Raw genomic sequence first — 288,358 nt, 5'->3', positions numbered from 1 at the left:
GTACAGCATGGTGACTATGGTTAATAATAATGTACTGTGTACTTGAAATCTGCTAAGAATAGATCTTAAGTGTCCTCACCATAAAAAATGTATAAAGGTAACTATGTTAAGTGTTGGATGTATTAACTCACTTGATTGTGGTAATCATTACACAAAATATATTAAATCATCATGTTATACGCCTTAAAAATCATGTTGTATGAACTTAGCATATATATAATTTTTATTTGTCAATCATACCTCAATAAAGGTGGGGATGGGGGAGAAGTGTGTTGTTTAATCTTCAAGCATTTTGAGATTTTCCAGTTATTTTTCTGTTATTGATTTCTAGTAATTCCACTGTGGTGTGAGAGCATATTTTATATGATTTCTTTTTTTTTTTTTTTTCCCGTCACGCTTCGCGTCTTGCAGGATCTTAGTTCCCTGACCAGGGATGGAAACCGGACCCCCAGCAGTGGTGTCTGACATTACGTTGGAGAAATTCTAGGTCATTATTGTTTCACTTTTTTAAAAATTTCTTTCTCTCTCCTTTCCTTCTAGTATTCCCCCTGTGTGTATGTGACACCTTTTGTAGTTGTCCCACAGTCCTTGGAGATTCTGTTCCAGTTTTTTTTCCCTAGTCTTTGTTCTCTTTGCTTTTTATTTTTATTTATTTATTTATTAATAGATTTATTTATTTTTATTTACTTATCTTTGGCTGCGTTGGGTCTTTGTTGCTGCTTGCGGGCTTTCTCTAGTTGTGGTGAGCGGGGGCTACTCTTCGTCGTGGTGTGCGGGCTTCTCATTGCGCTGGCATCTCTTGTTGTGGAGCGTGTGCTCTAGGCACGAGGGCTCCAGTAGTTGTGGAATGCAGGCTCAGTAGTTGTGGCTTGAGGGCTCTAGAGCACAGGCTCAGTAGTTGTAGCACACGGGCTTAGTTGCTCCACGGCACGTGGGATCTTCGCAGACCAAGGATCGAACCCCTGTCCCCTGCATTGGCAGGCGGATTCTTAACCACTGCACCACCAGGGAAGTCCCTCTTTGCTTTTTAGTTTTTGGTTTTGCTTGATATATCTTCAAGCTCAGTGATTCTTTCCTCAGCTGTGTCCAGTCTACTAACAAGCCCATAAAGGCCTTCTGCATTTCTCTTATGGCGTTTTTGACCTCTATCATTTCTTAACTTTTCTATGCTTCATTAAGGTTTTTTTCTTGAGGTTTTATCTTGTTCTTTTGTTTGGAACACATTCCTCTGTTTCTTCATTTTGCTTGACGCTCTGTGTTGGTTTCTACGCACTGGATGAAACAGTTACCCCTCCCAGTCTTGCAGCGTTGGCCTTGTGTAGGAGATGAGCTTTATTTTTCTAGCTGTCCTAGCTCTTCATTGTCTCAAACCTTTGTGAGCCAAGCAGTTTATTTTACCTTTAACAGCTCCCCGTCACTGAGGCTGTACCAAGACCAGTCAGTGCCAAAGGAGAGGAGTCAGGCTGATTAGAAGCCAGACCCTCAGGCAACAGCTCTTACAGAATGCAAACATACACAGTCCCTTGTCGGCAAGCATAAGCCCCACTGGCTACCAGAGCCAGGGAACTTGGAGGCGTCCTCGGGGTAGCAGTCACAAAAATCAGGGCTCCAGACAGTGCATTAGTTCCTTTCTAGGAGATACCCGTGAGCTGTGGCGAGGCAGAGGGACAGTATAAGATGGCGTCCCCTGGCCTTCATTCCTTGAGCCCCTCCGTAGCCTCTAGATGCATGCCAGTTGTAAAGCCTGCTCCTAGGCCAAAGCTCCAGGACAAACGTAGGCCTCTTTCACAGAAGGCCCGGGGGTGTGTTTCAGTCAGCTGTTTGGGCAGTGCCCTGGCGTGGTAGCCTGCCAAGAACTGTCTATGGGATTGTTACAGTCCTGCACACATGCAGGAGTGCAAGCCGCCCGGCCACCAGAGCCAAGGAATCAAGCTGCCAAAACCAGGGCACCAGATGTAAACACGGGCACCAGATACGTAGAAGAGCTCCTCTCCGAGAGATGCTGGCACACTGGAGCAGGGCAGAGGTAAAGCATGAAGATAGCATGTCCTCGAGGTCTCAGGAAAGGTCTAAGGTCAGCCTTAGATGTGTCATTAATCAGAAGCCTGCCCCTCAGGCTGTGGCTATAATGATAAGGCGATAGGCTTCTCCGACTTGCTGTGGGAAAGACAGACCTCCTGGGTCTGTTGCCTCCTGCCGTGCCCCAGGGGTGGTAGGAGTTTATAAACTCTTTCTCCTTGGTTCCAGTTGTAGGACTCCTGGAGCATAAACCCCACTGGCCAGCAGAACCGGGTGATATAGAGGTGTCTCCTGGCAGCAGCCACAAAAGTCAGGGCACCTGACAAGGGTATAAGCTCTTTATGGGAAGATACCAGTGAGCTGGAGCAAGACAGAGGGAGAAAGCAAAGATTGCATCCATGGGTCTCCATTCCCTGAGAGCACCTCCATAGGCCCACATAAGTGAGCCAAAGCAGAAGCCTGTCCCTTAGGGCAAAGATCCTGATGAAGGAAACAGGGGGACTTCCCTGCTGGAGCAGTAGTTAAGAATCTGCCTGCCAAGGCAGGGCACACAGGTTTGATCCCTGATCCGGGAAGATCTCACATGCCGCAGAGCAACTAAGCCTGTGTGCCACAACTGCTGAGCCTGCGCTCTAGAGGCCGCGAACCACAACTACTGAGCCCGCGTGCCACGACTACGGAAGCCCACGCGCCTAGAGCCCATGCTCCGCGACAAGAGAAGCCACCGCAGTGAGAAACCCGTGCACCGCAACAAAGAGTAGACCCCGTTTGCCGCAAGTGGAGAAAGCCCGCATGCAGCAATGAAGACCCAACGCAGCCAAAAATAAATAAATAAATAAATAAATAAATACAAGTAAGGAAACAGGCCTCTTTCTCAGAAAACCTGGGGAAGCGTTTCAGCCTGCTATCTGTGCAGCGCCCTGGGGTGATACCCTACCAAAAACTGTCTCTCTGTGGGACCCAGGAGCGCAAGCCCCTCTGGCTTCCAGAGCCAGGTTATCAAGGGGCATCCCTTGGGTGGCAGCTGCAGAAACCAGGTCACCAGACATACAAACTGGGGCACTGGACATGTATAGAAGTTCTTCCCCTTTGGGAGATACTGGTGCTCTGGAGAGCAGCAGAGAGGGTGGTGATGCACCCACTGGCTGGAGCAAGGTGGGGCGGGGGGGGGGGGTAGTGCAAAGATGGTACCCACCAAAAAGAGAAAAAAGGGGGAAAAAAGCAAAAAAAGAAAGGAAGGAAAGAAGGAAGGAGGGGAGAAAGAGAAAGAAAGAAAAGAAAGAAAAAAAGTTAAAAAAAAGAGGGAGAGCCAGAATATTTCACCCGCCAGCCTCCATCCCCAGGGAGTTTCCCAGCAGGCCTCTACCCCTCAGACCAACACTGTCAAAAGTAGCAAGTGAGTCCTTTTTCACAGAAAGCCTGGGCACTTTTCAAAGGGCTGCTTCTTTGCTGGGCCCTGGTACCCATGGGTCTGCGCACCAGCCCTCAGTTTGCTACAGCCCATGAGTCTCCCGTGTGCAGGCTCTGCTGGTCTTCTAAGCCAGATATTTGGGGGCTTGTCTCTTGGGTGCAGGTCTTAAAGGTTGGGGTGCCCAATATGGGGTACAGACCCTTCACTCCTCAGTGAGACGATTCGGGTTTTGAGTTCCCTTCTGTTGCAGATCCCTGCACTGGGGGTGGGAGATTTATGGTGAGATTCTGCCTCAGCCTTTCCCACCTGCTTCCATGTGGCTTTACCAGGTGTGAAGGGCTGCCCTCGTTTACCAGGTGTGAAGGGCTGCTCTGCCAGTTTTTAGCTTTCTTTCAGAGGAAACTGTTCCACATAAATTCGGTGTGTCCATGGGAGGAGGTGAGTTCAGGATTTTCCTATGTCACCATCTTGAACCGGAACCTCTATCATTTCTTTTTGGTTTTTTTCTTAGGATTTCCATCTCTCTGCTTACATTGCCCATCAGTTCCTGCATCCTGTCTATTTCATCCCTAGAACCCTTAGCATATTATTTATAGTTATTTTCAATTCCTGGTCTGATAATTCCAACATTCCTGCCATGTCTGGTTCTGATGCTTGCTCTGTCTCTTCAAATTGTGGTTTTGTGGGCAGTGGAGCTGAGGTCAGCATCAAATTTGAAATATTTAAAGTGGATACAGAACCGTTTCAGCAACGCAGACAATTAAGTGTGTTGTCGGCGATGGTGCTGTTGGTAAAACATGTCTCCTGATATCCTACACAACAAACAAATTTCCATCTAAGTATGTACCAACTGTTTTTTTTTTTTTAATTTTTTTTGCCACACCACACATAGTATGCAGGGATCTTAGTTCCCCAGCCAGGGATAGAACCCGTGGCCCCTGCGGTGGAAGCATGGAGTCTTAACTACTGGACCACCAGGGAAGTCCCTGTATGGACTGTTTTTGACAACTGTGCAGTCACAGTTATGATTGGTGGAGAGCCATATACTCTTGGACTTTTTTTTTTTTTTTTTTTTGTGGTACGCGGGCCCCTCACCGCCGTGGCCGCTCCCGTTGCGGAGCGCAGGCTCAGCGGCCATGGCTCACGGGCCCAGACGCTCCGTGGCATGTGGGATCCTCCCGGACCAGGGCACAAACCCGTGTCCCCTGCATCGGCAGGCAGACTCCCAACCACTGCCCCACCAGGGAAGCCCTACTCTTGGACTTTTTGATACTGCAGGGCAAGAGGATTATGACAGATAACCTCTGAGTTATCCACAAACAGATGTATTTCTAGTCTGTTTTTCAGTGGTCTCTCCATCCTCATTCAAAATGTGAAAGAAAAGGGGGTGCCTGAGATAACTTACCACTATCCAAAGACTCCTTTCATGCTTATTGGGACCCAAATTGATCTCAGAGATGACCACTCCACTATTGAGAAACTTGCCAAGAATAAACGGAATCCTGTCACTCCAGAGGCTGCTGAAAAACTGGCCAGTGACCTGAAGGCTGTCATATATGTGGAGTGTTCTGCACTCATACAGGAAGGCCTAAAGAGTGTATTTAACAAAGCAATATGGGCTGCCCTGGAGCCTCCAGAACTGAGGAGCTGCAGGTGTGTGCTGCTATGACCGTCTCTCCAGAGGCCTTTCTGCACAGCTGGTGTCGGCATCATACTAAAAGCAATGTTTAAATCAAACAATCTTAAAAATTAAGATTCGTTTTTGCAATAATGACAAATGCCCTGCACCTACCCACATTCACTCCCGTGAGACAAGGCCCATAGGTATGGCCCCCTTCCCCCTCTCAATAGTTAATTTTGAGTGATTGTGCGTTGTCAGAAAAATGATCAGTACTAGTTTTTGTTTTGTCATTTCAAAAAAAATTTTTTGTTGTTGTTGTTTTTTTGTTTAAAAGCAAGGCATGCTTGTGATGACTCTGTAACAGACTAATTTGGGTTGTTGAAACAGTTCCCGGTTTCCACTCTGGAGAGCAATCTGGGATATCTAGCTTTTTAAATTTTCCTTTTTTGGGGGGTGGGGCAGGGAGGTGTGTGTGGGATTTGTTTTTATTTAGTCATGTTTTTTTAATTCATTAACCATTGGACAGCCCTTAAGGGGAGGAGGACTGATTGATTTCACATTCTACTTCCTAGATCTAGTTTAGAAAACATGTTCCCCACCTGGTGCTCTCAGGAAGGAGTACAGTAAACGCCTCATTTAACAATATACTCCTTTTTGGGAATTCCCTGGCGGCCCAGTGTTTAGGACTTGGTGCTTTCACCGCCGTAGGCCTGGGTTCGATCCCTGGTCGGTGGAACTAAGATCCCGCAAGCCACGCAGTGGGGCTAAAAAAGAAAAACTTTACATATATATATATATATATATATATATATATATATATATATATATATATACTCTTTTTGAAAGTTGCCTTTTCTCTTGACCCTTGAATAGGTCCAGTATTTGACGAAACTGATGAAAAGTGGTTGGAATCTGTCTTGCCCCTCCTCTGTTCTAGGATGCACTATATATGTGACCCTGACTCTCAAGGAAATTGGTTTGCCATTTGTCATCGATTTTTTTTAAGTTAATTTCTAACTTTTTTCACTGACAAATGAAGAAAAGTACTGCACCTTCTGAAATACACAAAATGGATTGAGTATGCAATTAAAAAACATTTTTTTCCCTATCAAAAAAAAATTGTGGTTTTGCCTTTTAAGTTTTTGTTGATATTGGGACCTGATGTGCTGGGTAGAGGGAACTGCAGCAAATAGGCCTGTAGTAATGCAGCCGTGAGGAGTGGGGAGGGGAAGCCCTATTGTTCATGATTAGGTTTCAGCCTTTTAGGGAGCCTGTGCCTCTGAACTGTGAGCTTTAAGTGTGTTTTTTACTGTTTTCCTTCCCCTTAGGTGGGATAGAGTGGGCTGGAGTTGGGTATTTTCCTTCTCCCACCTGGAAGGCTATAGTTAAGTGGAGCTGGGTATTTCCCTTAGTCGGGCTCTTATAAGACCCCAGCAGATTAGGCTCTGATTAACTAGTTTCTCCTGAGGGCAGGCCTGGTGCGAGAGTGCCCTGGGGTATTTAAAAACAGGCTCCATTTCCCCTCTCCCTTCGGAAGCACGAGGGGATTTTTCTCCCATGTTTACCGTGAAAACTCTCAAGCTCCCAGAGTCGGAGGCCCCCCTTTGAATGGGTCCTCTGGAGCTTTTAACTTCAGAGGTGTCTGCCCTGAGCCTCTAGCAATTTGTCAGTTGTGTTTGGATTCTTCCTACCTCAGCCCTGGTTCCTGCCACGGTTCCTGCCCCTGCGTCTGCCCTCCCGGTAAGCCAGTACTCCCTGTTGTTGCGTCTCCAGTCTTGGGAACAGCCGTGTACCCTGTGTCCTCCCCTCTCTTATGGATCCAAGAAGAGTTCTTGATTTTTCACTCCATTCAGCTTTTTAATTGTTGTTAGGATAGAGCGGTGACTTCCACACTCCTTACATGAGAAACTGAAATTGTTTTGCTTTTTTTTTTTTTTGCGGATGGCATCTTTTTCTTTTTTGAAGTGGTCACAAGTTCTGAGCGCTCTACCAGGGACCAGAAGGGAGGGTTTGGGGGAACATCCTTCTCTCTTTTTTTAGTTGGAGGAAGTCAGCTGCCCTCCTCCCAGCCGCGCACGCGAACGGCAGCCGGGGCCCATGCAGGAATAATGCTGCTGCCTGCTCCGGGGGTGCCTGTTTTGCATTTTTTAATCGTGACACATAAAGTACATGTTGTACCCCTTGTAGTTTTGTGGCGGTATTGGTGGTTAGGACACAGTGTAAGATCCCTTCCACTGGGATTCAAGGTTGGTCTTTTGGTGGTATCTTTTCCGGAAGAGGGAATTTCCAATTTGAAGGTCATGTAGGGTGTGTGGTGGGAAAGGAAACCTGACCTGTTGATGATAAATATGAGTGTATTTAATAAAACTTTAACAATATTTAAGGATAGATATTATTTTTAAAAAATTTTATTGGAGTATAGTTGATTTATATTGTTGTGCTAGTTTCAGGTGTATAGCAAAGTGATTCAGTTATACGTGTGCATATATTCGTTCTTTTTCAGATACTTTTCCCACATAGGTTATTACAGAATATTGAGTAGAGTTCCCTGTGCTGTACAGTAGGTCCTTGTTAGTTATCTGTTTTATATATAGTAGTGTGTATGTTAGTCCCAAGCTCCTAATTTATGCCTCCCCCCACCTTTCCCCTTTGGTAACCGTAAGTTTGTTTTTGAAATTTGTGAGTCTGTTTCTGTTTTGTAAATAAGTTCATTTATATCATTTAAAAGAACTAGAGTCCACATATGAGTGATATCATATGATATTTGTCTTTCTCTGTCTGACTTACTTCACTGAGTATGATAATCTCCAGGTCCACGCATGTTGCTGCAAATGGCATTATTTCATCTTTTTTTATGGCTAATATTCCATTGTATAGATGTACCACATCTTCTTTAACCATTCCTCTGTTGATGGACATTTAGGTTGCTTCCATGTCTTGGCTATTGAAAATAGTGCTGCAGTGAACATTGGGGTGCATGTATCTTTTCAAATTATGGTTTTCTCTGGATATTTGCCCAGGAGTGGGATTGCTGGATCATATGGTAATTCTATTTTTAGTTTTTCAAGGAACCCCCATACTGTTCTCCACAGCGGTTGTACCAATTTACATTCCCACCAGCAGTGCAAGAGGGTTCCCTTTTCTCCACACCCTTTCCAGCATTCATTGTTTGTAGACTTTTTGATGATGGCCGTTCGGACCAGTGTGAGGTGATACAAGGATAGATATTAGATCAAATTAGGGTCACGTAAGGTCCAGAAGAGGTGAGAAATCTTCATTGGCCTGCCAGTATTATTTCATAATACATAATTATGCATAAGGGAATAATCAGTGTTGACTGGAGGGGGAGGATCTGAGGATCTCCAGGACCAAGTACAAGATTTGGGGCACGTTGGATGCCTCAGAGAGTTTGGCTAGTTTGAATTTAAGAGCACTGTTGGCCTGCTTTATTTTTCCAGAGGATTGAGGGTGGCTAAGACAGTGAAATTTTTGTAGCAGTGGAAGTATTTGTTGAATATCCTCAATAACCTTACTGTTGAAGTGGGTTCCTCTGTCACTAGAGAGGAACAAAGGGACCCCCACGTAGGGAAAATTCTTTCTGGTACCAGCTTAGCTACAGTTGTGGCAGTAGCCTGTTTGCAGGAAAAAAAGCTTCTAACCATCCCGCAAACAAGGATATACATGTCCTTCTTTTTTTGTGTATAAAGAGGGAAAAGGGTAACAAGTAATTGTGGGGTCTAAAGGTGGAAGAAGAGGATAGAGTTTTTCAGGTTTTGAAACACAGACGTGGAAGGAGTCCCAGTTCGGGGGATCAGCGTTGTTTCCTTGGTCGTAGCATAGAGAGGCGAGGCGATCGTGAAAAAGCTAGGGATCCGGCTCAGCAATAGGCACCTAATCCCAGAAACCCTCAGGGTTGTCTTGGTCTCAGGGAAGGAGTCTTTTTTTTTTTTTTTAATTTTTATTGGACTATAGCTGTTTTACAATGTTGTGTTAGTTTCTGCTGTGCAGCAAAGTGAATCAATTATACGTATACATATATCCACTCTTTTTTAGAATTCCTTCCCATTAAGGTCACTACAGAGCTATTAAACAATAGCTAGCAACAAAACCAAACCAAGAGGGCTTCCCTGGTGGCGCAGTTGTTGAGAGTGCGCCTGCCGATGCAGGGGACACGGGTTCGTGCCCCGGTCCGGGAGGATCCCACATGCCGCGGAGCGGCTGGGCCCGTGAGCCATGGCGGCTGAGCTTGCGCGTCCAGAGCCTGTGCTCCGCAACAGGAGAGGCCACAACAGTGAGAGGCCCGCGTACCGCAAAAAAAAAAAAAAAAAAAAACAACCCACCAAAACCAAACCAAACTGAGAGATGGCCCCCAAAACCAAAATCAAATCCTTACCGTGCTACCACAGACAGTTTTCTGCAGCACATGGATCAGGGGCTGGACTCCAGCCTGAGATCCCTAAATCGCCCTTCAGGGAAGCGGCACAGGGGCTCAAAAAGCCTCAGGACCGGGGTGGAGAAGATGGGGGCCCAGAGGTGGGCTTCTAGTTCCATTCCAGTAATGGCACCAAACTGTCAAAGACAAAAACCAAACGAGTAAGGAGACTGAGTTTATTCAGAATATTGCCATCGTGGAGAACAGTTCAGAATCAAAGGCAGGGTGAGTTTGCCTTAGACTGTTATAGGGAGGGTTTGGACAAGTTATAGGTAGAGTAGTTTACAGTTAGAATTGCTTTTGTAACTAGGGGAAGTCTTGGTCGGCTGACTAGGAAATGTGTATTTTGGTGTCTAGCTAGTTTGGGCGCACTTCTTTTTTTTTTTTTTTTTTTTGCCTCACAGCGCATCTTGTGAGATCGTAGTTCCCCGGCCAGGGATCAAACCTGGGCCTAGCAGTGAGAGCACCGGGTCCTAACCACTGGACCGCCAGGGAATTTCCATGGGCGCACTTCTAATCTCAGTTAATCATTCATGAGACAAAGGACTTGGAGTTAGAGACCCTGTGTCTGGCCTTGTTGGCAGGTTCAGGCAAAAATGGAAACGTCTGTGTTTAACCTTCTCACAGGTAAATAAGGGGCTCCTCTGTGAGCCCTATGGTAGTCATGAGAAAGAGTAGACAATGACTCTCATCTAAGTCACGCGGGAGAAGGTGGTTTGCCGCAGTTACCTATTTCCAATCACAAAAGGATAGGATCATCTCCAGGGAGGAAAAAAAAAAAACGGTTGAAGAGATTTCTTAATCATCACTGTTTGTCCTGTGGCACAGGGATTAGGTAAAGTTCAACGCTGTCAGTTTCAAGGTTAATTTTTTTCCATTATGATCCAGTTGTTTTGGTAGATTTGTTGAAAAGATTTGTTGCTGCCAATGCTTTGTTTCTAAAATGAAAACTTCAGTCCTCAGTTGCATTAGCCACATTTCAAGTGTTTAAGAGCCACATGTGGCTAATGGCTACCATAATGGATAACCCAGACATAGAACGTTTTCGTCATCACAGAAAATGTTACTGAACAATACTGCTGTAGGCCTTACAGCACAGTGTCTAATAAATGTTTTGAATTTTGTGAAAAGCAGTCGAAAGCAAATTACACTGTTAGAGGCACATATGAAAAAGTTAAAACTCAATGACTGAGCACAATTTATTTTGAGGATTTTATAGTGAAACAATGTTGATAAATACAAATATAAAAACACTTTTGTAAAGCATACATTAGACCAGACTAATTCAAGGGATGTTTGGGTATGTATGATGCTGAACTCTTAGGATCCCACACAGTACAGGGTCTCTTTGTTAAATATTTTTATTTAAAATTCTCCTTAATAACTAGAATTCCAGAATCTTCAGTTAATTTGGGGATGGTAGTGAAAGGAGCTATACTGGATTAGAAGAGAATTAATTATTTAATTAATGAAAATACTTCAGCACTACTTCTGGAACATGAAATATAGACTTTGTGAGACCACAAATTCTTGATTTAATTAATTAATGAATGAATTAATTCATTAATTATTTAAGAATTAATTAAGAATTAATTATTTAATTAATGAAATATACTTCAGCCCTACTTCTGGAACATGAAATATAGATTTTGTGAGACCACAAATTCTTGATTTGCGTACTTGAGAAAATTCATACATACTGCTGAGACCACAGTTGAACAGCCCTGCAGATATTGCTAGATGTTTAAAATATGATCAGATCCTTCAGAATTTTCTCCCAGAGAGGCAAGTTTAAAGGCTGCACAGTGTAAAATCCAAAATACTGACAATACCAAATGCTAGGGAGGATGTGGAACAATAGGAACGCTCATTAATTGCTGGTGGGAATGCAAAACAGTACAAGCCACCACTTTGGAAAACATTTTGGCACTTCCTTACAAAGTTAAACATAGTATTACCATGTGATCCAGCAGTCACAGTCCTTGGCGTATACCAAAATGAGTTGAAAACTTATGTCCATGCAGTAACCAACACGAGTGTTTATAGCAGCTTTATTCATAATTGCAAAAATTCAAAGCTAACAAAATGTCATTTAGCAGGGAAATAGATAAGTAAACTGGTATACGTACACAATGGAATATTACTCAATGATAAAAAGAAATGACTATCAAACCGTGAAAAGACATGGGAATCTTAACTGAATATTACCAAGTGAAAGAAGATATATTCCAACTGCAAGACACTCTGGAAAAGATAAAACTAGACAATAAAAAGATCAATGTTTCCCAGGGGCTGGGGGCAAGGAAGAGGAGGCATAAGTAGATTGAACAGAGGATTTTTAGGACCGTGAAACGATTCTGTATATTACTGTAATGATGATAGGTACATGACATACATTTTTCAAAACCCATAGACCTGTACAACACAAAGAGTAAACCCTAACATTAAACTACACGCTTTAATTAATGATATATCAGTGTTAAGTTCATCACTTGTAACAACGGCACACACTAATGCAATATGTTGTAAACAGCGGAAACTGAGAAGGGGTGGAATATGTGGGAGCTTCCTGTAGCTTTCTGTTGGATTTTCCAGTAAACCTAAAACTGATCTTAAAATCTATTTATTAAAAAAACAAAACCCCCAAAACTTAAAGGTATCTCTGCAGAAACCTGCAGGGTTTTTCCCATTTTCCTACAGGCTCATGATTTCAAATGAGAGGTTGCTACATCTTTCATAAACGTTAGAAGAAAAGCTAAAACTTATTGAACCTTTATATTATGGGTACTACGTATAAGTATGTTATTCTACTAATCAACAAATATTTATTCAGAGCAAGTATATCCAGCCTACGTTTAGAGGTATATCACCTACGCAATTTAGTTCAATCGTCACACGCTATGAAATACTATTGCTATTAACGTTTTCAAAAACAAGAACTCTGAGAAGTCAAACAACTAATAAACACTAGGACGGGTATCTAAACTGAATTCCACACCCAAAGTTCGAAACCATAACACCGAATAGAAGAGAATTAGCGATTTCTAACTCCGTCATCCGAAACAATGAACAGCCGACAATCTCGCGATGTTGTTGCGGCTACTACTACTCCCAACATGCAAAGCGGCTACCGTGCCGCAGCCCGTGCCGCAGCTGGTGCCGCAGCCTATGCCGCAGAGTCCGGAGGGCCCCGTCGTGCCTCGAGGCGCGAAAGGTAACCTGGGAGCCGTAGTTCTCCTGGACGCCTACTGGTGTTGCCAGCGCGGCGGTGGCGGATCGCTCGGTTCCAGCCAGTAGGTCCTGTGAGGGCGAGCTGAGGCGGAGAAAGGGCGTGGAACTGGAAACGGGTGAGTCGGACGCGGTCTACGCGGTCGAGGGAGGCGGCACCGCGGCTTAGGGTTGACTTAAATAAATGGACCCGTGCTGCAGTCTCTCCGGAGACACCGCGGTCTTAGCGTCAGCGAGCAGAGGGTGAGGAGGCGCCAGAGCCCGGTCCTTGCACCCGTACTCGTCCTCAGCTCTCCGCCAGCATCTCCACCATGCAGTCCCGGGAAGAAGCTTCGCGCTCTCGCCGCCTTGCCAGTCCCCGCGGCGGGAAGCGGCCCAAAAGGGTTCACAAACCCACGGTTTCAGCTTTTTTTACGGGCCCGGAGGAGCTGAAGGACACGGCCCATTCCGCAGCCCTGCTGGCCCAGCTCAAGTCCTTCTACGACGCGCGGCTGCTCTGTGATGTGACCATCGAGGTGGTCACGCCTGGCAGCGGGCCTGGCACGGGCCGCCTCTTCCCCTGCAACCGTAACGTGCTGGCTGCCGCGTGTCCCTACTTCAAGAGCATGTTCACCGGCGGCATGTACGAAAGTCACCAGACGAACGTGACCATGCACGATGTGGATGCCGAGTCCTTCGAGGTGCTGGTCGATTACTGCTACACGGGTCGTGTGTCTCTGAGTGAATCCAACGTGGAGCGCCTGTACGCCGCCTCCGACATGCTGCAGCTCGAGTATGTGCGTGAAGCCTGTGCCTCCTTCCTAGCCCGCCGCCTTGACCTGGCCAACTGCACGGCCATCTTCAAGTTCGCCGACGCCTTTGGCCATCGCAAGCTGCGATCACAGGCTCAGTCGTTTATAGCCCACAACTTCAAGCAGCTCAGCCAGATGAGTTCGATTCGGGAGGAGTCTCTGGCAGATCTGACCCTGGCCCAACTTCTGACTGTCCTGCGCCTGGACAGCCTAAACATCGAGCATGAGCAGACCGTGTGCCACGTGGCGGTGCAGTGGTTGGAGGCGGCTCCCAAGGAGCGGGGTCCCAGCGCTGCAGAAGTCTTCAGGTGTGTCCGCTGGACACACTTCACCGATGAAGATCGGAATTACCTGGAGGGGCTGTTGACCAACACCATGGTGAAGAAGTACTGTCTGGACCTTGTTGAAGGGGCCCGGCAGATGCGATATGGTGACACGTTGTGCAAGTCTCTGGTGCCAAAGCCAGAGAGCAGCAGCGGTGGCAGCAGCAGCAGCGGCGGCGGCGGCGTTAGCAGTGTCGTTAGCGGCGCTGGTGGCGGCGGCGGCTGCAGCAGCAGCTCTGTTGTATCGGTGGCAGAAAATCCACCCCAGAGGCTGGGTGTGTATGCCAAGAAGATGGTGATCTTCTTTGGACATCCCAGAGATCCCTTTCTGTGCTGTGACCCATACTCGGGGGACATTTACAAAGTGCCATCACCTTTGACCTGCCTTGCTCACACTAGGACTGTGACCACCTTAGCTGTCTGTGTCTCTCCAGACCATGACATCTATCTGGCCGCCCAGCCCAGGAAAGACCTCTGGGTGTATAAACCAGCCCAGAATAGTTGGCAGCAACTTGCTGACCGCCTGCTCTGCCGTGAGGGCATGGATGTGGCATACCTCAATGGCTACATTTACATTTTGGGTGGGCGAGACCCTATTACCGGCATTAAACTGAAGGAGGTGGAGTGCTACAGTGTCCAGAGGAACCAGTGGGCACTGGTGGCTCCCCTGCCCCATTCTTTTATTTCCTTCGATCTGATGGTAATTCAGAACTATCTGTACGCTCTCAATAGTAAGCGCATGTTCTGCTTTGATCCCAGCCACAATATGTGGCTGAAGTGTGTTTCTCTGAAGCGCAATGATTTTCAGGAAGCCTGTGTCTTCAATGATGAGATCTATTGCATCTGCGACATCCCTGTCATGAAGGTCTACAATCCAGTCAGAGGAGAGTGGAGGCAGATTAATAACATTCCCTTGGTGTCAGAGACTAACAACTACCGGATTATCAATCATGGCCAAAAACTGTTGCTGATCACCTCACGCACCCCGCAGTGGAAAAAGAACCGGGTGACCGTGTATGAATATGATATTAGGGGTGACCAGTGGATTAATATAGGTACCACATTAGGCCTGTTCCAGTTTGATTCTAACTTTTTTTGCCTCTCAGCTCGCGTTTATCCTTCCTGCCTTGAACCTGGTCAGAGTTTTCTCACTGAGGAGGAAGAAGTGCCCAGTGAATCTAGCACTGAGTGGGATTTAGGTGGATTCAGTGAGCTGGACTCTGAGTCAGGAAGTTCAAGTTCTTTATCTGATGATGATTTGTGGGTTCAGGTAGCCCCTCAGTGAAATGCGCAGGGTCAGCAGAGTGTGTTATAGATAAGCTGAAACTCTAAGGTGTTTTTACTGCTTTGGAAGGTATCTTAAAGAGACCCTTTCGTTTTGCTGGAAAAAAAAAAAGAAAAAAAGTTGATTAATTTCAGGTTTGGTTTAGAAAGGGTATTGTTTGAAATACTAACGTAATTTAATGTTACAGAATTTAAACATTAAAAGAAATCAACCTATTTAATAATTTACTGTTCTAAAAGTCCAGTGTTGATTGTTTAGTATGTTTATGTTTGATGACAATATAAGTTAGTTGTAATCAATAGTCTTCTATTATTAAATCTTACATTCTGTCTTGTGCCACAAATACTTCAACTTGAATTTTAATTTCTACAATAGAAAAACTGATTGGTTAGGAATTATTAGAGAGGGTTGGAAAGCATATATTTTCCTTCAGAACAGTGTAGTAGATTTCCAAAACTTTAAACTAGTGGGTTTTTACAAAATGTGTTCTAACACATATAGTCTGCTAAGTTTTAGTTCAGTTTTCTCCTCTTTTGTGAAAAAAAAATACATATGTTTAATGTGACTGAATGGTGATTTCATTTGTGATAATATATAGAATGGTCATACGCTCACTGAAAGTAAAAACAAAAAAACAGGATTCTACTTTTTGAAAAGAAATTTCAGTTTTAAATCTGTAATATAACGTGTAATTTGCAAATAGTGACCAATTTTCCATCTAAAAAAATTCCATTCTAGTAGTGTCACCAATCATCTAAAAACCTTTTTAAAAAAAAAACAAAAACCCAGTAACTTGCTTTGTAGGTTCATATTTTAAATCTATACTTGATACATGCTTCACTGAATCAGAAGAATAATCCTTTTTTCACTGGACATGATTGTGAAAATTTTTATCCACTGTCCTAAAAAGTTTATGTGATTCTTAAAATATTTTGGCTGTACAGTTTTGGTGTTTATCTTAGAAGATTTGTCAACAAGATGTGATTATTCTTTACTGTTTTGTGAGTAATATTGGTTTTGAAAGTATGTATTAGTTAAGAACAGTATTTTATTGAAATCAGTAGCTATTGTGTCTGTCAACTATAAGATCAAGTGCCAGCAAAGAATTTTCAAACTCTAAGTTGTGTATAGAACTGTTTTGTGTAGCATTGAAAAATTCTGTCAGTTTTGTAAGTCGCTAAATGTTATTATCAGCTTAAAGGTATTTTTCTATTAAAAGTTTACAGTTCAATAACATAAGTGGATGATAGCATTTGGGGCCAGTAGTGAAAGTATATTTCGTCTAAAATATTTCTCTATGCAGTGGTGTACAAGGCTATTTTATTATGGTATTTGTATCTGTTCTGTGTTTCTCTATGAACCATGCTCCAGTCTTTGTTTCTGTCAGCATATGTAAGGGAAAGAAAGTCCAGAAATAGAGAATAAATCACACAAGACTTACATTGTTAAATACATGAAAACATAAGTGCTTACCTCTTGAGGGTTTATTAGATATAGTTGTTATTGATACATATACATGATAAGTGACCAGATGTTTATGGTGTATAACTTTTTCTACACACAATCAGAATGATCTCCCTGAATCTTCATTCAGTGACATGATAATTCCTCTTCTGTGTTTATTCTCTAGTGACAGCGTGCTAACATTTCTTACACCCGGGCAGAGTACAGAGGAATGTGCTCTTTCTGGTAGGGAACTGGATTTTTTATTGAAATACCATAGGATGAAAACAGAGAGGAAGACGTAAAAGGTTGTTTTTTTTTTTTAAAGATATTTCTTAGCCATTTTGATGGGCTGTTTGAAGATTCTACAAGACATTCCTGTTCAACATTTTTAGTGAAATAAGATGCTTGCTTATCCTACCAGTATGTGTTCCTTCAGAAGGACAGACATGCTTTTAGTTGCCTGAGGCTCAGTTTTGTTCCATTTGACATCAGGGTTGTTTTCGGCAGTGTCCTTAACACAAAGCTGTTTCTCAATAGGGTTATTTTTTTGGCCAACTTTTTCTTCACCAGGAACTTCTTGTTGATAGCTTTTTCCTTTGTCGGGTTGAAATAGAACAGTGATGATCTCAACCAGACTATCCTTCTGCAGAATTAAGGTGTGCAACTGATTGATAAAAGACAGATTCTCCAATTGTCATTTTCAACCTTTAAGTTAAAGCCTAAGCGAAATAGTAGTAATATCTTGGTTTACAAAGAGATTTTCTTGGGAAGAATTTGGTTTCGTGCTATATTTGTGAATTAGAGAATAGTTGTTAATCATTATTTTACGGATAAGTGATTTGTATGTGATTAGTTACAAATAAAACATACTAGAATCTAGACTTTCTGATTTTTTAATTCATTGTTTCTGTTAAATGTATAAAACCCTTGCTTGTACAGTGAATGACAACTAGCAGTGTTGAAATCCCTTCTTGACTGGAAAGTACCCTTGTCTCTGTTTTCCAATTAATCACATCTTTTAATAAATATGTTTGTAGGACTGCTATTTGTAAGATTTAGAATGATGTTAATTATCTTTCGTATCTGTCCCTGTAGTCTGAAAAGTTCAGAGGACCCCAATTTTAAAAAATTCTTTTAAGTTCAAACCATAAGTGGTGTTAGGATTTCCAAAAGGGTAAAGTAGAAATATTTGTACCTGATCTTGTTGAGAATCTGGGGAACACTTTTGATCTACTCCCAAGAAAAAGGCCGGTGTCATAACATCCCTGAAATTATAAAAGTATGACTACTTCTGAAGCTCATCAGACTCAAGATAAGAGCACTTGTGACAGTCTCTCCTCCCCATACCTGCGTAAAACCTTTAACCCTTTCATCATTCTAACTAACTTTAAAGGAACATTTGTTAGAGCAAATATGATAAAGCAGGGAAGTATGAGGAAGCAACCTTACTTACAGAAAATGTGACTATCAGTAGAAACCTAAAAGAATCAGTGTCATTTTTAGAACCAACTAGAGGGTTCAATGTATACAAACCAATTGTTTTTTTTAATAATAATAAAAAGCAAAAGACACTGTTCACCGAAGTTGCCAAACCTCAGAGTACCATGGAGGCATAGGTTTGTGCAGAATAGGGGGAAGGGCCCCCCTCCTTTACTCTGCGCCCTTTGTCATTCTTATCTGTTTCATCAAACTTCCATTCCTCACATCTTTAACCTTGAGGACTCAACATGGTCCAAGGCACAGGGAGAGTAGGAAACAGATACTGTTGTATAACATTCCATCCATATCTGAGACATTTTGTCCTAAAACAGCCTAGTCTGTGGGGAGTCACCTGTCTGTATTGGAGTCACCATTTTTCATTCTCACCTCTAAAGCTAAAATTGCTGCTCAGACCCACTATATCAATCAGGAATATTCTTTTGGGCAAACTATTCATTAATTGTAGGAAAACTAGTTTAAAAGGACTATGTAAATGTCAGGCAAAGTATTTCTTCCAAAACAGATATGTTTGTGCCTTGAAGAAAAAGAAGAGCCAGGACTCTCAGATAAATGAATATCACCTTAATTTAGATCATCTTAAGAAAATAGAATAGAATTTTGTTTTCGCATACTGTAACTGAAAAATTCAGCCGTGGCGCTCACTTCAGGTACAGCCTGATCCAGGGTCTCAGCGTCCTCAGGGCTTTCTTTGTACAGAGAAGATATCATGGGGCAATGGGTTCCCTCATTTTGTGCGTTGATTAGAATATAGGGGCGGTTGTATGTAATGGAGACCTGTAATTGTGTAAGTAAGTTTCTCATATGAAATTTCTCATGTCAAAGTCTAATCTGTTGTGTTATCCCTCATCTAGAAAGTTGACTGGCACCCAGGCTTTTCTGTTTTCTTGTTCTGCTACCCTTGGGGTGTTGTCCCGACCCACATGGTCCAAGCCGGTTCACCCTTGTGTCCACATTCCAGCCATTAAAAGGGGAGAAAGGGGGAGGGGAGGACACGACCCTTCCCTGTGAGGGAAGTCGTGAGCATTGCTTCAGTTGCGTGACACTGGCCACATCTTAACTACATGGACATACCTAGCAGCAAGAGTGCCTAGGAGAGGTAGTCTTTGTTCTGGGTCAACATGTATCTAGTTATTCAAGGGTTCCTTCTTACAGAATGAGGGGAAAGGCTATTAGGTTAAACAGCAGTCTCTATCACACCATCTGTCAGGCCAGGTTTTGTCACATGGCAGCCAGAGTGATAACACCATCCCAGCAGTTACTGCAGTCAAGGCAAGATGGCTAGGCCTCCGTCCTACCCCAGAAACACTCAGAGAGCTCCCTGGGCTCCCGCTGCCGCTCTGTACAGAAGAGGCAAGGGCACTTCATATTGTTTTGATTAAATAAAGCCTTCTAAGCTCAGTGTGTACTGGTACCCTACATCATGAGCCAGTCTTATATTGGCATTATATCGTAGAATGTTCCAGCTTCCTAAAAGGAAGGAAAAGAGTACTGAAAAATGACTCTGTGTAATCAATGGCAGTATTAATTATCTTAAACAGCAAACGTTGCTTCTAATTAAAATGTGAGATATCAATTATAGAGTAATGATGAAAACTGGACATTTCTTAGAGCTGTTTAGCAGCCTTGTAGCATTTTCTGTGCCTGGATCATCTTTGCAGTGCTGTGTGAATATAAGCTACTCCTCTCCCCCTCTGTTGAAGCCCAGACCAATTAACCACAATAGTCTATTCAAAACTTAGTTTCTTGCTGAATTCTTTTTTTTTTTTTGAATTCTTATACTGACTTCAGGTTAATCATAGTTCGTGCAATATACACATATAGTGTCACTTTTTGTGTTTGTGAAAACTTCAAAACAGCTGCCAGAGAACATTTTGAGTAATTGCTTCTGTCAAGTATATCACTTTTATCATCATAATTTTCATTACAGATAGCCATACTTATTTTAAAAAGACTCAAACAACCTGATTTTCACATGGAACCCTAACGTCCGCCCGCAAGTGAAGAGTAAGTAATACTTGTGTTAGTAGTTGTATTTCTATTAGTACATGAATGAAGAATATGACTCCATTCTCTGTTTCATTTCTTGTCTAAAGACAAGATTTTTGATATATGCTGTGACTGGGTTCTTCTCCATATTCTGTACTAGATACTGCTTGTTTAGTATCCCACTCCCATTACTTTCCTGTATGGCCTCCTCACATGCTGGCGTTATTCCATGTATTGATCTGTTCACTCTTTATTATATGTCTCCTGAACTAAACTGTGCACTCTTCACGGAGGAACCGCGTCTGTCTTTTCCACAGCTCCTAACATAGTGCCGGGCACATCATCCGCATTCCATAAATGTTTGTTGAACAAAGAAAGAAATGTATTTCGTGCTTGTTTGCATTTATATGAGAAACACTTGCATTCAGAGCTCTCATCTTTTTGTCAATTTTCCAGCTATGAGGGAGAGCTATTATTAAACTCTTTTGTCTGGTTGTCATAGCAACCCACTGGCCTCCAGAGCTACAGGTTATTTCTGATGGGCATATTCTCCTAGACAACCAAACACGCAGCGTTTTCAATTATGGAGTAATGATGCTATTATAAATCACATTTCTGACACTATATTTCTCTATCTTTTATAAAGATGGCAGAGAATTAGAACAGAGACGAGTCTGTTCAAATCAACAAAGGCTAGGGGAAATTAAGCAGTATGACTCACATCTCTCCTCTCAACCCTTTCATATTTCCTCCAAGTTCTCCACCTTTCCATAAGCACCTGTGAATTCACTTGGGTGTTCTGACCAAGTTATTAAGGAAGTTTTGAAAGTTAATTGCTACAAGACAAACTCTAAAAAAGCTCTGTTACAGCTTAAATAGTTTCTTTTTCTCCTCCTTGTTTCTTCCTTCCTCTGTCCCTCCCTCCCTCCCTCCCTCCCTCCCTCCGTCCCTCCGTCCCTCCGTCCCTCCCTCTGTCCCTCCTCCGTCCCTCCGTCCCTCCCTCCCTGATCTTAGTTCCCCACCAGGGATCGAACCTGTTTCCCCCTGCAGTGGAAGCACGAAGTTCTAACCACCGGACCACCAGGGAATTCCCAGTCCTTGCTTGTTTCTTAAATTTCATGTTAAGTTAGCAAATGATAATAGCCTTGCAAAAATTGAGATTTGCTCGGAAAAGTTTCAAAATGAGGTCTTTTCCAACCTCATTCTTCCTTCCATTCATATTTTAGTGGCAAGAATTGAGAAGAGTTTTATTAAACTGGGTTAGTCATCATAGAAAACTCATTATCAGTTCAATAAAACAGGGTTTTTCTGGCCCATTCAACAAGGCATGATTGTAGTTTTTAAAAGGCAGAGTCTTCCTTTTTTTTTTTTTGGCTGCGTGGCTTGTGGGATCTTAGTTCCCTGACCAGAGAAGGAACCCAGGCCCTCAGCAGTGGAGAGCGCAGAGTCCTAAACACTGGACTGCCAAGGAATTGCCAGCAGAGTCTATTTTCTAATGATGGATACCTTAATGGGATTTTACATGTATGTTATGCTGTATTTTCTTTTCTGTAGGTTTTGGTCACATGCAGTATGGAGAGTCAGTTACCACCTAGTTCCAAGTAGATCCTATGAAAAATACTTCACTACACCCTTTCTCTGTGCAGTTCTAATGCTTTTGTTATACATACAGTTGTGATACCCATCAGGAAACTGTCCCATAACTTTATTTAAAAGAAGTGATACTGCATTTAGCTTACCTACTGGGCTTTGACATTATAAAAGCAGTAACACTTTATTACATGCAACGATCTTCAACAAATAATATACAATGGGGATACTGTCAGGAAGACAAAGAGAAAGATAAGGGGGGATGGTATCGTCTGTAATGTCAAGATTGCAGATTTGGGTACCTGAACACCTGGGGTATTTTGATTAACATATATATATATATTTTAATATCTTTATTGGAGTATAATTGCTTTACAATTATGTGTTAGTTTCTGCTTTATAACAAAGTGAATCAGTCTGATTAACATATTTTTAAGAACTTCATTTTAGTCTTCTAGAAATCTCCATGCACTGTTACTCTTTTAAATAAGCTCTGAATCCTACACATTAGCTGAGATGTCAAAACTTTGAGACAGCTAAACCTAGATATCTGCCTATTGTAAAAATTGAAAATGGCCCAGTGGAAGGGAAGGATTCTCCAGGGCAGGATGGAAGGGAAGGGTTCTCCAGGGCAGGATCAGACGTCCAGCCACACAGATCTTGCAACAATTCTTGACAAAATCACCAATTCCCAAGTCTAGTTCTCTCCTGTAGAAGTTAGGGTATTCAGTAATTACTGCACCTTGATTTGGTTGGATTTGGGTACTGAGTCAGATTAACCAAACTATCAAACAAATATACAAAATCCGTAATATTGATACATTAACTTACAAAAAGAAAATAGAGCTTTTGCATTCAGGAGGGAGCCCCCAGTGCCCAATTTTTCCCTCGGGAGTGAAGAGTTTGGACCGTGTATCAAGTGCCACAAATTCGAAGGGTGCCACCCAAGGGCCTGCATCCCAAATCACGTAGCTTGGGGAGCCTTGGGGAACCAACCAGCCAGCCTTGTCATTTGCAAGTCCTCCAGGACCACATTAAAAAAAGGAGTGATGTCAAATGGGTACTCAAGTACTTCCATGGGCTCAGCACAGAGGGGACAGGCAAAAACACCCCTCCTCTAGTTTCTCCCTGAAAGGAGCTTTACTGCATACTTTCCCAGCTACTGCCTGAAGGTCCAGCTTCTAATCAGCTTGTGTATGGATGTTGACTGGGATTCTCCCAGGAGACTGAAGGAGCCCTGGGCAGTCCCCCTGCTTGCTGTCTAAAGCTCGCTCCAACAATACAAACAAGTCTCCAGCTTCTCTCTGGAAGGAGCTTGTCCACACATCCAGCACCGCAACTTACCTGGCTGCCACCTGAAGGACTGGCTGCCAAGCCACCTTGCTCTGGAAGCCAACAGGGCCCAGCTTCCACAACGACCCTGGAGCCCCATTAAACCAAGGGGCAGTTTGATACAGAAATGTCAGCAGGCTCAACACACAGGGAACAGACAAAAATGCAAGGCTCTCAGTTTCTCCCTGGAAGGTATTTGCATAATTTTCCAGCTTCTGCCCAAGGTTTGGGCTTCGAATTAGCCCATACCTGAGAGCTGACAAGGCGTATAATTAGTCATCATGTGAGGGTCTGAACGGGCATGTGCATTCTCCTTCCTGTGCCTTCTCCCCGCCTAGCTCACCCCAGCCATAAAGCCAAGTCTCCAGATACGCTGTGAAAAGAGTTTGTCAACATATCTAGCACCCCACCTTCTATGGCTACAAGCTGAGGGACTGGTCCTAAATCTCCTAGCTCTGGATGATGATGGGGCTCAGCAGTTATGAGTCCCCTGAGACCACAGAGAACAAAGAGGCATTTTTATATGGGTGCACAAGTGTTCCCAGCAGTGATTCCCTCTGGCTCAGCACAGAGTGAATAGGCTCAAATACCCAGCTCCTGGTTTCCCTTTGATAGGGGCTGGACTGTAGAGCTAACATCCTGCCTTTCCCAGTTGCTGCCTGAAGGTCAGGCTTCCAATTAGCCTGCACTGGGGACCTGAAGGGACAAGCAATTAGTAGTCGTTTGGGAGCCTGAACGTGTGCGTGGGCACTTCCCATGCCTTTGGAACAATAATGGGTCTTGGCACACCCGAATCTTCTAGAAGCCACCAAGAATAAGGACTGTGATTTGGATAAGCACAGAAGTTTGAGAAACGGGACTTCCCTGGTGGCGCAGTGGTTTAGAATCCTCCTGCCAATGCAGGGGACACAGGTTCGAGCCCTGGCCCGGGAAGATCCCACATGCCGCGGAGCAACTAAGCCCCTGCGCCTCAACTACTGAACCTGTGCGTCCTAGAGCCCGTGCTCCGCAACAAGAGAAGCCACCACAATGAGAAGCCCATGCACCACAACGAAGACCCAAAGCAGCCAAAAATAAATAAATTAAAAAAAAAAAAGTTTGAGAGGCAATCAGGAGCTCAAGCCATGCCGAATGGCAAGATTCATCTCTAACACAAGGCTACTCTTTCTAAACTGGGAGAGGGGGAATTCCCTAGCAGTCCAGTGGTTAGGACTCCGTGCTTCCACTGCTCGGGGTCCGGGTTCAATCCCTGGTCAGGGAACTAAGATCCCACAGGCTGAGCGACCAAAAAAAACCAACCAACCAAACAAACAAAAAAAACAAAACTGGGAGAGGTGGCTGTTTTATCTGATGCACAGAAACCAACACAGAGAGTCAAAGAAAATTAAGAAACAGAGGAATATTTTCCAAACAAAAGAACCAGATACAACCCCAGAAAAAAGACCTTAATGAAATGAAGATAATGACTTACCTGATAAAGTGCTCAAAGTAATGGTAATAAAAATGCTTACAAGGTCAGGAGAACAATGCATGAACAAAGTGAGAATTTCAGCAAAGAGAAAACGTAAGATACTGTCTTGTACTTAAAAATATTTTGATAACTATATTTTAAAATGATTTTGTATGTAATCCTATGTATTTTAATAGTTTTATTGAGATATAATTCACATACTGTATAATTCCCCTACTTATAATTTAATAGTTTTTGTATATTCAGAGTTGTACAACCATCATTACAATTAAAATTTTTTTCCCATCGCTTTAAAAAGAAACCCTGTATCCATTAGCAGTCGTTTCCCATTTTCCCTCAACTTCACCCCCTTCTCCAAGACCTAGGCAACCAATAATCTACCTTCTGTCTCTATGAACATTTCATACCAATGAAATCATATCATACAAAATGTGGTCTTTCGTGTCTGGCTTCTTTTACTTAGCATAGTGGTTTCAAGGTTCACCCGTGCTGTGGCGTGTGTCAGTACTTCATTCCTTTTTATGGCCTGATGATATGCCATTATATATGCCATTATTTGGACGTACCGTATTTTACTATACGCTCTCAATAGATGGACATTAGGGCTTTTTCCACTTTTGGGCTATTATGAATCATGCTGCTGTGAACATTCACCTACGAGTTTTTGTGTGGACATATACTTTCAGTTCTCTTGGGTGTATATGTTTACCTTTTTGAGGAAGCGCCAGGCTTTTCCAAAGCTGCTGCCTCCTTTTGCAATCCTTTCAGCAATGTAAGAAGGTTCCAATTTCTCCACGTTAACAATTGTTATTTTTCTGTCTTTTTTATTATAGCCATCCTAGTAGGTATGAAGTACATTCTCATTGTGGTTTTGATGTGCATTCGCCTGGTATCAAACGGCTGATGATGTTGAGCATTTTTCCATGTGCTTCTTGACCAAATGTATATCCTGTTTAGAGAAATGTCTTCTCAGACGTATTGCTCATTTCTCAATTGGGTTGTCTTCTTATTGAGTTGTAAGAGTTCTTAGTATATTATGGATACTACTGCCTTATCAGATATATGATTTGCACATATTTTATTGCATTCTATGTGTTATAGGCTGACTTCTGTTCTCCTCACAATTCATATGTTGCAGCCCTAATCCCCCAGTACCTCATTTTGTGTCTGTATTTGAGGATAGGTCCTTCATGGAGGTAATTAAGTTAAAATGAGACCCACACCCAGGATGGACCCTCATCCAATCTGACTGGTGTCCTTATAAAAAGAGTTGATTAGGACACATACAAAAACACCAGGGATACGTGTGCACAGAGGAGAGTCCATGTGAGGATACATTACAATGGTGGCCATCTGCAAGCCAAGGGGAGAGGCCTCAGAAGAAACCAAACTTGCTGGCACTTGGACCTCTAGCCTCCAGAATTGTGAGAAAATACATTTCTGTTGTCTAGGCCATCCTTGCTGTGGTATTTTGTTATGGCAGCCTTCCAAACTAATATAGATTTTGATACTGGAACTGAGGTTCTGCTGTTTTAAATGCTTAAAAATGTAGAAGTGGCTTTGGAACTGGGTAATGGGTAGAGGCTGGAAGAATTTTGAGTGCATGTTAGAAAAAGCCTAGGTTGCCTCGAGGAAACTATTGGTAGAAATATGGCTGTTAAAGTTGCTTCTGGTGAGACTAATGCTGAAAACTCAGTCTCCCTACACCAGTGCCGAATTGACTCTTGGAGACAGAGTTTTGGGTGAAGTAGAAAAGAAGAGCTTTATTGCTTTGCCAGACAAAGGAGGACACAGCAGGCTTCTGCCCTTGAAAACTGTGTGTCCCCACCCAGGAAGATTTGGTGAGGAGTTTAATTTTTTATTTTTTAATTAATTTATTTTTTATTTTTGGCTGCGTTGTGTCTTCGTTGCTGTGTGCGGGCTTTTCTCTAGTTGCAGTGAGCGGGGACTACTCTTTGTTGCGGTGCACAGGCTTCTCACTGTGGTGGCTTCTCTTTGTTGCGGAGCACGGGCTCTAGGCACGCGGGCTTTAGTAGTTGTGGCTCACAGGTTCAGTAATTGTGGCACGCGGGCTTTAGAGCGCAGGCTCAGTAGTTGTGGCGCACGGGCTTAGTCACTCCACGGCATGTGGGATTTCCCAGACCAGGGATTGAACCCACGTCCCCTGCATTGGCAGGCGGATTCTTAACCACTGCACCACCAGGGAAGTCCTGGTGAGGAGTTTTATAGCAATGATTCAAGTGTGGGGTTGATAAAACTAGGGTGTGTGCAGGGCCTGCACTCCAGTAATCTGGTCTCAGGTAATCTTTTTTTGTTCGTTTGTTTTTGCGGTATGCGGGCCTCTCACTCTTGTGGCCTCTCCCGTTGCGGAGCACAGGCTCAGGGCCAGGACGCGCAGGCTCAGCGGCCATGGCTCACGGGCCCAGCCGCTCCGCGGCATGTGGGATCCTCCCGGACCGGGGCACGAACCCGTGTCCCCTGCATTGGCAGGCGGACTCTCAACCACTGCGCCACCAGGGAAGCCCTCAGTTAATCTTTTGATGAGCTTCTCTGGTTGCTTTAATCTGGCCTCAGGTGGTCTTCTCTGGAATGAAGAATGCTGACATCTTCCATTTGTTGGGGGTTTTAGTTCTATAAAGGGCTTAAAGATATTGTTATGTGTGTCCCTTGATGTGGGAACCAGGACCCTGCCCTGAGGCTGCACTCTTGTTTCTTGACTGCTCCTCCCTTGTCTTTGCATCCCCTCCCTTCCCTGATTAGCAACTGTTTGAATCTGCCTTTTGGGACTCAGGGAAAGTCATGGAGGCTGGAGTCTGTTCCCTACAAACAAGAAACGGGGGACATGGAAAGGCTTCGCCAGTAGCCCCACAGGGTGCTGCTTGGTTTCAAGACCTCAGATGGAAATAAGGAACGTGTTATTGGGCATTGGAGGAAAGCTGATCTTTGTTATAAAGTGGCAAAGAACTTAGCTGAATCGTGTTCTAGTATTTTGTGGAAGGTAGAACTTTGAGTGATGAACTTGGATGTTCAGCTGAGGAGATTTCTAAGCAAAGGATTCAAGGTGTGACTTAGGTTTTCCTTGTTGCTTGTAGTAAAATGTGAGAGGAGAGAAACTGAAGAAGGAAATGTTAAGCAAAAAGAAACCAGAAAGTGAAGATTTGGAAAGTTCTCAGCCTATCCTTATTGCAAAAAATTGAGAAAGCATGTTCCAGAGAGAACATCAAGGGTATAGCAGAACAATCACTTGATAAAGAGATTATGGCTGTGAGTCCTGGATCTAATCAGCCATTTCAGCAGAGGCCAGGAAGGGGACAAAACGGAGGAAGGCTATTGAACTTCTGGGATTCAACAGAGGGGATGACAGAGCTGTTCTCTGTGAACATGCCTTATCTTTCAACAAAAGGGAAGAATGACCCTGAGGGTGATTCTGAGACTGGGAGGGCTGCCACTCCCACAGGGTCCCTGAGTTTCAGCAGGACAGGCTGCCCAGGGCCTCAGGGCTGGAGCTGCTCCCTGGAGCCTGGGCAGGGGGAGTTGGGGGTAGGGCCACTACTTCAGTGGGCCTAAGGTCAGAGTATCAAGCCAAAGAATATTATTCTTGAGCTTTAAAATCAGGGAATTTTTCCTGCTAAGTTTTGGGCTTGCTTGGGACCCATGACCCCTTTCTTCTTTCCAATTTCTTCCTCTTGGACTAGGAATGTCCATTGTATGCCTGTCCCACCATTGTATTTTGGAAGCAGATAATTTGCTTTTACAGGTTCACAGCTTAAGAGGGATTTTTGCCTCAGAATGAATCAAACCTCAAGTCTCTCCCACACTTGATTTATTTATTAATATTTATTTATTTATTTTTGGCTGCGTTAGGTCTTTTTTGCTGTGCGCGGGCTTTCTGTAGTTGCGGCGAGCGGGGGCTACTCTTCGTCGCGGTGTGCGGGCTTCTCATTGCGGTGGCTTCTCTTGTTGCGGAGCATGGGCTCTGGATGCGAGGGCTTCAGTAGTTGTGGTACTCAGGCTCAGTAGTTGCAGCGCACGGGCTTAGTTGCTCTGCGCCATGTGGGATCTTCCCGGAACAGGGCTCGAACCCACATCCCCTGCATTGGCAGGCAGATTCTTAACCCCTGCGCCACCAGGGAAGTCCTCCACACTTGATTTAGATTATACTTAGTTGAAACTTGGGACTTCACGCAGATGCCAGAATGGGTTAAGACTTTTGAGCTGTTGGGATGGGGATGAGTGTCTTTTGCATGTGGGACATACATGAATTTGGGGGTCCAGATGGTGAACTGTTATGGACTGAATAGTGTCCCTCTAAAATGTATATTTGAAAGCTTAATCCCCAGTACCTCAGAATGTGACTGTATTTGGAAATAGGGCCTTGAAAGAGGAAATTCAGTTAAAAAGATTGGATTAGGCCCTCCTAATCCAATCCGACTGGTGTCTTTATAATATAAGGAGATCAGGACATGCAAAGAAGCAGCAGGGATGCACATGCACAAGGAAAGACCAGGTGAGGATACAGAGAGAAGGCAGCCATCTGCAAGCCAAGGAGACAGGCCCCAGAGAAGACCAAACCTGCTGGCACCTCGATCCCAAACTGTGAGAAAGTTAATTTCTGGTTTTGAGGCCATCCTGGCTGGGGTGTTTTGTTATGGCAGCCCCAGAAAACTAGTACCTCATGGGTTATCTTTTCACTTTCTTCTTCTTCTTTTTCTTTTTTGGCCTCACAGTGTAGCATGCAGGATCCTAGTTCCCCGACCAGGGATCAAACCCACACCCTGCATTGGGAGTGCGGAGTCTTAACCACTGGACTGCCAGGGAAGTACCTTTCTTGATAGTGTCCCTTGAAGCACAAAAGGTTTTAATTTTTCTGAAGCTCAATCAATCTATTTTTTCTTTCTTGTGCTTTTGGCATTATGTCTAAGAAGGGAAAGCCCTATCCTTAGGTCATAAAGATTTATTCCTACATTTTCTTCTCCAAAAGTTTTATAGCTTTACATTTAGGTTTCTGATCCTTTTTTTTTTTGTGTGTGTGTGTGTGTGTGTGTGGTACGTGCGCCTCTCACTGTTGTGGCCTCTCCCGTTGCGGAGCCAGGCTCCGGACGCACAGGCCCAGCGGCCATGGCTCACGGGCCCAGCCGCTCCACGGCATGTGGGATCTTCCCGGACCGGGGCAGGAACCCGTGTCCCCTGCATTGGCAGGCGGACTCTCAACCACTGTGCCACCAGGGAAGCCCTCTGATCCATTTTTAAAAATTTTATTTTATTGAAGTATAGGTGATTTACAATGTTGTGTTAATTTCTGCTGTACAGCAAAGTGATTGTTATAAATATATATATACATTCTTTTTCATATTCTTTCCCATTATGGTTTATCACAGGATACTGAATATAGTTCCCTGTGCTATGTAGTAGGACTTTGTTGTTTATCCATTCTATATATAATCGTTTGCATTTGCTAATCCCCAACTCCCAAGCCCTCCCTGCCCCTTCCCCCTCCCCCTTGGCAACAAGTCTGTTCTCTATGTCTGCGAGTCTGTTTCTGTTTCATAGATAAGTTCATTTGTGTCATATTTTAGATTCCACATGTAAATAATATATGGTATTTGTCTTTCTCTTTCTGACCTACTTCACTTAGTATGATAACATCTAGGTCCATCCATGTAGCTGCAAATGGCATTATTTCATTCTTTTTTATGGCTGAGTAGTATTTCAGTGTTTGTGTGTGTGTATTCCACTGTGTGTGTATATTATATATATATATATATATATAAAATATTCCATTGTGTGTGTGTGTATATATACATACATACGTACCACATCTTCTTTATCCATTCCGCTGTTGATGGACATTTAGGTTGTTTCCCTGTCTTGGCTATTGTGAATAGTGCTGCTCTGAAGATAGGGGCGCGTGTATCTTTTTGAATTACAGTTTTGTCTCAGCATATGCCCAGGAGTGGGGTTGCTGTATATGCTCCGTTTTGAATTAATTTTTGTGTATGGTATTATGAAGGGGTCTACTTCATTCTTTTTACATGGGGAGATTGAATGATTCCAGGACCACTTGTTGAAAAGACTATTCTTTCCCCCATTGAATGGGCTTGGCACCCTTGTTAAAATTCAAATGACCATAAAAGTAAAGGTTTATTTCTGGAGTCTCAATTCTGTTTCAGTAATTTATGTGTCTCCCTTTTACCAGCACCACACTTAGTCCTGATTTCTGTAGCTTTGTGGTAAGTTTGGAAATCAGGAACTGTGAGTCCTCTAACTTTGTTCTTCTATTTCAAGTCTGTTTTGGCTATTTGTAATTCCTTGCATTTCCATATGCATTTTAGGATCAGCTAAGGATTTTGATAATGATTGTGTTGCATCTGGATCAATTTGTTGAATATTTCTATCTTAACACCATTAAGTTTTCCAATTCGTGAACATGGGCTATCCTTCACTTATTTAGATATTCTTCAGTTTCTTTCAGCAAAGATCTGTAGTTTTCAGAGTACATATTTTGCACTTATTTTCCTGAACTTATTCCTAAGTATTTTATTCTTTTTGATGTGGTTATGAATGGAATTATGTTAATTTCTTTTTTTTAGTGTAATCCTATGTATTTTATTTTTGGCATTTATTTATTTATTTATTTAGGCCATGCCACATGGCTTGCAGGGGTCTTAATTCCCCAGCGAGGGATTGAACCCGTGCGTCCTGCAGTGGAAACATGGAGTCCTAACCATTGGACCGCCAGGGAATTCCCTTTATTTCAGGCATTTAAACAGTTCTTCTGAGATGGGATCTATAGAGTTCACCAGACTATCAAATATGTTCAAAGGAAAAAAAATAAAATAAAAAGCCCTACTCTGCGTTGTAGCCAATGATCTTTATAAAACACAAATCTGACCATGTCTCTTCACTGATTAAAACTTGTAACTGACTGTCCGTGGCCTCAGACGAAAGTCCAGTTTCCTTACCATAGCTTGTAAGTTCCTGTATGCATTGTCACTGCTTGCCTGCCTTTCTGGCCTGTCTCTGTACCTCTGCCTCATCCTCATACTTTGTGCTCTGATCTTAGTAAACTACTCTTAGATCCTTGAAAACACCCTTCTTCTTCTCCCTCGCCAAGACCTTTGCATGTGCTCGCCCCTCATCCTGTAACCCTTTTTTCTGCACCTCATGGCCTCACCAGTGCCGACTCACTCTTCAGTTCTCAGGTTAGACATACTTACTCCAGGAAGCCTTCCTTGACCCTGACATCTGGGCTGGGGCTTCTCCAATGAGCTCTCCCGGTCTCTAGTGCTTCCACTGACCATCTGTGTGTGTTAGTACTTGCCTGTCTGCTTATCTGTACCCTTACTGGATTGTAATCTTAATAAGAGCAGACATTCTGTCTTTTCCCTCTGTTTTCTCCTATACTCTGCTGGCAGGAACAGAACTTGTTCTGGAAAGTCATTTCTAACTCTGATGTGTTTTATTATCCTCAAGTTTTTGTAATTTCCTCATTTCTATATATAATACCGAGGTTTCCCCACATTCCAGTCTAAAAACATTGGGACTGTCTGTGATGTTTGTCTTTATTACTAAGTTACAGTTAGTGATCAAATGAAGTTGAATTTTTGTCTGTATTTTATCTCACATTATTGTTTGGCTCTATATTTCAACACTCAAAATGATAGATTTAGAAATTACCCTAAAAATCAACCAACCAGTTTTGCTTGTTTCAGTTCCACAGCATTCCTGATAGATGATCATTCAGATTCTGCTTGAATACCACCAATGAAAGAGAGTTCATTATTTTGAAGAAGGTTCTTTTTTTTTTTTTTTTTTGGCTGCACTGCACGGCTGTGGGATCTAAGTTCCCCCGACCAGGGATTGAACCTGTGCCCCCTGCAGTGGAAGCCTGGAGTCCTAACCACTGGACCGCCAGGGAATTCCCACAGAGTTCATTATTTCACTCTTCTAAATTTGTTTCTCCTTGCTTGGATTAAGAAAAGAAAAGGGGAGAAAAACCACAAGATTTTCTGAGTTGAAGAAGAAGATGGAGTCTAGGATTTAGGATACCACTAGACATACCACCAATCCACCTACCTTTTTATTATTTGTTTTACATGAGAAATACTGTCATGTCATCTGCTAAAAATTGTGCAGATATTAGCCACACCATCTACTGGAAAAATCAGGTCAGCAGAGATTTCATGAAATGACTGCATCTGATAATGCTTTTCAATTTCAAGACCTCCTGTGTCATTATTTTAAACAACCCAGTGATTATAAGCCATAATGTAAATAAGTACATCATAATACTTGTAGGCCACACGTGATAATTCAGCATTATGGTTAAATCCCCTGTGGAGCACAAGAGCCCATAGCAAAGTAAAATATTGTACTTCACATTGAAACAAGTATTGTTGTATCAAAACAAATTAGAAAACTTGAGAGTATTGTATAATAATTTTAAATATTTTTTTTCATGCTATACTTGAGGAAAGATGGATTCAATTTCAGGAGAATGAAGAGGTCTTGTGGGGATTTTCTAGTTTTAGAAATAGACTATACATGAACTCTCTTCAGTACTCTGTAATGACCCACATGGGAATAGAATCTAAACAACAATGGATATATGTATATGTGTAACTGACTCACTTTGCTGTACAGCAGAAACTAACACAACATTGTAAATCAGCTCTACTCCAATAAAAAACATAAAAATTAAAAAAAATAAAAAATAAATAGATTATATAGATCCTTTTTGGAGTAACAAGTTATAATATAACTTATTTTGGGGGCAAAATTAGAATTCTTTTTATGTATATTAAGGAGCACTTCAAAGACAATAAAATTTAACCTCTCAAAGCAAAATGTTCATACATTTTTTAGTCTATTCTTGATTGCTCGCTTGCTCGCTGGATTTGAAGAACATTTTCCTTTTGACTCAAATGTGTTTCGATGCTTAACCAAGGTCTTTGCTTCACCCTCATCTAATAAGGGGAACACTCAAGATTTTATAGATTTAGACTGACATGTTCCTTTCATGTTCCTTTCATGTTCCAGGTTGGATTATTTTCATTTTGGTACACTTCCTTCCAGTCTTTTATTGAAAGTGTTTTCTTACATAGACTTTATATAGCATACTATAGATATGATTTTATATGATTTTGCCATACTTTCTTATTTCACAAAAAGTTCTCCCAACATAATTGTACATGTGCGCAAATTAATATGATAAAGAGGCTATATATATACAAGGATGCTTATTACCGTATTATTTATAATAGCAACATATTTAAAACGCCATTAATGTTCATCAGCAAATATTTGGATCCTAAACATATAAACAAAAATTCAGTAAACAAACATTTATACTACAGAATTATATGCAGCCATTAAAAAGAATGAGGTGGATCTGTGCGTTTTGATGTGGAAAGTTGTTGCCATTGAATTTGTTGTTATCTGGACTGTGTGACTTCTGAAACCCCTTCCTGTTTGGACAGCCTGAGACTGTTTGAAGTCTCCTAGGGACAGGGCTTTTCTACAAAAGCAAAAAAGTTTGCAGGTAGGTACTTTCCCAGACTCCTGGCAGAGAGCTTGTGGGCAAAATTTATGAGCGTGTATGTTCTTTTCTAGTACTTTGAATCTCAAGAAGTGACACAAAGAAACAGCGTATTTAGAATTCTTTCTGGTCGTGGCAGCAGTAGTGGAAAGAACATCTATGTGCTGGGGCAGGAGAGTAACAGCATATAAATAAGACCCTTTAATGTGGCTTTTTACTTTCAAAATTTGTATTACACATTTGTGACAACATGGATGGACATTGGGGGGATTATGCTAAGTGAATATGTGAGAGAGAGAAAGACAAATACTACTTATATGTGGAATCTAAAACCAAAACAAATGAACAAACCAAACCAAACTCATAAATACAGAGAACAGATGGGTGGTGACCAGAGGGGAAGGGTGTTGTGAGGAAGAGTGAAATGGGTGAAGGGGGTCACTTGTATGGTGACAGATGGTAACTAGACTTATTGTGGTGATCGTGTATACAAATGTCAAATGTGTTATGTTGTACACATGAAACCAGTATGTTATATACCAATTTTACCTCAATTTTTAAAAAAAGAAAGAAAAAATCAGTAAAAAAAAAAAAAAAAAGGTATTATATACAGTTGGTTCAGAATTCAAAGAGTACAAAGGAAAGGTCCCCCCTCTTTTCTCCCATCCTTCTTATCCCTGTCCCGTAAACACCTGGTTTTATTTTCCAGTGTTCTTAATTTTGTGTGTATATCCTTCCAGAAATATTTTATGGACATACACAACAGTATGTGAATCTTTCTCTTCCCCCAACCTTTTTTTTTTTTTTTTTTTTTTTTTTTACTAAAATGGCATCATACTATATAAGCTACTTCTGATCTTGAAGCATATTCTGTATCCTAAGTCAGGAACCTGTTCATTCTTTGTTTTATAGCTACAGAGTAGACACTACATACATACATACAAAGGTATTATAATTCAGGCAGTTTGTATTGGTGGATACTTGGGTGATGTACAATCTTTTGCTCTTACAAACAATGCTGTTGTGAATACCCTTGTACTTGTGATCTTTCATGCCTCTGCCAAAATATCTGTAGGATAAATTTCTCAAAGGATATGTACATTTGGAATTTTGATGAGGTATTACAAAATCCCCCCCCCAGAAAGTTTACACCAATTTATGCTTCCACCAGCAATGTGTAATGGTGCCGTTTCCCCGAAATATGTTATTAGACTTACTGATTTTGCTCTGACTTGATTTTGACTTTAGTTCTAGCTGCCTGAGAAATCTTGGTTTTCCTGCACATTTTCTGAGCTGGTTCTTTGCCTTTCCAACAAATTCCTTTTTCTTTCTTTCTTTCTTTTTTTTTTTTAAATTAACCAGAGGAAGTTTCTGTTGTTTGCAACCAAGAATCTAGACTGGTATGATGTCTATGATACATTGTTCAGAGCAAAATTAAGTTGAGGAATAACACGCTTACGGTGATTCCCATTTTTTTTTTTTTTTTGGCCGCTCTGACTGGCTAGCGGGATCTTAGTTCTCCGACCAGGGATGGAACCTGGGCCCACTGCAGTGGAAGTGTGGAGTCCTAACCACTGGACTGCCAGGGAATTCCCTGGTGATTCTCATTTTTTTTTTTTTCTTTTTTTGCGGTTTGCGGGCCTCTCACTGCCGTGGCCTCCCCCGTTGCGGAGCACAGGCTCCGGACGCGCAGGCTCAGCGGCCATGGCTCACGGGCCCAGCCGCTCCGCGGCATGTGGGATCTTCCCGGACCGGGGCACGAACCCGTGTCCCCTGCATCGGCAGGCGGACTCTCAACCACTGCGCCACCAGGGAAGCCCTCTCATTTTTATAAAAACAAAAATCAAAACAAAATCACATGCATGTAGGTGTCCAAAAGAAATATCTGGAAGGATACATTCTAGACAGTGGCTGGTTACCTCTGGATGCAGGAGTTGTCAGAGGTTAGGGAAACACCTTAACTTTCTCCCTCATACACTTGATTATTATTGGAATTTTTTACTATGAGCATATATTACATTTACCTAGAGCCCACACTCCTCAACAAGAGAAGCCACCGCAATGAGAAACCCGTGCACTGCAATGAAGAGCAGGCCCTGCCCGCCGCAAACAGAGCAAGCCCGCGCGCAGCAACGAAGACCCAACAGAGCCAAAACCAAACAAATTTATTTTAAAAAGACATATTTCTAAAAAAAAATATTTGTACTATTCTGTACTTGCTTTTTTCACTGCTCATTATGCTTTTGAGATATATCCATAATAGTCCATGCAACTCTGAATCATACATCCCAACTGCTACTATTTCTTTTTTTTTTTTTTTTTTTTTTTTTTGCAGTACGCGGGCCTCTCACTGTTGTGGCCTCTCCCGTTGTGGGGCACAGGCTCCGGACGCGCAGGCTCAGCGGCCACGGCTCACGGGCCCAGCCGCTCCGCGGCATGTGGGATCTTCCCGGACCGGGGCACGAACCCGTGTCCCCTGCATCGGCAGGCGGACTCTCAGCCACTGCGCCACCAGGGAAGCCCTACTATTTCTATCTTTAAAAAAGAAGAACTTTCATTGACTTTGCCAGCCACTTACTTCCCTGTTTTTTTGCTCTCTTCACCCTTTTGGCAATAAAATTACCTGAAAGTGTTGTCTACACTCGCTGACTCTAAGTTTTCTCTCAAACTTTCTAAACCCACTGCGTTCAGGCCCCCTCGATTCCACTAGCAAAAGGCCTGGGTGTGACAGCTAAAAATCCTTCCTCTCTAGAGAGGCTGTATTGCTTCATGAACGGCCAACGAGAAGCCTCACGTCTCAGCTCCTGGCAGTGGCTTCCGTGGTGGCCCCACGGCTTTAGAGAACCTTCTTCAGCTTCTCTGGATCTTTAGGCTCTGGGGCCAAGCACCCTCACAGACCGGCTCAGCTCAAGAGGTGATGGTAGTTCTGTTGCCTCTGCCGCTGTGTGATAGTCTTTGGAACACGGCACACGTGAAGATGCTGAATCTAGAAGTCCTTTCTGACAGCATGGGAAGATTGAGTAGGCAGGCTATTTCTTCCAAGCTGTTCTGGTCCTGCTAGGTCACTTGGAAGAACTTCCAGGGACACCAGATCAATGCTGTTTTTGCTTGCCACCTGTGTTTTTCATTGTCCCTGAAGCCATCAGAAGTCTCCTTCAGTCCCTCTGCTGCCACCAAACTTCACTCTGTATGACAGACTCTAGGTCCATCCACGCCTCTACAAATGACCCAGTTTTGTTCCTTTTTATGGCTGAGTAATATTCCACTGTACATATGTACCACATCTTCTTTATCCATTTGTCTGTCGATGGGCATTTATGTTGCTTCCATGACCTGGCTATTGTAAACAGTGCTGCAATGAACATTGGGGTGCATGTGTCTCTTTGAAATATGGTTTTCTCTGGGTATATGCCCAGTAGTGGGATTGCTGGGTCATATGGTAATTCTATTTTTAGTTTTTTAAGGAACCTCCGTACTGTTCTCCATAGTGGCTGTATCAGTTTACATTCCCACCAACAGTGCAAGAGGGTTCCCTTTTCTCCACACCCTCTCCAGCATTTGTTGTTTGTAGATTTTCTGATAATGCCCATTCTAACTGGTGTGAGGTGATACCTCACTGTAGTTCTGATCTACATTTCTCTAATAATTAGTGATGCTGAGCAGCTTTCATGTGCCTCTTGGCCTTCTGCATGTCCTCCCTGGAAAAATGTCTATTTAGGTCTTCTGCCCATTTTCTGATTGGGTTGTCTGTTTTATTAATATTGAGCTGCATGAGCTGTCTATATATTCTGGAGATTAATCCTTTGTCCAGTGATTCGTTTGCAAATATTTTCTCCCATTCTGAGGGTTGTCCTTTCGTCTTGTTTATAGTTTCCTTTGATGTGCAAAAGCTTCTGTTTCATTAGGTCCCATTTGTTCTTATGTCCATTACCCTAGGAGGTGGGTCAAAAAAGATCTTGGTGTGATTTATGTCGAAGAGTGTTCTTCCTATGTTTTCCTCCAAGAGTTCCATAGTGTCCGGCCTTACATTTAGGTCTCCAATCAACCCTGAGTTTATTTTTGTGTATGGTGTTAGAGAGTGTTCCAATTTCATTCTTCTACATGTAGCTGTAGAGTTTTCCCAGCACCACTCACTGAAGAGACTGTCCTTTCTCCATTGTATATCCCCACCTCCCCTGTCATAGACCAGTTGACCATAGGTGCATGGGTTTATCTCTGTGCTTTCTATCCTGTTCCATTGATCTATGTTTCTGTTTTTATGCCAGTGCCATATTGTCTTGATTACTGTAGCTTTGTAGTATAGTCTGAAGTCAGGGAGTCTCATTGCTCCAGCTCCATGTTTTTCCATCAAGACTGCTTTGGCTATTCAGGGTCTTTTGTGTCTCCATACACATTTTAAGATTTTTTGTTCTAGTTCTATAAAAAATTCCATTGGTAATTTGATAGGGATTGCATTGAATCCATAGATTGCTTTGGGTAGTATAGTCATATTCACAATATTGATTCTTCCAATCCAAGAACATGGTATCTCCATCTGTTTATGTCATCTTTGATTTCTTTCATCAGTGTCTTATAGTTTTCTGAGTACAGGTCGTTTACCTTCTTAGGTAGGTTTATTCCTAGGTATTTTATTCTTTTTGTTGCAGTGGTGAATGGGATTGTTGCCTTAATTTCTCTTTCTGATCTTTCATTGTTAGTGTACAGCAATGCAAGAGATTTCTGTGTATTAATTTTGTATCCTACAACTTAACCAAATTCATTGATTAGGTCTAGTAGTTTTCTGGTGTCATCTTTAGGATTCTCTATGTATAGTATCATGTCATCTGCAAACAGTGACAGTTTTATTTCTTCTTTTCCTATTTGTATTCCTTTTATTTCTTTTTTTTCTCTGGCTGCTGTGTTTAGAACTTCCAAAACTATGTTGAATAGTAGTGGCGAGAGTGGACATCCTTGTCTTCTTCCTGATCTTAGAGGAAATGCTTTCAGTTTTTCACCATTGAGAATGATGTTTGCTGTGTGTTTGTCATATATGGCCTTTATTATGTTGAGGTAGGTTCACTCTATGCCTACTTTCTGGAGAGTTTTTTTTAATCATAAATGGGTGTTGAATTTTGTGAAAAGCTTTTTCTGCATCAGTTGAAATGATCATATGGTTTTTATTTTTAGTTTGTTAATATGGTGTATCACATTGATTGATTTACGTATATTGAAGAATCCTTGCATCCCTGGGATGAATCTCACTTGATCATGGTGTATGATCCTTTTAATGTGTTGTTGGATTCTGTTTGCTAGTATTTTGTTGAGGATTTTTGCATCTATATTCATCAGTGATATTGGTCTGTAATTTTCTTTTTTGTAGAATCTTTGGTTTTGGTATCAGGGTGATGGTGGCCTCATAGAATGAGTTTGGGAGTGTTCTTTCCTCTGCAACTTTTTGGAAGAGTTTGAGAAGGATGGCTGTTAATTCTTCTCTAAATGTTTGATAGAATTCACCTGTGAAGCCATCTGGTCCTGGACTTTTGTTTGTTGGAAGATTTTTAAAAAAATTTTTTTAAACATCTTTATTGGAGTATAATTGCTTTACAATGGTGTGTTAGTTTCTGCTTCACAAGAAAATGAATCAGTTATATATATATACATATGTTCCCATATCTCTTCCCGCTTGCGTCTCCCTCTCTCCCACCCTCCCTATCCCACCCCTCCAGGCGGTCACAAAGCACCGAGCTGATCTCCCTGTGCTATGCGGCTGCTTCCCACTAGCTATCTGCCTTACATTTGGTAGTGTATATATGTCCATGCCTCTCTCTCGCTTTGTCACAGCTTAACATTCCCCCTCCCCGTATCCTCAAGTCCATTCTGTAGTAGGTCTGTGTTGGAAGATTTTTAATCACAGTTTCAATTTCATTACTTGTGATTGGTCTGTTTATATTTTCTGTTTCTTCCTGGTTCAGTCTTGGAAGGTTATACCTTTCTAAGAATTTGTCCATTTCTTCCAGGTTGTCCATTTTATTGGCATAGAGTTGCTTGTAGTAGTCTCTTAGGATGCTTTGTATTTCTGCGGCGTCCATTGTAACTTCTCCTTTTTCGTTTCTAATTTTATTGATTTGAGTCCTCTCCCTCTTTTTCTTGATGAGTCTGGCTAAAGGTTTCTCAATTTTATTTTTCGTCTCAAAGACCATCTTTTAGTTTTATTTATCTTTGCTATTGTTTTCTTTGTTTCTATTTCATTTATTTCTGCTCTGATTTTTATGATTTCTTTCCTTATACTAACTACGGGTTTTGTTTGTTCTTCTTTCTCTGGTTCCTTTAGGTGTAAAGTTAGATTGTTAATTTGAGATTTTTCTTGTTTCTTGAGGTAGGATAGTATTGCTATAAACTTCCCTCTTAGAACTGCTTTTGCTGCCTCCCATAGGTTTTGGTTGGTCGTGTTTTCGTTGTAATTTGTCTCTAGGTATTTTTTGATTTCCTCTTCGATTTCTTCAGTGATGTCTTGGTTAGTTAGTAACGTATTGTTTAGCCTTCATGTGTTTGTGGTTTTTACGTTTTTTTCCCTGTAATTGATTTCTAATCTCATAGTGTTGTGGTGGGAAAAGATGGTTGATATGATTTCAATTTTCTTAAATTTACCGAGGCTTGGTTTGTGACCCAGGATGTGATCTATCCTGGAGAATTTTCCATGTGCACTTGAGAAGAAAGTGTGATCTGCTGTTCTCGAATGGACTGTCCTATAAATATCAATTAAATCTATCTGGTCTATGGTGTCGTTTAAAGCTTGTGTTTCCTTATTAATTTTCTGTCTGGATGATCTGTCTAATGGTGTAAGTGAGGTGTTAAAAGTCCCCCACTATTATTGTGTTACTGTCAATTTCCTCTTTTATAGCTGTTAGCATTTGCCTTATGTATTGAACTGCTCCTATGTTGGGTGCATATATGTGCATAATTGTTACATCTTCTTCTTGGATTGATCCCTTCATCATTATATATTGCCTTTCTTAGCTCTTGTAACATTCTTTATTTTAAAGTCTATTTTATCTGAAATGAGTATTGCTACTCCAGCTTTCTTTTGATTTCCATTTGAATGGAATATCTTTTTCCATCCCCTCACTTTCAGTCTGTATGTGTCCCTAGGTCTGAAGTGGGTCTCTTGTAGACAACATATATGTGGGTCTTGTTTTTGTATCCATTCAGCACGTCTGTGTCTTTTGGCTGGAGGATTTAATCCATTTACATTTAAGGTAATATCGATATGTATGTTCCTGTTACCATTTTCTTAATTATTTTGGGTTTGTTTTTGTAGGTCCTTTTCTTCTCTTGTGTTTCCCACTTCGAGAAGTTCCTTTAGCGTCTGTTGTATAGCTGGTTTGGTGGTGCTGAATTCTGTTAGCTTTTCCTTGTCTGTAAAGCTTTTGATTTCTCTGTTGAATCTGAATGAGATCCTTGCTTGGTAGAGTAATCTTGGTTGTAGGTTTTTGCCTTTCATCACTTTAAATATATCGTGCCATTCCCTTCTGGCTTGTAGAGTTTCTGCTGAGAAATCAGCTGTTAACCTCGTGGGAGCTCCCTTGTACGTTGTCGTTTTTCCCTTGTTGCTTTTAATAATTTTTCTTTGTCTTTAATTCTTGTCAGTTTGATTCCTATGTGTCTTGGCATGTTTCTCCTTGGATTTATCCTGCCTGGGACTCTCTGTGCTTCATCGACTTGGGTGCTATTTCCTTTTCCACGTTAAGGAAGTTTTCAACTATAATGTCTTCAAATATTTTCTAGGGTCCTTTCTCTCTTCTCCTCCTTGACCCCTATAATGCGAACGTTGTTTCGTTTAATGTTGTCCCAGAGATCTCTTAGTGTGTCTTCATTTCTTTTCATTCTTTTTTCTTTATTCTGTTCCATGGCAGTGAATTCCACCATTCTGTCTTCCAGGTCACTTATCTGTTCTTCTGCCTCAGTTATTCTGCTATTGATTCCTTCTAGTGTATTTTTCATTTCAGTTATTGTATTGTTCATCTCTGTTTGTTCTTTAATTCTTCTAGGTCTGTGTTAAACATTTCTTGCATCTTCTCGATCTTTGCCACCATTCTTTTTCCGAGGTCCTGGATCATCTTCACTATCTTTATTCTGAATTCTTTTTCTGGAAGGTTTCCTATCTCCACTTCATTTAGTTGTTTTTCTGGGGTTTTATTTTGTTCCTTCATCTGGTACATAGTCCTCTGCCTTTTCATGTTGTCTATCTTTCTGTGAATGTGGTTTTCATTCCACAGGCTGCAGGATTATAGTTCTTCCTGCTTCTGCTGTCTGTCCTCTGGTGGATGAGGCTGTCTAAGAGGCTTGTGCAAGCTTCCTGATGTGAGGGACTGATGGTGGGTAGAACTGGGCATTGCTCTGGTGGGCAGAGCTCAGTAAAACTTTAAACCACTTGTGTGCTGATGGGTGGAGCTGGGTTCCCTCCCTGTTGGATGTTTGGCCTGAGGCAACCCAGCACTGGAGCCTACCGGGCTCTTTAGTGGGGCTAATGGCGGACTCTGGGAGGGCTCACACCTAGGAGTACTTCCCAGAACTTCTGCTGCCAGTGTCCTTGTCCCAACGGTGAGCCACAGCCACCCCCTGCCTCTGCCGGAGATGCTGCAGTAGTAGCAGGTAGGTCTGGTTCATTCTCCTATGGGTCACTGCTCCTTCCCCCGGGTCCTGGTGTGCACACTACTTTGTGTGTGCCCTCCAAGAGTGGAGTCTCTGTTTCCCCCAGTCCTGTTGAAGTTCTGCAATCAAATCCCAGTAGCCTTCAAAGTCTGATTCTCTGGGAATTCTTCCTCCTGTTGCCGGACCCCCAGGTTGGGAAGCCTGATGTGGGACTCAGAACCTTCACTCCAGTGGGTGGACTTCTGTGGTATAATTGTTTTCCAGTTTGTGTGTCGCCCACCTAGTGATTATGGGATTTAATTTTATTGTGATTGCACCCCTCCTACCATCTCACTGTGGCTTCTCCTTTGTCTTTGGATGTGGGATATCTTTTTTGGTGAGTTCCAGTGTCGTCCTGTTGATGATTGTTCCGTAGTTAGTTGTGATTCCGGTGCTCTCGGAAGAGGGAGTGAGTGCATGTCCTTCTACTCTGCCATCTGGAACAAATCTTGAAGTTTTAAATAAAAAAATTAGGACCTTAAAAACTCTGTCACAAATGTCTCAAATCTACAGTGTTGTATTAATTTGCTAGGGCTGCCATAACTAAATACCACACACCGAGTGGCTTTGATAGCAGGAATTTATTTCCTAACAGCTCTGGAGGCTAGAATTCTGAGATCAAGGTGCCAGCAGAGTTGGTTTCTCCTGAGGCACTTCTCAGCTTGCAGATGGCCGCCTTCTTGGTATGTCCTGGCATGGTCTTTTCTGTGTGGGTGTGCATACCTGGTGTCTCTCTCTGTATATCCTAATGTCTTCTTTTTACAAGAACAATAATCATATTGGATTATGGCCCATGCTAATTGCCTCATTTTAACTTAATTAACTTAAAGGTTCTATTTCCAAATTCAGTCATATTCTGAGGTACTGGGGAGTTAAGGCTTCAACATATTACTTTGGAAAAACACGATTCTATTCATAACAAGTGCCATTTAAAATTGGTAGAGCCATAGCTTTAACATGTAAAGAGCTTATAGTCATCACTCCAGCCCTCACAAGAAGAAATAAGTTGAACAAACTTAAAAATCAAGAACTTTTCTTAGATCAGTCAGAGGACTGAGGTCACAGGACAATCCACCATTCCCCCAAATTGGAGAGACAGATAAATACAGAGAACAAAAGTCAGCTTACCTGAAGTAGAAGCACTGGACCCAGGACTGATAGAAATATTCAAAAGGTAATTGACGAATTGCTGGAGGCTGAGTGTGGACTAGTTTAGAGTTAACTCCTGGGAGCCCAGTCTTTAATTTTACTCTCCGGGAGCATTGTCTGTTCTCCTAGTGAAGACCTGAGAAGAGTTCCCTCTTGTTTGGTCTGGGAAAATTAATCCTTTTGAAATATGCCCAGGGGAAGAAGCATTTTGAAATATCCCCAAGAGTATCATTTTTCATATTAAGGCCTGCTATCAGGGGAAACCGCTTTACCAGAGCCATAGCTAATGTGAGCAGGGAAGAAGGGAAATATTCAACTCCAGGACCCTCCAGTCTTCCTGTATCACCTACGTGGGGGAGAGGGGAAGCTGAGAAGCATTTGTGAAGGTCGCAACCCAGGGAAACAGGCTCACCAAAAGACTGAGACTTAATCATCAGATTATAGACTGCTTCCCTTGCGCTAAACTTTACCACCACATTGATACGATTCCGGTATCGTAACAAAGGATTTCAGCTGAAAGAACTGCAAAGGCTCAGATCCTATTCAAGAAGGAATTTCTAGAGGAATTATCTGAACAGGAATTTAAAATAACTATGATTGATGTGCTAATGGCTCTAATGGAGAAAGTGGGCAACATGTGGGAACAGGGAGATGGAAATTCAAAGATTCCAAAGGAAATGCTAGAAATAAAAAACACTGTAAAAATGAAGAATGCCTTTGATGAGCTCTTCAGTAGTCTGGGCATGGTCAAGTTAGCAGCCAGCTTGAAGGTATGTCCATAGAAACCTCCCAAAGTGAAATGCAAAGAAATAAAAGGAAAACAAACAAAAAACAACCACAGCCACAACACTGGAACAGAATATCTGAGAACTGTACGCACCAAGAGTAAATGCTAATGTAAGCTATGGACTTAGGGTGATTATGATGTGTCAGTATAGGTTCATCAGTTGTAAACAGTGTACCACTTGGGTGAAGGATATTGATATTGGTGGAGGCTGTGCATGTGTGCAGACAAGGGGTATATAGGAACTCTCTGTACCTTCCTTTCAATTTTGCTGTGAACTTAAAACTGTTCTAAAAATTCCCTTTTACCTAAGAAAATTGAGCCATAGAGAGATTAAATAACTTGCCTAAGTCTTAACCAAGGTCTATTAGGTACAGAATAGGAATCGGCAATGAGTCAGTCTGGCACTAGAACTTTTGTCTTCAACCAGTGCACTTTTCTTCCTTTTTTGAATCTTTCTGCTTCTTTTACCTAACAATGTATCTTGCAGATCAATCCAAAAAGCGCAGGGAGGGCCTTTGCAATTTAACCAGTTTTTTTTGTTTGTTTGTTTTTTTATTGGCTGCGCCGCGTGGCATGTGGGATCTTAGTTCCCCAACCAGGGATTGAACCTGTCCCCCCCGGCAGTGGAAGTGTGGAGTCTTAACCACTGGACCACCAGGGAAGTCCCTAACCAGTTTTATATATATATATATATATATATATATATATATATATATATATATATATATATATATATATATGTATATATGTATATATGTATATATAAAAGGTGTCATTTACATCCCTGCAGTCCTTGTGAATATTAAGTGCCTCAAAGCACTGGTTTTAAACTTGCTGTTATGGGAACGGCTATAAGGTGGCAGGATTTCTTCATACCCAACTCTAGTCACTTGGGCAACCAGAGCCTTAGAGGAAGTCGTGTTCCTGGGTTGAAATTAGAGTGGAATATGCCAGAACAAACACCCAAAACCTTGGGTCTCGTTACTACTTTTTTTTTTTAATTTAATTTTTATCAGAATAAAGTTGATTTACAATGTTGTGTTTTTTCTAGGTGTACAGCATCTTGTTCAGTTACACATATACATATATCTATTCATCTTCGGATTCTCTTCCCATATAGGTTATTAGAGAGTGTTGAGTAGAGTTCCCTGTGCTATACAGTAGGTCCTTGTTATCTATTTTATATGTATTAGAGTGTATATGTTAATCCCAACCTCCTAATTTATCCCTTCCCCCCAACTTTCCCCTTTGGTAACCATGAATTTGTTTTCTGAGTCTGTTAGTCTGTTTCTCTTTTGTAAATTAGTTCATTGATATCAATTTTCAGATTCCATCTATAAGTGATATCATATGATGTTTGTCTTTCTCTGACTTACTTCACTTAGTATGATCATCTCCAGGTCCATCCATGTACCTGCAAATGGCATTACTTCATTCTCTTTTATTGCTGAGTAATATTCCATTGTATATGTAATGTGTGTATATATATATATATATATATATACACACACACACACACACACACACACACACACATCTTCTTTATCCGTTCCTCTGTTGATGGACATTTAGGTTGTTTCCCTGTCTTGGCTATTGTGAATAGTGCTGCTATAAACATAGGGGTACATGCATCTTATTTTTTCTGGTTATATGCCCAGGAGTGGGATTGCTGGATCGTATGGAAATTCTATTTTTAGTTTTTTGAGGAACCTCCATACTGTTCTCCACAGTGGCTGCACCAATTTACATTCCTGCCAACAGTGGGTTCCCTTTTCTCCACACCCTCTTCAGCATTTGTTATTTTTAATGATGGCCATTCTGACTTGGTGTGAGGTGAGATACCTCATTGTAGTTTTGATTTGCATTACTCTAATAATAAGTGATGTTGAGCATCTTTTCATGTGTCTGTTGGCCATCTGTATGTCTTCTTTGGAGAAATGTCTATTTAGGTCTTCTGCCCATTTTTTGATTGGGATGTTTGGGTTTTTTTTGTTGTTGTTATTAAGTTGTATGAGCTGTTTGTATATTTTGGAAATTAAGCCCTGTCGGTTGCATCATTCGCAAATATTTTCTCCCAGTCCATAGGTTGCCTTTTCATCTTATTTATGGTTTCCTTTGCTGTGCAAAAGCTTATGTTTGATGAGGTCCCATTTGGGTTTTTTTTGCTTTTACTTCTCTTCCCTTGGGAGACTGACCTAAGAAAACCCTGGTACGACATATCAGAAAATGTTTTGCCTATGTTCTCTTCTAGGAGGTTTATGGTGTCATGCTTTATATTTAAGTCTTTAAGCCATTTTGAGTTTATTTTTGTGGATGGTGTGAGGGTGTGTTCTAACTTCATTGATTACATGCAGTTGTCAGGCTTTCTCAACACCAGTTGCTGAAGAGACTGTCTTTTCCCTATTGTATATTCTTGCCTCCTTTGTCAAAGATTAATTGACTGAAGGTGTGTGGGTTTATTTCTGGCCTCTGTTCTGTTCCATTGGTCCACGTCTGTTTTTGTGCCGATACTACACTGTTTTGATTACTGTAGCTTCGTAGTCATTGTACAATTACCGTGGTATTGTCTGAAGTCTGGAAGGGTTATGCCTCCTGCTTTGTTTTTTTCCCTCAGGATTGCTTTGGCAATTCTGGGTCTGTTATGGTTCCATATAAATTTTAGGATTATTTGTTCTAGTTCTGTAAAAAACGTCATGGGTAATTTGATAGGGATAACATTAAATCTGTAGATTGCTTTGGGTAGTGTGTCCATTTTAACAGTATTAATTCTTCCCATTCAAGAGCATGGGATATTTTTCCATTTCTTAAATCACCTTCAATTTCTTTTATTAATGTTTTATAGTTCTCAGCTTGTAAGTCTTTCACCTCCTTGGTCAGGTTTATTCCTAAGTATTTTCCTTTTTTTGGATGTGATTTTAAAAGGGATTTTTTTTTACTTTCCCTTTCTGAATTTCACTGTTAGTATAAAGAAATGCAACCGATTTAACAGTTTTATATTGATAGACCCTAAGGTTTTTTCAAATTGCTTATTTAGAAATAAGATTAGCCTTATGCCTGTCATTTCTAACATGTGTGAGAATACCTATAATAAATTTCTGGAAGCGGAATTACCCAGTTAATAGATACGTGCTTTTAAATTTTGGTATTTTGTTTTGTTTCGTTTGTTATTTTGCGGTACGCGGGCCTCTCACTGTTGTGGCCTCTCCCGTTGCGGAGCACAGGCTCCGGACGCGCAGGCTCATCGGCCATGGCTCACGGGCCCAGCCGCTCCGCAGCATGTCGGATCTTCCCGGACCGGGGCACGAACCCACGTCCCCTGCATCGGCAGGCGGACCCTCAACCACTGTGCCACCAGGGAAGCCCAAATTTTGGTATTTTGAAAACTTTCTCTATTAGAAGTTGTATCCATGTGTACTGTTCTACAATGTGCATGTTGGATATGGAATGGTAAAAGTAGGTGTGGCCACAAGAGACGAGAATGAGGCTTGGGAGGAGGAAGTTTATTATACTCACAGATCTCAGAGAGGAGGTGATCATGTGCCACTCAGGGCTACAGGGGAAACACCAGATTTGGCAGAAGATGGGAGCAAGGGGAAAGTCTAGGCCAATGTCTTCAACAGAGTTTGTTTGGAAGAGGCGACGTAGGGCAGAGTAAAGTTTAGGATTGGCTCGTTTGAACAATTCAAGTGGTCTCTGGGCTATAGAAGTGGCCTCTAGTTGCCTGGTATCTGGCCCTGGGATGATTTTAGAGCAGAGGGAATATTTTATTGGTGTGTGAGAATTAGATAAGGAGGTGGTTGGGGCCACAGACTTGGAATTGGCTGGTTTGTATGTGAAAGATGTGCTCCTGGTCAAGCCCTTTGTTCTAAGAAGGGCTAACCTTGGGAGAAGCAGTCTCTCAGCCTGCAAACTTTTTGAGATGTAAAGACATAATAAAATACAGAAAAATTTAAAAAATTAATGCATATATTTTAATAGTGTACAAGATCACCTATTTTCTCACAACTTCAACACTAACAAATTTATGTTTGGTAATCTGGTGAAAAATGACATCCAGTTGTAGTTTTGAGTCATCTGTATTTCTTTTTTTTGCTCTTTTTCTTCTATTTTCTCATTCATTCACTAAAAAATATTAACTGCTTACAGTATGCCATGTACTTACGATGTGGGCACCCTCAGAAAGCTTACATTTTAAGAAATGAATAGGGCCCATTAGAGAGAAAACTACACAACTTTAGAGAGACCTAAGAAAACTGACTAACTGAAAGGACAATGTTGATAGATGAGAAGAATCAATGTGAAAAACAATTATGCCAGCTATTACCAACTCAGTAGGTGTGGTATGGGATCACAGAGTTTTGGGGGGAAGGCAGAGGTGGCAACTTGAAATAATGAATAGATATGAACATTTTTAAACCGAAAGGTACTATGAGGGTATCTGCTTCACCAGATGTTAAAACATACTATGAAAACACAATAATGAAACCAGTGTGGTGCTGGTACAATAACAGACAACCAGAAACAAACTCTAGTTTATGTATGATGGGTGAGCAAGTACCATACTATTTTAATTATTACAGTTTTTCAATACTTAAAAATCTGGTTGTTTCCCCCAGTACAGTTTTCAGAAGTTATAAAAATTGCATTAAAAAACAAAAACTGCTTTTGACTGTTTGGATTATGCTTCTTTGAATACGATTTCATCCAGAAACCAGACCTCATAGATCCAGGTGTCACAAGGGTTATCCACATATACCCACAATATTAACATGCTTAGCCAAAAAAAACACAAAACAAAACAAAACAAAACAAAACAAAACCCCACAGTGGCCATGGGGGAGGGGTCAGAGATTACTGGGACTTTTTTTTAAACACTTATTTCTCTATTGTTTAGAATTTTTATATATAATAAAAATACATTGACTTTATAATCTCCTAACCATACAAAAATATAGGCAAAACAATATAATAGAAAGGTGTGATGGTAGACATGATATCAAATATTTAACTTCTGCAAAAATCCAGTAATTGAAGCTGGTATATTCTCTACTTATTCTTTCAAAGCAAATAGAAAAGTATTATTTTTCATGATTTGATTTACTAAAATTTTTGTGTTTGTCAAGTCTTTTCTGAGCAATCCTTAAAACCAGTTTCAGTTTAAGGTGAACTGCCTTTAAACTTCTGAGAATACTGTCTTGTTACAAAGGTAAAGGAGATAATTTAAAGAATGCATCAAAGAGAAACACTTCACATAATGAGGTGTGGTTTTAAAAATGTCCTCAGATTGTTTATTTTGTATGAGCTAAATATGTGGGTAAAATATAGCAGTACTCCATTTATATCTTATTATCTTTTCCAATTGAGGAGAGTCAAGCACCAAAGTGCACTGCTTATTAGCTAGATGACAAATGGGCTTGGAGAATGTAAAATACTTCTCTGTAACACTATACATTCGTGAAATAGCCAAGTAAGTATACTGAACAAATATAAAGACAAGTCTCCAAATACTATCTGTCTCACCAATGCTAAGTTGACACTTATTAGAAGAAAAAAAAGTATTAGAAGAAAAAAAAATATATTTAATTTACTCTTTCATAAAGTTTTTAATAAGCTATAATTTTCTTACATGTACACTAGTAACCTTAAAAAGACAAATACTACCAAATGTTAACTACTGTACAATTTATAAAAAATATAATTTTAAGAATTTGGAATAATAAAGGGAAGGTACCTACTTCAAATGGATTAAATAAGAAAATGCCACTTTTTAAGAAATTTCACCAGGAAATGGAAAATTTCCAATTTGTCTAAAGGAACACTAAAACCTTTTACTGAAGTCAGAGACCTTGCTATTTTTGTTCAAGACTTCATCTACACAGTTTCAAATAAACCCTAAAAAATATTATCCAGTACATATAAGGCCGCTACACAGAGTACATGACGGGAAAAAAGGACTCCGTCAGAATGAGAAGTCGTGAAGAACAGAGATATGTCTTGCTCACCTTTACATCTCCAGTTCCTAGCACAGTGCCTGGCTCAAGGCAAAAATGCTTAAGCAATGGTTGTTGCTTTGCATTGAACCAGGCAGATACACCCTTCTACCTTTGGTTCGATTTTCATTCCATATTAAGCACGACCTAAGCTTCAGTCCTGGTTCTTGGCCCTTGATGTTAAACTGAATAAAGCAAGCCAATATGCATACACTTTCTACATCAGTTCTTCTGACAGGATCCTCAGGACTGACTCATCACGGGCTGTGAATCTTCTCTTATGTGGTCTAATTCTTATTTCTTGGATAATATCTGCATGCAAAAGTAATGCATTTTCAGTGCAGTACAAGTATGTTCATATGAGTAAGAATGGAATAAAGGCCTTTCTTTTCCATGTTTTAAATAACAGATACATAGCATCTTATGACATAATTAGCAATTTTTAGACACTGAACATAATACACTGTATTACAATGCAATGTGGTAGGCTTCCATTTTAGGAACAAAAATCAATTTCACATGAAAAAAGATTTATTTTACATTTAGAATAAGTCTAAATTTTTAGCATTTAAGTACTGTAAAATAAACAGAGAGGAGCTTTTAAGATGTATTGTCTCCATTCTGTCCAAAAAGCCCGTACAAAAAGCTTTTTTTACAGTTCTTGATCATCACCTCGTTGCCTTAAATTTCTAGATTTTCCATTTTCAATTCTTCTCTTTTTGAAGACTGGGGCCACTCCATCTGCCACGACTCCAAGAGAAGTCACTGTTTTTTCTTTAAAAACCACTTTGGGTTCCCCACCAACATCAGCCTCTGAAGTTGATACATATTCATTCTCAGCGCTTGGAAGTTCCAAATCTACCTTCTCACTGGAACAGAAAGTAAAAATAGAACCATTATTTGACAGAGTAAGATAAACTTTCACCTAATGTGTGAGCCCACCAAAGCCTCAAGGTCTTCTTTCTAATGATAATAATAGAAGTTAGAAGCTGGTCGTTTGGGAGTAGGAAACTATTTTAAAACACTGATTTTATAATATTATTTAAGATACTGAGCACCTGTTTATGTGGACACATGAGGAAAAGTCCCATCTATTCTTTTGTTCCTGTTGGGTGTATCACTGATGGAAATGCTTGTACTTATGATTAGCAGTATAAGTTACACAGGTGGATAAATGAGAAGTATCTTTGGAAACGGATTTTGCTGTGGACTGACAAGGACTCTGAAGGCTTACACAGCACAAGACGAAAACCATGGAATCCCAATGTTCTGGTGTAGCGGACTCCGTGAGACTGTTTGCCTAGCATCTCTTTTCTAGGACTAGCCCTTCAACTATCCACTTGGTTAGTATGAATAATCAGACGACTAGTACAGAGCTCAGTACCTAATTAATATGAACCTATCATAGTACCCTACCGTCTACATAGTCAACTGGTTTGTGAAAGAGTAAGTAAGTCACACCATACCCATCAGTCCCGACCATGAGCTTTTTGAACATGGACCAGAAAGACCATTATGTTTAATACTCTAGTGGCTAAGAATGTAAAACCTGTTGGGAACCATATATCCTATTTAGAGAAAGGAGTTCTGCAGAGATAGAGAGTAAGGCTGGCATACAAAGAAAAGTAGGATGGGAGATGGAGAATCCTGCCAGTGTTTCAGGCCTGGTTCCAATAATTCGTGAGGCCCAATTCCTACCCCTCCTACAACTTGTAGGTAGAACCTTTCTGGGAATCTTTGAACTAATAACCTCTTTTTTCAATTTAAGGTAACTCAAGTTTCTATCACTTGAAACCAAAAGATTACCTGGTCAGCATGAAAGGAAGAGTGATGACAATAGAGAAAAGGGAATAAAAAGTAAAGGTATGATTTAAATGTTAGAAGTCCCAGATATTATATTTCCCAGTTGAGAAACCCCATCTAAGAAGAGTGAAGATTATACAGATCTACACTCCTCAATCTCAGAAGAACCCAGGTAATGTAGTCATTCATCTTGATTCTTGGAAATAAAGGGAGAAAAACCTTTCCTGGAGGCCAGGAGAAGTGTGAAAGGTTATGGTAGATCTACAGTAGTAGTTAACTCTAATAACAGCAGCTATATAGTGAATGTCTACTATAAACCAGACAATGCACTAGGCACCTGGAATAGAAATATTCTCTTTTTATTTGGAGTCTTCTAGTTAGTGTCTTTTTTTAGCACTAGAACACCTTTTAACTTTTTTTCCCTTTTGGGAACCACCTCTTCTCCCTTCTGAGTTTTGAGCTTAATTTAGTTCAGGTCCAGTCAGAATTCACAGTGGTTAGCTCAGGAATAGGAACTGGGTATGTGATGAAAGCTAACCAGGATCACTTTTGGAAGTCGCAAAGCAGCACCTCTTTTTTGCTGGGATCGCTAACTGTAAGTATGATATAAGCCTAAAGCTTTGCTATCAAGTGGGGAGAGCCTGTGAGAAAGGCAGTCAAGTCAGAGGAAAGCAGAGACAAAAGTCAGAGACATTCACAGTGATTTCTCATCAACTACGGCTCTTGACAACTGCAGTTTAGAGATAACATGATTTTTAGGTGTTTGCTTAGAATTTAATATATGCTATTCAGTTCAATTATCTTAAAAGTACATGATAACAAATTTGCTTCCCTCTCACACAGACCATGTAGAAAGGTCTGTGGTGGTAGAATTGAGAGATCTTTTTATGTTCCAACCTATATATACATGGGTTAAAAAACAGGTTTAAAAGAGGTCTCTAAGCATTGTAATAATTTTTAAAAATGTAACAATAGTTAGGAATTTGCTAGGATTGCAAAAAACAAAATAAAGAACATAAGTACAAAGGATATAAGAACAAGGAAAATTTCAAATCAATAATGGATAGTTCAAAACTAGAAAAACCAAAACCAAAAACTATTCTATATAATATAAAACTTGAGGAAGAAGCTATCTTAGTAGATCATGATGTTATATAACATTTCCTCAAAATCTGATGAGGGGATGCAAGAAATAGGAATTCTCACTGGAACAGGTCCTAAATTTGATTTGTTTTGAATAGAGACGCCTTCCAAACTTTATTGTATTAAAAATATATGTTAAATGCCATTTTTGTTTGCTTTTCCTACTTCCCTATCTTCCCTTAGATTGCCAACAATGGTGCTTTCCAAGAAGGCCAGCAGCCCCTAAAGTTGATGGGGTATTCATTCTTGGCTTTGTATTTTTATGTTTTTACAGGAGTGGAAACTGAGGCTTAGAGAGAAGTTAAATAACTTGGTCAACTAAACTGTTAAGGTAGTAATATTATTTGGATTAAAACCCAGGCCTGTGTTGATCTAAAACCTATATTCTTCCCCCTAGACCACTCTGCTTCTGGGTGAAACTAAGAAATTCCATTAGCCAAGCAGAGAAAGATTTTGAGTAATGAAGAACAGTAGGGTTTGGTCGCTGGACAAATGAATCTCTGTCCAACAAAATCTATGAGAGACTCATTTAATTTCACAATCTTGGTGTTTTGTGTTGTATTTTGATAAAGTGATCAAGTCATAGTATTACTTCTTAAGTGGGATTACGGGAGAGATAAAATAGAAAAAGAGTCCATTTTTGAAATCATGGTCCTAGGGAATTCCTAAGTGGAAGCTAACAGAAGTGGCAGTGAAGTAGGATATACACCTGTGTGACATAATCAGAGGAAAAGAAGTTTGTATTTGAAAGAAAAGAGTCTGCAAATAAAATATCTTACAGAGAATACACCTTCTTTTCAAATAACTTTAGAACAGTTACAAAAAATAATTACACAAACACTTCCTCAAAACCACGGTCATTTCCAAATTCAAAATGTAAAAATTGTAAAGGTTATAATACCTGAACACAATGTAATAAAGGTGGGAAAAAAACCCCAAAACTTCCACCTATGTAGAGATTTAAAAATAAGTCCTTTTGGAAAACCACCAAGTCAAAAAAGAGTAAGCAAAAACACAATATTAAATTGTTCCAAAAACAATGAAATCAAGGAATCATCACCCAAAGTTTATGTGATATATGGACAGAATTATATTCAGAGACAATACAGCTTTGATTATTTTCATTAAGAAATAAGAACAGACCCCTTCCTTACCTCCTGTCAATAGTCTTAAGTGTTCATCTGAAGAAAGAACAAACACAAAGAAACTTATGAAAAGTCAGGGGAAGAAAATTACAAAAGTAGAAATGAAGAAACAGAAAATCCATTAATAAATGGATATGTAATAAAATACACAGTTAAAAGTAAGAGCTGATTCATTAAGGAAAAACAAATTTAAAAAGCCTTTAGTGGAGACCCCAGTCTTCATTCCCACAAAATGATCAACAATTAGATAGCTACCCACGAAGAAAAACAGCTCTAGGAGAGCTCTGGAGTCCATTTAAGAAATTTAAGCAACACAGTGGAACAAAATACAATGAGAATAATTGCAAAAAAAGATAAGAAAGACAACTTCACTTTGCCTGCATCATCCCATCCCCCGAGCTGACACCGCTCAGAGACAAGAGGAAACCTCCCAGTTGGAAACAGTTCCCCTCAACATGAAAAGAAGAGTGGGTGGGTGACCAGCTGATGCAGCCTTTTGGGCCACTGCAGGAAGGTCCTGCTTAGGTTTCACTCCACCCACAATGGCGAAGGTGAGACCTATAGAGACTGCTAGGAACAAGGAAAAAAATCAGGGACGACCAAGAACAGCCATGCAGTGGGAGTGATTGCAGTTCACAGTGATCTGCTCTGCAGGCAAACAAAGCAGCTTTTGCCACTGAAGAAAGAACCAACAGACATCACAGCTGCTTCAGAGCCCTGCAGATTTCACCAGGTATTGTGCTGCACAGCTATTAGCTTTCACTTATGTCAGCTGCCTCAGTCCCTTTGCCCTTGCCACTGCCAGAGCCCAGGAACCACACTGCAGTCAGCTCAGGCCTCTGTGCAAGATGGCAGCCTAGACTCCCATGGCTGACCCCACTGCCATTTGCATGCTTGGGGCTAGCCCCACCAACTCTGCACTTGCATGGTGCTGCCCTGACACCCATCACCAGCCTCTACTGCAGTGCTTACCCTCAGGGGAAGATTGTGCAGCCATGGGAAAGCACCCCGACAGCCAGGGTCCCTGAAGCTGTCAGTGAACGTGTAGTTGACTCTGGCCCTTTGCTGCCTGCCTGGCCCCGACCACTACATACACAGGCATCTATAGCTGGCCCTGCAGCCGAGTGCATTTCACCACCAGAGCCGGCCACCACCACTGCCTGTCCTGGTCTCTAGCTGCTGGACCTGGAAGTGCTGCTGAGGACCCCAACAGCCCTTGCAGCCACTGTGGAACCCTTGCAGTGTTTGCCAAGAACCACACAGTTGTTGGATTCTAGTGACCTGAGCTAAAGTGATGACAACCCCCCAGCCCCACTGCTGCCACATGCCCCCTTGGTGGCCGGTACCACCAGACCTGCTCCAGTGTGCCCCACCTGCAGGTGGAAGTTTTCCCATAGTGACATTAGTCTATAAAGTCTACAAGAGGTTATTCCTTTTTCAAATGTGTAGACACCTACACGAGGCTGCTAGGTTCACCAAGAATCAGGGAAAAATGCCTCTACCAAAGGAATACAGTAAACTTCCAGTAACTAGCCCAACCATCCAACAAAGAATTCAAAAAAACTGTTCTACAGATGCACTGAGAACTATAAGAGAATACAGGCAAACAATTTAATGATATCAGGAAAACAACAGAAGAACAAAATGAGAAATTCAAGAGAGATAAAAAAACATAAAAAAGAACCAAACAAATCTTGGAGCTGAATAGTACAATGACTGAACTGTAGCATTCAATAGAGAGCTTCAACAGCAGACTCGACCAAGCAGAAGAATCAGTGAGTTTGAAGACAGATCATTTGAAATTCTGTAGTCAGAGGAGAAAAAAAAGAGTGAAAAGGATGAAGAAACCCTATGGGACTTTTGGGACACAATCAAGAGAACTAATGTATGCATCCTTGGAGTCTCAGAAGACGAAGAGATGGAAAAAGGGGCAGAAAGATTATTTAAAGAAATAATGGCTGAGGGAATTCCCTGGTGCATCAGTGGTTAGGACTCTGCTTTCACTACTGAGGGCGCAGGTTCAATACCTGATCGGGGAACTAAGATCCTGCAAGCCACATGGTGTGGCCAAAAAAGAAAAAAAAGACAATGGATGAAAACTTGAAAAATGTGGGGAGAGATTTATGGGTCCAAGTTGAAGTTAGTAGGTCACCTCAAAATTTCAATCCAAAAAGATCTTTTCCAAGACACATTTTACTAAACCTGTCTAAAATCAAAGAATTTTAAAAGCAGCAAGAAAAAAGAATTTCTCTCATACAAGGGAATTTCATAAGGCTAACAGCAGATATTTCAGTGGAGACCAGGATGATATATTCAAAGTGCTGAAAGAAAGAAAAAAAAAAAAGCTAACCAAAAATACTTTACCAAACTAAACTGTCCTTCAGAAATGAAGGTGAGATAAAGACTTTCCCCCCAAAAATAAAAAAACCCGCTGAGGGTATTCATCATCACTAAAAGTGCCTTATGAGAAATGCTGAAAGGTTGCTAATTACCAACATGAAAACACACAAAACAATGGTAAAGGTAAGCACAGAGTCAGATACAAACCAGTTTAATAATATAATATGGTGTCCTGTTAACTACTTAACTCTAGTATAAAGGTTAGAAGACAAAGGTATTAAAAATAGCTATAGCTAAAACAATTTGTTAATGTATACACAATATATAAAGATGTAAATTGTGACATCAAAATAATACTGTAAATCAACTATGCTTCAATAAAACATTAATGGGGGGCAAGTGAAAAGGTACTTTTTGTATTCAACCAAAGTTGTTATTAGCATAAAACAGACTGTCATATATATATGATCTTTCATATAAGCAGCATGGTAATTACAAAGCAAAAACCTAAAATAGACTCACAAAAGATAAAGAGAAGGAAATAAAAGCACACCACTATGGAAACTCATCAATTCAAAAAGGAGAGAGAAAAAAAGGAAAAAGGGAACTACAAAACTGCCCCAAACCAATAAGATGACATTAGTTAAGTCCTTACGTATATTAATCTAAATGTAAACAGATTTAATTCTCCAATCAAAAGGTACAGAGTGGTGGATGGATAAAAACACAAGAACCAACTATATGCTGCCTACTAGAGACTCACTTCAGATTTAAAGACACACATAAGCTCAAAGTTAAGGAATGGAAAAGGATATTCCATGCAAACAGAAACCAAAAGAGGGCAGGGGTAACTATATTTATATCAGACAAAATAAACTTTAAGCCTAAAATGGTAACAAGAGACAAAGAAAGTCATTATATAATGATAAGGGGGTCAATTCATCAAGAAGATGTAACAACCTTAAATATATATGTGCCCAACACTGGAATATATTAAGCAAAAACTAACAGGTATGAAGGGAGAAATAGACAACAACACAGTAACAGCAGAAGCCTTAAATAAACCACTTTCAACAATGGATAGATCATCCAGAGAGAAAATCAACAAGGAAACATCGGACTTGAACAATACTTTAAACCAAATGGACCTTACAGACATATAGAGAACATTCCGTCCAACAGCAGCAGAATACACATTCTTTTCAAGCACACACAGAACATTCTCCAGGTCAGATCACCTAATAGGTCACAAAATAAATCTTGGCAAATTTAAGAAGACTGAAATCATACCAGGTATTTTTTCTGACCCAAATGGTAAAAAACCAGAAATCAATAACAGGAAGAAAGATGGAAAACTCACAAATATATGGAAGTTAACACACTCCTGAACAGTTAATGGGACAAAAAAGAAATCAAAGGAACTCAAAAAATATCTTCAAACAAATGAAAATGGAAACACAATATACCAAATCCTATAGGATGCTGCAAAAGCAATTCGAAGAGGAAAGTTTATACTTGATAAATGCCTAATTAAGAAAGAGATAGATCTAAAAAAAACAACCTAACTTTACACCTCAAGGAACTAGAAAAAGAACAAACTAAGCCCAAAGTAGCAGAAGGAGGGAAATAACAAAGATCAGAGCAGAAATAAATGAAATAGAGACCAGAAGAATAGGAAAGATAAGAAACCTAAAAGCTGGTTTATTGAAAAGAAAAACAAATTTGACAAACTTTTACCTAGACTAAGAAAAAAAGAGAAGACTCAAAATCAGAAAAGAAAGAGGAGACATTAAACTGATACCACAGAAATAAAAAGGATTGAAAGAGACTACTGTGAAGAATTATACACCAACAAATTGGATAACCTAGAAGAAATGGATACATTCCTAGAAACATACAACCTACCAAATGAATTGTGATAAACAGAAAATCTGAACAGATCAGTGACAAGGAAGGATACTGAACCAATACTTAAAAACCTCCCAACACAAAAAAGGCCAGGACCAGATGGTTTCATTGGAGAATTCTATAAAACATTTAAAGAATAATTAACGTCAATCCTCCTCAAACTCTTCCAAAAAACAGAAGAGAATATTCCCAAACTCATTACAGGAGGCTGGCATTACCCTGATACCCAAGCCAGATAAGGACACTACAAGGAGAGAAAACTATAGACCAATATCCTCGATAAATATAGATGCAAAAATTCTCAACAAAATATTAGCAAACTGAATTGAACAGCACATTAAAAGGATCATACACCATGATCAAGTGAGATTTATCCCTGAGATGTAAGGACAGATGGTTCAACATTTGCAAATCAATTCATATTGATTGAAGAAAGATAAAAATCTTATGATCATCTCAACAGATGCAGAAAACACATTTGACAAAATACAACATCATTTCGTGATAAAAATACTCAACCACTTGGGAATAGAAGGAACATAACATCACAAAGACCATATATGACAAACCTACAGCCAATATCATACTCAATGGTGAAAGACTGAAAGCTTTCTCTCTGTGATCGCAAACAGGACAAGGCTGCCCATTCTTGCCACTCCTATTCAACATAGTACTAGACGTCCTAGCCAGATCAATCAGGCAAGAAAAAATAAAGGCATCCAAATTGGAAAAGAAGTAAAATTATCTCTCTTTGTAGATAAGATGATCTTATATATAGAAAACCCTAAAGACTCCCCATGCCCCCCTCCCCCTCCAGCAAACTGTTGGAACTACTCAATAAATTCAGTAAATTTGCAGGATACAAAATCAAAATACAGGAAATTCCCTGGAAGTCCAGTGGTTAAGACTCTGCGCTTCCACTGCAGGTGGCGCGGGTTCGATCCCAGATCAAGGAATTAAGATCCTGCAAGCTGCACAGAGTGGCCAAAAACAAAACCAAAATCAAAATACAGAAAGCAGTTGCACTTGCATACACTAGCAACAAAACATTTGAAAAAGAAAAAAGAAAACAATCCCATTCACAATGCATCATAAATGATAAAACACTTAGTGATAAATTTAACTGAGGTGGTGAAAGGTCTGTATACTGATAACTACAAGACACTGAAGGAAATTGAAGACACAGACAAATAAAGATATCCTGTGTTTATGGATCAGATCAATTAATATTGTTGTAATGTCCATACTACTCAAAGCCATCTGTAGATTCAATGCAATCCTGATCAAAATTCCAATGGTATTTTTCACAGAAATAGAAAAACAATCCTATAATTTTTATAGGAACCACAAAAGACCCCAAATAGTCAAAGCAATCCTGAGAAAGAAGACCAAAGCTGGAGGCATCACACTTCCTGATTTCAAACTATACTACAAATCTTTAGTAATCAAAACAGTATGATACTCTCATAAAAACAGAAACACAGACCAATGGAAAAGAATTGAGAGCCCAGAAATAAACGCTCACATGTAGGGTCAACTAACATTTGACAAAGGAGCCAAGACTATTCAATAGGGAATATATATTCTCTTCAATGACTGGTGTTGGAAAAATTGGGTAACCACATGCAGAAGAATGACATTGGACCCCTATATCACATCACTCACAGAAATTAACCCAAAGTTTATTAAACACTTAAACATAAGAAATGAAACTGTAAAACTGCCAGAAGAAAACATTTAAAAAAAGCTCTACCTGACACTCGTCTTGGCAATGATTTTTTGGATATGACACCAAAAGCATGGTCAACAAAAACAAAAATCAACAAGTGGGACTACATCAAACTAAAAGCTCTGGGCAGCAGAAGAAATAATCAACAAAATGAAAAGGAAACGTACAGAATGGAAGAAAATATTTGCAAATCATATATTTGCTAAAGGGTTAACATTCAAAATATATGAAAAACTCATAACCCAATTACAAAATAACCCCAAAGAATCCAATTAAAAAATGGGCAGAGAAAATGAATAGACATTTTCTGAAGAAGACATACAAATGGCCAAAAGGTACATGAAAAGATGCTTGACATCACTAATTGACAGAGAAATGTGAATGAAAACTGCAATATCACCTCATACCTGTTAGAATGGCTAGTATTAAAAAGACAAGAGATAACAAGTGTTGGTAAGGATGTGGAGAAAAAGAGATACCTTCAGCACTGTTGGTAGAAATGTAAATTGGTACAGACACTATGGAAAACAGTATGGAGGTTCCTGATATTAAAAACAGGACTACCATATGATCCAAGATTCCCACCTCTGCATATACATCCAAAGGATATACAAACAGGATCTTGTAGAGATACCTGCACCCCCATGTTCACTACAGCATTATTCACAGTAGCCAAGATATGGATAAAGAAGATGTGGTAGATACATACAGTGGAATATTATTTAGCTATGAGAAAGAAGGAAATCTACCATCTGTGACAACATGGAGGGACCTTGACAGCACTGTGCTAAGTGAAATAAGACAGAGAAAGACAAATACTATATGATACCATTTATATGTGAAATTGAAGAAATCCAAACTTACAGAAACAAGAGTTACAGAAGTGGTTACCAGGTCTGAAGAATGGGGGAAATGGGGAGATTGAGCAAAAGGTACAAATTTCCAGTTGTAAGACTATTTGGGGGAATCTAATTTATAGGATGGTGATTATAGTAATCATACTGTGTTACATACCTCAAAACTGCTAAGAGACTAGATCTTAAATGTCCTCACCACAAAAAAGCCAACCAACCAACCAAACAGAAACATGGTAATTAAGTGTGACATGGAGGTGTTAGCTAACACTATTGTGGTAGTCATTTTGCAACATGTCAATCAAATCAACACACTGCACACTTTACTTATTTATTTATTTTGGCTGCACCATGCGGCTTGTGGGATTTTAGTTCCCCAACCAGGGATTGAACCCAGGCCCTCGGCAATGAGGGTGTGGAGTCCTAACCACTGGACCACCAGGGAATTCCTATGCACACTTTAAACTTACACATGTTATATGTAAATCATAGTATCTTAACACAGCTGGAAAAAAATTCTTTAACAAATATCATCCCAAAAGAATAAAAAAGTTTACAATGTGAAAGGATTTAAAAATTGAAAAATTTCAACATACAGGAAGTTTAATGTATTACCATATGTTTTAAATTTTAAGCCCTTGATGAAACACAAGATTTTAGGGGAAAATATGAATTACAGAAACTGACTAGCTGAAGCTATTTCCTACCCCTGCCCCCCCTAACACCAGCTGCAGCATGTAACAGTGACTGAGTGCTTAGGTGTTCTAGGTACCAAGTATGAACACAGTGATAAATGTGTTAACTTGTTTTTTTCTAATTTATTCCTCACAATAAATTAGAAATTAGGCAGGAACTATTATTATCCCATTTTACAGATGAAGAAATTGAGGCTCATGTAGATTAGGCAACTTGCCTAATGTCACATAGATAGTATCCAAGAGACTAAAAAAGCTATCAAAACTTACCTCCCCCTAGAACTCCAGGACCAGAAGATTTTACTAGTGATTTTTTTAAAAAACTTTCTAATCCCAGGGAAACTATTAACCATTTTAGAACATTAAAGAAATGGAAAGCTACCTAATCCATTTTATTTAGCATAAGTCAGATACAAAAATCTCATAAAATTATCATACATTTAACAAACAAAAACAAAACTAAACCATAGACCACCATTTCCCAATCAGTTTTCCACATCAGCGCTATGGCTACTGAAATTCACCAAAATATATTTCTGATAATAATCCTTGAACAATCCAGAAATAAAGCACACTTCCTTAACATAATAAAGATTATCTATCTTAAGCCAATAGTCAATATAATCCTCAATATAAATTTTAGAGACATTTCTATTGATATCAGCAACAAAACAGATGTGTAGAAATGCCCACTCCCCTTATTATATAACATTGGGCTTAAAAATGTAACTAAAATAAATACGACATGAAATAAATAGGAAGTAGTATCAACAGAAAAAAATAAAAAATATTTGCAGACAAGTTTCTACATGGAAAACCCAAGACTCAAAAGAGTAAGTCTTAAAAATAATAAAATAATCAGCAACATAATTGGACACATAGGCTTTTTCACACCACAATTACTGGTTTACAAAATAATGGAAAAAATGGACTAAATCTGCAATTAAAAATAGCAAAATATATAAAAGCTTATTCAGGTACTTAATAAACATGTACTAAGCACCTATTATGTGCCAGTCACTGTTTTTAGTCCTGGGGTTACAGAAATGAATCAAGTAGACTAAGTGGCTACTTAGCTTACATTCAAGAAATGCAAGCATGAGACTTACACTACAAAATGACTTGAGTAAAAAGAGGCATGTACAACATTTTTTGATGACACTATGAAATATTGAAAACATCAATTTTTGCCAAATTCAACAAGTATAATTTATTTGTAATATTTATATAAATATTGTTGAACACTTGCAAATGATTTAATTAACATGGAAAAAATGGGAAGAGACTACTTAAGAAAATTTGGAAAAAAAAAATCCAGGGATACACCACCAGATATCAGAACATACCATATAAAAGGATATAGTTAAATCATAATAATTAAGGCTTTATGGTACTGTCACAAAGATAGATGGACCAATGGAACAGAATAGGTAGCCAGAAACAAACTGATAAATTTAAGAATTAAATGCAAGATTAAAACAAAATGCCACTTTAAAATGGGGAAGAATGGTACTGGCAAAATCGGTTTGCCAGGTAAGATAAAAAATTAATTTACAATCTCATCTTGGGACTTCCCTGGTGGTCCAGTGGTTGAGAATCCGTCTTACAATGCACGGGACACCGGTTCGACCCCTAATCAGGGAACTAAGGTCCCACATGTTGAGGTGCAACTAAGCCCACTTGCCGCAACTGCTGAGCCTGTGTGCCACGACTACTGAGCCCACGTGCCACAACTAGGGAAAAGCCCACGCACTGCAATGAAGAGCCCGCGAGCCACAACTGAGACCCGATGCAGCCAAAGAATAAATAAATATTTTTTAAAAATCTCATCTCATACAATGTATCAAAATTATTAAAGATGGATTAAATAACTACATAAAAGATGGATTAAATAATTACATAAAAATGTGGGCTTCCCTGGTGACACAGTGGTTAAGAATCCGCCTGCCAATGCAGGGGACACGGGTTCGATCCCTGATCAGGGAAGATCCCACATGCTGTGGATGGAGCAACTAAGCCTGCGCGCCACAACTACTGAGCCCGAGTGCCACAACTACTGAAGCCTGTGTGCCTAGAGCCTGTGCTCCGCAGCAAGAGAAGCCACAGCAATGAGAAGCCTGTGTGCAGCAACGAAGACCCGACACAGCCAAAAATAAATAAATTAATTAAAAAAATAATAATAATTACATAAAAAAGAAGTAAGATCACACAAACCAGGAGGAGATACAAGTATAAACTTGACTTTTGGATGAAAAAGGGTAGTATCAATAAAACAGATCACAAAGGAAAAGAAATCAGACTAAACATTAGAAAGTTCTACACATCTAAAACCATTATAAGCACAATTAAAAGTCAAACTACAAATGTGGAAAATCCACCATAACTACTACTAATAAATGGTTAGTGTCTGTACTACATAAGGATCTTATGCAAGTAAGGAAAGACTAATACTTCAATAGAAAAATATGCAAAGACTATGAACAGACAATTCACAGAAGAGTAAATACAAAACACTGATAAATACAGGTATATGAAAAAAATGTTTCAACCTCACCAGTAAATCTACTTAGGAAGTCAGACACAATCCATCACATACTAAATTGGCTGCTGTTAAGAATAATGGCTTTACAGTAAACCTATCACATGGAAAACAAAATACTCAAATTTTAAGAAATCTCAACTTTGAAGTACAGGAGATATTGGTATAGGAAGGCCATCCTCCTATTGTAAGTCACTTAGGAAATCACTTAGGGGCTGAAGTAATCAATGCAGTCTATTATTTCTGCAACTTCAACATATACAGTCAATATACTTACGGTCCCTGGCACTATGTAGCATTAAATACACATTTCCTAATATTTCATTAAGTAAAATAAGAGCTGAATATTTAATAAAAACATTTTAATAGTTCAAAGCTATATTATGGTACAATATCACTAATGAATCAATTCTTATTAGAACAGTATATAAAGCTGTCCAAAACTTGTATTACTCCGTCTTCTGAAAAAACATGACCTTTTCATTAAAGTACAGTTTTTTTGTTTGTTTTTTTTTGGCTGCCCGCACGGTACGCGGGATCTTAGTTCCTCGACCAGGGATCAAACCCAGGCCCCCAGCAGTGGAAGCAGAGTCCTAACCACTGAACCGCCAAGGAAGTCCCCTAAAGTACAGTTTTAACAATGAATAATTTCACTTTAGAAGTATGCATGGAACAGTTATATTACATTACCATTTCAAAGCATTAATGTTTGGAGAAAAACTGCTTAATTCATATAAATACTTTTTTCCCACCTGAAGATATTTTTTAAGCATTTAAGAAACACCAATGTGTGAAGGTGGGGGTGACATTTTCCTTTCATTGTGTAAATGATCCTAAGACAATAGCTGATATGAAAACATATCAGCTATTGATATGTATGTAAATGTAAACCAGGTATCATCTTTACCATGATCTTGTTTAGTTGATAAAACTGCCATTTTTTGAATAAAAACTTAAAAACTTAGCTAAGTGTCACAAGCCATTTTCAATACAGTTAACAAAACAAGAGCTTTTTTCTTGCCTTTAGATAGATCCCATGAAGCATGTACTGAATACGCAGGTATTTGTTTCTCTGATAGAATAACGATGGTTGAGCGTGAGAATGCACATGTGTGTATGGTATGTTAGTGTGGGAATGTGTGGTCAATAGAAAGGTCATGTCTTAGTAAGAATTAAAACAATCATTAGTTTACTTTAAAAAAATAAACCTTAGCTTACATTTTAAAATATTTAATTAGAAAAAACAAAACCATTCTAGAAGTAAAGGAAATGAGCTACACTTTTAATGAGCACCTTATTCCTGAAATTAGGTACTGCAATTTATGGAAGTAATGGGACGTAAAATACCTGTAATAACAGTGGCATTAAGTTTCAGGTACTTACTGGGACTCAACCTCTTGTTTAATTTCTTGCCATTCTCCATATGGGTTTGATTTTTTATGAGCTTTGGGTTTTTCTTCACTTGGACCTGATGAATTCTTCCCTTGGGTATTTTTTTCTTTCTGTGTTTCTGGTTCAGTTCCTTTATCACTATTTTTATTTTTTTCCTGAAATGTCAAAGTTAAGAAATAACAAACTTCAAGCAAAACTGCCAGGACCAAAAATTTCTTTAACGTAGTCTTGGTATTGATTTATAAATAATACATTAACTCAGCAGTTCAAATTTGCATGTAATACAACAAACGTACATAAAAGAACTCCTTTAATGCTTGATTAGGTTTTTCATTAAGTCTAAAATGCTAACACATCATGGCCAAGGCTGTTTTTTAAAATAATATAACACGATCCTATTAATGTTCTACCCCCCCTCAGAGACATACACTGGCCTTTTTATCCTCTCTTCTCCACTTTACTGCTTCTCTCCTTACTTACATGTCCAACAGTGACCTCCCTTTATACTGTGCCCCTTTTGAATTTAATGCCATGTCGCTGGACCCTTCTATACCCATTATCTATTTAAAGAACTCCCTCAACAAGTTAGTGTTAACTGAAATCCATCTTCATGTTGAGGACACTGCCAAAACCTCACTGGCCTGTACAACTGGTAATGATGTGAAATTGGAAAAAGACACACCCCTGAGGTAGAAATAGCTCCCAAGGAGCCCCTGGAGAGGGCTGGTGCTTTTATCATCTGGGATAACAAAGCCCCGTGGCCCGGTTTAGCATGTGGACCATGCATTAGATTTCAGCCTCTTCGTAAACTTGCACAACCATGGGTGGCAGTCCTGGAACACTGTTTCGTTTGCAATTCTTTGAATGGATGTTAACTCATTCCCTTATGCTGCTGATATCACAGAAGTAGGAGACAGCATCAGCTTTCTCTTAGCCAACCTGACTGCTTCCAGGCCACGACATTTTTAAAGTGAGGTCATGCAATACATGCCTCCCCCTCTGAGGCTCACACCACCTTCTATATAGTTCTCTTCCATTCTTCCTCTCATGATCTAATGACCTCTGGCCACTACTCCATATATATATTTTTTAATGTTCACACTTAATTGTATGTATGTTTTTTCCTTTATTTATTTACTTTTTGGCCATGTGGCATGTGGGATTTTAGTTCCCTAACCAGGGACTGAACCCACGCCCCTGCATTGGAAGCGCAGAGTCTTAACCACTGGACCGCCAGGGAAGTCCCCATTTCTCCATATCAAGTGATGACTCTGGCAACTCTGTATGTTCTCTCTGTTCAAATTCTTGTCCTCCACACTGTAAAGCAACTATACTCTAATAAAAACGAAACAAAACAAAAAACCAAAACTCTTGTCATCCCAGAGCTTAAAAATTCCCTACCCTCAGTTTTGTGACCCACAAAACCAATGACTTTGGCCTTCACTATATTTCAGCCGCCTAATAAGATATTCTCCTCATATGTAGTACCTGGTGCATAGGTAGTATTCAAATATTAGATCCTCACACTTATGTTCCTTTTAATTTGAATGAGGTCATCACTCAAAAATGCCCCACTTACGAAATCATAAACTCCAAAAGCCCACCCTCTGACCACAATGTTATTCTTTTGGCTTTCTGGCTCGCTTACTTCTACAATACCTCCTATCCAACATCATTACCATCTCTACTACCTTAATTTCCTGTGTTCTGAGTTTGTTAGTCTCATCTAGACTTTACATTCTTCGTTATCAGGCCCCAGCCCACAGAGAATCACGTTATAAACATTCTTTTGCTAGCACCCTTAAAATATCTTTGTCCCTATGCCTGTCTATTGCGTAGGACCTAAAAATCTCCAACACAAATCTATCCAACCATTAGTTTGTCAAGTGTTACCAAAAAAAATCACACAACCATACAAACTGATGAGATTTCAGAATTTATGACATCCAATTTCAGCAGAGACTTTAACACTGCTTAGTAATGTGTCTCCAGTTATTTCTTCTCCTGGTCCCCTTAGTGATTATTCAAAATATATATTCAGCTCCACAGGGCTGAATTAATAATTTTATATTCATATCATGGAATACTATCCATCCATTATTTTAGTACATGAAGACTTAACGATGTCTTTGGGACAGATTAAATTGGAAAGTGATAATAAAACCTTATTATAGTATGACTCCATACCTTGTTTAAAGCAATGTACAAGTCTGAATAGAAAATTATAGACCCAAAACATCAAGGTATTATACTGATTTCTCTGGGAAACGGCAGGATTATAGTTTGTCCTTTTTTGTTTATCTGTGTTTTGTAGTATTTTGTTTGCTTGAAGTTAATAATATCTGTCCCACGTTGGATGCTGGGTTACCTGAATTTCACTATAAACATTGTAAGATATCTACTACACAAGAGCTTTCCTGCTGCTCTTCTATAAACTGGATACATTCCTCACCCTAAGTTCCACCAAGATTTATGGGGTAGGTTGAGAAGTTGCAGGCAATGACAAGACCCTAGGTAAGGCTGGAAGTGCCCTCTCTCCAGCATCCTGGATATTCCTTCACCTCTCAGGCCAGTACTCAACCATGGATCAATGCTATGTATCTTGTCTGCTTTGGCACCCAGGCTCCTGAGTGTTCCTGGAAAGGTCACAAAAGCAGGAGGACTAGCTATACTAGCTATACTATACTAGCTATACTATTAACACTACTAAAATGTCTGTTCTACTTTCCCACCGTGGTTGGGTACTTAGCACCACCACCTGTCAATCCTCTTACTTACTTCATTTCTTCTCCCACCCTGGCTCAGTGATTATTTTAGTCTGTTAATGTTGTCAAGCTCCCCAAAGCTTCTCACTCTCAGCAAGCAATCTTGATTTCTTTATACATGAGTAAATTGAGGCTAAAAGGCAGGACTCTTCTTTCCTGGCAGCAAATCATCCATAGTCATACCTTACAGAAAATGAAAACCTTACCTTCTTACAGAAAATGAGTTTATTCCTTGTTCAAGACCAACCTATCCACTTACCCTTGTTGGTATTCCGTTTCTACCTCCTTTGGAGTCCCTTTTAAGGAAAACATCACCACCACAAATCTCTCACAATTAAAAGTCAGTATGTAGCCACCATCTTATCATCTAATTTCTACTTTTCATTACATATCCAAACCACATATACACTGTGAACCACTTTTCATCCTCCTGTAATCTGAGTTTTCCCACCTAAAACTCTGGTATAACTGCTAGAAGGATATCAAGGACTTCCTTACTGCAAAATTCAATGGACATTTTTCCTTTTCTAGACCTAGTTAATCCCTGATGTTCTCTACTCCTTTGGCTTCTGGGATACTGAATTCTTCTGCTTCTCAGCATACCTTCCTAATCATTCTTTCCTCATTCTGCCTTGTGGGCTCCTCTTTCTCTCCTGTACTTAAATGTTTAATATTCCCCAAGGTCATTTTCCTAGGTTACTTCACCCACTCTGAGACTTAAATTACTACCAGTATGTTGATGATACTCAAATTAACATTTCTAGCCTAGACATTCATACTTGCGTGTTCAGACAGCTCTCTGAATGTTACAGAGGCATTTCAAACTTAGGAGGTCTAAAAATGAATTTACTATATTGTTATCAAATAGATATCAATAAATGATACAACCATTTATCCGGGTGCCAAAATGCATCTCTTGGTTTTATTTCTATCTTCTACCAGAAAGCTGAAGAAAGTCTGTAGATCTTTTCATAAATTAACAAACTGTTGTAAAGAGTAAATCGAGAACTTACCTTAAACTTTATTTTTAGCTTTTGCGTTTCTGTAGAGACCTCTCCTTTTTTTCCTCCCTTTTCTGCTTCTTGTTCCCCATCAGAATCATTATGTGAATCTGATGATTTGGACTCTTCTAGGGTGCCAAGTGACTTTTCATTGACTTTACTAGAAAGCAGATCGCCAGAGTGTGGAATGAAATCATCAGGTTTTTCCCATCTGGATTCTATTCAACACATTTTAATAGTCATGTTATTTAGTTACCAATTCTATTTAGAAGAATATTCCCAATATAATGTTTCCTGTCACTTACAGTATATTAAGTGACAACACTGCATCTGTTTCACACCATCACTTGATCAAGAAGATAATAAATAAGAGATCCCAAAGGTCTTGCTATTATCTTTCAGAAATTAAATTCAAGCAATCTGGATTCACTAGATGTATAAACTACAGCCCCAGTGGAAAGAGACCTAAGAACTGGTAATACTTTGAGGACTCAAAATTTAACCAACACCAGTTTCAGAAAACATCGTAATGGGCACACATGAGATTTCCTGAAATTTATTTATCACAAAATTTCCCTGGGATCTTCATAAAGTGGAATAATATGGCGAAGATCTGAATGAATATAATTTGTCATTTTATAATAAGGGGAAAAAAAAAAACTCAGTTGAACTCTACTGCCACCCAGTGGTTTGTTGGGCTTTTAGTAAAATGATAGCAGTTCTAATTATCTGCAGTTACTCTCTATTTATAGTTTAATAAAAGGGACAGGGATTCTAAAATTTATTGTTCAACTGGGAAAGTTTTAAGAGTAAAGGGGGCTCTATTAATAATCACATTGATCCAGATATAAACTGAAATTGTTGAGGGAAAATCAGTATGTATAGTCCCTCATTAATTACAGAGTTCTTTCCAGCACTAATGAAAAAAATTACTTTTTCCTTGTCTTTATTTCACACAAGTAATAAAAGAACTTACAAGAAATAATTGGTTAAGCATCTAATATGTACCAGGCACTGTTTGGGGAACTTTAGAGACACATGACCATCATGAACTCACAGAGTACAGGATCAGCTCTACTTAAGAGCAAATATAGGCTCAGTGACTTACCCACAATCATAGAGCTGGTAAGGGAAGCTGTGCGTTGAGCTCACTCAGATCTAACTCTATAGTTATATGTTATTTTATCTTTATAAGGATTCAGTACATCAAGTTTACTGAGGTAGAAGCATTGTCATCATTGGGCAAGCTGGGTATCTACTTGGAGGTCAAAAGGGCCTTTTCCTCCTAAAAGACTTAATGCTATGTAGCAGTCTTTGGATAGCAGGAATTAAAAAACAAACAGGGCTTCCCTCGTGGCGCAGTGGTTGAGAGTCCGCCTGCCGATGTAGGGGACACGGGTTCGTGCCCTGGTCCAGGAAGATCCCACATGCCACGGAGCGGCTGGGCCCATGAGTCATGGCCGCTGAGCCTGTGCGTCCGGAGCCTGTGCTCCGCAACGGGAGAGGCCACAACAGTGAGAGGCCCCACGTACCGCAAAAAAAAAAAAAACAACGAACAAACAAAGCTCAAAGTGACACCAATACTATAGCTATTTTGGTATATTTAATTGCAGAAGAAACCAACTATAATTACTGGCAAGACTAGTTTTATGAAATTAGATAAAATCTTAATTTGAAAAACAGATAATAATTAGGTAACAATAATTCTGCATGTTTTATAAATATTTATATAACTGAAAATTATTAAATTAGTAAAAGTGAAAATTAGACAGTCTTATTAGCCACTGCTAAAATAGCTTCAGTTCTGCTTTTTAAAATAGGAGAAGGCAAGTTGAATGAGGTGATCTTCCAAGGTAATGATTATATTTCTAAAATAATCCTGATAAAAACCAATGATGGTAGAGAAAGTAAAAATGATTTTCAAAGTAAAAAAATTTGTGAATGCAGTATCACCTGAGAAGAACAACACATGGCTCAGTATATTACAGAAATCTTTTTGCTTTTCCATTGTATTAATGTTTCTAAATTATAAAAAATACATACTTGCTACAGAAATATGTTTATCACTATACTAAAATTCTCAAGTTCAGACAATTCCTCAGCAGGCTAATAAGCAGTGTGAGGTACAATTTTAGACAGCTTAAGAGATAAACAAAGGTAATACTTACCCCCTGTTTCTGTATTATAATAGTAGGTATAGCCATTTTCACTTAAACCTTCTACCCAAACGGTCTTCACTGCCGTCTAATGGGAGGAAAAAAACCAGCATAAACTGAAGATGTGGTTATATATTAGACAACTAAGGCAGACTCGGCCAGCCTTTCCTTTCCTCTTGACACCTGGCAATTAGGGGTGGTGGTACTGATCATGGCCAGGAAGCTTGATTTGTGTTAATCATGAGCCACCTTTCAGGGAGGGAGGGAATGCCTTGCCTCTGAAAGCCAGGAACAGTTCTTTGCAGACTGACAGGGACATGTAAATGGCAACTGACTGCAAACCAACTAATAATATTTGCCCTGCGTGGACTTTTAGGGTAGACATCACTTTTCCACCACCATGCACCCTTTTAACAAAAGGATTATAGAAAGAAAGAAACAAAGGGGGTTGGGGGGACAGGGAGGCTTATCTGGAAGTAAATTTGCTTAATCAACCCTACAAAAATCCCAGAAGCCAATCACTTAAAAGAATTTAAAAAAGACTATTAATGTGCTTCAGTTACCTTTTTTAAGTTTCCTTGAAATCCTTCAGGTTTCTCCCACTGAGATGCTTAAAACAAAATATACTGCATTTGTAAAATCTTCCCAAAAAAATTTAATTTGGCAAAAAATTACAAGATATTCAACATGAATGAAACACTACGTGTCTACAGTTTAAAACATAATTGAAAAATAAAAAGAAACAACATACATCCCAGTAGTACTGTGAAGAATACATGTGAATGCTATGTAACCAAGAAGGAAGGCCAGAATGAAGGATAAGAAGTTACTGGTACTTCACAAGAATTATTAGAGCTAGGTAGGGCTTCTCTTAAAGATTTCTTGGAATTCAGGCTTGATAAATTTTGACATCTTGGGGCAGGGGAGAGTGAGAGATGGAATGAATGACTCCAAAGAGGAATAAGATGAAGAATGCAGGAATTAAAAACAAATATTGCTGAGAGCAAGAGTATATAAAGTAGGATGGTGAACAAAGGCAGCAAGGAATAGGCACCAGAAGGGAGAAAAAATGTAATTAATAAATAATTTCTATGTAAATTTGAGAAAGACTTATAATCCCCAGCATACAATTATTTATGGTTCACTGCTGAACAACACGCACTTCACTTATGGCTCAGTGCAAACTCTCAGAGATTGTTACTATTTCTATGTCGTCAAAAACTGACTATGATTCTAGAGATCTTAATAATTCCCATAATACTGGTAGCCCAAGGTTTTCTTCGTGATTAACTCTCTAATCTCATTTCCTACCTTCCTGACCATTCTTACCTTTTCTTCTACCCATTCCTTTAATATATGTACCACCCACCCTTTCTACTTCTTGTTCTCTTCTTTCTCCTTGTGATCTCATACACTCCTAAAAGTTAAAATATTTACAAAGCTTTATTGAGAAAATATAAAGCTATAATTTATTTGTAAGGAACCCACTATTAAGTCTTTAATTATGACCTTGAGTCACTATGAGAAGGGTACCTTTTTAAAGGGCACATAATTTTTTTACCAGTGGCAAAAACGTAAAGTTAGTCTTTCATTGTTTAAACGTTCCAATATTAACTAAAAGTCCTAACACAAAACAAACTGTCAGTTATCATTCTCTACTATTTTTATGCCTAAATGACTTACCTCCTGTGATAAGATCATAGTAGTAATGGTAACCCTCAGAGGTTATGCCTTCTACCCATCTGCCCTTTGAAGGGTCTTTTTTCTTTTTCTTCTTTTCTTTCTGCTGATTTGATGCAGAGGTGGGTGGCATAGTGCTGGTTACTGGTGACACGCCTGGATCTGAAATTTCTGAAGAAAGATGAGAGAAGGGTGAAGTAGCTGATGTAAATTTTTTTTCCTGTTATAAAACACTAATAATTTTATTCCAATTAAAAGCCTGACAAGATTCTTTTGGGAACTTGACACGTTATTACAAAGCCTATTTAGAAAGCTAAATATGCAAGAATATAAGAATATCCTGGAGAATTGTAAAAAAGAAGTGATGAAGGGAATCTAGTCCTACTAGATATTAAAACATTCTGAAACTCTGATTAAAAAACCAATAGTATAAAACTGATCCAGGAGTAGACAAACATATGACTGAAACACAATAGTACAGAAACAGTTCCAACTGCATATTTCTAGTATTTCTTATTAGAGAAAAAAAAATAATTTAACAAACGATGTTGGACTGACTGGTTAATTATTTGGAAAAAAGTAAATTTATTGTCCACTCCCTGCTCCTCCCATGTTTTTACATCAATATAAATTTCAGATCAAAGATATTTACAAAAAAACCAAAAAGTAAAATAATGTTAAATTTGAATGCATAGAAATTCAAATATTTGGTATGGCAAAAATAAAAACAACAAGAAAAACGTAAGACAGACAAATGATAAATCTTTACAACAAATATGACAGAGGATTAATGTTCCTAACAAAGATCCTTTACAAATCTAACATTCTAACACAAAAATGGCCAAAAAGTACAAAGGTACTTTAACACTTAACTTCACTAATATCCAAAGAAATGCAAATACATACAATTTTTTTTGCATTAGATCAATAATACTGAAAAGAATGACCAATCCACAGTTAGTCAGTATGATCTATTGGATATTTACATGGGTATAAAAAATGGGTAGTTTTTATGGCTTTGCTTTTTTCCAAAGGAATAATTATTCCCAACATTAGTTAATAAAATAATTTTATTTCTAGAAAAAGTATAAATCAGCCCAACATTTGTGGAGACAGCTTGATTTCATTAGTCAATATACAAAATATATTTACACTTTAAATCTGCAATCTCACTGCTAGAAATTGAGCCTACAGAGATAAATGTGAAAACATGCCTACATAAGGGTGCTCACCGAAACATTCTTCCTAACAGTAAAAAACTCCAAGGAACCTAAATGTTAATCAGGAAGAGACTAGTTACATAAATTATGGCATTTTAATGGCATCCTATTATGGCATTTTATACCCTTTATTGAACACTTGTTACAAGTGGTCACAGTAATGAGCAATTCATACCATTATGTTACTTAATTTTAGTAAAAATTGAAAGTCGTATCACTAGCAAGAGGCTATTCTGGTTGACCCCAAAGCTTGTGTTTCTAAACACTCTGTAGCCACTAAAAATAATGTGTATCTTTAATTATTTAAAATAAAAGACGTATTTGACATATCATTTAGGGAATAAATAAAACCACCCCCAAACAGACCACAGCATAAAATGTACAGTATAACTTTATTAAAAAAATTCTAAAGATGTCTGGAGAAATCTTAAAAGCAGCTAGTTTTAAAAACTCTTTTCTTTGCCTATACTGTTTCACTTTTAAAGGAATACATATTCTATTTAGAAAACAAGGCTATTAAAAACATTTGATAGGAAAAACCCAATTAAATATAAAACACTAAGATTTATTTGCTCATAGGGCAGCATAACAGAATCTCCCGATCTACCTAATTGATGAGATGAATTTTCAACTACGTCTTTAATTCTGCAGGAATGCCTACAATCCTTTTACCCCTTAAAATGAACATAAAGCTTTAACCTTGTAGAAATACTACTACCCCCGCTTTTTAACTAATAATGTCAAGGATATTTTAAAAGTCTGGTCACGGACTTCCCCGGTGGTGCAGTGGTTAAGAATCCGCCTGCCAATGCAAGGGAGAGGGGTTTGATCCCTTGTCTGGGAAGATCCCACATGCCATGGAGCAACTAAGCCTGTGTGCCACAGCTACTGAGCCTACGCTCTCCAGCCCATGAGCCACAACTACTAAGCCCACATGCCACAACTACTGAAGCCCGTGAGCTCTAGGGCCCACGTGTCACAACTACTGAGCCTGCGTGCTGCAACTACTGAAGCCCATGCTCCGCAACAAGAGAAGCCACCACAATAAGAAGTCCTTGCATTGTAACGAAGAGTAGCCCCCACTCGCCACAACCAGAGAAAGCCTGTGTGCAGCAACGAAGACCCAACGCATCCAAAAAAAAAAAGTCTGGGCACAACTGTTCTTATGTGATGAGGGCAACGCCAATTAACTGTTACTCTGCTTAAAAAGTTAATCAAAAGCAGTTTTTGTTAGAAAGTAAAGAATACCGTTCCATGTTGACTACTGCAACCATTATGCAAGATCAACAACTGAGATCTGGTTTCAGGATGATGGATTTGTCATGGAAGAAATGCTTTATAGAAAATTACCAATTTAAAGTCTAAATTCAGTGACAAGATAGATATACTCCACTTAAATAATGCCTTTTATCTGGAAATGAGTTATCCTCACACCCTCAAATTATCTACCTTCTTGCTGGCGGGCATGTGGTAAAATGGGAGCCTTCATACACTGCTGGTGAGAATGTAAACTGGTTCAACCACAGAGGAAAACAGTATGGAGGTTCTTCAGAAAATTAAAAAATAGGTCTACTATACCATCCACTAATTCACATCTGGGTATATACCCAAAGGAAATGAGACTGGATTATGAAGAGATATATACTTATTGCAGCGTTATCACAGCTAAGTTATTCATAGCTAAGATAGGAAACGGCCTAAATGCCCATCAACAGATAAGTGGATAAAAAAAGATGTGGCGCACACACACACACACACACACACACACACACACACACACACACAATTCAGCCATGAGAAGGGAGGATACCGTGCCATTTGCGACAACATGGATGAACCCTGAGCACATTATGCTAAGTGAAATAAGCCAGATACGGAAAGACAAATACTGTATGGTATCACCTATATGTGGAATCTAAAAAAGTCAAACTTGTAAAAGACAGAGCAAAATAGGGGATGGGGGAGTGGAGGGATAAGACTGATGTTGTTTAAGGGTACAAACTTGCAATGAATAGTAAGTAAGCCAGAAGTCTAATGAACAATATAATGAACATAGACAATCATATCATACTATAATTATGTAATATGATAAATATTGCTATAATGGCAATCCCATTGCAATAAATGTATCAAAGTAACACACCATGTTACATACATATCCAATATATTCAATAAAAAAATTAAAAAGTAAAAAAAAAAACTACCTTCTAGTAGTAAAGTCACTTGATTTGTCCACACAAGGTTAATTCACTATAATTCAATTATATAAATAAACATGATTCATAGTTTTGACCATATAGATAAAGTGAACGGGGGTTATAATGCAACGCCAATTTTTTTTTTTTTTTGCGGTACGCGGGCCTCTCACTGTTGTGGCCTCTCCCGTTGCGGAGCACAGGCTCCAGACGCGCAGGCTCAGCGGCCATGGCTCACAGGCCCAGCCGCTCCACGGCATGTGGGATCCTCCCGGACCAGGGCACGAACCCGCGTCCCCTGCATCGGCAGGCGGACTCTCAACCGCTGCGCCACCAGGGAAGCGCCAACGCCAATTTTTTAAATGAATAGATCCATTTAGCCAAATAATTAGAATACATAAAAACTCAAGTGTCTCGGAAATGAACCGCTGACCTACGATAGAGCGAGGACTAGGAAACCCCAAGAGTAACACAGTTGTTGTGAATGGAGGTACTGAAAGATGAAGATTTAAAAGCAAAACAAAAGTGCACAAGCAAAAGTCCCACAGTCTCAATAGGGCTGGGATGTACAGGCAAAGCACTAAGAGTATACCGAGTGTACAACCTCTCTATGGAAACAATAAGAGCTCACTGAGCATGACCTCTGATGTTACTTTTAAAACATGCTGGCTCCTTTTTTACCTGACTCTAAGCCAAGCCTTTTCAAATCCTCTTGGTATGCTTTCAGGGCAGCTGCCTCCATTGCAGCAAACTCCTTTGATGCCTTTTCTTCTTCCTTTGCCTTATCCAGGCTTTTCTGTTTAATCTGAGCAAGACACATACAAAAGTGAAAGCTAGATAAAGGGCTGATATTTACATAGAGAAATTGGCAAAGAAACAAACAAACTAGATTACCTCACTGATCCTCCTTGCCACATTTTCCTTATGATTCTTTCCTCTTTCATGAAATTCAATGCTCTTGAAGATTAAAAAAAAAAAGAAGATACAAAGGAAAACTACACATAATGTTCACAGCAAAGTAACAGTAAATATATGGAACATAACAAAATTGAATTACAATTGGCAGAAAAGATAAAAATAATTCTAATGCAAATTGGTCCTTTTTATCAAATGATGCTAAGGAACTAAACCACATTATTTATTATTATGCCCTCTGACTACGTTTCCTTTGGTGCTTAAAATAAACTATGATGACCATATTAATAGAGAAATAGACAAGGTACCCCTGATGACTAATCTAGTGAATATGATTGTAAAGAGGACTCAAACAAGACATGAAGCCAAAGGAGGAGTGGAAAAAAAAATCTTAACTTCAAGAAACACCTCTCAACATAAAATGTCAAAACCGGCGAATCTCTAGAATTTGTACTGCTCTACTTGCCACATTAGGTAAAAGACACAGAGAATAAGCAATGATTCTTAGAACCTTATTCTTCCAAACTGCGAGAAAAGTAGATGTTAAAAAACTCCTCCTAAATTGTAAACAAATACTATTACTATGTGGTAATGGTACAAAATGTAAAACTTCTATGCAGGGCAACTTGGCACTATCTGTCAAAATTAGGCTGCTGTAACAGAGAACAAAGAAACTCCTTATATACTGATGATGAAAGAGCTCCAGCATATGGTGTCCAGTTTAAAAAAAAACAACTGTGATGCACGGCAGTGTAAACAGCATGCTACCTTCTATGCGTGCCGGAATCAGAACCTGTATCTATGCCTATAGAAACAATGGAAAATTTAAAAAGTGGTAACCTATAAGGAACGATGGTAAATGGATGGATGGGGACAGAGTTGGTGAGTGAATGCTATTACCTATTTAACAGCCAGAATGCTCCCTAAATTACAAATGTGTTGTTGTATGCAGTAAGAAATTTCTGGTAACTTTTCAAAATACGTTTTGTCAGTCAATTCTTATCTAACACATTTCCTGATTATTCTAAAGTACTGCTGTGAATTCCTCTTTAAAGTGTGACTTCATAAAGCAAATATTCATTCTCTATTTTTCATATGTTCGTTTCCTAAAGTTGGTTATATTACACAAAGAATATTTAAGGCCTGTTCAAAAACAAATTAATTTTGTTTCTAAAGGTTAAATCAATGTATATTAGCAATTCAAGAAGATGAAAAAAGACTATCCTAGAAGGAATTATTTACTCTAGATTGGTGGTCCCCAAACTTTTTGGCACCAGGGACTGTGGAAGACATTTTTTCCCTGGGGTGGGGGGTGGGGGGTGTTGGTTCAGGCAGTAATGTGAGTGATGGGGAGCGGCTGTAAATACATATGAAGCTTCACTTGCTCGCCCACCACTCACCTCCTGCTGTGCAGCCCGGTTCCTAACAGGCCGTGGACCAGTACCACTAGAGGCCTGGGGGTGGGGGACCCCTGCTCTAGATCACTCAAAAACACTGAATTGCTTGGATACTTCCAGGGAAGAGACTATCAGTGATTTGTGTAGCTTTTAAAATTTGTGGCATTTTTTTTTTTTTTAGGATGGCTAAGTCAAACAAAATAGTCAAGAACTTTAGCAACTATTCAAAAAGACAAAAAAAAAAAGCAAGACAAAACTGAACAGAAAAAATCCTTAAACTCTTTGCAGATAATAGTAATAAATGTCTATCAAAGAAACATAACACTGTTGAAGATGGGGCTACTGTTCTTCTGTGCATCCCACTCTACCAAATAATAAGGATATGAATATACATTTAAAAGATACCCTACCGTTTATGTACTATGTACATAGAGTATGACATGCATGAGATGGGGAAAAAACCAAAAATCAATGGTGCTTTTTGTTTCATGTCTTAAAAGCTGAATTTGGACCAAGACATACAGTAATAATGTGCTTAAAGGTTCCTATTTTCATATTCCATGACAAAGGTAACAATGTTCTTTCAAATTTAAGCATTTAGAGATATAAAGCTCTGCATCAAACATATTTAACTATCTCTAAAACAAAACATACAAGAAAAAGTACAATGTCGCTTCTTTCTACATATTAAGGGCTTTCTGCTTTTACTTTTCTTTGTATACGACAACATTACAAACAGCACCATCATAACGTAGGTGTTTCATAAACATTAATGCGATGACCCACGCAATGTCCAGTTCCTTAATGTGACTGAAGGGCCACAGAGAAATAATTTGGCTTAGTACATAATCAAATTTGGGCTGATGAAAAAGAAGGCGGCTCACAGCTTTCCTACAAGGAATGAAAAGACAACAAAAATTGTTCGATGTTTTGAAAAATCAAGAGCAATGTATATGAAACTGTTTTGTAAGCTCTGAGTTTAGATCAAAAAGGAACATTTCACATGAATACAATATTATGAGAATCTTTAATAGAGAAATTATCATACAGGCCTATTGTCCGCTATCCAGCACTTGCAGTAATCACAGAATTTCTTTGGTTGGGACTTCCAGTAGTCTGCCCTGGAAAAGGAAAAACAAGTTTAAGTTTATTTACAATTTAAAAAGGTAAATTTTTGCATGATTTACAACTTCTTAAAAAGGCCAAAATATAAGCCTCTGCTACTGAATCTTGACTTGTTACACACAGCACCCTGCTTTATTATTTAGCTGAATGAAATCAGTCAACTGAAATTCTGTTGCCAGTAGAGTGGAAAAAGTCTGCAACGGATTTAAAACGCCCTTAAACAAAATAGCTTTTTAAAAAATGCCTCATTTGTTACTGTCATCAATGTGAAGAAATAAGGAACATCCTGGAGAAGATTATCTATTCTTTCCATTCCTTTCTGGCATTTTTGGAGATTACTGTTAATTGAAACATGAAACTCATAAAGTTCACTTTAAATCAAGTTATTTCTACCCAAAGAACAAAACATAAGACACCTCTGGTGGGAGGCCGTGGTTCCTCTGAGACTATCAGTTAATACAGTTTGTTCTTGAGCCTCATGGCAAAAGAGAATTAGAAAAGCCAAAGGATCCCTCGGCCGGCAAGACCAAAAAATAAAAAATAAATTCATAGGCTAACCAAGGCTGGCCGCTTCTAGTAGGCGGAGGAGGCAGCGGTGGCCGCAGCCCAACCCTACAATTTCACAATACCCCACGGTTCAAGCGCTACAGAAACCAGAAGGATGCTCTCGGCCCCCAACCGTGTAGGTGGCGGGAGCGCTCCGTCGCTTTGCGGCGGCCGTCCAACCTCCAGGGGCCGCCAGCCTCCCTCCCAGAGCCCGTGCTCCAGGCCCCCAGGGCGCTCTGCGGGGTAGCATCCCCACCCCGCCCAGAAAACAGGCCCCGCCTGTCCGCTGCAGACCCCGAGCGAGTTAAAGGAGCGTCCGTCACGCCCCCCGGCCGAGGGCGGGGGGAGAGGGGTGGTGGCGGAGCTAGAGACCCGGAGGGGGAAAGGGCCGCCCGGAGAAACAAGACCTCGTTGTTTAGAGCCTGAGACCCGACTCACATGACAGGACCAGCCGCTCCGCGGGTCGCTCCGGGCCCGGCTGAGGCTCGCGTTCCCCACGCGGGACGAGTCGGAGCCCAGCTCACCGCGAGGCCCACCGCAGCCTCCGAGCCCGGACACCTCCCTTCTTCCCCCGGACCAGTGTTCCACGGTTCCCAACTACGGGTGCCCAGACGACTCAATCCGCGTTCGAAATTTCCTCTCCTTCCCCTCCCCCTCCAGGGGCGGTACTCCCGGCTCCGGAGAGGTGGGGTTGCTATAAACGGGTTGAGGTCACGGAGAAGGGGCGAAAGCGCGACGGGACCTGAGCTGAGAGACGGGAAGCTCAAGCCTCACGTCCCCGCGTCATCCCGCCTTCTCTTTTTTTCCCTGAGATCCAGAACCTCCACCCTTCTTCTAGGCTCGCTGGCTCGTGGCCGAGGAGCTCGCACGCCGCCTCCGCCCCGAACGCAAACAGCTGTTCCCAGAGACGTCGCCGCCCTCAACTTTGCCAACTAGTCCGCACGCACTTTGACCAGCAGAGCAGCCCGGACCTGTAGGCTGGGGGCCGTTGGCGGAGTTAAAAAAAAAGAGGTGAAACAGCTGGTTTCGGAGCCGAGAGTCGCTTGGCTCGGCCTTGCCTCAGAACTTTACTGAGGCGGCGGAGCGACCCAGCCCCGCCCCCCGGACGCCCGCGCACTCGGGTCGGGCGCGTTCCCTGGCTCGCGAGCGCGTGGGCAGCGGCGGTAGCGACTCGGGTGGCGCAGAGGCGGCGGCGGCTGGAGTGGCGGTGGGCGGTGGTGCTGGGGAACGGCGGCGTTTGCGCTTGTCAGGTGAGTCACCGCAGCTTTCTCAGCAGCACTTCCCATATGGTCTAGCGGTTAGGATTCCTGGTTTTCACCCAGGCGGCCCGGGTTCGACTCCCGGTATGGGAACGGTGTATCTCTTTTTAGAAGTGGACCGGGGGGACTAACTCATTTTTATTTCCAGTGGCTCTGGCTCTTTTTTCCTGCCCCCTACCCCAGGTGATTTCGTGGAAAACGCGCGTTCGAGTAGTTGTTAGTGACGCCGTGAACTGGGCTGCGGCTTTGGGAGACACGAGTGCCGCGCCGGGCGGGCTGGAGGAGCGAGTGTACTCAGGGTTCTTCTCCTCCTGCCGGAGGCTGGCGGGGCTGAGCTGCCGGGAAGGAGTTTCACTTTCCCCGGGGCCGCCCTCCCGCCCCTCCGGCCCCCGGCCGTCCCTTTCCAAGCGCTCGGGAGGTGATGATTAACTCTGGCTTCTCCTTATCTGTCCCCAGTGCCCCCCTCGGGCCCACACCCTCCTCCTCGGCCGGCCCCTTCTGACGGTCCCAAGCGAAGCGGGTCGTGTTGCCCCCTGCCCTCGGCGCCCGGGAGCCCGCGCCCGGCTTGGAGCCCCGTTGTCTCGGCCGGGTGTTGACTAGAAACACCCCCGACACAAAGCAGCCCCCTGGCGGGGGGGGGGGGCGCGGGGAGGCGCCGAGGGCTGTCCGGAGATCCTCGGTGCCCGCGGGTGCGCTCTTCTGACCGCGCAGCTGCCCGCGGCAGCCGGATTGGCCGCGTGTCCACCCCGGGCTCCCGCGGCGCCCGAGCCCCGCCCCGAGGCCGGCCTGCGAGGTCATCCCAACTTGACATCGGGGGCGCCGGCCGTAGTTCTCAGAAAGTACCCCAGACTCCGGAGCCACAGACTTGAGTGTTTCTGCTCGGGAAGGCCTCTGGGGAAGGGCGTCCGTCCCGTTCTCCGCCCACGTCCGCCCCCCCCCCCCCCCCAAAAACACACACACACGCTGTGGAGGAGAAAAATACCACTAGGATGAGATGTCTTTAAAGAAGAAATGTGACTTTCCAAAAGGGTCTAACGTTTTGAGCGCCGCGGATAGAAAATCCTGGGGTGGAGGTGGGGCTTGGAAGAGAGAAAATTGGCCGGAGACTGGGGAGGGGATGTTATAACAAAGTTTCACTGTATTTTTAAATATAGAAGCCCTGTGTTTATTACAAAGAAGGGGCAGCTGTGTCAGCAGCATGTGAGCTGTAAATGAAACAAAAGCGTTATCTTAAATGCAAGCTGAAATTAGAAAATGGGGTGAGCTCTGATGTTTAGTCTATTGGGCCTCCGGGAACAAATGAAGAAGGAAAAAGTGGCTCTTGTGGACGAGTCTCTGGTCAGTGCCATTACGCAGAGCAGAAGGATTAGTTGTTAGTATGTGCCTTCCCAAACTGTGTTTGATAGTTTTAACTGCACAGTGAATTTTGAACTAATCTGTTAATGTGGACAGTATGATTAAGGATGAATTACTTTCACATTGTAAATAAACTTCCACAACTAAAAATGTTTTAGATCATCTTCATTAGTTCAAATATTTGAACGTTTTCTCTACACCAAGCATCATCAGATAGTCTTGGAAGTTAACTGATGTTCAGGTTCTTCATGTTAGGAGGTTTTGGAGAGAATCCTGAATGGAGTCATATTTTGGCCCTTTTGATTAGCTGTATGACCTTGTGGTAGATCTTTCACCTTCTCTGTGCTCTGGGTTTAGAGCCATAAATTCTTGATGATACATACCACTCACAAACTTGAGAGTTAAAAGAATTGTTGAGCAATTCTTGTGTCGGTAATAAGAGTGGAAAAGTTTCATTTAAATAGAGGATTGTGTCATTGTTCAGAAACCATTTACTAAAGAATTAGGCCTGAGCGTGGAAGGAAGGAAAGATCCTTCTGCCTTAATTGCCTCCAGAAGAGCTTCAATCTTGACCTCATATTTTGTGACGACTTGGTATCAAATTGTGCTAAAATGGATGTGATTTTCAACTGAGCACCCGGTATAATTGCAAATAGCTTTATATATATTTGAGGGTATGCTGAGAGGAGTAGTTTGGTGACAATATATCTGTCCGAGACATAGACTTATATATTGTTGTGTACCAGGCACAGTTGGCTAGGGCAGCATCTGAGTTGCAGAATTCCTTCAAGAGCACATAGGTGAGAAGTCACTTCTACTCAGGGAAGAGGACTAGAGACCAGACAAGGAAGGGAGAGTGTTTGCCCTGGACCTTGAAGAACAGGTTGGATTTCTCCTGGTGGGGAATGTGTATCAGAAAGCGGAGGTTGGGGCAACAAGTGTGAGGCTGGCTAGTAGCCTGGCTGGGTAGGAGCACACAGTGCCTGGAGGGAGAGCCATGGGGGTCAAGTTGGGATGGTAAAAAGGGAATTTTAACTGGATAAATTTTGACTAGGTAACAAGTTGTTTTATGGCATTTATGTCACTAGACTTTTTAAAACATTTTGCGTCTCTTTGAAGAAACTAAATATAGCGTAATATGTAAAAATTTCTTTTTTTTATGAGTCAAACAATATAGAAACATGTAGAATATTTTGTGCCCATGGGTTTTATGTTTAGCAATTAGATATTAATTTTTAACCAATGGAGTGGAGAAAATTAACATTTAAAAGAATGAAATCTAGGTTTAGATTATGAGAATGATCTGCAACTATATTCTTACTGGAAATAGTCTAAGACAGAGCTGCTAGTTACTGTCGGTGAAGCATACACCTTAAATTGGTCAGGACTAGGTGATAACTTTGTAAGGATTCATTCATACGCTTGTGCCTTGCTTCCAAAACACCATTGGTAGTCATGTTTTACATGTTCTCTCTTGAGCCACAAAATAAAGTGATACTAAATGAGTGGTGTGGATTACCCAAATAGTCTCTTTACTATTTGTTACTATTAGGTGCAGCTAGAAGATGTACGACAGTTCAGTAAACGTTTGCATAGATGAACACCTGTACGTAAAGAAATGTAAGGGTTGGGAAAATGACGATGGCATTTTAAAATCCAAAGACTTTACCCTGGTCTCTGAGCCTAACATTGTCTAGCCTCTACTTGGGTCCTCAACGCCACCTCCTCCCTCCTCTCCCTTTTCATTGTACTTTAGCTGCACTGGCTTCTTGCTTTTTGTTCCTTGAATGTGCCATACTTGTTCTTTTCTCAGTCTTATGTCTTGCTGTTTCCACTGCCTGCAGTATTCCCCCTCCAGCTCTGCACATCTCACTCCTGTCAGCGTTACCTTATCAGAGAGGCCTTTCTGTTTACCCTCACTAGAGACTCCCTTTTCTGGTTACTGTCTGGTTACTTTATGCTGCTTTATTTTCTTCTTTTGCGTATCTGAAATAAACATGTTTGTTCCTGTTTATTTCTTGTCTTATTCTACTAGAATATAAGTTCCATGAGAGTAAGGATACTGTGTAGTGAGATCACTCTTGTTCTGTAAGAGTCAAACAGTAATGAAGAAGTTGGTACCGTCATAGGTTGCTGGGGGAAATGTAAAATGGTGCAGCCACTTTGGGAAACTGTTTGGCAGTTCTCTCAAAATGTTAAACATAGAGTTGCCATGTGACCCAGCAGTTCCACTCCTAGGTTTATACCCAAGACAGATTAAAACATGTCCATGCAAGAACTTGTACACAATTGTTTATAGCAGCATTCATAAGCAGAAAGTGACAGATAACCCTAATGTCTGTCAACTGAGGAATGAATGAATAGAATGCAGTGTACCCATACAATCAAATATTTTTTGGCAATAAAAAGGGATGAAGTAGTGATATATACCACAGCATGGATCAATCTCAAGAACATTATGCTAAACAAAAGAAGCCAGGTCCAAAAGACCACATTTTGTATGAGTCCATTTATATGAAATGCCCAGAATAGACAAATCTGTAGAGAAAGAGGATGGATTATGGTTGCCTAGGATTGGCCGGGGTGGGGGAGGATGACACGGGGGATGGGAAGTGATTGCTAATGTAGGTCCAAGGTTTCTTTTTAGGGTGATTACAGTGTCCTAAAATTACATTATGATGATTGTTGCACAACTCTGTAAATATACTAAAAAACATTGAGTTCTACTCTTTGTGTGGGTGAACTTCATGGTATGTAAATTATATCTCAGCAAAACTGTTAAAAAAAGATTGAGGCAATCAAAAATATAGAATATTTTGTCTACATTTTACGTTTATCATTTGGATATTAAATATTTAAAAATAATAATGGAATGATTTAACACTGCAACTCTAGCTCCTAGATAGTCCAGGAATGTAGCAAGAGCTCAGTAAATAACAGACGAAGGAGGTTGAAATATACAGATAATTACGATACAGTGCATAGTGTAATAAATGCTTAGAGGAGACTAAGCCAAGGGTTACAGGGGTTTGAAGGTCTCTAAAATGTCACATCTGGGTTTGTGTGAAGAGAATGGGGAAAGGCCTCTAGGAGGCAGCGTTTGAGATTGGCTTGGAAGGCTGCTTATGCTTTGCGGGTGGAGATGATTGAGCGGGAGACAAGGCTATAAGAAGGAAGCAGGCAGGAACAGAGGTCCCTAAACAGTTGCTAGCACATTTTGGCTGAGCTGAGAGTACAAATAGTATAGGAATGGACCAGTAGTAGTATAGTAGTATAGTGTAAGAGTGCAAGAATAGGCTACGGTCTGTAGCAGACAATGTCATTGCTGGCAGATCTCCTCTGATGTCTTTTTATCATCCCTCCCAACCCCTAGTGTGCTTCTGATGGCTCATACTTGGGAAGAGTTGTATCCCTTGCTGGCAGAGAGCTGGAAGTACCTGGGGGTTTATCCCCCTTCCCCTAATAGCTCTCAACCCGAGACTGTCCTGTCAGGAGAATATCTTCGGAGCAGGGACTTTGACTTTTCCCCCCGTTCTGTATCATCAGCACTTGGGGCAGTGCTTGGCACTTGTTGAGCATTCAGAAAATATTTGAATGAATGAATGAATGAATGAAAACCAGGAAGTTGCAAGGTATATTCAAAGTGAAGTTTATTTCCTAAATCCCCTTGACTCTTGCAGAGCACTTAGGAGATTTTGGAAGGTTGTGATTGTGAAGGTCCTTGAATTTTGGAGTAAGGAGTTTACTTAGCTAAAAGAAGGAATTTCTGGTAATATGATACGTGTTTTAATGAAATTAATTTGGCAGTAGTGTGCAGGATGAACTGGGGGATGGAAGGGTTGTGTCTGTGGTGTCCACACTGACCAAGGTTGGGGGGGTCTTCTGCAGTACAGTAATAATCTAACAACTCTCCTTGCCTCTAGTGTCTCCCTAAATAGGGTGGTGGCAAAAGAATATAAAGGATTAAATAGAAGACGTGCATTGAAGGAAAAATTTAAGATGTCAGGAGTATAAATACTCCGCAAAGAAATAGGGAAGTTAGGAAGCATAGATTTTTTTTGGAAAGGACAGACAATTTTTGCGATTGTTGGCCAGACAGTAAATTATTATTGCCCACCTGTGTGTGTGTGTGTGTGTGTGTGTGTGTGTGTCTTTTTGATCACTGAAATTGTACCTTGAATTCAGAGACAAAATTAAGACTGTGAGACTGCCACCCTGTGGACAATATAACTTAGAACTGAAATCCTCAAAAATTATAATAAAACTTGATCCACTTGAAATTAACTATTATAGAACTGATTATGGTTCTTCCATATTGGTATATGTGGTTATGCTCATTAAATAGAAAGTTGAAATTAGTTTTTTTTCTGAACTTTTTCTGGGGCTTTTAAATAAACGGAATTTAAATGAAATCAGTAGCTTTAAAATGTTGCAAAGAAATTCAGGAATGCCTTTTAGATGGCATACTTCTTTCTCTAGAAATTTCATATCAAAGAGTGTGTTTTTTAAAACATGGTGGCATGTATGCCTGTTGTAAGGTGGTGCCTTTTTCTTGTATATTTTATCCTATTTTATACATATGTCCTTGAGAGTTATATTTCTTGAAAAATATGTGAGGACTTCCCTGGTGGCACAGTGGTTAAGAATCGCCAGCCAGTGCAGGAGACATGGGTTTGATCCCTGGTCCTGGAAGATCCCACGTGCTGTGGAGCAACTAAGCCCGTGCACCACAACTACTGAGCCTGTGCTCTAGAGCCCGCGAACCACAACTGCTGAGCCCGCATGGCGCAACTACTGAAGCCCACGGCCCTAGAGCCTGCGCTCCGCAACAAGAGAAGCCACCACAATGAGAAGCCCATGCACCGCAACAAAGAGTAGCTCCCACTCACCGTAACTAGAGAAAGCCCGCGCGCAGCAACGAAGATGCAACGCAGCCAAAAAAAATAAAAAAATAATATAAACACTTGTTTTGAAGAAAATAAATATTTAAAAAAGAGAAAAATATGTGAAAGTGTACCCCATCATTTTTTTCCTCATAAGTGAAAGTGGCTTTCCCTTCCCATTTTTATAGAGTAGGATTCTATTGTTAGAAATTCACCATGCTTTGAAGAATTGCCTTCATTGTAGTTTTGTAAATAACTTGGCTTTTATTACAGGTTATTTATTTAGAAGGGCAGTCTGCTCACAAACTGGTAAACTAGCTTGAATCAAAATGAAATTGTGGGTGTGAAAAAATTGTTTGCTCTCTGCAACTCAGGAAATGGTTTTGTCTAGAACTCTGCAGAATAAAACTTTCCCAGCAGATGAGCTGCTTACAGCCTAATGTTGTAAATGGCTTACACGCTTGTTTTCCCTGAGGAGTCTGGAGGGGTGGGGTCGCCATTTAGCGCTGGAAGTTTGTGTTAGCGGTAAAGCAGAAGTGGGCTGAAGCCCCATTCTGAGATCACAGTCATGCATCCTTTCTGAATGTGATATCCAGGATGAGGAAGAGAACGAATGGCGCATCTACTGAACCCCTACCCCCTTCACTTTAGGGACCTTATGTTTTGGTCATGGAGAGATTTTCAAATGTAATGTTAATGGTTTAAAATATTCAAATATTTCTGAGTTATTTTTCTCAAAAGTGTAGCATGACAAACATGATAATAGACTTTCAATATTAGGTTTTGTTTAACCTTTTCAAAGTAAATAGATGAGATTGTGACTTTTCTGAACTATTTTTTCCTACATTTATATCTTATATTCCACAGTTGATGTATATGGTGTGATTTGAAGTAGACTATTAATGGTGAAAATGCAAATGCTTATCTAGGTCTGCAAGGTACATTGCCATATAAAAAACAGTATTATTTAGGTACTGTTTAAGGAAAGTAACTTTCAAAATACTTCATGGTCTATTTGCTCCTTTCCTAAGTATTGGGACAAAGAGCCAGTAAAATTAGAGGTATATTTCTGTTTTCTAACCTTCTTTAATGGTTTAATTATCATATCATTTTTAAAACTATGGAATTGAACTTATATAAAGACATTTTTAGCTTAATATTTAGCCTGCACTTAAACTTTGTTATCACGTGGTATCTGCCTTTTTAATGCTAGAATGGTGATTCTTTTAGGATTAATGGTAGTTAGTGTTCCCTTTTACTTTCCAAGCATGGGTTCATTTTCATAACTAAGTATAAAACATTTTGTTCTTTGAAAAATAATTCCAGCATAGATGACTTGAATTTTGATAATAACAATAACAACTGTCTCATGAGTTTTGTGTGTCTGTTGGGTGTGTGTTTACAAATCTTAATAGGTCTTTTATTTTAGAATGCAGACTATTCACTATTAAATAAATACCTTTGATTTCAACCTTTTTTTTTTTTTGCTTTATTTTAGATGTCTAGGGAGGTACTTAGCCTAGTGACTTCTAGATCCAGAGGGTCTTCTAGATAGTCTTAAATATTGTAGTTTAATCTTTTAATTTAAAGTTTCTTTTGGGTTCAAAATCCCAAGATCAGGATACATTTCTGATTTAGGATGTGTTGATATATTGCTTTGTGTGAAGCTTTTTATCTGTTTCCAGATTTAATTAAACACTTAATTCAAGTTTTCAAGGTTGTAATGGGATTTGTTTTGCCCCATCTGTGCTTATCACTGATACCTTCCTATGCCAAGGGACCCAGTGACCCTATTACCTGGGAAGGATGGGGCCCTGCCACCGAGTCATCCCCTGAGTAGGGCAGGCACTGACCCAGTCACAGAGCTGAAGTGGAAAGGAAGAGTATGATGGGAAGGGTCTGTCCCAGAAAACAGGTGGCAGGTAGGGGGAGGGGAAGCATCCTGATGGAAGGCCGAACATAGGCTTAAGGAATTCAAAACTTCTTGCAGGCAGTTGGCATCAGGAAATTTCAGATATGAGAGGGAATGCCTTTGCATTATTTATTCTCCCTGTTTTTTTTGCCCTTTCACATGAACCACAATTGTTTTTTAATTAACTGATTTATTTTTTTGGCTGCGTTAGGTCTTCGTTGCTGTGCGTGGGCTTTCTCTAGTTGCGGTGAGCGGGGGCTACTCTTTGTTGCGGTGCACGGGCTTCTCATTGCAGTGGCTTCTCTTGTTGCGGAGTGCGGGCTCTAGGCATGCAGGCTTCAGTAGTTGCAGCACGCGAGCTCAGTAGTTGTGGCTCACGGGCTCTAGAGCGCAGGCTCAGTAGTTGTGGCTCACGGGCTCTAGAGCGCAGGCTCAGTAGTTGTGGCGCACAGGCTTAGTTGCTCCGCGGCATGTGGGATCTTCCTGGACGAGGGATCGAACCCATGTCCCCTGCATTGACAGGTGGATTCTTAACCACTGCACCACCAGGGAAGTCCCCTGAACCACAATTTTATTGTCCCTTAAATCCTGCTTTGAAAGACTGTTTCTTCTTTTCTATTTTCAATACCTTCTAGAATTGTCTTTTGCTAGTTCATGGAACATATTTTAAGAGGGCTTTTTACAAGTTTGTAGGAAAAAGAAAGCACATAAAGTTTATATAAAAGTAAATCTGCCACCTCACACTCATTAGGATAGCTACTATCAAAAAAACCCAAAAAACCAAATAACAAGAGTTGGTGAGGATTTGAGGAAATTAGAGCCCTTGTGTTCTGTTCATAGGAATGTAAAATGGTACAACCACTACGGAAAACAGTTTGGTGGTTCTTCAGAAAATTAGAAATAGAATTACCAAATGATCCAGCAATTCTGTTTCTAGCTATATACCCCAAAGAATTAAAAGCAGTCTCAAAGAGATGCTGTACTCCCATGTTCTTAGTAGCATTATTTACAGTAGTGAAAAGGTGGAAGTAACCTAAGTGTCCATAAGTGGATAAATGGATAAACAAAATGTGGCATACACTTACATGGGAATATTTTTCAGCCTTAAAGAGGAGGGAAGTTCCGACACGTGCTACAACATGAATGAACTTGGAGAACATTATGCTAAGTGAAATAAACCAGTCACAAAAAGACAAATACTGCCATGATTCCACTTACATGTGGTAACTAGAGTAGTCAGAATCATAGAGACAGCAGTAGAATGTTGATTGCCGGGGGCTGGAGAGAGGAGGAATAGGGAGTCATTTAATGGATACAGAGTTTCAGTTTTGCAAGATAAAATGAATTATGGAGATTGGTTGCAAAACAATATGAATGTACTTGTTACTACTAAACTGTACACTTCAATGGTTAATTTTACCATAATTTTTTAAAAAGGAAAATTTGAATTTGTATTTGGATATGCAAATTGTAAGAGAGTAAAAAGCATCTGTAAGGAGATTGAAGTTACTTGATTTGGTCAATATTTAGATGCTTGGGATGTAACAACGAAAAAATCAGACAAGATCCTCATGAAGCCTACCTCTTAGTGGGAAAGATAGACATTGATTGAACAAGTAAAAAGTGTGTTTGAGTGTTACATGCAGAACAGGGAGACAACAAACGAGTAGGTGGCAAGGCGGCTGTAGTGAAAAGGCTTCCCTAAGGAAATGACATTGAAGTGGGATTTGAAGGATGGGTAAGCACTGGCTAGGAGAAAGAGAGGGATGGAAAGTGATGGGAGGCTGAGGGAGTAGCATTATGGAAATGCTCCAGAGCAGCAAAGAAAGGGTATTATGCTTTGGAAAATGGAAGAAGGTGCTGAGGGCTTAATGTGAAATGTGATGGGAGATGAGGATGGCAAGTATCAGACCATATAAGGCATTGTAGGTCATGTTAAGGATTTTGAGTTTTACCTTAAACAGAGTGGTTAGACATTGCTGTGTTTCAAGCCAGGGAGTATGGAGGTGAAATGGAGTGGAAGTAAGAAAAAAAAATGTGTCTTTTTATACAGTGTACCCTTTAAATGTAAATTACCTCCTTAATCTGGTGCTTGAATGTCAGAAGGAAAAGTGGTTCAGTTATGTTTATTCAGATGATATATTGGTTGCCAGTGTGGCCTGTTAATGTGGTAAGATGTACTTAAAGGGTGAATTTAAGGGAATTGTCAAGGGTAATTGAGTAGAGGCGATTTTTACCTTTATATTCTGACTTGTTAGTTGAAACCGTAGAAATGGATGAGTTTGCCAAAGGGAGAGTCTGGAGTGAAAAGAGGCTTTTCAACGGAAACTTTAGGACATCCAGTGTTCAGTCATGAGATAGAGGAAGTGGGGCAGAGAAAGCTGAGGAAGAGTAGTGCAGCATTGGGGGAAAACCAGGAATGAGACTTACGAGTCTAACAAAACAAGCTCTGAAAGTGTTAATTGGGTTTAGCCCAGTGTGGTCATTGACCTTAGTTAGAAGAGATTTAGTGGCATAGTACAGGCAGGATTAGATTTGATAGACGAGAATGAGTCAAAGAATGTGTGGGAAATGAAGAAATGGAGTATAGACAAATCTTTGAGGAAGGTTGGCTGTGAAGGGAGTGAGAAAGGATGGTAGAAGGGATTGAGGTGTATGTGACAGTTGGGGTGTCAAATAACGGAAGCTTTTTTTTTTAAAGAAAAGCTTGAATTAAAATAAAAATCTTCTTTAGATCTGTGAAATATTTGAAAAATGTATTACACACGTTGCTGATTCCCTAAATAGGATCTACTGAATACAGATGTGAACCCATTGACTTAATCTAGATATGGTATTGTGGGACTGTGTACACACAGGTGCAATCAGACCTGCCTGGTGAGGTACAAAGGTCTGTTTGTCACTATACTAATTTCTGGTCATCTGGGCAGTAAATATTGCAGAATCCGGAGTTCACTTAAGACCAACTAATTTGGGTCTTTGGTGTAGGACTCTGTGTGTGTGTGTGTGTGTGTGTGTGTGTGTGTGTGTGTGTCTTTAGATGATTCTTATGCATCTGTTTTGTGGACTGTCTTTGGAGAATCATCCCAAGAATGTTTTACTTTGAAGTCTTCTGAATCCTTTTTTTTTTTAAAAAAACATTTATTTATTTGTTTGTTTATTTTGACTGCGTCGGGTCTTAGTTGAGGCATGCAGGATCTTAGTTGCGGCATGCCTGTGGGATCTAGCTCCCTGACCAGGGATCGAACCGGGTCCCCTGCATTGGGAAGGCGAAGTCTTACCCACTGGACCACCAGGGAAGTCACTGAATGCTTTTTAATAGCTCTATCACGAGGATTAAATGAGGTATGTATGTCAAGCACTTAGCAAGGAAAGATTTTCATAACTTTGCCTGTATGATTGGAGTAGTGGTAGTGTTTTTGTTTTTTAGCATGAACCTAGCTTGATCTTTTTTCCTGACTGTAAGGGTAATACACATGTCCCCCCCGCACCGCCCCCCCCACCGTAAGTCCTTCTTTAGCCACTTTTCATACTTCTTCCCTCCTCCCTGCTCTCTAAGGGCCATGGTGCTTCCTCCTATTGCCTTGCCTTTGTTCACTCCTACAACTTCCTCTGCTGATAGTACTCTGCCCCAGCCTTTTACATGACTGCCACCTTATCATTCAGGTCTCAAAGCAGCTGTCATGTTTTCTGAGAGGCCTTCCCTTATCTAAAGTAAGTTTTCTTGGTCACCCTTTGTCACTTTGTTGATTTCCTTCATATGTGGGCAGGGACTATGTTCGAATTGTTTACTTGAGTCCACAGGTAAACTGACTATATCCTGAGTCTACAGAAGAGTGCCAGGCACATAGAAGCTACTTAAATACCAAATGTCACAGACGAATAATACAAATCATAAAAATTTTACTAACCGGCACAAGTACTGTTAGCTTTCAGTTGATCATTACTTCAGATACTGAAATGTGGACCATATATGCATAAATGTCAATTGTGCAGTGATACATGCTGTTTTCTGACTTGCATATTTCATGTAAATATATTGTGGAGATTTTTTTTTGGTACACTGTTTTATATAGATAATCATTCTTAACAGCTGAATAATATGGTACGCTCCATATAATGAGATATGGTTTCTGTAACACCTAATTTATTTAACAGTTTGTTTTCAATTTTTTACTGTTTTGAACGATGGTACTGAATTTCTCTCTGTATCTTTGTATATGTTATTTGTTTTGTTAGAATAAATTACTGAGACTGAAAAGGTACGTAAAGACCTTTTGGGGACTTCCCCAAAAGGGGAAGTCCAGTAGTTAAGAATCCACCTTCCAGTGCATGGGATGAAGGTTTGAGCCTTGGTCATGGAACTAAGATCCCACATGCTGCAGGGCAACTAAGCCCTCACGCCATAGCTAGTGAGCCTGAGTGCTGCAACTACAAAGCCCGTGCTCTCTGGAGCCTGTGTGCCACAACTAGAGAGAAGCCCGAGTGCTGCATTGAAGAGCCCACGCGCCGTAACAAAAGATCCCGCGTGCTGCAACTAAGACTGGACACAGCCAATAAATAAATAAATCTTTAAAAAATATAAATTAAATGGATTAAAAAAAAGACCTTTTGGTTGTGAAATTGCCTCTGGAATGCTATTCTTATACTCTCAAAAATAGAGTATGAAACCATTTATTTCCCCATACCCTCTCTAATCATTTTACTTTTTGCTAATAGGTGAAAAATGGTATTGTTTCTCTGCTCTGAGGTTGTGAGAATGAACATCTCTTGTATTTGGCCACATTTTGTGAAGTGCCTCTTCATGCCCAATGCCCATTTTTCTAATAAGAGTGTTTTTTTTTCCCCCCCAGGAAAAATCATTTAATATTCATTTGCCAAGCACAGGGTATATTCAATTTGTGGGTTAACACTTAAAAAATACAGACAAAAGGCAGAAAATATTGATTTTAAAAGAAGAAAAGGGGGAGGACATTTAAAAATCCATTTAAAATTAAAACTTTTCACAGAATCTCTAAAGTGGATCTAATAAATCCTGTGTCTCAGTATAAGAAACAGGCTTAATAAGAGTGTTTGATTCAATTAATAATAGTGTTTTCTTTCCTCCACATTTTATTATGAAAGTTTTTAAACATGCAGCAAAGCTGAAGTTTTATAATGAACACTCATACACCCACTATCTAGATTTTATCATTAACGTTTTATAATATTTGCTTTACCATACTTTTATCCTTCTATCTAAAGTAAATTGCGGGGACGTCCCTGGTGGTCCAGTGGGTAAGACTCCGTGCTCCCAGTGCAGGGGGCCTGGGTTCGATACCTGGTCGGGGAACTAGATCCTGTATGCATGCTGCAACTGAGAGTCTGCAGGCTGCAACTAAGGCCGGGCGCAGCCAAAATTAATTAATTAATTAAAAAAAAAGTAAATTGCAGGCATTAGCACATTTCCATCTAAATACTTTAGCATGCTTATCACTGACTATAGTTTCAATATCTGTTTACTTTTTTCCTTTTGAGGTACAATTTTTGTAAAATTAAATCCATGAATCTTTTTAGTTTAAACATTTTATTTCAATTTAAAACAATTGGATGTTCATTGGTCAACCTTTGAAGAGGACAAGGCTTTTTCTTTGAGAATGAGCTCACTGTTGCATTTCCATATTGTATTGCCTTTCTTATATATTGCCTTTCTTATGTATTGCCTTTCTTATTGGCTAAGATTTCTAGTTGGTTTTTTAAATGGAGCAAGAACTTTAGTTTTTGTAAAGCATTTGTTGAGTTTCAACAAATGTTTTTGCCTGGGTAAGCCAAACCTAAGACTAGGTTTTGTTTCTTTTTTCTTTTTTTTTTTTTTTTAAATTTGTCATATGTTCCCCCTAGTTTATCCTTTGCCTTACCTTTGGTTATGGTGCTTTTAGATTTTTATGTAGTCAAATGTCATTCTTTTCCATATCTTTTTTTTTTTGCTGTTTGTGTCATACATGGAAAGACATTTCTTACCAAATAGTATATAAATGCTTATATTTTCTGCTGGTCCTTTTTTTTTTTTTTTTTTTACATTTAAATCTAATTGGAATAATGTGATATAGGTTTTGTTTTTTTTAATGATTAGCAGTGGTTTGAAATTGTTAGTTAGCTAATACTGTCTAATGAGCCCTCTTCCATTCTGTGGGGTTTTTTTTTCCCCAGACAAAATAGGATTTAATGTTTTTGTTGATGCTGTTTTTATTATAACCTAAGTTTGTATAGTATCAGATTTCTTTCTTTGGTAGTATCAGATCTCTTTTTAAAAAAAATTATTAACGTATAGTTGATTTACAGTGTTGTGTTAACTTCTGCTCTACAGTGAAGTGACTCAGTGATACACATACATTCTTTTTTATAGTATTTTCCATTTTGGTTTATCCCAGGATATTGAATATAGTTCCCTATGCTATCCAGTAGGACCTTGTTACTTACCCATTCTATAATAATAGTTTGCATTTTTTTTTTAAAGAATTCCTCACTTTTCTTATTTTCTTTCAGATGAACTTTAGCAGAGTCTTGAAGGATGGGGTGAAAGGATGGTGGGGAAGCAACAGCAAGAGCCAAGGCAGAGAGATCAGTAAATCCTGGGGACTTGTTTCTCTAATTTGTAATTGTCTGAATTCTTAATCTGTGTAACAGATGACACATGCTTATTTTAGTATCCTTAAATTTGGGAGATGTCTCTAGGGTGGTTCAAACTAAATTCTAAAGTTCAAAATGTTTATGAGGTTTTAACAGTTTGGGATGTTATAGAAAGGGCATAGGATTCTAGGGTGAGAATGGTTTTAAATCCCTGCTTTAAATGAGCAGGTCATAATTTTTGAGCAACTATATGCATCACCTATGCTGTTATTTTTCATGATTCTGTGGGTGGACTGGCTGCTTCTTCAGAGCTGACTCAGCTAGGGCTGGATGCATAATGTAGGGTGGTTTCACTTACATGGCTGGGACCTCTCTGTGTGGCTCTCATACTCTGTGGTGGCAGAAGGGATCCTAGCAGCATGAGAGGGTAAGCCTCTGTGTGCCTCAGCTTTTCAAGCCTCTGCTTGTGTTTTATTTATTACTAATCCATTGGCCAAAGGAAATCACTTGCCCAATTCTTCATTTAAGAGATGGAGAAGTAGACTCCGCCTCTTAATGGGAGAAGAGGCAAAGTCAGTCATGTTTCACATAGGGAATTTGAAACAAATTAGTAGCTATTACTGCAGCAATTTAGCACAGGAGGTAAAGGCCTTAGCTACCGGGATATCTAACATAAAAGGCAGTGAGAACAGGCTGTGCAAGACCTGGGGGGAGGAATGCTTGATGTGTTCATGGGATAGCAGGGAGATATCAGTGTGATTAGAAGAGGGGGAGCAAGCGGGAAGTAGGAAGAGATACAATCACAGAGGCTGGGGCAGGGTACGATCTTGCAGTCCTGAACAGTTACGAAGACTTTGTGTGTGTGTGAAAAGAGGCACTATGGGAGGGTTTTGAAGCTGGAGAGTGATATGATCTGACATATCTTTTTAAATGGATTACTTCTGATTGCTGCTTTGAGAGTAGACTGTAGAGAGAGAAGCAGCAATCAGAAGTAATCCATTTAAAAAGATAGGTCAGGCTGCTTGGACTGCCTCAGTGATTGATGCAGGTAAGAGATATCAGTAACAATGAAGTTGAGTGTTAGGGTTTTATATATATTTTGAACATTGAACCAACAGGATTTCCTGACAGATTGGATGTAGGTATATGACAGTCAAGAAAGCCAAGGTTTCTGGTCTGAGCAGCTAGAAGTATTGAATAGCCACCAAGATGACTGGAGAAAACTGTGGGTGGTAGGGTACTTTTTGAAGGGAACATCAGGAATTCAGGTTTGGATATGTTAAGTTTGCCAATCAGACATTGGAATGGAGTTGTCAAGTTTGATAGAGGAGTCTGTGGTACAGGAGCAAGACCTGGAGATAGAAATTTGAGAACATTAAAATACTTAGAGCATCATATATGTCCAAGAAGTATTTCATAAAATAAATAAATCTAAATTACTTAAAAAATTTCAAGTTTTATCTGTATAAGTGGTATGGTTTCAAGTATGGGAGAACTGAATAAGAGCAACATAGGGCTTCCCTGGTGGTGCAGTGGTTGAGAGTCCACCTGCTGATGCAGGGGACACGGGTCCCTGTCCAGGAAGATCCCACATGCCATGGAGCGGCTGGCCCGTGAGCTATGGCCGCTGAGCCTGCGCGTCCGGAGCCTGTGCTCCGCAACGGGAGAGGCCACAACAGTGAGAGGCCCGCGTACCACAAAAAAAAAAAAATGTCATTAATTGTCTGAATGGTGTTGTGAAACATGAATAAATAAAGCCTGTAGTCTAAATATTTTATTTGAATATTCCTCTTTACTGAAACGTTTACCAACTTGTTTCTAATTTGAGAAGTTTATTGACAGGATGCCGTATAAGGAAAAGCCTGAAAAGGACAGAAGACGAAAGTTGAAAGAAAGGGCCACTGATTAGGATAATCAGTCCTAATCTATTGGGGAGTCTCCTCCTTTGTTCTGTCTCTAATTTTATTTGTAGACTTAACATAATGCGATGTTCAGGTGTAAGCACTGGGACTAATCCAGAAGCTGTTCTCCTTTAACAAATGCAGAGCTTTGCTGCTGTGGGCTTGACCATTAAACAGGGCTGCCAGACCCAGCCTAACCAACCTATTCATCGGAATTGGACTGTTCAGGAAAGTGAGAAAGGGGCCTCGCTTTTTGTGTAATTTAGACTTACAGAAATGACCTGGGAATGGCATGGACTGTGTGGAAGAGAAAAAAGCAGATTTATGATTGAGACAGTATTTAGTTGAACCTCCAAATGTTTTCATTCAGCAAATATTTATTAAACACTGTTGTGGGTCAGGAATGCTATCCGGCTGAAATAAATGACCAATGAGACATGTAAATAAATGATGAAAAAACAAAGAAGAGTGTCTTCACCAGATATTCCAGCAGAGTAAGCAAGAGGAATTATAAAGGAAATCAGTTCACCTTTAGGTCCCCGAAAGCTAGAGTGCTTTGCATATTTTAGCAGTGTATATATGTATGTATGAATGGATAAACAATGTGATTCGTTTATCTATTAGATCACTTACAAAATACTGTGGGAGCACAAAGGAGGAAGTGACCAGTTCTTCCCTCTAATGGTGAAAGAGAGATTCCCCAGGTGGGGAAGGCCAGCAAATGTGGAGTGAAAAAGCGTGACATGCTCTCAATTAATAAGTTCAGCAAAGCTGGATTATAGGGTGAATGTTGGGAGGTGGCATGGTCACAGGTGAGGCTGTAATATGGTAGACCAAAGTCAAGATGCAAAAATGTATTGGAATTTACTCTGTGGGTGCTGGTAGGCCATTGAAGTTTTTTGGTTTTTTTTAATAAGAATATTAGGAGGTAGAATTTATGAGAAATTCCTTTAGGAGGACTTCATTCTTTTTTTTTTTGGCTGTGCTACATGGCTTATGGGATCTTAGTTACCCTGACCAGGGATTGAACCTGGGGCCCCAGCAGTAAGAGCGCTGAGTCTTAACCACTGGACCACCAGGGAATTCCCGGAAAGACTTCACTCTTGAATTGGAAAATCAAATGTTGATAGAATTTTTAAAGTTATAAACATATACACTGAAAGTGAGCACAGTTAGTAAGTCATATAATTTATGGTAGAATCTGTTTTATCCCTTTCAGATAATATATATGATCTTAGTGCAGGTAAGACCTACACTAGGTAATCAAACTACACCAGGGTGATCAAAATATGCAGGATGGCATTGGTTTGTTCCTGAAAGAGAAAGAAATGTATTTTTGCTTTATGAAATTATTGCGAACCTTTTTCTTAAAGATTCTGGCATTTAACTTACTTTGAAATGATTTTAGGCTCATGGAAGAATTGCATTAATAGTACAGAGAGTTCCTGTATATTTTTCATTCATCTTCCACTCATGTTAACATCTTATATAGTCACAGTACAATGATGAAAACGAAGAAATTAACATTGGTGTAATACCATTAGTTAAACTGTAGTAGGATTTTTTTTTTTTTCGCGGTACGCGGGCCTCTCACTGTTGTGGCCTCTCCCGTTGTGGAGCACAGGCTCCGGACGCGCAGGCTCAGCGGCCATGGCTCACGGGCCCAGCCGCTCTGCGGCATGTGGGATCTTCCCGGACCGGGGCACGAACCCGTGTGCCCTGCATCGACAGGCAGACTCTCAACCACTGCGCCACCAGGGAAGCCCTATAGTAGGATTTTTATAGTTTTTCCACTAATGCCCTTTTTCTGTTCCAAGATCCACCAAGGATACACAAATTACACTTAGTTGTCATATATCCATTCAAATCTGTGGTGGTTCCTTTCCTTTTTGACCTTGACACTTGGAAGAGTACTGGTCAGGTATTGTGTAGAATGTGCCTCAATTTGATTTTGTCTGATATTTTCTAATGATTATGGACTGGAGTAATGAGTTTTTGGGCTACTGGAGTTAAAAACAATTTTTGTTTTATTTTTTAACTTAATCATAAAGTAGAATTGATTCCCTTATTTGCTGTACAATTCTATGAACTTTAATACAAGTTTAAATTTGTGTAGCCACCAGCAAAATCAGGATATAGAACAATTCCATCACCTTCATGCTCTGTCCCTATAGTCAGTCCCACCGTCCCCCCAATCCATGCCCTACAACCACTGATCTGTTCATCATTACGGTTTTGTCCCTTTGAGAATGTCATGTAAATGGAATCGTATAGTATGTAACCTTTTGACGCTGGCTGCTTCTTTCACTCAACGTAATGCTTTTAAGAGTCATCCAAGTTGTATTTATCAATAGTTAATTTCATTTTATTGCTGAGTATGGATGTAGTATTAGTATGTTTGTTTATTCCCCCTTTTTGGATAGGTATTTCAGAACACATTATGTGTCCTGGCACTATAATAAGCAATTTAAGTCAATTTTTTGTGGATTTTCGGGGCTAGTTGCTGACGTTAGTTTCTTCATTTCTCTATTTTGACCAGCAATGTAATTAAGAGAAATTGAAGTTCTTGTTTCTTTAACATATCCTAAAATTCCCCTACTTTTCTGTTTATATTTGGTTCTTTTTATTAAAGAGCAAAAGTAATAGCAAGGTGAATTTTTTTCATGTTGCTTGGTTTTAATCTTCGGGGCTGAGCCTTCTGTGATTCAGGCCTACAGCAAAAACTCAAGCCAAGTAAGTCATCGGTCCACAAGGAATGATGAATTTATATTGAGTGCATTTATTTATAAGAAAGCCATAATACTTAGCTTTTTTATTAGTCTCCTTGTAAGTAGGGCCTTTAATTTGTTTTATAGATAAATAAGAAATATCAAATAAAAATAGACATTGTCTAAATCAGGGTAGTGTAAAATAAGAGGCTTGACCTCTATCATATTGTCTTAAATTTTACTGATGGCAAAAGGTAGTTGTCTTTTGTTTTTAAGAGCATGGAGTTTTGGTGTATTTTAAGATGAACTTTTTGGGACTTGTGTTAAAAGTCTATTTGCTTAAATATCCTACTGCCATAAGATAAAAAAATGTTTCCAGAATATTAGTATAGGTTTTCTTTTTTTTAAAACCTTTTATTAGTAAAGTGTAATAAGTATAATTGAATTTTTGGAGGACTTTATAAAGTTTCCAGGTTGTTCTGAATATCTGGTAATTTTATATACTACTTTCAATAAATTATATAAAAATTTGAGGAGGAGACTTCTCTTTTAAATGTAGCCTTAATGTGATTTTTGTTTTCAGTTCCTCAAACACTATTCAGAGGCCTCAGAGAGGCTATGGAGTAATAAAATGTCAGAACTAAAATGGATTTTCAGAATTACCAGATCTCTAGACTCTCTCAATATTTTACAAAAAAATGAAACTGAAATCCCATAGTGGTGTGAAGTAACTTGTTCACAGTCACAGTTGGTTGTAGAAGCTGCGTGATACAGTTCCTCCCCTCAAGTGGGTAACTGGTTTATGAATGTAGACACAGAGTTGTACAAAATTAACTGCAATACAAAATGGAATGTTCTGGGCAATAAGAAAGGCACTGCTTTTCTTAAACAACAGTCTCTCCATCACCCCAAAAATCTTTTCTTGACCCCTTCACAACAAAATTACTTTCTGTCTTTAGTTTCTCACCCCTCATTCTCTCCTAAACTCTATCTGATCAGATGTTTTGCTTGTTTCTTTTTCACCTTTACCACACCATGAAAATTCTTCTTTCAAAATCAGCAGTGATGTCCATGCTGCTAAATCAACTGTCGTTTTCCTCTCAGACCTCATCTCATTTGATCTGTTGTCAGCATTTGGCACAGTTGCTCATTCCTTCCTCCTGGAAGTACTTCTACTTAAATTTCAGGTTAATGCCACATTTGCCTTATTTTCCTGCTGCATTTCTGGGTACTCCTTTTCAGCCTTCTTTGCTAGTTCTACCTCATCTCCCCTACCTCTAAATAGTAGAGTGTCCCCAAGCTTCTGTCGTTGTTACCTTTTATATCTGTAGCTTTAATATCAAATAGATGTTAATGACTCCCAAATTATATATACCTAGCCCAGACCTCTACCCTGGGCTTCAGGACTGTGTATTCAGCTCCAGGACAATACCATTTTGACATCTTTACTTGGATAGCTAATGAGCATCTCAAACTTAGTATGTTCAGTAACTCCTGATCTCCCCCTACCCCAAACCATCACCATCTGTGTTCACCTTAATGTGTTCAGTAACTCCCGATATCCCCTTACCCCAAATCTATCACAGTTTTGGCATCTGCCGTCTTCCAGTAGCCAGAAACTGAGTTTTGAAGCCTTATTTCCCCCACAACCCACTTGTTGTCCATTCAGAAATCTTGTTGGATATTCCTTAAAAACATACCCATAATTTACTCATATCTTCTTCTGCCTCCTTTGTCTAAGCCATTATCATCTTTTCTGAGTTATTGCATAAGCTTCTCCTTTCTTCCATCCCTGGCCCACTGCAGGTTTTTTTGCAACACAGCAGTCAAATCTTATGACTCAGCTACTCCAAACTCCCCTGCTAAAGTCTCTAAACAGTGAGGCTCTCCCTTAGTTTCTAGTGCTCTTCCTCCTTCTGTTACTCTCTTCCTTATTTTCTCTACATGAACCACACTGGCCTCCTTGCTTTCCTTGAACATATCAGGCAAGCTCCCTGTTAGAGTCTTTGCATGGGCTTTTTTCTGCCTGAAATGTTCTTCCTTAGATGTGTCTTCATGGCTAGAGGTCTTTACTCAAAAGTGACCTGGCAAAAGGAAGTCTTCCCTAGCTAGTTTGTGTAAATTGTCATATTCTTCTCATTGCTGTTTTATTTTTTCTTATTCGTCCTATCACTAACATACTACACATTTTATTGTGTCTTTTATTTATAATCAACATACTATATATTTAGTTCATAACATTTCTCTCTTCCTGGCTAGAATGTAAGCATCATGTGAGTAGGGGTCGTTTATCAACAATGTGTCGTCTTCTTCACTGCTGTATAACAAGGGCCTAGAGAAGTACCTGGCACATGGTAGGTGCTCAGTGAATATTTGCTAAATGAATGAGTGCCTAAGAGTACCTCAGATCTGTTACTAACTTGACATTGGTCAAGTCACCTCTCTGTAGACCTCCTTTTCCTATTGTTAAATGAGACTAGATTGTATCAGTGTTTTAGGTTTTCTTAAAACACTGAAGACTTAAATGAATGTAGTATCAAGTTTCCTTGAAGGTTTTTATAAGAATTCAGTTACTTAACAGAAAAGTTTAAAAACCACTGGACTGAATAGAGGATCTCTAAGTTTCCTTTCAGCCTTGTGGTCAGTTCTTGTAATAATAGTTATAAGTGGGGCAACAGAGGGAAGCCTTCATGTAGAGAAGGCATTTGAACTGAGATTATGAAGGATGGATGAGTAGGCAGAGATAAGGGAAAGGGTAGGAAATAAGGTAAGTGCTTTCCAAGCCCAGAGAAGGCAAACAAATAGGAATGGAGCAATCCAGGTTTCAGTAAGGCTGGAGAGAGAGAGAGAGAGAGAGAGAGAGAGAGAGAGAGTATGTGTGTGTGTGTGTGTGTGTGTATAGGGGTGGGGAGGGAGGGAGGGAGAGAGAGAAAAACAGACCCGAGATAGACAGTGGGGAAGAGGTGGAGAGTGGGGAAGATAGGACTGGAAACAGGTAAAGTGAGGTCGGATTGTGAAAACTTTGAACACCATGATAAGTAGTCCAGCTTTTTGCCTCTAGGGAATCGAAGTTTGTTTTTCAGCCATGAGTGATCATCACATCACTCACAGAGTTGTTCTTTAGGAAGATTTCTCTGAGAGTGGTGAAACATGAATTGAAAGTACGCAGTTGGTGGTAGAGAAAGGGACAGTTAAGATGTTGTTGAGATATTATTTTTCTCTGATATGTTGCTTTTACCTTAAGAATAGCAAAGGAGGAGCTGAAGTTTCACTCTCATCTCAATATAAAAACAGAAGATTTCCTCTCTACAACATTTGGAGGTTGCTGAATCGTAAGGTGACAAGAGTCTTTCTGAGCAGCTGCTGTGTGAAGAGCACTAACTACATTAGGTTCTAGGGCTCTGTAGCAGCAGAGCAGTGGTTCTCATAAGCCTGGGCTCTATCCACACCACTGAATCTGTTTCTAGGAGTAGGCATGTATCTTCAGAAGTTTCTTTCGGTAATTCGGAGGTGCATCCCTGGTTACAATCCACTGAAGTAAAAAATATATTGTCTTCAATATTGAATTTTAAATTGCAAGAGATAATTTCATGGTGATATAAAACTTGAGATTGCACTTAGCATATTACCTGGTAGCATTATAAAGAATATAATTGTACAGTCAAGTCTTGGTTATTTTTGACAAGAAAGGAAAGTCTAACACCCAAAATAACACATACAATAGAATCTTGTAACATAGTTCCATGAATTCAGCTGTATCAAATCATGGGTCAAATCAAACAACCTAAGTGTCCATTGATGTATGAAGGGATAAAGTAGATGTGTATATATGTATACACACACATACATACAATGGGGTACTACTCAGCCATAAAAAAGAATGGAATCTTGCCGTTCATGACAACACGGATGGACCTTGAGGGTATTACGCTGAGTGAAATTAGTCAGACAGACAAATACCATATGATTTCACTTACATGTGGAATCTAAAAAACAAAACAAATGAACAAACAACACCAAACCAAACTCATAGATACAGAGAACAAATTGGTGGTTGCCAGAGGGGAAGGGGGTTAGAGGGTAAATTAAATGAGTGAAGGAGGTCTAGTTATAAAATAATTAAGTCATGATGATGTGATGTACAGCATGATAACTATAATCACTAACACTGTATTGCCTTTTTAAAAGTTGCTCAGAGAGTCTTAAAAGTTCTCATCACAAGGAAAAAATTCTATGGTGACAGATGGTAACTAGACTTACTGTGATCATTATGCAGTGTGTACAATATTGAATCATTACATTGTACACCTGAAACTAATATAAAGTTTTATGTCAATTATAACTTCAGTTTGAAAAAAAATCATGGGTGAAATCATGTCTGTTAAAAGTATTTTCAGTGTACAGGTAAAATCCTGATATGCTAAAATTTCCCTTCAATGAACTGTTTGAGAAAAGTTATTCATTCATGTCTGAGTTTCTGCTATGTGTTGGACCCTGTCTTAGTGGTAGGAATACAGTAATGAACAAAGCCAGGCAAAGCTGTGGCCCCTTTTGCCTTTGGTTTGCCTCTGAAAACACACAGACACTTGACCAGGAGGACGTTCTTATGGATGAGTCTTATAATCTGAAGGGGGAAGGGGAAGGGGGTCTTGGTTTAACAAATCTAGTGATAGATAATAGAGAATTACAATTAAGCTCACATTTGGAAATGCTGCACGTTGCTCAGAACCTGGGATTACGCTTTGGAGGTTTTAACATCAACAAAATTAATGCTGTCCTGCTGAAAGATTTATAACACTGAATCTTGGTCTTTAAATTTTTATTTTTATATTTAAATAGTAGGGAAGAGTGATTTTGGTCATTTATCATTTTAATGGTTTGATCTTTTCTTCTTCCATCTCTGGATGGAAACATGTTAGCTGCAGATCCAGAAAGATTCAAACCATGCCTTTTTCTTAGCCGAGGGTTCCTAGATATGAAACTTAGACTGTTCTGTATTTTCACGTACTAGAAGTTCTCAAATTTGAGTTCAAGGAGAAGAGGTAAAAATAAAAGGGAAGAAGAGAGTGCTTGCTTACACAGTAAATGCTTTTCATAAGTTCTATTTTTAAACAAAGAAATGAACAGTGTCTTAACTTCAGTTGGCATTTAATAAATTCATTCAGTTGACATCTTTCTCAGCTAATAGTTCAAATATAAATGTTGGCAATTCCCCCAGGTGTGACAGCTCTATATTAAGATATATACTGACTTTGATATATATCTAATTTTAGAAATAAACATACCCACAGTATATACAGGTGCATTATATTTCCATCACAAGTCTAAGATGCCACATTTTATTTACAAATTTAGAGACCTAAAGTTTGTCATCCTGAAGTATTTGATACTGGTTGCTTCTGCTATGAAGCATAATAATAACAGCTAATGTTTATGAAGTGTTTATTAAGCACCTAGTACTGTATTGTACATGAACTGGATTTCTTTTTCAAGTCACATTTGTTGAGGTATAGTTTATATACAGCACAATTTGCCCTATTTAGTTATACAGTTTTGCAATTTTTGACATGTACAGGTATATAACCAATACCACAGTCACCATACAGGATATTTCCATCACCCCAAACAGTTCCCTTGTTCTCCTTTGTAGTCAACCCGTTCCCCTCATTCCCATCCCCTGACAACCACTGATACAATTTCTGTCTTTTTTGTTTTGCCTTTTCTAGAATGTCATATAAATGGAATCATACAGTACGTATTTTGAGTTTGGCTTATTTCATTTAGCCTTATGCTTTTAGATTCATCCATGTGGTATCATCTGTCAGAAGTGTAGAAGTTAATACCTTTTTATTGCTGATAGTATTCCATCGTATGGATATACCACAGCGCGTTCATCTGTTCACCAGTTGGTAGACATTTGCGTTTCCAGTATTTGGTGATAATGAATGAAACTGCTATAAATATTTATGTAGGTTTTTTTTTCATAGACACATATTTTCATTTCTCTTAGGTAAATATCTAGGAGTAGGACAGCTGGATTGTAGGATAAGTGTATGTTTAATTTTATAAAGAATTGCTAAACTGCTTTCCGAATAGGCATTCCCACCAACAGTGTGTGAGAGTTGTAGTTGTTCCATATCCTCACCAGCCCTTGGTATTGTTAGTGTTGTTATTGTTGTTTTTAATCTACTGTAATGGTGTGTAGTGGTATTCTGACTTTAATTTGCTTTTCTCTAGTGAGTAATGATGCTGAGATCTTTTCTCTGCTTATTTACCATCTGTATCTCTTCTTCGGTGAAGTATCTGTTCAAATAGTTTGACCATTTAAAAAATTGGCTTGTTTTCTTATTTTTGAGTTGTGAAAGTTCTTTCTATATTCCAAATAGTAGTATATGAACTGACTTTAATTCTCACAATAATTCTTTGAGTTGGAGGTGGATACTGTTAGAAGTAATTTCCCAGGATTACACAGCTAATAGGTAGCAGAGCTAGGATTTGAACTCAACCTGTGCTGAACTGTTTGCCAGGGTTTTTTTTTTTTGTTGGTTTGTCTTTTTTTTGGGTGGAGATTGATTTTTGGGAGCTGTGAATAGAACCAGGATCCAATTCCTGTAGGTGGTAGGATAACGCTTATAGAGACACCCCTGAGCAAAGGGGCAATATATTACAGTAGCAGCTCTGGATTGCCTCTTTGGGAACAACTCAGATGTTTGTTTCTGTTGAAGAGGGGTGATTATTTTTACTTTACATCTTTTACTTCACTTCTACATACCGGTGGCCAAAAGTACTTTTAAATTACAGTCTGAATATCTGCCATTATCAAGTAATAAGGTACTTGATACAAAAGGATTTTCTCAATAGCAGAAGCAAACCCTTTTATATATCTATACTTCATAAAAAATTTCACACATTTGATGTTAGTCATTTGTTTTTTAAAAACCTTTATCATAATAATGCTGACTTCTAGGCACTTACTATTTGGTGATATCCTCAGGGAATATGTAGAACTTACTGACCTTTCAGAGTGGCTTTGGACCCCAGTACTTCTAAAGTTATAGTCATAGTCTTAGATGTTTTTTAAAAATCTTTCATTATCCACTCTGTCACTTGTTGGTTCGACATCATCCTTTCACTAGTTCCTCTTTCACTACTTATAACTTCTAATTCTGATTAGGTAAAAGATAATCAGATCGTTAGGCTTATTTGTGGATATTATCTAAGATACATTTTAACTCTGGGAAACGACTTGGGGGATTTTCCAGTGAAAATTTCCCGTGACTGCTCAGAGGATCTTTTTCCTTGGTGTTTGGGTTCCAAGTAGTCATTCTGGATAAATGAGCTCTAAAGCAAGTTAAATATAACATTTGTCAGTAGAAAATGTGATGTATTTTTCTTTTTAGCATAATTTTTATTAATAATTTGTTAAATCGTGGAGATTATTTTAGTAAAAATATTAGTCAAGCAGTGTTCAGTGGCATGGATAGACAGGCACTTAATGGACAGAAAGTTAGTTTACAATCATTATGTTTTGTAGCAGTTTGTAAAGTTCCTGTCAGTGACAGCTTGTCCTGTCAGCTGTGCCTCTAGTAAGGCAGAATAATTACTTCCAAGTAATTAACTAAAGGAAGAAAACCTTGCTAAATCTTATTTACTTTTTGTAAAAGATAGGATGAAGCCTAGCTAGTGAGTTGCGCTTCTTCATTTCAAGTACTTTTGGAAGTACTTAATGCTTTTAAGCCATTCTGATCAATTTAAGCTCTTAGAGTAAATTAATAAATACTCACCCAGAGGACAGGGTAAGTAGCTGTAATAATTACCGTTTCCACTGCTTGGGCACATTGTCAGATGTACGATGACTTGGAGAGCAAACTGCACTGGCCATATGTTTTGTTGACACCCTGGGGCTCACCAGAGCTGTAACAGGGTGCTTTGCACACGGTTGGCTTCTATGTGTGGACAGTTTTGTTTGGAAGGTAAAGAAAACTGTGGCTATCACTTGGCAGTAGTAGAGTTATGAACAGTGATTGCATTGATAATTTGTTTCAAATAGAGTTTTGTGAAGCTTGCAATTCTATTTAAAATCATTTTGCTATATTGAACTTTAGTTCCTTTCTAATCCCAAGTTTGCTTTTTTATTCTGAAAACCAGATTAGTAATTCACACTTACTTTTCCATTGAACTTTGTATTTTCTAGTGGATTTTATCTGTTTAGCGAATGTATAAATCTGCATGTGGTATTACAGTGTGCTAGCTTTTCCAGATTACATAGCAATATACCCCTTTTATATAAGAGTTAATGAGTTGCCAGGTTAGACTCAGCAGGCCATTGTTACATTAAAAGCCAGAAAGTTTGCTGTCTCTCTTCCATTCCCTTCCCTACTTTTTTTTTCTTTCATAGTTTTATTTAGTTGCTATATGAAAATAACTTCTAAAAATTGAGATTTTTATTTTTTAAAACAACATAGAGGTTTTTCATTTTGCTTCCTTACAGGTTCTATCTCATTGTTAATTTTAAATTATGGTAATTAATCTGAGCTGAGTAATGGTTTAATCAAGGTAGACCTTGCTCCTTGGCTGTGCCTCTCTTCTTTTTCTACCCCTCTCCCCGTTTTCACCTGTGGATTCGCATGTCTGACCTAGCAGAGTAATTGGGTCCCCGGCAACATGGGCGTGCCTCCCTTAGAAACACTCAGTCTCACATATGACTCATAAGCTGAAGCACAGACACCACTTCCCCAATCTACAGGAGCCATTTTAACAGCACAAAACTTGCCGGATTGCTTTTTACTTTCAAGCGCAAAGGACAGTATCTAAAGAGAACGAGAATATTTGAAGGTAACTTGTTAAGATTTTGCGTGTTTGCTTCTGGCTGTTTCCTGAGCCTGATAAACGGAGGGTGGTTCTTACCTGTCGAAGGACAGGGCTGAATGTGTTCTTTAACTCTCTGGAAAAAATGTGTGTAGTCAGTCACATGCCTGATTGAACTTCACTACTAGGGGGAAACAAAGCTTTCAAGTTCTGGAAAGTTTTAGATCTTCTTGGTAAAGCATTTTTTATATTTTGTGTGATTTTTTTTTCCCCCATATGACTTGAGAATAAAGGAGATTTTTCTTACTTTCTTTTTCATACTACAAAGCAAACTAGGTCAAATTCCAATTTTTAAAAATGTAATTGTATTTGTGAGGGTACCCTGTAATTTACAATTAAGTAAACTATATTATTCACCTGTGATTTGGGTGTTAAGAAAGAAGTTCAAGAGCGAAGATTTTGTTTTGGCGTTTTAGTTAAGGGGAACTTTGGGACACCTCAGTCATAGGTGTTGCTCATTGACTGTAATGCCCTTTGTAATATCCTTTTTTCTTTAAAGTTAATGAAATTATACTAAACACTTAATTTTGAAAACTATATAAGTTTGAGTAAAATGAATGGTCATTTAGATAACAAGTTGAAGTGATTATTAAATAAAGAGGAAGAAAGGCTAGAATGATTCATTTACTATTAGAAAAAATAATAAAGTTTTATAATTCACACTGGAAACTTATTCTGTGTAACAGCCTTAGAAGCATAGCTAGTTTCTGAGGAAACGTAGTATTTTGATTTGTGTAAAAAGAAAAAGTAAAGAGTATTAACCTTCTGTCTATACAACTATTCTTAAAATTTGCTTGTTTGGAGTAAAAAAAAAAATACCTAGAAAAGGTTGCTTAGTTTTTTCCTGAAATATTTCTCATTATTGAAATTAGGAGATTCTGGTGTGCCTTGAAGTTCTAGGTGCTCTGAGAAGCTGGATGCAGCAGTATATTGCTTACGAAAGTTATTTGTGAAACTAAAATTTGAATGAAAGTAAAATTTGAATATGCAGTGATTCCAAATACAGTTTTTAGAAATAAAATTTGCCAAGTCATTTATTATTGAATGTAATGATATTTAGCTAGTTCTTTGGGAATTCGCTGCTAATAAATTTCTGACTGCTTGAAGGCCTGTCAGATGAAAGTGAAGATTTCTAGGCCGTCAATTACTATTTCTTACTCTTTGAAAGGATTGTTCATATTATCAGATCTCAGTTTATGGTCTTATAAGACAGGCACAAGCAGACATTTTACCAGTTCAGCTCTGAGCCATTTGCTGTCATCTTTGTTTGCATATTGCTGGTTTAGTCAGCTTTTGAGTAAGCAGAGGTTGTATTTACTTCTAGTGTGCTCTGTGTGAAAAATCTAATGAAACTTTTTTGCCTTTCTTTCTCTCTTTTTTTCCTCCCTTCCTTCCTCCCTCCCTCCCTCCCTTCCTTTTCTTTCTTTCTTTTATTTTTTTTTGAGTTTTTAAAGGCCAGCGACCCACAGAGAAAAATCAAGGGGCACACAAAGAAGCAAATAATTAAGATTTTATTTATTAAAGAGAAGTAGAAGAATTTAGTTTCTTAAAATGAAGACATTGGTGCAATTCAAATAAAAATAAATACCAGTCATATATTTCAGTTTCTTATTATGTGGAGAAGACTGAGGTGGGGCTTCAGGGAGAAGGGAGGAAAAAAAAAGCATAGAAGCAAAGGAAGGCCAGTACGACTTATTAGGCAGTCCCCTTCCCATCCCACCCCTTTCCTTTTATAAGGTTGAATATGAGTTTAAAGTGAGTCATCAGAATTAAACTTAGAATTACCAATTTGAAGAACTTAGCGTTAAAAAAGACTGAAGATCATCCAACTGCCTCACTTTTATAGTTGAAGAAACAGTGGCTCAAAGAGGTCTTGTGACTTGCTCAGGGTTATGTAGTGCTTGATGGCAGGGCTTCCAGCCTGGAGCTGCTTCTGCTAGCCCACACCAACAAGTGATGCTTTGTTTGAAATGGTCTGTATTTCCTCAAGAGTAAATAAAGCCTTAATTAAGTTGCTTGGTGATCATTTTGGTGATAAGGTATGACCAAATGAATTAACTAATGATTTTGAAAATGTGTTCAAACTAAGTTTCCTTTTTCCTCAGAGAGAGGATGAGCCATTTGTTTAATTTCTACAACAGCTTTTTTTCACTACTATTAGAATTTTTTCATAGTTGAAGCATTGTGACATTGCATGTTTAAGATGGGCCTCAGGGAGATGGAAATACAAGGACTTGGGAATTTACATTGAACTTCCAGATAGAAAGACAGGTTTATTTCCACTTTAATTTTACCTCATATTGTTTTGGGAGGGCATATACTGTTTAGTATGATACCTTGTTCTATTAAAGTGTGTGTGTTAAACTTTGCATATGTTTACAAAAATCTAGAGGTCTCTAAACTCTAACGTAAGTACAATCTTGACTTTAACCTTCCCGTAATTAATAATCTCATTCCATTTGTTGTACCCTACTCCTCTTCTTTGAAAGTTTACTTTACATACCGGGCACTTGAGTCTTAGAATCTGGGGAATACAAAATCTTTGTCTATTCACTTTTTGATGTGTTTTTATTATGGTGGTTGAAATTTACTTCAGATCTGCCTTTCTTTAGATTTTTTAAATGCTTTGCATATGACTGTTGAATCTTTTAAATTTCCAAGTCCCCTAACCTAATTCAGCGTCAGATCCTCCACAGTGTGGCCATCATTGTTCTAAGCAACGAACAGGGCACAGAAGGCTAGAAAACCTGGGCTCTCGTCTCACAAACTTAGATTCTTACTGGGAAAACGTAGGTGAAATAAGTAAAGAATGGAACCAAACCACTGAGTTGTTAAATTTCGGTTCAGACTGTTTGCCTAGAGGTGAAAGGTGACTGAGACTTAGAATAGGCAGAAAAGTCTATGAGTCTTTAGGAATTATGAGTATTGAAGAATGAATAGCATTTGTGTAGGTTAAGGAGAGTGTCTTCAATAAGAATAAGAATATAAGCTCTTAGAGAGCAGAGATGTTTTATTCTATTTCTTCACCTTTTTCAACCTTTGACAGAGTATCAAGCACAAGTGTATAGGCCGGTGTTATTTGCTGCATTAAACCCTTGGCTGCTCAGTTGGGCAGGTCCTGTTAAAGTTAGTGGTAGCAAATCTTTAAAGGGCATGTGGCCTTCAACTTAATCTCTGATGCCTGCACATTGCAACCAAAGAAGTAATTAACACCTGCCTGGTAGTATACTACCTTTAAAGTAGTAATTTTTGACCTTTGGTGTAACAGAGAATCACCTGGCTTCAACTTAGAGATTTTGGTTCCTTAGGCCCTGGGGTTTGACTTATCCATCTGCAATTTTAATAAGTACTCTAGATGACTGTGATGCACAGGCTGCCACACTTTCTTGGAGAGTTTGCAGGCTTAAGAGCTGTGAAGAGTGATTAATCAGTTACTTAACATTTTAATATCTGAATTTTTAAGGAACAGTGGTATTTTGAAGCCCACGGCCTGTAGTAAGTAAGAAAAGTCACTAGAACTTATTTAGCCTCGTCTCCCTACCCTAGTTATCCCTTTGTCTGTTCCAGTTTTTTGCTGTGGTATATTTTTCAACTTTGTGGCTCTCCCTGTTTCCTTTTCTCTAATTCTACATTTTCTCCTCCGGCTCCCCATTCACTACCGGCTTGACCACAATATATAATTAAACTAATTATTTTTGTTTTTCAGGTATAATTAGCCTCTTCTTTATCTCTCAGCGAGCCATCACACTCTCTCCAATGTTAGTTTTTTTTTTTAGTTCCCTTTGGTGCTTCATGGTATCTCTCCATTCTGTTTTCCTTGGGTTAGAGCCAAAACAGCCCCTTCCTGATTTAGGGTAGCATTATAGTCTTTGAAAACCCTTCTCTCCTGGGAAATACACTATTAGTGTTTGTAATTGTTTGAGTCTGGCAGGGAGTAACTTTTTTTTACCGTTTGAGTTTCTTTGGACATTTAACTGCATAGTTGATTGCATATTTGTAGGCTTTGCATTACATTACGTCTCATCTAATGGGATATAGGTGTTCACAGACTCTCATAGAAATGGGAAGAAGAGTCCCATCAGTTGAATGGTCTGAATATAATTTTGCTACCATCAGTTGGCCAGAATATTTTGCTCCTTTGCTTAGGAGCTGCCTCATAGAAATGGTAGGAATTAAATTAGTAATATCATTGAGTCAACCTAAATGATTAGGGCAGTTTTCAACTGTCTGAGCAATCTTTCTCCCATTAGTAGAAGAGGAACTCCTAAAGAGCAAGTTATTTGTCACCTCTATCTTTGTGTCTTGTCAGACGATCTGTATACTAGAGTAAAAGTGGCTATTGAGCTATACTACAAATGTGTAGGCACCCCACCCTTTTTGAAAAAAATAACTCCTGGGCTGTTTGCTTTGTTGGTAGAGGTAAACTTCTCTTTTCACTTTCATTCCCTTACCCCTGTAGGAATTCAGAGCTCTTCTTTCATTTGTCTTTTAATGCTGAGTAGCAGGATATCAGCTCTTTTTTATCTCCATATTTTGTAGCTTGAGATTGGTTGCCAGCATCAAAACAAACCAAAAAAAAAAAGCACAACAGTAAACAATATGAATGCCTTCTGGAGTTTTTATGAAGATTGATTTAATAATTTTTATATTAAAAAGCTATCAAAATGATGCACATTGTTAAAAATCTAATAAAAAGCCTTTAGTGAAAAGCAGCCTCTCTACCCCTTCCCACTCTCAGTCCTGCTGCCTAAAGGCAACCACTTATACAAGTTTTTGGTTTTTTGATTTTTCAAACTTGAATTTTCTTGGATCTATCCTTTTCCAGTCTTCTACCCCATGGAATAGAAGTTCTTCAAGGTAGCAGGAACCAGTGTGACTTCACATGATATAAAGTCACGTAAAGTTCATTTTCTATGTGGTAGATGCTCAGTAATACAGTGGTCATTGTATTTGTGCAGAGTTGTATGGTACAGTTTTACAAATCTAAATTAAAGAAAATTGGTTATTTTCTGTGTTTTAGAAAACAGTCCTGTAAACAGTGAAACTAGAAAATTTTACAATTAAAACTATAAAAATGAGGTTTTGATTTAATAACTTAGTTTATATGCATCTTATTTTTTATACCAAAATACTAAATGGAAGCTGAGTATTGTAATGGAGCAATTCATTATCCTTTTTTCTTTAAAACTGAAATGTGCATGTGGGGGAATGTATAAAACATATACAGTTTAAATGTAATTACATAGTGTTTACCCATGTCACAACAGAAATAGAGCCTGTTTATTAAGATAGAAATCCCCCAGCGGGACTTTCCTGGTGGTCCAGTGGCTAAGACTCCCTGCTCCCAACGCAGCTGGCCCAGGTTTGATCCCTGGTCAGGGAACTAGATCCCTCAGGCCTCAACTAAAGATCCCGCATGCGGCAATGAAGATCCCAAGTGCCACAACTAAGACCCAGCACAGCCAAATAAATAAACAAATATTTAAAAAGAAAAAAAGAAATCCCCCACTCTGCCCATGTCTGTTTATCCTTAAAAATAACTATTACCCTGATTTTTGTGATAAGCTTTTCTTTATAGTTTTACCCCTTTGAACTTTATTTAAATGGATCACACCATATATATTCTATAGTGACTTGCTTCTTTCATTTAACTCTATTAGCTTTATCTTACTTAATTTTAATTGCAGAGTAGTATTACATTGTCTGTATCGGAATGTATTTATTCCTTCTTGTTGATGGCAGTAGATTATTTCCAGTTTGGGAACACTCTTGCACATAATTCTTGGAGCATACATGCAAGCATATGTGAAGAGTTTACAAAGAGTATGGAGAGAATGAATATTTAAGATACTTCAGAGTTTTTCATTATCTTTCCTAGGAACAGATGCCTGCTATTGATGCCTTCCTACCCATTCAGCATCTTACTATGGTGTTTTGCCCTGGGGACTAAAATCTTCCAGGACCCTAAACAAATGGGCAGTTGATGCCTTTAGAGTAAGTTGCAAACATTAGTATATTTGACCACTAAACACTAAGCAGTTTAGCATGCCTGTCATTTATTAACTAGAGTTTAATTAGTTCAAACATAATTTTGAATAAAAAACAAATTTTGATAGACCATTATAATCCCTATTATATACATAAAAACAATATTATTATTGATATGTATGAAGTAAAGGTATAAAAATATAGACAGTTGGGGCAACATCAATTTTAGAATAGTCGGAGGAGATTGGTGAGGGATATACAGAAGGCTCTAACTATATTTGACTTTTTTATTCTTAAGAATCTGAAACAAATTATGGAAAAGTGTTAATGTAATGTGAAGCTGGGTGATGGGTATGTCAATGTATTCTTTCTTTGGTTGAACTATTTCACAGTAAATTGTGCTATATAAGGGGTAGTTTATTTTTGCCCCACATTTACATATAACTGAGAAATAATGTTTAATTTGTTGAGGAGTAGAAGTTGATTTTTTTAAAAAGTGAATAAACTCTACATCAGTTAAAAAAAATCACCATTTCAGTGAAGGAGATTAGGTAGATTCAGAATTAAGTTATAATAGGACCGTGTATCTGTCCCACATAACTAACAAGATGGCTCTGGGCATACTTCTTTTTTTAATAAATTTATTTTATTTATTTTTATTTTTGGCTGCGTTGGCTCTTCATTGCTGCGCGCGGGCTTTTTCTAGTTATGGCGAGCAGGGGCTACTCTTCTCTGCGCAGACTTCTCATTGCGGTGGCTTCTCTTGTGGTGGAGCACGGGCTCTAGGCACGCAGGCTCAGTAGTTGTGGCGCACAGGCTTAGTTGCTCCGCCGCATGTGGGATCTTCCTGGACCAGGGCTCAAGCCCATGTCCCCTGAATTGGCAGGCAGATTCTTAACCACTGTGCCACCAGGGAAGTCCTCTAGGCATACTTCTGATGAGTAAATGATAATTTCCAGTTGAGATCCATTGGAGCTATAGTTTGCTAGAAATAATTTAGTCTTTAGAATCATCACACATTCAAATATTTTTCAAAAACACATTTTAGAACAAAGATTCATAAAACATAATTGATATAGTATTAACTGACACTGATAAACTTTTAAGTAGCTAATACCCCAAATCAGACTTTTACATCTAACCAGATTTATTACCATAATTAGTGTTTCATCTTGCTTCCTGATATGGGTGTCATCTTGTTTCCTTAAAATTCTTACTATAATGATAGTAATTCTTGCATTTTTAGTGACTTTTTTTGTTATAAACTTGATATGGAATCTTTATATAAGATTTCCAAAATTTAATAATGTAAATGTGGGAGTTGTTATAAAAAGGGAAACATAGATCTTAATCCAGTGTTTTGCTTTTGCAGTCATCTCTTGGCTCTCTTTTTTGAGCTCTTTTTCACAGTGTCCGTATAAGTAGTGGCAGGGACAAAGAGGAACAAATGAAAGTAGAAGTCATAGGATTTTATAGTTGGAAGGGTTCTTAAAAGTCATGCAATTCAGGGGGCTCCTGGATTTGTTATTATTATGTTCCTTTTCATCCTATATAATTCATTGATTTCATTCAACAATTATTTATTGTCTGTTAGGGAGAATTCTTGATGCTGGGGAGTACAGCAGACAGAGATTTTCCTATGGCAATTTAGAACATATCCATGCTGATGGAACCAATGCCGTATTTTGTGTTCTTGGCCGCACTGTGTGGCATGTGGAATCTTGGTTTCCGGATCAGGGATTGAACCCGTGGCCCCTGCGTTTGACGTGCAGAGTCTTAACCACTGGACTGCCAGGGAAGCCCCCAGTGCTGTGTTGGTGGTGGTGTGTAGCCTGTACCTTTTAGGCAAGATAGAAAAGGTTAGACCCGCAAGCTTCTTGTTAAGATCTCTACACATGGCATTCCTAAGGTGGGCTATGGCCTTTGTTCTGCAGAAGGTCAGAACACTTTGTGAGAGGCATCACTGAAGATGGGCTGCTTTTTGCATCTTAGATATTTCTGTTTGTTATAATTGAAGCCTAATAATCATGATTTATCTTTCTTTGGTAATAATATTTTTCTAAGCACTGAGTCCTAGCGAATGTTTAAAATTCCTTTCCAGGTAATCTTTGTGTTTATTTAGAATTTTATGTCTTAAAGAAGCTTGTTAAAGTATGCTGGAAGAATATATACAGTATTATACTATTTATATAAGGTTAAATATATACCACACAAAGCACACATATATTAAAGCATAAAGAAAAAGAACGTGAAGATTTTAGATTTAAATTAGAATAATCTGAATTAACGTTATATGTGTTTTAGTTTGAGAGACAGTTCATATTTAGAAACAGAAATTTGTGCTATTTGTTTATTCAGAACGTTTTATGGCATGAACTGTTAAGCTGGGTGTTATATTTGATCCTTTCGTCTTTGGATCAGAGACAAATATGTGGGCTGTTATAGGATCATTTATAACCTGTTAGTCTTCCGAATAAACTGAAAGGAAGGTGTACTGTTCGTCTGCACTTGGAAGAATAGAACAGCTGCTCACCATTGTTAGCATATTTGATTGTTGAGAAGTGGTAGACGCCAGGTTCTCTGCAGATGTCCTGAGACTTTTCTGACCATTTTCGGGTAGTTCGACCCAAGCATCAGAGCCAGAGGCTATGGGAAGGGAGCTAATGTGTAAGGAAATGGACAATTCCCTTAGGGTTCAGGGAGCATTTATTCCCTAGATACTGGGGACAGTTGAGGGTAATACATTTACAAGTAAGAGCAGAAATATACTAAAGATATGCTAGGAAGGCACTAGTAGCTCTTAACACTGTTGAAAAGAATGAACTAGATATTTTCATTGAAAAATACTGAATAAAAATGAAATTGTTTTCCAAGATACTCATTTAAGAAATGTTACTTGCTTTAGGAACATGGTGCCATGTTTAAAGCTGATTATTACATGTATATTAAATTCTCTTTAGGAAAGAAAGACCATAAGATGAGCTTACTTGCAGTAAAATATTGAGTCATTGTGGACATTGACCTAGAGACAAATAGCACTATAGCCTGGTGAAATTGTAGTTGTGGTAACTTATAGCTTAGGTAAGAATTGACCAATGGAGAAGATGGCTGTATTGTGCCCAAGTTTTTATGGAATATGACGCATATGAGTGATGAATTGAGATGATTCTTAGGAATTATTAGTTGGGGAGGCAGCTAGGCATGATGAAAAGTGAGCATCTCTGTTTTAGTTGTAATTAATTGCAAGCTTGCTTAAAATGACTTAAAACAGTAATAAGTATTCACCTATTGGGAATGGAGTTCTATTTGCTTTGCGTATAGTTGGGGAACATATGTGAATAGATAATGTGAGCCATGTTTTGGATATACTGAGAAGAGAGCAAGGGAGTGGAGGTAGTTAGATTGGGGGGGAACACAAATTGTAATCAGGGAGAAGTGCTCACAAGGAGCCATGGTAAAAATGACCAGAGATCAAAGAGGCAAGGTGTCTGTCCTGCTGTTTTGAGTCAGTTGTTCAAAGTGGTTTTTTGTTTTTTGTTTTGTTTTTGGTGGTAGTTATCTTTTTTGAGAGGTAAAGGCAGGGTGGGGAGAGCGTCTTCTGTCTAGGTGGTCACATGTTATTTACCTAACCAGTTGGGTAAAATAGTTTGGGGGCTGTCCTGTTGTTCAGAGACTTGATTTTTTTACTCACTCATTGTGGTTTTCAAGTCTTAATTTGTAAGGTACTTACTCCTAAGAATACTTCTTAAGAAATCTATTAATAACGAGTCTTCATGTGTGTAATGAACTTAGATCCCAACCTCAGAATACCTTTTTAATTGTTCTGTTTTCATAAACACTCTTTGCCAATTCTATCTTATACTTCTGACACCAGGCTTTGATACCTTTTCACATAAACTATTGGACTATTTATAAAACAAGACATAAAGATGTAGCAGAGAAGGCAGGAAATACTTGACGTTTGTATGCCATATCTTGTTCTCTGCTTCCTGTCAGTTAAACCACGATGAGAGGAACAGAGACACAGATGTACAATTGCTGCTCTAATTTCCCATTCGGGAGACCAATTAGGTATAAAGCTTGTTTCATTAAACTTCTGTCACTTGTTGATTCTAGGCATGTTGTAGTCTTGTTTTGTGTTATATGGGTTGTATGGATCACAATTAGATGTTTGATATAGAAAATATAAAATGTGTTTACTTTTGTGAAATTTTTATAAGTCATAAAAGACTGGCATTCAAATTTGTATCTATGGTATACATGCAATATGAAATGATAAGCTAGTATGTTGGTCTCAAAATTTTGACAAGCATTAATTTATTTTTGTATTTTGGTTTATCAGTATTTTTTAAAACTTTTAGAGCACTTTATGGTTTACAAAGGAAAATCTTACTAGGTACAACTTTAAGATGATGAAAGGAAGGCCACAGAGGTTGACCTATCCAAGAAAATAAAGTTAGTAAATGGCAGGACTAGGATTTGGATGCAGGTCTTCTGATGCTAAATCTTGTGTCCTTTTAGGAAAAGGTTTGTTTTCATTAAATTACTATTTTACCTATTATTCAGTGATTTAACCTTTTAGGTTTTCCTTAGCTTCTTCTATCTGCAGTGTCCCCCCAGCAAATAATTACTGAATATTATGGGAGAATAAGCTTTGTAGCCACTTCTGCTACATCTTTTGTCTTAGCTGATAGACTGATTGCCCGTAGTGTCATAGTGTTTTTTTCCTGTCCTTCTCCCTTACCCACTGGTGTCTGGCAGATAGGTCCCTAATGAGCACTTGTGAAATAAGTAAAAGAATGTAGATAGTACTGATATGATTTCTGAAGGCCACCTAGTATATAGGAAAAGATAATACAGGGGGAATTTTCTCTTCTTCCTTGAAGTGTTTATATTTGTGAAGGGAATGCTTTAAAAAAATTCCAACAAACTTTTTTGGTTGTTGTTAAATTTCAATTAACTCAAAGTCAAATTAAAAATTAAAGTGAAATAGAGGCCCTGAGGTTTGCCTGGAAGAAGTCAGCCATTGGATTTAGCTGTATCTATTTTCACCTCAAATTTTCCCTTCGCCTCTCCTTATGTGCCTACAGATGGTCTGAAAGGTAAGAAATTCTCCCACAACTCTTACTGTCCACTTCGAGTGGGAGAGGTCACATTTTCTGTGTCTAGTTGCCAGGGATCGAGAGGTACCTGGAAGTTAGACATGGGAGGAGAGGGGCAGAGTTTCTTCTGTTCATGGGTTGTAAGATAACTGTATTGCGTGATAGTCTCACATTTTTAAAGCAGAATATTTTGAGGGGGAACATCAAGATCACCAGATTAGAAGCCCTTCAAAGGCAGAAGTTTTGGTCTGTTTTGTTCTGTGCTGTATTCCTGCCACCTAGAATAGAGTCTAACATGTTGTAGGTACTCAGTGGAGTGTATGAATAGATGAATGAGCAGGAGCTGAAGTCAGACGTGCTCAAACTGTCTCTGAGCATCTTGAGTATTCCTTTGACAAATAGTTACCATGGGCCGTCTGTGTAAGCTGTGGGAGTATGGTGGTGACCATGACAAAGTCCTTTTGCCCTTATTTGGTTGGCTTTGTCAACCAAATGCATGGTTATTACTGATATGAAGATTAAATGACAGATATAGCAACATACTGTAGCATAAGGCCTGGCACATGTAAATAGTAGCTATTATTTTCTTATTTATTTCTAATTTGTTATCATCTCTTTCTTAAATTCCTTGAGGATAAGTATCATGGTTTCTTCGTATCTGTGCAAAAACATCAGTGGTTGTAGAGATGTTTAAGAATTACGTAAAGTAGTATATATGTCTTGCTTTATAAATTGTAAAAGCACTTATTAGACACTAAGATATTACCAACAAATGATCACGTAAATGGACCTTATTGTGCTGTTGTACAATTTCTGGATGTGTCTTCATGCTAAAGTATTTTTAAAAATCTAATAAGTGCCTGTTACATCTACTAAAGCAACTTTGAATTCTTGAACTTCCAAAGAGTAAGGCAAAGCCATAAAGCAGAAAATACTTCTAACAAAGAGCAAGTTTAATGCAGCTAGACATTCTTACAGGAGTATCTCTCTTTTAAACATCACCCTGGAAGGAAGTAGATTCCTTGAAAGTTGGTGATAGAAGTCTCTATTAAGTGACTAAGAAACTTTCATCTGTCATGGGTATCATATCCTTCTTCACTAACTGAATCAGCATCATCTTTTCAAAATACTTAATACTAAATGGCAATATACAATCATCCATAGATGCAGTGAGTTCATAGATTTCAAAGTTTCACTGGTATCCAAATGGATGTAGGACAATTTTGATGTTCAATTGAAGAACTTGTAAGAAAGGTTATATCGTAATAAGTCATATCTTTTTGAAAATTTTATTTTCCTATTTCTCCCTTCTTCCAATCCTTAGGCAGAGAACAAAAAGTTGAAGTAAACTAGTGATTTTTGTTTGTTTTGAATAACTTCCCCACACCCTGGGTAGTTTAAAAATCATTGTTGAGAATTTCTATTACAAGTAATTAATGAAGAATTTAAGGAGGACAGTATACACATCAGTGGCTAGAAGTTATCAGTGTAGCAGTCAAGCTATGGAATGTTTGTTTAAACTGTCCTCATCATTTTTAGATGGTAGTTACCAGATCCCACTTGCACTGGGCTTTGTAATCTTGGGACCACACTCTGTTGTTGCAACCGGATATGAAAACCTCTAGGAACTTTGCACTTCTTCTTTCCAAATCAAGCCTAAATTCCACTGCCTGACTTTCAAGACCCTCCATAATTGGTTTTGCTTTGCTTATTTAACCACATTTTCTACTATTTCCCATTGTCAACTCTTAGCTCTGGTCAGGCTGTTAACTATCTCCAAACTTACTTTGGTAGGTTTTGATTCTCTTTATTCTTCTGTGTCTCAGCCTTCTCTCTGTCTCTGTCTCTCTCTCTCTGTCTCACACACACACACACACACACACATGCATGCACATATGTACACATGTATGCACATATAAGCAAACATGCACATACACACACTTTCCCTTTCCCTGTGGTCTCTCCACATCCTATGTCACTTTAAGGTTGAGTTTAAGTCCTTTATTGTCTAAAGTGTTCCCTTGATCCATTTGACCGTCCCCTTTTCTGAAATGCTACAGTATTGATCAGCTTTATTAGCGTTTAATTAAATGCTAACTTTTGGTGTTCAGTTGTTTTCTCTCTTGGTCTTGTTTCCTGAACTAGATTGTGAGCTTCACAGGAACAAGCCCATGCAGTATCTCTTTGTCTTTTCCACAGTGCTGAGCTAAGGGGAAGTTCACTAAATATTCACCAATTTTTTTTTTACCACCAAGTCAATCAGTAGACCATGGTTGCTTCTGAAAATGGATGTTGTGGAAGGCCTAAAAATTGAACTGTTCTGTATTATAAATCTTTTTTTTTTTTTTTTTTTGCCACACCATGCGGCCTGTGGGATCTTAGTTCCCCGACCAGGGATCAAACCCGTGCCCTCGGCAGTGAAAGCGTGGAGTCCTAACCACTGGACTGCCAGGGAATTCCCTGTATTATAAATCTTTATATTACTTGTGAATGATATTTAAAGTTTGCTTCAACTTAAGATATGTACAATAGGAAGATACGAAGTTACATGTGTAATTTATACTAAGCCCATGCCCCTCCACTTTCTCATCTCACATCTTGTGGTTTTACTGCTTCTAGTTTTTTTGGTGTCATTGAGTTTAGCATCTTAGGTGAGAGCCAGGTACTTAACGAGGATGATTGTAGGAGGAATCCCATTTTAAGGATCTTGACATGGAGCGTCAGAATCTTTTGATTATATCCAAACTTATTTAAACTAGATTTCTATCTAGAGAAGAAAAGGGGTATGCTATGAAATTGGGGATATTCTCACACATAGTGAGCAGGAAGTTTTGTGCACAAGGATCTTTGAGTCCATCAAACTTGTTGGTGACTTGGGAAAAGGTGAAAATGCTTTGCATCTCTAGAGTTTATATCCTTAAGTCTGGTCCCACTGTGACTTGGAAGAGGCCGCTAAAATGCCACAGGTATAAAAGGTTATGATCACCCAAGAAGATGTGGAGAGATCTGGATTGAGCCTATCATTCAGCACAGATGAAGCCTGGGAAAGGGTAGTACATACAGGGTGCTGGGGGGAATTGGGGCAGGGCCGACTTGGGCTTCTTTAATTCGGGGGTGGGGTAAGGGGGCCATGAGAGACTATAAAATGCGGAAATGCTGGTGTACCTATTTTTGAGATGGGAGTGAAGAGAAGTAAAAAAATTGTGACAGAGGTGTCCTTTTTAAACTTGGTCCGTGAACATTCCCAGTCAGTCTTCTGGTGCAGGTGATCAGATACCCCGTTTTTACAAATCTGACTGGCTGCATTTTTCTCATACCTTTTGGGACATCATGAAGAGCCACTTCAGCCCTGTTAATGAATTTGAAGTTTTTCTTATAGGCAGTGGAAGCCACTGCTTAGTTTTTTTTTTTAATTAATTAATTAATTATTTTTGGCAGCGTTGTGTCTTTGTTGCTGCACGCGGGCTTTCTCTAGTTGTGGTACATGGGGGCTACTCTTCGTTGCAGTGCGTGGGCTTCTTATTGTGGTGGCTTCTCTTGTTGCGGAGCATGGACTCTAGGCGCGCAGGCTTCAGTAGTTGTGGCACGTGGGCTCAGTAGTTGTGGCTTGCGGGCTCTAGAGCACAGGCTCCATAGTTGTGGCACACGGGCTTAGTTGCTCCGCAGCATGTGGGATCTTCCCGGACCAGGGCTTGAGCCCGTGTCCCCTGCATTAGCAGGCGGATTCTTAACCACTGCGTCACCAGGGAAGTCCCTTTTTTTTTTTTTTTAAATTGAAGTATACTTGATTTACAGTGTTGCGTTGATTAGTTTTAAGTAGAGAAGTAAGTTGATCATATTTTCATTTTTGGTTAATTACTCCTATTGCAGGGTGAAGAACCACAAGGGGAGCTAGAGTAAAGGTAGTAATGACCCATCAATTGAACACAGAGCTCCTATCACCTAAAAATACAATCTGTGGCCGTTAAGCTTTTCATGTAACCTTTGATTTTGTTTTCACCTGATGGTGTGTCTCTTCCTAAGAGTGAAACTTCTCATGACAGAGTAACAGTCTCTTCTAGAAGAGTATTGTGTAGTGTGGGAGTTAGAGATGGCAGGAGCTGTGTCCTGTAGCAAAATCTCCTGTGGGACTTCACAGCAACATCCCTGGCTTTTCCCCTTCACTTTGGGCCAGAAGGAAACACTGTTATTGATGGGAATCTGCCATATTCTCAGGTGAGGGAACCATTGGACTAGAGCGTATCTTTTCTCTGATGATAATATTAAACAGGGGAATAAACAACCACAGAAATGAAACAGTTTTCTTGTGAGCTGATTCTTGTTTGTTACAGAAAGAAAAATGTTAACTGCCTGATCAGGTCTTGCTGATAAGCACATTTCAGCATATTTGTGTTCCCGAGCTAGGTGTGTTTTGTCGGAGTTTAGATTTTGCGTGCTGGAGGAAAGAAAGTTCCTTCAGTCAGTTTATTTGCATAATAAAAACACCAATAAATGACATTTTTGACAATTATCACTTTCAGCCACTTGGGGAAAGTAAATTTTTTTTTTTCATGACCAAGTTTAAAAGACTATCTGATTACTGTTGGGTATTTCTCTTTGGTTTTAAATTCTCTTGTTTTCAGAACATGCTCAGAAAAAGGGTTAATCTTGAGACCACAGGTAAGAACAGGTCTAGGTATGTGATATGGTTTTGCAAGGTGCTACAAATGCTGCCTGAGTGTAATGTGACACCAGGTAGGCCCAAGTGGCCAATGATGGGAAGTGGAGAACAATGTGAAAGAACCGGCCTTTCAGGTCTGGGGAGTGAGTAATTGCAGCCTGTCCTCTGAGTACTGGAACTGTTCTGGGGTGTCAGCAAAAAGGCCAAGCATAGAGAAGTCAGCCTGTTCCCTTGATCATATTGACTTTGTGGGGTTTTTGTTGTTGTTGTTGTTGTTTCACTTTAGCATGGTTGAAGCTAAGGTGAGCTTATTCAGGTTTCCAAGGCCTGCTTTGGCTTTGCATATATCACCAGAATACAAAAAACATCAATTTGTGTTTCATTCACATGGAAATAAAAATATACTTTTGAAAAAGATCTAAGTACTTCACTTCCCCTGCCCTCCCCCTCAGTTTCAATGAAAGATGCCTAAAGCAGCAGAGCTACTTAAAAGATACAGATGGTTATATATATGGTACTTATATGATTCCAAGAACATATTTTTAAACTTTTTCTACATTTTCTTGAATTCCTTGAATATTTGAAATGAGTTAAAGGTGGTAGTATAGAACATTTTCTTTTTGAATTAAGAGAACCCTGAATGCAGTAGGGAATGATTTGCTCCTCTGTGACATTTAGTTGTATTTTTTTCTCTTCTATTTTGTGTATAGAGTACATGATTTAGAGAGTGCTATGCAGTGAGATTTATTTTACAATTAGTGTCTTTTTTTGTTTGTTTGTTTCCTTATTCAGTAGAAACTGAGGGTCTACCCTTGTTGGGGGAGGTTAAAGTCTGGTTACTTAACTGTAACTACATTTTGATGTGTTTATTATTTTTTTTTTCTTATCTACAAGTTTTTAGTGTGATAGCAATAGTGTATTCAAAGAACTAGCAAGAAAAATGTCAATAAAATTTATTTTAAAGTATTTTAATGAGTTATTGTGGTAGCTTTATAAAAAGGCTTACTGATGTTTACTTTTCACTTTTTTAGGCTGAGTGAAAGGTAAAGCAAGATAGTATGATATGATAGAACTTGGAAACGAACAACAATAGTAAAATTTTAAGATTTAAAGCAATAATAGAAAAATCTAGAAACTCCTCTTTTTCAGTTATTCCACATAAAAATGTGGAAAATGATTTACCAGGTAGCAAATATGTGTAAGGGATTTCTTATTTGTCCAGATATTCTACTAATGAAAAATACTAATGAAGTTCTATTAATGTAGAGAATTGGGCTGGGAATTGGGGAAAAATAGAGAATTGTTGCTTTCTTTGTCATTAACTGTCTGTGTGACCTTGGACAAGTCAGACTGGGCTAGGCCCAAATTCTCTAACTGTTCAACAAATGCATTGTCCTAGGTAATCCTTACATCTTTTTTAGTTCTAAAAGTGTATGATTCCACACTTTTCAGATTGAGAATGGGCAGACCCTTGGAAGATTGTATAGAATTTATCTTGTTACCACTGATTTATTATTTTCATTTCTGCTGGGAGCTAATATAAAGCATTCTACCATACTAGAAAACAACTGGAAAGGCCTAACTATGGTCTGTTACAGAAGAATTCCATTCATTCCAGTTTATGGATTTATTGCTTGCTTCTCATTTCTAACTTGAATAGCTTCTCTTCTCTCACGTTTCTTGCTCTATTTTCTTTAGTTTTTATTGTATTTCTTCTAGTTTCATGGTTTTTCCAATATACTTCCTGTTCTTACGATGGGTGTATCTGTATGCTGAAAAGGGTGGTTTATCAGGTTACCACTTCATATAAAAATACTTTCCGTTCAGGTACTTGGCATCTGGGGTTACTACATAGTTCCAGTTCTTTAGATACTCCCCACCTTATAAATACACAAACACACACACACACACACACACACACAGAGTCTGAATACTTTATTAGAGATAGTCATTCAAATTAAAGGTAGTCATTCAACCACCCAATTGCTCTAAGTTGGTGTATTTTACCTTCTTTGGGCCAGAACTGTCTAATCTAAAAACTTGTTCCTCTTTTATTTGATTGGTTCCCTTTGTCAGTTTTCATATTGAGCGTAATGAGTTGGTAGCCTAATAACTTCCAAAGGTTGGCAGTGATTATTTAAAAGTATCATTATGAATTAATGGGTTTATAGACCCTTGTGTTTAAAGCCCTTTTGAAGGGAACTTAAATTTGCATTCAATTAGGGATTAGAAGGCAAGTGTGAAAAGTATTAAAAACTGATTTTGACTATCATATGTTTATAATACCTGAAATCTTTTATAATAAGTTATATAACAATTAACCATTGAGTTGGCTGTAGTAGCCAGTAATGTGGCTAAGGGTTTTGTATTTACAATCAGTAAATTCATTTTGTTTGGATTAGGGACATAATGGAACTCTGTGTTAAGGGAGCCTTGCCAGACAGGGTGTGGTCCTAACCTTGAAGCAACTGGATTTATCAAACAGGTGCCAAATTTTTAGGCACTGGAGTAGAATTATACTTTTGTTGATAATGGGGCTATAGTGTTCTTTGTTGGAGTCTAGCAAATAGCTGTGGTAAAGGAGACTCCTAGGGAGTATGGAAATGAGACTTAAGGAATAATTTGTTATCTGGCAAGCATGTGTTACATATCTCTTGCACTGTACATAGATTATAATGAAGCTAATGTTTATTGAGTAAAATTTATATGCCAAGCATTCTGCACATACATTCGCATCTCATCTTCACAGAAACTCTAGATGTTGGTGGTGTTATGCCCATTTTACAGAATGAGAAAACTGTGGCTTATACCTATTTTGCAGAAAGAAGAGACTGACACTAAGTAAGTAACTTGTCCAAAGTCACAGTGCAGAAGATTCAAACCCAAGTGGTCTGATTCCAGAGCCTGTGCTTCTAACCATTTTGCTTGAGCTACTACTTTACCTTAAATTTGAAGCTTAGTTTGGCAATAAGCGGTGAGGACCTCATTGATGAGACATTCCTTTGGCATGTCTCCTTGAAGAATAAGAATATGGTCCTTACCGAGTTGAAAGATATGACAGCCAGCTTGGGGAGTTTTTATTATTTGATGGATTCCCAACTGGATGACTGCACAAAACTGTGAAGTAAGTTAACTTTCTGTGTCTTTGTGTTGAATTAATAGTTTTCACTTTTTACTTGTTATTTTATAAAGACTAAGTGACACTTTGAAAATGAAATATGTTTGGAAACTATTAATACAGCAAAGTGTTCCTGAATATAATACATATAGCTAATGGTTAGTAATTCAACCAACTTTTAAATTTCCTGAAGACCTTATAATGTTGTTAGAGTAGAAAAAAGGCCTCTACTTTACGCTGAGTACCCATGTTTTTTCCACACTAGAGCAGATTTGAGGAGTAAAATGGTAAGTTTAGTTTTGGACATGTTGTAGACACGTTGACTGTGAGGAGCACTGACACGGACTTATCCACTAGACAGTTTAGTGAGTGGATTTGGACATCGGGAGCTGAACTAGAGAAGGAAGTTTGTTTTTTCTAATTTGATATATGTATTTACTTAGAAACCTGTGTTCTAGGGAATTCCCTAGCATGGCAGTTCAGTGGTTAAGACTCCGTGCTTCCACTGCAGGGGACACGATTTCCATCCCTGGCCGGGGAACTAAGATCCTGCAAGCTGCACGGTGCGGCCTAAATAAATAAATAATAAGAAAAAAACCTTAAAAAGAAAAAGAAACCTGTGTTCTGAACTATTACAGCATAAAGGATTTGGGTAGATTTAGAGGCTGTGTATTGTAGTCATGGACAGAGTCCTGATTGAGGAGATGAAGATTCTAGTTATAATTCTGTTAATGCTTTCAGACTGTGAGACCCTGGACACAGAACTCAGTTTACTCATGAAAAATTGAATCATTGATCTAGGTGTCCAGTCTCATCTCTTGCTGAAAAAATTTTAATACACTGAGGCTGTGTTACTTAAGTACCTCTAATATGTATGGGTGGTACCTCTGGATCAGGAATTAGAAAAATTCTTCCCAAGAACCACCTTGGTGCCATAGGCTGTATAACTACTCAGAGAAGAGGAAGAGCAGTGGGATAGAGTGAAAGAAGACAGAGGGTCAGAGGACTAATGAAGCCAATAAAATAATGGAGGAGCTTTCCTTTACTTACACATTTTCAGTTTATGAACTTCTATATAGAAATGAACAGAGTGAAGGTATCTCTTCCTATCCTAACAAAGGCTTAGTGATGATGGGCTGTCATTTCAGTTTCGGTTGATTACTGTTGGTTCCTAGTGTGTACTGTAAGATATAGGTATGTTGATTGCTTGTCCTTATTTTTGAGACTAAAAAAAACATTTATTAAAGAACAGTAGCACTGTGGAAGTGCTAGTAAGAAAAGGTTTGTGACTGCAATGGAAAAGAAAGTGAAACTTTACACAGATGTGTTCACACTGGTCATTGGGACAGTGTCACCTTTGTATTTATGAATAAATGGATTTTGGAATAGTCTTTTGGAATCTAACCTTTTACAGAGAAATTTTCCTATCAGGAAACATCCCTTGATTCTGGTTATACTTTCTTACTGTGGTTCTTTAAGTTTAGAATAATGATTTCCGTCTTATCAAAAGTACTACAGTAATTCTTTCAAAGAACATACATAGAGCGTAAATATCTGTGATAGATTTTCAAAACAATATCTGTCAATATTATCCTTTTTATTATTAGTATTATATTATTATCATTAATGTAATCCTTTTTATTATTATTACCAAACCGCAGAGGTTTGGTAGGTACAGAAGAAACTTTAGACAATGGTTATTTACCCAGAGAAGTTTTGCTCTAATTATTTTGGTGCCTGGTACATAGCTTTGCAAATAATAGATACTGAAACACGTACTCAGTTGAATTAGGGGGACATAATTTTCAAGTGTGAGACAGTGTACAGTTAGTGCTAATTTGGTGGTAGGGGCAATAAGTACTGTATTTTTGAAGGCCCATGTAGGTCAAGGCATAGAGGTTGGGAGGCTCTGTGAAAGAAATGGGACTTGAGCATTGAAAGATAGAGAAGATGGGAATGGGTACTGAGAAGTGGGAGGGGAATTCCAGGAATGGGGAATAGTAGAAGTTGAAAATGGAGGTAAGAATGAATGTAGTTTGTGTGGAGGACCTAAGAAGGAAAGCCTAGTACAGAAGAATTGGGTGAGAGTTTAAAGGAAAATATTGTATGTATGTTTTATGTTTCTATGTCTGTCTGATGAATTTTGGTCAAAGTACTTTCCCCCGCACCAGACATGGTACAGTACTCAAAAACTACAGTGCTAAAAATACTTTCCCAGTGTTGGAGTTGAAGTCTTTATTAAAAGAGATGGAGTGGGTGTGGGAAACTGCTGGGTTAGAATTTAGTGAGTAGAAATATTGAATTGAATTGAATTCTTAACTTTTTTTTTGGATTTCCTGTTAGGGAAACCACAGTCATCCATGATGACCCCCTAGAGTCTGCAATATATACGAAATTGGCTTTACTGAAATTAGGAAAATGAGTATGTGATTTAGCTAGCACATACTGGCTGGATTTAAGTTTTCAGGGAAACTGATTTCACGAGATCAGCTTCATTCCTGAACTTGTCTCTTTAAAATTAAAATTGTAAATGCTGTTTCAAAGAACTAGATGTTATTTAATGTGCTTATTTTTATGTCTTTGTCTTTTCATGTCATATTTATGGCCATAACCGTATGAAGCAATATTTAATAAAATTGTGATAAACTTTTAATTTCCCTTTACTTTTGTTAGTAGTGGTAACTTTAAAAAAATATATTGTTAAATATGCAAACATCTTTGGCAGGCACTCTTTAAAGTTTTTCTCCCTCTGCTGCGAAATTGTTTTCACTCTTAAGTTGCGTTTCTGTTTTTCTATTGTAAAGTGCACTTCTTTGCATGTTCTAATTTGCCATGACGTGGTCAAGTGCTGTTTCCTTCCTGTTGCTTGCAAGCCTGTGCTAGAGATAAGGATACATTTCAGTGCATTAAAAAAGAAGCCACCGAAGACAGGCTTAAGCATGGTAAAGCATTCTACTTATCAGAAACCTTTTTAAAGAACAGAAAGAGTGAGCTTTATTTCTGCTTATTTTTAAAAGCTCTTAAAATAGTACTATTAAACTTTAAATGTATTAGACAGATTTTAAATCCTTATATATATTAGGCCTAACAAGGATACTGTCTGAATGTTTCTATTAAGGCAAAAATATATGTTATGAAATTACTCATGGAGTAGGAATTCCTATGTGTGTGGTTTGCTAGGTTAGTAGAAAGAAGGAAATTGTTTATATATGCTTTATTGCAATTAAAAAAACCTAGTTATGGCTGGGTAGATTTTTTTTTTTTAATAAATAGTACTTTGTAGTTTAATGGGGGTTCGGGTGGGGGGAGAATGGCTTCAATTTTCAGTAATGAGAGGTGATCTTATCTTAGCAGGAATGAAATCTTAAAAGAAAATATATGTCTAGTATTTTTTAAAAAAAACAACAACCCTGTATTCACTAGTCATGTTGGTTTTGTTTAAAAACATTAACAAAAAAATGCTTTGGAGACATTGCTGTCTGTATTAACTGTTATATTCAAAATAATATGATTGCTTTCTCATAACTAACTTATGTTTTTCAGGTCAAGAAGTTCTAGAGAAGAAAAATTTCAGAAAAATTGCCTCAATTTAAGTAAAATCCCAGTGAACCAAGAAAATTTGAAGCACCTTCCTTAAAGAAAACCTGGTATACAGTAACTTCACAGACTTAGCTTGGGTTATTTACACAAATTGGTCACTGGACTCTGCTGCCTGGTACTTGAACCTGTTTGGAATTTTTCTCATGTGGATCTAAGGGGAATGCTTTATTATGGCTGCTGTTGTCCAACAGAACGACCTAGTATTTGAATTTGCTAGTAACGTCATGGAGGATGAACAACAGGTATGAATGAGACTTAGAGAAAATCAGATTTTAATAAATTTATTATTTTACTTTTTCTATTTGTCTCAAAATTATTTCCTTTAAAAGACAGTAGGAGAAACTTTATTAATGTAAAAATTCAGATATTAAAAATGTGGAGGTAATGTGATTTTATGTGTTAAGTACTAGTTAATTCATTAAGAAAGAATCTTATCCTTAGCTTTGATGTGGTAACAAGGATATAATACTATTGGGGTTAGCTTGTTTTTCTGTAAAATGAGACTTAACAGGAAATACCTTAAGTAATTATTTCAGAGTACTTTGAAAAGTTCTAGATGACATACTGACAAGACATGTAAATTTTTCTTAGGACTGGTGATTGTAATAGTTGCTTGCAATTACACAGTTTTAATATATGTGGTTAATTAAGATTTATAATCCTGGACTATTCCTTCAAGGGGATGGAAAGATGTTAGCAGTCTCATTATCAGACATCATTTCAGTCCAAAGCATGTGACTCTGAGGAAGTTACTTAACTTCTCTAGATCCTGATTTCATCATCTGCTGAATGAAGGGATTGAACTGAAGAATTTCTAAATTGGCTTTCTTTTATTGAATTTATACAAGATGTGTAAATTACTATTTCTAGAGTGTAAGAAAGATCCAAGAGATAACGAGAAAAGGACTGAGTTAATTCTGGTCTCCTCCCTCCCCACTAGAGGTTCTTGGGACTTGATAATTTACTTCATTTTGAACAGGTTATTTGGGAATGTAAGACGTGATGTGAGAGAAATCATGTGTTAGAAAGATTCATTGTACTGGGAAAAATATTTTGAGGGCTAGTAGACTTAAAATAATGTCTAATAAAGTTGATTTGAATATTGAAGTAAGCCTAATCCTAAATATCTAACTTTAATAGGCCAATTATAATGTATCATGCTTTTATTCTAGGTGATTCTTACTTTTGGCAGGGTATTGTAATTTCTTAATTCTTTGTATTGTACTGTTGAGTGAAGAGACAGAATAAAACATTTATAAATAAACCTACAAACGGTGAGAATTTCGATTAAGGTGCTGTAAAATCAAGGTGAGCTTTGGCTAGGGAGGAAAAAAGTGTGAGGGAGAAGATTGCATCCCAATTAAAAATAGTTTATGGATTTAATCTAGGGACAATAGAAAAGACATTTTAGAAGGAGAAAGTGTTTTGAATTTGTTTTAAAACAGTATGTTTCTGTATACGTTAAGGTTTGAAAACTGTGTGTTTACTGTGCAGCCCTCGAAGATGAAAGATGTGGTGAGGTTTGTTCTTGGGATGTGGCCACAGGGGACAGAGCTCTAAGCCGCTCACTGGTATATGCTTCCAGTGCACTGGCTTTGACACTCTTTAACCATAAGAAATACGTTTTACATCATGGTGCAGCATTCATACATGTATCTATATAGGCTTAGAATAAGTTTTCCAAGACAGTACCTACCCTTACCATCTGTGATGTACTTAGTTTAACTTGGAGAGGTTATTAATGACTTTGGATAGGGAGATGCATTAACATCACAATGCACGTATATATTTTTTCTTATTTATTTATCTATCTATTTATTTATTTATAAAAAGTTATTTATCTTTTATCTAACAAAATGAATATGTATTAGTTTTTTCAGATATTATTATAAGGACTTAACATGTGAAACATAGGGCAAATACTATCATCCCTATTTTACAATGAGGAAATTGAGAGAATAGATAGGTTGAGTGACTTACCCGAAGTCATACATACAGTTGGTAAATATTGGAGCTACAACTTGAACCCAAGCAGTTTGACTCTCACTAATGATGTTGAATACTCTTGCCATGATGTATGCTGATTGTACTATATTATAATCAGTTGGCCAGGTTTAGGGTTTTTCCATCTGTGGCCATGAGCACAGCAAACTTAACTTGATGCTTGCAGGGGTAGATCCAGTAGTGTCAGATTTATTAGCATCTTATCTATTAAGTAGATGTAGCTCTACTTTGTTGTTTTTTGTTTCCTTAAATTTGTTTTCGGTATAAAAGTCGTAGCATGCCAATTATAAAACAAGTCATCTAATAGAAAAAGAAAGTAAATCGTGAGAGTCTCTTTTCAGTTACTGTCCCTAATCCTGTTCTCCCCAGAAGATACCAGTATTGACTATTTGATGTGTAATTTTTTGGACCAAGGCCTAAACAAAAGAACAATATACATACATACCAACCTATATACACAGGTTGTTTTTAAGATACAAATGAAAGAATGTAATATCTTTTTTGTGACTTATTTTCACTTAATGTATTATAAATATTTGTGTGTTTGTATGCCGGCTCTGCATCATTTATTTTTCTACATGGTGGATGGATTATAATTTATTTTACCAGTATTTGATCATGAGCAATTGGCTATTCCCACTAGTTTGCTAATATATTATAAATGAATATCCTTGTTTGGGAGGCAATAGACCTATAATGGTTAAGAGCTAAGATACTGGAGTCAGAGCACCTGGATTTGAATCTTTGCTCCACTACTTATTATCTCTGTGACCTTGGGCAAGTTACTTAACCTCCCTGTGTCTTAGTTTCCTTACCTGCAAAACAGGGATCATAATAACAGACTTGGTATTGTAGTTAGGGTTGTGACAATTAAATGTGTTGATGTATATAAAGTTCTTAGAACTGTGCCTGGCACATAGTAATATTTACTGAGCACTGTCATTTTATTACTTCACGTGCACGCGCATGAAGTTTGTAGTGTATCTTTGTACACTTGTATGACTATTTCTGTAGTAAATTTTTAAAAGTAGAATTACTGAGTTTACTAAAAGTATATTCAAAAAACTGTATCAGTTTCTACTACCACTAACAGTATATTTCTCAAACCGTCACTAACAGAAATCCTTTTTTTGTTCAGTCTTTTGGGTGAAAAAAATTACATTAAAAAAAATTAAATTTTACCATTTAATTTGCATTTTCTTGACTACTAGTATTGAGGTTGTGGGATTGTTCCATTAGCTTTATTTATTGTTGATTTGAATTTTCTTTGAATTAATAATATCCTTTTGCCTGGTAGTTCTTTATATATTATAAATTTACATCAGTGTCATTGTCTTCTAATTCACTGTACAGTCAATGGTTAACTCTCTTTTTATGACATGTGATGCAGATATTTTGTCCCAATCTGGTACTGTCTTTTAACAATATGATATCTTGTGCCCTATAGAAATTTTAAATATTTATGTCATAAAATTTACCAGTTTTTTTGGTGATTTTCGTTTAGGAAAGCTTTTCTTACCCCTAAAACTATTAAATACTCTCCTATATTTTCTTCTAGTATATTTTATAGGTTTAACTCCTTAGTCCATATGAAATCTACTTTTTTTAAAAAAAAATTAATTTATTTTATTTATTTTTGGTTGTGTTGGGTCTTCGTTGCTGTGTGTGGGCTTTCTCTAGTTGCGGCGAGCGGGGGCTCCTCTTGGTTGTGGTGTGTGGGCTTCTCACTGTGGTGGCTTTTCTTGTTGCAGAGCACAGGCTCTAGGCTAGTGGGCTTCAGTAGTTGTGGCTCACGGCCTCTAGAGCGCGGGCTCTAGAGCGCAGGCTCAGTAGTTGTAGAGTATGGGCTTAGTTGCTCCGCGGCATGTAGGATCTTCCCGGACCAGGGCTCGAACCTGTGTCCCCTGCATTGGCAGGTGGATTCTTAACCACTGCACCACCAGGGAAGCCCTGAAATCTACTTTTGTAGGATGTGAGGTATAGGGATCTGACGACTCTCCTCTCCCACAAATGGGGATATTGGCCCTTCACCATTTATTGAGTGTTTTATGATTTCCACACTTAGACTGCTGCCTCTGTTGTATACTAAATAACCATATGTATAGACTTTAGTTTTGAACTTGCCCTAGTGTATTTTATTCCATTTACCTGTTTTGTATTGTGCCAATCTCACATTGCTTTCATTAGTATCACTTCATAGATTTGATATCTGATAAAGATATTCTTCCCCCCTCCAAAATTGGGATAGAGTTTTGAATGAATTTTAGAACTGACTTGTTAAGTTACATAACTCTGTTGGGATTTTGACTTTTCAAAGTTAAGAAGTATTTGTATCTTTAAAATAATTTGTTCTGTTTTATGATCCTATATTGGTTTAATTGGTTGGTCTTTATAAAATCACTGTTTGAAGGTATCAGATTAGAATGTATTTCCTGTTTTTAGTTATGGTCTGTGGTTATTAATGTAGTCGTCTAAAGAAACTGACACCATTAATGTGTGGTTTCCACCACCTTGATCATTTTCCCTTATATCAATTCGTACTCTTTTCAGAATTGCTTGGAAGAACTTTAGGCAGGAATGAGGAAAGGGGTGTTGGAAAAGAAATATCAATATTGTTATTTCTGACAAGCCATTTAGAAGTCTGTTCTTGCTATCCATTCCAAACTGGGCCTATTTGTAGGTGAGAGCGAGGTACTTCTGTGGGAGAGCAACACTGTCGGTATTGAATTACAGTATACTTTCATTTGAAAGTGCCTTGGTTTGACCTTATTGAACAGGTATGTTTGCCTGGTGAATGTATGAGATAAAAAGAAAGCTGAAGGTTGTGGACCTAAGTATCTAAAGAGAAGGAAACTTGACTATATGCTCAAATATTCCAGAAGTTAATTGAGTGAAAAACAGCTGTTAGTTTAATGCTTTTTATAATTTTGGTATATCATTACATTATATGTTTTTTCAGTTGTTGGTTCTAAAAGTAGAACTTAGCAAATCATAGTTATTTGTGCTTAACGGACTCAGCTCACTAGGGAGAACCTTGGTGACATGCTAGGGAAAGTAAAAAAAATATTTTTATAGAATCCCGTCCCAATGTAAGGAGGTGGTCTTATGACTTTCGTTCTTAGGGTGTAAATTGGCTCACTCTGCTGATTCCTAGAAGCTAAAGTGTAAACTGCTGTCTTTTCACCAAGCTGCCCGTTAATTCTCATTCAGTGTTTGGCAATCACTACCCAGTGTAACAGAGGTCAGCACAGAGTGCTGTGGATACAGAGAAAGGAGCCTTTGACGGCACTGCAACTTTGGGAAAGCTTCACCATGGAAATTACATTTGAACTGGCCCTTGAAGGAAGATCCAGTTTATCTGACAGATGAAGAAGAGGAAGTGTTTCAGAACAGTGGACTGTACCAGAAGTTTTGATGTATTTCTCCTGACTGTATAATCAAACTAAACACCTTAACTTACGGTTAGAAGCTTTTCATAGTGTGACTGTTTCATGCTCTTTTCTTTCTTGTACTACATTAGTTTTGCCAGCCTACTGTATGATTTTCCCAAATGCTTTTCTGCTTCCCCACTGTTTGATCTTCCACATTCATACCTGTTACCTGTTTAAGTTCTAATCATCTTTCAAGATTTTAGGACAAAACCTACTTATTCCAGGAACTTATCCTAAAATCATCCCTTCAGGAATTAACAACTTTATCCTGTTATTCCTACATGACTTAATGTCATTATATACATTTGCCCGTTAAATTTTTATATATACATTATTAATTTCCCAGATAAATGCTGAACTACTTGAAGAAAGGGTTGCCTCCCCCCCTTAATATTCCCCATGCCTTTAACATAATTTATCATATATTTATGGGTTGAATCCTCTTAAAGTTTCTTCTTCCTTCTCTTAATCTTGTAAAATGGTGTGGGATCTATATCTGTTCAGTTATGGCACTTATTACATCAGAAGGCCTTTCTTTTGGTTTGTTTGTTTTGCTTTTGTTTTGTTAACATCTTTATTGGAGTATAATTGCTTTACAAAGGTGTGTTAGTTTCTGCTTTATAACAAAGTGGAACAGCTATACATATACATATATCCCCATATCTCTTCCCTCTTGCGTCTCCCTCCCTTCCACCCTCCCTATCCCACCCCTCCAGGTGGTCACAAAGCACTGAGCTGATCTCCTGTGCTATGCGGCTGCTTCTCACTAGCTATCGATTTTACATTTGGTACTGTGTATATGTACATGCCACTCTCTCACTTTGTCCCAGTTTACCCTTCCCCCTCCCCGTGTCCTCAAGTCCATTCTCTAGTAGGTCTGCGTCTTTATTCCTGTCTTGCCCCTAGGTTCTTCATGACCACTTTTTTTTTTTTTCCCCATATAGGTCCATCCACCTCACTAAAAATAACTCAGTTTGTTCCCTTTTATGGCTGAGTAGTATTCCATTGTATATATGTGCCACATCTTCTTTATCCATTCATCTGTCAACAGACACTTAGGTTGCTTCCATGTCCTGGCTGTTGTAAATAGAGCTGCAGTGAACATTGTGGTACATGACTCTTTTTGAATTATGGTTTTCTCAGGGTATATGCCCAGTAGTGGGATTGCTGGGTCATATGGTAGTTCTATTTTTAGTTTTTTAAGGAACCTCCATACTGTTCTCCATAGTGGCTGTATCAATTTACATTCCCACCAACAGTGTAAGAGGGTTCCTTTTTCTCCACACGCTCTCCAGCATTTATTGTTTGTAGATTTTTTGATGATGCCCATTCTGACTGGTGTGAGGTGATACCACATTGTAGTTTTGATTTGCATTTCTCTAATGATTAATGACGTTGAGCATTCTTTCATGTGTTTGTTGGTAATCTGTATATCTTCTTTGGTGAAATGTCTATTTAGGTCTTCTGCCCATTTTTGGATTGGGTTGTTTGGTTTTTTTGATATTGAGCTGCATGAGCTGCTTGTAAATTTTGGAGATTAATCCTTTGTCAGTTGCTTCATTTGCCAATATTTTCTCCCATTCCATCAGAAGGCCTTTGAATGAGAGGTGATATCCTGCCCCACAACTCTCTTGACTACAGTACTTTTTTTTTCTGGGACCTGTGTGTCCACATTCTCACTTAGTGCATGGGCAGTATGGCATGTCACCGCAATTCCAAGACCAGAAACAAATATTCATGGAGTTTTTTTCTTGAAAATGTATTTAGAACTATTGTGTTAAATGTGTTTAGTGAAAACTGCCTCAAATAACTTAAGATTTGTTATTGAAATTATCAGTAAGTAAATATCCATTTAGAGTTTTCATGTTTCTTGGGAGACTCGTTCAAGTTGTAGAGAGGAAGTTTTTGACATGGTTGTATCTTGAGAACGAGGTTGTATTTTGTAGACTGAGAAAAATATAGATCACATCAACCTGCCATTTTTTAGCTGAAATGGTAAAATTCTGTTAGGCCAGGGAGTTAGTGTACCTTAGAGTAGAAGGAATGTGTTGACAGTATTCTGTGTGTAACAGCAGCAGTGTTGTGGAGACAGGAAGTTGGAATGATGCTACTAACCTGTGCGTGGACATGGTAGAGCCTCTGTTATTTACATACAGTTCCAGATTATATTGACCAGTCTATCTGTTCCTGTTGTCCTCATTCTGAATCTTGCCAGGTCAGATTTATCAGACCCATTAAAAGTTTGACCATCTGTGAAACTAACATACAGAGATTGCTTGTTTCTTTTCTGTACATTTGGAAAAGCCTTCATCAAAGGAGTTATGCTATAGAGCTCCCATTACAAGCCTTATTATGTTTGGGAAAAGTCTGACTTTGCATAAGGCCTAAGGCCCTCTTCAGGTTATATGAAGGGCCAACCCTGCTTGTGGCCTAGAGTTTGGCCTGACTTATCTCCCTGCCGACTACCGGCAGCAAGGAAGCTGATGGTTGTTAAGAAAGAAGAGTTGGTGAGGGGAGCAGGAACTTACTATCACTCTCTTTTGCAGAGTCTTCCTCTAAGTGTCCCCCAGCCATCACACAGAGGCTCCATGACAACGTCTTAAAAATGAATATGGATGAGATCATTGCATAGGGTAGGACATGGACTGGTCTGGCACCAGAAACAGTCAGTGCTGAATTTTAGTAACTGATGTTTACTTAGCATTTTGTTCTGCATACTTTGTGCTTTACAGGGATTGTCCTAGTTAATTCTTACAACAACCTGATGAAATAGGTATTCTAATTCTCAATTTACAGAAGAGTAAAGTGAGGTTCCGAGAAGGGGAGCAACTTGCCTGTAAATGCTAAAGCTGGGAATTGCAACCAGCTTGTGCCTTAAACAACTATATTTGGATAATTCCAGCCACTAATACGTGTAAGTGGTAAAAAAGTAGTTTTAAATGTGGAAGAATTATTATACTTGCATTTGTTATGTTAGCAAAAAGAAAATGTTATTCATTGTAGTTAATTTGTTAGTGTAGTTACAGGTTGACAGTCTTCGTGCCTGATAAACCTGTGTATTTCTTTTTTTAAAACAACAGTTTGTTTTGTTTTGTTCTTGCTTCTTATTTTTTATTTGTTTTGGCCGCACTGCACTCGGAATCTTAGTTCCCCGACCAGGGATTGAACCTGGGCTCTCAGCAGTGAAAACACCAAGTCCTAACCACTGGACCGCCAGGGAATTTCCTAAATAACAGTTTTATTGAGATATAATTTATATGCCATATAATTCACCTATTTAAAATGTGTAATTCATTACACGTCTAGTATATAAATGGCATCCATCACCATAATCAGCTTTCAAACATCTTAATTATCCCAAAAAGAAACTTCTACTCATTAGCGGTCGTGCCCTGTTCTTTCCCCCACTCCTAGCCATTAGCAACCACTAATCTACTTTTTGCCTCTATGGATTTGACTATTCTGGACATTTCTTATAAGTGGCATACAATATGGTATCTCCTATGACTGACTTCTTTCACTTAGTAGAGGGTTTTCAGGGTTGTAGCATGAACAAGTACCTCCTTTTTGTTATTGAATAATGTTCCATTGTATGGATAATACCACATTGTATTTATCCACTCTGTATACCTTTCTGGAGAAGCTATTTTTTCAGTGAGGTTTGTGTTGGTCAGTTTTTTTTGAGGATAGACTTAGCAGTCTCTGTTCTCCCAGATAGTACTCCATCTCCTAGAGCACCCTTGCTAAGTAAGGAAATTAGTACCTCTTTGATGTATCTCAGTTTAGCTATGTAATCTTGACATTTTTTTGCCCCCATTCTGTTTCACTTAACACATAACACGTAAAGGATAAGCCACTATATATACAGGTGGTGTTACTGTGTTACTGGCCTTTCCTGTTTTAAAAGCCATGGTCACCTTCAGTACTATTTAGAGAATACTGATGACGATAATGTCCTTTGATTTAGTGAAATAAAAAGAAAACTGATAAATTAAAAGAAAAAAAACTGTTAATGGTTTGTTAAAGTGTGAATTTAACAAAGTGATACCCTTAATAATGTTCATAAATCTAATATGCCTAATATTAAATAAGTTAGAATACAGGCAGAATTTTTTTTTTAACACGGTTATAACCAAAATTCTCAATATTAGGCAATTCTTTTCTTGGAAAGAAGAATTGTAATGGCTTGGTGATACGTTTGTGAGCTTAACTGTTTCATCTGTTCCCACCTCTTGTCAATTAAGAGTCTTTGTGATGTAGCATCAAGTGTATCAGCTTGGGGATGAGGCTCCACAGCTTACTAGCTGTATGATTTCAGACAAGATTTTAAATTTCACTGAGCTTTGATTTCCTCCACCAAAAGTGAAAGTTACTTCCCAAGGTTATGAGCAGTCAATGTTTATGTAAAACATTTAGCAAGAGCGTAGGGCAAAGGAAGTAGTCAATAAATGTGGCAGTTGCTGTATTAATGACCTGAGGTAAATCAAGAAAAGGCATTAAGGTTTGTAGTGTTGCACTGTGTACTCTGCATCACTCAGTTGTTTTGGATAAGTGAGGTAATGAAGGCAATTTTTATGACTTGGATACCAGATAGACAAATACATTCACCTTTTTTTTCCTTAAAGTTTTCCTATTTTTTCTTTGATACTTGAGAATGACTGACTTGTTTCTAGAATAAGCCAATAAACTTTTCATTCAGGATTTTAAAAATCTGGGAGATTCATTCTGTAGGGGAGCACTCTCCTTTAACATTGTAGCATGTTAAGTTTATTTTGATGTAGTTTGATCTGGAGTTCAATTTTTTGCAGTGACTCTAATTTCTGTCATTGTCTCTGATCATCTAGTGTGACTTTTGATTCTGGAAAAGGCTTTGTTGTAGCTAAACTGCCTATATTCACGAATGCCCTGGCTCATTTTATTCTACGAGTTGTACATATATAAGATTCTTGTCAAAGTTCATCTTTTAGAAGTAGGAATTACCTCTTTAATTATGATTTTACTTAAATTCTTTGAGTTATACAGAATCTGCATGTTTAAAACATTTATCAGTCTGGTACTGACTGTTGTGATGTTGCCTAGTTAGTTTGCAAGTCAACATTTAAACCTGGTTAAAATTTACTACACCTCCTAAAATTTACCTTTTTTTTTAACCTCGTAATTGATTCTGTTCATACTTAGCTAGCCACACACACACACACACACACACACACACACACACACACACACACAGATACACACACACACACACACACCCCAATATATTAAGCTTTTAAAGTGGGCACTCTAGTAAAAAAAAACTAAGATTGTTTTCAGTGATTATTTTACTTTTTTGAGATGCATGGCCAAGTTGTAATTTATCCTGACTGAAAAAAGAAAACTCCGGGCAAAGACTAAAGAAGGCCAATTGTCATGAAAGACCTAAAATGAGATTAGACTTAGCTAAATCAACTCCACAGGGGTTTACAGTGGAATTTCAGACATTATCTTGGGGAAGTCTGGAGAAAAGACCATTTTACTTAGACCTTTCTGTTTTTCATGGTGCTGTGCAAGAGAAAAGGCTTCTTCAGAAACACTCATCTCTACTGGAGTCAACAGAAATAAAACAAAATTTTTCAGCTGTAGCTCTAACACAGTGTACATTAAGAAAAAACAAAAACAAACAAACAAAAAATATATATATATATTTTTAAACCCACACTTTAGCTGAGATGAAACTTTTATTATGACTATAATTTATCTGTAGGATCCTGTACTTGTGGACTCTGGAGTCAGATTGCCTGGGTTCAGATTTCAGCTCTGCCTCTGGCTGACCAGTGGCAACAAAACAACAGCACAGTGTTGTGGGTTAACTGGCATAAGCCATGTGAAGTGCTTAACATAGTAACTGCTTTCATCATCACCACCACCACCATCGCCACCACATTAAGAATATCATTTTATTTTTACTTTATTTTATTGTTTAGTGAGGAGCTGTCAAAAATAGAGACTGGAGGATACAACATTGTAATGAGTTCCTTTTTAATCTGATTAAGGAAGGACTTTGACTATGTTAATTACCAGGAATTTGAATCATTTTTCCCCTTATACCAAGCCCCTGGCTGTAACATAATATTTATCTACATCATGGTATAAAAGGTACATAACCCATGAAAACCTAGGATATTGGAGAACTGAGGGGACTGACAGAAGCATGTATTAAAATTTTGTGCCTTGATGCTGCTTTGGATGTTTACCTGTGTGCCAAGAAAACATTACCTGCTGTATTGTTAAGTAAAGTGTAAAAATAACACTGCCTAACATTTTGTAGAGCCGTTTATAGTTTACAGAGTCTTCTCCACGTACTCTTTGATTCTCACAAATCAACCTGCAATACAGTATTCTTTCTATTTCCTGTAGTAAACTATTATCTTGAATTTATTACTGGATAACTAGAAGCACTATATTAGAATCCTGTAATAGATTCCTAGGGCAGGGTTACAAAGGTACCCAGAGTATTGTTCAAAATAACCTGGCTTATTTACTAAAGGTATCTAGATTCCTATTCTTTTAAAAAAAAAAAAAAATTATTTATTTATTTTTGGCTGCGTTGGGTCTTTGTTTCTGCGCGGGGGCTTTCTCTAGTTTGCGGCGAGAGGGGGCTACTCTTTGTTGCGGTGCACGGGCTTCTCATTGTGGTGGCTTCTCTTGTGGAGCATGAGCTCTAGGGGTGCAGGCTTCAGTAGTTGTGGCGCACGGGCTTAGTTGCTCCGCGGCATGTGGGATCTTCCCGGACCAGGGCTCGAACCCATGTCCCCTGCATTGGCAGGCAGGTTCTTAACTGCTGCGCCACCAGGGAAGTCCCATCCTATTTTAATAACATTCTTTTAGAATATCAGTTAGTAGATGGTTTGTCTTATTATCTGTTTATTTCCTCATTAATTTTTTTGACAGAACGTGATTTGTTTATATTTCTATTAAGAGATGATGCAGAACTGTGTAGGGATTTTATATACTGCTTTAGCTAGTGCATTGAAGTATTTTTAAGTTTTCGGAATGTTAGTCATCAATGTTTGGTGTTCTGTTTAAAATGAAAATGTACTAGTAACGACAACAACAAAACCTGGGGAAATTGCCAGGGAACAATCTCCATAAGCATAAAACTGGTAGGCCCAAAGACTTCCGTGGGTGAGTTATCTTAAACTTTAGTGAATCATTTAAACAGTTTCAGTTCAGAGAGAGAAGTTCCCTAATTCATTTTTACAGAGCCAATATAACACTGATGCCAAAAACTGGCACAGTATATGCATACACACATGAACAATAGGCTAATTTCAAGATGGATATTTTGTTTAACTATATGAGGTAATATTTATTGTCTCTTAGCTTTACCAAGTCCTGTAGGTGATGTGCATTCTCTCGATCCTCACAATAAACCCTGGTACAGTATGGCAACTGTTTTCCCCATTTTATGAATAAGGGAGGTCTTTGTAAAGAGGAATCTCGAGAGGTTTGAATGAAGGAATGAGTATTGCCCAGAAGCACAACTGTAAAGTGGCAGCGCCTGCATTGGAGTTGAGTCTTTGACTTGAGAAAGTCCAAAATCTTAACCATTATGCTAGGAGAGATATAAGAGATAAAAGGAACTTTGAATGAAAGAGAGAATCTGGAAGAATATTAAGTAAATAGCCTTTTATAGGGATTAAAATTGTGATAAATACAATAGGATTTTTATTTTCTCCCTAATACATTTACATATTAAAAAATTTTTAAATTAGATTCATGTACTACACTTTCAGTCCGGAAGACTGTTTATAAGTTAGACCAGTGTGTTGGGTAATGTGCACTGCAGCTCCTTAAGTAAGACTTTTCTGCCTGATTGCTAAAACTGCTTTTCATTTTCTTTTAAAATAAGACTAGAAGGGATAAGCTCCTATAAAGAGAACTTGAGTCAATCAACAGAAGTATTCTCATTTGCAGATAATGAAGCTGTTTTAATGACAGATTTTCAAAGTATGCCAGGAATCTGGCTGTGAAGAATCCTTCACAAGAACTTAGTGCTGAGTCCCAGAGACCAGCTATACAATCCTGGCTTGTTTTATGTAATACATTAATTCCTGAAATCATTTAAAATGCACTTTGGAAATTGGTAACAGTGGTAGCTATTGGGGATGGGGAACTATATAGAAAGGGGGACAGTAATGTTTTACACTCTTGGAATATAAATATGTTCATATATAAATCTATTCCCCAAAATAATTTTTAAAAAATGTACCACGGGAACTTGTATGAAGGATTTTAATTTTGACTCATTTCGTTCACCAGTCACCCTAATTTTGTGCGTGTATATCCACATAGATGTGCTGTGTCTAGAGATTTTCTTTAATATTATTATGGTTCGTAGGAGGGGATGAAGGAAGACCATCCTAGTGTTTGATCTGGTCCCAGTCTCCTCCCCCTAACTGCTCTGCTTTCACTTCTGCCTGAGAATAGTGCTCAGAGCTGAGAGCACTAGAGTACAATGAGTTGAAGGTATTTTCAGGTTCTTTTTCTCCCATCATATGGACCTCTGCTTTTTAAGCTTTTTATTGAAGTATAGCATAAACACAAAGATGCACAAATCATAAGTGTACAGTTTGATAAATTTTCACAAAGTGAACACATATGTATCCAGCTTTTGCTTTTAGTTGGAGCTAAATGGTTGTTGCTGGGAGTAGATGGTTTATGTTTCATGCAGCAGTTTTCTAAAAGGACTCTTCTTACTAAAAACAAAACAAAAGGGACTTCCCTTGCGGTCCAGTGGTTAAGACTCCGTGCTTCCAACGCGGAGGGCTGGGTTCGATCCCTGGTCAGGGAAGTAAGATCCCACATGCCAAGTGGTGAAGCCAAATTGAAAAACAACACAAAACAAAAAAACATGCCTGTCAATGTACGATTGTAGTAAGCCAAGTCCTGCCCCCCCAGCTTTATTACATATAACATTGTTTAAGGTGTGTACAATGTGATGATTTGATTTGTGTGTTTGTATATATGTATATATAGTAAGTCAAGTTTTAAGAGTGTTTATTTTTATCTAAGTCAAATATTGAAGGATTTTGATCATCAAAAAATTCATTGAATGCTTGCTATATGCCATGCAGTATAAGTGATGTATTTACATGTTATTGAATTTTTACAACAACTCTAGAAGATACTATTATTCGTATTTTAGATGGACACAAAAACTAAATCCTAGAGAGACTGAATCATTTGCCTGAGTTCAAGCACCCAGGGCATGGTGTGCAGTCTGGCCTTAAATAGGGTCATTCTGACTCTAGGGCCTGAGTAGTTACTGTTATATCCTGTTTTCACCATGTGTATTTCTGGTGCATTTGCTTCATGGTAAATATTGTCAGATTGTGTCCTGATAGAGTAAGGGGTGGGGTTTTTGTTTTTTACATCAAAGGTGGAGGAAGTCATTTCAAAGCAGTGTCTTCATAGGATGAGGCTTCGGGACAGCATTCTGATCGGAAGAGAGGGCACAAGATAAGTTTTTACAAGTGCGCTGTGCTTAGTTAGTTTGCATGTTTTTTGGAATGGGAGATACTGAAGGTATCTCCCACACCCCACTCCTGGTATCGCCTTGACCGGGGGCAGAGAGATGGTATAAACTACTGGAAAGGTGCTCATTTAGCATCTTATCTTTAAAGAGGATTATCTCCATTGGGGAATTTTTCTTTTCTTTTTCCTTTTAGCCGCGCCTGCTGCAGGGCATGCGGGATTTTAGTTCCCCAACCAGGAGACCAGGAATCGAACCCGGCCCCCTGCAGTGGAAGCACGGAGTCTTAACCACTGGACCACCAGGGAAGTCCCTCCATTGGGGAAATTTTTAAAGACTGTTTTTAACCACCTTTTTGTTTAGGAAAACATTTGATAGATACTTCATTTTAAGCAGTTTCGTAGGCGATCGGCAGGACGTTTCACAACAGCGCGGACCAGATTGAGCTCTGCTATTGGAGAAGCTTGGCAAACAAGTTATTTGAAAGTTCTTTTGCTTTTTTATATCTGAAAACTTGTTGAATAATTAATAGAGTTGGAATAATGATCCATAGTTTCTTAAGTATCTGCCTAGGGCTTTGGATCATGGTATACTGAGGAAACAAGCAAGCCTACTCAGGGTAGTAACATATTGTACTGCTTACAGATTGGTCACTTTCCTCCTCTTTCAACTTGATGGTGTTTCCACATATATCATCAGCCACAAATGGCAACTACATAGTGGACAATGTTGAAATTTGGGGAATTGTTTCTCTTTCCTGCTAACACTTGGTTTGATTTTTATTACTGCTGCTAAAAAAAATTGTTAATTTTGCTTTCATCACATGTCATAAATTTACCTGAAATTAATAAAAAGGGAAACCGGTATACGTATTTTTCTGTCCAGACCTGTTAACACCTTCACTAAAGTTACAAAACAGTCAAAAGTCAGTTTTTCACTACAGTTTAATTTGCTGTGGAAGTAGAGGCTTTAATAACTCTGATCTTTAAAACAGATTTTAATTCTAAAAAGCGTTCCCTCTCTCTTCTCACCCATCATTTGTGATTTATTTTAGTTCTATTCCAAAAGCAAATGGGAAAATAATCTGCAAGTGCCAAATAGCAGAAGATCTCGTAACATAATAATACAACTGTTTGTCTCTTTGGATTACTAGTATCTCAGACATTGGCATAAACAATCAGAGTTGACTCAATTTAGGGAATGCAGTTTAGAATCTTGTAATTCTTTAGAGCAGTGGTTCTGACCCCTACATACTCATTGGAATCACCTGAGGAGCTTCAATAACATGCTCTGGTTACATCCTTAGATATTCTGATTTGTTTGATCCCGTACAGGGTCAGGTACTGATATTTTTAGATGTTTCCCAGTATATAGTCAGGGTTGATAACCACTGGTAGTTTACTGAGATTCCCTGGTTCAAATAAAAGGTACTGAAGAGGCGATGCTTATTTAATCTAATTATTCAAATGAGGAGAGGGTTTAGAGCTGATTTAGAAGATTTGGAGAAAAAAATTTTTTTGAGTAGCCAACCAAATGAAATGTAATATTTTTGTTCGGGCATCAATGAAGTGTTGACTCCCTCATTTCTTAAAAGGAGGTAACAGATCTTATTGCTAACTATTAGAAATGTGGCCATTTTATGACTAGCTCTGACCTTCCTAAAACTCCCTTTTTAAATAAATCTTGGGAAGGAGTCTGGTCAAAATGATATAGAAAAACTAGGTGGATAAAGTTTGATGGTCTTCAGCAAAGAAACTTGACGAATAATGTCTAACCTTAATTTATGAATAGTAACAAGAATATATATATATCTATCTTTACTGCCATAAGCTGCCATAGGGTAAAGGGAGCTGGTTGTCATATGAGAGATTTAAGCTAAATAAAATGGAGTCCTGTTATGGGCTGAATTGCCCTCCACCCCCCAAATACATATGTTGCAGTCCTAACCCCTGATATCTCAGAGTGTGACCTTGTTTGGAAATAGGGTCATTGTGGATGTAATTAGTTAACATGAGGTTATACTGGAATAGGGTAGACCGCTAATCCAGTATGGTTAGTGTCTTTATAAGAAGAGAAAACTTGGACACACACATATACAGGGAGAACACCATGTGAACATGATGAGGGTCATTTACAAGCCAGGGAGAGAGGCCTGGAGCAGATCCTTCCCTCAAAGCCCTCAGAAGGAACCAACCCTGCTGACACCTTGATTTCAGACATGTAGCCTCTAGAATTGACAGACAATCCATGTCTGTTGTTTTAGCCACCTAGCCTATGGTGCTTTGTTACAGCAGCTCTAGCAAACTAATACAAGTCCCAATATTTTATTTATTAAAAAAATTTAAAATCTAGGAAAATTCAGCATTTGGAATTTGGCAATTTTTTCATTTAAGAGGCTAGGGTCCATTTCTTTATATGGAATGTTAGAATGTGTGGTTATGAAGTTTTTAGGTTCCTGATGATTCAGTTACTAGTCAGTCAGTTTAGTCAATCAGTTTATAAGGCAGGAGTTTACCATGAGCCCAGATCGGCAGCTGGAGTTTCTGGAGCGTGTGTTTTCCTTCTGTTTATGGTAATAGAGGGAGAGATTCTTTCCAGTCACCTGAGAGGGGTTTCCTAGATCTATTTTGTATATACAGATTCAGGCTTGTTACCTAAGATTCAGAGTTGGTCTGTTTATTGTATGTGAATTAATAGCACCCTGGAGAAATTAGAGTTGAACAACTATGAATATATATCTCAGTGGACTAGAAAAGAGTGGCCTATGTTTTTCATGAGAGGAGCAAGTATCTAGAAGGAGAAGACAGTATGGCTAAATTGGGAGTGATCCTGGGAAGTCCCTGGTGACCAAGAGGGACTGGCTGTGCCTTCAAGACAGTTTATAATAGATTTGGATTGGAGAAGCCCTGAAAAAAGATAATATTGAAAGTCATACTGCAAACACAGCTCCTTGCCTATTCTGTTTTTCTAAACAGAGCTAAGTAAATGTGCCAAAAAAACAAAAACAAAAACCAATCCCAAAACAAAATGGCACCATGTTTAAGACTGGTTATAGTAGGGAATAGGTAAAGAACATGGACTCTGGAGTCAATTTAACAGTCTTCCGGGGACTTCCCTGGTGGTGCAGTGGTTAGGACTCCGAGCTCCCAATGCAGGGGGCCTCAGTTCGATCCCTGGTCCAGAAACTAGATCCCACACGCATGCTGCAACTAAGAGTTCACATGCCACAACTAAGGAGCCAGCAAGCTGCAACTGAGGAGCCCACATGCCACAACTAAGGAGCCTGCCTGCTGCAACTAAGACCCAACGCAACCAAATAAATAAATAAATACTAAAAAAAAGTCTTCCACTTACAGTAAATTATTTCCTTTCTCCTTGAGACTTCATTTTCCCATGTATAAAACAGATAATCTTATGTGTCTCCTTAATTGGATTTTGTGATGATGAAATAAGGTGGTAATCCATGTGAAGCAATGAGCAAAATGCCTGGTGCTAATAATGTTAGCTAACAGCAGTAGCAAAGCCAGAAGGTTTGTGACCACTTGTGCATGCGACTCCCTCCCCCAGTTTAGTCCATAAGAATGAGTAATCTCTTCTACTGTAATGTTATCAACAGGCAGTTTTCAAATCCATACCTTTAAAATACATCTTAAAAGCCGGAAGTGCCCTTGGGATCAACTAGTGCTCTTCTTTCATTTAAAGTGAGGAAGATAAGATCATGATAGTAGGATTGGAGAAGGCCTTGGGTCTCCTGGTTCACAGTCTTTCTTCTTTACTACAGGTTGCCACTCTCTAAATCACACAGCCACATGTCCCTTCTCATTCTTAAGTAACCTTTTACTTCCGTGGAAACTAATTTTTTCTCTCTACTTTTTGTGTGTTTGAAATTTGTCTTAAACAGTTTTAAAATTATTTTAAAATTTGAACTGAAATTAAAAATGATTGTTTAACGCAAATTAGAATATGCTTGATTATCCACAGACTGCCTCTGTTAGGGAACAAAGAAATTGGCAAGAGTGGTTGCTTCTGGAGAGGGGCACTGAAGTAGATGTAGCATTGATTATAGTGGTATATGACAGGGTGTTCTAACACCTGTACATCTGGGGACTAGAGTCATCAGCTCCAGTCCAGTTACAGAGTAAGAGAATAGGACAAGGCAGAAAGTAGTAACACGTATCTGTAGTCCTTTGAAACTTGGGAACTTTATAGGTTCAGAAAAAATTTTGGAGATGTCCCTCGTAATAGCCACACTCTAAACACTCACTACCCAAACTTAAGGAGCCAAATAGATGTGGGTAGGGAGAAATACTTTGCTTTCATTTGAGGGCTTCTGTGAATTGCATCGACCTGCCTCTGTCTCTGACTTAGTGGTGATCTTGGGTAAATTTTTTAACCTAATTCTTTATCTTCCAGTGGATAGAAATGATAAGCCCTGTCCTTACCTGGTACATGGAGTTGTTGCGGCTTAAAATGAAATCATGAGAATTAACTCAACTCTGGGCTCAGCCTTGTCAGAAGACGAGGAGCTTAAGTTTAGCTCTTAGGAGAGAAGAGGAGAAGTGCTGTCAACAAGCATGTGCTCATGCTAAGTTGGGTTGCATGTGCAGCATTCACTCTCAAAAAAGAGAAGGGCAAGGCAATGACTATACTTTGGCTACTCTATATGATACTCTCTCTAGTGCCTCCCTGTGTGTGTTTTACATTGTAATGTTTGAGCCTCTTTCTGTTTTAAAACTTATGATTTGGAGAGCCAGTTCCTTCTGACTAACTTTCCTCTTTTCTGAAATAGGAAGACACATTTTAAAATAAAGCAATCCAAATATGTTTTAGTATTAATGTTATCTATAAATTTCAGAACATAACATTCTTGAAGGCACAGATAGTATCTGTTTAGTACCTATGATACCATATATTTAATTTAGGTAATTAAATTCTTATATAAGAAGTAATATTTAACTTCTATGCACTGCTACAAACATTAATTTTAAAAGATTGAGGCTGCTTAGTTATAATGAAATCATAAATAATATTTTCAATATATATATATTTTAAGAAACAGGATATTTACATGAGCTATCTTCCCATAAGATACTTATTAATTATGAGAGGAAAAATAGTAACTTTATGGTAGAGAAGCCTGGTACACCCCACCCTAACTGAATGATCAAAGTTAATATCACTAGTAATGGGACAAAAAGGTATTTTTTGACCTCCTGATAAGATGTATTTGAAAGGACACAAGATTACTTTTTTTTATTCTAGCCAAAAATGCAGACTGAATCTAATGATGAGTTAATACCACAAAAACCCAAATTGGGGGACATTTTATGAAACAAATGGCCTGTATTCTTCCAAAGTGTCAAGATCATGAAAGACAAAGAAAAACTGAAGAACTGCTCCAGATTAAAGGAGAAGAAATTGTTCTAGATTAAAGGAGTTGTCATGAAGAAACATGATATTTACTAAATGAAACTTAGGATCCTGATCTCAATTTTTTTCCCATTTTTTGAAAAAAAGACATTAATGAGATGGAGAAATTTGAATAAGGTCTATAGATTAAATAATAGTACTGTATCAGTGTTACTTTCCTGGTTTTGATAATTGTGCTATCTTTGTATAAGATAATGGTCATATATTTAGAAAATATATACTTAAGTATTTAGGGTTAAAGGAGCAGTATGTCTACCACTTTCAAATAAGTCAGAAAAACTATAGATATAGAAATGATAATATAGAAAGAGGATGATAGACATGATTAAGTGTTAACATTTGGGGAATGTGGATGAAGGTTGTAGGAGAATTCTTGGTACTACTTTTACAACTTTTTAAAGTCTGAAGTTTTTTAATTTTTAAAGTAAAAGAGAAATGTAATGACATCTTAATCGTTTTTTTCATCAGTAGACGGTTTAGTGTATATTAGTGGTTTAGGGGATGATGATTTGCAGAGAAATGTTACTATGAAAGTGTAACAAATGAACAGAACCCTTACCATATGACGAGTAGAGCAATATAAAACAACTTAATAAATGTCAGCATTTTTACTATATTTAAAAAGTAATTCTTTTATAGATAGCCCTTATTATATAGTATTATGATTCATGTATACTTAGGTACATTCAAAACATTTTTTTATTTGGCTTTCACTTTTAACATTGAATTTTTTCATGACTAATTCACTGATTTTTGAGTAGGCTGTTAAAAATCCTCTCTGCCTCAGTTTCCTCATCTGTAAAATGAGATGGCTAGACTAGAGTTCTTCCAGTTCTCGACTTCCCTGATCTTATAACCAGATAGAAAGTGAAAGTTAATTTTCCCATTTGAACCAAAAGCAGTTAGTTGTTAAACACGGCCTGTGTGCCAAGTGACAGTGTAATATTTATTAAGCTCATAGATTTTTTTCTGTCAAAGGAACTTTTGCTGAGATTTTAGTTGTACATTTCATTTGTATGCCACTTCTTATGCATTAATGATACTAGTTTTTTTAATTTAGTGAGCTTTAAAAACATACTTTTATGGGACTTCCCAATGAAAACTTGGCTGTTAAGACCCAAAATTGGTAATGAAAGTTTTATTTGGTCTTAGTAGATATATATTCTCTGTATCATAGAAAGCTTGTCAATATACAAGTAGCTGATGATGTGAAAACTGAATTGTGTAAAATAATTTGGGTTGTATTTAACAAAAGCAAAACTTTGTTAATCCTTTCTTTCCTTCACCCCTCCCAGCTTGGCGATCCAGCTATTTTTCCTGCCGTCATTGTGGAACACGTTCCTGGTGCTGATATTCTCAATAGCTATGCGGGTCTAGCCTGTGTGGAGGAGCCCAATGACATGATCACTGAGAGCTCCTTGGATGTCGCCGAAGAGGAAATCATCGATGAGGATGACGACGACATCACCCTTACAGGTGTGTGTGCCTCTGACAGCACCTTCCTTCAGCATAGTTTTAGTCAGTGGGTTAGCCCTGTGATTTGGGGGATATAAAAAGTTCTTGACTCGGTTTTGAGTAACTCCATTACCGGCAGAAGCTAGAGCCCTGTGGGAAGAAGGAAATGACGTTTTCTTTCTCATCTGCCTGTGCTTCATGGTGCTCGCTTATCTCCTCCTCCTTCTTTCCTAAATAGACAGAGATGAACGTGACGAAATAGAAGGTGTGTAAGAGGAACCAAACCAGCTCGGTTCACCAAGTTTTCACTGAGCACTGTTTGTGTGCCTAGCTCTGTACTCCTGATAACAGTGAAAGGTTGTTTGCAGGGCAAAAGATAGGAATATTCTTTTGTTACTGCTGCTGCAGGAAGCAAAATAGGAAGCCATGACCCAAATGTAGGATAAGGTGCCGAGGTTTAAAGATTTGTTCAGTCAGAACTAGTAGGATATTTCACACTGAATGTAAGTGTTGAGGTGGTGCTTTGTTCCATCAGTTTTAGAAACTGGTGCATGCATTTGTAATTTTATACATTTACATTCATATATCTTGGCCAGAGATGTTGGAGGTGTTTGAGAAAGTTAATTACTTAGAAGCAAAGATTATTTGAATATTCTTTTTTTTTTTTAAGTTTTATTTATTTATTTATTTATGGCTGCATTGGGTCTTTGTTGCTGCATGCGGGCTTTCTCGCGAGTAGGGGCTACTCTTCGTTGTGGTGCGTGGGCTTCTCTTGTTGCAGAGCACAGGCTCTAGGTGCGCAGGCTTCAGTAGTTGTGGCACGCAGCCTCAGTAGTTGTGGCGTACAGGCTTAGTTGCTACACCTCATGTGGGATCTTCCCAGACCAGGGCTCGAACCCGTGTCCCCTGCATTGGCAGGCAGATTCTTAACCACTGCGCCACCAGGGAAGCTCTGAATATTTATTCTTAAATTAAAAACCAGAAATTAACATTAGTCACAGTATTATCAACTAAACCTGGACTTTATTCCACGCATTTCACACTAACATCCTTTTTCTATTCCAGGATCCTATCTTGAATCTCACATTGCAATTAGTTGGTAATTTTTCCTAGTCACTTCCAGTCTATGACAGTTCCTCTGTCTTTCCTTGTCTCTCATAACCTTGATGCTTTTGAGGAGTACTGGTCAGACACTGTACAATGCTCCTCAGTTTTATTTCTGTTATATTTTCTCATGATTGGAATGAGATAATCCATTTTGGGCAAAAATACCTCCCAAATGGCATTGTCTTCTTATCATTGTATCATATTAACATAGTAGATTTTTTTAAAAGTACAGATTTAATTCTCACAGCAGAAAAAGAAAACTGAAATTAGAGAAGTTAAATGACTTGCTTATGTCATGCACCCAGTGACTGAGTCATTGATAACGTTGATGAACAACGCTTAGTTTTTGTACTGTCCTCTTATTTTTTACAAAGCATGTTCTCATATATTCACATTTTTGTTCAGAGCAACCCAGTGAAAGTTTTTGATAAATCTATATTTGTTTCTCGCTTATCAATAAGACAGTTGGATTAATCATATTAGAGGTTTCAACTCATCACTGACTGTGTACTTCGTGTTTTGTATAACAGAATGACCACCACTATGCATGTATGTGTTGTGTAGCTAATGGGGTTTTCTCCACAGTGTGTTCTGACCTACTTTCTTGATGCCTTAGGGTAAGGCTACACTCTTTGTGGATAGGGAACCAGGGTCTCCCCTGAAGGGGTGTTTATTCCTGGTTTTAGTCACTAAGGAAGATACTGGCCCTCAAAGAAGAAGTGGAGACTAGGAAAGCAGATCTTGGATCTTTAGGGGAAGGAATTATTTCTTCCTTCCAGTTGTTCACTCTCTTGGGCTTAGACTTGAAGATAGCTGATGATGAGATGCAGACAAGCTCCTTCCTTCCTGGAAAACAGAACTGGTATGGAATGGATCCAGAAAATAAGCCACATCTTGAAAATCAGATTTGCTATTTGCATGTTTCTTCTCTCTTGCCTTTCTTAACTTCCAACCCAAGCCTTTGTTTAACTCTTCTGAACTTGTTCGAGTCATGTCATAAGAAATGAAAGGATCTTATAGCCCTCCTTAGTCCAGAGTGGGAGAGGGGAGAGTACTGTGCTTTTGAGAAACTACAGGGAAGATGATGATGGGGATAGGACAGTTTATAAACTAATTATGAGACCTAGGTAGCACTTCAGGTGATAAGGAATATTGTTAACATTTTTAGGCATAATAGCATTGTGTTAGATTCTTCATCTTTTAGATACATATGCTCAAATACTTAGAGATAAAATACAGTGTCATGGATTCCTTCAGAGTAATCCTGGGGGTCAGGGTGTGTGTGAGGGGACCTTGAGCAGTAAGTGAAGTATGGATGAAAGATCGACTATGTTCTGATAATGATTGATGCTGAGAATGGATATGTGAGAATTCATTATACTATGTCCCATAATTTTGATTCTGTTTTGAAATTTTCAATAAAAAGGTCAAACTATTTTTATGGACTTGAGGGTTATATTAGACGGCAGCTGTCATTGATAACCCCTGATTTCAAATTTTCATGTTCATCAGAACACTTTTTTTTTTGTTTGTTTGGTACGCGGGCCTCTCACTGTTGTGGCCTCTCCCGTTGCGGAGCACAGGCTCCGGACGTGCAGGCCCAGTGGCCATGGCTCACGGGCCCAGCCACTCCGCGGCATGTGGGATCCTCCCGGACTGGGGCACGAACCCGTGTCCCCTGCATCGGCAGGTGGACTCAACCACTGCGCCACCACCCAAACACTTTCATTTTTATCATTTATTTATCTCATATCAAGTTTGATATAAATTTTAACCTTTAAAATGTATAATGATAAAATACTACTTTTATCTGTTTATATGTTGGGGTTTTATATAACATTTCCTTTGAAACAAGGCTGTGCTATAAAAAATTTATGAAAAGCATTTGACTATGAGCTTTATCTATGTGGAGATCCTTCCATTACCAGTCTTGAGTCTAAAATTGAAATTATTAAAGGAGATGGACCCCTTTGGACCCCTCAGCCAGCTATCTGGGATCCAGCCCCACTCACAGGTGGGCCAACAGCAGCTTTTGGACACCCTTGACCCCACGGCCAGCCATATAAGGAACTGGCCCTGCCCACCAGCAGGCTGACAGTAGATCTTGGGATCCCGAGCCCCACAACTACCCACTCTAGAACCTGGCTGTGCCCACTTGTCAGCCAACACTAGCCCTGGGACCACCTGGGGTCCCTGGCAGCCTCCACGCAAGGCAGGACCTGGCAAACAACTGGAGCACAGGCCAGCCACACCTACCAGACCATCCACAATAGTTAGCCTATCACAAGAGAAGGACCCACGCAGTCCACTGGGGAGCACCCCAGAACACATAGCTCTGGTGACCAGAGGGGAGACCACTGCTGGGATGCATAGGACGGCACCTACAGAAGACCACTTCTCCAAGGTCGGGAAATGTAACCAACCTACCAAATACATAGAAATAAAAAGAGCAAGTTAGATAAAATGAAGCGACAGAGGAATATCTTCCAAATGAAGGAACAAGATAAAACCCCAGAAGAACTAAGTGAAGTGGAGACAGGCAACCTTCCCTGTAAAGAGTTCAAGATGATGATCGTAAACACGTTCAAGGAACTATGGAGAAGAATGGGTGCACAGAGCAAGAAGTTAGAAGTTTTTAACAAAGAGTTAGAAAATGTAAAGAACAGCCAAACAGATGAAGAGTACAGTAACCGAAATGAAAAATACAGTGGAAGGAATTAACAGTAGACTAAATGACACAGAGGAACAGATCAGTGAGCTGGGAGACAAGAGTCGTGGAAATCACTGAAGTTGAACAGGAAAAGGAAAAAAGTATAGAAAGAAATGAGACAGTTTAAGAGACCTCTCAACAACATCAAGCGTACTAGTATTTGCATTATAGGGGTTCCAGAGGAGAAGAGAGAGAGAAAGGGGCAGAGAACATGTTTGAATACATAATAGCTGAAAACTTTCCTGACCTGGGAAAGGACATAGACATCCATGTCCAGGAAGCACAGAGAGTCCCAAACAGGATCAACCCAAAGAGGAACACATCAAGACACATTGTAATTAAAGTGGCAAAAATTAAAGAGAGAATTTTAAAAGCAGCAAGGGAAAAGCAACAAGTTACATACAAAGGAACTTGCATAAGGCTGTGAGCTGACTTTTTAGCAGAAACCCTGCAGGCCAGAAGGGAGTGGCTCAATATATTTAAAGTGGTGAAAGGGGAAAACCTACAACCAAGAATACTCTACCCAGCAAGGCTTTCATTCAGGTTTGATGGAGAGATCAAGTTTTACAGACAAGCAAAAGTTAAAAGAGTTGAGCACTAACAAACCAGCTTTACAAGAAATGTTAAAGGGATTTCTCTAACCAAAAAAGGTCACAACAAGAAATATGAAAATTATGAAAGGAAATATTATGAAAGGAAAAATCTCATTGGTAAAGGCAAATATACAGTAAAGGTAGTAAATCAGCCATGTATAAAGCTAGTAGGAAGGTTAAAAGACAAACATCGTAAAACCATCTGTATTCACAATGAGTAGTTAAGGGATACACAAAACAGAAAGACGTAAAACATGATGTCAGAAATAGTAAACGTGGAGTTGGGGAATAAAAATGCAGGGTTAAAATGCGTTTGAAATTAAGTGATCAACAACTTAATAGGTATATTGCTATATACAGTGTGGAGAATACAGTAAATAACTAGATAGTATCTTTGTATGATGATGTGTCTTAACTAGACATATTGTGATCATTTTGATATGTATAGCAATAGCACATCACTATGTTGAGGAACTAACAGTGTTGTAGGTCAGGTGTACTTCGAAAACAAATAAACAAACTCATAGAAAATGAGATCAGATTTGTGGTTACCAGAGGCAGGGAGGGGTGGGGGGAATGGGAATTGGACCAAGGTGGTCAAAAGGTACAAACATCCAGTTAGAAGATAAAAAAGTACTAGGGATATAATGTACAATATGATAAATATAATTAACACTGCTGTATGTTATATATAAAAGTTGTTAAAAGAGTAATTCCTCAGTTCTTATCACAAGAAAATTTTTTTTGTGTTTCTTTAACTTTGTATCTGTATGAGATGATGGGTGTTCACTAAACTTATTGTGATAATCATTTCATGATGTATGTAAATCAGATCATGCTGTACACCTTAAACATACACAATGCTGTATGTCAATTCTAACCTCAATAAAATTGGAAGGAAAAAAAAGGCTTGTCGGTTTTATTGTTGCTTACAAGAAATTTTTGTAATCCATTTAATGAAGGGCAAACATTTTCTCTATATTTTTAAAAGCTTAGTTGTACTTTTTTTTTGGTTTTCATTCCTGTTTCACGTAGCAGCCACCAATTTATTTTGTATTTCCTGACCTAAGCACTGAACCGAAGTGGAATAAACAAAGTTTTACAAATTAGATTACTGATATTAACGACATTAAACTTGCCTTACGTTTTTGAAATTCAGAAGGTAGTATGATTTCTATAGATAGTTGTGGAATGATTTCTATATATAGTTGTGGAATGATTTCTAGTGTATATGAAGTTTAAAAAGCAAGGGTCAGTACAGCACGAATGGTTACCTATTATTTAGGATAGGGGAAAGAATATAAATGATATGTATGTGTTTGCTTACATTTAAAAATAGAAAGATATGGGCTTCCCTGGTGGCGCAGTGGTTAAGAATCCGCCTGCCAATGCAGGGGACACGGGTTCGAGCGCTGGTCCGGGAAGATCCCACATGCTGCGGAGCAACTAAGCCCGTGTGCCACAACTACTGAGCCCGCGTGCCGCAACTACTGAAACCCACATGCCTAGAGCCTGTGCTCCACAGCAAGAGAAGCCACAGCAATGAGAAGCCCGCACACCGCAGCAAAGAGTAGCCCCTGCTCTCCACAACTAGAGAAAGCCTGCGCCCAGCAATAAAGACCCAACACAGCCAAAAATAAATAAAATAAATAAATTTTAAAATAGATAAAACCAAAAGCTAATAAAAATATTTTAAACTTAGTGGTCACTTTTTTTTCTTAAATACTTATTTACTTATTTATTTAGTTGGTTGCGCCGGGTCTTAGTTGCGGTACGAGGGATCTTTTAGTTGTAGCATGCGGGATCTTTAGTTGTGGCATGCGGGCTCTTAGTTGGGGCATGCGGGGTCTAGTTTCCCGACCAGGGCAGGGGTCGAACCTCGGCCTCCTGCATTGGGAGCATAGAGTTTTAACCACTGGACTACCAGGGAAGTCCCAGTGGTCACTTTTGAAAGATCCCATTTATTATTCTGAAAATCAGTAAATAACGGAAAAAGAACCAAGCGTTTAATTTGCCTTTATTGTATGAACCGTAGCTCAGGGTAACCAGATAGTTTATGACAAAGTTCTTCCTTATAGAGAATTCTAGCTAATAAATGCTAAAGGAATGATAAGATTAGAATTATCACCATTTTGAAATGCCTAATGAAATAGTGCATCTAGGTAACTATCATCAGTAACTTCTAAAGCCATTAGGTAAAAGGCTGATGGAGAATTTTATGCTGGATAGATCAGGTTGGCAACACCTGAACCTGCTTCTCAATCCTCGAAGTACTGAAGGAAGACCTACCTACCTTCAAAAGGCCCATTGAATCACACAGCATCACCTTTGAAGTATTCTTGCCAAAGAATTGAATGCGAATCAAATCAATCTTCTAGATGTAACTACCAGTTTACAGGAAATACACGGGGGGAGGGATATGGTAAGTGACACCACAGATATATAATCAGCAAAATTTAGAATGTGGGAAACTACAAACAGATGACCCTGTTTCTCCTAAGATGAACAACAAAAATGGAAAAAAGCCAAATACTAAGGAAGGTACGTGCCACCAAATGTAATGCGTGAACTTTGTTTGAAATCTGGTTAACAAACCAACTTTTTCAGATTAAAAAAAATCTGAGACAGAAATTTCAATATTAAGTGGATATCTGATTTAAAGAGTGATTTTTAAAAGATGTGATCATGGTATTGTCTATATACTGTAATATTTACTATTGAATGATAGGCTCTCTGGGGTTCACTTTGAAATAATCCCATGTCTGTGTTGGGCCAGGGAGTATAGATTAAGGAAGATTGACTGTTAAGTATTGAAGCTGGGCCCTTGATACATTCAGTTCATTATAAATATGATTTCCTATATGTTTGTATATGTTTGAAATTTTTCATTATAAAAAGCTTGATAAAGAAGAAGTGATTTGAAATTCTCATTGTATTTTCTTAATTGATAGGCAACTGAATAGTTATACATACTAATTTTATCATTTTTATCGACCCAGTAGACTTTAAAATATTTATAAAACTTACATAAATGAACATTTAGAGGTATATAAATGTTTAGAAGATGGTAATTAATTATGGAGCTACCTGTGCCTTACTTGCCTGATTTTTTCAAAAATTTAGTTTTAGGAGGATATTTTCTTCGATTCATAGAATTTCAAAGCCTTGACAGAGGAGCAATATGCTTTTCTTCTTTTTTTTTAAAATAAATTTATATATTTATTTATTTTTGGCTGCATTGGGTCTTTGTTGTTGGGTCTTCGTTGCTGTGCGCGGGATTTCTCTAGTTGCGGTGAGTGGGGGCTACTCTTCATTGCCATGCGCGGACTTCTCATTGCGTTGGCTTCTCTTGTGGCAGAGCTTGGGCTCTAGGCGCGCAGGCTTCAGTAGTTGTGGTACGCGGGCTCAGTAGTTGTGGCTTGCGGGCTGTAGAGCACAGGCTCAGTAGTTGTGGCGCACAGGCTTAGTTGCTCCGGGGCATGTGGGCTCTTCCTGGACCAGGGCTCAAACCCGTGTGTCCTGCATTGGCAGGCAGATTCTCAACCACTGCGCCACCAGGGAAGTCCCGCAATATGCTTTTCTACTATGCCTTAAATCTACAAGATTTTAAATAGGAGGCTTAAGTTTTTAAGAGCAAGTGTTACAATGCCTTATTTTAATCATTTTGCTAGACTTTTTGAAGTATTTATCTTTTCTGGTTTTAACTATTATGGAGGAATTGGACTTCTAAGCACTTTTTTTTTTTAAATTCTTTTAACGTTTTTCTTGGAGTATAATTGCTTTACAATGGTGTGTTAGTTTCTGCTTTATAAAAAAGTGAATCAGTTATACATATACATATATCCCTGTATCTCGCCTCTTGCGTCTCGCTCCCTCCCACCCTTCTAGGTGGTCACAAAGCACTGAGCTGATCTCCTTGTGCTCTGCGACTGCTTCCCACTAGCTATTTTACGTTTGGTAGTGTATATATGTCTATATATACACTACCACTCTCTCACTTTGTCCCAGCTTAGCCTTCCTCCTCCCCGTGTCCTCAAGTCCATTCTCTAGAAGGTCTGCGTCTTTATTCCCGTCTTGCCCCTAGGTTCTTCATGACCTTTTTTTTTTTTTTTAGATTCCATATATATGTGTTAGCATACGGTATTTGTTCTTCTCTTTCTGACTTACTTCACTCTGTATGACAGACTCTAGGTCCATCCACCTCACTACAAATAACTCAATTTCGTTTCTTTTTATGGCTGAGTAATATTCCATTGTATATATGTGCCACATCTTCTTTATCCATTCATCTGTCGATGGACACTTAGGTTGCTTCCATGTCCTGGCTATTGTAAATAGAGCTGCAGTGAACATTGTGGTACATGACTCTTTTTTTTTTTAATTTTTTAAATTAAATTAAATTTATTTTTTTATGCAACAGGTTCTTATTAGTCATCCATTTTATACACATCAGTGTTTACATGTCAATCCCAATCCCCCAATTCATCACACCACCACCACCACCACCCTGCTGCTTTCCCCGCTTGGTGTCCATAGTTTGTTCTCTACATCTGTGTCTCAGTATCTGCCCTGCAAACCGGTTCATCTGTACCATTTTTCTAGGTTCCACATATATGCGTTAATATATGATATTTGTTTTTCTCTTTCTGACTTACTTTACTCTGTATGACAGTCTCCAGATCCATCCACGTCTCTACAAATGACCCAGTTTTGTTCCTTTTTATGGCTAATATTCCATTGTATATATGTACCACATCTTTATCCGTTCGCCATGACTCTTTTTGAATTATGGTTTTCTCGGGGTGTATGCCCAGTTGTGGGATTGCTGGGTCGTATGGTAGTACTATTTTTAGTTTTTTAAGGAACCTCCATACTGTTCTCCATTGTGGCTGTATCAATTTACATTCCCACCAACATTGCAAGAGGGTTCCGTTTTCTCCACAACCTCTCCAGCATTTATTGTTTGTAGATTTTTTTTTTTTTTTTTTTTTGCGGTAAGCGGGCCTGTCACTGTGTGGCCTCTCCCGTTGCGGAGCACGGGCTCCAGACGCGCAGGCTCAGCGGCCATGGCTCACGGGGCTAGCCGCTCCGCGGCATGTGGGATCTTCCCGGACCGGGGCACGAACCCGTGTCCCCTGCATCGGCAGGCAGACTCTCAACCACTGCGCCACCAGGGAAGCCCTGTTTGTAGATTTTTTTGATAATGGCCATTCTGACCAGTGTGAGATGATATCGCATTGTAGTTTTGATTTGCATTTCTCTAATGATTAATGATGTTGAGCATTCTTTCATGTGTTTGTTGGCAATCTGTATATCTTCTTTGGAGAAATGTCTGTTTAGGTCTTCTGCCCATTTTTGGATTGGGTTGTTTTTTTGTTTTTGGTTTTTTATTTTGCAGTACGCGGGCCTCTCACTGTTGAGGCCTCTCCCGTTGCGGAGCACAGGCTCCGGATGCGCAGGCTCAGCGGCCATGGCTCACGGGCCCAGCCACTCTGCAGCATGTGGGATCTTCCCGGACGGGGGCACGAACTCGTGTCCCCCGCATCGGCAGGCGGACTCTCAACCACTGCGCCACCAGGGAAGCCCTGTTTGTTTTTTTGATGTTGAGCTGCATGAGCTGCTTGTAAATTTTGGAGATTAATCCTTTGTCAGTTAAGCACTTGTTTTTGATAGAATATATAATTAAAATTTAATTGATTTATTTTTCATTATAATTAGGGGAGGTAGTTTCGTAACAAAGACTGTGAATCTCCTAATGAAGTTTTGTGTATCTTGGTATGAAAATGAAAAGGACACCTACTTTTAGAATTAAAAAACTAGTCAAAAATATATTCAGGTGCTCTAGAGTGCTTTTTGTAGTAACTCAGAAACGTGAGCACTGGCCTTAAGAGGAAAAGCTTAAAGCCTTTAAAAGAGGAAGACTCTATAAGGGTTAAATTGCTGTTAGAGAAATCCAGGCTAGATTAAAATCCTTGCCTCTTTTTATGTTGGCTGTCTTCTTGTTCCTTGTCCTCCCTGTGACCTATAGATATTTGGGTTCAAAGATATTAGCTGAGGGAATGGAGCCCAGAAGGTTGGAATTCTGCAGATACATCTTTCATATCTGGAAGAAGGAGGTTCTCTTCTGGCTTGGCAGGTTGTGGGGACTCCCAGTGTTAGCCAGTATTTTATGAGAGAAAATGTGCTTTGTTGGGAGTTTTTCCTAATTGAGAGGAGCTGACTAGTATATAATCCAAGATCCAGAACTTCTTTGAAAGCATCATTCAGGAATTGTCTCTGGTCTCTGCTGCTTCAGCAGACCATGCCTTCCATTCCTATTGTGGGATTCCTCCCTTGGGGAGGCAGTCAGCCACATTAGTCAATTTGTAAAGCAAATTACTTAATATGCTGTTATTATAATAATCTTTAGCTGTTACACATTTTGCTTTCTAATGGTATAGACTAATTATCTCATTTTCTTTAAATGCATAACACTTCTTCTCATGCCCTTGCTTCTACTATTATTCTTGCTTTAATTTCTCTCTCTTCCTCTCAAAGTATTTAAATCCTAGCTATCTTAAATGACTCAGCCTAAACCCATCTCTTCAGGAAGTCTTCCTAACTTATAATGATATACAGTGCCTGTAGTCAGTCTGCTCTATACTGTAAAACTGATCACTTTGTTATTTTCTTAGACAGTATCTAAGTATCTGTTACCAATAGATAAGGAAAAAGGTCATGTCCTATACTATTGTATCTTCCACATTTCCTTGTACAGTTACTTAAGAGTGATAGTCATTCAGTATTTTTGCCAGCTGGGGATTTGGAATTAACGAAGAATTTTGTAGATTCTTGGAAATCTTCAGTCTAAAAGAGAGTGTGAATTGTTTAGGAAATATTTAGGATAATAAATGTTATAATATTCTAATGGAAAGTTAAGGTAAATTTCAAAGAACTACAGATTTCTTGGAAATCTGGTTATAATCTTAATAATGAAGAGGAAAATGATTTTGTTGCTTCTCTGGATTGAATAGGAATAGGGAGAGTACAGTGTATAAATGATCACTTTCATTCATTTGATTGAGAAAAAGAACTTTTGCTTTAAGTACTATGTTTGTATTTACTTTCTAATGTTTTGTGAAATTAAAAGGCTTATATTCATTGAGTTATAAACGATCAGTCCAACCCTGAATCTGAAAATCATGATTTTATTTATATATATATTTTTTCAAACTTTAAAAAATAACATGTATAATTTTGTCAGTATTGAGGGGAAAATATAGCAAGTAAGTACAAGGGATTATGGATGATAAATACCACATTCAGGAAACTTGAGTTTATCCATGCAAAGAGAGCATTGGTAGCTCTATTTAGTTTCTTGGTGCTGATCCTAGAACTGAGGGGCTAAAAGCCATTCAAGGAATTTGCTGTGCAGCTATTTCGGACACCTCTCTGGGATGCAGAGAAGTGTCTAGTGTCTAGCATGTATTTGGATTAATTTTCATTTGTATTTTAATATTTTTAAAGAGCATAAAAAAAAAACTTGCACTAGGCACAGTTCACAGTAGGGAAATTAGTGTTCTATATTACACATTAGAGAAGAAAGGTACCAGAATACTATAATTATCAAAGAGTGTTTAGATTCTAATCATGTGACTACGACTAAAACTTTTGGTGATGATGGCAATTCACTAATTATAGAAGAATGGAAGAAGATTCAGAAATTAACAGAGACTCATATTCATTCCTGTGAGTGAATTAAGAGTATTGCAATCAGTTTTAGAGCTGAAAGGGACCTAAAACTATCAACCCAGTCATTTTAAAGTATGGAGTCAACAGAAACAGCACGACCTGCTCAGTGACATCTTAGTTTACTATTCATGTAAATACAAGAATTATCAGGAATGACTGGTGTTTTCCTCCTGGAGTATGAGTTCTATTTTGCTTACTTTTTTATCTCCCAGTGTCTTGCAGAGGTTTTTGGTTGTTGTTGTTGTTATTTTTAATAAAACCCCCGCATCTTGCAAAGTTTTAAATGAGAAATAATGGTGATTTTCAGTACAGATTTTATATGTTGAGACAAACTATTGTTATCAACCAGAGTACTAAGTGATGTATCCTGGTTCAAGAGATGAGAATCTATGCTTTTTAATTCATTAATTTATTTATGTATTTATTTATTTACTTAGGCCATGCCACACGGCTTATGGGGTCTTAGGTCCCCGGCCAGATATTGAACCTGGGCCCCTGGCAGTGAAAGTGCTGAGTCCCAGCCACTGGACCACCAGGGAATTCCCGAATCTGTGCTTTTTAGAAGAACAAATGTCTTGTAGCTAATTCTGTTTTCTCTTTAAATGTATTGTAGTTGAAGCTTCCTGTCATAACGGGGATGAAACAATTGAAACTATCGAGGCTGCTGAAGCACTCCTCAATATGGATTCTCCTGGCCCTATGCTGGATGAAAAGCGCATCAGTGAGTGTTGTGTTATGACTGTTCATGTTTATATGCTTTTTTTTTTTGAAGTATAGTTGATTTACAGTATTGTGTTAATTTCTGCTGTACAGCAAAGTGATTCCATAATACATATGTATACATTCTTTTTTGTATTCGTTTCCATTATGGTTTATCATAAGATATTGAATATAGCTCCCTGTGCTATAGTAGGACCATGTTTATATGCTTTGAAAAGCTCTTCTTCCATCTCTCTCTCAGATGATAAATATCAAGAGACGAGAGACCATGTTTTATCTTTTTTTGGTCCCAAGTGCATCTTAAGGTACAGTACTAGTTGAGGCACCTTTGCTAAAGTGTTCAGTTAAACAAGATTTTTTTTTTTTAATTTGGGGAGTGAGGACATTAAGGATAAAAAAGTAATTTAGTTGTCAAATAGAAGATTATGCAGAATTTCTTCTTAACCTCATTGGTGAAGTATTTAGGGCCCAAACTATTATAATTTAGTGATCTTTAGTCAATATTGATCTTTATTGATCAATAAAAATTGATCTTTAGTCAGTATTCATCAGTGAATAGGCAAAAATCCATTGCAATGTTTTCTTAGACTTGATGGCATAAAATTCACTGCCACATTTATTGATCTGCTTTTAAATCCATGTTCTCCTTTGGATGTAGTCAAACTCATAAACTTAATTATTATTAAATCAATTTAAGATGTTTATTGAATATTTTCTATATGCACAGCAATGTATCAGGCAATAACATGTTATGGAAATGAACAGATCTTGTTTCTTTCCTCAAGCTGACAGTTTTCTTTTGAAGATAGTTGTTTATGTAAATAACTGTAAAAGCCAAAAATAAAGGCCATGAGAGGGATAGCAGAGTGTTCTGGAAGGAGAGATTTCTCTAGTTGAAAACACCTGAGACAGGCTTTATGGAGGCAGTGTTTTGACCTGGGCGATTAGTAACAAATAAGCTTTTCATGGGTGGAGGAGACAGGAAGGGGCATTCAACATAGGCAGAGGCAGACACAGACCTGTAAAAAAAAACAATAAAATGTTTGAGATTCAAAATGCTTTGGTATAGCTGAAGTATAAGCTTCATAATGGTTTGTAGATTGTGGAAGCTCAGAATGGCATGCTATGGAGTTTGGGTTGTTCCTATCATTTTTCCCCTGTAAACTATGGGAAGATATGTTAATTTTATTTTTCTTTCTAATCTTCAGGGTGTACAGTTTTTATAGAGAAGAATAATATGGTCAGGCCACACTTAGGTTTTAAAGAAAAACTTTAGCAGCAATGTGAAGAATGGAGAAGACAGACAAGATAGACTGGGGATAGGAAGTCAGGTAAGGGAGGCGTTGAATAGTCCCATCAAGCCTGGACTGCCTCAGGGTACTTGACTTAGGGCAGAGGAAATAAAAAGCAGGGACTAGATTTCAAAATCTTACTTCTATTTTAATCTTCAAAGAAACAGGAAATATTTTATGAAATTATTTTGATTTATAATACAAAGTTGATTACAATTAGTTGATTTTATTTCCATTAGATAATAATATATTTAGTTCATCTGAAGATGACATTGTTGTTGCCCCAATCACCCATGTATCCGTCACATTAGATGGGATTCCTGAAGTGATGGAAACTCAGCACGTTCAAGAGACATATGCACACTCACCAGGACGCTCATCACCAGAACAACCTAAGAGAAAGAAAGGTGGGTGGTTAATTTGTTAAGGGAAAACAGTCAACTCTTGATGTGGAATCTAAATATAACTTTTATTCAAGGATATTTCTACCTGAATTAAAACTTACGTGAGAAAAAATTGAATGTACAAAACAGAGTTATTTCTTCGTATTAGATGAATTTAAAGAATTATTTTATACTTTTTTATACATTTAAAATACTTGGTCTACCTCACAGAAAAGGGATTTTCCAACTTTCTAAAGCCTCAATCTTTTATCTAAACTCTTTTATCCAAGCTCAGAAAGAGCTCAGGGGTAAGGGCTGAGGTCAGTTTCCTTCCGCAGAACATAGTTTGAAAACCACCAGCATAGATTCCAGTATAAGATTCCAGTGGGAAGAATACAAGTTGGGAATCAGCAGGTAAGTAATTGAAGAGGGAAATGTTAAGAATGTGTTAGAGGGAATTTTAAAGTTTTCACAAATTAGGACCATACTTACATTCTAACACTGACACTCTTCCCACTTCATTGCCTTTTGATTCTACCCCAGCTTGTTTGATATTTTGAGTTTAATATCTTGGTTGATGGCATCACCAGCCACCACATAACCTAACTTCACATGAAAGTAAGGGAAATTCCAAGAGCCAAAAATGCAGAGGAAAATGAGAGTGACCTGACACTGCAACAGCTCTGAGGGCTGAGAAGGACATGTCAGTCTGGATGTCCAAGGGGCTTGGTTTTATTGCCCACATAGAGTCAGATGCTTAAGTCTTGGTCCAGTGCAAGATGGGCTATTAGACAGAGACCTCAGCATGTAATTGGGATCCCTTAGCTATACCCTAAGGGGAAAAACAGTCCACCCTTTGGCACAGACAGATGTTAAGAAGCTTGTATTTCTTAGCTGGGTGGAAAAAATTTTTCCTTTGAGAATTCATAATCCTAGGTTTGTCTTAACTTAGGTTTATGATTAGATTTTAAACTGTTACTGACGTTAGGAATTTCCAGCCAAGTAATTAACATAACAATGGCCTCAGGCTGGCAGTAACTTTGGGCACCAGGCGAAGCTCTTGTAAAATTGCTTTGGCACGTCGTATGTTTAATCCAGGCTGCACAGTATTTCTTCAAATAAAACCCTGTTGAAGGTGAACTCACGTTTCAGTATCACAGAATGCATAAGAAAGATACTTCCTGAATGAGAAGCAGCAGACATAGAAAACCCTAAGGTTAGTTTGCTAAAAACCTCAGATAATAGGATTATCAAATAGAAACTTTCAATGAATATGATTGTAATTATTAATGCAAGGGAATAAAAAGCATTGTCAAAGAATGAGACTATTAAAAAATACCAGGTGAAACTTCCTCTTCTAGTCCAGATGGAGTAACAGAACCTGACTTGGCAACAATTTATTGGATGTGTCACCAAAAGCACAAGCAACAGAAGCAAAAATTAATAAGTGGGACTACAATAAACGAAAAGACTCTGCACAGCAAAAGAAACAATCAACAACATGAAAATGCAACTTACAGAATGGGAGAAAATATTTGTAAATCATATATCGGATGAGGGGTTAATATCCAAAATACATAAACAATTCGTATAACTCAATAGCGAAAAAAAATCCAATTAAAGAATGTGCGGAGGACCTGAATAGACGTTTTTCTAAAGGAGACATACAAACAGCTAGCAGGTACATGAAAAGATGCTCAGTATCACTAATCATCAGGGCAGTGTAATCAAAACCACAGTAAGATACCACCTCACACCTATAGAATGGCTAGAAAAAGTGATAGAAAAGACAAGAGATAGAGTGTTGGTAAAGATACGGAGAAAAGGGAATCTTTCTGCACTGTTGGTGGAAATTTAAACTGGTACAGCCACTGTAGAAAACAGTATGGAGGTTCCGCAAAGAGTTAAAACTAGAAATACCGTATGATTCAGCAATCCCACTTCTTAGGTATATATCCAAAGGAAGTGAAAACAGGATGTTAAAGAGATACTTGCACTCCCATATTCTCTGCGGCATTATTCACAGTAGCCAAGATTTGGAAACAACTAAGTCTTCATCCACAGGTGAATGGATAAAGAAGATGTGATATATAAATACACAGAATGGAATATAATTCAGCTCTGAGAAGGAGGGAAATCCTGCCATTTGTGACAGCATGGACAGACCTTGAGGACTTTCTGCTAAGTGAAATAAGTCAGAAAGACAAATACTGTATGCTATCTTTTTTTTTTTTTTTTTTGTGGTACTAGGGCCTCTCACTGTTGTGGCCTTTCCCGTTGTGGAGCACAGGCTCCAGACGCGCAGGCCCAGCGGCCACGGCTCACGGGCCCAGCCGCTCCGCGGCATGTGGGATCTTCCCGGACCGGGGCACGAACCCGTGTCCCCTGCATCGGCAGGTGGACTCTCAACCACTGCGCCACGAGGGAAGCCCTATGCTATCATTTTATGTGGAGTCTGAAAGAGCCGCACTCATGGAAACAGAGAGAAGAATGGTGTTTGTTGCGGGGTGGAGGAAATGGGGAGATGTCAGTCAAAGGGTACAAACTTCCATTTATATGATGAGTAAGTTCTGGGGACTAATGTACAAGCATGGTGACTATGGAAATTTCTAAGAGAATAGATCTTAAGTGTTCTCAGAAAGGAAGTGATTATTATGTGAAGTGATGGGTATGTTAACTAACCCTACTGTGGTAATCATTTTGCAATATATAAATATATCAAATCATCATGTTGTACCCTTTAAACTTACACGATATGTCAATTATATATCAATAAAGCTGGAAAAAAAAACCCAACAAAAACAGAACCTGGATTTACCCTCCTGTTTGAAACAGCTAAAACCACAGATAAAATATATGAAGCAATGGTACTAAAGAAAGTGGTGGACATCTGTCAACAAAAGTGAGTGATTCCTGGGAAACAGGAAACCAATGAGGTGAGCCCTATGATTACCCCACCTTCCTGCATGGAGGAAATATTTTTGGAAAACAGTTTGAAAATTCCTTAAAGAACTTAATGTATACTTAACATGTGACCCAGCCATTCTACTACTCAGTATTTACCCAAAAGAAATGAAGCCATACATTTAACAGAAAAACTTATGCATGAATGAAGGTTCTTAGCAGCTGTATTTGCAGTAGCCCCAAACTGGAAACGACCCAAAGGTCCATCACCTGCTGATTGGATAAACAAATTTGTGGTATATCCATACAATGAAAGACCACTCAGCAATGAAATGAAATGTACCATTGATACATAAAACAAAAACGGATGAATTTCAACATAATTATGCTAAGGGAAAGAAGGCAGACTCCCTCCCCCTCTGCCAAAAACAAGAAGAGTATAGTTCTGTTTATATAAAATTGTACAAACTGTAAATTAATCTATAATGACAGAAAATATATGAGTGGATTGGGCAGGGTGGGGAAAGGTGAGATGTGAGGATTACAAAAGGGCACAAAGCACTTTTGGGGGCGAAGAATATGTTTATTATCTTTGAGTGTAGTGATGGTTTCACAGGTGTATACATATGTCAAAACTTATCAAATTGTAAATTTAAACATAAGCAGTTTATTGTATATCAGTTATACCTCAATAAAGCTGTTTTTAGAAAGTGAAAGACTAACATCCTATTTAATGGTGAAAGGCTGATATGATAAGGAACCAAATAGAACACATAATATATGGGTTAAACAGCAAATGAGTCACTGCTTAAGGGAGAATTTAGTGAGCTCCAATACAGATCTGATGTAGAATAAAAAATATGAGAGTTAAAGATGTGAGGATTGCGTGAAAAGGTCTACATGTTTAATCAAAGCTCTAGGAGGAGAGCATGTGTAGAGTGAGGAAGAGGCAGTATTCAAAGATAATGACTGAGGAATTTTCAAGAATGATGTTAATCCCAGCATGGTGGATCCTGAGTAGCATAACTAAAATAGATCCAAGCCTAAATATATTATGGTAAAAATGTGGAACATCAAAGACTCCCCTCCACCCCCCGTCAAAAAAAGAAAAGAAAAAAAAAAAAAGGAAGAAGAAGCAAACCAACCAGGGAGGATCTGCATTACCTGAAGAGGATTGATTATTGGATTGGCAGCTTACAAGCTCCCAGTAAAGGCTGGAAGGGCTGGATATGTTCAAAGCACTGAGAAGAAATAACTGTTACCAGAATTTCTATACCCAACTAATCTGTAATTCATGTGGAGCTGTGTACATTGCCACCGTGAACAGTAAGGAAGATGATGGAGAGGATGGATATTGGGTAGGCTACTGACAGTATCTGCCATGACTAAAACAAGTGGAGGAAAACTGGGGAATAAAGAAAATATTATCAGAGCAAGTCAATAAATAGCATAAAGTAAGATGGGAGGAAGGATAGGAGCTAACTGAAGTCTGGCTTCTCTCAGTCCTTACTGTCATGAACACAGTTAGCTAGAAGTCTCTATGTCATGCAGAGGTTCTCTGCAGATGTCTGCAGTGATGGAAGTTGAGACACCAGGCTCCTACAGTCTACGTTTGTACATCTGGTAGTTTCAAGAGGAACCTGGCCTTAAGAGTGACTTTTTTGACCCTCTTTTCCTTGACTCTTACCTTAACTTCAGAAATGTTTTCCTGGGAATTAGCAGTCCAGTGGTTAGGACTCCATGCTTTCACTGCCCAGGGCCTGGGTTCAACCCCTGGTTGGGGAACTACAATCCCGCAAGCCACGCGGCATGGGCAAAAAAAAAAAAAAAAAAAAAGAAACGTTTTCCTATTCAGTTTGTCTTGAGATGTGTTGTCACTAACCTTGTGACTTTAGCTAGGATTCTGCTTTTCTAAATTACTGCCTATATTATATTACCCCAGCATTCACCCTTATGATCTAAGATCAGAGAGTCAGCTTCAAGAATGTAGGGGTAAATGGTACTAACTAAAGTATCTATTTATGCTTAATCTTCATTGTCTCTCATATACAGGGTGGTAGTCTGTTCAGACAGCATCATCAGCTTAACCTAAATCATAGGCAGCGTTGCTACCGAGTTGTGGTTCTAGATAAGTGGCAAAAACAGATCACAAACGCAGTTTTAGAATAGTTGGTTGACCCAGACTAAGGCTGCACAAAATATAGTTTAACTCTGTTGCATTGGACTTGTTTAGGACTGGATGATGGATAATCATAAAGTAAATTTGTTTGCTGTAAATTGAAAGAAATATAGAAGAATGAGATGTTTAAAAATACACAATAAAAATGGACTATGTGGTTCACAAAAATTTAGCCTCACTTATTTTTTATATCTCTAGAAGTTTTGGGTAGTTTCCAGTATTTGAGAACTAACCAAGAGGCAGACAAACTGTGTGGCTTATTTTTTGAGCCCAAGTTTTATCAGCATCAACAATATTCCCCCAGATTTTAAGAAAGCACTGTCAGTATTGTCACCTCAAAGACAAAATGTAAAGTTTAAACTTAACCTCATTTTTACAAATGAGCCAAAGTATCGTTTTCTACATAAAAGTGTTTGTGATCTAACCTAAGTTAATGTCAAATTTTTACTGAAGTTATTTTCCTTTTAATAAATAGCACTTAGGAGACCAATATATGTGTTCCATGTATAAAATATTTGGCACTTGAAATTTAGGATAAATGACAAAACAGCATTTATAAACAGCTAAATTGTCCATTCCCTCTCTCTTTTGAGGGCAAATATTTATGTAGAGCCATTGTGATTTCAGGGAGAAAAACTAAACCACCACGACCAGATTCCCCAGCCACTACACCAAACATATCTGTGAGGAAGAAAAACAAAGATGGGAAGGGTAAGTACTACTACTGTAACTTCCCTATAATACTTATGGGTCAAGTAACATTCAGATTGCTTTAAAATGTCTGCATATTTTAAGTAGAAACCACCAGCTTTTATTGAAATGGATCTTATTGCTGTCACATGCTTATAAGGTATGGTTACCACCTTCTGTAGAAAGACTGGTAATAATGTAGTCCAAGAAATCCATCTAGGACATTTTCACTTACCTGTCAAAATAATCCATCCTTTCATTTTTTTTTTTTTTCGGTACGTGGGCCCCTCACTGTTGTGGCCTCTCCCGTTGCGGAGCACAGGCTCCAGACGCGCAGGCTCAGCGGCCATGGCTCACGGGCCCAGCCGCTCCGCGGCATGTGGGATCTTCCCGGTCGGGGGCACGAACCCGCGTCCCCTGCATCGGCAGGCGGACTCTCAACCACTGCACCACCAGGGAAGCCCATCCTTTCATTTAATAAAGAGCTTCTTGGAAGAATTCAGCCACGTTAGGTTTTCAGTTCATAGACACTTTATTATATTGTCTTGGAGTGTTAGTATTTTCATAACTGCTGCCTAAATTTGAAGAAAATTTTTAAGGCTAATCTGCTGGCTCTTTATATAAAAAGAACAACTATTGAAAGGTTTTGTACAACTCTTTCTCAGTTTCTTAGGCGTAATAATGGTTCTTAAAGAGGCTGAAAAAAAAATTTGTCTCAAAGTGCTTTCTCCCTAAGTCATTACACATCTAATTGGCAGGATTGCTCTGTTCAGACATCTTATACGGGACTAATAAAAAGATCTGTGTTAGACCCTAAAATTTATGACCATTATATCACCAGTACTAACTGAACTGTGTAGTATGTTTGTATAATTATAGATGGAACTTAAGAAGACCTTTAGTTGTGTTTTATTGTGTTCTTTCAAATGAAATTTTGGGCAGTTAAAAAGAAATTGCTTTTGTTTCAGGAAACACAATTTATCTTTGGGAGTTTTTACTGGCACTGCTCCAGGACAAAGCTACTTGTCCTAAATATATCAAGTGGACCCAGCGAGAAAAAGGCATTTTTAAATTGGTAGATTCTAAAGCAGTGTCCCGGTTGTGGGGGAAGCACAAAAACAAGCCTGACATGAATTATGAGACCATGGGAAGAGCCCTCAGGTACGTGAGGCTTCTGTAGTTCACTGTGTGACCAGTAGCGGTTCCTAAATACTGAAAAGTAGGTGACTTCTAAAAAGTGCATTGGTTAAAGAAATGGTGAATTTTATTGTTGAAGGGCTAAAACCTCACTGCTTGTAGAAATGAGTGTGTATTTAAGTTGAAATCTTATTTCAGTCTGGGAAAACGTTCTCCTTCCTCCCCCTAAATCTTCATGCAAACGAGATATTTTATTTATGAAGGGATCAGAAAATGTTAAGCTGTCATCAGAAATTGTAAATTGACCACAAGGCTCACGTTTTGAGTCATTAAACTTAAGTTCAGCACAAAGTAACAACTAGTGGTAATGCAGGCACTGAATAAGAGGGTGCATTTTTAAACATGAATGTCAGGTATGATGTGTAATATATTGTGTTGGAATAAATTAATGCTTCGAGCATAATATTAGCCATTGTGAAAATGTTGAACAAAAGTATCACTTAAACCCACTTTTAGTTTGTGTTTCTTGTGATCATGTCATTTAGTCTTCAGGATCTGGGTATATTTGAGAAAGATTTATTAGAAATATCAGTGATCTGAGAACTCGGTAAACTTTTAAAACCAGAACTATTTAGTTACAGTTGGCATTTTATTTTTTAACTCACACTTTTTAAGTTCTTGATTTAATTAAAATAAATGACAGAATTTGAATCACTTCTATTTGTACATCATTAAGTTTTATACAGAAAATTGTTTCAGATTAACTGAAGCAAATTTAAACAGGTTAGGGACATTATAATTATAGTAAGCTATGGAAGAGAAATAAAATAACTACCCTTCATTTAGAAAGTCTTTTCTCACCTGTTTGTTTCTAGCTTTAAACTTTTGTTTATGATTAGGAAATTTTTATTGTGTTGAAGATTATTTTAGTTTATGTATAACTGAATACAATATTGATGGAATTGTCTGCTTTGAATAGGTACTATTACCAAAGGGGTATTCTGGCAAAAGTAGAAGGTCAGCGCTTGGTGTATCAGTTTAAGGATATGCCGAAAGACCTTATTTATATAGATGATGAGGATCCAAGTTCCAGCATAGAGTCTTCAGATCCATCACTGTCTTCAACAACCACTTCGAGTAGGAACCAGGCAAGTCGATCGAGAGTATCTTCAGGTCCAGGGATAAAAGGAGGAGCCACTACAGTTCTAAAACCAGGGAATTCTAAAGCTGCAAAACCCAAAGATCCTGTGGAACCTGCACAGCCATCAGAGGTTCTTAGGACAATGCAGTCCACACAGACTCCATATCCTACCCAGCTCTTCCGGACTATTCATGTAGTACAGCCAGTACAAGCTGTTCCAGAAGGAGAAGCAACCAGTAGCATGCAGGACGAAACATTAAATTCTTCCGTTCAGAGTATTAGGTGAGAAAATTAAACTTACTGGTGCAGATAATTGTACGATGTTTCTGACCAGAGTCGTTGTTAAACGTGTCAGGATTCAGAAGTGAAAATAAAACTTATATACATGTCAAGCTAGAACTCTTGGTCAACAGATTGTTTCAGCAGCGTTGCATCAGTCCTGTGATTGTATCAATGATTCCTTATTTTTATTTATTTATTATTTTTTTTAAAGCACTCTTTTTTTTTTTTTTTATAAATTTATTTACTTTATTTCTCTTTGGCCGCGTTGGGTCTTCGTTGCTACGCGTGGGCTTTCTCTAGTTGCGGTGAGCGGGGGCTACTCTTCGTTGTGGTGCGCGGGCTTCTCACTGCGGTGGCTTCTCTTGTTGCCGAGCATGGGCTCTGGGTGTGTGGCCTCAGTAGTTGTGGCGCATGGGCTTAGTTGCTCTGTGGCATGTGGGATCTTCCCGGACCAGGGTTCGAACCCATGTCCCCTGCATTGGCAGGCGGATTCTTAACCACTGCATCACCAGGGAAGACCCTATACCTTACTTTTAAACTGTGACATTACTTGATGTTATTCAGTCAATTTGAATCAGTTCTCTATAGCTTTGTGTAACTGAATTGATCCATATAAGAAGGGATCCACATATAAGAAAATCCAGAGAATAGTTTCAGATCTTTTTTCAAACAAAGTTAGAAGCTGTAAAAATTTAACATAAATTTACATATCATGACCCTTTGGAATGCATTGAGTTCTAAGAAATCCACATTAGTCTTTGGGAAGATACTATCTTCTCAGATAGTATCCAGAATAGTTCTAAAATTCAAACAGGTTGGAGGCCAAGAATCGAAGGTCCTCTTTTTCAGGCTTTTAAGGGGCAGAGTTGGAAGAATAGTTTTGTGGTTTAATCAAATCTGCCTCATAACCCCAGAAAAGACATGAAACAACAGATTAGCCTGCTCTATTGCAGACACTTGGGACTGGTCTTGACTGATTTAGAATGGGGAAAAGGGAGGAAGGCAGAAAATTAGATGGACATTTTCAGGTTCTGTTTTTCCATTTCTACTGCCATGAATTTCCAGAACATGAATTATAATAAAATATAGGAGCCCCTCCAAATCCAGTAAAAATGATTCTTTGATTATTTTCATTAGCTGACTTCAATCTTACAGTTGTATATTCTAGAATATAAATGCTGGGTTTTTGTTCAATTGATCTTGAAGTATACATTACCTAGAATCAAAACAGACTTATAGACGATTCAGTCTTCCTTGTATGGTCCATTTAAACTTTCGACAAGTTTGATTTAAGAGAATTGAATTCTCTTAAATCGTTGACTTGTAAGGAGTATAAAGATCACATTTTTTCCATCTTAATTAAAGAAGTACTTATTTAACTCTGTATTTTCCCTTTAATGTTTTATTTTCCTCTAAGTTCTGTTGGTTACTTATGATGACTGAATATCTGATGGAAATTATGTGGTTCCTCGCGTTGATTTCTATGCTCTTCGTCATCTTATCATTGTATGTATTTGTGTTGATATGAAACATACAATGGCCACAGCTGATCACTGGGACTCCCTTCTTGGACTGATTCAGTTGTTTTTTAGCATCTCTAATCAAAGTTTCCTTTTTAGACCTAGAGAATAAAAACAAACCAGAAGAAAAACAACAAGAGCAACAAAAACACATACCTTTAGCTCTGAAAGATAGTAAATTGTGTATTATATTGGATAGTTTATTACTCTGAATGTCAATTTCTGAGTAAGACTCACTGCCAGATATTAAAACATTGTAATTACACTCCCTACCTCTGATTTTCAAACTGTCTTTGGTGTACCTTTCAGAATCTTCATTTCCACAGTCTCAGAGTTCTGAGGACTCTCTGCCTGCTTCCTGTTTCTCCTATTTTTTTCTCTGGCAACCTACATGTTACCAATGCATATCATTATGTGATGTTTCTGACCAGAGCCATTCTTTGTTTAATGGCTCAAGAGTCAGCATTCGTGATAGTGCCTTCTTGCAGCTTTTGTTAGATCTAATTTGCACACAGTGCAGTCCAATTTCTGTAGCCTCCACTGCCAGCTCTCACTCTACTCATAATTCCTTCCTTGCTCTCCAGCTAAAGCTTACTTCTTGCCTGTACCACATTCTGGTACGTAAACCAGGTGTTTCCGGTGACTTTAATGCCTGTCTCCTGCTATACATTTAAATCTGTAGGAGCTAGATTCTATTCATTGTCCTTTTCCTAACACCTAACATAGTCTGACATATAACACCCCTTCGTATTTATAGAATTTATTTTGAAGTAGTGTATATGATCATTCTTTTTTTTCTTTTTTTTTTTTTTGGCGGTACGCAGGCCCCTCACTGCTGTGGCCTCTCCCGCTGCGGAGCGCAGGCCCAGCGGCCATGGCCCACGGGCCCAGCCGCTCCGCGGCATGTGGGATCTTCCCGGACCGGGGCACGAACCCGCGTCCCCTGCATCGGCAGGCGGACTCCCAACCACTGCGCCACCAGGGAAGCCCCGTGAAGTAGTGTATATGATCATTCTTTATCTCCTTTTAGAATAATGAGTTCTCTAAGTGGACTACTTATAAAATGAAGCAATATAAAATTTAACTTTCCAAACTTAAAGACAGTTTTTTTCTTTTCTTTTCTTTTCTTTTTTTGACCATGCTGTGCGGCTTGTGGGAGGGATCTTAGTTCCCTGACCAGGGATTGAACCCAGGCCCATGGCAGTGAAAGCGCTGAGAACTAACCACTGGACCGGTGGGGAATTCCCAAAACACAATTTCTTCTTGTAGAAATTATTATGTATTTATATGAATGTATGTATCCACATACATTGTTTTTTTTTTAATATAAATTTATTTAATTTATTTATTTTTGGCTGCGTTGGGTCTTCGCTGTTGCACATGGGCCTTCTCCAGTTGCAGCAAGTGGGGGCTACTCTTCCTTGTGGTACATAGGCCTCTCGTCGCAGTGGCACCCCCCATTGCAGAGCACGGGCTCCAGGTGCGCGGGCCTCAGTAGTTGTGGCTCGCAGGCTCTAGAGTGAATGCAGGCTCAGCAGCTGTGGCGCACAGGCCCAGTTGCTCCACAGCATGTGGGATCCTCCCGGACCAGGGCTCGAAACCCGTGTCCCCTGCATTGACAGGAGGATTCCTAACCACTATGCCACTGTGGAAGCCCCACATACATTCTTAATCATTCATTTGACTTTAAAAACAATTATTTTCTCATTTGGTTATATTTTATTTTCCTCCCCCAAATCCTACTTATTTTCACTGTAAGTATCCCAACTTTTAACTATGAGAAATTTCAAAATATGGGAAGGCTGAAATAGTACACTGAACAACTATACCATCCACCTGGATTCACAGTTGATAGCATTTTGCCTTATTTGTTTCCTCTCTATATTTATTTATACCCTTTTTTTTCCTCTTTGGCTATTTGTCAAGTCAGTTGACATCACCATGACATTTCACCTCTAAATACTTCAGTGTACACTCTTTAAGAATAGAGACATCCTAAATAATCATATTATCACTCCTAAGAAAAGTAACAGAAATTTGGCTATATCTTTCTTGACTACTTTTTAATAAAATCAAAGACCTTTGAAATATTTTTTCTATAGTTGAGGGAAGGTCAAATGATTATGACTTAAATTTAGATTATTAAATTAATATACAGCAAGAGATGATACTTTCAAAGAACTCTCTATATTCATACACTTTACATATATTAATGTATAGAAAATCCTTATTGCTCAGTGAGGTGTAGGTAATATTCCTGTTTTACAGTTGAGGAAACAGAGTCAAGGAGAGGCCACGGAGCCTGGTCACCTTTAGTAAGTGGTGGAGATAGTGTTTTAATGCAAGCAGTTTAGTCTAAAGCAGTGAACTTAATGAGTTGCCATACTGTCAGTTAATTCACATAATCACATGAAGTATCACTTACCTACAATGAAGTAGCAACATATTTTTTCTCAAGTTTTTCCTTTGCTCTTTTCTTTGTATCTCACATAATTGCACATAGAGTTATCCCTCAGTATCCTCAGGGGATTGGTTCCAGAACCCCCTTTGGAGTCCAAAACCTGAGGATGCTCAAGCCCCTTATGTAAAATGGCATAGTATATCCGTATAAGCTCCATACACCCTCCCATATACTTTAATTCATCTCTAGATTACTTATAATACCTAAAACAGTGTAAGTGCTATGTAAATAGTTGCCAGCATGTGGCAAATTCAAGTTTTGTGGTTTGGAACTTTCTGGAAATTTTTTTTGGGGGGGGCGTGGATATTTTCCACCAGAGAGGTTGGCGGAATCTGTGGATGTGGAGACCGTGGATATGGAAGGCCAACTGTATCTATATTGAAATTGATTAAATTTCCTTAATTGATTTAGGGTATATATGCTCAGTTTTACAAATTTTAACTTTGGCTTCACAAAAATAAACCTCTGGTAAAATATTTTCCTAAAATTGTTCCTTGGTAAATCTGCAAGTCCATATACCAACCCAGTATAACTTATTTCTCAATAATGTTTATCCAAGTACTAATAGTTTGTCTTAGGGTCTTTTAAATAATTAGCCTCTAAAAATGTATAATGTATACATTATACATTTTAAAGCAGTGTAATGGAGTAGAAAGAATGTGGGCATAACCTTCTCGCCCTCCAGCCTTGTCAATTATTAGATGTGACGCTGGATCACATTAACTAACTATTCTGAGTCTGTTTCCTCCTCTATAAAATGAAGATGATATTATTTAAGCTTACAGGTGGTTGTAACAATTAAATGACACTTTCTGACATCTGATATTCAACAAAAGCCAAATATTATATTGTATATGTTTCTTAGCTTCAGAAAGTTTGAGGAATTTTAAATTACCAATACTGTACCAGTTGGTTACAAGCAGCTTACGTTTTTTAAAAGTAGTTAACTGTAATATAACCTTTGGTATATAATATAATGAGACACAACTGACAGTTTAATCATTAACTAAGAAAAAAAATAATTTAAAATTCCTGTGTTTAGGAAAAGGCTGTGTAGTATTTAATCCTTTAATCTCTGAATTTTTTAGTGAAAATTTATTGTTTTAGAATTTGTTCAAATAAGCTAATATATTTACATTGCAGATATATATATATATATATATGTGTGTGTGTGTGTGTCTCAGTATATATATTTTCTGGCAGGTGGCAGTCAGGTGTTCAGGAAAGGGACATCTTTTTATGACTTGAATAAAAGCATTGAAAGTCTAGTGGTAGCCCTGATGAGCAATAGGGAAATTTTCCAAGTACATTATTGCTCATGCCACATCTGAGAGAAGGAAAGGGGAAGGGGGAGGGGTATGTATTAAAGGTTGTTAACTCCCCACAGTTTAAAGATCTAATAGAAAGTATTCATCTTTGGCTGAAGTTATTCAGGACTTAAGAAGTGACAGTATGTTGTAATGGTTAAGCACATAGGCTCTGCAGTTGAATGACCCCTTTTCTTATCTAACTGCTCACCTTATGCAAGCTGTTCAACTACTTTGTGCATTAATTTTTTCATATGGAAAATTGGGATAATACTTATAGGGTGGCAAGGCTATACATATTTATAGATACAATCTGTGTGCTTCCTATATGCCAAGTTCTATTTTATCTATACATACATGTACATGAACTCTTGGCATGGGAAGCCCTTGGGTCTTTTTTATTTAAAAAATGGTATCTGTCAGCTACTATTTGCAGGCTTAGATTCCACCCAAGATATCCTGATTCAGGCGGGCAGGGAAGAAGGGAGGCACAGTGTATTTTGGAAAAGTGCCCTAGTTCCCGAAGTTATTCTGTATCCTTCCTACTCATCCCTTCCTGCCCAATAGTATTAGTACATCTGGCCATACCCTGCCAGCCTATTAAATCTTCATTACCTGACTCATATTCTCTTCTAGCAGTGTCCTTCAAGAGAGCTGCCGATCTCCTGCTGTAGACTACTCCTAACAGTGGTGACTATGGTGGCAAACTGAACTTGGGAATCAGTATCCTACATGTATGGGTGGGCTGCAGTTACCGTGTGTCTTTCTGCTTCCTTTGAACTTCTTCTGAGTTGTGCTGAGTCATCTTTCCATCTAGCCCATTTGTCTTCTCCTCCGGAATTTCATTTCTCACATGTGACAGGCCACATACTTGTAACTTGCTAAAATTTACCTGTGATAGTCTCCTGGCAATAATTAACATTTGGTTTACGGGGACTAATCCAGCTCCTAGCCATTTGGAGTAGCAATTATCTCCCTTTTGTAAAATAGCTTTATAGAATTCAGAGGAAACACAGTTGAGATCCAGATGCTGAGTTTTTTCAACAGCATTTGTTTTATATTAACAATGGCCATAACTGTAAACTTCACAGCTGTGAACTTTTAAAATTAGATTGACTTATAATATCATTTATGTACCACTTTTCTTCAATAAATGGAATTAAAACCTTACATAAACTGGATTTTACGTTAAAGGATTTTTTAAATTTAAAAAATTTTTTTTGCGGTACGCGGGCCTCTCACTGTTGCGGCCTCTCCCGTTGCGGAGCACAGGCTCCGGACGCGCAGGCCCAGCGGACATGGCTCACAGGCCCAGCCGCCCCGCGGCATGTGGGATCTTCCCGGACCGGGGCACGAACCTGCGTCCCCTGCATCGGCAGGCAGACTCTCAACCACTGCGCCACAAGGGAAGCCCACGTTAAAAGATTTTATGTTAAAATTGTATCTTTATGACTAAAATTTGTGAAAATTACTTGAGCTGAGAAAACTGCTAAAACACGCCTCTATTTTTGCCAAGGGTTGGCCTTATTTTTTATTCTACCTGCCAGCCTAAAGAACCCTCATGAGTTAATTATATTCATGACTTGTTTTATGTAATATGAACCGTGAACTATTAAAATTCTTCTAATAATTCTGTCTCATACATTTAAGATTGTTTTTTATTTTAGTTAATTGAGCGTTTTCTCTATATATAGAAAAACAGGTTGAAAACAATTATAATCATGTGAAGTTTGGTAATTTGGTTGGGTATATTGATGACATTACCCCTCAAATATTAAAATGATAGTGAGTCCAATATGTTTATTTAAAAGTCCCTAATTTTCTTTCAGGCAGCTTATACATAACTTCCTTGGGAAACATTTTGATATCCTCCTCCCCCAACAAAATTGCTTCCCCATTTGTGTTAATATAGCACTTAGGATAGACTTTTTTTTTTCCCCACCAGATGGTATCATAGTTAATGGACTGAGAGTTTTGTGTTGGGCATTTCTGTATGTAGAGTGTTTAATGCAGGGTCTGGCGCAATGTTTATGTTGTGTTGAAAATATGGGAAGGAGCATTTGAAATGAATAACTCATGTTCTGTCAAAGTGAGTTGTCAAATGTTAAGTTTTAAACAATGTAGAATATGCTAATTTCCTCACTTTTATTTCATAATCTCAATAGGACTATACAGGCTCCAGCCCAAGTTCCTGTGGTCGTATCTCCTGGGAATCAGCATTTGCACACAGTAACACTTCAGACAGTGCCAATCACAACAGTTATAGCCAGCACAGATCCATCATCAGGTGCTGGATCTCAGAAATTTATCTTACAAGCCATTCCATCATCACAGCCCATGACAGTACTGAAAGAAAATGTTGTGCTCCAGTCGCAGAAGCCGGGCTCTCCTCCTTCCATTGTCCTGAGTCCTGCCCACGTACAGCAGGTTCTTACCAGCAATGTTCAGTCCATTTGCAATGGAACCGTCAGCGTGGCTTCATCTCCGTCCTTCAGTGCTACCACACCTGTGGTGACCTTTTCTCCTCGCAATTCACAACTGGTTACTCACCCACCTGGCACTGTAATCACTTCAGTTATCAAAGCTCAAGAAACAAAAACTCATATACAGGAAGTAGAGAAAAAGGAGGTTGAAGATAACTTGAAAGAAGGCACTGGGGAAACTGAGCAGCAGTCACAGCCTTATGTGATGGTGGTATCCAATGGATTTACCTCTCAGGTAGCTATAAAAAACGAACTGCTGGAACCCAACTCTTTCTAAGTAATATACCAAAGGAATTACAGATGGTGGTTTTTTAATTGAACATTTTCAGTTGTATGCAAACTATTGATTGATTCTAAGGTAAATTCTCCAAATGTTCCTAATTTTATAGTTACTTGTTAAAAATAATAACTTAGAGTTAATTTTGACTTTGTTAGATGAGGGGAGGAAAACCCAAGTGTTTCCTTTTGTTCTTCAAATGTTTCAGAATTCAATTGTGAAGGAACAGGCGTTTTATACTATGAAGACATTCTTTTGAGATTTTTTCCAGTGGCTATATCATAAGCATTTTTAAAGTTTCTTTTTAAATTTTACATTGTATTAGCTTTTCTGATTCTTCTGTAAATACAGTACTTAAATATGACATCAGGAAATTTATATAGGAGCTATTTTCATTCCACTTGTATAGGTTAAGTCTTGACTCTTTCAAATGCAAGACACCTATTTTATGCCTTGTTAAAATTATGATTTCACTTAGATCGACTTTAGTTTGTTGCACTGTATATTGAACTATGACTATGTAAATTATAACATTAAAAATCGAAATGTGCCCATGATATGGCTGAACCTGTTTCAGAAGCAGGATAATATAAAAGTATCAGCCTAAGAGTGGCTCTCCTACTAACTAGTTGTATAACCTTGGGCAAGCCACTTGACCTTTCTGGGCATCATAAGAGGAGGGATGTATTGGATTAGATTAGATGAACTCCAATTTCCTATCTAGTTCTAAATTTTATGATTCTAAGCCCTATGTTTTAAGCTTATCTCCTACTGTAAATATAGCTAAAATATTGCAGAAAAATTAATGACCCTACAAAATTCATTTTGCTGTTACCTGTTAAGATTTGCTCTGAACCTGAATTCCTCCTAAATACTTTGTTCATTAACTCTTTAGGCCACTGTGCATTGTGGTCCACTAGTAAAAAACTTATGTTGCTGAGTGCTAAATGATATACTGCTTTTCTGAAAGAGTCAGGGCTCTTTAAGGCCCCAGAAAGCAACCAAGCCTTGGGCTAATCTGGCTGAGTAGTCAGTTGCTATAAAAGCATAATTGCTTTATATTTTGGATCATTTTTTTTTTTATTGAGAGTGGGGGGAGGGAGAATTGCATACAAAGATATACATTATATATCCCAGTTTCTGAAATGCAATAGTTTTTAGATTACTTTTTCAACTGTAAATAATGTACATTTAATTTCACAAGAAAAATTGTTTTCTGCAAATTTTCTAGTATAGCAAAAAGAAATTTTTGTAGTTGAAAGAATCATTATGTTTAGAGGTCTAATGTTATATGTTTTCATGTTACAGAGTGAATTTGTATTTAAACAAAAATTTAAATTTTGGAATCCTCTAAACGTTTTTGTATCTTTAATTGGTTTATTATTAAATAAATCATGTAAAAATCCTGTGTTTTTGTTTTCAAGAAAATGTTCCTTAAGAACAAGTATACGGACAATGTTGCTAGTATTACAGTGTTATTAAACGTTTATATAACAGCCTCCATTAGTCAGATTAGAATTGCAGAATGTCATCCTCTCAGTTTTCCTTTCTACCATGCCAAATGGCAGTTTCCGGACACGACACAATGGATTACAAAGCTCCAAAAATTAGAAAATAAAATGTTCCCAGCGATAATATTAAACACACTCTAAAAAACAAGTTTTCTAATTAGAAATTAGATCAGTTAATTGTTAAACTTGGAAAACACAGAAACAGAAAAATGTAACAAAATTAAAATCTCAATCCAATACGCCTATACCCAGTAGTAACTTCCACTTATTCATTTCCTCATGTCAGTTAATATTCTTCCCAAATATGATTTTTTTTTTTTTTTTTTTGCAATACGCGGGCCTCTTACCGTTGTGGCCTCTCCTGTTGCGGAGCACGGGCTCCAGACATGTAGGCTCAGCGGCCATGGCTCACGGGCCCAGCCGCTCCGCGGCATGTGGGATCTTCCCGGACGGGGGCACGAACCCACGTCCCCTGCATCGGCAGGTGGACTCTCAACCACTGCGCCACCAGGGAAGCCCCCCAAATATGATTTTTAAAGGAGCATTCTTATCTCTGAAGATGGAGGGAAACAGAGAAGAATCTGAAGGAACAGACCTTGCTAGTTTTCTCCAGTTTACTACCCTTAGCTTATACCCTTCTGTTCCATTGTTTTTCTATGACTTTCCATTCTTCATCAAACCTAGTATAAAAATGTTCAGGCTTAACCATTTCTTTGAGTCTTCATTTCCTTATGGAAGCTCCCACGTTACAGAAAACTTAATATGCTTTTCTTCTTTAATGTCTTTGTCAGTTTGAGCTTTAGGCCCAGGCAGGGACCCTAAGAGGATCAAGGAAGAGTTTTCCTCCCTTAGAACTCTAGCCATGCATCCCCTAATATAATCTCCCAGTACTGAACTCCTGAATAGGGACATAACTCTTACTCAGTACGTGGCCTTTCTACATCAAGTCATTGATTCAACATGTATTAAGGAAGTACCTGCAATGTTACTGTCACTGTCCTTAACTTATAAACCTGCTGCTTTCCTCACTTCCCATTCATTCTTTTTCTTAAAAATTTCATTGAAGTATAGTTGATTTACAGTGTTAATTTCTTTTATACCGCAAAGTGACTCAGTTATACATTTATATATTCCTTCTTTTTTTGGCCACTCGGCATGTGGGATCATGGTTCCCTGACCAGGAGCCAGACCCGCGCCCCCTGCAGTGGAAGTGTGGAGTCTTAACCACTGGACCACCAAGGAAGTCCCTATATCTTTTTCATATTCTTTTTCACTGTGGTGTGCCGCAGAGTATTGAAAATAGTTCCCTGTGCTATACAGTATGACCTTGTTGTTTAAACATGCTATATGTAATAGTTTGCCTCTGCTAATCCCAAACTCCCATTGCTTCCCTCCCCTAGCCCCCCCACCCACCCCGCTCCTTGGCAACCACAAGTCTGTTCTCTGTATCTGAGTCTGTTTTTATTTCATAGATATGTTGATTGGTACCATATTTTAGATGCCACATATAAGTGATATCATATGGTATTTCTCTTTCTGATTTACTTTGCTTAGTATGATAATCTATAGGTCCATCCATGTTGCTGCAAATGACATTATCTCATTCTTTTTGATGGCTGAGTAATATTCCATTGTATATATGTACCACATCTTCTTTATCCATTCATCTGTCAGTGGTTCTTTAACACACTGTAGTAGTACATTTGCCCTATTACCCTGAAATTACTGTTGCAAAAGTCACTAAAAAGGAATCAATTTCCATATTGCCAGATTCCCCCCTTCTTCTCTTTCTTGACCTCTCCAATATTTGATAACCTTTTATAACTCACTGTTCCTTTAAACTCTCTATTGCCTTTACTTTTGTGCCCAACTCTCTCCGTCCTCTTCCTGCCTTTATAATAATTTCTTAATGTTCCTCTTGGGTTGCTCCAGAGACTTTTTCAAAGGTTAGAGTTCTCCCAAGTTTTATCTAAAGATCACTGTTCTCTGTTGTCTTCACCTTGTCCCCCTTCAATGTGTTCTTCCCCAGTGCAACAGGGGTGCACTTAATTGTACCAAGCCATTCAGTGGTTTCTTACTATCCTCAGCTGGATTTGAGGCCCTGCATGGTTTCACAAAACTCCTTGATCCCACCAGCCTTATCTTCAAATTTTACTCTCCAAATCATACTGTCAGATAGGATTTGGATGCTTTCAATTGCAAGGAACCAAAAAACCCTATTCAAAATTATTCAATAGTACAAAATTAGAAGTCTAAAGTTCGGAGGTTTCCAGGTTTGTTAATTCAGGAGCACAGTAGTGATGTTGAGCAACCAGATTTCTTCCATCTTTCTGCTTTTCTCAGTATTTTGGTTTAGTTTCCAGGATGGCTTCTGCTGTGGTGCAAGATAGCTGCAGCAGTTCTTCTATGTTTCTGTTTATCAGTAAGGAGACCTTTCCCAGAGCACCCTGAGCAGCCATCTCTTCAGAGCTCATTGGCTAGACTGGTCATATATACCCCTTCCTAAACCAAGTGCTGGCCAAGGAAGCAGGATTACCATAGATGACTTAGTCATGTGTTGGGGAGATGGACAGTCAAACAAAATTGGACTCCATAGCAAGGAAGAAGGGAGGAATGATGTAGTCTACTGTCATCTATACACAGCCTTCTTCCCACACATATACTTCCAAAAATGCTCACACCTACAGAAAGCATGATTTCTCTCCTAAAGAGAGATCAGCTGAAGTGTCATCCAGCTACTTGATCCAGTTTCATGACTAGGGTCTTCAAGGTGATTCGCAGTCCTCTGTTTCAGATCACCTGTGGCCCCTGCTTTCTTGTCCTCCACTGCCACACCAGCATGAGCACTGGGAATAAATCTCTTTCCAAGGCTTCTCAGCTTTAGAATACATTTCTTGATGGTGTCAGTTTGATGTCCTGTCTCAGGGTCACCATTTTCCCAGTCTGGAGTAGTTGTCTTCAGTGCCTTGCATCCTTTCTTTTCCATCTGGCGGGTGATACATACTAGAGTCTGTTTTGTAGCATTCCACTTCCAAATACCAAACTGTCAGTTTGGGTTCTTGGTCGTTAGCAACAGAGATGGATTCTGGTTTTCAGCATAAAAGAAATTTTATTAGAAGAATATCATGCAGTTTACAGAACAGACAAAAAGACTAGAGAATCAGAGTCAGTCTGTGTCACACAGTTAAACAAATCGCAAAACCATATTGCACAACTGGTCCACTTGGAGCCACTGTTGCCAAGCACCTAAACACCGAGCTTTGTACCACTGTCTCTACTGCTTCCGAAATTTGAGAGAATAGAATTTGCATCTAGAGAGAATAACCAAGGTCCTTCCTTGACTCCTTACGTTAACTAGCTACCAATTTATGTGACTGGCTGCCCAAAAGAATGACCGATGTCCTCTATCGGGGCAAATCTAGATTTTTATGGGGTACACAGTTTGGTGGTTGGATGGGTGAGGGGAACTTACTTAGGAAAAACAGAAAAGTAGAATACCAACTTAGAGGGTTTGAAGGGGCTTATGCAAATGAACAGCCCTAAACGCTGTACTTGCCAACTCTTTGAGCTCCCTTTACTTTCCAGACCTCTGCACTTGCTGTCACTCTGCTTGGCACAGTTGCTCTCATTCTATTTGGCTAAATTCTATCTTCTACCTTCAGGCCTCAGCTTAGACATTACTTCCTCTGAGAGCTTTCTCTGAGTTCTTAAAAGTTCCCCACTACTGTCATAGAGCCTTTTAGTTTCTCATTTGGGCACAGATGACACTATAATAATTGACTGCTGGTATGTGTGATTCCAACACTACATTATAAAGAGCCAAGACTGTAGTCATTTTAGTACCCTCAGTCCCTACTGTAATATCTCCACATAGTAGGTACAGTACTCCATAGTTATTAAATGTGACTAAGCTACATACATGTTCTCTTTACCTGTTTTTATGTTCGTGTTCTCATGTTGCTAACCACCATCTGTGTGCCAATGACTATCAATTCTTACCTACAGCTCCAAGCTTGTTTTACAGATAGCTTTATAGAGCTATAATTGACATACAATAAGTGGCACATATTTAAATAGAGTATAAAATGAAATCATCGCCATAATCAAGTAGTGAACCTACTCATGTTTGGTGAACATTAGCCTAAAAGTTTCCTTGTGCCCCTTTGTAACCACTCCCTTCCTGCTGATCTGCTTTCTGTCTACATAGATTATATTAGTTTGCATTTTCTAGTATTTTATGTAAATGGAGTCATATAACATGCGCTATTTTTTTTGGTCTGGCTCCTTGCACGTAGCGTTAACTTTTTTGAGATTCATCCATGTTGTAGTCTGTATCAGCATATTTTTCCTTTTATTACTGAAAAAATTCCCTTGTTTTCTTATAATATTCTATTACATGGATATACTAGTTTATCCATCCACCTGTTAATGGACATTTGGGTTGTTTCTAGTCTTCAGCTATTATCATTAAAGCTGTTAGGAATATTCCTGTACAAATCTTTATATTGGACATGTATTTTCATATCTGTTGAACAAATACCTAGGAGTGGTCTGGCTAGGTCATATGATGGTTGTACCATCTTACGTTCCCACCAGCAGTGTATGAGGCTTTCAGTTGCTCTACATCCTCTTCAACATGCTCTTTTATATTCAATATTTTTGCCATTTTAATGGGTGTGTAGTAGTATCGCATTGTGGTTTTAATTTCCCTAACGACTAATGATTTTGAGCAATTTTCATGAGCTTACTTGACATCCATGTATCTTCTTTGATGAAGTGATTGTTCAGTTTTTTTGCCCATTTAAAAATTCCCTTGTTTTCTTATTACTGAGTTTTGAGAGCTCTATATATTCTGAATACTAGCTCTTCATCAGATATATAATTCACAAATAATTTCAAAGTGCAGAAACTTCTAAATTTTCATAAAGTTTATCAACTTCTTTTATGGATCATGCTTTTGGTGTCATATCTAAGAAATTTTTGTCTAACCCAAGGACACAACGATCTTTTTTCTAGAAGTTTTATAGTTTTAACATTTAGGTCCATGATCCATTTTGAGTTAGATTTTGTAGATGGTGCAAGGTATATATTGAAGTTCACTTTTTTGCTTTTGTATATCCAATTTGTTGAAAAGACTATCCTTTTCAATTGAAAAGTCTGAAAGGACTATCTTTTTCAACTGTCCTTTCTGCCCTGAATTACCTTTGGACCTTTGCTTAAAATCAGTTGTTCATACACATACGAATCTCTGGACTCTCTTTTCTGTGCTATTGATTTGTCTATCTTTGTACCAATACACAAGATTGATGTGTTGAAATCAGGTAGTGTTAGTTCTCCAACTCTGTTATTTTTCAAAGTTGATTTGGCTATTCTGAGTCTTTTGCATTTCTATTTAAATTTCAGAATCAGTTTGTCAACTTATAAAATGGAAAAAGTCTTTGGGATTTTGATTGGGATTGGGTTGAATCAATAGATCAGTTTGGGAAGAACTGACATCTTAAGTCTGAATCATGAGCATAGAGTATCTCCATTTGTTTAAGTGTCTTTAATTTCTCTCAGCAATATTTTGTAATTCTCAATGTATATGTTTTGCACATCTTTCGTAAGATTTAATTTTCAGTATTTAATATTTACTGCTATTGTAAATATCATTTAAAAAAATTTCAGATTGTTTTTCATTGCTGTTTTAATCTTTCCCCCTACTGAAGCATAAAGTGCACAAATCTTAAGTGTATAAGTTGAAAAAATTTGATATGTGACTACATTACTGTAATTGTCACCTAGTCAAGATATATAACATTTCCCACATCAGGAAGTCTTCCTCATGGCCCTTCCCAGCCAGGAGATCACTCTCTGACGTCCCTCACAATGTTTTTTATTTTCATATAAATGGAATCAACCAGGATGTACTCTGTCTGGCTTCTTTAGCTCAACATGATGTATGTGAGGTTCATCCATATTGTTGTGTGTACTGGTAGTTCATTCTTAGTCTTTGATCTCTAGTATTTTTCTTCTGTGAAAGGACATTTAGGTTATTTCCAGTTTTTGCTACTGTGACTAATGCTGCAATCAATATTCTTGTACACAAACTTAAGTATTCTTTTCTCTTGGGCATATGCCTAGTGGTAGCATTTCTGGGCAATAGGGTTCATGTACGACTAGCTTTAGTAGATAGTGTCAAAGTTTTCTAAAGTAGCTATACCAATTTATACTCTCCCTAGCAATACGTGAAAGTTACAGGTGTTCCATATCCTTGTCAATACTTGGCACTGGAATTCTTTTTAATTTTAGCCATTTTGGTGGGAGTGTTTAGTACCAAATTATGATTTTACTGTCCCTGATATAGCTATTGATGTAGAACTTCTTTTCATATGCATATTGGCCATTTAGAGAACATCTGAAAATCAACCAAAGTAATTAACATTAACTTATTAAAGAAAAAATAAACATGGACATTTCAATAAAGGCAGAAAAAGCATTTCATATTGAATGCTTTCTCCCTAATGTTACAATCAAGATAGGAAGTCCATCATCACTACTTTTACTCAACACTATAGTAGACATCCTAGCCAGTGACAACCAGCAAGAAAAATAAAAGGTATAATGATTGCACAGGAAGATGTCAAACCATCTATCACAGATCACAAGACACTGTGATGACTGAAATTCTAAGAGTCTACAAAGTATTAGAAATAGTAAGGGAACTTAGCAAGATGGTTGAATATAAGGTCAATATGTAAAAACCAGCAGTGTTTCTATACACTAGCAACAAATATTAAAAATTTAGAATGCCATTTAAAAAGCATAAAAACCCTCAAATACCCAAGAATAAATTTAATGAAAGATATGTAAGACTTCTACACTGTAACCTACAAAACACTGCTGAGAAAAATTAAAGACCACTTAAATAAATGGAAGGGTGTATTATATTCATGGATTGGAGGAATCAACATAAAGATGTCAGAAAAAAAAGAAATGGAGGCAACCTAAATGTCCATCAACAGATGAATGGATAAAGATGTGGTATACAAAAAAAAAAAAAAAAGATGTGGTATACAGATATACGATGGAATACTACTCAGCCATAAAAAAGAATGAAATAATGCCATTTGGAGCAACATGGATTGGTACAGAGATTACCATACTGAGGTAAGTCAGACAAAGGCAAATATCATATGATATCACTTAATATGTGGAATCTAAAATATGATACAAATGAACTTATTTACAAAACAGAAACTGACTCACAGACATAGAAAACAAACTTATGGTTACCAAAGGGGGAAGATGCGGGGAAGGAAAAATTAGGAGTTGGGGTTAGCAGATACAAGCTAGTATATATAAAACAGATAAACTACTGCATAGGATAGGGAACTATATTCAATATCTTGTAATAAACTACAATGGAAATGAAAAAGAATATCCATCTATCTGTATCTGAATCAGTCTGTGTACACCAAAAAGTAACACAACGTTGTAAATTAACTGTACTTCAATTAAAAAAAAATTAGGATCAGTTTTCCCCAAACAGATTGATCTATAGATTCAATGCAAGCCCAGTTAAAATCCTAGCAGGATTTTTTGTCTTGGGGGGGGGGGGGGTTCTTTTTTTTTTTTTTTGAAATTAACAGGTTCGTTCTAAAATTTATAAATAAATGGAAATAAGTTCTAGAAAATGTATAAAATGTAAATACAGAGGCCTTTGACTAGCCCAGGCAATCTTTAAGAAAAAGTTATAGGGCTTCAAGACTTATAAAGCTACATTAAGATAGTGTGGGACAAGGTTAGACAGACCAACGTAATAAGAACCTGGAAACAGACCCTCATATATGTGGTCATCTAATTTACAGCAAAGGTGCCATAATCATTTAGTGGGGGAAATGGCAAATGACAGCCTTTTCAGCAAGTAGGGCTGGGTCAATCGGCTATCCATAAGGGGGGAAAAGGAAACTTGATCCCAACCTCCTACCTTTCATAAAAATGAATAAACCTGTCTGTGAAAGGTAAAATACTCAAGCAACAAGAAGAAAACACAGGTGACTATCCTCATGGCTTTGGAGCAGACAAGGCCTTACATATGATACAAAAAGCATTGATCACAAAAGGAGAGATCAGCAAACCCAGACAGTTTTACCTCAATTATTTCTGTAATTCTTACGATCCCCTACAATCACTAACCTATTTAAGAGTCACTTGGCCTGTAATACAGCAGTTGTCTCCCAACAACTGTTCTTTTCCCTTTAATCATTCTTCCATAGTACAGACAGAATAACATAAAAATGCAAATTTAACTGTTACTGCCTTTTTTGAGTAAAAATCCTGTAACGGGTTAACATCTTTAAGAGAATTACATCCAAACTTCTCAGCAGATTACAACTAGCCCTTTATGATCTGGCAGTTACCTGCCTCTCCACCACCCAGTCAGTCTGCTTCTAGCTTGAATTTTGGCTCTACCAATTTCAGAGTTCACATTATCACTTTCTAACATTCGGCCTATTCTGCCTGAATTGCCTTTTCCATTTCCTTCACTAATTCGAATTCATCTTTCCAGACTGAGGTTCCGGTACAACTATTTGAGGATTCCATCCGTATACCTTATATTCGGCTGCGTCCCTTGTTGCTATCACATCACTGACTATTGCCCTTCTTTGGTTTTAGCACTTTGAACAAAACTGGCTTAAGTTTCTGGAAGGCGTTAACATCATTGAATCCCAGGACTTAGTTTAGATTCTGGATGTGGCAGACACTCGAGTTCAGTTACTTGTTTACCTCTACTGAGAGCCGCTCACTCCCACTCCTTCCTGCTCCCCCCCCCGCCCCCATCCCCGTCCCGTGGAACTTGCTGGAAGCTTCTTCTATCTGAATTGCACGGGTCAAAGGGCGGTGACGGAAGGCCTGACCAAAGAGGTGGAAAGTAAAGCAGCACTGAGACAAATTCAGGCCACCTTTCTCCCTTCAGTGCCTTCGGATGGTACACGTTTTTCTTCTGTCTGGGAAGCCAAGTAGGAAGAAAGCCTGGGCCTGTGTCGTTCTGGGGAAAGGAACAGTTCACCCGCACCGGAACCAAAAGGTTTCCTCCAGTCCAGCCTCTGCAAGGGCGGAGCGACTTCCGGCGAGTCCGAGGCCTTTAGGGTTCCCAGCGCCAAGATCCCGGCATCGACGCGCCATCCGGAACTCGCTCCCGGAAAAGAACACGTAGCCGAGAACGTCACGGGTCACGAAAAGCTTGGCTGCCTCCGGGAGCCATGATGAGAGCTGCAGAGAAAAGGGAGCGCGATGTGCCTTGTGTTATTATTATTAACAGACATACAAACGACCCCAAACGCCACACGTTCCTGAGCGATAACAGTACGACACAAAACTCCTTTCGACCTACCACCCACTGAGGCTCTGCGGCTGTGTGGGTGCGCGCAGGGACTGGTTTACCCCGCGGCCTGCGTAACCATGGCTGCAGGGGGCGGGGCCTGACAGGCTGCTCGCCGGCCGGGGGTGGGGGCGGGGTGGGCCAGGAGAGTCGGTCCTCCAAGGTCCCAGCCCAACACGCGCCCGCGCTTCACCTCCCCTCCCCTCGCGGCACGCTACGTGGCTGCTCATTGGCTACGTAGGACGGAAGCTCGGTTGGTGTTTCTCCAGAAGTTCCCCCTTGGGCGGCGGCGGAGCTGGTAACCTCGGTAGAAGCAGCACCAGCAGCGGTAACAGTAACTGTTAGAGATGGCGGCGGCTGCTGCGGCACCTGCAGCAGCCCAGAGGTGCGTGTTTTTCCTTCTCTTTGCTATTATTTGTATCCCCCTTCGTCTTTCTTTAGTTAGAGAGCCCTGCTGAAGTCGTTGTTTTCCTGGCAGGTTTTTCCGGAGCTTCTCTGATGCTCTGATCGACGAGGACCCCCAGGCGGCGTTGGAGGTGAGAGAGCCGGTTCACTGTGCTCTGGGGAACGCAGCCGCGTTGGGTTCCGGCCCACCCCGCCTCTTCCCAGCACTGTCTTCCTGGGGTCGGGGCTGCTGCTTTTCCTGTCTCAGCCCCGATGTTGACAGACTCCGCCTCTCCCTTCTGTGTCCCGCAGCGGCCCGGTTACGCTTCCCATCCCTAGTCCGTTCCTGTATCCTTGGAGCTGCTTAGTAAAACCTGCTCTCCATTTTGGGGGTAGAGGTAACATTCATAGTTGGTCTGAAAGGGCTTGTTTGTTTTTTAAATGGCATTTGTGACTGAGAGCAAAAAGTGAAATCTAAGGCTTGATGTTTATTCATTCGGTTTTTCGTTTGACAATCATCCTTGCCATTTCTGTGTACCAGGTTTGTGCTGAGTGCGTGTATGAACTCACACTATTGGAACAGAAACCTTTTCCCGTGTGTGCCCGAAAATTTCCAGATGTCCAGTCACTGTTCATTACCCACTCATTTGTTTATTTCTCAAAACAATTTCTTGGGGGCAACTGTGGAAGGCACTGTCTGCTCTGGATTAAAGTCTTATTTATGTATTTAACTGACTTGGAAGGCACTTTGTGTTTGTGTTAAGTGAAAAACTATAACGCTGTGAAGGAAAGCAAAAGAGCAAGAGTTAAATAATAATTTGAAGTAATAAAGAGAGCCCAGACTAAGAATACATGATGTAGTGGGTCACAAAATTTAGCCAGGGGTTTCTTGCTTTGAAGCATAAAAAAGAGGAAACTTTGTTTTGCTCTTATGGCTTAACATATGTAAGGTTAGGAATTTGAGGCAAGAGAACCTTTTTCCTAGCTATGACTTCTAAAAGAAATTTGTTCCGTGGTTAGTGGAGGAGGTGACATTTGAGAAGAGGCATGAGGGAGTGAGCTTGGAAGCTCTGGGGAAAGATTATTTCAGGCAGGAAGAGGAGTCAGTGTCAGGATGCTGAGGTAGGAATGAAGTCAGCTGTGCAAGGAGCAGCAAGAAGGCCCATTTGGTTAGAGTGGGATGAAAGTGGAGTAAGAAATGAGGTGGGGAGGAAACCAGGGCGTGGGTCCTTTGGGGCCTTTTAGGTTGGATTATGCTTTTGGGGCTGGGATACGAACACCTTCAAATAAAGTGGTTGATTACTCGGTAGTGTTGTGATGTTTCCTAGTGATGCTTTTGGGATCACTATTAATGTTACCAGAGGCACTGAGAGTTTTTCTCCATAATTCCTTATGTCAGCTAAATAGCTGTTAATTTTCAGAATCTACCTTTGTTATGGTCCTCTTAGGCCCCATGCCTCCTTTGGAAATCTAGTTTATATAATAGTTGCTATTAAAGGATATTAATGTAATGAATTCTTTGTCACGTTACATCTCAGTTACTTTTAAAATTATTTATTGAAGTGGGATATCTAACACAAATCTTAAGTCTGTACTAATGAACTTGAAGTTTTACATGTATGTATACCACCCAGATCAAGATATAGAATACTTCCATTCTCAAGGCTTTCTCATGTTTTTCCCCAGCCAATAATTCCTCTTACCCACCTGTTCTGTATTCTGTCACCATCAGTTAGTCTTTCTTGGACTTCATATAAAAAGTATCATACACTAGGTATTCAGTTGAGTGTAGATACTCTGTCTTGCTTTAAACATTATGGGAGATACATCCATAAGTTATTTGCTTTTCACTGCTGTGTAGTATTCCACTGTACTAATATAGCACAGTTTATTCTAACAGTGAACATTTGGGGTATTTCCAGTTGTTAGCTAGTATGAATAAAACCACTGTGAATTTTCTTGTACATGTATTTTGGTGAACACATGCAGTCCTTTCTTTTGGGAGTGCATTTGTTTTTTTGTTTCTAGGAGTGAAATTGGATAGTGTGGGTGTGTGATTAGCTTTAGTACATTTGTCCGTAAAGTGTGGCTCTTGGACCAGTAGCATCAGCATCACTTAGGAACTCAGAGAAATGCAAATTCTTGGACCCCACCCCAGATTTTGTTTTTTATTTTTTTTGGCTGCGCTGCAGGCATGTGGGATCTTAGTTCCCCAAACAGGGATCAAACCCGTGTCCCCTGCAGTGGAAGCATGGACTGCCAGGGAATTCTCCACCCCAGATTTTCTGAAAGTACTTATGAATCTGGTAGGCCAGTACTCCTTACCCGTCCATTTTACAGAAGAAAACAGACCCAAAGAAGTCCAAGTGATCTGTCATAGAGATGTATGTGGCCAGTTAGAGGCAGAATAGGGGCCTCAGGACACATGTTTCCTGATTCTTAGTCTAGTGCTGTAGAATAGCGGCTTTCAAAAGCATGATCCCCAGACCTTCTGCAGAAGAATCACCTGGGAATTTGTTAGAAATGCAGATTCTCAGGACCTACCACAGGACCTACCACCTGAATCAAAAACTGGGAGTGGAGAGAATGATCATGATAAGAACCAGCTTGTGTTAAGAGGAAATGTTCTTTTTAAAACTTAAGATGACCTTCTCACAGAGATAAACAGGCAAATGTTAATTACTAAGTAATTGGTAATAATGAGTAGGGCCGGAACCTTGATGAGAAGTGAGAGTCTGTTTCCCTCTAGATTTTCCCAAGGGTTGGTTTAACAGTAGCTATTTTAAAATTAAGGTCGCTTGATATTACATCAGTTAAAATGTCACATTTTTATATAAGACCATCAATTAAGAATAAAGAGAAAGTGTATCAAGCTGATTACATTTTTCATTCATTAAACAAACAACGTTAGTGGCAAATGCTGTACTGGGAGCCAGCGAGCTAAAGATGAAACTACTGTAGTGAGGGAGTTTGTAGTCTAGTGGAGAGAGACAGGCAAGTCAACAGATCATTAAAATATAAGTACTCCAGTGGAGTGGTGTATCAGGTACAGTAAAGAGCGTAGCAGAGGCTAACTGGGGAAGTAAAAAAAACTTTGCAGAGGAAGTCTTAATTCAGTAGAGGGAGGAAACATATATGTGGATTATGAGAATCTTTTGAGGCCCAGTGTGAGTAGTGCTTAAGAGCATGGGCTCTGGAATCAGACTGCTTGGGTCCATAGCCTGGTTTCAAGAAAGTTCCTGCTATCACTTTTCTGGATCAGGTTTCCTGTCTGTAAAATGGGATTAACTAGGACCACTTGAAAGGGTGATTATGAGGATAAGTAATGTAAGGTACAAGGGTGAGGCCCTTGAGGTAGACATCTTACAGATTCTTCTCTAGGTTCTAGCCACGCTGGCTTGCTTTCTGCTACTCAAATGTGTCGAGCTCAGTCCTGGTGCAGGGCCTTTGGACTTGGCAGTTCTTTTGCCTAGAACGTACTCTCTATTGACTACCTCTTGTTTTGCTTGGAAATGCTCATCACTCTAGATTTCTCTGAAATGTCACCTTCTCAAGGAAGCTGTTTTCTCTGACGACCTTATCTGAATTGGGCCCCAATGTAAGCTTCAAGAGTGCAGGGGTTTTGTGTATCTGTTTACCACTGTGTTCTCAGCGTAGTGCCCGGGATGTAGTAGGCACTCAGGTGTGTTAAATGACTCCTACCACAATTCTTGGAACAACTGTGAGGTGCATTTACAAGGACGCTGAGGCTAAAGAGATTAACTTGCTCAAGGTTATCGAGTTTAGAAGTGACAAGTCGCAGGTTCAAGGCATCAGGGTCATCTTCTGGAGGAGTGGGTAGGATTGGGGTGTATGATATAATTGTTTGGGAGCTGACTTTGAAGTAGTTGACCACAGATAGCTTTGTTGAGGGCATAGCTGGTTAGCATAAAGTATACCAGTTCTACATGGTTATGTGATTTTTCTCTAGGGGTGCTTGCTAGTTTAGGAATGGAGAAGGCTTGATACTCTTGTTTATCCATGATTGGGGTTTAGCTGTGACTAGAAGAAAATGGCAAGTGGAGTCAGGCTGAGATATTCAGAGCTAAAGGCCTTTAAATGTTAGGTCAGTCTGAGCAGTCTGCTTTTGCTTTTAATCTTAACAAGTAACCTTTTTGGATAGCATTTTAAGAGAGCCAAAGATTTGGAAATTAATTTTCTAAGATCCAAGTCTTAAACAATTTTAATGCCTTAAAAAGGAATTTTCCCCCTCTCGTTCTGTGTTATCAGGGTACTTCCTTTATCATTATCTTGTTAAAGATTTCAGTGTAATTATATTTTACACTTCATGGGTTTCTTTACTTTTGTGAACTATAACACAACCCATTTTCTGTGAGAAGTACTATATCTTTGGATACGTTTTGTGTAAGTCTGATTAAATAGCCCTTTGCTGCTGTGATTCAAATGTTGGCCCTGAAGTCCTTGCCTTTTGAGATACCTCTCTTTAGTCCCTTTGTATTCTAGCAGCCAGCAGCTGTTGTCACAGAAACAGTAGAACACTGAAAACACTGCCACAAGTCAGATGTAGTTAAGACAACCACAAGTAATTATTTTAACGTCACTTTTTCTGGTATATTCCTTATTCAAAATAAATTTATTGTTGTGTTTTATTCATGACTTACAAGTTGGTGTGTTATAATGTTCAGTTTGTGTTGAGTGGTTTTTTGGTTACTTTTTTTATTGATAGCTTAATAAGTCAGTTGCTTAGTTTATTTAACTGAATGACCATAACTGGTTCTCCTTAACCAACAGTTGGTTTGTGTTTTTAAAGGTCACTTGCAAGTTGGTTCAAAATTCAGAAGTTTATACCTGACTCCTAAAGAAAAGGAATATTTTATTCATCTTTGAACCTCCAGTGTCTGGCCTATGTTTATTCCATAATATGTGTTTAAAAATACTTTTTGAAAAACAAACAGAAAAACCTGACTACTGAAAAAAATAAAAATACTTTTTGAATTGATGATCCAGATATTATTATAATCTGTAACAACCTTTTTGACCTATAATATACATTTTCTGGGTGAGGAGAGGCTGGAAATGTGGTTTTATGATATATTTGAGTAGATATGTAGGAAGCCATCAGCTGTTTTCAAAATTGTTTGAAAGCTTAGTGGAAGATGGTGTTTTTAGCTTAAGAATTTCAAAGTATTAGAAAATCTTGTATTAGTACAAATGTTAGATGGTGTGTGAAAGAAACTTGGAGTAAAATTTTACCATGAGGCAATGTTTAGTGGTTAAAATTTGATTTGGAGTCAGACAGACCTGGATTTGAATCCTATCTCTGGCGCAGTCACTGACTAGGAAGTGAGGGAATGGATTTTCTGCGCACATCTGGGGGAAGAGCATTCTAGTGAGAGGGAGCAGCAGGTGCAGGGTCCTGAGATGTTCGAAGAACAGCAAGGAGGCCATTGTGGCTAGAATGGTGGCGCAAGGAGAAGAGTTTTAAGAGGTGAGATGAGAGGGAGAGCAGAAGGTTATATCGAGGAGGGCTTTGCAGATCATTGGAAGGACTTGGGCTTTTGCTATGAGTCAGCTGGAAAGATGTTGGAAAGTTTTGAGCAGAGACATAGTAACAAGATCTGATTTTCATTACTGCTTGGATCAGGGTGATAGGGGTTAAGATAGTAAAAAGTGGTTTAGATCTTAGGTATGTTGGGTTTTAGGTTTACGATTACCAAGTATAGTATACATTGCTTTGTGAGAATCACACTGCGAGGTTCAAGCAAAGCCACATGTGTGGCTATTGAAGTAATTTTGCCTGTTAAGGAAACTACCAAGTCCCTAGGGTGTGTGGGCAATGGGTAGAGAATCAAAGCCTTCCTGTTTGCCTGCATTTGTCCTTGGCTTCACTGATCGTGCTCTCTCTTCTTGCATCAGTATTGTTCCAGCTACCACTTATGAACTGTGACTGCCCAGACTGGCAGAGTTTTAATCGCTCTGTTAATTCTTGATCAACTGATAGTAGCTATCTATGAGATATTGTATCTGGGCTTTTGACAGAATGCTGTAATTTCTTAGGCCATTGATAAGAGGATAGGAGAGGACCAGGTAAACTTGATTATGTATTTATTGGTTCCATTAACCTCTCTGAGCTCTAGGTTTAACTTCCATTTTTTAAATTTTTTTTATTTTTGTTTTTATTGGACAGCTTCACATTTTCTAGGCATCTCAAACTGTACATGATCTTTGAATCTTCTCCAAATTAGAAGGAGAAAATCAGTGGTGGTCAATGTATATGAACTAAACTCTCCAGAATAAATGAGGTGATAATAATGACCATTTATTGAGTTCTGCTGTAGGCCAGGAACTGCTAAGTGCTTTAGGTAGATGTTACATTCAGTTGTGGTCTTTTGAGGGGAGAAGGGAGGAGAAAGGGGGATATTGATCCTCTTGGAAAGAAAAGCTCCAAACTTGTTTCCCTGTTATCTTTCCTCCAAATACTTTATGATAATAGGTTATTTGATTAAAAATCATGTTTAATTAGAATTCGATGGCTTTTAAAAAACATGTACTGACACTCAACGTGTTTGTATTTGTAGGAGCTGACTAAGGCTCTGGAGCAGAAACCAGATGATGCACAGTATTACTGTCAAAGAGCTTATTGTCACATTCTTCTTGGGAATTACCGTGGTAACTTTTCTTACAAAGTATATTGACTCTATAAGTTACTTACAAATTTTGCCCAAGATACAATGAATCAAATAAAATAAAGGTTATCTTCCAGGATTTTTAACTTGGTCTTTCATACAAGGTAAAGTAGCCAAAATGTGACAAACATGTTAAGCATCACCCATTTAAATTTTATGGTTGTCCGTTCTTTCTTCAGTGGGTGTAGAATTTGTACAGATTTCATTCATGGTTACTGGATATGCTAACAAAGAATAACATCAAATTTACTATTTTACAAAGTATTTAAATGAATTCCCTTGTTTTATTTTTTATAAAAAGAATGTATTTCTATATTCTGTAATTTTAATTATCTGGATAGATAATCTGAGTAGGGAGAAATTAAATACCTTGAGTCAGATTACATAAATGATGTTAATGAGAAAATTAGATGAACTTTGTGATACAGAGCTTTATTCATTGCCTGAAGCGCTTTAAGAAGGAAGTTCAATATTAGGTCATTAGGAAGGTATGAGGGTAATTTTATTTTGGATTAACTTTTCCTAATTTAAAATCATTTGTCCATTCCACCAGCTTGAAAACTTAAAAATCAGAGGCTAATTCAAATTTTGTGTGTAGTATTTGTTAGGATCCATAAGTAACTGACTAAAAAACCCATTTTTTTTCATATGCAGACGCTGTTGCTGATGCAAAGAAATCTCTTGAACTTAATCCAAATAGTTCCATTGCTCTGCTGAGAAAGGGGTATGCAGTAACTACTCTTCTTGCTGGGTCTGGACTATAGTTTCTTGAATGAATTAATTGTAAGCTTTATATAAATAGTAAATTCTGTATTTATACATTTTATAGCTGAGATAGGATTCAATTTTAGGTATATTTTATACTTTTATTGTAGTATAGTTAGTATATATATATATATAGTTTAAAATAGTGATGGTTGAAGGCAAAGTCTAGATGAAACTCTTGGATTTCACATCCCTTTTTTGCTTCATCATTTGGAATTTACTGTATTTAATTGACTAGAGAACATCTGTTCCTCACCCAAGCTGGACAGGCTACATTTAATGAAGACTCTGTTATCTGTGTACTTTATATCCCAGTTTGTTTCTGTTGATAAGTGTGACTTTATTCTTTAAGAATCAGAAACGTCTTTAATTCCTTAATATAACTATATTTTGGAATAAGCAAGTATATACAATTAAAATCAAGAAATTCCTTCTGAAATGAGTTCCAAAATTGGATTCTAATGGGAATTATACTAGATATTATAGTAGAGTATTTTAGGAAATCTCTTGGCTGGCTTATTAACATATACTTAAATTCTTTCTTTTAATAGTAGGGAAAATAGTTTCTTTTTTTTTTATTATTTAGAAAGAAGGCTGTTTTTCATGATCTCATGTGTGTGTATTTGTTTTTAATATTCTCATGCAGGATATGTGAATACCATGAAAAAAACTATGCTGCTGCTCTAGAAGCTTTTACAGAAGGACAGAAATTAGATAGTAAGTATTAGAATTATATGTTAGTACACTAATCCATTATACCTATGTGTCTTAAATACCATAGCTGAATTTTGTTAGTGTAATCTCAAGTTAATTATAGAAACCCAGCTTTTTTCTCTTCTTGATGACATTTTGTGTTGATTGCAGAATTTACTTAAAAATTGATTAAATTGGCCTTTCTTTAGCACTTAAATCACAGATAAACTATCATCAGAAGCAGAAAACTACATAAACACTTAGTGTGCTCCCAAGTACTTAGTCTGGCTTTATTTTTTTTCTAATGGATAAGTGAAAGTATAATTTGCTCTCACATTCAGAAGTCTATTTAAGTTATTATCCAGATGGCTGAGATAATGAAATCTTAAAATGAAAATTTTTATTGAGAAATGAAGTGTTAAGTTTGGGGTAAAGTATGATAGGGTATTGAAGAAACATGGAGGTTTGAGAGTATTGTGAGTTTCTAATATCACCTTTTTGAGAGAAATAGATGAAAATTATCACAGCAGTATAGATATCTGTGCATAATATATAGAAATTGTAAAATCCAAGTATCAAAAACTCTGCAGAGTACAAAAAGGTTGTAAGTAATCTCATAGTTACAGTACATAATCCTAATTGTGTACTATCATTTTATCTTCATCTTATGATAGAGTGTCATCACAATTCTCCAAAGCAGTAGCTCCTAACTGGGAATGGTTTTGCCCCATAGGGGACATGGAGCAGGCTTCAGTAGTTGTGGCTCGCGGGTTCTAGAGCACAGGCTCAGTAGTTGTGGTGCACGGGCTTAGTTGCTCCGTGGCATGTGGGATCTTCCTGGACCAGGGATCGAACCCATGTCCCCTGCATTGGCAGGCAGATAAAATTGATTTTTTAAACATCAGAATTCTTCAGGATGAACAAGTAACTAACAGGTTTAATGTTAGGATAGCTATAAACTCTGTTAGGACAGATATTTTTGTCTAATTCACTGTTGCATCCACAGTGCCTAGAATAGTGTTTGGAACATAGGTATTCAGTAATTATTTGTTGAATGAATATGTGAGGTTGTGCGGATGAGTGATGTTACAGTCAGTTTGTTCTTTCTAGGTACAGATGCTGATTTCATTGTCTGGATTAAAAGGTGTCAAGAAGCTCAGAATGGTAAGTATGCAGGTTTCCCGTGGTCTTTCCGTTTAAAAAGAAGTAAATGTTTGACATTTGTTTGTTTTGAACTTTATAACTTATAATTTAAGTAGTGGATGTTCTCTTAGGTTGGGCTTTCCCAAGGTATTTTGATTTTTTACCTCATTCGATATGTTGAAAGAGAAATTTGGATGGATTTGTTTTGCAGTGGTATTACTGGTAAGAAATTACTGAGGAGTCTCAAGTGACTCCAGGATGCAGTTAAACCCCTTTCCCTTATTAGGTATGCATGGAGAATTGGTTTGCTTAATCACTATGTTTGTGCCATAGAAATCATGTATGTAATTTTGCCTGTACACGTACTGTTACCTGAAAATGTTTCCTTTTTATGTTTTTAATAGGAACACAGCCTGAGGTGGTAAGTCCAAAGGTTTTATCCTTTGTGTGTGTGTGTGTGTTTTTTATTTTTTTTTAATTTTTGGCTGTGTTGGGTCTTCGTTTCTGTGCGAGGGCTTTCTCCAGTTGCGGCGAGCGGGGGCCACTTCAGCGCGGTGCACAGGCCTCTCGCTGTCGCGGCCTCTCCCATTGTGGAGCACAGGCTTCAGACACGCAGGCTGAGTAGTTGTGGCTCACGGGCCCAGCCGCTCCGCGGCATGTGGGATCTTCCTGGACCGGGGCACGAACCCGTGTCCCCTGCATTTGCAGGCGGACTCTCAACCACTGCGCCACCAGGGAAGCCCCTATCCTTTGTGTTTTTACTTAATTATATTATTACTAAGTATATTTGAGGCTGGACTCGGAATGAGCTTTCTGTCAGTTACATATCTCTCTAGGGCAGTTTTACTAATTTTCTTCCTCCAAACGCTGTCTCTTCCCTTCTTACTTAGGGACAACTTGGAGGCCACCATTGACCCAGGACAAGTGCTTTAGATTTACAGTCTGAACTGGCACACGTAGTTTAGAAAAGTTTGGATTGGTTAAGAGTCACTTTGTTTCTCAGTGGTCAGTGTAGAATGTTTGTTGCAGAGAGGCCAGCCATAAATGGTGTAAGACAATATCAGGAAGGCACCATGGAAATAGTGCTTCATATGTTTTTCCAGAGCAGTTTGATGCCATTGTTAAGCCTGAAGGTTATACTATAGCCTTAAAAATGTTTTTTTAAATGTTATTGTTATTTTCAGCTTAGAGAGTTACTGAATCTTGAAACTGGACATTTTATATGTAACCTTTTCCAAACATATCTTCAGAAATTTTTCTGTTTTTTATCCTTCTTTTAATTTAGAAGAAAAACGGTTTTTTGAAATTGAAACTCGTAAAATTTTAAAAATGCTGAGTAACAGGGAGATCAGCTCGGTGCTTTGTGACCACCTAGGGTGGTGGGATAGGGAGGGTGGGAGGGAGGGAGATGCAAGAGGGAAGAGATATGGGGACATATGTATAACTGATTCACTTTGTTATAAAGCAGAAGCTAACATCATTGTAAACCAATTATACTCCAATAAAGATGTTAAAAAAAATAAAATTAAAAAACAACAACTGAGTATTCTAATTCCTGTGAAGATGAGTATTATTTAACAATTATGGATACCATGCTCTGTAAGAAGTTTTCATGTAGTTATTCCATATCAAAGTATTCCATATCAAACTGTAACACTGGGTAAATTAATAATACATGCATTTTTAATATGCAGTTACTAAACTAACTTGTAAAAATCTTTCTCTTTGAACTTGTCAAAATCAGTCTGCATCCCAGAGGACTTATCAGTCAAAAATCAAGTAAGTGTTTGTTTTTCATAATGCGTGATAAATATGCCTAAAGGGAAAAAACCCTGTTGTTTAATAGTAAGCAAGTCCTTACCTGTGATTTAAGTATTTCTTAGTTTATAAAAGAAATCATATTAAAGCCTTGAAAAACTAATTGTAAGACTGTTAACTGATTTGAATTAGTGTTTATATTAAGGTTAAAATCAAATCAATTGCCAATTAAAACTTACTTCACCTGATTCCACATTATGTCACCTTTCCATGTATTAAAGAGAGTCTCTTCCATTTAAGTTATTGCTGTTACCTAGGTAAATAAGTTAGTAGACTTGATAGAATTGTAACTCTACCTGCCTTTTATATATGGAGTAAATTTTTCATAGAATAATTCTGCATGAGTTGAAAGTCACTTGCTGAGGGCAGCAGTTACAATCATGAATAAGTATTTAGCAAGGATTTGAGTTATTTTTAGTTGGTCATTAGCTGTGTGTACAGCTTGTATTCTCAGTGTAACAGAAAGAAACACAAGGCATTAATCTCGGGCTTTGCATCCTAACTGAATTTCAAAGGAAAACTGTGCGTCTTTTAAAGATCCAGTGCTTTTGACGTAAAATGGCTTGAAAATCTTAAAACAATTTTCTCGTGTTCTTTCTGGGGAGATACAGGATGACTCTCCAAGTACCTAGTAAACAAGGAACTTTAGTGACAGGAGCAGGGGTAGGGTACATAAACTTTATAATTGGAGCGTTTGGAGTATAAAATAATCCCACATTGATGTAATAAATATACCGTGTATCAGGGTACTGTGCTTAGTCCTGGGAATGTGATAGTGGCAGGATAGATAAATAGCTCTGCTCTCATGGAGTTTATAATCCACTCTAATTTGAAAGTGATGATATATTTTTAGAGCTTTCAGTGGGAAAGATACACATAATTAGAATCTCTAGGCACACTAATCTTTCCACACACTTTGAGATTGAAGGAAGGTACTATGTTTAACATTGTGCCTGGCAGAATGAGTTAAATTATTTTAATTTTAGCTCATTTGCTTCTGTTCCCTGTGCTCAGGGCTGTTTGCCCTCAGCTTCAGTAAAGAGATCCTGGAGTGCAGGGTCAGGTTGACCTGGGTCCAGTGTAACACCTGCTACTGATGTGCCAGTTGCCTCACCCTTCTGAGCTTACTTTTTTTTTCATTTGTAAAATAGGGATGGAAGTGTTTACTTCTTAGTATTAGGTTGAAATGAGAGGATAAAACTGTTGGTGTATTAGAATTGTTACCTGTTAGAATAAATTTTATCTTTAAAACTAGCTGTGCATGTGGCCTCATGCTGTGTGGTGTGGCCAAAAAAAGCCAATTAGCTTAAGCACAACAGTATTAGAGATATGTTAGAACCTAGAAAATTATGTAAGTATTTATTAAATCCACTGGAGGGGTTTTGGACATCATCAACCTTACTTTTCTCTTCCCTTAGTACAGGTCATATGAAATTAGTTACATAAAATTGTTTCTGTGAATCAACAGCTGCTTTGCTATTTTGTTCCTCAAGGTGGAGCTCTTGTTGTTCATCAGATTATATACAGTTTTTATCTTGACAAAACAAGCAACAACTTTAAGAAAATTTAAGTTCGGTTTTAAGTTTCCTTTTTCTTTTTTATAGGTATGACTGGTATCAAACAGAATCTCAAGTAATCATTACACTTATGATCAAGAATGTTCAGAAGAATGATGTAAATGTGGAATTTTCAGAAAAAGAGGTTATTATAGTTTTTGAATTATTTTTGGTTGAGGTTAAATACGTTTATTTGTAAATATAAATATATATTGCAGAATAATCTATAGCAGTCTATTAGATATATATCATTTTTTCCTGAGATAATGTGGAAAATGCTGATGAAAATCTGAAGCATTGCTTTTCCATTTGAATCATTTTAAGTTTTGAGATGAGTATGTATACTGTAGGTTATAGCTAGGTGTGCATTGTTTTCTCTTTCTTTAGATTTGGAATTCAAAGCAGAATTTGGTTGACAAATATAAAAGACATTAGTAAGATACGTGCTTTGGTTACACATATGTGTGGTATACTTCATGAAAAAGATCCACTTAATTTTTGTGACTTAAATATCTTAGAGTTTACTAACCATATTAAATGAGTATAACTTTCAATAACTTGGTTTCTTAGCATTTAGTAGAAAACCTTGTGATAGATATTTAAGAGAGTTCATGGTAGAACTAGACGTTTTGCACATGAATATTTCTTTGTTACGTACTGTCTTATTTTGTTCTTGTAGATTGAGTTTCCTTGAGATTTAAATGTTCAGTATGTGTTATGAAACATACTCTGTTCTGCTACTTAATTATGTATACGAGAATTCATGCGAAGGATACCAGATTTTTAAAAGATTATTTTGAGATTCTTAAGTCTGATATTCCATAGAAAGTTTTGAAAATAATCTGCAGCAGTACTGAAGTTCTGTAATTGTAGTCAGTTTAAGTACTTTACCCTTCTTTAAATAAATTTATAAAATGTGCTACTAATTTTGTGATCATTAGTTGTCTGCATTGGTGAAACTTCCTTCTGGAGAGGATTATAATTTGAAGCTGAGACTTCTTCATCCTATAATACCAGAACAGAGCACATTTAAAGTACTTTCAACAAAGGTAAGATAATTGAAAAGGGTTGTCAGTGGTAATCTGTGATTGTGAGCTTATAGATCCTTCCAGCCACATATCTTTAAATTAAATACAAACAATAATTTTTGAATAGTTTTTCCACCTTCCCAAATTCTAGGAAAATGGATTGTAAAAATCTAACCTCAAAAGTGTTTATATGCTTATTAAGATAGGTAGAATACTTCTCAATAAAGAGGTTTTCATAAAAGATACAGTGATCAGCATTTTTTTAAGATTTGATACTGACAGTGTCTCATGTCTTGAACTTGTCATTTTGGTCTGTTGTGATATACAAATACTTCTCTCACACTTTCTTATGCAGTTAAAAATACAGACTACTATAAAGATGAATCTGCTTTCTTGTTTTTTAGTTAAGCTGACTTTTAGGTTACTTTGTTATGAAGGATTAATGAATAATTTAAATTGCTGTTTGAGTAACCATAATTTTTAGATTCCTTTATATTTTCAAAAAGAAGTAAAAATATGCAATAGAATTAAAATTCATGGTATATATCAGCTACCAGTCAAAAGATGTAGTACGAGTACGTAGAAGTATAATTTAGGAGGAAAAATACTAATACTAAGCTGAAAATCAAAAAATCTGACTGGTTCTTTGCTTGCCCTGTTAATTTAGAGTAGTCACACATAGGACAAGATTTTCAGCATCTATAAAAATGAGAGGGATATGGACTGTGAACTCTGAAATCCTTTCATCTGTAAGATTGTATGAAGGTGTATGATGAGTTAATGAGTAAGAATGATATAAATTCCATTACTACACCTTTTTTATGCATATGTCCTGCAACACAGTGCGTTATTTAACTTTTGAGTTTAGTTGTGTGAATTTTCCTCTCATAGAATAGAATCAGGGTTGGCCTGTGTCATGAAGAATGGTAACTGGGCCTGCAGGAAGAAGGGGACACCTGAAGAGGGTTGGAGCAGGAAGTAAAGAAGTAAAGAAGCAGTAGTTTTTGCATCTAGTTAAAAAAGATCTGCTCACTTATCTATTGGAAATGTACAAAGTACAAAGCTGTTTACTTAAGAGGCAGAGATAGGAAACAGTTGCTTGGACAATAGAAAGTGAGAAAAAGGGTGACATACTGTGAAGATTTTCATCTTACTGGCCCCATCCACATTGGATAGAATTTAATAAGATATATTGGGTACAATAAGCACAAAACTATAACTAGATTTGAGAGGGAGATAGGTCAGAAAATTAGGAGTTTGGCATTTTTGTACATCTTTCTATTGAGAGGTTGTTAATGCATGTTTTTTTGAAGTAATTTAAATGTAAATTGATTTGTGTGATAGATGGCAAATAACTTAAAAACCTGTGTTACTGAGCCACCTTGTATAATGGAATAGTGTGGTTGGTGAATACACAAGTATGTGTGGCTACAATTGAGGATTTAACTAAGCAGTGTCCTGTCTTATTCTTTATTTTCCTTTGAATCTTGTGAGTGCTTATTGATTCTAACCATTCCCCAGCCCCTCTTACTGTGTTCCCAGTTTACTTTTTTTGCCCCTTGCTCCTTTCTTTAAATGCTACATAACTACTTTCCTTTCCTGTATACTAGTTTGTTTATATGTATACATTTATTTCCCTTATTGTTTTTTTTTTTTTTTTTTTTTTTGCGGTATGTGAGCCTCTCACTGTTGTGGCCCCTCCTGTTGCGCAGCGCAGGCTCAGCGGCCATGGCTCACGGGCCCAGCCGTTGCGTGGCATGTGGGATCTTCCCGGACCGGGGCATGAACCCGTGTCCCCTGCATTGGCAGGCGGACTCTCAACCACTGCGCCACCAGGGAAGCCCTATTTCCCTTACTCTTAGTAAGTCTTCTGAAGATAAGAAGGTGTCATATTTGTGTCTATGTATGTGCTTCATGTAGGGTTACCAGATACGGTATAGGATGCCCAGTTAACTTTCTGTTTTTATTTTTCTGAATTTTATTTTATTTATTTATTATTTATACAGCAGGTTCTTATTATCTGTTTTATACACATCACTGTGTATGTATCAATCCCAATCTCCCAGTTCATCCCACCACCACTCCACCCCCGCTTTCCCCCCTTGGTGTCCGCTTTCCCCCCTTGGTGTCCACTTTCCCCCCTTGGTGTCCATACATTTGCTCTCTACATCTGTGTCTCAATTTCTGCCTTGCAAACCAGTTCATCTGTACCATTTTTCTAGATTCCACACATATGCGTTAATATACAATATTTGTTTTTCTCTTTCTGACTTCACTCTGTATGACAGTTTCTAGGTCCATCCACATCTCTACAAATGACCCAATTTCGTTCCTTTTTATGGCTAGTATTCCGTCGTATATATGTACCACATCTTCTTTATCCATTCATCTGTCGGTGAGCATTTAGGTTGCTTCCATGACCTGGCTGTTGTAAATAGTGCTGCAGTGAACATTGGGTTGCATGTGTCTTTTCATTTTCGATGTACCACAGTTTATTTATTTATTTTTTTAAATTTATTTATTTTTTAACATCTTTATTGGAGTATAATTGCTTTATAATGTTGTGTTAGTTTCTGCTGTATAACAAAGTGAATCAGCTATAAGTATACATATATCCCCATATCCCCTCCCTCTTGCGTCTCCCTCCCACCCTCTCTATCCCCCCCCCATAGGTGGTCACAAAGCACCAAGCTGATCTCACTGTGCTATGTGGCTGCTTCCCACTAGCTGTTTTACATTTGGTAGTGTATATATGTCAATGCCACTCTCTCACTTCATCCCAGCTTACCCTTACCCCTCCCCGTGTCCTCAAGTTCATTCTCTATGTCTGTGTCTTTATTTCTGTCCTGCCCCTAGGTTCTTCAGAACCATTTTTTTTTTTTAAGATTCCATATGTATGTGTTAGCCTACGGTATTTGTTTTTCTCTTTCTGACTTCACTGCGTATGACAGACTCTAGGTCCATCCATCTCACTACAAATAACTCAATTTCGTTTCTTTTTATGGCTGAGTAATATTCCATTGTACATATGTGCCACATCTTTTTTATCCATTCATTTGTTGATGGACACTTAGGTTGCTTCCATGTCCTGGCTATTGTAAATAGTGCTGCAATGAACATTGTGGTACATGTGTCTTTTTGAATTATGGTTTTCTCAGGGTATATGCCCAGTAGTGGGATTGCTGGCTCGTATGGTAGTTCTGTTTTTAGTTTCTTAAGGAAACTCCATAGTGGCTGTATCAATTTATATTCCCACCAGCAGTGCAAGAGGGTTCCCTTTTCTCCACACCCTCTCTAGCATTTGTTGTTTATAGATTTTCTGATGATGCCCATTCATTCTGACCAGTGTGAAGTGATACTTCATTGTAGTTTCGATTTGCATTTCTCTATTGGTGTTGATGCATCTTTTCATGTGCCATCTGTATGTCTTCTTTGGAGAAATGTCTATTTAGGTCTTCTGCCCTTTTTTTTAATATATAAATTTAATTTAATTTATTTATTTTTGGCTGCATTGGGTCTTTGTTGCTGCGTGCAGGCTTTTTCTGGTTGTGGCGAGGGGGGGCTACTTTTCGTTGCAGTGCGTGCACTTCGTTGTGGTGGCTTCTCGTTGCGGAGCACGGGCTCTAGGCGCACAGGCTTCAGTAGTTGTGTGGCACGTAGGCTTAGTTGCTCTGTGGCTTGTGGGATCTTCCCGGACCAGGGCTCGAACCCACGTCCCCTGCATTGGCAGGCGGATTCTTAATCACTGCACCAGCAGGGTAGCCCTTCTGCCCATTTTTTGAGTGGGTTTGTTTTTTTAATATTGAGCTCATGAGCTGTTTATATATTGTAGAGATTAATCCTTTGTCCGTTGATTTGTTTGCAAATATTTTCTCTCATTCTGAGGGTTGTCTTTTGGTCTTATTTATGGTTTTCATTTGCTGTGCAAAAGCTTTGAAGTTTCGTTAGGCCCCATTTGTTTATTTTGTTTTTATTTCCATTACTCCAGGATGTGGGTCAAAAAAAGATCTTGCTGTGATTTATGTGAAAGAGTGTTTTTCCTATGTTTTCCTCTAAGAGTTTTATAGTATCTGGTCTTACATTTAGGTCTTTAATCCATTTTGAGTTTATTTTTGTGTATGGTGTTAGGGAATGTTCTAATTTCAGTCTTGTACATGTAGCTGTCCAGTTTTCCCAGCACCACTTATTGAAGAGACTGTCTTTTCTCCATTGTATATCCTTGCCTCCTTTGTCATAGATTAGTTGACCATAGGTGTGTGGGTTTATCTCTGGGCTTTCTTTCCTGTTCCATTGATCTATATTTCTGTTTCTGTGCCACTACCATATTGTCTTGATTACTGTAGCTTTGTAGTATAGTCTGAAGTCAGGAAGCCTGATTACTCCAGCTCTTTTTTTTTCCATCAAGATTGCTTTGGCTATTTGGGGTCTTTTGTGTCTCCATACAAATTTTAAGATTTTTTGCTCTAGTTCTGTAAAAACTGCCATTGGTAATTTGATAGAGATTGCATTGAATCTGTCGATTGCTTTGGGTAGTATAGTCATTTTCACAATATTGATTCTTCCAATCCAAGAACATGGTGTATCTCTCAATCTGTTTTTGTCGTCTTTGATTTCTTTCATCAGTGTCTTATAGTTTTCTCAGTATGGTCTTTTACCTCCTTAGGTAGGTTTATTCCTAGGTATTTTACTCTATTTTGTGGCAATGGTGAATGGGATTGTTTCCTTAATTTCTTTCTGATCTTTCGTTGTTAGTGTATAGGAATGCAAGAGATTTCTGTGCATTAATTTTGTATCCTGCTGCTTTACCAAATTCATTGATTAGCTCTAGTAGTTTTCTGGTGGCATCTTTAGGATTCTCTATGTATCGTATCGTGTAATTTGCAAACACTGACAGTTTTACTTTTTCTTTTCTGATTTGTATTCCTTTTATTTCTTTTTCTTCTCTGATTGCCATGTCTAGGACTTCCAAAACTATGTTGAGTAATAGTGGCAAGAGGGAACATCCTTGTCTTGTTCCTGATCTTAGAGGAAATGCTTTCAGTTTTTCACCATTGAGAATGATGTTTGCTGTGTGTTTGTCATATATGGCCTTTATTATGTTGAGGTAGGTTCCCTCTAGGCCCACTTTCTGGAGAGTTTTTATCATAAATGGGTGTTGAATTTTGTCAGAAGCTTTTTCTGCATCTATTGAGATGATCGTGTGGTTTTCATTCTTCAGTTTGTTAATATGGTGTATTAATTTGCCTATACTGAAGAACCCTTGCATCCGTGGGATAAGTCCCACTTGATCATGGTCTATGATCCTTTGAATGTGTTGTTAGATTCTGTTTGCTAGTATTTTGTTGAGGATTTTTGCATCTATATTTATCACTGGTACTGGTCTGAAATTTTCTTGTTTTGTAGTATCTCTGTCTGGTTTTGGTATCAGGGTGATGGTGGCCTCAAAGAATGAGTTTGGGAGTGTTCCTTCCTCTGCAACTTTTTGGAAGAGTGTGAGGATGGGTGTTAGCTCTTCTCTAAATGTTTGATAGAATTCACCTGTGAAGCCATCTGGTCCTGGACTTCTGTTTATTGGAAGATTTTTAATCAGAGTTTCAATTTCATTACTTGTGATTGGTCTGTTCATATTTTCTATTTCTTCCTGGTTCAGTCTTGGAAAGTTATACCTTTCTAAGAATTTGTCCATTTCTTCCAAGTTGTCTACTTTATTGACATAGAGTTGCTTGTAGTAGTCTCTTATGATGCTTTGTATTTCTGTGGTGTCCATTGTAACTTCTTTTTCAATTCTAATTTTTATTGATTTGAGTCCTCTCCCTCTTTTTCTTGATGAGTCTGGCTAAAGGTTTCTCAATTTTATCTCCTCAAAGAACCAGCTTTTAGTATTATTGATCTTTACTGTTGTTTTCTTTGTTTCTATTTCATTTATTTCTGCTCTGATCTTTATGACTTTTTGCTTCTACTAACTTTGGGTTTTGTTTGTTCTTCTTTCTCTAGTTCCTTTAGGTGTAAGTTTAGATTGTTTATTTGAGATTTTTCTTGTTTCTGGAGGTAGGATTGTACTGCTAAAAACGTCCCTCTTAGAATTGCTTTTGCCACATCCCATGTGTTTGTGTTTTTTACCTTTTTTTCCCTGTAATTGATTTCTAATCTCATAGCATTGTGGTCAGAAAAGATGCTTGATATGATTTCAGTTTTCTTAAATTTACTGAGGCTTGATTTGTGACCCAGGATGTGGTCTATCCTGGAGAATGTTCCATGCACACTTGAGAAGAAAGTGTAATCTTCTGTTCTCGGATACAGTGTCCTATAAACATCAATTAAATCTGTCTGGTCTGTTGTGTCACTTAAAGCTTTTGTTTCCTTATTAATTTTCTGTGTGGATTATCTGTCCATTGGTGTAAGTGAGGTGTTAAGTTCCCCCACTATTATTGTCTTACTGTCAATTTTCTGTTTTATAGCTGTTAGCATTTGTCTTATGTATTGAGTTGCTCCTTTGTTGGGTACATATATATTTGTAATTGTTATATCTTCTTTTTGGATTAATCCCTTAATCATTAGGTAGTGTCCTTTCTTGTCTCTTGTAACATTCTTTATTTTAAAGTCTATTTTATCTGATATGAGTATTGCTGCTCCAGCTTTCTTTTGATTTCCATTTGCATGGAATATCTATTTCCATCCTTTCACTTTCAGTCTGTATGTGTCCCTAGGTCTGAAGTGGATCTCTTTTAGACAGCATGTATGTGGGTCTTGTGTTTGTATCCTTTCAGCAAGCCTGTGTCTTTTGGTTGGAGAATTTAATCCATTCACGTTGAAGGTAATTATTGATATGTATGTTCCTGTTACCATGTTTTTAATTGTTTTCAGTTTGTTTTTGAGAAGTTCCTTTAGCATTTGTTGTAGAGCTGGTTTGGTGGTGCTGGATTCTCTTAGCTTCTTGTCTGTAAAGCTTTTGATTTCTCTGTCAAATCTGAATGAGATCCTTTCTGGGTAGAGTAATCTTGGTTGTAGGTTCTTCCCTTTCATCACTTTAAATATATTGTTCCACTTCCTTCTGGCTTGTAGATTTTCTGCTGAGAAATCAGGTGTTAACGTTATGGGAGCTCCCTTGTATTGGTCGTTTTTCCCTTGTTGCTTTTAATAATTTTTCTTTGTCTTTAATTTTTGTCATTTTGACTACTATATGTCTCAGCCTGTTTCTCCTTGGGTTTATCCTGCCTGGGACTCTCTGAGCTTCCTGGACTTGGGTGGCTATTTCCTTTCCTATGTTAGGGAAGTTTTCAACTATAATCTCTTCAAATATTTTCTTGGGTCCTTTCTCTCTCTCTTCTCCTTCTGAGACCCCTATAATGTCAATGTTGGTGCATTTAATGTTGTCCCAGAGGTCTCTTAGGCTGTCTTCATTTCTTTTCATTCTTTTTTCTTTATTCTGTTCAGCGGCAGTGAATTCCACCATTCTGTCTTCCAGGTCACTTATCCGTTCTTCTGCCTCAGTTATTCTGCTATTGGTTCCTTCTAGTGTATTTTTCATTTCAGTTATTGTATTGTTCGTCTCTGTTTGTGTGTTCTTTAATTCTTCTAGGTGTTTGTTCTTTAACTCTTTGGGGTCTTCGTTAAACATTTCTTGCATCTTCTCAATTTTTGCCTCCATTCTTTTTCCGAGGTCCTGGATCATCTTCACTATCATTATTCTGAATTCTTTTTCTGGAAGGTTGCCTATCTCCACTGCATTTGTTTTTCTGGGGTTTTATTTTGTTCCTTCATTTGGTACATAGTCCTCTGCCTTTTTATTTTGTCTGTCTTTCTGTGATTATGGTTTTCATTCCACAGGCTGCAGGATTGTAGTTCTTCTTGCTTCTACTGTCTGCCCTGTGGTGGATGAGGCTATCTAAGAGGCTTGTGCAAGGTTCCTGATGGGAGGGACTGGTGGTGGGTAGAGCTGGGTGTTACTTTGGTGGGCAGAGCTCAGTAAAACTTTAATCCACTTGTCTGCTGATGGGTGGAGCTGGGTTCCTCCCTGTTGGTTGTTTGACCTGAGGTGACCCAGCACTGGAGCATACCTGGCTCTTTGGTGGGGCTAATGGCAGACTCCAGGAGGGTTCACCAAGGAGTACTTCCCAGAACTTCTGCTGCGAGTGTCCTTGTCCCTGTGGTAGCCACGTCTGCCCCCTGCTTCTTCCGGAGTCCCTGCAATACTAGCAGGTAGGTCTGGTTCAGTCTCCTATGGGGTCACTGCTCCTTCCACCTGGGTCTTGGTGGGCACACTACTTTGTGTGTGCCCTCCAAGAGTGGAGTCTGTGTTTCCCCCAGTCCTGTCAAAGTCCTGCAATCAATTCCCACTAACCTTCAAAGTCTGATTCTCTAGGAATTCCTCCTCCCGTTGCTGGACCTCCAGGTTGGGAAGCCTGACATGGGGCTCAGAACCTTCACTCCAGTGGGTGGACTTCTGTGGTATAAGTGTTCTCCAGTTTGTGAGTCACCCACCCAGTGGTTATGGGATTTGATTTTATTATGATTGTGCCCCTGCTACCATCTCATTGTGGCTTCTCCTTTGTCTTTGGATGTGGGCTATCTTTTTTGGTTAGTTCCAGTGTCTTCCTGTCGATGATTGTTCAGCAGTTAGTTGTGATTATGGTGTTCTTGCAAGACACAGTTCTTGTCATTTTTTTTCTTTTCCTTTGTGCTTCCTCTAGTTTCACTTGTTCACAGGGTGCTTCATGCACAGGCCTCACACCTGGCACTTCACATCAGTGACTATTGAGAAATGGCTGATCTGACATCTCAGCTTGGCGGGCTGGCAAACAGTGAATAATTTTTAAATATAAGTATGTTTCATTTGCTAAATTTGGCATCCTTAGCCGTATGCACTGTGTGTAGTGAGTGAGTGGTCAGTAATTGTTCAGAGAATGAATTTATATTGCATTCTGATGTTGGCCTTATGAAGTTGGCAGGGTGTAGTAAGTATTTTCCTTCTTAGTTTTACAGGTGAAAAGAAATTGAGGTTCATGGACTTAAAATGCCTTCCCCAAGTTCACAAGTTACTAAATTGTTCAGTGTGGCCCAGGAAAAATACTTACCCTTCTGTAAAGCAGTTGCTTCTTTTCATAGGTTTTTCTGTCTGGACTGAAGAATTTATATTTGTAGGATATATTCGGGAGGATGATTATTTTTATTGTCCTAACCCGAAGTAATATATATTACTTTGTTAAACTTCCAGTTTTTAAGCTGTGTTTTATGGGAAACAAATGGAAAGAATTGTACTTAATTATATCTTAATGTAAATGATGAAATTTTTGAATCTTTTTTATACAGCAGAGGGAGACAATGTTAAAATACTGAAAATCTTTCTCTGGGTTACTGAGTCTTGTTTAGTGATGACACTAAAAGGGAAAAATAGTAATTTGCTTTTCATACGTTTGCAGGCGTCTTGAATCATTTATGTGGTTGGATAAAAGGGTGCATTTTGCTTGGGAAAATATTCCTGAAATTAGAGATTCTGTAAAATCTGTGGTTTAAAAGGGCTATTTCTTTGCCTTTTGAGAATCCTGTTTTCTTTCTCACCTTCAAATATGCATGTTGCGGGCTTCCCTGGTGGTGCAGTGGTTGAGAGTCTGCCTGCCGATGCAGGGGACACGGGTTCGTGCCCCGGTCCGGGAGGATCCCACATGCCGCGGAGCGGCTGGGCCCGTGAGCCATGGCCGCTGGGCCTGCGCGTCCGGAGCCTGTGCTCCGCAACGGGAGAGGCCACAACAGTGAGAGACCTGCGTACCGCAAAAAAAAAAAAAAGAAATGCATGTTGTATATTTATGTAATAATAACCATTGGTTAAGTGTTATTAATTCAAACTAAATCTAATTTGCAATGAAAAGAGGAAGAGGTAGTATCCTTAAAATACTGAAATAGCATTTCTTAACTAAATTTTTTCTTTTTTCGGGGGGGCTGGTGCCGCACTGCTCAGCTTGCAGGATCTTAATTCCCTGGCAGGGATTGAACCTGGGCCCTGGCAGTTAAAGTGCTGAGTCCTAACCACTGGACTGCCAGGGAATTTGCTCAATTAAATGTTTTACAGTGTAATATGTAATATGTTTTTCTTAGTCAGAATTCATATTTTTTTAGTACCTTTAGTAGTTATTTCTACGTTCTACTGAATACCAGCTTACATATCTGCCTATTAATCCATTTTTTTATTAAGAAGCTGTAGTGGTTCTTTTATTTCATTTTGTTAATATCGTGACAATATTCTCTTATCACAATCACAGGATTATAACTTCAGTAACAGCTATGCTGTGAAATATTCATTTTAAAGATTAATATTCACTCCCTGTAAGAAAAAATTAGAATTCTCAGAATCCTTTGGAGTAAATTTGCCCTTGTGGAAATGTTCTTGTGTTCCTATTTTTAGTCAAAGTAATTTTTTGTATTGTATCAATATAAAATATGAAGGCTTTTAACTGAAATTGTGGGAAATAAAAATGTGTGTCTTAGAGACAAAGAGCCCCCTTCTGCCTTCTTAACCCACTGACATTTGAGAAGTTTTAAAATTCCTTTACTTGATATTCATAGAAGAATCTTAATTATGATATAATGGGGTTGGAGGTGTCCCGGCAGGATACTACTGCTTTTTGAAACACACAGATGTGTGTGGGGTTTTGGATTATTGTTTTGTTATGCCTTTTTGATATGGTCGTGGTAATAGGGTTTTTTTTGTTGTTGTAGTTGTTTGTTTTTTTAAATAACTTTAGTTGCTGATATCCACAAATTGTAGAGCTGCCTTTTCTATTAATGTGTATACATTTATTTTCAAAAGAAAAGGATTTTACTGTCCATACTGTCTGTAGCTGTCTTGTTAAACTTATTCATTATGGGTATTTTTTTTATGCCCTTAGATGTTTTACAGCAAAGTATTTCATGATAGGCATTTACTGTAGCTTATTTAGCCAATGCCATGTTGTTTGACCTTTGGAGAATTACAGTAGGTAACTGTTTTGATTGCTGTGTATTATCCCATGTAATCCTCACAGTTACTGAATGGTGTAGGTATTGTTATTACCTTTTTACAGGTATGGAAACTGAACCTAGAGATGTAAAATAATTTGCCCAGATTTTCAGCTAATTGTAACAATGATGAAGATATTCATAATAGCATTCAGTTGTTACTTGCCAGACACAGTGCTATATTGTTTTCATACGTGGTTTTATTTAAGCCTCAAAAGAATCCTAAGTGAGGTAGACCCTATTAATCCCATTTTACAAGCGAAACTGAGGCTCAGTGTGATTAGTCATACATCCAGCAAGTGGCACCTATTTGTGACTCTTTTGGAATTACACAACTGACTGTTTTTGACTTGTCCTCAACCTCTGCTTATTTCTGAGGAAATAAAATAAGTAAAACTTCTAGCAGAAAAAGACACTTCCAGCAGGTTACTCTATTTATTGGCTCTCTCATCTCTAAAATATAGGTGGTTTTCTCTTCTCACTTTCTGTTAAGTGAGATGATATATATGAAGCACTTAGTACATGGGGTATGTAATAAGTGCTCAATAAATATTACTGCTATTATTATTTAATACTGATGATTTAGTTTTTATTCAGGTTTTTATTCAGGTTGTAAAAGCAATAAATGCATATCATAGAAAATTTGGAAAAATATAAGTGAGCTGAGAACGTAATCAGTCTCATTACTGATGACATTTTGGCATACTTCCTTCCAGATAATTAGATATTTCCCAAAACTTAGGTCTGTCACTACAGATGATGGATGCTGGAATTTTTTGTTTATGGGAATGTGTCTTCTGATTGATTTCTTCAAGAGGAATAGAGGTGGTGGTCTTATGCACCAGCATAGTGCCTGGCTCACAGTAGGTACTCAATAAATACTTGAACTGAGCTTCTAGAACTTCGGAGAAGTTTATTCAGTTCCTCTTCATTCATTACCATCTTTTGCATTAAAAACAATTATAGGGCTGCCCTGGTGGCGCAGTGGTTGAGAGTCTGCCTGCCGATGCAGGGGACACGGGTTCGTGCCCCGGTCCGGGAAGATCCCACATGCCGCGGAGCGGCTAGGCCCGTGAGCCATGGCCACTGAGCCTGCGCGTCTGGAGCCTGTGCTCCGCAACGGGAGAGGCCACAGCAGTGAGAGGCCCGCGTACCACCAAAAAAAAAAAAAAAATTATAAAATGATTTGAGTGTAAAAATAAAGACAGTAGATATGCAGTCTGGCCTCAGGGAAGACCGAGCTATTCTAATATTGGACAGAGGGTTTTGGTACAGCAATTAAATATACAAAGAGCTGACTGAGAGAATACTGGAAAAGCTGCATTCTAGAGATCAGGAAACATTTATTGACTGCAGACTTGAAACAGATGGTTCTCAGAAGTTTGCCAGAAAAAAATGTTTACCAGTAAACTGCACAGCCCTCTAGTCTCTGGGAAAGATTCCTTCACCATCAATTTGTAGTAGTAAGTGGGAGGTCACTTACCTCTTTTTAAGAAGGTAGTGTCTGGAAGAGCCTTGACCCTTTAGAAGTATGACTTTTCTTTAAACCTGAAGTTCCATTCATTGGAAAAAATTAAACTCTCTGCTGTGCAAAGGAGACCTTAGAAGTGGGTGGTAGTACACATAATATTGAAAACTGACAACCCAACAGAGGAGGGATTCTTATTAGTAGTTTGTGAATGCTGCTTTGGGATATTACGGCACATTGAAAGCCTTCCCTGTGCATATGAGAGCAACATTCAAGCAAACTACCAAAGGTTTGTTTGTTTGTTTTTTAATTGGAGTACAGTTGCTTTACAAAGCTGTGTTCATTTCTACTGTACAGCAAAGTGAATCAGCTATACATATTCATATATCCCTTCATTTTTGGATTTCCTTCCCATTTAGGTCACCACAGAGCACTGAGTAGAGTTCTCTGTGCTATACAGTAGGTTATAAACTACCAAAGTTTTAAGTTAACTTTTAAATTATTTTTGACTTAAATAAAAATAGAATGGCTGATTAATGGTCCCAATAAAAATATCTGAAATTGTACTGGTGGTAATTTGAGAAGTATCTGTCAGAATCATTTTTAAAAGCATATATAAGCATTAAAAGTGAAGTAGGTGTAAAAAGGAACTCATAGAATATTAGTCTCTCCCCCCTTTTACCTTTTAAAAAAGCTGTTTTAAATGGTTTATTATGTGCACCTCTTTTAATGAATGGATTAAGTATAATTTCAAGTTCAGGTCAGCATGTCTCAGTTGAAACAGGTTGTGACTTAGGGCTTTGGCTTTATAAAGACCTCTTTGTTCATAGTGCACAATTATTTAGGTTATAGAGGCTTTCAGAGATGTGAGTGCTCTTCATGTGAAACAAGGGACTTTTTATAGATGGTGCTTAGCTCAGGAACACGTGTGAATATAGGGTGCCCCGTGGCTGAGGTTAGTTAAGGATAGTTTTGATGTACACACTGTTTGTGAGGTCTTCATTTCTGGATGAGTTGAAAATTAAAGGAGCAAGATGCAGTTTTAAATTTTAGTATAATATTAATAGTCCTTTTCAGTAACTATTTCTGTGTCATTGCAGCTGTTGGATTTCTGACCCTTTTTGATAAATATCCCAGCAGTGACAGCTTAAAATAATCAGAGTACTTTCACTTAATACTGTGTATGAGAAAATATTGATAGTATTTTACTTTATAAAAGTTAATCATAGTTCATTTTAGGGAATTCTGGAGATCCTTTTAAATGTTTGATTTTATTTATGTAGAATTTAAACATGTAAATTACATTAAAAATGCTAATTGTTTTGCCCCTTTTCTAGTGAGATTTGTTTCCTGCTTTTCTCATGAAAACATTTTTTGTTACATTTCTGTGCGCCTTAAAAAAATACCCTTCCATTCCATCACTTCATATCTGACTGAAAATATTGGCAGATTTCTTTTAGTGTTTTGTTAAAGTATTTTAAAATGCACATTTTAAGGATTCTCCCCCTAAATGCTGTTGGTAGAAAGATTACCAGTAATTGTTAATTTAAATGATTCATCTTCCCCAAAGGGGTCAAAGAACCAAAGTGTGACACAGTAGGCTTTTCTTTTTGTAAAGTCTGTCTTCTGGGTGTTTTTCTACTTACAAAAGTAGTAATTCTTTTCTTAGAAAAAACATTAGAATATAAAATTCTAATTTGATTCGTAAACCATTTGCATAATAATTATAACTGTGTTTATCATCACTGTAAATGCTTATTTTTGCTAGGCTAAAAATGAGGGCGAGAGCATTATTTGAATAAGGAAAGCATAAGGTAAGTGCTATGCCAGTGTATGTTACGGTTAAGGGTAGATTCTAAGGGAGCAGCCTTGATTAGAGAGTTAAAGATGCTTTTAACATTTCATTGTAGTAAATGGCCTTAGTTTAAGCCTTCCGAAGCTCCTCATGGTCTGTAAAAAATATGTAAAAATGTTAGCATAACTTGTGTTACCAAACCAGGTCCATCTACCCAGTGCACAGCAAGCCAAACACTGGGACACCGGGGTTTGCAAAAGGGAAAGGGTTTGTTCGTGAGGCAGCCGAATGAGGAGATGGGAGAACAAATCTTGTATCTGCCTCACCAGAGGTGAGGGGCTTGGGATATTTATGGGATAAAGAAGCAAGGTGGTCTGAGGTGTGGGAAACGATGATGAAGTGAGGTCATTGGTGTTCTGTGTAGGCATATCTGAGTTACATGCTGCTTCGTGGGATGCATGTTCAGAAAATGGCGTTAGCATGATTTGGGGGGTGAAGATTTTTGCCCTCTGATGTCAAAAGGTCATCCATGAGATACTCGAGACGGCCCAGTTGAGTGGTCAGTGGTCTTGACTGGTTTGAACTGGGCAAGAGTAGCTCCATGTTCCTGGAAAACAGTTACCATTACTATAATGCCCCATATATCAGAGGTGTTTTATATAGAGAATAGTTAAAGGAGTCTTGTGATATGTTGTTCAGGTTACATGAAACTTGGAGGGTATGCAGTTTGCAAGAACAATTAAAGTGAGCTTAATCAGTGAAGGCAGGTTACAGGATGTTATTTATCAAGCAAGTTATAGTTTAAGGGATCTACCTGGTGACTGCCCTCAGTTTCACTTGTATCATTTTTATACAATGGAATGAATTTCTCTACTCTAAAACAGGTTAATGTACATGGAAATATAGTAATTCCTTTAGAACATGGTTTCTCAGTGGTGGGCACTGTTAACATTTGGGGCTGAATAATGCTTTATCATGGGAATTGCCCTGCATGTTATAGGATGTTTAGTAGTACCCCTAGTCACTCCTCACTCCCACCTCAGTTGTGATGACCCAACAGTGTATCCAGACATTGCCAGATTTCCCCGGGGGACAAAATTACCCCTGGTTGACAACACTGCTTTAGAAGAAAAGCATGTGGATTTCAAGACTCTTAATTGTAGTTTATAGTGTGTATGTATATTGTTTTTGAAGGGTGGCTTTTAAGTAGAAACAAAATAAATGTTTCAAGTTTTTCGAATTTAACTTGGTATAGTTTAAGGAAACTGTTTGAGGACACTGTTCTTATAAAACATTGATAAGTTAAAGAAATTGCATTTTTTTCACTGTTTTGTGTATTTTACATTGAATAATAGATTTTATTTGGTGTTTCCTCTAGATTGAAATTAAAATGAAAAAGCCAGAGGCTGTGAGATGGGAAAAGCTAGAGGGGCAAGGAGAGGTGCCTAACCCCAGACGGTTCATAACAGGTTTGTTTTCTGGCCTTGATGAGCTTTAAATTCATACTGTGTTATATAGTTGAAATTAAATAGTAATGAGTATTCTATTTTCATTATTTATGTTCCCAAGATAAGATACATTGAATATAAGGAGGTTGCTCTGTAATGAAAACAGAGTATTTCTTATGATGGTTCTAACTTCTTAAACTCCATAAGAATACAGATAAATGGCAGCAAAAGCCCAGAGGGAATTGGGATTTATTGTTTATCATGTCAGTTTGTGATGTCAGTTGGGGGTTGTTTGCTTTTGTGTGTTGGCCTTTCCTATTTTTTCTTTCTGTGTTTTACGTGAATTAGTAGTTTACTCTGCTGATGTATCTCCTCCTCTTCCCTTCTCCCCTCTTATTTATTCCTTTCTGTTTCTTCTAATTATGTCAACTCTAATTTCCTGGAATTTCAAGGCTTCACAGTGAAAAGTATCTAGCCCATTTCTCCCTCTCTCTCTCTGTCTATGTCTGTATGTCTGTGTCTCTCTGTCTGTCTCTCTCTCATGTTTTGGCTGTGCTGGGTCTTCGTTGTGGTGTGCGGGCTTCTCTAGTTGTGTGGTTCAGTAGTTTTAGCACACAGACTTAGTTGTGCCACGTGGGATCTTGGTTCCCCGACCAGGGATCAAACAGGCCCCCAGCATTGGGAGCGCCGAATCTTAACTGCTGGACCATCAGAGAAGTTCCCCATTTCAGTATATTTCTCTTTTTTTTTTTTTTTATAAATGTATTTATTTATTTTTGGCTGCGTTGGGTCTTCATTGCTACATGCAGACTTTCTCCAGTTGTGGCGAGCAGGGGCACTCTTCATTGTGGTGCACGGGCTTCTCGTTGCGGGGTCTTCTCTTGTTGTGGAGCACAGGCTTCAGTAGTTGTGGCTCATGGGCTCTAGAGCGCAGGCTCAGTAGTTGTGGCTCACGGGCTTAGTTGCTCCGCAGCATTTGGGATCTTCCCAGACTGGAGATCGAACCCGTGTCCCCTGCATTGGCAGGCAGATTCTTAACCATTGCACCACCAGGGAAGTCCCTCAGTATATTTCTAAGAGGTGGAGGCAAACAGCTAATGAAGGCCTAAGGCAGGCTTAGGGGTAGAATAAGGTTGATTGCTTAACCCTTTAAGGGACAGACTATGTTGTGGTCAGTTCTGAGCATAGGCAATAGGCACATAGGTATTTTTCTAATGGAATGATTAATCTGTAGGACACACTTAGAACTTCAGTCTAAGACTATTTTATAGCAATGGCCTCATTAATGAATGGAGAGAAATTTCCTTTGATTAGAGATAATGTTCTGATTTGATGACTGAAAAGAGGTAACTCTAAGTTTCAGCTACTTTTAGATTTTTCACTGCTTTCTTCTATAAAAGAAAATATAATTTCCTTATGGCACTTTGTAGAAAACACTAAGTTAGCCAACAGATCATTTTTAAATTTTATTTTGAAATGATTTTAGATTCTAATAGAAGTTGCAGAAATAATAGAGTTCCCATGTACCCTTCACCCAGTTTCCCTGCATGATAATATCGTAACTAACCTATAGCATGATTAACAAAGCCAGGGAATTGACACCAATAGATAATTTTTAAGAATTGAAATACTTCAAGTTGGTATATAAGCTGTTTATTAAGCTTCTGCTTCCCACTTTATGTGAAAGGTATAGTAAAGATATTATGCACTCTTCTTGGGGCTGACTCCCAGATACTTTTGGATTGAGGTTTATATATAGCTTAAAGCATTTTTTAAAAGAAATATCAACACTTTTAATATAGTATCTCACCTAAGTCTAACAGCAGCCCTGATATTAGGTAGCCTAGTATTGTTCTTCCTATTTTACAGGCTCAGAAAGGTTAAGCAACTTGCCTAAGATTACCTAGCAGTTTTCATTGTCTGGGACTAAATCCAGCCATTTAGAGTCTGGCCCTGGTTCTTCTACCCCATGTGTGATACTGCTTGTTGCTGCATTTTTAACAATGGGAAGTCTCTGCTGACATGAGTATCTTTGCAGTTATTTGATATCAATATTATAGTGAATAAGCAAGGAAGTTAGGTTACCTGTCTCTCAGTAGTTCATCTACCATCTCTACAGGTGTTAACTTTTTTCTGAGATTAAAGATTTTTTGGTGTTATAGTTACAAACTCTCTAAACTCAGTGCCTTGGAGATTCAAGATGCTATTCCTCCTGACCTGTTATATTTTTGTGAGGAGTTAATATGCTTGTCAGAGTTTTGACAAGCTGGAGACTGCAGATAAAGGCAAGTTGATTAACCTATCTGGGTCAGCTTTCTTATCTGTGAAATGGAGATTAGAACTGTGCTCCCATCTGGCGAATCAGTGTTAGGATTAATTAAACCCATGTTTCCTAGGTTCTTAATTTACCATGGCACGCATGTTTTTGTTTTCCTGGCTAGTAGTGAAAATGTACAGAAGATAGAGGAGATTACTTGTAGAGGAAGGATAGATAAAATTTGGAAAACAGTATGCTTGCCCTGAATAAAACTGTGGTGTGCTGTGGTTTTGTTTTGTTGTGGGGTGGGGGTGAGATGAGCAGGGAGGGAGTTGGTTTACAGGTGAAGAGAAAGGATGGAAAAGCAGAATGAACAATTAGTAGTTTCTCAACTATTTTGAGAAAGGGCATATATAGAGCTCTAGGCAGCAGTGCAAGAGGGACGTTTAGAGTAGCATTCATGTGTCCTAATATACTCATAGGGAAGTTTTGAATCCATTTTTTTTTAAAGCTCTATAGCTGTACTGTCCAGGGTAGTAGCTGTGGCTACTGTACCTGTTGACTACTTGGAATATGACTAGTCTGGATTGAGATGTGCTCTAAATGTAAAATACCTACCAGATTTTGAAGACTTAGTATGAAAAAAAATATAAAATATCTTAATATTTTTATATTGATTTCATGTTGACCTGATATTATTTTGCATGTATTAGGCTAAATAAAACATATAATTAGGATACATTTCACCTGATTCTTTTTAGTAATGTGGCTACTAGAAATTTTTAAATTATGTATGTGAGTCGCATTTGTGGCTTACATTATATTTCCATTGAATAGTGGACAGAACTGCTCTTACAGCTCTTAGGTAACTGTTTAGTTACCTTTTAATTATTTGTGTGTGAAGATCTTGATTCCCTTGGTCTTTGGGGCAGTGTTGGCAGTGCCTGAGTCCCTGGGTTCGTTGCCTCTCTGGCTGCAACCAGCCTCTGTTTATCCCAATGTGCCCTACAAATATTGTCATTTTCTATGTGTGCATGATGTGGGCGCTGAACTCTAGATCATCAAGTGTAGTATTTTTCAACATTCAGGAATTCTTTATTGTTTTCTCCTACTGAAGTAATCTAATATTTTTAATGTGGGGAGAGGATCGAGTCTTAACTCACTGGCAGATGGCCTGGCAGTTCAATACTTTCAGCTTATTTCTACTCTGAAAGATACAAGTACCTCAGGAAAAGCCACATTTTTAACGTTTATTAAAACTGTTTAGAGAAATTTGTTAATGAAGCATCTTTTTAAAAAATTACTATTTTTAGAATTGTTTGTACTATCTTTGCACCTGTTTTGTAAACATAAAAGTTCCTGTATGCTTCTCACCCAGTTTCTCTTATCATTAACATGAAGGATCTGTTTTTTAATCTAATTTTGCATAATGTACCAAAAGTTTACACTTTGAGTTATTTTGCTCAAAAGAAATTCCCAGATTTTACATTATGCTAACTGATTCAGTTTTTAGAAGTGTAAATGTTAATTATTGATTTATATATCAGAAAGACATTTAGTACAAACATGAAATTCAGTGACTTAAAACTATTTGCTAAGATGTTGTATACATCATGATCAGAAAGTTACATATGCTTGACATAATCACATGTTGATTAATCACTTTTGTCTTTTTTTACTCCATAGATATAAAGAACCTGTATCCATCATCATCTCATTATACAAGAAATTGGGATAAATTAGTTGGTGAGATCAAAGAAGAAGAAAAGAATGAGAAGTTGGAGGGAGATGCAGCTTTAAACAAATTATTTCAGCAGATCTATTCAGATGGTTCTGATGAAGTGAAACGTGCCATGAACAAATCATTTGTAAGAATATAAACTTTAAGAAAATCTATTGTAGTAGTAAATTTCACAAATTAAAAAAAAATAAGTATGTAATTTGAGATCAGATTGCATGTACTGTAGTTGGGAGACCATTTTGAATGGACTTTGTCTGAACATTTGTTCTTGCTCTAAACGTAGAGTAATTACTGAGGAAGTTGGGAACTTGTGGAGGAGGTGAGAAACAAATGGTATATTCCAAATAAATTTTTTCATCAGGGAGTTAGAACTTGGAAGTCTTAAGAAATACCAAGGTTATAGTGAGTGGATGATATAGAGTTATTTCAGTTGGATTTATCACAATAGCTGAGTGAGCTTCCGGTGTTTACCTTCTGGTATCGTGTATAATCTCAGTGTCAGATGAAGAATATAGAAGGGAAACTTCCAGAACAGTGTTTGCCAAGTAGAAGGTGCACATTAATTATTCATTGGTTTGTTAATAATTTCTGTATTGATTAAGAAAATTCAGGCTTTTTGCCAGGGCATGAATACCACCTGAATTAGGCATCAGGTTCTGAGATTTTAATGACTAGTCATCACTATAGAACCATGTAGATTTTGCTTGAAGCTGTAATCATTTGACTTTTACCCGTAGCTCTGGAAATGTCACTGTCTTCTTTTAAGGTGTTGATATTTACAGTAGAAAGTTAAAGTTAATATTTAATAATTAACATATAGGTAATAAGTGTGTTTGTGGCTCAGATATTCCATGTAAGTTACCAAGTGGTAACTGATCATGATTATGCTTTTCACTATTGCCTTATAAAATTGTTTTTAATTAAACTTTTTATTTTGAGATAATTGTAGACTCACATGCAGTTGGAAGAAGTAATAGAGATCCCTTATATCCTTTACAGTTTTCCCCAGTAGAAACGTCTTGCAGAATTATAGTATTACAACCATGATATTGACAGTTAAGATAGAGAACATTTCTTTTTTATTTATTTGTTTATTTATTTATTTTGGCTGCATTGGCTCTTCGTTGCTGCACGTGGGTTTTCTCTAGTTGCGGCTAGCGGGGGTTTCTCTTCGTTGAGGTGCGCAGGCTTCTCATTGCAGTGGCTTCTCTTGTTGTGGAGCATGGGCTCTAGGTGCGTGGGCTTCAGTAGTTGTGTGTTTTACTGGATATACCTAAGTATTGGGTTCTTTTTTTTGAGTGATTATAGATGGTATTATATGTTTAATTTTGGCATCCATGTGTTTGTTGTTAGTATCTAGAAATACAGGGTTTTTTTGTTTTGTTTTTAATGTTTATCTTGCATTTATCTTGTATTTACCTTGTTGAACTCACTTACTGGTTCTAGGAGATTTTTTTTGGTAGATTCTTTGTGATTCCTTGTGATTTTCTATGTAGACAATCGTATCTTCAAATAGGGACAGTTTAATCTCTTGCAATTCCTATACACTAACAACAAAAGATCAGAAAGAGAAATTACAGAAACAATTCCATTCACCATTGCAACAAAAAGAATAAAATACCTAGGAATAAACCTACCTAAGGAGGTATTTCAGATAGGGACAGTTTAATTTCTTCCTTTCCAATATGTGTGCCCTTTATTTCCTTTTATTGGCTAGAACTTCCAGCACTATGTTGAATAAGATTGGTGAGAGTAGACACCGATGCCTTGTTCTCCATCTTAAGAGAAAAACCATTCAGTCTTTCACCATTAAGTATAATGTTAGCTGTAGGTTTTTGTAGATGCTTATCAAATTAAGAAAGTTTTGCTCTATTTCTTTTTTTCTGAGATTTTTATCATGAATGGCTGTTGACTTGTCAAATACTTTTTCTGCAATATTTCTGCATGTGGTCAATATGATTAGGTGATTTTTTTCTTTAATTTGTCAAAGTGGTGATTTTATGTGATTAATATGATTGATTTCTGCTTTTCTACTGTTGAACCAGCTTTGCATCCCTGGGATAAACCCCAGTTGGTCATAGTGTATAATTCTTTTTATATATTACTCAATTCTATTTTTAAATACTTTCAGCATTTTTGTGTCTATATTTATGAGGCATGTTGGTCTACAGTATTCTTTTTTGGTGCTTTTTCTGGTTTTGGTGTCAGGGTAATACGTCATAGAATGGATTGGGAAGTGCTCCATCCTCTTCTTTTTTGGGGGGAGGGTATTTGTAGAATTAGTGTTGTCTTTAAAGATTATTTAAACCAATGAAGCCATCTAGGCCTTGATACTTCTTTATTTGGGAGATTTTAAATTATGAATTTCGTTATCCCAGTAGCTTATAGGACTCTTCAGGTTGTCTATTTCCTATTGAGTGACTTGTGGTAGTTTGTTTTTGAGGAATTGGTCCATTTAAGTTGTTAGTGTTGGTAGGGTTCCCTTCAACTTTGAAGGGAACTGCAGGGTCTTTTGATGACTGCAGGGTCTGTAGTGATAACCCATTTCATTCCTATAATGGTAATTTGTGTCTTTTTTTTTTTCCTTTGTCTTGCTAGGGTTTGTCAATTTTATTTACTTTTTTTCCCCCAAAGAATCAGCTTTTTGTTGATCTTAAATTTTTCCTCCTATTTTTTTTGTTCTAAATTTCATTTATTTCTGCTTTTAATTATTTTCTTCCTTATGCTTACTTTGGGTTTATTTTGTTATTCTTTTTTTAATAGGTTCTGTGGATATGAACTTAGATTATTGATTTGACCCTTTTTCTTTTTTCTGTTATATGTGTTTATGCTATAAATTTCCCTCTCAGAAGAATTCAGCTGTCTTCCACAAATTTTGATGTTACTTTTTCATTTTTATTCAGTTCAGTATATATTTTGATTTCACTTGAGACTTCTTATCCTAAGTATATATTCCACTTGAAAAGCATGTATATTCTGCTCTTGTTGAATGGAGTGTTCCATAAACGTCACTTAGATCCTGTTGATTGATACTCTTGTTGATTTTCTGTCTTACTGTTCTACTGATTGAGAGAGGGTCTTCAGCTATAATTGTGGATTTATTGATTTCACCTTTAAGTTCTGTCAATTTTTGCTTCACATATTTTGCAGCTCTGTTGTTTGGTTCATATGCATTTAGGATTGCTGTATTTTCATGGTGGATTGACCTTTTTATCATTATATAATGTCATTCTCTAGCTCTGGTAATTTTCTTTGCTTTGATGTTAATATAGCTGATTCTTATGTCTTTTGGTTAATTTTTGCATGATATATCTTGTTCCGTCCTTTTACTTTCAACCTTGCCTAAGTCGTTTTTTAAACATTTTAAATTTTATTTTAACAATTTTATTGGAGTATAGTTGATTTACAGTGTTGTGTTAGTTTCAGGTGTACAGCAAAGTGATTCACTTATATATATTCATTCTTTTTCAGATTTCTAAGTCATATTTAAAGTGAATTTCTTTTAGACAGCATGTTGGGTCATGTTTTTTTAAATTTATTCTGCCAGTCTCTTTTAATTGATGCATTTGGACCACTTAACTTTTAATGTAATTATTGGTACATTAGGACTTACTTATGTCTACCACGTAAGTTTTCTGTTTGTTCTGTATTTGTTTTTCCTGCCTTCCTATGGGTACTTGAACGATTTTTAGAATTTCATCTTGATTTATCTATAGTGTTTTGTAGTGTATCTTTGGTTGCTCTAAATTTTATATTAGCTATATTATACTTAGTTTATCATAGTCTACTGGTGTTATTTTTTTTGACACTGAATGACGTATAGAAACCTTACCTCCCTTTATGTCCTTTTACTTTTTCTCATTTATAATTTTCTTAAATAATTCTTCTATATATGTTTAGAAACCACATCATACAGTGTAATAATTTAGAAAACATAGAGGAAAAGCAAACTCTATTGCATTTATCTATATTGTGACCTTTTTCTTTCTTCCTTTCTGACTTTCAGGTTTCCATTGTTTGTTTCTTTTTTTTTCTTTTTAAACTCCTGAGCACATTGTCTCCTCTCATTTTTTTTTTTTTTTTTTTCTTGCGGTACGCGGGCCCCTCACCGCTGCGGCCTCTCCCGCTGCAGAGCACAGGCTCCGGACACGCAGCCTCAGCGGCCGTGGCTCACAAGCCCAGCCGCTCCGCGGCATGTGGGATCCTCCCGGACCGAGGCACGAACCCGCGTCCCCTGCATCGGCAGGCAGACTCCCAACCACTGCGCCACCTGGGAAGCCCTCCTCTCATTTTTTAAAAAAATATTTATTTATTCATTGTATTTTTGGCTGCATCAGGTCTTAGTTGCAGCATGCAGGATCCTCCGCTGTGGCTTCTGAGCTCCTCATTGCGGCATGTGGGCTTCTCTCTAGTTGTGGTGCTCAGGCTCAGTAGTTGTGGCACGTGGGCTCTGTAGTTGAGGCACGCTGGCTCTCTAGTTGTGCCCCACATGCTCAGTAGTTGGCCGCACACAGGCTTCGTTCCCTGACCAGGGATTGAACCCGTGTTCCCCGCACTGGAAGGCGGATTCTTAACCACTGGACCACCAGGGAAGTCCCTCCTTCTGTTTGGAGAACTTCCTTTGGGCATTCTTTCAGAGTAGATCTGTCCATAACAGATTCTTTCTATTGACAAGGATTTCTTTGGGTTTATACTGGTTGGGATTTACTCAGTTTCTTGTATCTATAGGTTTATGTCTTTTGCCAAATTTGGGATCTTTTCATTCATTATACCATTGAGTACTTTTTCAGACCTTCCTTCTTTGTTTTCTTCTTCCTGGAACCCAATGACACAGGTATTGGATATTTTGTTACAGTACTATACATTCCTGAGAACCGTTCATTTTATCTCTGTTTTGTCTCTGTCATTCAGATTGGGTGATTTATATTGTTCTGTTTTCTGGTTCACTGATTCTTTGCTCTATTCTCTCTATTCTGGTCTTGAGCCCATTCACTGACGTTTCTATTTCAAGTGTATTTTTCAATTATAAAACTTTCATTTGGTTCTTCTTTATGTCTTCTGTTTCTTTACTGAGGTTTTCTATTTTTTTTCATTTGTTTCAAGCTAGTTCATAATTCTTGTTGAAGCATTTTTACCCTGACTGCTTTAAAAATGTGTCAGATAATTTTAACATCTCTTTCATCTCTGTGTTAGCATCTATTGATTGTCTTCTCTTTTTAAACATATAATCTGAAATCTTCCTGGTTCTTGGTGTTTTTCACCAGTGCCAAGTGATATTCAGTTGAAGTCTGGACATTTTCATGTTACAAGACTCTGGATCTTATTTAAACCATCTGTCTTAGATGGCTTTCTCTGACAACCCCTCTGGCAAAGGAAGGGAAGTCACTACCTCACTATTGCCAGGTGGAGGTAGAAATCCAGGTACCCCACTCTACCTCCGTTGACACCCCAGGACATCTCCTTGTTACTGCTGGGAATAGGTAGGAATTCTAGCTCCCCACGTGGTTTCCACAGACACCACAGGCAACAGAGGAGGCCGGTTTGTGATAGCATAGCATGGGTGGAAGTTTAGGCTCTTCATTTCAGCCTTCACTGGCCTGGGTGGGGATGGGACCAGTTTTTTACTGTGGTGTTTAGCTAGAGTGATTATTGTCTAAAAGTTTTCTCTCTTTCTGTTTGTCTTTGTCCATTGGCTAGAGAAATAAGGCTTTTGTTGGGGCTTTTTTTGTTTGCACCCTTTGGCATTTCCAGCCTCTTCAGTTCCAGCTCTTGGAAAACATAAGGCAAAAAGAAAACCCAAAGAACTCACCACCGTGTTGTTCCTTGGGTCCCAAGGTCCCTAGCTGATTTGTCTTCTTTTCACCTTTTAGAGTTGTCTTATATTTGTTATTTATATAACATACAAGGTTTTTAGTTGTACTTAGTGGGAAGACTAGGAAAAAGTACACTCACTTAATGCCTCCAAAAGGAGAAATCAGGGTTTTGTTAGTTTGTTTTGCCACGCTGGGCAGCTTGCAGGCTCTTAGTTCCCCCACCAGGGATTGAATGTGTGCCCCCTGCAGTGGATACGTGGAGTCCTAACCACTGGACCGCCAGGGAATTCCCTGAAATAGTTTCAGTGTTGACTTTTAAGAACTTCTGGACAAAATAGTGTGTGAGATTTCAAAGTTATATTAGAGAATCTGTGTCCATTTTCATACAGAAACTTTGCTAAGTGTAACTGAACCATACGTATGCATAAAGTAAGCCATCTGTTTGGCAGCATTGACCTGGAACATACCAAGGGCTTGCTTCTGTCTTTGTGGGGGAATACAGGCATACCTTGGAGAACTGTGGGTTCAGTTCTAGACCACCATCATAAAGCAAATTTTGCAATAAAGTGAGTCACACTTTTTTGGTTTCTCAGTACATATGAAAGTTATGTTTACACTATGCTGTAGTCTACTGAGTGTGTAATAACATTATGTCTAAAAAATAATGCATGTACCTTAATTTAAAAATTCTTTATTGCTAAAATATGCTAGCTTTATCATCTCAGTCTTCAGCAAGTCATAGTTTTTTGCAGTAGTAGTATCAAAGATCACTGATCACACATCCCCATAACAAAGATAATAACAGTGAAAAAGTTTGAAATATAAGAGAGTTATCAAAATGTGACAGACATGAAGTGAGCACGTGCTGTTGGAAGAATGACATCAATAGATTCACTTTTTGCAGGGTTGCCACAAATCTTCAGTTTGTAAAAAATGCAGTATCTGCAAAGTGCAGTAAAGTGAAGCACAATAAAAACGAGGTCTGCCTGTACAAAGAAACAGACTCTATCTTAACTCTGATCTCTCTGTCTAATTGGGCAAAAAGATCAACATATACAGAATAATCATGGAAGTGCTCAGTTGCACTGCAGTCCATAAGAAGAAAGGGGAAAATAAATGTCATCAGCAAATATGATCAGATTATAAATTAAATCTGCTTCGTTTAGTTCTCTTAGGAGTAGTTATTATATAAACTTGTCCCATTTTATTCAGTATTTTATTTGCAGCCTACTGTGTGCCAGGCTACTGCACTTAGATCTAGGATATAAGTATTGGTAAAATATGTTTCTTTCCTTTTAGAAACTCTCAGCTTTAGTTTGGAGCCACGGGTGGGAAGCAGGTATGAGAAGGCAGATTCGTAAAATTTTATCAGTGCAGTGTCATAGACAAGTCCTACAGGAGTAGCTAGAGTCCTGACTAGGGTCAAAGAAGGCCACAGAGAGATGGTGACATGTCATGTTTGGAGGATAACTAAAGACATAAAAAGAACCGGGACAGAGGAGAGCATCCCGTGCAAAGGAACCCATGGCTAGGAGCTCGGTAGAGAGTGTGGGGCATTGGGATTATTTTGAGACTCCAGTGTAATGGTAGCATATGTAACTTTATACATTCACCAGTAACATAGCTGATTATTTTCAAATGTTTAGATTTTAACAATTTTCTATTCTTTGCTGTGATCCAAATGAATTTTTATTGCATTAACAGTTACAGCTTTATTTTTTAAATGTATTTATGAATATGCTAGGTTTGTTAGTAGGTGTTATATTCAGTGGGTAGTAAATAGATGACCAGTGCTTTACTGAGACACTAACTTTATGTGTCTGTGTATGTATGTACCTTGATTTAAAAATAATTCCAGCATACACTTGTGTACATTTGACAGAGAGAGAAGGGTCTCTTAAAGTTCTCTCCAACTAGAAAGAGTTTACTTCGCAAAGTCTTCACTGTGCTCAGCAAAAGAGATGACATTATCGTTTTCTTTGGGAGCCAATTTCATTGGGTTGGCCAAAAAGTTCGTTAGGTTTCCCCAGTAAGATGGCTCTAGTAGTGCTTAGTTGTCTTTAGCTTCATTCGAAACAGTTTTGTTAGATTGTATTGTGACAGCTGTCATATCAGGGTGCATTTTTTTAAAACTTATCAAAATTAGTGAATTTTTGTGTAGCTATTTTAATATTGAAGATGGAAGGAAAAAAGCAACATTTTCTGCATATTATGCTTTATTATTTCAAGAAAGGTAAAAACGCAACTGAAACACAAAAACAGATTTGTGCAGTGTATGGAGAAGGTGCTGTGACTGATCAAAAGTGGTTTGTGAAGTTTCGTACTGGAGATTTCTCACTGGACGATGCTCCATGATTGGGTAGACCAGTTGAAGTTGATAGTGGTCAAATCGAGACATTAATTGAGAACAATCAATGTTATACCATGCGGGAGATAGCTGACATACTCAAAATATCTAAATCAAGCGTTGAAAATCATTTGCACCAGCTTGGTTATGTTAATCGCTTTGATGTTTGGGTTCCACATAAGTTAAGTGAAAAAAACCTTGACTGTATTTCCGCATGTGATTCTCTACTTAAACGTAATGAAAACGTTCCATTTTTAAAACAAATTGTGATGGGCAATGAAAAGTGGATGCTGTACAATATTGTGGAACAATATTTCGCTTGTGGGGCAAGCAAAATGAACCACCACCAACCACACCAAAGGCCAGTCTTCATCCAGAGAAGGTGATGTTGTGTATATGGTGAGATTGGAAGGGAGTCCTCTATTATGAGCTACTTTTGGAAAAGCAAACAATTGATTCCAACAAGTACTGCTCCCAGTTAGATGATCTGAAAGCAGCACTTAATGAAAAGCGTTCAGAATTAGTCAACAGAAAATGCATAATCTTCCATCAGGATAACACGAGACCACATGTTTCTTTGATGACCAGGCAAAAACTGTTACAGCTTGGCTGAGAAGTTCCCATTCATCCACTGTATTCACCAGATTATTGTACCCTTGGATTTCCATGTATTTCGGTCTTTACAAAATTCTCTTAATGGAAAAATTTCAATTCCCTGGAAGACTGCAAAAGGCACCTGGAACAATTCTTTGCTCAAAAAGATAAGTTTTGGGAAGATGTTGCCTGAAAAATGGCAGAAGGTAGGGGAACAAAATGGTGAATACATTGTTCAATAAAGTTCTTGGTGAAAATGAAAAATGTGTCTTTTATTTTTACTTTAAAGCTGAAGGGACTTTTTGGCCAACCCAATATTTTCATCTGAAGGTGGTTTTTCACATATACCTCTGTGCTGATTAGCAGGGAGACATGTGCTTTATATGGCAGTGTGTGTGGACATGGTCCTCCTACCTAACTAGAGTTTCCTTTTCAGATTTTCACACGATATGGTAACTTATCTGGAAAGCCTGAGGTTAAAACAGAATATTGTCTTGTGTATATTGAGCCAAACATAGCTTATATTGGGGACTCTGTGCTTGGAATGTTTTTAGAAAAATATTCTGTTTTGATTACATGGACCAATAATTAATCTATTTTTATTTTTTATTGCAGATGGAGTCTGGTGGTACAGTTTTGAGTACCAACTGGTCTGATGTAGGTAAAAGGAAAGTTGAAATCAATCCTCCTGATGATATGGAATGGAAAAAGTACTAAATAAATTAATTTGCTGTCACTGTATTGCGTATGTTCAGCTAACGCCCATTGTGTATTAATACTGCATTCTTGAATTTTGAACACTGAGTACATCTTTTTAAAGGATTATACCTCTTTACCTCTTTGTGCTTTAGAAATTATTTTCCTTCAAGTGTTCTAAGAGTCTAATGAAGAATGAAGATCATGTTTTATCACTTTTGCCCTTAAGGACTTCAGATATGCTGAAACGGAATGAAATATCATTTGCTACTAGATAGATTAATTCTTCCTAGTTGTGGGAGTGGAGAAATTGTTAATGGGATATCTTGGGTTATTGCCTTATTTTTGATGCAGTATTCTGTTAATAATTTATTAGACGTGGCAACTTTGGGTGAGCATAGATTTCTGAATTTCAGTGTTAAATTGTTTGCTTTTAAAAACTGCTTTTGAATGGAGTTGTAAATACAATTTTTCTATGAAGAAGTTTGGTTTATTTACCTTTTTCTTAAGTTTTTAATGAAAACTTTGAGAAATTATTTATCACAGGGGATTCCCATTTGATTATTTTTATGGGAAGTATTTGTAATTGCACTGAGAATTTTGGTCCTTACCCTTCAAATTCCTGTATAAAACATTGACACCTGTGTTTATCATGCTGCAAATTTAACTGTACTGAAGGCTAATCTGTGAAGCGGGGTCCAACAGTAATTTAGGAGAGCCCAACTCCACTTCTTGCTGCTTTTGCCACAGCAGGATTCCTGAAATTACAAGACTGGTGGTTTGGTTTGTTTTTTTTTTCTTCTTTTTTTCTTTATTAGAAAATCTCTCTTCTTATAGCCCCATGCTTTTGGTGGTTTAGGGCAGCTACTGAGAGAGTAATATGTATACATTTAGTATCTATTCTGTTTATAGAGTAAATAGATAACCATGGGAATACAAAAACTAAAAGACATGATCGTTGGCTTCAAAGACTTTATAATCTAGCAGAGAGAGAAAATTAACATTCAGGAAGGACTTATGAATGGTTGAATGGTGAACTTACTACAAATACAGTTTTTAGATAGAAAAAATATCTATCTGTGATTAAATGTTCTGTGATTAAAACTATTGACAGTCTAAGCTGTTATAAAGCAAAGGTCATGGATGACCTGTAGGTGTGATTCCTTATTGTAATTTCGGAACCATAGAGGGTGGTGTCTATTAGGTCTCACTAACATTTTGTGGCAAGGAAGTACTCTGTACCCTCATAGCTGAGGATAGGGTAAATGGGGAGCAAATTAGCCGCCATCTCCAAAAAGACTGGGAATTCAGCCTCTTCCTTCTAGTCATTTGACATGTGTAGGGGAGTTCATAAGGAAAAAGTGGTGGGGTGATACCAGGTCATGCCCAGACCTGCTGTTACTGCTTGTTTATGCATGTAGGGGTTTTCACTTGTCCTTCTGCCCACTTAGAGTTACAGGCTACTTTTTTTGATCTTGAACACTGAAGGAAAAGGCAAAATTAAGTTCTTGCATGTATGAATTTCTAAAATTTTCTCCTTAGGAAACAAGATAGTGATTATGTTAAGTTTTCTCAGTACCGTTAGTCCCCAGGGGTAGGGAGGCTCTTCTACAGAGATGGTAAGTCAGGGGCATACCCCAGAGACGAGACTCCTGGCTCTAGCAAGTCTCTGCCACCCACTAGCTTTAAAATCTTTAACAGGTTTACAGCCTTCCTATGTTTTATTAGTTCCTTTATCTGCAAATCCATAGGGTCTTAAAGTTTAATTAAAAGTCCATGATTCTAAATAAGGAAGCATTTCTGCCTCTTAAAAGCAACTTTTTTCTTTCTTAGGAATGACACTATTATAATAGAAGTTGGGTTTTTTTAAAAGGTCTAGTACTAGTTTTGCTTTTATTTTAAAGGATACACTGTCTAAAGTGTGTTTATCTGTTGTCTAGATTTGCTTAAGGATGTCTGATTCAGGATTTTGCTGAGCCAAATGGAGTTCCTAATATACATGACTATGTTATATTACAGTGTTACCTTGTCTAAATACAATAGGTTTATGGGTAAAGAAGGGAATTTTGAGAAGTAGGTTAGACTGCTTGCCCTAAAGCACCACTCTAAAGTACTGCTTCTCTTTCACCATTCTAGACAATGAAAAATTGTGAGTCCAGAAAGTTAAAAAAACTTCATTTTGAGCCTTTATCTTTATTCTCTGCTATCTCAGCTTGGCTATATTAATTGGTTCCACTTTCTTTCTAGACTCCCATTTCCTTCCTCCCTCCTTCCCTCCCCCCTTCCCCCCTTCTCCCACATGGCTTTCAGGATCTCAGTTCCCCCACCAGGGATTGAACCCGGGTCATGGCAGTGAAAGCCCAGAATCCTAACCACTAGGCTACCAGGGAACTCCCTAGACTCCCATTTTCAGTTCTCAAATCTTGGTTCTCTTTGTGCTCTAGTTACCCTTTTGTTTCTTTAGAATGTACATTTTTCTCTTAGTATTTATTTTCCTTTTTGAGGTTCAGTCTTGGAATACATTTTTTTCTATCTTTATATGGAATGGAAGAAAAGGATGGTTTGCACTAATAACTACAGTTCTCCCGCACTCCATCCCCAGCCCCAAAATTTCCATTCCTTTGATTTGAGATATTCACTAACTGCAGAACATTGAATTGTTATTGTCTCCTTGAGTCTGGAAAAACTTTTATTTTCTTAGCAGGCTAACTATATAGGACAGGGAGAAAATAATTGACCTGTCCTAGATAAATTTTTTAGATAAATTTCAAATATTTAAAATGAAGCTATGGGCTTCCCTCGTGGCACAGTGGTTAAGAATCCACCTGCCATTGCAGCGGACACGGGTTCGAGCCCTGGTCCGGGAAGATCCCACATGCCGCAGAGCAACTAAGCCCTTGCACCACAACTACTGAGCCTGTGCTCTAGAGCCCGCGAGCCACAACTGCTGAGGCGCGCACACCTAGAGCCCATGCTCTGCAACAAGAGAAGCCACCACAATGAGAAGCCTGCGCACTCCAATGAAGAGTAGCCCCTGCTCACCACAAATAGAGAAAGCCTGCACGCAGCGACAAAGACCCAGCACAGCCATAAATAAATAAATAAAATAAATAAATAAATAAAAATAAAATGAAGCTATGTCACTATGCTATTATGAATAGTTTAGATAGACATTTTAATTTAGTTCACTACTGAAATGTGTTTTGGCTATCCTTTCCCATTTTACCTTTTCTCCTTCCCCAATTATCTACATATCAGATTAGGTCGTTGATCTGAGAAATACATCACTGACCCAGAGCAGTATTGCCTATTAATTGACCATCTGATCTGCTTAGTGCACTTTAATTTTGTTGGGATCTTCCTTGTCCAGGTTAGTGTGCATGTCTCTGACTTGTAGCTATTACTGATATTTCCAAAAATAGGTAGAACTTTTCTGGGTGTTATGTGGTGTTTGTTACTAGAGCCACTTTTTTTTTTTTTTTTGTAACCAGCTAGCTGTAAAGAAGTTTACCTTGACACTCTTACCTGCTATTTTAGCCCCATATTTTAGCATCCATAACAGCATATGGATATCTGTTATCTCTGCCTTGGAGGAACCAGGGAGAGGAAATAATAAAAGCTAAAAGGACAAAGTAATGGTTTCTGTGCCAGGAAGAGTCATGTATAGTTTTAAATAAGGGGGATCTTCAACATTGATCTGGTTTATTTTGTCTCCAACTACGCATATTCTCTTGTAAGACCATTTTACACGTATCAAGAGATTTTATTTTGGAAACACTGGGTACTGGTGGGTAAGTTGGAGATACTGCTTTACTCAAAAGTGTTACTATTTGGTGCCACATTTGTGATTTACTTCTGAAATTAATTTAACTCTTAGCCTCTCTTCCTACCTCAGTAAACTTATCCCCCAAATCAGCTAAAATCATACACATTGCTAGCCCATGCAGGCAATAACAGTGATAGCTATTCTGTACTAGTGCTTTTTATGGGCCAGGTGTGCTTTATATGTACTACCTCGTTTATAACAGCCTTGTGAGGTAATGATAGCATCCTGTCATTTCAGATAGAAAAATGAGGCCCAAGTTAAGTTCTTTGCCTAGTTCAGTCCACTGATAAGTGATGGACCTGGGATTTGAACCGAGGCCTGTCAGAATTCAGTTCCCATGCTTTTAACAACTGAATGAATTGGGTGGACGAGTGATTTTTATTAATTAATCAGCTGTCTCACAATGAAGCAGAGGATGTGCAAGTTGAATTTTTTAATTCTTGTACATGAGCTGGGAAGTACATTTCTTAAAGATCAGAATGTTATCATCAGTTTCATAAGTAGGAAAGCTTATTAGGAGTCCAAATCTCTTGCCTCTTGTAAAGGTAATACAAGCAAGTAGTCTTGACTTGCGTTGAAGGTTTTGTTTCTCAAATGCAGATAATTACAGAGAAACAAGATACGCTTAGAACTGTTACAGGTGAAAGAAGACTGGCACATCATCCTGGTCCAATTCTTGTTCTTTAAACTTGGGAGCTCTCACACTAGTTTTCCTTGTTCAAATACTAAAATTGTTTCAAGGTTTTTTTTTTTCCTATCTAGATACGTGTATTAGGATCAGTGTATCACTGATTTCTTTAGTAAAATTGGAACGATTCAGGTTTAGTCCCTTTGTTCCAATCATGTGAACATTTTATATATATTCTGAATTTTGCCTTGTCTGGAGTCTTCTAAATGTTACCTTTGCTGTGCCTTCAAATTTGATTTTTTAATTCTTATTTTTGCATTGAGACTTCTCATACGTAGCTCGTTGACTTTATTTTCTCTTATAGGATTCAGTTATACAAAAGATGTTTCAAAAACAGTACTCTTGGCCCAAAAGCAATTTTTACATATCAAAAAGGAGTAAGGAAGATAATCTTCAGTGCTTGTGTATGGGCTTTTAAAAACCATGCTCTACAGTGCAACTGCAAAAGCTCTAAGTAATAGTAAACTGTTATACATACTGTGTGCTTGATGCTCTGTTAAGTGCATTAAAAGGCAATATTGCATAGTAGTTAAATGCTGGACTCAGAAGACAGCCTGCTTGAGATCAATCCTGGCTACACCGCTTACTAGCTGTGTGACAGTGGGCAGGTAGTTAATGTCTCTGTGCCTCAGTTTTCCTATCTAAATTGGGCTAATATACCCACCTCATGGACGTATGTGAGTTGAATGTGTTAATACAGTTCTACAATTATTTATCCTCATCCAGAGGGCTCTAAAAACTAGATTTGTGTGTGTGTGACTCAGTGGTTAAAAAAAACAAAAACCTGTCCTAAACTTGCAGTTTGAATAGTCATATTTTCCTGCAGAAGTATTAATTTGTTTAATAACAGTGCTACCACAGATCCTGCTGAGGTTATTAAAAAATCAATAGTATATCTATACTAAATTCAAAATCCTGAATTCAGAAACACATCTGGCTCCAAAGTTTTTGAATAGAGTTACATGTACCTGTATATGTAAAGTGCAGAGAGCAGTGCTTAATGTATATGCATTTAGGCTGCGAGTTTTAAATACTGTAGAAAGCCTTTTTGTTCGAAGTTCAGTCCTTCAAGATTCAGGATTCTGTCTGAGGAAAGTATATCAGCTGCTTAAAAATCATTAGTATAATTTAAAAAATTATAGTGAGAGCATAAAAGTTCGCAGAAAAGCTTTTATTTTGAATGAGTAGTTATTTTAATTTACCTAAGCAGAGCTTAAATATGCAAGTATTGTCAGCAGTACTTTAAAAAGAATCATAAAGTAGGAACTTCCGTGGTGGCACAGTGGTTGAGAATCCACCTGCCCATGCAGGGGACACGGGTTCGAGCCCTGGTCTGGGAAGATCCCACATGCCACGGAGCAACTGAGCCCGTGCGCCACAACTACCGAGCCTGTGCTCTAGAGCCTGTGTGCCACAACTACTGAAGCCCGTGCACAGCATCGAAGAGTAGCCCTCACTCGCTGCAGCTAGAAAAAGCCCGCGAGCAGCAACAAAGGCCTAACACAGGCATAAAATAAGTTAATTAATTTTAAAAAAAGGAATCATAAAGTATAGTGGTGCCAGAACACACAAACTATATGTAGAATGTTAAGGGACTTCCTTTCAGAAGTTCTTTGACTTTAATTCCATTTTAACTTAAATTCAAGACAGTAAAACTATTAGGGCTTATAAAAACAAGTCGCAAAATCATGCTACTTGTAAACCACAGATTCTGTCCTGTTACTTCCATCAGTGTAGAGAAACTGATAGTTTATTTACAAGAGTTCATCAGTCTGTTCCCTCTCTACCCTGCTTCCTGCCCCTCAAACAATCAGTGGGGAGCAAAAAATATGTGCAGTCCTTTGTATATAGACACTAGTACTATACATTCAAGTTTGGGGGTCTTCTCTCCCAACTACCGCTTTTTGTCACTCATTTGTATTCAAACATTGACCTTTTCTGTGACCTAATTGACTACAATTGAACACTTTCCTAAGCTAGCTTAACTTAGTGCCTGTGAAATATGCTAAGAAATTGAATATTTCCTTGGAATTACTACTTACTATTTTGCTATTTATTAGTTGCAAAATGATCAATTTGTTTCGACTACCACAGAGGTAATGGTCTCATAGCAGAAAGGACACTAACACGTGAATTTGGAATCTTAAAATCCCAGTTTTGATATGTTAATAATGGTGTGTTTTGAAGACAAGTGACTTAACCCTTCTGAATTATTTTTCTCATCTCTAACACTAGATGATAATTACCTGTCAGGACTGTGAGGACTTAACTAAGTCCTGACTCAAAAGTATGTGACCAATAATTGTCACTTAGTATAAGTCCTTGATTTTTTTTCTCAGTGCTGTTGAGTAGTAGAATTCCTAAAAGGAAGGTAACAAATCTGACTTAGCTGCTCTTCAAGGGCAGCCTCAGCCGTGTTTTTAGCTGTATCTGTCACTGTTTCACTGTTACCTAAGCTCCAGGCACACAGGAATAGTCTGTTTAGGGGTTTGCATACTTTCCATGTAAAGGGCCATATAGTGAATATTTTAGGCTTTGTGTGGCACATAAAGACTCTATCGCATGTTGTTCTTTTTAGTTTGCAGGCCTCTGCTCTGTCTGAACATCCCATGTATTTTTATTCCTTCTTCCATCCGACCTGGAAAGCTTCAGTTTCCTATTGATGTGTCAAAACTAAGTTCATATGCCACCTCCAGGAAAGCTGTTTAATCTTGTGCTACTCTGTCAATGACTGGCTTTGTAGCAGTTGGATTGGGTTATTTGCTTATGGTTGAGGCACCCATTAGATCCTTTGATAGAATCAAACCAAAACCACAGTGTCCTGTGAGCGTGTTTGAGAGTTTGTTCATTATCAAGTCACTACAGTTGACTGATTTCTTCCCTCGTGACTGAGCTGCTTTGGGGAGGGTCGAGGGGGCTGGCTTTGAACTTTGTACCTGCAGTACCTGGTGCATAGAGAAGCTTTCAGAATTTGGTAGGTGGTCTTAACGCTGCACAGAGGAATGCCCTTATTTTCTTCTCTTCATTCTTTTAAGTGTCCTCAGTTAGAATACTCTTGTTAAATCCCCCCTTCCATCCCCTCCACAGGAATTCACTCCCACTCCAGCTGTGTTGTGGTGGAGGTGCCTTGTTGATGCATCTGTTAAGGCACCGCTCAGAGTTTCAACCAATTTTAGGGTTAGTTGCATGGTGTCTGTTTTACCCTGTGTGTCCTACTTCATTACATTGTTATTTACTTATTTTTGGATCTTTGATGCCGAGCACAGTGCCTTTCACATGGTAGATATTCAAGTATTGAAACTCTTGTTGCACACTAAAGAATTAGTTTTAAAAACTGTACTTTGTTTATAATATGTGCCCTTGAAATTATTTATTCATCAATATAGATAGAATAGTAATTTAAAAATAGATATTTAACCCTGGTCATGAGAGCTAAATCTAATTTGTTATTCAGTTATCTACATCACTAGAGGGAATAGCAATTATATAACTAATCAAAAGCCATGTAAAACATATTTTTTTGTGTTGCCATTTAATTTTCAGATTGCTTTTATTCCCTGCTGATTGTTTTAAAACCAAAATATATGTGTTTCCTTAAAGAAAGGACTGAAATTTACTTTCTAATTAGGTTAGTCATCCTTTGAGAAGAAATTTTGAGCCCAAGGAACTTGGGTAAAGGAGGCCAGAGTTTTACAAACCCCGGAATTGGTTTGGGCATATGCACAGGCCTGGAAACTAAGAGTGAGTCGAGCAGTTTCATTTATAAGCATACCAACTTCTGGAGGCAAAAATTTGGACTGCTTACTAGTACATATTTTTTTTTCTGGAAAACCCCCAAAGAGATTTTGAGCTACTGAATACTACATGAACCTCTTCGGTGAGGGTTATGTACTTTATTTTTTTAACAATACCTTTGCCGTCTTTCAAAAGCCATATACTTTTTTTTTTGGATTGGGTTTTCACTTTAATATTGATAATAGAATAATATATAGAATAATATAGATAAGTGACAAATACATGTTCATGGTATGATACCCATTCATTCATTCATCAGCGTTGAGTGCAAGGTATGTGCCAGACACTGCTCTGGACACTAGGGATACACTGGTGAACAGATGCCCTGCGTTTATGAAGCCTAACTTACGGGGGAGATGAGCAGAATGTATGTTAGATGATGTTAAGTGCTAAGGGAGGAAACTGCACGTGCGAAGAGGCCCGTAGGTGGTTGAAATTTGAGATAGGAGACCAATTGAGAACTCAGGGAGCCGACTGGAACTCAGTACAGACTCGAAGGAAGCAGAGGGAGCGGTGGAGATTCCTGAGACCGAGCACCGCCAGCAGGAGGAGCAGCAGACGTGCAGGCCTCGGTGTGCGTGGGCGCTAGGAAGGCCGTGGGGCTGGGGCCGACTTGGTGAGGGTCGGGATTGAGTGAGTGGAGGCAGTGGGGGCCTCAGTCACGTGGGGCCTTGCAGGTGGTAGAGATGACGTGGTGGTAGCCAGTGCCAGGGCTCGCCCCAGCTTAATGTGGAGTCCTGTTGTCCTCAGTGCTGTCAAAATTTTACTGGTTATCGTCCTTTTTAAAAATGTTCTGATTTTTATCAAGTGTATATACGGTCGAATCAAATTTAGTTTATAGATCTAGCAGGGATTGCAGTGGAGTTTTGCTCTGAACACCTGATGGTATCGATGTGAATGAATTTGAGTCGTGGTATATGATTTAGTGGGTATAGGCGAAGGCCTCAGGTTCAGTACTTCATTGAAATATTTATTTCTGTTCTTTTAACACATTAAATTACAGATAATGTCACATTTTAGTGTAATCTGTGTTTAGCAAAGTTGTTTCCTGTTCTGGAATATAAGTATGGTTATAGCATACTAGATGCTGAGACAAAATTGGATTAATTAGAATGATTGGTTGTGGACAGGGACTTAATGAGTGTGGCATAGGATTTTATGTTTAATAGAATTGTCAAAATCAGATCAGCAGGCATGTTTTTATGGGCCGTCTGCCAAGGCTAGAAGTCGCTTTGGTACCTGTACTCCCTTAAACATGTGTTTGCATTCCATTCCTTGTCAACGTGAGACAAAACAAAGAAAAATAAAATCAGAATTTTAGAGCTGGAATGAATCTTAAGTACTGTCTGGTTTTACAGATGCATTTTTTTCCAGAGCACTCTCATACACTTTTTTCTTCATAAGAGTTCTTCAACTCACACAAATAGTTAGTTGGTGATAGAATCAGAATTTAACTTGGATAAAACTTATTTACCCCAGTCTTGTACTGATCTTCTGACAGTTGTCTCAAATATCAGGCAACTAAAAGTTCCAGCATTGGGAAGATATTCTGTATAAGATAGTGGTTCTCAAGCTTGAGGGTGAGTGACCCTCACCTGGGAAGCTTGTTTTTTTTAAAATGTAGGCTTTCTCTGTTTCCTTCCTGAGATTTTGAATCAGTAGGTTTGTGATAGGGCCCAGTAAATCTGTGTTTATCATGACCTGGTGACTTTGAAGTATGTGACCTGGGACCTTGCCCTTAAAAAAATGATTTCGCAGAGTAAAGGTGAGAGAAAAAGTGAGGTTATTAGCACTAATCATCTCTGATGTCTTATTTCTGAAAAATTTTAGAAAAAAGTAAAAAGCTACTTGAGATCTTGTTCTTTTGAAGAATTTGTTTCCCTCTCACATAGAGGTAAAGGCAGAGGAGAGATGCTTAATGATTATTTTTGTTCCTCTGTCATCAGAACCTTAGGGTCATTATGATACAAGTCACTGAATCCATATAACCACAATGGTACACCACATGATGAAGGGAAATCTTTTTCAATGAAAGTGAAACAAATTGAGACTATTTGGACAAGATGCTAGTTTATCATTGCTGAGATATTACTAAAACTGAGCAGAGAATATTAGAAGAGTCAATATTCATGGAGTATATATGGAATATGATAGTACTGATTGATGATAAGGCACTATTTCTTTAGCGACTGGAATATTCTCAGATGTTGCCTGATTACACCTAGGTGCTAAGTGAATTAAAAATTATGGTGGTGCTGGTGGATTAAGTCGAGTAGAATATGTTAGGGAGAGCTTTCTGGAGTGGAGATCTTTTTCACTATGTAGTTGTATAGTTACCTTAGTAACTAATAGGCAGGAATATGGTTTTAGTTGAAAAGAAACCACTTGCCTTTAAAAGCATAATGTCCTAGATGAATGGATAAAGAAGATGTGGCACATATATACAATGGAATATTACCCAGCCATAAAAAGAAATGAAATTGAGTTATTTGTAGTGAGGTGGATGGACCGAGAGTCTGTCTTACAGAGTGAAGTAAGTCAGAAAGAGAAAAATACTGTATGCTAACACATATATATGGAATCTAAAAAAACAAAAGGTTCTGAAAAACCTAGGGGGCAGGACAGGAATAAAGATGCAGACATAGAAAATGGACTTGAGGACGTGGGGAGGGGGAAGGGTAAGCTGGGATAAAATGGGAGAGTGGCGTGGACATATAAACACTACCAAATGTAAAATAGACAGCTAGTGTCCTGCAGCTAATGTCCTGCTAAGAGAAGATTTATGCTTGGTAAGTTTATTCCAGGTCTTTGACTATGTCAGTATAAAGTAAATTCATTATAGAAAGACGGATAATAGTCTAGGTTAATGGAATATAGGTAGTTGAAAATTTTTAGTAATTAAGTAATCCACACCTTTGAAAGGCTGAAGAACAGGAAGCTAAAGAAATCATGTTTTGGAAAAAAATGTATTGCGCAAGTAAATTTGCAAATACAATGCTAGTTTTAAGAAAAAGTGTACAGAGGTTATTTCTTCCAAACTATCTCATTGCTATTAAAATTTTTGTAGCCATGTTACAGATGAGAAAAAGATTGATTCAATTACAGAAATTTGATATGAAGAGAATATTTGTAAAGGAAGAGGCACAAAGAGAACAGGAATATGACATATCTGTAAAGTTATTAGTAAGCTCATTTGTTTAAAGGAACTTAAAATGGTTTTTAATAATTTGGTGTTTTAACCTAGTGATTTATTTATAGCTTTGTAGGTATACTGTTTCCAGTACCATTACTTATCTTTATCACTCTATGGTGATAACATAGACCCTAATAAAGACTGACGCCTGTGTATTTGATTTAAAAAATATTAAGACATGGTAAAGGTTCAGTAAACCAAACACCTTAGCAAATATTTGCTAGGTCAGGTTATACACGCATAAATGTATATATAGATGTACTTACCTTTTACACAGTAAGTACCCAAAAATTGTATGTAAATTGATTACTTTTGAGTGTAGGCAGTTTAAATAAAACCTGTGGTTGAGTCCCTTTATTGTTAAAGGTCAGTCAACACTAACTTAGTCTTGTAAATTTGATTCTAACATACTGGGCTTTTCAAAGTGAAACCTGTATATGCATATAAAATATGATCATGCATATATGTACCAAAGCCCTTAAAAGGAATTCAGCTTTCTTTTATAAACACCAAAACTCACTCTGCCTGTAAACTGTTTTTGCTAAAGTTTGCATCACTGACTCTCAAATTTGCACCTTTCTGTCTGCATACGCTACTAGGACTATCCTGTGCATGTAGATTTTTGTCAGCTCCCTCCTTTCCCCTCAGTAAATCCGTTAACTTAAAAAAAATGTGACACTTCTATAGAATAAATGTTCATAAAGCAAATTAGCATATTCAGCTTATACAGAAATACAAATTATTCCACTCACACAAGGAATTTCTACTTTGTAAAAATGTAGCTTGTATTTTGGAGTGTAATAAAATCTGGTGTAAGAACAACTGTTGAGTGGGTTAAGTGATTATTCTGAATATATTTACTTTTTTAGTGTCAACAGTTATTTGAGGTGGTGGTGGGAAGGAGGTATGAGGATGAAGTTAAACAAGTTTTTAACATTGCAGTGGAAGTTTGTTCCATGGGATATGTTCATGTAACATAGAACACTTACTGAAGCCCAGCAGTACCATTTCTTCATTTTCTCTCTGTGCTGACACAGCAACATCTGTCACATTCAAGACTACTGAGTCAAACTAGGACCTTAGGACCTTGAAAACGAACCTGTGATGTCCATTAGGATTGGTTTATATCACCACTGAGAATTAATTAAACGACAAGTCAAGATTCAGCACAGCAAACTGGGCAGCATTTGCAGCTTTTGGACTGGCCTGGTTAGAGGTTATTTAGGGATTGGCACCAGTTTGCAAAAAGTTTGTATTCAGCAGTGTCCTCTCTTCTGTAAAGTACATTTCTTCCTTTGTACGCTTGATTCTTCTCTTTCAAAGTAGACCTTCAGTTTTCTTCATTGAACACAATTTGAGTCTCTTTTGTCATTCCTATGATTAATCCAACCTTGAGTTTCCCCTCTGCCCTTAAAAATCCATTTCCTTTCATGTTAAGTTGACTTCCTTGGGTATTGAGTGACTTTTCGTAACACAGCATAATTCCATTCTCTGTTAATTAAATTAAGTAAATACACCTCCTGTATTTCATTTAATTGTGGTGCTTTGAAAAGGAAACACCTTTTCAAGAGGCAGCCTTCCTTCCCTATGACATGCTCTCCTCGCTAAGTCTGGCATCTCTTCAGTTCTCACATGGAAAGCTACCAAGGGGATCCAACTAAAATGGAAACCAGCCTCCTCCTTGCTGGAAACCTTTCATTGGTTTCCTATTCCTTATCCCCAAATAAATTCAATTAACATGCAATATGAGTAAGATACAGCTCCTGCCTACATTTCCTTTTTTTTTTTTTTTTTTGGGCAACACCTTGTGGCATGTGGGATCTTTCCAACCAGGAATCGAACCTATGCCCCCTGCAGTGGAAGCGAGGATTCTTAGCCACTGGACCACCAGGGAAGTCCTACATTTCCATCTTGATATTGCCTACCTCAGCCTGAATGCTCTGTTTCCCTGCTCGAACCATACAGCCTCACCTCTACCTGACCTATTCCCTCTGCCTGGAATGCCCTTCCTTTCACCACCCGGCGCTCTCCTGCTCATCCTTGAGTACCCATTGAAGGCATTCTTTCTCCAAGAAGCCCAATGATCCCATCTTCATCAAGGCCTTTGGTGTACCGAATCCCAATCATCTGTTCTCTCATTAGACCACAGGCTCTTGTGGGGTGGGATCACTGGCTCAATCTTTTTTTTTTCCTTTTATTTCCAGAACCAAGTACATACAGTTTGCTGGGTGGTGAGGTGGGAGATGGTGTGCAGAACCATTGGCACTTATTTGCTTAGTAGAGTGACAACCATTTTGAAAACTCAACGTGTAAAATTTGTAGCTGTAGGAAGTTGCTGCTGCCTGAACAGTGTGATCATTACATATAATTCAATGTGTATCTTTCCTTCATCCCTTTTTTCTCCAAAGACTAGCTTGCTGTACACTCCATTAAATGCAGGTATATGAGCGTTCATCTCATAACCAAGTTTTAAAAATTCCGTATGACTTTACAGATGTAAATTGGCAACACTAGATATACAGTAGTATGGTGTATATAGACTATGGGACTGTCATGGTATCAAGACCTTTCATCTCTGAATCTTTGTGTTGTTTTGGAAAACTTTTATTTTCCTTAAGAAAGTTCTTAATCTCTTAAACTATGAGAGTCAAAACTAAAATGTCAAAAACATGAAATACGTGCTCATCTTCCTGATCTAATATTTCAGTTTTTAAAGACAGTCCTTGTTCCTGAGATTCTTTATGTCATTATAGATACATAAGCCATTCCTCCTCAGCCGTGTCTGTCAAGCCACACTGCCAGCCCTGTTACTAGGAGAGTAACTTATTGGTAATTGGACTACATCAGCAGCCTGATTTGTACTGCAAAGGTAGAAATCATTATGCTGCTTCATGCCCAATGACCACTTTCTGAAAGCAGACTGAAGGGGTGTGAAGACCTGGTTTTCAGAATGTCAATGAAAGTCCTTTCCCCACAAGTCTGATTTACCTTCGCCTGCATTTTTCCTCTGTATCCTAACGCTTGCTAATTCTCTTTTCTTGGGGGTGACTGTTAACAGGGCAGCCACCTCTTAATCACATGCCAACACATAGTATAGATAAAGAACTTCCTATGAGCTGCCTTATAGTGTTCACTCTCAGATGCCATTATATGTCTTGTTTTCCCTTTTCTGTCTATGTTTTTATCTAGGAACTCCGGGGGCACATTTGCAAGACTGGGAAAGAACAATAAAGGTTAAGAACAACTGAGGAATTATGTACAAATAACAACAGAAGACAATTGTTTTAGTGACGATTTAAAAGGAACTCAAGTGTACAGTTGAGATCTTTGACAAATTGTAAATAATTTTTCATGATTATTTCAAAATAGCTTGGTAAGGAAGTCTTAAAAGCAGGCCTTACTGGCAAAGAAAAGCAAAAAAGAGCAAGTAATAAAAGGATTATGATGATATTTTAGACTTAAACTACCCTTTCAGTACATTTGCAATTCTGGATAAAGTTCTGTAAAGCAGTTCAAAAATATTCTGTTAAGTGTCTCGAATAACATTGCTCAGATGGAATATAAAATACTTTGTGGTCCCTTCAGCATCAAGATGCCTCAAACTTTGGTTGTTTCTGGAGTTAATTCTTTACAGCACCTGGTATATGAAGTGATTTCACACTATGCCCAAGATGCGGGCCACCCACCAGCTACATGGCATGACAACTCTACAGGCTGAACGGCAACCCTGGTAATTATAAGGCCATGGATAATAGCCCCCCAGTGGTTCACAGATCTTCTGGCAGTGGGTGTAGCTCCGCCTGCATTCTATACAGCAGATTCCTTCATGATCCAATCTAGGGTCGAATGTCATGCCTTCTCCTTCCTGCTGCTGTGAAATAAAAGAGAATTATTTGTGTCTCCTTCATAATGAGAAGTTTATAGCATCCACGTTATTTTAAAATAAGGTCCTGAATGTCTCACTGCTACCAGAAATCAGCATTATTTTCTGTAAGAAGTTTTCAATCTTTAAACCTTATAATTCAGAAATCCTTCTAACATCAGGGAACTTCCATCCTAGCTAATCTGTCACTGGCAGGAAGGTTTGTTTTTTTTTTGTTTTTTGAATGTTATGGTGAAGTTTCTCCATGCCTTAAATGAGCCATGGTTACCACTCACTAGTGACTCAATTTGTTTTAAATAGGAAAACAGGGAGCGTGATTCAAAAGTGGCGTTTCTGCCACTGCTGCGGCACCCTGGTGCCTTCTTGTAGTAATGGCTTCCAGGGCTCTGGGGAGCACATTTTAAAACTCATTGATCCAGGCTAACAGCAGATTGCTATTCCACTTGAACTGGCTGAGAACACTGCCAGGTCACTTAGCTTCTGCCTTCGTGTCAACATAAGGGTCTGTAACACTCAGAAGAAGACACCATACGGTGTAAAACTTCAAGACCTTAAACTTTATCTTCTAGTTTCTATGTGCCCTCATTATAGTTACATAAATACAAACTCGTATCGAAGTAAAAGTCACCTACAGAACCCTATTTTCACTGCCGGAGAGATCACAGAACTGGAAGAAACGTGCCCCTGCCAAGTTATGTAATATCTGGTTTTCCTTTTCATGGATTTCTAGGGGTAAAGAGTCTATATCCTCTTTAATATGGCATTGAATTACACTGGCAAAAAGCCCTTATCATTCATGTAAATTCTTTGTTCAATTTAAGCCTCTTCCTGGAAGAATAACTTGGGGAGATGCAGCACCAACATAGGTTAGGCTTGAGCTAAGTGAACTTAAGCAACCCTATCACCTTTCTGGTACACTTTTTAAAAAGTCTTTATTCAACTTTTTTTGCTGTGTGTGTGTGAGGGGGTGCTTTCTATTATGAGAAATTTCCAACGTTTTGGAAAGTGGAGAAAATTGTGTGCCAAACATCTAGATTTGACAATTGCCAACCTTTTGTCAAATTTGATTTTTTAAAAAGTATTTTAAATTCTGAAGTAAATTTAAAGAGACTTGAGGGCATTGTGACATTTCACCCATAAATACATTAGAATGTCTTACCAAAATAAGATAGCATTTTCCTGCACCACACTGCCATTATCACACCTCACAAAACTAACAATTCATTAACACCATCTGACACAGCCTATGTTCAGATTTTGTCATCAAAGTATTTGTCTTACTCTCTTAATACCATTTTTTAAAAAATTCTTTAGACTCTCCCCTTTAGACATTTTTTCCCCCTTATCTCTTGAAATAGGTTCATCTGGGACAGCAAAATTAAAAACTGCCTCATTCATTAATTGTCGCTGACTCTTCCAGGGCAGTAGTCAAAAAGCCTGTTGGTTGAGGCATTTCCTCACCTGAGGGTTCAACAAAAGTTTGTTAGGATTAAAAAGTTGGCAGAAATCTCAGGTTCTTGCCCTGAGATATTTCCTTAAAGGGATATGTGAAGGACGGAGATCACGGGGAAGGTGTTCCTGCTTAAAGCTCAACATGTAATAAAGGAAAAAACTGTTATCAGTGAAATTTTTTCAAGAATATGGATCACTTAAGCCTGAAAGCAGGGCAGTCACATCCTGCCCTTCTGTGGAGGGGCTGATGCCCTCATCCCTAGAACCAGATGCAGCTAGGCCAGCTACCTAGAGAATAAACTATATTAAATTTTCTGTTTGCCTATTCAGTTTTTGTTTTTGTTTTTTGTCTGCGTTGGGTCTCTGTTGTTGCACACGGGCTTTCTCTAGTTGGGGTGGGCGGGGGCCCCTCTTCGTTGCGGTGCGCGGGCTTCTCATTGCAGTGGCTTCTCTTGTTGTGGAGCACGGGCTCTAGGCACACGGGCCTCAGTAGTTGCAGCACATGGGCTCAGTAGTTGTGGCTTGAGGGCTCTAGAGTGCAGGCTCAGTAGTTGTGGTGCACAGGCTTAATTGCTGCACGGCATGTGGGATTTTCCTGGACCAGGGATGGATTACCCGTGCCGCCTTCATTGGCAGCGGGATTCTTAACCACTGCGCCACCAGGGAAGTCCCAGATTTTATTTCTTCATTATTCTTTGAGCTTTAGGGAATGAAGTACTGTGGTGTCCTGAGTTATCTGGTAAGCCTTGGGTTACTTAAAAAAAAATACTTTTTTGCTCTAAATCTTTCTAAAATATATTAGTCTAAAATGGTAAACTAGAAAATATATTTGCAACACATGAAACGAGGAAAGAAAATGTACAAGTGACTTCTCTGTGTATGAAAAGATGCTTAATCTTACACATAACTAAAGACTGGCAAGATAAAGATAACCAGGAGATACAGTTTTACACCCAAGACTTTTTAAAAGTTTGATAATAAATTAGGCCTTTCATTACCATTTGAAGACATGTAGCTGCTGTAATTCCCCGGAAGACAATTTAGTGTCCTCCATTAAAATGTAAAATTCTTTGACCCAGCAGACCCATGTTTCAGTATTAGTGCTAAAGATATACTCCTACAGTGTACAAGAGGTATAGACTAATAGCTAGCATGGAGTAAGGTAGTGCTTCCTATGCGCCCAGCACTGTGCTAAGAGCTTCACCTGCATTACCTCATTTACTCCTTCCCATACCCTATGAAGCATGTACAAGGTGTATCTTATTAACACTATTTGAGGAGGGACTCCTCTGGTGGGGCATTGGTTAAGAATCCGCCTGCCAATGCAGGGGACATGGGTTCGAGCCCTGGTGCGGGAAGATCCCACATGCCACGGAGCCGCTAAGCCCGTGCACCACAACTACTGAGCCTGCGTGCCACAGCTACTGAAGCCTGCACACCTAGAGCCCATGCTCCGCAACAAGAGAAGCCACCGCAGTGAGAAGCCCGTGCACCCCAACAAAGAGTAGCCACCGCTCACCACAACTAGAGAAAGCCCCCATGCAGCAATGAAGACCCAACGCAGAGAAATAAATAAATAAATAAAATTAAAAGTTTAAAAAAAAAACGGTATTCGAGGAAAATACATGTCCACCAAAGCAGAACTCGTTCAATTTCTGTACATTTATCCACACAATGGAATATAATGGTGCCATTAAAATGAATGAGGTGGATCCATATAAGAGATACAAAAAAGCTTCCAAAATACTGTGTTGGAACTGAAAAGCCAGCAAAGTGGAAGTTGTGTATGCTTTTTGTGTTAAAAATGTGTGTGTGTGTGTGTACACTTATACAAAGGAACTGGGCAAATAGCCATTGTTAACAGGTTGCTCAGGGGAGGGTGTCTGTGGTAGAAGGGAAACTCACTTTTCATTGTATACATTTTTATACTGTTTTAAAAAAATACATGCATGTATTATTTTTTCAATTAAAACACTAGTTACACATAAGTACTTATTTTTCTATTTTCACTTCCTGCAAAGTATAGTAATGGTAAAACTACATTTCATTGAAGATTTGAGAAGTTTTTAGCATGTTGGTGTCATCCTTACAAACACCAGTTCTCGAGGTTTCTGTCTAAAGTGTTTGATCCCCATATGTGAGTCTGTCTCCCGAATGGACTGAGTGATCTCAAGGGCAGAAGTTACTCCTGTCTGTGTGCACAGGGCCTGGAAAAGAGCAGGTTCTCAACGAATGTCTGTTGAATGGACGAATAAAGTGGATATAAAGGAGGAAAGAGAATACTTTCATCCTGTGTGTTGCCTGCAGGGCACACTCTCGGAAATATTTTTAAATCATCAAATTCCTGATATGAATTTGTCTGTATAAATTCGCCTGTGACTCAAAAAAGGAGAGCACAGAAAACAACTTTGAACAAGGAGTACAACCAATCAGGATTTTACACTACAGAAGCAATGCTGGAGTTGTTACCCTCATTTATAAACCCTGCAACAAACGAAAGATGTATTTTTTTAAATAATTGGGTAAAAGTCTCAGTTGAATACTAGATGCTTATTTGAAATCTCAAGCAGAAACATCACTGCTTCAGTGCTGGGTTTAGTGCAGTCATCTGAACCTGTCATACAAACACCAGTACACACGTGGTAAGGGTTGTCTGGATTGAAGGGCTCTGAATCCTCTTGAACACTGGGTCTGGTTTCGTTATTTGGTCTTCCAGGCCCTGGGTTGCCCCATGGGCCACTGCGTAATCTTCTTGTGGTCATTGTTGTAACAACTTTTCTTACCAATTCTCTTCTTTCTCTCTGGATTTCTGCCCAAAAAAACCCAAAACTTGCTGTAAGTTAATTCCTTTATTTGAATAATTAAGGAAATTCTGTGTTTATCAGGGTGAAAAACATAAGAAAAGGATATTAAAACACATACGACCAGATCCTATTTAAATTTGTATTAATGATTTTCATAAGAATAAAGCATGTTTCACAGTCTTGGGTTAGTAGTTAAACATCAGATAATCAGAATTTGGTTTATCATACTAACTGAGGCAGGTGTTGTAAGATAACTGACAGAATCCATTCTCAGTTCCCTTTTTCTTTGCCTGCCTCTACTTAGGGGCTGAGAAAGTAAAACAGCACTTATTTCGCTAGACTCCCTTGCAATTAGGAATGGCCAGATGACACGTAAGCAGACTATGCTAGTGCAGTTTCTGGGAAAGCTTTTGCTTTCTAAAAGGGGACAGATACAGCTTCCTCCATCTCGTCCGTCTTCCTCGAATGCAGATGTGACATCTGGGTTATGTGACCAGAAGTGATAGGCACAAGGATGACAAGCCAGCATGCCACAGATAGCAGATGGTGAGCTAGAAAGAGAGTTGACGATAGTGCAAAAAACCTACCTCCAGACTTCTGGCTGTATGAAAAAAGTCAACCCGTATTTGTTGAAACCACTGTTGGTCTGCTATTCTGTTACTTGCCGCCCTACACATTCCTCATGAGTTTACTATATAGGTATAAAGCTTTACAGTTTTCAGAGGATTTACTATTATCTTGGTTGATTCTTTTAAAAATCATTTGGGATAGAATAAGCAGATACTTTTATACAAAAGGGCAACAAGGCTCGGAAAGACCAAGTGACTTGGCCGAGATCACAGAAGGTGGCAGAGAAGAGGGTCGAACATGAACTTCTCTGGCTTCCAGCCCACTGCCCTCATCCTCCACAATGCCTCATGGGTCCTGCAGCAGGACTGATGGCTGCCGAGTAACAAGAATGGAGAGAGGACCACACAGGGTGGCTTTGGCATCTGAGTCTCAGTTTCTTCTTCAGTAAAACGGGGATAATAATAGTATCTAATTCAGAGGATAGTAATAGAGTTCAGGAGAATTTGTTTCTAAGGGTTCTAGCATAGTGTTTGGCATATCATAAGCCCTCAAACATCAGGTGATGATGATGATATGATGCTATGTTATCTGTAAGGGCATGCATGTGCGTCCAGCCGTGCATAGCTTCCCCAGATAGCTTCTTGGTTTCTGTGGCAGGGCTGGAGAGGCATCAGGGAAACCTGGATTCAAACCTCAACTTCACTCCTTTTTTTTTTTTTTTTTTTTAGCAACTCCACTTGTTTTAACTAACAATGACCTCAGGAGAGTGATTCAATCTCTGAACCTTAGTTTATTCATCTATAAAGTGGGAATATTACTAGTTAGCTGGACAGTTGTTGGCAAAGATTAAATGAGGACAAGATGTAAAGCTCTAGCACAGTACGGTGCCTGGTACACAGCCCGAGCTCAGCAGACTTCAGCTCCCACCCCCCTCCCCGCTTTCCTCTGACCTTGTACAGCGTCATTCCCAGGGTCTCTGATGATATGGCTACATGACACTGATAACCTGCCAGCATAAAGATCCAAGGGCAGGGGTTGCTGGACCCTGGAGCTGGGAGGCTTTTATTAGAATTAGGTGGCGGGGAGCCAGGCATCCTCAGGGAGGGTTTCATTTTGTTGACTTTATTGTAAAATATGACTGCATTTATGAGACTGGAAAAAAATTCCCTCACTTTTAATGTCTATGATATTCCATCCTATGACTACACCAACACTTATTTAATCCTTTTCAAATCTGGGGCCATTTAGGTGGTTTCTACTTTTCTGGTGTTGTATGTAATGCATGTAATTCTTGGATGGATGGTGTGATGACTGAATACTTACGATGTGTAATTAATACTTAATGATACATAATTGAATACTTAAGATGTGCTCATGGGATTTCCCTGGCAGTCCAAGTAGTTAAGAGTCTGTGCTCCCAATGCAGGGGGCACAGGTTCGATCCCTGGTTGGAGAACTAAGATCCCGCATGCTGCACAGTGCGGCAAAAAAAAAAAAGATTCGGTCATGCTGTTAGCTGTGAGGGGCCAAGTCACATCTTGGATGTAGGAAACAAGCTCCTTCCCAGAGGGTGACGGTTCTCATTTTATCAGTCATCCCAGCACTGCCAAGAGCGCTGCCTTCCCAACCCCACCCCCAGACCCCTTGCCCTGCTCTTTTTCCATAGAACCTTGGATCATCCCATACGATTTCCTTGTTTTAGTTTAGTGTTTATGTACTGTCTCCCTTTAGCTACAATGTAAAACTCCTGGGGGGCATGGATTCTTGTCTCTTCTGTTCATCAGCACATTCCAGGTGCCTAGAACAAATAAATGGCACATAATAAACGTGTCAATAAATGTTTGTTGAATGAATGAATGAATCCATGAATGAACTCTCTGGGTAAGAAGCATGTCCTCAAACAGAAAGTGATCAGAGAGAGGGCTACATGTAGCAGAGTTGGAAACTTTTGTCCTTGACTGGAAAAGGTGACAAGGTATTGGAGAAGGAGTTCCTGGGTAGTGGAAGGCAAGAAGGCCCATTCCACGTGGAGGCAAGTGGGGAACTGAAAGCCAGAACTTGTAAATGGCCAGAGAATTGAGTTGCGACCACCCGCTGGGGCAAGACCTAGGATGGCAAAAGCGATGGTCCATTTGGCAGCCCCTAGAGTTGTGGCAGACACCGCTCAGAGGATTCCTTCTCACTGAGCATGCGTGTAGCTTTGGAATTCTCAGCCCACTCTTCCAGTCAGCCACTTCCAGCAGCTTATAAATTGCATCCTATTTGCTTTGCCTGGGCTAAAAAGTAACCGTCTTATCCAAGCTTTGGAACTGAATAAGACTTGTGAACTGTAGGAATAAGTTAGCCATGGCAGAATCAGAAGCCTGGAGTGTGTGTGTGTGTGTGTGTGTGTGTGTGTGTGTGTGTTTTAAATTTTTGGCCGCACCGTGCGTGGCATGTGGGATCTCAGTTCCCCGACCAGGGATCAAACCCATGCTCCCTGAATTGGAAACGCAGAGTCTTAAACACTGGACGGCTAGGGAAGTCCTTGTTTATTCCAATTGTGGTAAAATATATATAAAACTTACCATTCTAACCATTTTTAGGTGTACAGTTAAGTGGCATTAAGTACAGGCATATGGCTCTGCAAACGTCATCACCATCTATCTCCCGAACAGTTTTCATCTTACAAAACTGAAACCTGCACCTGTTAAATAGTAACTGCTCGTTCCCCTCTCCTAAGTCTGGTGGTTTTAATTCCTGTGTTTTCTTTATTTCCATGCTGCTCTCTCTGAGTTCAACATAATCTTTCTGAGAACATAGCCTATCTAGGCTGTGCTAGGAGAGGGGCCTTTTCCCCCCGCTTGAGCCAGAGCTACAAAGTAGGACTTTGGGAGGCCAGTGGGGTGACTGGGATGGGAACCAAGAGAGCAGCCCTGGAGACAGACAAAATCCAGGAAAAGAGCCTGGCCTGCAGAGCTCATCAGCTGCCCTTCTCCACCCGGAAACAGCCCACAGGGTGCTCCAACCTAGCTCTGAACCCCAGGGGCCCTTCACTTATTTTCCCCGGACTTGGAAGTGGACCTTGAACTTAAGGAATCTCAGCCTACGCCCACAGCTGCTTTTGGCTGCCCCAGAATTCAAGGTTTGACCATAATAAGGATTCGGCGGTGTAACAGCTTCTTAGACCCCTGATTCTCTGCTTTAGGAACAAAAAAATGTAAAATTGCAAAGTGCAAACAACAGAGATTAGGGGCAGAGCGGAAGCAGTGGGAGTGTCATAAATAAAATCCGCAGGTAAGGCAGAGGTGTTCCGGGCCCACCTGCTTCCTGTCACCCCGCTGCTCTGGCCCTGCCCTGCGACATTCACGGCTGTCCTTTCCCTTCCCTTTGATGTCTCATGCCAATTACTGTGACACTGTGATGTGCACCCGGATTCATCTTCCTTGTCACATGCTTGGACCTGTGCAGGGGCTCACAGGAACCTCACCAGGGCAGGGAGAATTCCAAGCAGCGTCTTAAGAATTAAAAATGTTACCTTTGGGGTAGGTTGGTTTAAGCCAGAAAATAGGAAGGTCGCCACAGAGTTCTAAGATTTTAGAACTCAAGAAGCTGTCGTCCTTCACGGGCTGGTCTACAGCCACCCAGATGAGAGAATTTTCTTCATATTTAACAGGCATGATCTTGCCTTCCTGTAAGTAAGTGAAAATGAAATGCACTGAACAAAGTGGGCATGGAACATGCTGCATATTAAGATTCATGTGTTGGTAAAAGATTATTTCGCCCTATAAAAACTTAATGAGTTTGGGATTAGCAGGTGCAAACTAGTATATATAGGATGGATAAACAACAGGGTCCTACTGTATAGCACAGGGAACTATATTCAATACACTGTGATAAACCATAATGGAAAAGAATATGAAAAAGAATATATATCTGTTCAACTAAGTCACTTTGCTGTAAGCAGAAGTTAACAAAACATTGTAAATCAACTATACTTCAACAAAATTTAAAAGAAAACTTAATGAGAATTCTCTGTGTATATGTGTGTGCATTCGCGTTTGCACACGTGCGCACGCACCCACACACACACGCACTCTGAAGTTCTAATCTCTTCTCTCTGTAGCTTTTCTCACAACATTCCACACCCCTCATGCCATCCTGCCTTTGGATAACTCGAATGTGTGAACATGAGCGTCCTGAGTGGAAGTGAAAATTACTTGATGTCAACTTTGAGATTTAGGTTAACCTGATGTTTTTGATCAAAGATGTTTTAGAGGAAAAGCAACTGAACGGACTCTGGAATCTGATAAAGGATAGAGGAGCCCTTCGTGTGAAGTGAAAGTCCTTTGGGGGCTTGTTCTGCCACTGCCAAACCACGATGGAAAAAGCCGGCAATTGGTTCTTTAATGTCTTCAGTTCAAAGTAGTATTTAACATAAACCATTTCTACATTTCCCAGCTATAACAAAACGTATTTCAGATGTTCTCTGCATCAAGCACACCACTGAGATTTCAAAGCTAAATGCTGAGTTTTCTCCTACAGCGAGATGCTGAGAATAGTTTGATAACCTAGGAGACAAATTTATTTTGCCAGGTTGCTCCTTTCATGCATTTATTAGTTTGCAATAGGTTGTAGGTTGGAGAAATTAAAATGTTTTCTTATTTTTTAGCTAAAAGCAGCACTTCATTTATGCTTTCTCTCTCAGGCTTCTGGCTGCCTTAAAACAAGTTAAAGTTATTGGAGGTAGCTAACACTCAGGTAATCCAGTTATTTATCTTAAGTTAAATGGCTCCATCCAGGAAATGAATGTTCTTTGGGTATAGGAGCTTTTAAAAGTAATACAAACCTGGGCTTCCCTGGTGGCGCAGTCGTTAAGAATCCGCCTGCCACTGCAGGGGACGCGGGTTCGAGCCCTGGTCCAGGAAGATCCCACATGCCGCAGAGCAGCTAAGCCCGTGCGCCACAACTACTGAGCCTGCTCTCTACAGCCCGTGAGCCACAGCTCCTGAGCCCACGCGCCTAGAGCCTGTTCTCCGCAACAAGAGAAGCCACCGCAATGAGAAGCCCGTGCACCGCCATGAATAGTAGCCCCTGCTCGCCGCAACTAGAGAAAGCCCGAGCGCAGCAATGAAGACCCAAATAAACGTAGCCTAAAATAATTTTTTTAAAAAATAAATAAAATAAAAGTTATACAAAACTGATGAAAAATGTATGAGAGCTAGTGGTGCATAAATCCACCCCATCACAACCTAAAGTGTGTGGGCACAGAATGGGGCGATAGGAAGAATGCACGTGTGCGCAACCTACAAGCTAGGGGTGTTAAATAAAAAGAGTATGATGTTGGGCTTCCCTGGTGGCGCAGTGGTTGAGAGTCCGCCTGCCGATGCAGGGGACACGGGTTCGTGCCCCGGTCCGGGAGGATCCCACATGCCGCGGAGTGGCTGGGCCCGTGAGCCATGGCCGCTGAGTCTGCGCGTCCAGAGCCTGTGCTCCATAGCGGGAGAGGCCGCAACAGTGAGAGGCCCGCGTACCACACACACACACACACAAAAGTGTATGATGTTAAATAAAAAGCGTACGGCACATACTTTCAGCTGCCAACCCATCTCCTTCCTCCCTCCCTCCCTTTCCTTGCAACACAATCCTGCTTTTGTTGGTGGCAGCAATCTGCTGGCCCCAGGGGAGACACCTGCTTTCTCAGACTCCCCGGCAGCTAGGGGTGCCCGTGTGACCAGCTCTAGACAATGCGATCCACGCTAAAGTGTGTTGTGGGGCTGAGAAGGCATCCAGCTTTTCCCGAGTTAAGAGAAACCACGGTTGACACTACTCAGCGTCTTCCTGCCTTCCTTACTTGACTGCGTGGTTGATGTTTAGAGCTGGAAGGAAAGGACGAAAAAATCAGAGATGCTGGCCACGGTGCCAGTGTCTGGGGCTGCCTACCTCCACATTACTTACTGTGGAGAAAAATCCTTATTTGTCTAAGTCACTCTAAGTGTAATGTGCTGCTACTGACAGCCAAACACATTCCTGATTCCCACAAACACGTTGCCTGAATTTGGTTTTGTCCACCAGAGAAGCCACCACACACCCTATAAACAACCGAAACACGAGAAAAAGCGTTCACCTCTACGGCCTAAGAAAAGACTCAGAGGCAAAGATTTAAATACAAAACTATTCACCACAGTGAATTATATCTGTATTCAAAAAATTATTTTGAATTATTATTATTATTTGAAAAATGGAAAATTGAAGATACCTGTATTCAAGAACAAAAGACTTTTAAAATTATAATCATATGATGACATACAATACATCCATTATAATCTACATTTTAGAAGACCTAAAGTTAAGTGAAAATAATAAGAATGTACACCAGTATAACTTCAATTATGAAAAGAATATCACATACATTTGCACATGGAGAAAATCCACCAAAACATTAACATTAGCTATCTGTGGATTATGCAATTGTGGGTGATTTTCTTCTCTATTCTTTTATGTATTTCCCAAATTTCTACAATGACAAAGTATTGTTTTTAAAAATCAGGAAAAGGGACTTCCCTGGTGGCAAAATGGTTAAGAATCTGCCTGCCAATGCAGGGGACAAGGGTTCGGTCCCTGGTCTGGAAAGATCCCACGTGCCATGGAGCAACTAAGCCCGTGCGCCACAACTACTGAGCACATGAGCACAACTGCTGAAGCCTGCACTCCTAGAACCCATGCTCCGCAACAAGAGAAGCCACCGCAATGGGAAGCCCGTGCACCGCAACGAAGAGTAGCCCCTGCTCGCAGCAACTAGAGAAAGCCCGCACGCAGCAACGAAGACCCAACGCAGCCAAAAAAAAAAAAAAAAAAAAAATCAGAAAAAAACCCCCACCTTGTTTTTAAAAAAATCAGAAAATGAACTGCAAACTTATGATAAGATCTCGGTCGGCTATGGTTGAGGAGTTGGTTCTTTATATCCACTCATGGGGGAAATGTCAAGAGTTATTAGTTCACTAAAGGCTTCATAACAGAAACTGAGTGATAGGACCATTAAAAAAAAAGGTAATGCAATAAGGGATGTTCAAGGTCAGAACACAGGCGGTCTCCGTCTCATTTTTAGACTCTGTACCAGTGGGTCCACACTTGTGTTCTGAAGGGCGCAGCTCATGGGGAACAAACCAGATCATGATCAGAGGAGAATCACGAGAGGGATGAAGGGCTGGAACCCATCTCACAGGATGAATGGTGGGGAAACTGGGAGTAGAGGAGATACTGAGGACATGAGAGCCAACTTTTAAAACTCACGGGTTGGTTTTAGCTCTTGTTTTGAGACACCTGGGGCTGCTCCTAGGAGAGCAAACAATTGGACAGTTTCCAGGCACTTTTGCTTATTCTTGTTTTTCCTCAGCTGCCCTGAGGGAGCTGATGCCTGATATATCTCCCTCTCGGGGATACTGGAAAGATCAAAGTGATCATAATAAAATTAAGAATGAAAGCAGCAGCCGTCTATTCATTATCTATCGAGTTCAGGGCCGTGGGGACAGGGCGCACACTGTAGTTTGTAGGTGGCAAATCTGAGGCTCAAAGAGTTGAAGTCACATCATAGCAAGGGTCAGAGCTGGGATTTGAACGCACTTTTTCCAAAGTCCATTTTTTTCCCACCCTATCCTGCCGCAACTCAAATGGAAGATGAGAACGAATGCGGTTACTTTGTAAGCCCTAAAGCACCAAATAAGTGTAAGGTATTATTGTTACATGTGCCTTTATAACTCTGTGTGCAATTCTTAACATAAATTTTTATAAAGCCAAGCTCAAAGGCAAGCTATTAATAATAAATGGATGAACAACGTTTAAAGCACCTCACAAGCCTGACACGTAGGAAAGGAATTCGATATATGTTGAGTAGCCTCCTTGGGCTGAACTTGAACCAGTGGGAAGAAATTGCAGAGGGAGTCACTCAGCTCAACGTAGGGCAAAACAATTAGAACTACCTCCCATGAAGGTGCCTGATGCACAGGGAAGGAGCGCCCTGTTGCTGCTTTCCAGCGGAGGCTAAGGGATCAGCTATGGTGAATTTTCAGGAGGAAATCCCCCTGCTGAGCGGCGCTGAGGCTGGAGTGAGGCTTGAGGCTCCTGAGGCCCCTTTAATGAAAAGATCCTAACACGTGAAGTCCTTTATTATTATTATTTTTAAATGTATTTATTTTTGCCTGCGTTGGGTTTTCGTTGCTGCGCATGGGCTTTCTCTAGTTGTGGCAAGCGGGGGCTACTCTTTGTTGCAGTGTGCGGGCTTCTCATTGCAGTGGCTTCTCTTGTTGGGGAGCACGGGCTCTTGGCACGCGGGCCTCAGCAGTTGCAGCACGTGGGCTCAGTAGTTGTGGCTCGCGGGCTCCAGAGCGCAGGCTCAGCAGCTGTGGCTCACGGACTTAGTTGCTCCGCGGCATGTGGGATCCTCCCTGGCCCGGGCTCGAACCTGTGTCCCCTGCATTGGCAGTCGGATTCCCAACCACTGAACCACCAGGGAAGCCCATGAAGTCCTTTAAGTTGTCATTTTTTTAAAAAATTCTTTTGGTTGCACTGGGTCTTAGTTGCAGCAGGTGGGCTGCTTAGTTGTGGCATGCCAACTCTTAGTTGCGGCATGCGTGATCTAGTTCCCTGACCAGGGATCAAACCTGCGTCCTCTGCATTGGAAGGCAGATTCTAAACCACCGCACCACCATGGAAGTCCCCTTTAGGTTGTCGTAATCACTGATCAGATAGTTCCCTAACATCAGGCAAATAAGGGCCATGTCATGACCAATCCCCTTTATGTACTTTAAAAATCTGGTTTTCCAAAACCTCCAATTATACTACATCATGTAAGAATGATCACTTGGAACCAATGAGTAGGACCAAAATAATTAAGTTCCTTTGGCAGAGAAGAAAGAGAACTTATGTTCTGGTCATGAACCTATCCAGGAACTAGAGACAGAAAGGGTTGTACCTTCAATGTCTGCCCAAAGCCCTTGCTGTGTGGTGCAGGCTGGTACCCACCAGTTCAGAGGAGATGCTCTGCTTGGTCACGGTGCCCACCTCAGGAACTCGAGCCTTCACCTGTGCTTTGATGTAGCACTTCTCCCCTCCAGCAAAACGGATTCCTGTGATGCCCTAGGAAACAAAAGTTTATGCATCCGTCTATCCATCCATTCATTTATTCAGTGTATTGAGTGTCTACTGTGAGCTAGGCACCATTCCAGGTCCTGGGTACAGGGATGAACAAAACAGGTGGAGTCTCTGCCCCCATGGAGCTTATCTTTTAGTGTTATTTACCAAAAATAAAACAACAGAGATAAAGTCAGGTGGCGTTAAGTGCTATGGAGAAAAATAAAGCAGAGTGCAGAGATAGGAGTGACAGGGGATGGTGCTTTAGACCGTGTGATGGGGAGGCCCCTGCCAGGGGCTGCCTCCAAGCTGACAGAGCTGTTCATTGCTCCATCCATCCTGCCAAGCTCAGATGAAATGCCATCTTTCCTGTGCAGCTTTCTCTGGCCATCCCAGGCTAAGTGGGCTTCCCGCTCTCTAACTCCCTGAAAGCCCTCCCATCTTCATCCCTCATTTGGCACTTGGCTCTCAGGGCCCTTGCTCCTTGTGAATGTCACCTCCCTACGCAGCTCTAAGCTTGAGATCGATCTGAATGTTTTCTTTTTTGTTTTTGTTTGTTTGGTGCTCCCACAAAGGTTCTCAAAAGATGTTGGTCCAATTTATTAATTCCATCAGTTCGGATTTTTCCTAAGTCGCTGAGCCCAGAGTAAATAGTAGCTTTCTATAACACTGGGAACTGAATTTTGCTCCTAGACCTTATCCAAGGACTTGGACGTTTTGTTTTCGTCCCCTGTGAGATATAAACAGTGTCTCCTCCTCTGCCTAGGGAACAGCCTCAAGGGAAACCTCAGCCGCAAGGCTCCAGTCTTGGCTGACAGCTGGGCACTGACTCCGCCCGCGGAGCGCATCAGGCATAACGGTATGTTCTGACCCAAGAGTGTTTACTTTCCCTCTGCTGGTTAATTTCATGACTAGTGAGTGGCCAAAAGCGGTATTAAAGACCTACAAATTTTATGCCATCATAATGTAGATACCAACACAAATCTGAACATCTCAACTGATCAATCTTCTGTTGAGCTGAGACAAATGTCAGGAAGATACAGAACTTGTTCTAACGTCAACACCAAGGAGCGGGAAGAAGAAAAGCCTTTATCAACCTAGGGGCCTGGCTCAGGAGTCAGCCCTCTTAAATGAAGAACGAAGTCAAACGTCATTCCTGCTTGAGGATATTCATGGACGGTTACACCATAGGGAATCTCAGAGCCAGGAGCCCTGCAAAATGGGGTGGGTGACAGACTGGAGAGGAGAAGGAAAGGCTCCTTCTTCCTGAAGCTTCTCGTTATCTGCCTTGCAGCCTGATTGGCCACATACACATGTAACACGTTTCACTTATTCCTCCCAGTGTCACCTCTCACCCAGAGAGAGGTGGCGGCGTGACCCCCCCCCGACCCCCCTTTACAGAGGATGGACTCCAGGCTTACTGCAGAGGGTCTCGACTCTGCACCAAAATCACCTGGAAAGATTTTAAAAACACAGAGGCCTGGGCCTCTCCTCAGAGATTCCCATTTAATTGGCCTGGGGCCGTGCCCAGACACTGGCATGCTAAAAAGCTCCCCATGTGTTTATAACGTACAGCTGGAGCTGAGGACCACCAGTTTAGGGAGAAAGAAACTTGTTCAGGGTAACAAAGTTTTAAAAGAACTGAAACAGCCTGCTATGCACTGAATGTCTGTGTCCCCCCACATTCCTATGTTGAAACCTAACCCCCCATGGGATGGTACCCAGAAGTGGGCCTTTGGGAAGTGATGAGGTCATGAGGGTGGAGCCCTCATGAATGGGATTAGTGCCCTTTTCCCAGAGAGCTCCTTCCCCCTTCTGCCATGTGAGGACACAGCGAGAAGACAGCTGTCTGTGAGCCAGAAAGCAAGACCCTCACTAGACACACAACCTGCTGGCACCTTAAGCTTGGACTTTCCAGCCTCCAGAACTATGAGAAACAAATTTCTGTTGTTTAAGAGTCACTCAGTCTATGGCAATTTGTTATAGCAGCCTCAAGGGACGAAGACACAGCCTCTGGACCCAAGTTTCTTCTGTACTAGTGGCTCACAAACTTTCCCTTGTATTCCAATCACCTGGCGGACTTGTTAAATAAAATACTGTGTTGGTCCCCTCCCCGAGAGTTTCTGATTCAGGAGGTCTGGAGTGGGGGCTAAACTGTATACTTCTAACAAGCACTCAGGTGCTGCTGCTGTTGGTGGCCTAATGAACACACTAGGTGAACCACTGCTCTCTACCATGCTATCTCTGGAAGGTCTGCTGTTCTTAATCTACTTGTAAATCTAGGGCGCATGGTTTGAAAAACAGAAGGCAGGGGAGGGGGGTTACTGCCCCTCTATGTGATATGTTCTTTTAACTTCAAACTCTCATAGCCTCTGAATCTGAGATGCCAGGGAGGAAACACCATAGAGCTATTACCATATCCCCAGGGAGAGAACTGACGCTCTGGAAGGATTCACAGCCCTGAATGTGAGTGTAGTATGTATTGAGTTAGTTCTGACAGTCTACAGGCTGCATAGAAAACCGAAACCCCATAGGGATGGGCCCTGTGGGAAGCAGTTCACACTTATTAACCACCCTGTCTAGATACAAATCCATATCAAACAGCCAGACATGTTAAGAGATTAAACAGAGGGAAGGGAAAGTCAAGAAAATATCCTGTTTTTGCAAACAAACAAAACCTTAGAAGCTGGTGATAATGAAGAAATTTGCTAAAAAGGTAATGAGTGAGGATCCCAGTGATCTAACATCCTTTTATCGAGTCGGCTAATCTCATGTTAGCTGCACCATTTTTTTCTTTCTAGGGGATCTCATTTATTTCTGTGGCTTAAACCAGAAGTTTCCAAGGAGGGCAAGGGGTCCTTTCCCCAGGGGGCCATTTAGAAACTTTTGAGGGAGTTTTTTATTGTCACAAAAACTGGGGGCTCTCTGGGCTTTTGTTGGGTGGGGCCCAGGGGTGTCAGATCCCAACCAGCTCAGGGGGGCCCTGAAGAACCAACCACCTAGAGCCCTGGGTGAAAAACCTGATGGTAAGCGTCTGTGCCTAGAACATAACACCGTTTTACATATAAAAGAGTGATGTTTGGTATAGTCTTAATGTACAACCAGTTTCCTAGGACTGGAATTACTGTGCAAATGGAGAAAAAATGGTACTTTCGTTTACTGTTTGAGAAAATTACCTGGTATTTAATTTGTCAACACACACTTAGGTCAATCTGCATTTTAGGCTGTGGCACAGACAGTGACCCAAGCATATGACTTTTATGATGTTTTCTAGTGCATCAGGCTCAAGTCCAAATTTTATTATAAATTACTTTCAATTTATTTTTTCTTTATGTTATAGTTGGGGGCCATACTGATTCTTGAAACCAATAACCTACTTACCTACCAGGTAGGTTGCGCTATCCTTTCCCACCCCCCCCCACTTTTTTCCCTTTTCCCAGCTTTTTAAATTAAAAATTTCAAATATACACAAAGTCAAAAGCGTTGTATAGTGAAAGTCTGTATATATCAGTTTATTCTATCTTAATTTCTAACCGGGATTTTTGTTATATAAATGGGTCATTAGGTCTGAGAGGGTTGGCTTAGACCAACATCACTCATGCTATTGAGGGTGTAACTTTCTAGAAAGTAACTCATATATTATCAACAAACTTAGCTTCTGTGTTCCACAGGGTATTGACAAAGACTCTCCTGACCTAACTCTAGTCAGGCTCCTCTGGGTCCTCTGTTTACTAGGCCCCAACCTTGGGCTCTGTCTTGGCCCGTTTATTCCAGTTTTAGCAAGAATCCTGCTGAGTCAGCCTTGGTCTGATCAACCTGGATATTTGATCTCCTTGACCTGCCTGCAGCAAAAATCCTGTTAGGTCAGTTTAGCAAAGAACCTCTTAGTAATTTTCCATCCACCAACACCTCCACCCTGTTCTTTGGCTATAAATCCCCACTTTTCCTTATTGTATTCGGGGCTGAGCCCACTCTCTCTCTCCTACTACAAAACCCCACGGTAGTAGCCTGCCTTGAATGAAGTCCGCCTCACCTTCTTTAACAAGTGTCCTGAACAACCTTTTCTCTAACAGTGTAGAGCCTGGAGCCCTTTGTTCAGTGCTAATTCCCTCTCAGGGGGCTTTTTTTATCCATTGGCTCTATTACAGTCTTGGTGGGGTTAGCGGGGAAGGCTGTTCACTTACAATTCAGAAACTTTCCTACTCTGGCCCCACCTGCAACTCCATTTTCTCATCTTTGCCACCTCCCGGGCTACTTAGAACTTGGGAGCAGACCTGAGCACGGGTATTGCATAGTCTCCCCTGGGCCTGGAAAGCCCTGCCCCAGCTTCTCTGCCGGCCAAAATTCTTCTTCCATTCTTCCAGACCTGATTCAACTGTTGCCGATAATGAGCAGGTCTCTGTGGGGCTCCTGGGCACAAAAGCCTTTCTGTGTCCCCTGTTTCTTTGGTTACAGGAAATAGGCATCATTCAGCCTTCAGGATCTTCCCTGAGTTCCTTTCCAATGGGCAGGTTCAAACAGTTGCTAATTAAGGAAGGGAAGGGATGCAGAGACCAGGGAGGAACAGTCAAGAAACAATAGTGCAGCCTTGGGGCAGGGTCCTGGTTCCCCATCAAGGGATACAAACAACAATATCTTTGAGCTGTTTTGCAGATACTGAAACCCCCTCCAGGTGGGAGAAGTTAACTCTGTGCTGCCCACAAGCCTGTAGACCCCAGACCAGTTGGAACCGGAAGGTTGATGATGCTGACTCCTCACCACCAACCCATCAGAAGAATGTCCACGAGCTGATCACACCCTTTTTGAACCATTACTGTAAACTCCTCACTCCCCCCTCCAGGTCGGGACACACAGTTCTGAGGGCATTAGCCCGCTGTGGCTCCCTTTGCCTGGCAAAGCAATAAAGCTATTCTTTTCTACTTCACCCAAAACTCTGTCTCCAAAAATTAATTCGGGGTTGGGATTTTCAGAGACTGGATTCAGCTTCCTCGCCACCTCTGTAAAACCTGCTCCCTCCCCCAACTGACAGCGATGGGCTCCTCCTCTTGATGGCTCCACGTTTCTGTTCATAGCTCCATGGCAGCGTGTTTCCCGGCCTGACCTGAAGCCACTTCTGTGTGGATGTCCGCCTCCTGGACACGGACTGTAAGGTCCTTGAGGGAGGGAACAAGTGTCAGTCACCTTTGTATCCTCCATGCTTCACACCATCCCTTGCACACAGTGGGCTCCAATAGCACTTCCTGAATTTGACTGACAGTTTGGAATACAGGAGAAAGTAATACTGCAGGTACCATAGTGGCTGATTCATGGGTTTTCAAAAGTCCGGGCTTATTTAAACCCATAACATGTTCTATCCATCAAAAAAATGTTCTACTCACCAGTTCTGACTTAGAGAAATATGGAAGCTTTCAAAGACGATTGATCAGTTTATAAAATATGTGTGGCCCCATTGGCCTCTGAGAACAAAACACAATCAATACCATTATTAGAACCAAAGGATTATAAAACAGAAATATAGGTTTGGGATTAAATTTTTTTTTTAGTAAATTTATTTTTGGCTGCATTGTGTCTTCCTCGCTGTGCGCGGGCTTTCTCTAGTTGCGGCAATCAGGGGCTACTCTTCGTTGCGGTGCGCAGGCTTCTCATTGTGGCGACTTGATGCGGAGCATGGGCTCCATGTGTGCGGGCTTCAGTAGTTGTGGCACGTGGGCTCAGTAGTTGTGGCTCTCAGGATTAGCCGCTCCGTGGCATGTGGGATCTTCTCAGACCAGGGCTCGAACCCATGTTCCCTGCATTGGCAGGTGGATTCTTAACCACTGCGTCACCAGGGAAGCCCAGGATTAACTATTTTAAAAGGATATTCCTGATACATGCATATCTTGAGAGAGATGGATCTTTTCTTATTTAACTGCATAACCACCTTTGCATATCTTGATATTGTGGCACATCCTGGGTATTCAATTTTGTTCTGGGTTGGATGAATAAAGCATGTGTGGGAGTCACATTTTATAATTTTATATTGAGCAGTGCAAAGGAAAACATCCCTTTTACCTTGTCCTCGGTCTTGCAGTAAAAGCCTTTAATAGGTCCAGAGAAATTATCCCTGTGCCTTGACCAGAACCATCTGCAAAGCTATGACTAAGCGAAATGCAGCCACGCACACATGGGGCTGCAGAGCTTGGCCCCGGGGCAGAGCCCACGCTGAACACAGCCAGCCCTTGTCATCATCAAATAATGTGTAACATCAGCCGGGCTCTGAGGTTAGCATCTGTTTGTTATTCAAAAGGGCTTGTGAAGTGTGTTTGGGTCTCAACAAGGGGAGTTCTTTCATTCGAATGAAAAGCATCTCTAGTTTTTCTCATCAGTCAGAGGAAGACAGGTCGATGAGATGTTTGCAGGCCAATAAACTATCAGGAGAGACATTATTTTCAAGAGCCTTTTTTCATGAAGTCTCACCGACTCCATCTACAGATTTAACAGGAGAGCACAAACAGTGATGCCTCTTTCTCATCTCAGAACATGAAAGAGAGGAAGATATTTATGGTGGCCATCCAGAGAGGAGGCCTGCAGTGACACTTCGGTTCACAGATGTCCACTGAAGCATCAATGCGTGGCTTAATGTCTCCAACTGCCTGTAAATTGAATTTTTGAAAGCAAACATGTGTGCCCTTTTCAAAGGAGACTCGAAGGTTTCATCTGTAATAGGCCATAGTCAGAAAGCAGATGATACGCCAGGGGAATTTCTCCACGCTCACTTCCTGGATTAAACGGGAAATCTGAAGAATTGAGAAACATGTATAAATAGATCCCACCTGTTGTTGATGAGATTATTAGGTCATTAAAGTTTCCCTCCTCTTGACAAGTGCCACTTTCAGACCTTGCAATGTTCTAGAGGAGCTTGAGCATTTTATTCACTGTGTTAAGAAAGCTGCTTGGAAAGAAATAGCTCTCGCAAGTCTTTCTGCCAAAACCTTTTTTTTAAGGTTTTTAAAAAATTAATTAATTTTTGGCCATGTTGGGTCTTCGTTGCTGCTCGTGGGCTTTCTCTAGTTGCGGCGAGCAGGGGCTACTTTTTGTTGTGGTGCGTGGGCTTCTCATTGCGGTGGCTTCTCTTGTTGTGGAGCATGGGCTCTAGGTGTGCAGGCTCAGTAGCTATGGCTCGCGGGCTCTAGAGCGCAGGCTCAGTAGTTGTGGCGCACAGGCTTAGTTGCTCCGTGGCATGTGGGATCTTCCCAGACCAGGGCTCAAACCCGTGTCCCCTGCATTGGCAGGCGGATTCTTAACCACTGCGCCACCAGGGAAGTCCCTCTGCCAAGACTTTGTATAGTTCTAAGAACTTGTTTTTTTTCAATGCTAAGGTGTTGCTTTTTCATTTTGAAAATGTAAAGGACACAGAGTGGTCCTCTCTCAGAGAGAATACGCTGCACGGTGCAGGTGGGTTAGTGGTACCATGGCTGCCAAAAAGAACAGTTCCTTCCCATTTGGATGTGTGTGAGGGGCGCTCCTTCTCCCTGAATGAGAAGTCTCCCAGGCTTCCCTGGTTAAACTCCTAAATGCATGAAACATACTTACATTCTGGAAATCATTAACTTCAGTCGCTTCTTCAGCTCCACTTCCCATTTTAAAGGTCTCCAAGTTGTTCCCAGCATCTATTTCCATTGACCCATCTTGTAATTTCCCATTGATACTCATGGTATAATGGACATTGTAAATCTGGAAGAGAACATCAGAGTTAGTGATGCCTCCCTTTTAGAGTAATTCAGGGCTTATCTTTAGATCTGCAGTATATAAAGTAGCCTTCCTATTTCTCAGAGATACACTGAATCATTCTTAATAGTAAGGATGATTATCTTAGTTATCTGTGAGGACTTTATTCATAGACCAATCACTTAATACATGATTTCTTAAAAAATATCTTAAAAGTAAAGCTTTTGATAGTCTCTGATACTAAATCAAATAGCTCAGTGATTTGCAATCTTGGCTACATGTAGAAGCATCTTAGTAGAATTTCCAGCTACCATGCTTAGGTTCTCCCCACTGGACTGATCAAATCCGAGCCTGTGGGGATGGGGTGTGAGCACAGATCTTTCTTTTTCTGAAGGTCAATTCTACTATGCAGCCAGAGTTAAGACCCATTGATGGATAAATGGAAATTGAGGAGGCAGAGGGTTAACTGGGCTGTTATCTGAACAAATCTGCAGTGGCACGTCACTTTGAAGGTATTTTTTTTAAGTCATTCAGTCAAGCTTTGGCGTGGAGTGTGGTATACAGTAAGAACTGCAGGCAGGACTAGGATATGCCTGAGATAGAGTAGCATTTACAGAGAGCAAGATCAATGTGCACATCTGTTTCAGCTCAAAATAAGAGGTTCTCATTTTAATGACTCTGTGGGACAGACATGGCCTCATAAAGCATTATGTTACGAGACTTGTGGGGAGAAGAGAGGGAGGCTTGGCATTGTCCAAGAGCACTGGCCCAGGAATCAGAAAAATGATGGCCACACCCCTTATCCCTGTGTCTTGGGAGTTACCTTGAGTGTAAAACAATGAAGTGGGACCTCAGAAGTGATTTTTTTTTTTTTATGTTGGGGGTAGGAGTTTATTACTTCATTTATTTATTTTTGCTGTGTTGGGTCTTCATTTCTGTGTGAGGGCTTTCTCTAGTTGTGGCAAGTGGGGGACACTCTTCATCGCAGTGCATGGGCCTCTCACTATCGCGGCCTCTCTTGTTGCGGAGCACAGGCTCCAGACGCGCAGGCTCAGTAGTTGTGGCTCACGGGCCCAGTTGCTCCACGGCATGTGGGATCCTCCCAGACCAGGGCTCGAACCCGCGTCCCCTGCATTAGCAGGCAGACTCTCATCCACTGCACCACCAGGTAAGCCCCCTCAGAGGTGATTTTCATTTATGTCCTTAGAGTTCTGGGGCTTCATGGAGGTGGTCCAGAGGTGAGGGGAGCAGAGTAGGTAGAACTGTGAGGTTCCTTTATCCACCCCAAGCCCCAGCCCCATGCAGTTTAACCAGAGCAGCTCTGCTTCTGATCTCTTTTATGTGTTGGATTTCTGAGTAATATCTTGTTTAAAATTCCACCATTAGAAATTTTTTTTACAGTGTACCACTAAATTAGATGATCCAAAGGGCTCTCTTAGTTTAGACATCTGGTAAGGACAATAGTTTAAAAAGTAATTCACACACTGCTCCTGTTCAGTATGCCGCTGCTCTAGAACATTCTCTGTGTCATGGGGTAGTAGGTGGGTTCCTTTTCTTATCTTTTCTTCCTTTTTCTTCAAGGTATATATATGTATATATCTATATCTTATATATGATATATAATATATCTCTTATGTGATATATAAGCTATAAAATCTTTAAAGGGGAAGGAATGGGAACTGATGAAAGACACTTGCTACTTAGTGTCAGGTCAGTAGGTCAGAACTGCAAAGACCTCAGATTCAATTCAAGTCTGATTTTCTCCCTCATTATGACGAATGGCTGACCGCAGCATGGACAAACCCCGGGAAAAGTATCTGTTGTTATTGGATCATTACTTGTAGAAAACTCATTATTGCAAGACCCACAGGGTGCTATTTTAGTTTATCAGCAGAGACGTAGAAACGGCTTTGCTAGCATGTACCCTTTTAGGTAACAGCCCTCTGTCAGTTGAAGAGAAAATGCCGGCGTGCAGTTCAGCCTCATTCTCAGTGACCCTCCTTCCCTCGTTCTGATGAACTCCGATTCCTGCAGGACACTGTCTTCACAGCTCACCCGATCATAAGAACCACGTCTAGGGGCTTCCCTGGTGGCGCAGTGGTTGAGGGTCCGCCTGCCGATGCAGGGATCACGGGTTCGTGTCCCGGTCCGGGAAGATCCCACATGCCGCGGAGCGGCTGGGCCCATGAGCCATGGCCGCTGAGCCTGCGCGTCCGGAGTCTGTGCTCCGCAACGGGAGAGGCCACAACAGTGAGAGGTCCGCGTACCGCAAAAAAAATTAAAAAAGAACCACTTCTAGGGCTTCTGCTTTAGGGGAAGCGGGAGCAGAGCCCAGCAATCTGTTTTCACTTTGCACCTCAGGCGTCCTCACCATCGGCCAGTTTGGGGAAACCTGTTTTCTTTGGCTGAGCCAGGGCTTTCTGCAGGTAAAGCTCAGAAAGCAGGCTCTGTTCTGCCCCTGTGCTCTCTGAGCAGCCCCTATTCACTTGAACTAATTTTGGCTGTCCAAGGGCACATGGCAGACAACGCGCATGTGAGTTTCTGCTGGCACGAGTGTCCTTCCTTCACTCATGAGACAAGAGGCTCTTTTTTTTTTTTTTTAAGCATTGCACATAAGCTTTTTACTACTCAAGCAATCCTAAATTTAAGTAACTGTTTGCAAATTCTTAGCGGGTCTTGAGGAGACAAGATCGCAACACTAGAACTGTGGCTTTTATCCTAATTTCACTTTCCTCTACCACCCTTCGCCACCTCCCCGCCAGCAGAAGCTCCCTAACGAGGCGTCCTTTGTAATGTAGCTGCAGCCCGGCTTTCATAAGCAGTACACTGTCTGCATGGGGCAGCAATGGAGGTTTGTGCCCTCCTGAAGTGCCTTGGGTTGGGGGGTGGTAAAAAGTCGGAAGTTATTTCCGAAGTACTGGGCCCTGAGCTCAGAAAGTGGCTCGGTTGGTGGAGCAGTAATCACATTATCTGCTCCAAACTGATGGAGCTGTTAGCACCTAAGGCTATTTCTGTCCAAGCACAAAGAAAGTTTATTATGTGCCAATAGTCTGCTCAACATGGTACCTTTTACAGCCAAGGAGGTTTGCTAATGAGTTTCTAATTAAGCCTGGGTTCATAAGATAATTACATCATGTTTGGGACAATGTCTTGAAAAATCAGGCTGAGAATAAAGTCCCCGAGCAATGATGTCTTCGCCTCATCCCACGGGGTAGGGTTGTCAGTTATGTCATATTGGTGGGCGTTTCCCATATTTCAATGCCTTGTTCCATTTACAATAACGTGGATGAAGCATGGCCTCAATATTTGAGCCCAGTCGCTTGTCCCCTGATTATTAGCACTCCAATGCTTCAGAATTCTCTAGCTGCTTTCCAGTAAACCTGTCCTAAGGGGATTTACCCATATGAAAGGCATAGGAGGTAAATTACTGCTGGCTCTCCTCTATAAACCAATATAGAGCAGCAGAGGCATAGATAATCCCCAAAGAGTGGGTAGTTCATTTGGTTGGGGATGTCTTTCTGTTTGACAGAGACTTGATTATGCTTTGTTTGGGCCATTTACATTTGTATTCAGGGAAAGCAGACCTGTGCCTGTGCTATGCATAGACGGTGCCAAATTTACTCTATTTAGTATTTTGTGATTTGTTTTTCAGACTTAAGTAATGGATCAGCATGGAATATTTTGGGAGTTAAAAAAAAAAACAAACCTACCACGATTTTCTTCATTTTCCTGCCTCTATAAGAGACAGGGATAACTTTGATTGTTGGCAATAAAATGTGATAAACTATTCCTCTGTATTTTTAGAATTTAATACTGCTCTCTTGAACCAGACAACCAACCATCTTGCAGTAAAGTACAAGTTATGATAAAAGGAGGCCCTGCTCTTTCAGGGCGATCTTTCAATCTCTCTTTCTAGAAGCTTGTCAGTTAGCTGTGTTTGCCTTGAATAATTAAATGCCAAATGGTGTTCATTTTCATACATACCAGGACCAAAATCTTTACCCGCTCCCTCCTAAAAAGCAAAGCTATTTTTGTACCCAAAGGACCTATACCATTGAAGTTTTGTCATCTAAAAGATAGCATTTACATTCGAAGATGGTACAGTTTCCCAAGGGATGACAATCTGAACCCTGCTGTTAATGGAGGTGGAGATACTGACATCGTTCTCATGTTCAGATATGCTGCTTTCAAATGTGAGCATCTGGCCCAGCTTCTATATTTAAAATATACAAATAGATTACGGCACTTTTCAAATATACACAAAATACTGTGCAATTCTGATCTTCCAAATCGATGCTTGTAAATTTGATATAGTCTCTAAAACAGACTCTGCTAAATGGCATGCTTATCTACGTTAGGCATTTGAGTTAAAAATACAAATTATGCCGTGACTGCAGAAGATGTGATGTGTAAAATGGCTGAATTGCTTTCAGCACCATTTTCTCTAAGTACTGGGATTCATTCATGCTTTGAATTTCATGGTGGGAGAGAAACGGGAAACAGCAGTCACAGATCCTCTGAGGGTAGTGATTAAGAAACAGCCCTTTGTGTGCACCCTGGAGATGGAATTCTTTTCCATTAATTGAAATACTTATACCAAGCCTGGCAATGGTCATCAAGATAAAATGCCTCCCTTTACGTAGGTGAACAAAATTCAGAGTATTTAACAAAAACACGGGTATTTTGCTTAGTTGGGTCAGAAACACTTTTTAGATTCCTTGAGAGCCAACTGAGCTCTAAAATAAATAGTTGCATACAAAGAAAGTAGGACAGCAGTTAGTAAAACATTTACCATTAAATCACATGTGACCAAGCCAGAAGTGATTTTTAAAGACATTTGCCATCTTTAAGGAAGTTAGATCTTTTTTTTTTTCCCCTTACTGCATGAGAGAAGGGGGCATTAAAAGATGAGAGAGAGAGGGAGAGAGAGAGGGAGGGAGAGAGAGGGAGAGAGAGAAAGAGAGAGAGAGAGAGAGAGAAGACAGAAGGGAGAGGGAGGAAGGGAGGGAGGGAGGGAGAGAGAGAGACAGCGCTACTGAGAGGTCAAATTCGTCCCCTTATTGGGTCTGAATGTCCCTCCACTGTCTTTGTCTTAAATTCACAGCCTTTCTCAGCTGGGAGAGGGCTTAGTTCCATTTCTTTCCTAAGGATGAGTAAAGCGAGGCCAGAGGGGATGTGCCTTACCCATGGTCACTCAACTGCTTAGCGGAGACGCCAGGCTGGGATGGGCCAAAAAGAACTTTCTTGGAACCGTCCCCTGCTTTTCCCCGCTACTCTGTCTTTAACATCTTCCCATAAAGCCCTGACTGGCTTTTCTGCAAAGTTGCCCGTGAGTGGGAAGCCGCATCGTGGAGTTGGTTGGAAGAAGGGGGAAGGTACCCGGGAGGCCCCGAGGGGAAAGCATCAGCTGGGGCGAGGGGGCCGCTCTGGCGCCACCTAGGAGGGGACACGCGAGTGACAGAGAGGACCCCGCTGTCCCGCGCGCCCCCAGGCCCCGCGCCCCTCCCGACCTCGCGCACCCTGACTCGTGCCCGCAAGCCGGCAGCCGCCCTCCGGACTTACGTGATTGTCGCTCCCCTTCCAGAAGTAGAAGGCCCCGATGGCCCCGAAGAGCAGCAGCGCCGCCCCCGAAATGAGGACCACGGCTCCGACCTGGAGCAACCGCGCGGGGCTGGTGGGCTTCACGGTCACCGTGGCGTACGCCTGCGGGCCGGCGGGAGAGGGACTGTCATGTCCGCGCGCGGCGACCCAGCGCATTGGGGGTGTCGGACAGCTCGCCCGGGGCTCCTCCGGGCGGCCCTTTTCGCCGCGCTTGCGTCCATGGGTCCCTGGTACTCGGGAGTGGATGTGCGCTGAACAAACTTCGCGGTGCAGGGCCATCGCCCCGCGGGTCTCTCTCCGCCTGCCACCCAACGCCCCCTCTTTCCTCCCTATCCACCCTCCCCTTCACACCAGACTGGGGATGCCAGGCCCCTTGCACACGCACACGCGTGGGGCGCCACCCCAAACCCACATTTGGGCGCCCACATTTGTTCCCAGCTCCCCAATTCGGTGACACAAATCGCTGACCCGGGACAGGGGATACGGGCCCCGCGTGTCTGGGGCTCCCAGGCGGTACTCACCGGGGGGCTACAAAACTCAACCTCGTCGGGTCCCACCAGGGCGATGGGCACTTTGTCCGAGTTCTCCGTCATGGCTGCGGTCACAGGAGCGGGACACTGGGCGGCTCCGCGCGCGCCCTGGGCTCTGTCCTGCTGCCCCGACGTGCCGGGCACTTCAACGGGGCGCACGCGCGCTTGCTTGCACCGTGCCCCGTCCCTCCTGGGCCAGCCCAGCGCTCCCCACCCCTCCCAGCGCCTCACCTTTCTCCTCCCTTCCTTCTCCCGCCTGGAGCAGCAGTGAGTTCATCCTGCCTTCCAGATGCCCCTCTTCTCGCTCTCTCCCGTCTACTGCCCCCACCACTCCATCCCCGCACCCCCTGCCCCAAACATCCTTGTAAACCTGAGTGTGTCATGGTGGGTGGTGCTGAGCGAGTAGACTAGGGGTGCTGACCCCAAGAAATGCTAAATCGCCGACACTCCTTCCACCATCCAAGGATCTCTTAGGATGTCAGAAGGCTCTGCCGTGACGCCTGGCTGGAGGCCCATTTCCTGCAGTGTCCTTGGATGTGTGTGTTGGGCGGTGGTGCTGGTGGAACAGGACGCAGAGGAGAGCAGGGCCGTGAAGGTGGAACTGGGGACATGGGCCAACGTTTGCCAGGGTTTATGCTGGCCTGGCACTGCTGGATGGCCCTGGGACAGGAGCGTGGATCCGGGTCTTAGAGATGGGCCCTTGTCACTGGTTCCTCTAGGAGCCTTAGCAGGAGGGTACAGCTGCAGCAAAACTGAAAGCCAAGCAAAGGGGCTGGAGGGAAGGAGCTGGCGAGACCAGACTAAGAGTACATTCTGGTTGACTGACTAAGTTAAACAGAGACAAAAACAACAATGGCAACACGCATACACCAAAAACACCGATATGTCCAAAGGAATAGCTAAGTATATATGTACATATATAGTATGTATATTATACTATATACACAGAGAGATAGACAGATCGATATAGTATATAGTATGTATTTTTAAGGCAGAACAGGAGAGAGTTTTTTCACTTTGGGAAATGCCATCTGCCAGTACTAGGACTACGTGGTACCTCGTTTGGATCCAGGTTTCATTAATTGGGTTCTAGCTTGGTGCAGAGTCCTTTGCTGGGGAGTAAGCGGGGTACGGGACGGTGCAGGGGAGGACTTGCGGTTTCCTGAGCAGCGGGAGGTTGGGTGGACAGTACTTTGGTAGGAGGAAGTGTTGGATTTTGAGGGGATACTGATGAGAGGGGGCACGTGGTGACAAGTATGATGACAGCGGAGCTGGGAAGGAGCAGAGGAATGAAAGAGACTTGCACAGAAGAGTCTGTAGGTCTCTGCCGGTGCTGGGCTGGGGAGACTGAGGCTTCAGGCCGAGGGAGGCTGGGAGAGTGGTGGGAGCCCAAGGGAAATGAGGAAGTGGCGAGGAGCAGTTGGGAGAGAGCGGATATGGTAAGACTAATTTCAGACTTGTTGAGCTTGCTGTGGGGAATGGAAAAGAAGAGCCCGGGAACGTCCCAAACCTGCCTTGGATTCAGACAAGGCACCACTGGCTGCACCTCCCACTAGACGTAAGGGGCTGAAAAACCCCCTTACACTCTGCAGAGGCTCAGCCCCAGGGCACTGCTGCAGAGTTCAAGACCTCCTCTCCCAAGGGCACTTGTAATGGGAATTTCAGAAGCATTAAGAGTAGTCACAGTCAGAAAATTGGGAGAAGATCCAGGATAAAGTAGTGATGCAGGAAGAAAAGGAGAGTTTGGGAAGGATGGGTCCGCAGAGTCGGATGCTGAAATCACAGAAGCACGAAGGAATACACGGAAAGGCCATTGGATTTCCCAGTTAGGAAGGCGCGGGAACCAAAGAGACAGCAGTTCCAGTTGTCTTATTTTTTGGGCACAGAAGACATGCCTCAAAGCATCATAAAGTGACTAAAGATATTTGCAACTCATACCACAGACAAGGAGCTCGTTTTCTTCAATAGAGAAGTCCTCAGAATCATAAAAAGACCACCAAGAGATAAAAGGATAGGAACAGAGACTCCACAGAAGGGGAAATTCAAATGGCTCTTCAACAAAAGAAAAATGCTTGACGGCATTTATAAAAAGGCACGCAAATGAAAAGTATTCTTTTTCACCTATCAGACTGGCAAAAATAAAAACCCTTGTTAAAACAATCTGTTAGAGGGTACGAGGGGAAACGAGGTCTTGTTGCTGTGGGTGGGTGAATTGGTACAACTTTTATGGAGAAAATTTAATTCCAAAATGCAAAGCATAATTTCATTTCTGTGGATTTATCCCACAGATGCGCTCACAAGGCTGGAAAAGTCCTCTACATGCAAAGATACTCCTTGTAGCATGTTTGTTAGAACAAAGGACTAGAAACGTTTTCAGTGTCCACAGCAGAGAATTTATGGTACGGCCTCACAGAGGGATCTTGGCAGGCATTTCAAAGTATGAAGAAGCTTTGAATATACTGATCTAAGAACATCACCTAAGATACTTTAAGTGGAAAAAGGAAAGGGTAGAAAATGTTTATAAATGCCTCCATTTGTATAAAAGATACAAACAAGGGAATTCCCTGGCGGTCCAGTGGTTAGGACTCCGCGCTTTCACTGCCGAGGGCCCGGGTTCGATCCCTGGTCAGGGAATTAAGATCTCACATGCTGTGCAGTGCGACCAAAAAAAAAAAAAAAAAAAAAAAAAAAAATACAAACAAGAATATGTATATGCATATGCTCTCTGGAAAGACACACAGCAGGGTTTGCCTCTGAGGAGAACCATGCGGCTTGGGGACACCAATGGGAGGAAGGTGCTTCACTGTGTACCTTTTGGAACGTTCTGAATTCTGTCTGTGCACATGTATTAACTATTCAAAAAAATGAGTGAATAAAACAATAAATAGGGCTTCCCTGGTGGCGCAGTGGTTGAGAGTCCGCCTGCCGATGCAGGGGACATGGGTTTGTGCCCCGGTCCGGGAAGATCCCACATGCCGCGGAGCGGCTGGGCCCGTGAGCCATGGCCGCTGAGCCTGCGCGTTCAGCGCCTGTGCTCCACAACGGGAGAGGCCACAACAGTGAGAGGCCCGCGTACCGCAAAAAAACCAAAAAAAACCCCAAAAAACAATAAAGAGCAGTCAGTGGGTGGGGAGGAAGTGAATGCTGCAAATGGAGGCGATTCTTTCGAGAACTTTGGCTTTCAGGGGAGAAGAAAGTAAGGAGGACAGACCAAGGGAGTTGGAGGATCAAGGAAGTTCTCCCCAACCCACCAAGGTTGGAAAGATGTTTGAAGGCTGAAGGGGGATGGGAAAGGAGGGGGTGGAGCCAAAGCAAGCGAGAAGATTAACTCTGAGAAGGAGAGAGGGTCTGGGGGAGTAAGTGACGATAGGGATGCTTTGGGGTTATGGTTGCTGAGCAGAGGGTGAGGAGTGGGGCTGGGGATGCAGGACTCTGCCGCATTCATACAGCCAATGATGCCTGTTTCAGGTACGACACAGAAAGTAGCTGACTGGGGCTCGAGGGATGGCGGTGAGGGTTGGGCAGGGAGACCACTTACATCCTCTGAGCACATTCTCCCCAAGTGGTACATTTTCAACAATTTTAAGGTTATACGTTTATACAATGATCGTTAAGAGTGATGAAAAGATAGTAGAGGCAAGAGCACGGTGGGAGGTCCGGGGTGAAGGGGATGAAGGGATCCCCACTTCACAGGCTTGCTCCCCTCTGCTCATCCCCCTGCTGTACCTAATCCATGGGCTCATTTCCTGGGGGTTGGGACCCGACTCTGCCCTTGTGCCAGGCACTGTGCCAGGTCTGGGGACACAGCAATGAGCCAATGAGACATGGTCCCTGCTCTTGAGTTGCCTATAGTGGAGTGGGAAAGACAGTCATTGGCCAGGTAATTGCAAAATAAAGGTGTCCTTGCCTTTGTGATACTAAGAGGGAAAAGTACAGGTACCCCAAGATAACATAACATCTACTCTACATTGGGCAGGGGAGGAAGGAGCCCCTGAGGAAGTGACATTTAAGCTGAGGACTGAAAGAAGAGTAAGAATTTTCCAGGTGGAGATGGGCATAGGGGCGTGGGAAGTGTGGAGAGACAGTGGGTTCAAAGATCTTGAGGTGGTAAAGAATTTGGCATTTGAAGAAAAGAGAGGCTGGATTGTAGAGAATGAGAGAAAGGAGATGAGGCTACAGAGAGAGGCAGTTATCTCATCAGACAAAGCTATGTTAAGAGTTTTGAATTTTTTTCTCTTGGGATTGGGAGGTCATAAGGGGTTTGAAACAGTGGAATGGCACGATCAGGTTTGCATTTTAAAGACATCATTTTTATTACAACCCACACAAACTCATGATAAATTTTTTACCTGAATATTTTCTATTATAATGATTTTATATTTTTTCAGACACCTTTTCCCGGTAGCCTAGATCTTTGGCTATATATAGGGAAATACTTTACCAGACTATAGAACAGTGCTACACCTGGAGTTGAAAACCCTCTTTTCTTTCCTAAACTTGTCATATACTTGCTGTGTGACCTTGGGTAAGGTTTTTCACTTCTTTGGTGCTCTTTTTTCTCATCTTTAAGATGAAAGAAAAGTCTAAAAGACGTCTCAGTTTGTGACCTTCTATAAGTCTATGTTTTTCCTTACAGATAGTCATAGAAATAAAACATTACTACTTGCAAAAAATGAAATGAAATGAAATGAAATGAAATAATAGAAACATCATTTTGACCTCCGTGGGCTAGAATGACTAAATTGGAAGGGGGCAAGATTGAAAGGGATAGATGTTTTAGGAGGTTCCTTAGCAGTCCAAGCGAGAGAGATGATGGTGGTTAGGACCAGGAGAATCACAAACGATGGGTATGGGAAGGAAGGAATGGATTGGAGATTTCTCTTGGAGGAAGAATCAACAAGCTCTGAAGGTTGATTGAGTGTGAGGTATGGGGCAGAGGCAGATGTCAAGATGACCCCTACATTTGGAGCACAAATCACTGGGTAGATGGAGGGAGCGCTGGCTGAATTTTGGACACGTTAAATGTAAGCGCTATAAAAATTCAGGTGGAGAGCTTGTACTTGATAGCGTCAGGGAAAAGGCAGAGGGGCCATCTGCTGAGACAGAGAGGCTGGGAGACCGAGCAGGGCTTCTGAAGTGTGGGAGAAGTTGATAGCAGTTGTATGAGAAACACAATATGGAGTTTATAGAAGTTGTGACCATTTGGAGCTGGAGAACAGAAAGGTGCCAGGATCCCATCAGCTCAGAACAAACTAGGAGCAGGGTAGAGG

At 39.2% G+C, this 288,358-nt stretch overlaps 5 protein-coding genes, 1 long non-coding RNA gene, 2 other non-coding genes and 1 pseudogene across 13 annotated transcripts; 5 read left to right on the top strand and 4 right to left on the bottom strand.

Moving 5' to 3' along the window:
- The first annotated feature begins 3,858 nt into the window (after positions 1-3,858).
- Positions 3,859-5,274, top strand: LOC137211062 (cell division control protein 42 homolog; annotated as a pseudogene).
- Positions 5,275-12,628: 7,354 nt separating this feature from the next.
- Positions 12,629-17,601, top strand: LOC137210852 (kelch repeat and BTB domain-containing protein 6). The gene has a single exon (XM_067712859.1). The coding sequence runs from the start codon at positions 13,023-13,025 to the stop codon at positions 15,108-15,110; it is 2,088 nt and encodes a 695-aa protein (XP_067568960.1). The 5' UTR covers positions 12,629-13,022; the 3' UTR covers positions 15,111-17,601.
- A 31,505-nt stretch (positions 17,602-49,106) lies between these two features.
- On the bottom strand, positions 49,107-81,710 carry WBP4 (WW domain binding protein 4). 2 transcript variants are annotated; one of them, XM_067713242.1, is made up of 10 exons: positions 81,556-81,710; positions 80,495-80,567; positions 78,029-78,091; positions 77,816-77,939; positions 73,723-73,890; positions 72,603-72,649; positions 72,052-72,127; positions 69,896-70,101; positions 66,109-66,272; positions 49,107-51,438 (listed from the first exon to the last, which is right to left on the bottom strand). In XM_067713242.1, coding segments are annotated over exons 1-10 (1,140 nt in total). In that variant the 5' UTR covers positions 81,558-81,710; the 3' UTR covers positions 49,107-51,221. The 2 variants fall into 2 exon arrangements, with proteins under 2 accessions (XP_067569343.1, XP_067569342.1); XM_067713241.1 differs by lacking the exon at positions 81,556-81,710 and adding an exon at positions 80,988-81,327.
- Positions 81,711-82,048: 338 nt separating this feature from the next.
- On the top strand, positions 82,049-187,240 carry ELF1 (E74 like ETS transcription factor 1). 4 transcript variants are annotated; one of them, XM_067713238.1, is made up of 10 exons: positions 110,449-110,580; positions 116,492-116,607; positions 133,025-133,323; positions 154,756-154,936; positions 167,670-167,777; positions 169,308-169,475; positions 175,162-175,245; positions 176,193-176,385; positions 177,341-177,784; positions 185,238-187,240. In XM_067713238.1, exons 3-10 carry the CDS (start codon positions 133,252-133,254, stop codon positions 185,830-185,832), a joined length of 1,845 nt encoding a protein of 614 aa, XP_067569339.1. In that variant the 5' UTR covers positions 110,449-110,580; positions 116,492-116,607; positions 133,025-133,251; the 3' UTR covers positions 185,833-187,240. The 4 variants fall into 4 exon arrangements, with proteins under 4 accessions (XP_067569340.1, XP_067569341.1, XP_067569338.1 ...); XM_067713239.1 differs by lacking the exons at positions 110,449-110,580; positions 116,492-116,607 and adding an exon at positions 82,049-82,367; XM_067713240.1 differs by lacking the exon at positions 116,492-116,607 and having other exon boundaries at positions 110,427-110,580; positions 169,380-169,475.
- Positions 82,398-82,469, top strand: TRNAE-UUC (transfer RNA glutamic acid (anticodon UUC)). The gene has a single exon. It is a non-coding gene; the product is annotated as a tRNA-Glu (tRNA).
- TRNAK-CUU (transfer RNA lysine (anticodon CUU)) lies at positions 100,046-100,119 on the bottom strand. The gene has a single exon. It is a non-coding gene; the product is annotated as a tRNA-Lys (tRNA).
- Positions 187,241-190,432: 3,192 nt separating the features above from the next.
- On the bottom strand, positions 190,433-196,863 carry LOC137211099 (uncharacterized). Its single transcript, XR_010936886.1, has 2 exons — positions 196,720-196,863; positions 190,433-196,598 (listed from the first exon to the last, which is right to left on the bottom strand). It is a non-coding gene; the product is annotated as an uncharacterized lncRNA (long non-coding RNA).
- A 90-nt stretch (positions 196,864-196,953) lies between these two features.
- Positions 196,954-239,971, top strand: SUGT1 (SGT1 homolog, MIS12 kinetochore complex assembly cochaperone). The gene is made up of 13 exons (XM_067713210.1): positions 196,954-197,092; positions 197,186-197,243; positions 203,670-203,760; positions 204,432-204,501; positions 205,189-205,259; positions 206,346-206,399; positions 206,783-206,799; positions 208,123-208,157; positions 209,801-209,897; positions 210,694-210,801; positions 226,414-226,504; positions 230,427-230,608; positions 239,851-239,971. Exons 1-13 carry the CDS (start codon positions 197,055-197,057, stop codon positions 239,950-239,952), a joined length of 1,014 nt encoding a protein of 337 aa, XP_067569311.1. The 5' UTR covers positions 196,954-197,054; the 3' UTR covers positions 239,953-239,971.
- Positions 239,972-254,672: 14,701 nt separating this feature from the next.
- Positions 254,673-283,215, bottom strand: CNMD (chondromodulin). 2 transcript variants are annotated; one of them, XM_067713209.1, is made up of 7 exons: positions 283,080-283,215; positions 282,520-282,660; positions 276,823-276,963; positions 269,143-269,256; positions 263,660-263,813; positions 259,408-259,577; positions 254,673-255,304 (listed from the first exon to the last, which is right to left on the bottom strand). In XM_067713209.1, exons 1-7 carry the CDS (start codon positions 283,149-283,151, stop codon positions 255,089-255,091), a joined length of 1,008 nt encoding a protein of 335 aa, XP_067569310.1. In that variant the 5' UTR covers positions 283,152-283,215; the 3' UTR covers positions 254,673-255,088. The 2 variants fall into 2 exon arrangements, with proteins under 2 accessions (XP_067569310.1, XP_067569309.1); XM_067713208.1 differs by lacking the exon at positions 283,080-283,215 and having other exon boundaries at positions 282,520-282,838.
- Between the last annotated feature and the right edge of the window lie 5,143 nt (positions 283,216-288,358).

The sequence above is a fragment of the Pseudorca crassidens genome, chromosome 18 (genome assembly GCF_039906515.1).
Source record: "Pseudorca crassidens isolate mPseCra1 chromosome 18, mPseCra1.hap1, whole genome shotgun sequence".
Lineage (NCBI taxonomy): Eukaryota > Metazoa > Chordata > Mammalia > Artiodactyla > Delphinidae > Pseudorca > Pseudorca crassidens.
Note: the sequence above shows the minus strand (reverse complement) of the source record. Positions and strands in the feature narration are given on the sequence as shown.

Coding starts and splice junctions, on each gene's coding strand:
- LOC137210852 (XM_067712859.1), top strand. CDS start 13,023: ATGCAGTCCCGGGAAGAAGCTTCGCGCTCTCGCCGCCTTGCCAGTCCC.
- WBP4 (XM_067713241.1), bottom strand. CDS start 81,121: ATGAATTTATTTTTTATTTTTTGGTCTTGCCGGCCGAGGGATCCTTTG. Junction 73,891..77,815: donor AAGGCTTGGCTTAGAGTCAG/GTAAAAAAGGAG, acceptor ATCTTTCTTCAG/AAATTTCAGATCCAGGCGTG. Junction 51,439..66,108: donor AAACAAGAGGTTGAGTCCCA/GTAAGTACCTGA, acceptor TTTCTGTTCCAG/TGAGAAGGTAGATTTGGAAC.
- ELF1 (XM_067713239.1), top strand. CDS start 133,252: ATGGCTGCTGTTGTCCAACAGAACGACCTAGTATTTGAATTTGCTAGT. Junction 133,324..154,755: donor TCATGGAGGATGAACAACAG/GTATGAATGAGA, acceptor CACCCCTCCCAG/CTTGGCGATCCAGCTATTTT. Junction 154,937..167,669: donor CGACGACATCACCCTTACAG/GTGTGTGTGCCT, acceptor AATGTATTGTAG/TTGAAGCTTCCTGTCATAAC.
- SUGT1 (XM_067713210.1), top strand. CDS start 197,055: ATGGCGGCGGCTGCTGCGGCACCTGCAGCAGCCCAGAG. Junction 209,898..210,693: donor TGGAATTTTCAGAAAAAGAG/GTTATTATAGTT, acceptor TGTGATCATTAG/TTGTCTGCATTGGTGAAACT. Junction 210,802..226,413: donor TTAAAGTACTTTCAACAAAG/GTAAGATAATTG, acceptor TGTTTCCTCTAG/ATTGAAATTAAAATGAAAAA.
- CNMD (XM_067713208.1), bottom strand. CDS start 282,837: ATGGCCCTGCACCGCGAAGTTTGTTCAGCGCACATCCACTCCCGAGTA. Junction 269,257..276,822: donor AAGTTAATGATTTCCAGAAT/GTAAGTATGTTT, acceptor TTTGTTTCCTAG/GGCATCACAGGAATCCGTTT. Junction 259,578..263,659: donor TAAACCAACCTACCCCAAAG/GTAACATTTTTA, acceptor TTTTTTGGGCAG/AAATCCAGAGAGAAAGAAGA.